Below are 288,358 nucleotides of genomic sequence, written 5' to 3' on the forward strand. Positions count from 1 at the left end.
CCCCACGTGTAGGATATTCCTCTAGTGATGCTTGTAGTGCCGGTAGTGTTCAGAGCAGCCACACTGCTCTATGAACCAAGCGTAGGTGGAATAATCCCCACCAGGGATTTCTTTTGCAGTACTGGATCTTGTTAAAAATGATGATAAAAAGATCAGCCAGGATAAAACAGCAGCATATAAAGTAAATGAACTAACCCAAAGTAAAAGGTAGTAACAAAATACTTTAATATAAAACAGAGTAAAAATACACAACGCGTTTCGCCAAACAGTAGGCTTTTTCAAGTGTAGAGTAAATAATCCTGGCTATTCACATTATATAGGCAGCTAATTTGCAATGAATTTCAAAGATTGGCGCCAAAATGGCATCATTACCATGTGACTGCAGTCACATGACTTTCAGTTATACATATGATAGGTGGACATATTAAAATAGTGAAAAAAAAAATCGTTTTTATATTTTAATAGTATAGGGTAGTACTAAACCCACATATGACCTGAGGGGTATAAAAAGAAATAGACTTTTATGTGAGGGAGGGAAGAAATTAGGTTGTGAAATGAAAGGTTAAAGGTCGCGAGGGCGTGGCCGTTTTTAAACCAAAAAGGTGGGCGGGGTCGGCATAATGCTGTGTGTATTCGCTGGGAATGCAGGGAAATGTAGTCCTGGTCACATGACATTGGTTTACACATATAATAGGTGGACAAGTTAAAACAGTAAAAAATAATCGTTTTTATATTTTAATAGTATAGGGTAGTACTAAGCCCCCATATGACCTGAGGGGTATAAAAAGAAATAGGCTTTTATGTGAGGGAGGGAAGAAATTAGGTTGTGAAATGAAAGGTTAAAGGTCGCGAGGGCGTGGCCCTGGGACCATCTTAGTAGAGTGGAGTGTAAATAGAAGGCGGCCATATTGTTGAAGGGCAAAAGGGGTGAAATGTAAGGGTGGGCACTATATTTAAAGGGCAAAGGGGTGGAATGTAATTATGGTTGGAGGAGAACATACAGAATATTAAAACATTAAAAAACAGTGACAATATAATACAATTTTATGTGCAAATATAAAAAAAAAAAAAAAGTTAAAAAAAGAGGAAAATAAAGTTGCAGATTGTATATGGGTAAATATTACTAATAAAGGTTACAATGTATTTTGCTACTATTAAAAGAATAATCCTAATAACCATATTAATTAAAAGTGAATATAAATTATTATGAAACAATACAAAGAATTACAAAAAATTAAAAAGGTCAAATTCTGCATTTAAGCCATCTGGGGTTAGTGTCTTAAGATTAAAAACCCATTCCATTTCGGCTTTTCCCAGAATATTTCTTATATCACCGCCTCGCCATGGAATATTGCATATTTGAATAGGGGTGAATTTAAGAACGTTGGGGTTTTTTTGGTGGTGTGTCAGAAAATGCTTGGACACTGTGTGATTTTCAAATCCATTTTTGATGTTTCGACAGTGTTCTGATATCCTAATTTTTAGGCACCTTGACGTCATGCCTACATATTGGAGGCCACAAGGGCACTCCAGTAGGTATATAACATTTTTCGTACAACACGTAATGAACTGTTTGATATTATAACTTTTGTTGGTAATATTGGATTTAAATGTTGTGGTTTTATTTGGGACTGACGTTTGGGTAGTTTTACAAACAATACATTTTCTGCATTTAAAAAAACCTTTGATGTTAGACAAGGTGGATAATTTTTTTGATGGTTTGGTCTTTGTAAAATTTTTTGTTAAAAGCGTTTTAAAATTAGGGGCACCTCTAAAAATGATATTAGGTTTTTCAGGGATAATTTTATTGAGAACAGGGTCTTCAGATAAAATGTGCCAATGTTTGTGGATAGTTTTCCTTATGTCTTTGTTCTTGTTATTATAGTCAAAAATGATGGGTAGGGAAGGGGTAGTGGTGGAGTTTTTATTTTTGTATTTTAGCAGACTACTCCTTTCACCAGACTTGATTTTAGTGATAATGGTTTCAAGTTTTTCTTCTGAATAATGTTTGTCTAAAAATTTGTTTTTTAAAATGTTGCTTTGTTCGTTAAAATCTTCGTTAAGTGTGCAGTTTCTTTTGAGTCTTAGAAACTGGCTTTTTGGAGCGCTATCTAGCCAGGGAGTGTAATGACAACTGTTTTGATCGATGACTGTGTTTGTACACACTTTTTTAAAAAAAGTTTTCGTGTTTAATTTACCATCTTTAATAAAAATGTTTAGATCTAAAAAGCTGATTTCTTCTTTACTAAATTCTGTGGTTAAAACAATGCCTTTGTCATTATTGCTTAAGTGATTTAAAAAGAGTTTTAAGGAGTTTTCAGTACCTTTCCAAATAAAAAATAAATCATCGATGTAACGGAAATATGAGACCAGGTTTGCCCTCCAATCATGGTTACCCCAGACTGCTTCAGTTTCCCAGTCTGCCATGAATAGATTAGTGTAGCTGGGGGCAAACCTGGTCCCCATAGCCGTGCCTCTTTTTTGAATATAAAAAGAATCTAAAAACCAAAAAAAATTGTTTTTTAAAATGATATTAATGCCTTCTATGATGAAGTCAATTTGGGGTTGTGGTATTCTCTTTTCGGCTTCAAGTATTGTTGTGACTGCTTTGCAACCTTTGTCGTGGGGGATAATTGTATAGAGTGATGTAACGTCGCAAGTCACTAAAATGTAGTCATTGTGCCATGTAAAATCTTTAAAAAAGAGGAGAAGGGACATAGTATCTTTGAGGTAGGATTTCATATTTTTTACAGATGGTTGGAGTAAAATGTCAATGTATTCCGATAGGTTTGATAAAATAGAGTTGATGCCAGAAACAATGGGGCGGCCTGGGGGGTTGGTTTCATTTTTGTGGATTTTTGGAAGAAAATAAATTACTGGGATTTTAGGGTGTGATTTATTGAGGTAGTTAAATTCTTTTTTGTTTAAAATGTTGGAGTTACTCCCTTTCAGTAAGTAATTATATAAAGTGGCTTGGATTTGAGGGCTGGGGTCTGTTTTTAGCTTCTCATATACATTAGTGTCGTTTAGTTGTTTGTGGGCCTCTTCTATATACATTTCTTTTGAGAGGATTACAAGGCCGCCTCCCTTGTCCGCTGGTTTAATAACGATATTTTCGTCTAATTGTAATTCTTTAAGTGCTTTTAGTTCTTGGGGGTTTAAGTTAAGTTTGTCTGACTTTTTTTTCTTAATTTTATCAAGGTCTTTTAAAACAAGTTTTTCAAAAACCTCTAAAGGTCCGGACTTGCAATTTGATGGATAAAATTTAGATTGTGGTTTAAGGTGGGTATTGATGATGTTAAGGGTGGTGGTGGGTTGGGTAGGGGTGGTAGGAAGGGACGTAGTTTCATTTCCCATAAAAAATCTTTTTAAAGTGGCTTTTCTTACGAATTTGTTTACGTCCAAGAATGCTTGGAAGGGTTTAAATGATGTAGTGGGTGCAAATTTTAAGCCTTTACTGAGAACGGCTATTTGGGTGGATGTGAGTGTTTGTTGGGACAAATTAAAAATACCCCTTTCTTTAATGGGTTTTTGATTTTCTATTCTATTAGCCTTTCTCTCTTGCTCCCTTCTGCCACTTCTCCTTCCTCTAATGAATAACTTCTTTTTCTTACTCGTGATGCTTGGAATGATAGTGGGTGAGACTGTGTGTTGGATCTGATTTCTAAAAAATTATCCTCCGTGTCTATTTCAGAATCTACTGATAGGAGTTGATATCTGTTATGGTTAGTGATGGGGGATTTTGGTTGGTCTGTGTAGCCATAGTTTCTATGTGCAAATCTAGATCTTTGAGGTCTGGGGGAGGCATCCTTATATGTATTTGAAGTGTCATTTCTATAAGAGCTATAGTGGTTGTGATTGTAGTGGTTTTTGTGGTGGTGGTAACGAGGTGAGTGCGTGGACTCCCTTTGGGAGGTGTAGTGATAGGTTCTGGGATGTTTTTTGAGTAAGGGCTGGGGTATTGGTGGTATATATGATCTTACTGTGTTGTCATAATGTACGTTTGAATGTTGGTGAGGTCTATATGTGTGGTCTGATGTGTATTTCAATGCTTGGTGTTTAGGTGGGTGTTCATAGTTAGAGTAACGCGAAGTGTGAGCCTTTTTCTGATGTATAGGTGGACTACTTTTATTAAAGTTTAGAGATCCTGAATTGTATTTTGTGTTTTGATGGTAAGTCCTGATTTGGTTGTTTGCATAATCGTGTTTGTCTCTAACATATTTTTTCACTTTTATGTGTTTTGTATCCATTTCTATTTTTTCTATTTTATTTTGGATTAAAATGGAGTTTTGTTTGAACACTGGTGTGTCTATGAATGGGGATAGTTGTTCTTTTAAGTCATTAATTTCTTTGTCTAAGACGGACAATTTCTTACTTTTTTTTATCACTAATGTGTCCATAAGGCCAAAAGTACATGTTTCAAGTTTGTTAAACCATTCATTCATAAATTCTTCATCCTCTTGGTCTGAGGAGGGAAGTTTGAATAATCTTAGTCCTCTAGGGGTAATACCTTCATCTATATATTTTTTGAGAGTAGCGATTTCCCATTTTAATTTAATTTCGCTTGTTAATGCTCTTTCTAGTTTGATAAACAGTTCTTGTTGGCTAAAACTAGGGGGTCTTGGGATGATGGGACTATGGTCACCATTATTGAAAGCTTCATTTATATTGATGGTATAATTACTTCTATAGTCGAAGATAGACATATTAATTGTGATCTGAAGGGAAGCAGCTGGAACTCGGAGGGGAAAGGTAACTGTAGTGAGAAAAGGTGGGAGAGGAACAGCGCTACAGTACTGATCACAAGGGGGAAAAAAAAGCTGCACACCTGAAAGGAAGGGCTACCCTCAAACCCTTCAGAAAATGGAGAAAACAAAAAACAACAAATACAGGGTGCGCTGGATAAAATAAACGAAAACGATAACACAAAAAGGAAAGTCTCTATAGGTACAGTGTAGACCTTGAGTAAATGTTCTTCTGTTCTCGCTTTGGAATCGCAGTGGTTGGATATGAAACACAAAAGCAGAGAAGGGGGGGACCAATAGTGCAAAACCGTATGGTAGAGAGGATCACGAACAACACAGACGTAGAGAAATGTCAACTTACAATTTTTAGAGCTAAGCCCAGCTCTAGGTAAAACAGCTTACAGTGGTATTTGATACTCCCCACATGTAGGATATAACTGGGCAATTGGAGTCTCCACACGATTCTTTAAAACTTCTGAGACAGACGTCAGCATATAAAATATATAAAAGAAAAAAACCCAATGGTGCAATAACTTAGGTAGTACTGCAACAACAGACAACACAGAGGTCCTAAGAGTGCCAACTTACAATTTAGAGAGCTATAACCAGCTCTGAGTAGAACAGCATACAGTGGTATTTAAACTCCCCACGTGTCGGATATTCCTCTAGTGATGCTTGTAGTGCCGGTAGTGTTCAGAGCAGCCACACTGCTCTATGAACCAAGCGTAGGTGGAATAATCCCCACCAGGGATTTCTTTTGCAGTACTGGATCTTGTTAAAAATGATGATAAAAAGATCAGCCAGGATAAAACAGCAGCATATAAAGTAAATGAACTAACCCAAAGTAAAAGGTAGTAACAAAATACTTTAATATAAAACAGAGTAAAAATACACAACGCGTTTCGCCAAACAGTAGGCTTTTTCAAGTGTAGAGTAAATAATCCTGGCTATTCACATTATATAGGCAGCTAATTTGCAATGAATTTCAAAGATTGGCGCCAAAATGGCATCATTACCATGTGACTGCAGTCACATGACTTTCAGTTATACATATGATAGGTGGACATATTAAAATAGTGAAAAAAAAATCGTTTTTATATTTTAATAGTATAGGGTAGTACTAAACCCACATATGACCTGAGGGGTATAAAAAGAAATAGACTTTTATGTGAGGGAGGGAAGAAATTAGGTTGTGAAATGAAAGGTTAAAGGTCGCGAGGGCGTGGCCGTTTTTAAACCAAAAAGGTGGGCGGGGTCGGCATAATGCTGTGTGTATTCGCTGGGAATGCAGGGAAATGTAGTCCTGGTCACATGACATTGGTTTACACATATAATAGGTGGACAAGTTAAAACAGTAAAAAATAATCGTTTTTATATTTTAATAGTATAGGGTAGTACTAAGCCCCCATATGACCTGAGGGGTATAAAAAGAAATAGGCTTTTATGTGAGGGAGGGAAGAAATTAGGTTGTGAAATGAAAGGTTAAAGGTCGCGAGGGCGTGGCCCTGGGACCATCTTAGTAGAGTGGAGTGTAAATAGAAGGCGGCCATATTGTTGAAGGGCAAAAGGGGTGAAATGTAAGGGTGGGCACTATATTTAAAGGGCAAAGGGGTGGAATGTAATTATGACTTAAAAGAACAACTATCCCCATTCATAGACACACCAGTGTTCAAACAAAACTCCATTTTAATCCAAAATAAAATAGAAAAAATAGAAATGGATACAAAACACATAAAAGTGAAAAAATATGTTAGAGACAAACACGATTATGCAAACAACCAAATCAGGACTTACCATCAAAACACAAAATACAATTCAGGATCTCTAAACTTTAATAAAAGTAGTCCACCTATACATCAGAAAAAGGCTCACACTTCGCGTTACTCTAACTATGAACACCCACCTAAACACCAAGCATTGAAATACACATCAGACCACACATATAGACCTCACCAACATTCAAACGTACATTATGACAACACAGTAAGATCATATATACCACCAATACCCCAGCCCTTACTCAAAAAACATCCCAGAACCTATCACTACACCTCCCAAAGGGAGTCCACGCACTCACCTCGTTACCACCACCACAAAAACCACTACAATCACAACCACTATAGCTCTTATAGAAATGACACTTCAAATACATATAAGGATGCCTCCCCCAGACCTCAAAGATCTAGATTTGCACATAGAAACTATGGCTACACAGACCAACCAAAATCCCCCATCACTAACCATAACAGATATCAACTCCTATCAGTAGATTCTGAAATAGACACGGAGGATAATTTTTTAGAAATCAGATCCAACACACAGTCTCACCCACTATCATTCCAAGCATCACGAGTAAGAAAAAGAAGTTATTCATTAGAGGAAGGAGAAGTGGCAGAAGGGAGCAAGAGAGAAAGGCTAATAGAATAGAAAATCAAAAACCCATTAAAGAAAGGGGTATTTTTAATTTGTCCCAACAAACACTCACATCCACCCAAATAGCCGTTCTCAGTAAAGGCTTAAAATTTGCACCCACTACATCATTTAAACCCTTCCAAGCATTCTTGGACGTAAACAAATTCGTAAGAAAAGCCACTTTAAAAAGATTTTTTATGGGAAATGAAACTACGTCCCTTCCTACCACCCCTACCCAACCCACCACCACCCTTAACATCATCAATACCCACCTTAAACCACAATCTAAATTTTATCCATCAAATTGCAAGTCCGGACCTTTAGAGGTTTTTGAAAAACTTGTTTTAAAAGACCTTGATAAAATTAAGAAAAAAAAGTCAGACAAACTTAACTTAAACCCCCAAGAACTAAAAGCACTTAAAGAATTACAATTAGACGAAAATATCGTTATTAAACCAGCGGACAAGGGAGGCGGCCTTGTAATCCTCTCAAAAGAAATGTATATAGAAGAGGCCCACAAACAACTAAACGACACTAATGTATATGAGAAGCTAAAAACAGACCCCAGCCCTCAAATCCAAGCCACTTTATATAATTACTTACTGAAAGGGAGTAACTCCAACATTTTAAACAAAAAAGAATTTAACTACCTCAATAAATCACACCCTAAAATCCCAGTAATTTATTTTCTTCCAAAAATCCACAAAAATGAAACCAACCCCCCAGGCCGCCCCATTGTTTCTGGCATCAACTCTATTTTATCAAACCTATCGGAATACATTGACATTTTACTCCAACCATCTGTAAAAAATATGAAATCCTACCTCAAAGATACTATGTCCCTTCTCCTCTTTTTTAAAGATTTTACATGGCACAATGACTACATTTTAGTGACTTGCGACGTTACATCACTCTATACAATTATCCCCCACGACAAAGGTTGCAAAGCAGTCACAACAATACTTGAAGCCGAAAAGAGAATACCACAACCCCAAATTGACGTCATCATAGAAGGCATTAATATCATTTTAAAAAACAATTTTTTTTGGTTTTTAGATTCTTTTTATATTCAAAAAAGAGGCACGGCTATGGGGACCAGGTTTGCCCCCAGCTACGCTAATCTATTCATGGCAGACTGGGAAACTGAAGCAGTCTGGGGTAACCATGATTGGAGGGCAAACCTGGTCTCATATTTCCGTTACATCGATGATTTATTTTTTATTTGGAAAGGTACTGAAAACTCCTTAAAACTCTTTTTAAATCACTTAAGCAATAATGACAAAGGCATTGTTTTAACCACAGAATTTAGTAAAGAAGAAATCAGCTTTTTAGATCTAAACATTTTTATTAAAGATGGTAAATTAAACACGAAAACTTTTTTTAAAAAAGTGTGTACAAACACAGTCATCGATCAAAACAGTTGTCATTACACTCCCTGGCTAGATAGCGCTCCAAAAAGCCAGTTTCTAAGACTCAAAAGAAACTGCACACTTAACGAAGATTTTAACGAACAAAGCAACATTTTAAAAAACAAATTTTTAGACAAACATTATTCAGAAGAAAAACTTGAAACCATTATCACTAAAATCAAGTCTGGTGAAAGGAGTAGTCTGCTAAAATACAAAAATAAAAACTCCACCACTACCCCTTCCCTACCCATCATTTTTGACTATAATAACAAGAACAAAGACATAAGGAAAACTATCCACAAACATTGGCACATTTTATCTGAAGACCCTGTTCTCAATAAAATTATCCCTGAAAAACCTAATATCATTTTTAGAGGTGCCCCTAATTTTAAAACGCTTTTAACAAAAAATTTTACAAAGACCAAACCATCAAAAAAATTATCCACCTTGTCTAACATCAAAGGTTTTTTTAAATGCAGAAAATGTATTGTTTGTAAAACTACCCAAACGTCAGTCCCAAATAAAACCACAACATTTAAATCCAATATTACCAACAAAAGTTATAATATCAAACAGTTCATTACGTGTTGTACGAAAAATGTTATATACCTACTGGAGTGCCCTTGTGGCCTCCAATATGTAGGCATGACGTCAAGGTGCCTAAAAATTAGGATATCAGAACACTGTCGAAACATCAAAAATGGATTTGAAAATCACACAGTGTCCAAGCATTTTCTGACACACCACCAAAAAAACCCCAACGTTCTTAAATTCACCCCTATTCAAATATGCAATATTCCATGGCGAGGCGGTGATATAAGAAATATTCTGGGAAAAGCCGAAATGGAATGGGTTTTTAATCTTAAGACACTAACCCCAGATGGCTTAAATGCAGAATTTGACCTTTTTAATTTTTTGTAATTCTTTGTATTGTTTCATAATAATTTATATTCACTTTTAATTAATATGGTTATTAGGATTATTCTTTTAATAGTAGCAAAATACATTGTAACCTTTATTAGTAATATTTACCCATATACAATCTGCAACTTTATTTTCCTCTTTTTTTAACTTTTTTTTTTTTTTATATTTGCACATAAAATTGTATTATATTGTCACTGTTTTTTAATGTTTTAATATTCTGTATGTTCTCCTCCAACCATAATTACATTCCACCCCTTTGCCCTTTAAATATAGTGCCCACCCTTACATTTCACCCCTTTTGCCCTTCAACAATATGGCCGCCTTCTATTTACACTCCACTCTACTAAGATGGTCCCAGGGCCACGCCCTCGCGACCTTTAACCTTTCATTTCACAACCTAATTTCTTCCCTCCCTCACATAAAAGCCTATTTCTTTTTATACCCCTCAGGTCATATGGGGGCTTAGTACTACCCTATACTATTAAAATATAAAAACGATTATTTTTTACTGTTTTAACTTGTCCACCTATTATATGTGTAAACCAATGTCATGTGACCAGGACTACATTTCCCTGCATTCCCAGCGAATACACACAGCATTATGCCGACCCCGCCCACCTTTTTGGTTTAAAAACGGCCACGCCCTCGCGACCTTTAACCTTTCATTTCACAACCTAATTTCTTCCCTCCCTCACATAAAAGTCTATTTCTTTTTATACCCCTCAGGTCATATGTGGGTTTAGTACTACCCTATACTATTAAAATATAAAAACGATTTTTTTTTCACTATTTTAATATGTCCACCTATCATATGTATAACTGAAAGTCATGTGACTGCAGTCACATGGTAATGATGCCATTTTGGCGCCAATCTTTGAAATTCATTGCAAATTAGCTGCCTATATAATGTGAATAGCCAGGATTATTTACTCTACACTTGAAAAAGCCTACTGTTTGGCGAAACGCGTTGTGTATTTTTACTCTGTTTTATATTAAAGTATTTTGTTACTACCTTTTACTTTGGGTTAGTTCATTTACTTTATATGCTGCTGTTTTATCCTGGCTGATCTTTTTATCATCATTTTTAACAAGATCCAGTACTGCAAAAGAAATCCCTGGTGGGGATTATTCCACCTACGCTTGGTTCATAGAGCAGTGTGGCTGCTCTGAACACTACCGGCACTACAAGCATCACTAGAGGAATATCCTACACGTGGGGAGTTTAAATACCACTGTATGCTGTTCTACTCAGTGTAACGAGTATATACCCCTACACGCAGGATCCAGCCTAACAGAAGACAGTACAGAGGAGAGATACGTCTACCGGACCTTAGAGTGGCCGGACTCGACGTAATAGGATAAGACAGAGTCAGGAACGATCCGAGGTCAAGGGCACAAAGAGACAGCGTAAACGAAAACTAGCCGGGGACTGGTACACAGGAATCAGCAAGCCGGCAAACAGTACAGAATAGGATAAAGCGAAAACGAAGTCAGAATACAAAGCCAAGGTCAAATACGGAGAAACACAACTGAACACAACAAGCACTAAAGGGAACTGTAGCAGAAACCACGATAGGGCAAGGAACTAAGGGAAAAGGGTAAGTATAAGTAGCCTTCAAACTAATGTGATTGGCTCCTGTCACTTCCACTCCCCCAACAGGTAAGTGTATGGGGTGATTGGCATGACAGGAGCCAATGGGAGCCTTTTTGCAATTTAGGCTCCCACTGTCTCTTTAAGAGCGCGCCCGAGATTCGCGGCGCGCTCTTAGCTGCAGGCGGGACACGTGACCGCTTCCCGCGGTCACTGCCCGCCTTCCTGTCTGAACAGTCGGACGAGCCGCGCGCGGCTCGTGCAGCCGCAGGACCGCGCGCGGCTTGAAGAGAGGACCGCGTCCGGCCCCCGGATAAGGTAAGTACCGCTACAGTACCCCCCCCTGAGGACACGCCCTCCGGGCGGGCAGGACCAGGCCTGGCAGGAAAACGCGAATGGAAAGAACGTACAAGGCGGGGAGCATGAACAGCATCCGCAGAAATCCAACTGCGCTCCTCAGGCCCATAACCCTTCCAATGTACCAAGTACTGAAGCCGACCCCTAAGAAAACGAGAGTCAATAACAGCAGATACTTCGAACTCCTCATGACCCTCCACAGAGACAGGAGGGGGAGGGGGAGTATGCCGGGTATAGCGGTTGCGTACGTAAGGCTTCAACAAAGAGGTGTGAAATACATTGGGTATACGCAGATTCTTAGGCAGACCCAAGGCATAAGAAACGGGATTAACCTTATGTATAATGCGATAAGGACCAATGAAGCGGGGAGCCAATTTCATAGAAGGCACCCGGAGGCGAATATTCCGTGTGGAAAGCAAAACCCTGTCCCCCACAACATAGGAAGGAGCCGCTCTGCGATGCTTGTCAGCCTGAGCCTTCTGGCGGGCAGCAGAGTCCACCAAAGAACGCTGAACCTGCTCCCAAGTACTACGCAAACCAGCCAAATGCTCATCCAGAACTGGCATGCCCTGAGAGGAGAATGCAGCCGGAAGAACAACGGGATGCTGGCCATAGACAACGTAAAAAGGGCTTTTGCCGGAAGAATCATGAGTGGCATTTTTCCGAGCAAATTCAGCCCAAGGAAGCAGGTCAGACCAATTGTCCTGATGGTGAGACACAAAACAACGGAGGTACTGCTCAAGAGACTGGTTGGCACGTTCAGCAGCTCCATTAGACTGGGGATGGTAAGCGGAAGAAAATGAGAGGGAAATACCCATCTCCGAACAAAAGGCTTTCCAGAACCTGGAAATAAATTGGCTACCCCTATCGGATACAATAGATAAGGGAATACCATGTAATCGAAACACTTCTCTAGCGAAGATAAGAGCCAATTCCTTGGAAGTGGGCAACTTGCGAAGAGACACAAAGTGAGCCATTTTGGAAAACCGATCTACTATCATTAGGATGACTGTGTTACCATTCGAAGGGGGTAATTCAACAATAAAATCCATTGATAGATTAGACCAAGGTCTCTCGGGAACGGGCAACGGATGCAACAGCCCACAAGGAACTCTACGAGAGGTTTTCATACATGCACAAGTAGTGCAAGCACTTATATAGTCAGTAACATCCTTACGTAAGGTATCCCACCAGAAATACCGAGAAACGGCTGACACTGTTTTGGAAATACCAGGATGTCCAGCAGTCTTAGTATCGTGATTAAGTGACAGAATATCCCGTCTCTCGGGAATGTCAACGAACAATTTATCATTAGGCCTCTCGCTGGGTGCCATGCCTTGTTTCGCTTGTATGGCCTGCAAGAGGGACGAGGAAATAGACAATATAGTAGTTGCTATTATCCTGTCTGGGGGAATGACAGGAGTGACATCAATCTCCTGTTTGTCAATAGTCTCGAATTGTCTGGACAGAGCGTCCGCTTTGGTGTTCCGGTCACCTGGCCTATAGGTGATTATATAATTAAAATGAGACAAGAACAGTGACCACCTAGCCTGCCTTGAAGACAATCTTTTAGCTTCGCTAAGGTAGGATAGGTTCTTGTGATCTGTAAATATGAGAATAGGATCCTTAGTTCCTTCTAGCAAATGTCTCCATTCTTTGAGTGCTAAAATGATAGCAAGGAGTTCGCGATTACCCACATCATAATTCCTCTCTGCCTTGGACATTTGTTTAGAAAAGAAGCCACAAGGATGCAATGGCTTGTCAGGAGACTCTCTTTGGGATAAGACAGCACCTACCCCTATATCGGAAGCATCAACCTCAAGTATATATGGCAATGAGGGGACAGGATGCTGTAAAATAGGGGCAGAGGCGAACGTAGTTTTAAGAAAGTCAAAAGCCTGAAGTGCCTCAGTAGACCAGACACGTGTATTGCCATCCTTTTTAGTCATACGAGTAATAGGCGCTACTATAGACGAAAAACCTTTGATAAAACGTCTATAATAATTAGAGAAACCCAGAAAACGCTGGATGGCTTTCAGACCTTGCGGCAGAGGCCATTCTATGACTGCAGCGAGCTTCTGGGGATCCATCCGAAAACCCTCGGCGGAAATCAAATACCCTAAAAACTGGACCTCGGACTGGTCGAATAGACATTTTTCTAATTTGCAATAAAGACCATTAGCAAGAAGGGTCTTCAGAACTGTTGTAACATGTCTGTGATGAGCGTGAATGTCAGTAGAATATATTAAATTGTCATCCAAGTACACAATAACAAATGAGTGAATAAAGTCCCTTAAGACATCATTAATAAATTCTTGGAACACTGCTGGGGCATTGCAAAGCCCAAATGGCATGACGGTATACTCATAATGACCTGACCGAGTGTTAAAGGCTGTCTTCCATTCGTGGTCCTTTTTAATACGTATCAAATTGTATGCTCCTCTAAGATCTAATTTGGTGAATACCGTAGCATGTTTGAGCCTGTCAAACAATTCTGTTATTAGAGGTATAGGGTAAGCATTTTTGATGGTGATCTTGTTAAGACCTCTATAATCAATGCAAGGTCTTAAATCACCTTCTTTCTTTGATACAAAGAAGAACCCCGCTCCAGCCGGAGAGGAGGATCTTCTAATAAATCCCTTGTCTAATGACTCTTTAATGTACTCCTCCATGACACGGTTTTCTTGAACCGATAGGGGGTACACCCTGCCCTTAGGAGGTATAGTACCAGGCAACAAATCAATAGCACAATCGTAGGGTCTGTGAGGCGGTAATTTGTCAGCCTCTCTTTTATCAAAGACAGTCTTTAAAGTTAAATACTGAGAGGGTATTGTCGTAGATAAAGGAGGAACAGTAGGAACGTTAATAGAATTCACAGGCGTGACCTCAATAGTACATGACTCATGGCAGGCTTCACTCCATGATTTTATCTGCCCTGTCTCCCAGTCAAAAATGGGATTGTGGGCACGTAACCATGGATACCCTAACACCAACTGTGAAGAGGGAGAGGTGATGACCTGGAACCGAATGGTTTCATAGTGTAGAACCCCTGTGTACATGTGTAGCGGTGCAGTCTCGTGAGTAACAACAGGAGATATCAATGGTCTACCATCTATGGCCTCAACGGCCAAGGGTATCTCCTTCTCTCTGATGGGAATATTGTTTCTCTTTACAAAACCAGAGTCTATAAAGTTCTCGGCTGCCCCAGAATCAACCAGGGCGTCTATGTTTTCAACTATACAACTCTCTCCCATATGTAAAGAAACAGGGAGAAGCAGTCGGTTAGGAGGCAATGTAGGAGACTTAGAAATCACACCCAAGGCCAGTCCCCTATAAGGTCTTAGGTGCGAGAGTTTTCCGGGAGCAGAGGACACTCCTTTACCATATGGTCTCTCTTACCACAATATAGGCAGAGTCCCTCCCTTCTCCTATGTAATTTCTCAGTATCTGAGAGTTTGGCAACCCCTAATTGCATAGGTTCCTCTTCAGATACTTTAACACTCTCCGGTATATTAACTCTGGGTTGAATAGGTGTAACAAAACGTCTATTCCTGTTCTTAGTATAGAGCCTGTCACGAATCCTATTATCTATATCGATGAGGTAGTCAATAAGGTCCTCTAAGGCAATAGGAAGCTCCTTAGCTGCTACCTCATCCAATATAGAGTCTGATAAACCTTCCATGAAGGCCGTAGTTAACCCATTATTGGTCCAATCGACCTGTGAGGCAAGGGTACGAAACTGTATAGCGTAATCAGCCACAGACCTAGAACCCTGTTTAACCCTCATTAATGCTCTAGCGGCATTCTTAGACCTTTTCATAGTATCAAAAGTTCTGCGAAAAGCTGTTAGGAAACTGTGAAAGTTATGCACCATAGGTCCATTAGCCTCCCAAATAGGGTTTGCCCATTCAAGTGCTTTGTCGGTAAGTTGGTGCATAAAGAACCCAACTTTAGACCTCTCTGTGGGAAATGAACGTGGATACATTTCAAAATGAAACTCTATTTGGTTAATGAACCCTCTGCATGTCTTAGAATCCCCTCCATACCTAGGAGGAGGCGTTAAATGTGCTGTAGCGTTAGGCATAGTCGATACTTCAGGAAGCAGGGGTGCAGGAGGGTTAGGTGCGGTTGCTGGAATGGTTCTAGCTAAGAGCGTCTGGAGAGCCTGAGCTATTTGATCCATACGGTGATCCTGCTCTACAAATCTAGCCTCATGGGTCGCCATCTGTTGAGCTAAATCTGCGGGGTCCAAGGCCCTATCGTAATGTAACGAGTATATACCCCTACACGCAGGATCCAGCCTAACAGAAGACAGTACAGAGGAGAGATACGTCTACCGGACCTTAGAGTGGCCGGACTCGACGTAATAGGATAAGACAGAGTCAGGAACGATCCGAGGTCAAGGGCACAAAGAGACAGCGTAAACGAAAACTAGCCGGGGACTGGTACACAGGAATCAGCAAGCCGGCAAACAGTACAGAATAGGATAAAGCGAAAACGAAGTCAGAATACAAAGCCAAGGTCAAATACGGAGAAACACAACTGAACACAACAAGCACTAAAGGGAACTGTAGCAGAAACCACGATAGGGCAAGGAACTAAGGGAAAATGGTAAGTATAAGTAGCCTTCAAACTAATGTGATTGGCTCCTGTCACTTCCACTCCCCCAACAGGTAAGTGTATGGGGTGATTGGCATGACAGGAGCCAATGGGAGCCTTTTTGCAATTTAGGCTCCCACTGTCTCTTTAAGAGCGCGCCCGAGATTCGCGGCGCGCTCTTAGCTGCAGGCGGGACACGTGACCGCTTCCCGCGGTCACTGCCCGCCTTCCTGTCTGAACAGTCGGACGAGCCGCGCGCGGCTCGTGCAGCCGCAGGACCGCGCGCGGCTTGAAGAGAGGACCGCGTCCGGCCCCCGGATAAGGTAAGTACCGCTACACTCAGAGCTGGTTATAGCTCTCTAAATTGTAAGTTGGCACTCTTAGGACCTCTGTGTTGTCTGTTGTTGCAGTACTACCTAAGTTATTGCACCATTGGGTTTTTTTCTTTTATATATTTTATATGCTGACGTCTGTCTCAGAAGTTTTAAAGAATCGTGTGGAGACTCCAATTGCCCAGTTATATCCTACATGTGGGGAGTATCAAATACCACTGTAAGCTGTTTTACCTAGAGCTGGGCTTAGCTCTAAAAATTGTAAGTTGGCATTTCTCTACGTCTGTGTTGTTCGTGATCCTCTCTACCATACGGTTTTGCACTATTGGTCCCCCCCTTCTCTGCTTTTGTGTTTCATATCCAACCACTGCGATTCCAAAGCGAGAACAGAAGAACATTTACTCAAGGTCTACACTGTACCTATAGAGACTTTCCTTTTTGTGTTATCGTTTTCGTTTATTTTATCCAGCGCACCCTGTATTTGTTGTTTTTTGTTTTCTCCATTTTCTGAAGGGTTTGAGGGTAGCCCTTCCTTTCAGGTGTGCAGCTTTTTTTTTCCCCCTTGTGATCAGTACTGTAGCGCTGTTCCTCTCCCACCTTTTCTCAAGATATAACAATACCAAGTATAATTTACACAGGATGAGGAGCACAAATATACTTAGCTGGTCTGAGGAAGCAGCAAAGAAAGGGGGGGATTGTGGGAGACACAGGCCTTTTATAGTCATTTCCTCTGTTATGTGATTGGTTGCCTGTGTACCTATACAGTTTTTCTTCTTTTCTTCATTTTGATAATATTTATATTCCTCTATCTTTGCTGCTGAGGAAATAAAGAAAGAGTTATGCATAATATGAGCCTGCATGTCTTTAATACAATCCATTTAATTCCAAAGGGTTCACATACTTTTTCTTGCAACTGTAAATAAGCAATCTTCTCTTGCTGCTCCACTTTTCATAAATAAGCCTTTTAATTGCAAACCAGGAGATCAAGTCATTGAATGTCATGAAAAAACATACACAGGCACACAAATGCACACAAACACACACATGCACACAAACCACATTACTACACAACAAATACAATTATTTGTGCATTTCCCTTGAATATTGCAACTGAGAAATGGATTTTGCGTTTTATTAAACTCCATGTTTTATTAGTTATGCATTGTGCTATTTTCTATGTACAAATCATTTGTATACACAGTAGAGGTCTTCTATGACCTTCACTGCCTTTACTCTGTCTGCTCATGCATCGGTCTTTCTGTCCATTGTTCCATCTGTCTGTTTAATTATAAAATGTTAGGGAACAAACTAACAAACAAACAAAGCTTTAGATGTAGAGCAGCTGTACAATTCATCCCAAAATAGTATTGGTGACCTGATCACTTTGACGTGTGTTCTTATTTTGTTTTAAAAAAATGATTATGATTTATTAATTGTGTGTGTGTGTGTGTGTCTATATATTTATATGTGCATTATGTTTAGTTGTATTATCAATGACATCCATGTGTCTGAACATATTACAACATAACAATTGCCACATAACAGAACAAATGAGCTTTTCATGACCAACCCAAAATCAGCTGCTATAGTTCTACTGCTTGGGAGAAGCAGGCATTACAGTACTTAAAAAAATATGCTCACACAATTTTTGTTTTGGTTTTATAATATGAATATAATTGTAAAAATGAATGCAGGTGGTCACAACATGGTTTAATGTAATGGTTAATGTAATTAAAATAAATACCACAAGCAGAGTTGCAGGACGCATCAATGTATTTGATTAGAAATACCTGAAGAAACTGCACCTCATTGTCTACATGCGTGGTGGGTTGTGTGTTAATGGATACTCCAGCCACTGGGCCCCAACATAACTGTGCTTTTGATATTCATGCTGTGTTTTTAGTTATATTTAATTCCCATTAGCATTGATAAGAAAGAAAAAGGTTTTGCAAGTTTGTGCAGCATAACCCTGTATCTTTAGCCTCACTTCTTATTTTCATAAACCAATCATAAAAGCATGTAAATACAATAAGCAAACATACAAAACAATGTTTGTTTATTGGACGTGTATGCTTTTGTAATTGCGGTCTCTGTGGAAATCTGTAGCTGCTGGACGAAACACGTAGGACCCATTTTGTTTTAACTGCTGGTTTATAATACATTTTCTAACTTGCACCCGGTGTTCCTTTGTATTACTGCGGAGATTCCAATGGAAGGGGGTGTATTTGTTGCTTCTGAGGAAGCACAAAGGGTGACTTTGAGGCACTATGTCTTCTGACATCTTGTGAGTGCAACCAGTATATTTCTAATGATTTGCAGTGCAAATAATAGGTTTTTTTATACTTTAATTTAGGAACAGCTGAATTGATGAAGATATCTGAAAACACTCCTCCAAAGAGTGGTATATACATAATACGTATTATGTATATACCACTCTTTGGAGGAGTGTTTTCAGATATCTGATTCATTTGTATAATGTACTAGAAACATTTTCTTTACTTCTAAATCTGATTCCTGAGACTTATTTACCTGTCACTCCTGATATTTATGAGGTAATTTGTACTGCATCTACCCAGATTTTAGTTCACTTGGTTTTCACGAGTATTTCACTATAATCACATTTAGTATTTTTATTTTTTGTTTATATTCGGCTTAATAAAGGTTATACCATTTAACAATTTTTTATATTGAAGGGATATCTTTTGGTGGAATGGATGTCCATTTGTCACTCTAGACAGGATATCCATTCCACTCTAGTTCTTTCTTTTGTTTCAAGTATCATTTGGGGTTCATGCCCTTAGATATCTCTGTAACCCTAAAGGGATACTAGTGTTGGCTTTGTCCAACTCTATAGTCCCTTTCTTCTTCTTTCTCTCAATAAAAATACATTTTAATGAATGCATTAGAGAAATGTGAGAAAATGAGTAAGAAATAAAATTGCGTGATATTATCTACATGTATTGCCCTTGTTTACCTTCAACAAAGGGCATCTTTGGGGGAGGGGGGCTGAGGTTCCAGCTCAGAAGTTGGGGTCCTATAGTCCTAATATTTTTGGTCTTCTCTGTGCTATCCCTGCCCACTGTGCTTGGTGAGTGTAGAATAGAGATATGCATGGCTGAATAATCCATTTTGGTTTAGTTAGTTTCAGTTTGTTTAATTATGATAATTTTCGAATTTTGTGGGATTTCCCTTAAAGGGACCCCATAGGCACCAAAACAAGTTTAGGTTAATAAATCTGTTATTCTATAAGTAACTGAGTGTGTCAAGAGAAGTATTAATGGGACTTTAGGTAAGGAACAACTAATTATTTGTGGGCTCAAGCCCCTGGTGTTTCTTAAGCTTAGCAACGGCCCTGCCATCAACATCTCTGTAGAACCATGTCAGAAAGTTAAAAGTTGTACTTGATGCATTTGTTATAAATTAGAAGTAGTATGTATGTATGTATTTATTTATGTGTGCATGTATATATGCATGTATGTAGGTGTGCATGTATGTAGGTGTGTGTATTTCATTTACTTGTTCCTCTTCTTCTAGACCAACATCTGAACAAAGAACATATAACATATAAGGTTTGTGACAAGTAGACATGTGCAATTCGTTTCCGTCCGAATGTGAATTTGGATGAATTTCGTGAAATTTGGACATTCGGGTACTTCCGAATGTCTGAATAGTTGAATTGCCGAATTGTCGAAGCCCCGAAGTTCCGAAATTACCTAATAATCGAAGTGTTGGGGTGTCGAAGTGTCAAAGTGTCAAAGTGTCAAAGTGCCAAAGTGTCAAAGTGCCGAAGTGCCGAAGTTCTGAAGTGCTGAAGTGCTGAAGTTCCGAAGTTGCCAAAGTTCAGAAGTGTCGAAGTGCTGAAGTGCCGAAGCACAGTATTGCCTAAGAACTAATATACTTAACCAGTGGAAGAATGAAGAATGTTACACTGTATACAATTTTAAATAAAAAGTATACAAACATAGCCAGGATTCAGCTGTAAGCATTTGCAACACTTACAACAATAAAGTAACATACATTCATATAAAATGTAAGTTACTTAGCCAGTCAATGTAATGACAGGAATGAATAAGTAGAAACTTATCTACTAAAAAGGCTGAAAGACCTGAATTGGTCTTTTAGACAAATTTACTAATACTAAGTAAAGATTACCTTGTATTAGTAAATTATGCCCCTACTCGCTATACCGCGAGTAGGGGCATGTTTAGTAAACAGTGAGCAACCTGTGGCTGCTCACTTTAAAAACAAACAAACAGAAAAAAGGGAACATATTGAGCCCCCCCCCACGGCCCCCACCCCTGAACAGTGGGTGGGGGCCCTGTAGTAAAATAAGGAATTATTGTCCTCCCCCGGCCCCCACCCATAGGCCTAAATTAGAATAAGGGGGGACCTAATGTCCCCCTCCCTGGCCCCCACCCCTGAGTGGTGGGTGGGGGCCCTAAATACTAATAAGGGGGACCTAATGTCCTCCCACCAGCCCCTCACCCCTGAGCGGTGGGTGGGAGCCCTAAATTAGAATAAGGGGGGACCTAATGTCCCCCTCCCTGGCCCCCACCCCTGAGTGGTGGGTGGGGGCCCTAAATACTAATAAGGGGGACCTAATGTCCTCCCACCAGCCCCTCACCCCTGAGCGGTGGGTGGGAGCCCTAAATTAGAATAAGGGGGAGACCTAATGTCCTCCCCCCTGACCCCCACCACTGAGCGGTGGGTGGGGGCCCTAAATACTAATAAGGGGGGACCTAATGTCCTCCCCCCTGGCCCCGCTGCTCAGGGGTGGGGGCTGGGAGTGAGGACCATAGGTCCCCCCCATTATTTTATTTTAGGGCCCCCACCCGCCTCTCAGGGGTGGGGGCAAGGGGAAGGACATTATGTCCCCCCTTATTAGGCTGCTCACTGTTTAATAGACATGTAATTTTTACTTAGTATTAGTAGATTTGTCTGAAAGACCAATTTAGGTCTTTCAGCCTTTTGGTAGATAACTCCCTAATACCGTGGGAATTAGGGAGTTATCTACTAAGCGGCTGCAAGAGAAGTCCCGAAGTCCCGAAATTCTGAAATGCCGAAGTTCCGAAATTCCGAATTTCCGAAGTGTCGAAGTGCCGAAGTTGCCGAAGTTACGAAGTGCCGAAGTGCTGAAGTCCTGAATTGCCGAAGTCCCGAGCTGCGGAATGCCAAACCGAACTGAAAATGTTCCCCATGCACATGCCTAGTGGCAAGTAGCAAATGATAAATGAGCAATTTGCAGTCATTCACTATGATACATTCACACTCTTTCAGTTCAAGCTAATACATTACATAATATTTTTACAGCTAAGATAGCAAAACTGAGAAAATAATCACAACAAACAGAGGTGACCATATACTGTCTTGAACATTTTACACTTGAATGACCTTCCTGGCTCCGAAGTGGGCATTCACCTGTAATTGTATGTACTACATCGTCTTTATGTCTCTTTGAGCATGTCTCTTTTTTTATTAGGATATTTAAATGGTGTAATTCTGGTCTGCAATGACACATTTTATGTTCTACAGGAATAGGTCATGGTTAAGGACAAATTGTGAGTTCAGTTCTTTGCTCTTGCCAAGCTTACATAGTGTTATTGGATAAAACTTGTCTGACTAAAAAAAATAATGACATAAGTGACACAGAAGGACACATAGGCAGTATTTGTACAAAACAACCCAACAGCTGTCCTAATGTAGGCACATATAACAAAATACACACCTGCATCCACAGAGGATTAGAACAAGTCAAAATGATAACATGATAGAAAAGAGAAGTGACAGCTTTCCTTTGTACAGCGGGATTAAAATGCATAATTGATTTTTATACAACTATATAAGCCACGGGGTGTAGTTAATGCATCCAAATCTCAAATTCAGCTTAGTAAACTGACAGCTGAAATTTACAGGACAAATCTCCCAGAGAGATATCTGAGTAGCCAAAAGATAGCTCCACGTTTATTGTATAACTATAATCACCATGATGATTTGTCCACTTTACAGCTAACAAAACATGAAGGCAATCTGTATTTTTAATAACAGCTAAGGCTCTGTCCATTGAGCATCCTAATTCTAAAGGTTCTGCTAGATTCCCAACCGTGCCTCTATTGGTGGGATGTCCCTTTTTTAGGGTTTTGGTCCAGTATCCAGATTATGGATCTTGGTGGAACTATCCCTGGGCAACACAGGGTGAGAGCATCATTAGTCACATTTGCACAGTGTGGTGGGCACTAGGAGTGTGAGGGTGACTCAGCAGCATTCTCTGCATGGTCGCGTGTGTAGAGGGGTGGCCGAGAGGCTGTCTGTTAGCCTGGCATACTTAAAACACACTTTCCTGGCAGGCATGGTAATTATCAGTGCTGGAAATGTAGAAAGGCTAACCCACCAGTCCTGACCACATACATCCCAATGTTGAGAGGTATGCATATGTCCTGCAATGCAGTTATGGTATGCATCAGAGAGATATGTTAAAATAATTAAAATGGTTGACACTCATGACCAGATGCACTTGTAAATCTTGCCTGGTTCATAACCGCTACTCTGATATACTGGTATTCTCTACTACCTATGAATGTGTAATGCAGTAACAAGATTGTACTGTTTGAGTGCCCCAGGACATAGTTGGAAACAAGAGAAATCTTAGTATTTTCCTCCTGGTTTTCTTCTGAAATGTTGCTAATTGTCCTGCCTTAGGCAGGACAAAACTCAGGTGCCCCCCTCACTCGCGCCATCCCACCCAACCCTTTCCCCCAACCCGCCTTTTAAATACACACACACACACACATTCACTGACAGATACGCATACACTAGCTAACAGAAACACACACGCACACACACACACACACACACACACACACACACACACACACAATAACAGACACACAGACACACACTCACTAGCAGACACACACACACACACTCACTAACAGACACACACACACACTCACAGGCAAACACACTCACACTAACAGACACACACACACTAACAAACACACTAACAGACACGCACACACTAACAGACACACACACTAACAGATGCACACACACACACACACACTAACAGACACAGACACACACACACTAACAGACATACACACACACTAACAGACACACACACACACCCACTAACAAACACACACTAACAGACACACACACATATTAACAGACACACACACACACACACACAAACACACACTAACAGACAAACACACACTAACAGACACACACACACTAAAAGACACACACACACACTAACAGACACACACACACACACACTAACAGACACACACACACTAACAGACACACACACACTAACAGACACACAAACACACACACACTAACAGACACACACTAACAGACACACACACACTAACAGACATACACACACACACACAAACAGACATACACAGACACACTAACAGACATACACACACTAACAGACATACACACACACACTAACAGACATACACACACACTCACTCACATTAAAACATTTTTTTTTTAATTTACCCCCCCTAGCCTCCTTACCTTTGGGAATGCTGGGGGGGTTCTCTTCCTCCCTGGGGGTCCAGTGGCAGCTGGGCAGACGGCATTGGCGGGCGGACGGCTGGCGAGGGAGCACTTCCCCTGAGATGTCTGCTCAGCTCCCTCGCGCGTCTCAGAGTGATGCCGGGAGCCGGAATTTGACATAATTTTCCGGCTCCCAGCCTTACTCTGCGGCGCGCGAGGGAGCTGAGCAGACAGCTCAGGGGAAGTGCTCCCTCGCCAGCTGCCCGCCCGCCAATGCCGCCCTCCCAGCAGCCCGCCTTGCATGTCATTTAGCTACAAGGCTAACAAGACATTTGCCCTGGGCATTTGGGGGCGGCTTTTTTGCCGCCCCCTGGAAAATGCCGCCCAAGGCAAATTTCTTGTTTGCGTCGCTGCTAAAATGTCCCTGAATGGAGGCACTTTCTCATTGAAAACTCAGTGGAATTTCATGTGGCATCATGCATAGTATGGTGTGCAGTGCATTCATACCAACCATACTCAAACTTGTTATTGTAACAAGAGAAAAATAAGTTTGTACCATCCTTTACACCCTATGGGATTTCTTGCACTAAGCCAGTGGTAGACAGCCGTTGGCATTCTAGAGGTTGTAGACTATATCTCCCATAATGCTCTTCCAACAATGATGCGAGCAAAGCATTGTGGCAGATGTAGTACACTGCATCTGGAGTGCCAAACATTGCTTACTCTTGGGGATAATACCACCCAAGTCAATTTGATTGAGCAAACCTCCTTTTGCTCTGAAGCATGTGAGTAGGTATTACTTTTACTGTGCTTTACACTCTTTTTTATGGTACGCACTATTGTGGCTTTTTATTTCTTTTTTATATATACACAGAAAAATATTCACATCAACAATATCCTAGAGTGGGGATCATACCACTTCACGCATTACTTTTGGAGCCAATAGTTAGGCTCCATAATATGTGAGTGTACACCTATCTACATACCTACCCCAGTTTATCAGCTCTACATACTACACTATATACTTTTATTTTGTCTTTTACTTTTTATGAGGATACCCATCGCTGTAAGGAAAACTTGAAGAATCACTACCACAATAGATCCATATGCGGGGATAATTCTGCCCAGACGTACAAGCCAGAGCTGTATTTAAGCTCCCTGAAAGTGTGAGTGTACAATTTTTCTTTTTCTTACTCAGTCAAAAAGTTTTTAACTTACTACACTATCAGTCCTTTTTGTTTTTTCTTTTTTGTCATTGCATACATTCCCTAAAGGACACTTCAAGCACTGTACCTTCTTTTCCTGTTCTATTGCTTACTCTTGCACTAAACCATCTGAAGGAGCGCAAGAGGTGCAGAGCAACCCTTGTGATAATCACTATTATACCACTGGAGCAAGCTCACTGTCATTCATGGAAGTGTTTAATTTCACAACAAAACTATGGTAAGTATATGGTGACTACTATGGCAAATTTGAAATGCTTGCATTTCCTGACAACACAAAGCACTTATTTTCATATGTATATAAGTTTCACATTTTTGTTAATAAATAACAAAAGGCTAACTTTGCAGTAGTAATATTAAAACTTTACCTCACACCATGCTTTCTATAGGAAACTGTCCAAGGGTAGCAGTCTTTACAATTCCTCCAAAAATCTAGGCCAAATAGTGTAACTCATAAATATAATGATTTGTTTAGGTAGGAAGAACTTAAAGGGATCCTATAGTGCCAGGGAAACTGGTTTGTTTCTCACGCCCCCCCTCCCATGAGGCTAAAGGGGTTAAAACCTGTTCAGCCACTTACCTGAATCCAGCGCCAAATCCAGGGACATCGGCGCTGGGTCATGCTCCGCCCATGACGTCAGCCGGCGGGGGAGACCTTATGTGCATGTGTGGCAATGGCGCATTAGAACTCCCCATAGGAAAGCATCATTCAATGCTTTCCTGTGGGGAAAATCTGACACTGGAGGTCCGTGAGGAAATCCAGCATTAGATAATTGACCAAAAGTCCGTTTGGATTCCGGAAGCTCTCTAGTGGCTGTCTGTTAGACATCCACAGAGGGCAGACTTAAAGCTGCAATGTAAACACTGCAGTTCTCTGATTGCAGCACTAGGTGCAAAAGGGTCACAGCACCTAGACTACTTCAATTAGCTGAAGTGGTCTGGGTGCCTACAGTGTCCCTTTAATCACCTTTAAAATACAATTTGGTTAATTATGGTAACAATAAATAACTATGTGCCTTCTCCACTTTTTTAATGCATCTAATACACACAGCATGAAACAAGTAAAACATAAATTGTTGTCCTTATCCAATAACTTTTACCATCTGGTGATGAATCATCAAGTTCTCCAGCAATAACTCATACCAAGCGAGGCTATAAAACCAGTACGGTTTTCAGTGATTGCAAGCATATTTGGCTATATTTTTGAAAACTGAATCCTTTTTCTTTCCCCCTGCCTGAGCATAAAATCCAAACCTCTGTCCACTGAGTTAATGCAAAAAACATCTGAATTGAAAGTCAAATAGGCACGAGTGATTAAGTGTGAGCGATTCTGCTTATGTATTTGGAAGAAACGGGGTCAGTGGGCCTCACTAGCTTTACAACTCATTTGACTGTGCAGTTGTGATTCCAGCTCCTGCAACAAAATATGATACATTCCAATGCCCCATGTAATGTACATATCAGTAGAATACATTAACTGATTGTCTAAAAACAATACGGTCCTTTCAAAGTGTGACATTTCTATCGTAAATCAGCACTACTGTAAACCATCAGTGCTTCTAAATGCCTTCTTAAAAAATGTGTGCCAGTGAAACTGTTAACAAATGAAAAGATGAAATGAAATAATTCCCTCAAAGTAAATTCCAGTTGCTGTTCTCTTGCATGGCTTAAGCTTTTAAGGATTATTATTGCATAGCAAGACCACTTAATGTTATCTCACATATATATTATTATTCTTTTTATAGCCAAATTTACCACCCTAACTCCTCCCACAGTTTTTACACTACATAGACAGAAATATACCAAAACGTGCGGATTGTTCCCGATTGGTGTGCTATTACTTTGTGGAACGTTTCGCCGAATGGTTCACGGAATATCGTCGTTCTTGTGGCGAAATTGGTCCTGTAGGAATGAATGGCAAAGCTAGAGTGGGAGCTGGCAAAAGCTGAAAAATCAGGACATGATTTCTAAACTGCCACCACTCCCTCATTTTCAAGCCCACCTACACAAATCTTATATCAAAATGTTCAGCTATCCCTGCTGCCACTAAAAATGTCCACGGCTAAGCCATAGTCCTGATCGTTTTCACAATATGACCATTTGTTTGCAACTCACGCTGTCCATTGACATTCATTGAAACTCCACTCTACAAAGCTCAAAGTTTCAAATTTGAAACTGCAACTGTGCCTACATTTTTAATACTTCAGAGACATACTATGCATCAAAATGTAGGTCTAGGTCTTGTGATTCTCACAATATAAAGCTCTTTGCTGTAGGATGTATAGTTTTTTAAAATACGATGTCATAGACAGGGCCTTTTGTACACCTGCTAATGTTTTTATAAATGTATGTTTTAATATAACTGTGAAGCACTTTGGGCAACAACGTTGCAATTAAATGTGCTGTATAAATAAATAATAACAGTTACTCCGCCCACTCCAGTTGTAGACTACTGGTGGAGGCAAGAACACTTCACACAATTCCCCTAGCAATTGTAGCTTTTCTAGTTATTATTAGGATTATTCAGGGTTTTTAGAAGAAATAGATAGTAAATTTCACATTTTAGGCCAACCTGAAAACACAACTAATATAGTTATGCTATATGATATGATACAATATTAGCATGGCTGGAATGGCTCTGTAACGCGTACGACTGGGATTTCCAGAAACATTGTATCATTCATGTAGCATTGTATCATTCACTGCTCTTAATGAAAACAGTGGTGGGGCAATGATTTAGCGAAATCTACTTAGCAGAACCTTTAGAACCATTAAGATGCTCAATGGACAGATCCCTAGCTCTTATAAAAAATACAGATTGCCTTGATGTAAGATGGACAAATCATCATGGGCGATTATAGTTCTACAACAAATGTGAAGCTACCTTTTGGCTACTCAGTTATCTTTCTGGGAGATTTGTACTGTCAGTTTACTAAATAAAGAAGCAAATCCAATAGTCTGCCGCTATTTTTTATCATTTCAGCATGAATTGGAAGGTAAAGACTAGTCATGGGTATCTGGGCATTAGTCATCCAGTCTTAGGATGAGGAACTCTCTGAAAATGGTTCACATTTTGAGGTTTAAATTCTCAAGAACTAAGAAGTACACTCTGATTTTAACTGTAGTTTGAAGAGTGGGTGCTATTGGTCCAGGTTCTAACTTTATCATACTCCTCACTCTTCCTCTCCTATCCCTCCCTCTTACCTTTTTGTTGGCACCTGTCTAATAACCAGACACTTTATTCAAAGAGTACACTTTGAGTCCAATGGTATCTAACTCCCCTGTAAATTTAATCAAATTATAAATTAATTGGCCATTACCACTTATAGTAGTTCCAATGAATTATATGTCAAAGAACTAAGGCCTTGTGAAAATATAACCATCTCGAGAAATAACTGACTAAAAATTGTAAAATTGTTTTTGTTCTCTTGAGTATAATAAGTCTCTTCAGGCTTTTTGCAGTAAACACTGTATTTTCAGAGAAAATGCAGTGTTTACATAACAGCCTATGGATACCTTCACTAGCCAGTCCTCATATGGCTACAAGAGGTGCTTTCTTGGGCAGTGCTGCACAATGTACAGCACTGAAATGTAATGTCTCCACCATCTGCACGAAGACACTGGTCTTTCCTCACAGAGATAAATTGATTCTATATGAGGAGATAAATTGATTCTCTATGAGGAGATGCTGATTGATCAGGGCTGTTTGGCCTGTGTGAATCTCAGCCAATCCTATGGGAAAGCATTGCGATTAGCTGAGATCACCACTTATGATGATGTCAGCCAAGGAGGCAGATCAGGGGTAGAGGCAGCAGCTGCAGACTGAAATAAATATATATTTAAGGGGGCTAGGGAAAGCGGGGGTGGGGAGTGGGGATATATAGTGTTTTTAACACTTTAGGTTTAGGAATACATATAGTTGAAGTTTAATCAGTTGGTATCATGCTATATTTTATGATGTTTTCATTTTGTTTTCCTTTAACTCGGGCACTGTTTTACTGTCTAACATTTTGGCAATCAATCTGTAACTCTATCTTAGCTAATCACCCAGTCATGTCTGCATAGTCTGCTACTATTGTACATTGACCCTTATTATTCACATAGCATCGCAGTTCAGCCTAGACAAATGCCTGAAAGTCGATTGGCCTGACGGTGTTAATATGCCAGCACAGTTTTTTTCGGCAATGTAAATTAGAGTGCCTATCATGCTTCAGCTTAAGATCTCATATCTCTAGCCCAGTGGTTCCCAAACTTTTTAGGTTCAAGGCGCCCTTAATATTTCAGTATTTTTCCAAGGCACCCCAAGTGAAAATTTCTATGTTGTATATCTATACAGCTCTGTGGCATTTACTGGTGCTATAGTGTAATGTACAGTGTTGGTGTTTGAAGGGGTGCTTGTATATAGTTATTGTATTGTAATACAGCGGTGTGTTTTTCTATAATGTTTGCGTTTGATTGCAGGCAGCGGCGTACATACCGCAGTCGCAGGGGTCGCAGCTGCGACCGGGCCCGTCACTCCAGGGGGCTCGGCCACCCTGCGGGCCCCCGCGACCGGTACCAGCTGCCACATTTTGCGGCAAACCGCCAGGGCCGCATGTTAAGGGGTCCATCAGGTGGCCCATGCTGTCAGGGCCAACTGATGGATATGGATTGTGAGGGGACCCGGCCTGCGCTGGGCGCTTTAACAGCGCGACCGGGCCCCCTGTGATGACATCACTGCTGGGAGGAAGTGACTCCCCGGTCACTCCTCCCAGCTATCAGCCCGCGCAGGAGGAAGCAGGAAGGAAGAGGGAGTCAGAGTGGGAACTCTGACTCCCATCAGGCTGAGCCCCCACTGGATCCCAGGGAAAGTAACAAAAGGTAGGAATAATTTTGTGTATGTGTGTGTCTCTGTATGTATGTGTATGTATGTGTGTGTCTCTGTTTTGTGTGTGTGTCTGTATGTATCTGTGTCTCTGTATGTGTGTGTGTCTGTGTCTCTGTATGTGTGTGTCTCTGAATGTGTGTGTGTGTGTCTGTATATATGTGTCTGTGTCTCTATGTGTGTGTCTCTGTATGTGTGCCTGTATGTGTGTGTCTCTGTATGTGTGTGTCTCTGTATGTGTGTGTGTATGTATGTGTCTGTGTGTGTCTGTATGCATGTGTGTATGTATGTGTGTATGTGTTTGTGTCTATGTATGTGTCGGGGGGCCCACGGATGGGGGAGAGAGGGGAGGGAAGGGGAGAGAGGTGGAGGGGGGGCCCACGGAGCTGTTTTGCACCAGGGCCCCATGGATTGTGTGTACTCCACTGATTGCGGGGGTGTATCTGAATGTAATGTTCACTTTTAAATGCGGATGTACATTTGTGTGATGTATTTGTGTTTGATTGAAGGAGTGTATTTGTATATATTCTTTTTAGTTTGAATGCAGGGGTGTGTGTATGTAATATCTGAGTTAGATCGCAGGAGTTTGCTTGTATGTTGTGCTGGTGTTTGACTGCTTAGATGTATATACATACACTACCACATACATACATACTTACACAGATATTCCTGCACATTAACACACAGATGCATATAAATACACCTACACATACACACAAATTCATATAGATACTGACACATACACACATATAGATACACACAGACACATACACACACATAGATACACACCGACATATACACACATGCACCCTGACGCACACAAACATTGATACATGTCCACACCATGACACAGATACACACACTGACATAAAAACACACACCCTGACACACAGAAGCACACTGACATATATATATATATATATATGTATATTTACACACACACACACACACACACACGCACACCCTGACACACACACACACTCATACACATACACACACTCACACACACATATACACAAACTCATACACACACACACACACACACACACAAACTCATACACACACACACAAACTCACACACACACACAAACTCATACACACACTCACACACATACAAGGTTTTTTTTTTATCTCCAGCCACCCTCCTTTCAGCTTACCTTATGTGCCAGGAGGGTGACTTGGAGTCCTGCTGCTGCTGTGGGAGTAAAGGGTCTGAAGCTTTTCATGCTCCTCTCCCTCCCGCGCAGTCTCTCTGCATGACGCTGGGAGGAAGTGACAGGCTGTCCTCCCAGCCAGCTGACATTACAGGGGTCTGGTAGCGGTCTTCAAGGACTGCGGCACCTGGCTGGGCCCCTGTTCAGCAGTAATGTTTCCCTGGTACTATAATCATAACACTGGGGAAACATTCCGCGACACCCCTGTGTGCACGTCGCAGCACCCCAGGGCGCCGCGGCACACAGTTTGGGAACCGCTGCTCAAGCCTATTTAATCAAATGTATTTAATCAAAAGTATAACTGTGTCTGCCTAACTAGCTTATTTCTCTTTTCAAATTACAAAATGTTGATGGTCCTTGTGGCGAAACCAACCTCGCCACTGGGCCCTGGAGAAGCCTGTTTGCTAGCCTCCTACCAGCTGACTATGGCCCCAGGGTTATTTGGGGCATATTGTACTGTATATTGCTGCTACTGGCCCTTTTAACAGCATCTATGGACATATTGGGACTTTTGGGACTACTGTCCCTTTAAGACTGTGATACATATTCTAGTGTACTGCCTGTAATATTATATGTGTATTTGTGTGTTAAGTTTAACCTGGGATATATATGCAGCATTCATCTGATTGTTCGGTAGAATCACTCCATTCATTATATTGAGTGAAACTACCGAACAACCAGACCACCCAGGAATAAGTGTGCCTCCAATTACAGTTTGCAACAATGTTGCAAATGGGTAATTGGCAATCAGTGTAATGTATGCTTTGTCCTCTGGGTGGCCGCCATTCGGGAAACAAACACGTGGCGGCGGCCATCTTAAACTACCGAACAGCGGTGTTTTGCCGTCGAGTGTCTGGAACTAAAATCGGACACTTGACTAGGCAAACACCGCTGAGACCTCCATACTTCCAGAAATTCGTATAGAAACTACCGAATGACCCGCCGTTCGGTAGAAAGAACCCCACAAACAAGGGAATTCATTCAAACCCTCTCCAGGCTCTATAACACAGGCAATTCGTCTGTTTTCATTCCCTTGTTTGTGACCGACCGCAGGGCCAAAATGCATGGAACTGTTTTCGGATACTTTACCCATGCGGTCGGTCAAATCTTTGGAACCCCATATCTCACGAACCGTTCATCCGAATGACTTGAATTTTGAATATGTTGTCCCCCTGAATAAGGGCTATCCAGCGATGCTGGATTTAAAGGTGTACCCCCGGGTTTTGGGGTACATCCAGAACTTGGCTGAAAAGGTGTACCGGATAATTGGGTTTAATGTTATCTGAGGGGAGGGGATGTGTGGGCTGAACCATGTATGTGATTGGATATTTTATGCCTCCCCCTGGGTGTGGACTGTATGTGTATTATTGTAATAAAAGCCGGGCTGGATGAGCCAGTCCAGAGTTCCTGTTTTACCCTCAAAGTGATGTGTCGTCTCATTATTGGGGGAAGGATTTATTGTATGCTGTTCCAGTTGACTGCTAGGAGTACAAGCCTATTCGTATGGTTCCTATTCAATGGTCTACAGCATTCATACGCTTGGGAGAATTTAAAGGTTTCTCGGATTCGGTGATTATGGTGTCTGCCAGAGTGCTTGGAGTCCTCAGGAAGCACTAGGAGCATCCATTAACGGAGGTACCAAGTCGGGGTGCCAGGTGATCCGCTACAGTCCTGTTTGACATTGCTGTTGTGGCTCTGCAAGCCCGTTTGTTCTCCTGGCACAGAAAAAAAAAGTAAGTGAAATGCATGCTCGTACAGGTTGGGATAAGGCGATTGACTTGGCCATCACAGAATATTTGACTTCTTTCACTTAAAAAAACTCCTGGGTCCTTGCATCATTCTAGTACAAGTTAATGGTTGGTATTAAAATAAAACCCGCTGGAAATAGTATTCTTAGAGACCAATCTGTTGTCCTCCTTGCTGAATAAATGATCAGGTTAGTGTAACCCAATATATACAGTGTCCTAGATAATGTAATGGTAAGTGTACACTATAAAGCAGAGAGCCTCCAATCATCTCTTAGATAAGGCTTTGAGCGGAACAATCCCCAGTCCATGAATACTATTTCCACCAGGTTTTTTATTAGTACCATAAGGACTTTCTCTTCTGGACTTTTATTCTTACTTAAGCTATTTTAAATTGATTTTTGTGTTCATACACTTAATTAGTCAACATTTGTATTCGCACAGCCTGTTACCTTTTTCATTTGTTTAATACTGAGTGCTTCTGTCAGTTCACAGTTACAGGGACATTTAAATGGCAGATGTGCACTGTATTTCTGCAGTCAATAAGTGTGTAGTAGATTGTGGATCTATCTATGTATCTATCATTGTAAGTATACTTTTTATTTTATTTTATTGCACAATAAAATAAGAATATTAGAACCTCCAATTCTGCTATTTTTCCACTTTGTTGTTTGCTTTCCCCCTTGATGCCCTTCCTATTGGATATTTATACTCCACTGCTCTAGACTGCAAACTCGTCTGAGCACAGCCCTCATCTACCTATTGTTCCTGTAACATTTTATAATTGTCTCATTACTATTGTGAAGAGCTGCGGAAGAAGTTTGTGCTATATAAATACCAATAATAATAATATAAATATAAATTTGCTTACAAAATATCTTAATAGTTAAGATATTTGGCACCAGAGTGTTCCCATCCTAAAGTAGCCTAGTTTCCTAGCTTTTATTTATAGAGGTTTAGGGTTACCAACAGAGTTCTTTAGGATGGAACAGTAGGTGAAGGTGGCCATGTGGGAAATTCTTTGGGTTATTTATCTGGTCTGCACACAGATGTTCCCTTATGTGTTTTGTTTATCTTCCGCATCATCAATGTTGCTTGGAGTCAAACTGAGGGTCAAAATTAAATGCTACACATACAGACTCCAAGCACCATTACCAATTCTTTCCACCACACTGTTCTTGTAAGGATGGACATAGCCATGAGTTTTGGTGCACACTTTTGCATTTGAATTAGTGAGAAGGACGTAACTCTCATAATTTCTGATGCTAAGAATATGGGATTTGCTCTGGGTGGGTGGGCCTAGGAGACTTATTGAGAATCTATTTTTTTGCATTGCTAACTCATAATGTATTACAAAAGCAAGTCTTTATGATATTTTATTTTGCCTACTGTAGCATGGCAGAGCTATCCATGCTATCTCCTTCAGGGCAGTCTCACATCTCACCCGACTAGCAACTGGCCTGTAAGTGGAGGAACTGGGCACTAAACGACTGCAAGTTGTGCAGGGTTTAAGGCTGCACCGAAGGAGAAATTCTGCGTTGATAACTTGTCCATGCTTTGGGATTAACTCTTTGACAGTCTGAGATCTTACCAGTTGTGTAGTTATTTAAACTTTCCACATCCGTTCAGGCTGCAGGCTGGATTCGTGGGGTGTTTTTCTAAACTTGCAAACTATACATGTTTGCATTTTAAATAAGTAACATCTAGAGACAGGGAATATGTGCAATAAATTAATAATCCATTGCAAAAGTAACGTTTTCATTATAGTCGAGAAGCCTAAAAAGCGCAACGAGGCAAGGCTTCAATGGTGCAATATTGGCAATTTATTAAGTATTAAAATTTTATACACAGAAGAAAAAAAATAAAAACCTATAAAATCATTAAGGAGAGAAGAGAAAAAAAATCAAAATATAATAATAAAAAATACAAAATGTAGATAAATGGCCCATCCCCCTACATAATGTACTCGCAAGACATAATTCACAGAGGATATGGTCCTAGAGTTTGGGACCTAGAGTTTGGGTCCTAGAGTTTGGGTCCTAGAGTTTGTGCTGCTGTGTAAAAACTCAGTAGGTGATTAGAGTGATAAAAGCAGTCGTTCGGTCTGTATAGCAACAAATTAAATAGTGAACGGTATACACAGCCGTTACAACTTCAACAAATAACAGTCCCGGGGGTGGAAGGGCTGCGTGCTTGCCGTATGCAGAGTCTCGGGACGGAGTTCACTTGGAACAGTAAGAGAACAAGTCGGTGATCGTTCTGCTCCTACATGTTTCGTGAGTTTGTACTCACTAATGTTTTCATTACTTTGCAAGTAGAAAAATGCTAATCGGACACAAATGGAGACACAGACCTAATTAAAGAACACATATTTATTAATAAAACATATTTATAAGAGGAAAATTCATATCGATCTCAAATACAAATACATATGGAAAAGAAAAAACATAGATCAGTTTATTGCACAGACATTTTAAGCCATTTATAATTATGAAAATGAGCAAAATTGGTGATAACTATTTAGTGAAATAATATCATAACTTAGAGTTTAATGATTAAATAAATGAATCACAAATACTGGTAATCCACTGGAATATTTTGAGTTTGCAGCAATATCGACACATAAATGGTGGATTATGATGCAATAAAAGGCATATTATCTAAACCCATTTTACAGTTCTAAAGGGAGTGTATACTCTTCTTTTAATTGTATCTCTTTCTGCGTTCCTTTATTTTAGCACATACATGAAAATTTAGATTTTATAGTCCTCGGTAAGATATGCCTCCTAAAAAAGTATTTGCAGAAACAATGGGGTAAAAATAATGGCTAAACAGGCTTTCTACATGTAAAGTTTTTTTTTAAATTTGCACCTGCACACATATGTTGAAGGCATCTTTCCACTCGGATAAAATTTCAGTGTCGTTCACCAAATTTGCCAAATTTATTTATAGAAATCACTTTGTGGGTGCGTTTTTTTTCAAGTCGCCTTTATCCGATAACATTAAGTCCCTCTGGTTGAGCCATACGATCGTCAAACTTGTATGCTACTCATATGTCCCACCAGGTGGGGCATACGATCGGAATTAGAAAATTAAAATGTCCCACCCTGTGGGACAGTCGAGGGGAAATGGTTTTAAGTGTAAATTATATATCTAAAATAATTTTATCAAGAAAGCTTGACAAGTGATACTCTCTAAAACAACATTTTGAAAAAGATTTTGTTTCAGAACATAACATAATGGTTTATATCATGGTTTATGAAGAGAATAGGTGATATAAGTGCCAGGGTATTAAAGGTATAGTTAGCTTGAAAGGTGTGAGAGTGAGAGTGCTGTGCCTTTAAGACTTCTCAATGATAATGAATTGAAGCCTATCTAAAAAAAGTGCACATATGTGGATTAATAATATTTAGTTTAGATTAAAAATGATGACATTTGTGGTATTTTGCTACTGTCTTAACATCTAATTATGGATTCTACAATACGTACAAATAGGCATTTTGTTATGCCTTCATTATCAGATAAAAGGAATGAATGGGATAATAAAGCTTGATCTGACTCTGTGACAAGTAATAATAAAAAAATGGTCTGTCCAAACCTTCAGAAACATCAAAATAGTGGATGGCTGTTTGTATAATAAAAGACAGTTTTAATTACTTATTCACTGAATGGAATTTAATTCTCACTGCTGAACAGTCCTAATTCAAGGTTTCAGTATATTTGCAGGGTTAGCAGAGCTACGTGACAACATTTCGCATATACACAGCACCTGCTTATGCTTTTTGAAGGTCACTCAAAGTGGAATTAATACATCTCCTGAAGCATATTTAAAGAAGGCTTAAAGTTTTACCACATTTCAGATTATCCATTTTTTTAAGGAAAATACCAAATCCTTTGCAGAACATAAACTCTGCTGCATTCATTTACCTCATTTAAATACAGACAATTCTTTAAGGTTTTGTTCTACAGTACAGGACATTGAAGTGAGGCCCTGGTACTCCATTGGAAAGAAACGGTCAGTGAGTATTGAATATTGGGGGAAAAGTCCTTCAAACATGAGCAGCAGAAACATTTCTTTCATACATACGCTCCAGAATGCGATGGATACAGGCAAAACTCGGCCTATCAGATGGCATCTTGCTCCAACAGAGACGCATTAGATTATAAAGCTCCAATGGACAGTTTTCAGGACAGGACAAAACATTTCCATCTCTAACATAGTAGATGACTTCCTCATGGGCCATGCCATAATATGGTTGCATACCATAGGAGAATATCTCCCAAAGGACCACTCCATAGGCCCAGACATCTGACTCTGTTGTATACCGGTTATAAAAGATAGACTCTGGAGGCATCCAGCGAATTGGAATGGCATCATTCTCGTTAGCTTTGTAATAATCAGCTGAATATATGTTTCTAGAAAGACCAAAATCTGCTATTTTCACCACCATGTCCTCACCCACCAAACAATTCCTAGTGGCCAAGTCTCTGTGGACAAATTTACGCTCTGACAGATAGGCCATACCAGCTGAGACTTGGCGGGAGATATAGAGTTGATCAATAAAGGAGAGAGGAGAAGGGTTGAGGTCAGAGAGTCTCACTTTTGCTGCAAGGCTGCTGTGACTCAAAGCACTTAATGCACGGGGTGATCTATGCCGTAAATACTCATTTAAATCTCCATGAGCCATGTATTCAAAAAGAAGACACATTGGTTTCCCGACAGCACAAACACCTAGGAGATAAACACACATGTATTAGCATAACTGCAACTTATGAGTAAGATGCATATATTGATTTATAGTGCGCACAACTATGGATCATATAATTTAAAATGGTTCCATAAATGCAATGTTCAATAAGGTATCAAACGTTTTATTACATTTTTTTAATTTTTTTAACAAAAGTTACTGAAATTCTGCCTGAAATTTTTTTTTGAAAAATAAAACAAAGTAAAATGTAATTGTACTTGACATTTCATACATGATAAACCTCAGTTTGTTCATAATCTGCCATATTTATGTGTCAATACTGCTATGAGCCCAAAGTAGCAGCAGCATAAATATGATTAATTAATTGTGTGATGGATACACCAATATATATTGTTTATGGTTTGACAGAGACACCGGGAGTTTATATTGCTCTGTGCTGAGGATTTCATTTTTATTTAAAGGTTTGATGAACAGAAGCCTTACCTGAGGCACAGGCCCTTAAATATAGGCATTTATTGGTGTGCTCTCGACCTGTTTATTGGGTGTACAAGCTGCTTATGTATGTTTGGATTTGTATGATTTTACATTTTACAGTATAGCAAAATACTAAACCAATGGTAACCTTGTATTAGAAATAAGCAAAGTTTACATAATATCCTATTGGGAGATATTGCTAGTTCAAGTCTAAATTCCTTCGGAATGTTTGCCCAGCTGTTGGTTTGCTCTGCATATTTTATGGCTAATATTAATGCGATTACAAAGACATCTGCCCTCAATTGAACAAAAGGGTGTGTTGATAGCTAAGATGATTAAATGCATTTTAGATTTGTGGTGAAATCATTATAAGGTAAATGACAGGTTCATGTTAAACACTTGTGTGACCACTAATTTACAAATTGTTCTGCGTTCCTCAAAATTGTTTCATCTACCACAATATGAAAAAAAATGCGGATAACCAAGGCATCACTTGTCATAAAACAAATGTTCAAATACTTCACTCACATTCTTTAAGGGCTATGATAAAGGGAATTTACAACCTCTTTTAAAAACATATGAAATAACTTCATTGGCGTAGGAAGCCAAAGAAACCAGGGAGGACAAAAATTAACAAAAAAAAATCTGTCAGCCCCCCACTCCAACTTTCTTACTGAGATTGCAGAATAGAGATCATACTATTCAGCTTTATAAAAGAAAAGAATCCACATTACTATATAATTTAATGTGGATATACCATATGTATACTATATCATTCAGCTTCTGTGACTACATGTTTTCTGTACACAATGCTTTTTGTCTCTCCTAGCATTCCGTGTCTCTTAGCTTAGTGTGTTCCTCATGTTGTGGTGTCTTCTAGCTTAGTGTAGTCTTTCCCCTCCAGGCTTTTCTATTCATATCTTCTCTTTTTTACCTACTAGAAGATGTGTATGATGTTGCTAGCAGTTTCTCCCAACTCCAATCTCAACACATCATTGAAGCAGCAACGTATAAGAGGGAGACCGCTTGTTACCCAGCCTTCCCGATTTCTTAAAAAGTTTCAAATAAAAAGGTTTACATGAAAAACTTAGTTTGCATGTTTTAATTTCATTTATTGATATTATAGTCCCGTAAAGAGTCTATTTATAGTCTAAGTTTTTAAATAGGGTCAATTTAAATTATTTGTTAAAATGGGATAGTTCTTTACAAGTGTTTCCTCTAAGGTGACTATCACAAAAGATAGGACTTTTCTACTAAAAAAAAATCACAGTTTACATAGAAATAATTGTTGGTTAAAGTGACCATACATAATGAATATTTCATAATTAGTCCATATGTATTGTTTGTGTGATGGACTAACCTTAGAGGCAACATTGTTCTATAGCTTATCATAGCACAGTATTTCTCTCACACTGACTATTCAAATAGAAATGGGAGGTCATGGACAGATCTGGCCATTTTCTTACTTTAGTATCTTGTGCTAACTTGATAAGCAGTTAATAAGAATTATATTACTAATAAATCCATTGGCCTAGAACAAAATATATAGAATATTTAAAGGGACACTATAGGCACCCAGACCTCTTCATCTCAATGGTCTGGGTGCAGTGTCTCTGTCCACATTACTCCTGCAATGTAAAACACAGCCACTAGAGGTGCTTCCTGGAGTATCTTGGAGTTTTACTCTGTGGCACAATGCTGGACATTCTCACGTTCTGCATGAGCATGTCTAGAATTGAGGGAATGCTTTCCTATGAGGAAGGTCTAAAGCATGCTGCCCATGTGCATTAGGTCCCCCCATCAGATGACATCAGAGGAGGTGGAGCATGACACAGAGCCGAGGGACTTCGGTGCTAGAATCAAGTTAGTGATTTAAGTTTTTTTAACCCTTTAGGTATCGAGGGGAGGGGAAGGGGGCGTGAGGAAAGGGGGGAACCAGCGGGCACTATAATGTTCAGAATACAACCTTGTATTCCTAACAATATAGTTTTTCTTTAAACAATGCTTCCATGTAATTATTCTAATGGAGAAAGACAGATGATTTATATCACCACCGAAACACAAATCCCTGTGGGGTCAAATAAAGCATTCTGAACAGATTGTTCTAAATAATAAATAACTGAGAGATTTCTTAAACAAGGCTTTAGTTTTAGGAAAAAAAAATGCTAAATATGTGATTATGTAACAGTGTTAGTTACTGTTGCTATGTGATTATTTGATTGTGATTTTACTTTTCTTCAACACCACAAGCAAATAGTCCTTGGACTTCACTGACATGGAATATAATCAAGTTAATAAGCACTTTTTCAGCCAACATTTCATACTTTTTTCCTTTCTTAATATATGAGGTGCAGTAAAACATTTGTTATATTGAATAACCGCCGCCAGACTGATTTTCCTCTCTAGTCGGTCCTCTCACACCTCACCCCTCTGTCAGTCCTTACATTGGCTTCCTGTATCCTATAGGAGTCAATTCAAAGTGCTAACCCATACCTATAAAGCATTGACCAATTCTAGCCCCTCTTATATCTCATCACAGATCCATAGGTATGCCCCTTCTCTGTCCCTCCGCTCTGTCCATGACCTTCTCCTGTCCGCTGCTCACACCCGTACAGCCACCTTGCACTTGCAGGACTTCTCCCTGGCAGTTACCTTCCTATGGAATAGCCTGCCTACCCCCATCAGACTCTCCCCTAGTCTTCAATCATTTAAGAAGTGCCTCAAAACCCATCTCTTTAGTAACGCTTATAGCCGCACAGAGTAACCTCTTCCTTACATACCTGTCTCTCTCTCTCGCTCTCTCCTAAAGGGCAGCACTCTACTCTCTCCTCCAGCCAGGGGCGGACTGACAGGTCGGGCAAATCGGTCATGGACCGAGGGCCCGAGCCACTCAGGGGCCCGGCAGCACAGCCATGCTTCTGCTGTGGAGATCAGAGATCTCCACAGCAGAAGGAGTTAAACAAAAGCAAGTCCACTAAAAGGCTGCAGGGGGCCCATAACGACTCGAAGGGCCCCTGCAGCCCATCACTATGTAAACAACCCCCCCCCCACCCCCCCAATCCAGTGACAGCATGCCTGCTCTCACTACCAGGTCTCCTCTCTCTCTGCCTGCTCCGTGCTTAGTGCTCCGTGTGAGGATGGGAGGCAGGGCAGGAAGTGAAATCACCCCCTGCTTCCCTCTCACACGGAGAACACTGACAGCATGGGTGGAGGGTGAGAAGGAGCCTGTCTGCCCCACTGCTGATGGAAGAAGATGGAGGGAGAAAACATCAGATTGTACAGGTAAGCAGGCCCATACACACACTGCCCCCACCCATAAACACACTGCCCCCCCCACATACACTGCCCCCATATATATACTGCCCCCCCACATACACTGCCCACACATACACACACTGCCCCCCCCACCCACATACACTGCCCACCCATATACACACTGCCCCCCACACATACACTGCCCCATATATACACTGCCCCCCCACATACACTGCCCACCCATACACTCACTGCCCCCCCACATACACTGCCCACCCATACACATACTGCCCCCCCACATACACTGCCCACCCATACACACACTGCCCCCCACATACACTGCCCCCCACATACACTGCCCACCCATACACACACTGCCCTCACCCCCCACCCACATACACTGCACACCCATATACACACTGCCCTCCCCATATACACACTGCCCCCCCACACATACACTGCCCCCAAATATACACTGCCCCCCACACACACTGCCCCCACCCCACCCACATACACTGCCCACCCATATACACACTGCCCCCCACACATACACTGCCCCATATATACACTGCCACCCCACATACACTGCCCACCCATACACACACTGCCCCCACATACACTGCCCACCCATACACACACTGCCCCCTACAAACACTGCCCCCCACATACACTGCCCACCCATACACACACTGCCCCCCACACATACACTGCCCCCATATATACACTGCCCCCACATACACTGCCCCCCACATACACTGCCCACCCATACACACACTGCCCCCCCACAAACATTGCCCCCACAAACACTGTCCACCCATACACACACTGCCCCCCACACATACACTGCCCCCATATATACACTGCCCCCACATACACTGCCCCCCACATACACTGCCCACCCATACACACACTGCCCCCCACAAACATTGCCCCCACAAACACTGCCCACCCATACACACACTGCCCCCACCCCCTCCCACCCACATACACTGCCCACCCATACATACACTGCCCCCATACACATACACTGCCCACCCATATACACACTGCCCACCCATATACACTGCCCACCCATACATACACTGCTCCCCCACATACACTGCCCCCCTACATACACTGCCCCCCATTTACACACTGCCCCCCATATACACACTGCCCCCCCATATACACACTTCCCCCATATACACACTGCCCCCCACACATACACTGCCCCATAGACATACACTGCCCCCCCATAGACATACACTGCCCACCCATACACTGCCCCCACATACACTGCCCCCCATATACACACTGCCCCCCCACACATACACTGCCCCCCACACATACACTGCCCACCCATATACACACTGCCCCCCCCACATACACTGCCCACCCATACACACACACACACTCACTGCCCACCCATATATACACACACTGCACCCCCACACACATACACTGGCAACCCATATATACACGCCCCCCCCACACACACATACACTGCCCCCCCCCCCACACACACACACACACAGCCCCCCATACACACATTGCCCCACAAGCCCTACACATTCACTCACTGCACCCCCACACACACACTGTACCTTTCACACACACTGCACCACTCACACACACCACTGCTCCTATGCCCTACTACAGTCTGATATCCCAGCAGACCCCAGGTAAGTTGTCAAACTGTTCTTAAACGGCTTGTCTACTTACTTTAAAATCATTTTTAACATTTACTTAGTCCTTAAAGGACCACTATAGGCACCCAGACCACTTCAGCTCAATGAAGTGGTCTGGGTGCCAGGTCCCTCTAGTTTTAACCCTGCAGCTGAAAACATAGCAGTTTCAGAGAAACTGCTATGTTTCACTGAGGATTAATCCAGCCTCTAGTGGCTGTCTCACTGACAGCCGCTAGAGGAGCTTCTGCGATTCTCACTGTGAAAATCACAGTGAGAAGACGCTGGACGTCCATAGGAAAGCATTGAGTAATGCTTTCCTATGGGCGGTTTGAATGCGCGCGCGGCCCTTCAGCCCAGAGGGTGGTGGGGGGGGGGGGGACCTAATTAGCCTATAGTGCCAGGAAAACAAGTTTTTTTCCTGGCACTATAGTGCTCCTTTAATATTTTGTCTTCTAAGGGCCCTGGATCTAATTTTGTCCGGGGGCCCAGAAAGCTGTCAGTCCATCCCTGCCTCCAGCTCTGCTTCACTCCCACCTTATTTGATTGATATTTCCTGTCTTAATGTGTTTTATACCCCACCTCCTATAAACTGTAAGCTTGTTTGAGCAGGGAACTCTTCAACCTATTGTTCCTGTAAGTTTTCTGGTAATTGTACTATTTATAGTTAAATCCCCCCACTCATAATATTGTAAAGCGCTACGGCGCTATATAAATGGCAATAATAATAATTATAATAAAAAGTGGAAAAATGGAATGGAGTAAAAACCAAATACAATTTTTTTTAGCAATAGAATGGAATTATGAGATCATGTTTCTTTTTAGTAATAATTTTATAATTATTATTAAAAAATATTTAGGCAAATTTAGAAATGTTTACAGCTATTGAATTGATAATATTGTCAGTATGGACATACGGTGTAAGTTAAAAGCGTACATTTTTACTTATCCTGTATCTCACATCATTCAATCTCCAATGACCAGACAATCCTCATTTTCTGAGTTCAATTTAACTTACTGGATGACTCCAGTGCTTCTCATAAATAGCAATGAGGACCAACTGGGCAGGCATGCCACCCACTGCTATCTGCCAATTTGATGCTTCTAGGATGCTACTCAATGAGAAGCATTCACAGCTTTAGGTAGCATTACAATTTGCGAGGTGATGCACAATGTGAAGACTTCCATTTAAAGTATTCATGGGAAAATGCATCTTGTGACTGATTAACAGTCACTAGAAGCATTCTGACTGACAAATGTGAACGCTGCCATATCTTCGACACAGCGATTTTTATGATTGTCAGACTTCAGGAACATGGTCATTGTAGTGTTTTTGATGTTTCGAATATCCATTTAAAGTTGATTTTGTCTGTACAGTATGCTGAATAACTACTGCACAGTAAGATTTTAGTCAGATTTCTAAGCCAATGTACGTTCAATGTATGTTCTGTGTGATAATAAAACCATATGTTTAAATGTATGACATTGTATGTGCCTGCCAGATTATACCAGAAAATAAGAAAACATGTATATTATACTCGATAAAATATCCAATAAATAAATTAAAATAATGTGGAGGTATTAAGCTGTTCATCATTACTACATAAAGAATTATATTAATACCTAGAAGCTTTACAATATTCGCGTGGTCAAATTCCGCCATCAGTGCTGCCTCCCTCTGGAAATCAGCCTGCATATCAGCTGAGGCTTCTTCTTTAAGCATCTTTACTGCAACCATGGTGAATGGTTCGTATGGTAGTAGCCCTGGAGCTCTGTTAAATAATAAGAACATTTCATTAACGTGAGACATTTCCAGACTACCAACAGAATCTACAAATATAAGCACTGTTCTAGAGATATAGATATCAGTACATTGTCATTTCAAGTTGCCTGCCTTATACCCCATTTAAAGGAACATTACAGTTTTAGGAATACAAACACATATTCCTGTTATGTTCAATAACAGTTTTGGTGGACGTCCCCCCCCGTGAAAAGAGTTAAAGGTGATTTTACTCTCCTCTTTCCAGTGGCGCGGGTCTTCTCATGATTGCCTCTACCCCTTGCCTCAGATCATCAAACCTGATGATCTCAGCCAATCTGATGCTTTCCGATATTTTCATGATTTTAAATCCCTAAATCCTGGACTAAAAGGCATGACTTGAGGACTGGTTTGGAAACTACTGCAGTAAACAATAATGTGGAAACCCTTCAATCCACTTTTAAATATTTGCATGCTATGTTTAATCAGACATTTAATTGAAAAAGGGATAACAAAATGTTTATAATGATTACAGATTATAACATGTATATTCTATAGATAACATTAGCTTAAAGCTGTTCAGATAAAAAAAGAAGTGGCAGAAAAATCAGCATGAAATTGTTAATGTGGAACAAAATCCCTGAAGCTTTATCAGCCTGTAGTATACTTTCTGTTAAGAATTTATGTTGTTCAGAAATCAGAGGGAATTCTTCAGAGCTAGATACCTGTATATATAAAAGAGTTAATACAATAAAATAAAATATTTGGTTTTATGCAGATTATAACACATTTAAATCTGTGCATTTCAGGACATCAGACAAATCCATATTTTGCATAGGTATGTATTATCATTTGATTATAAATACCAAGCAGACAATATCCAAAAAGAATGATATCCATATGTCACAAAGGGCCAAACGATCTAGAGTATATTCACAAATCCATTTATGTGAAATGGAAATATAAACCACAGTTATTCTTTGCAGATTGCAAACAAAACCAAAGCTAATTTGACTTATATGTATATTAATACTTAGTCACGGCAACCAATTCTAATAGAATTTATGAATGTGCCTGAAGAAACTTTTTAACAGTTGCTTTTTTTTGCTTCTACGTATTTCAATAAATACAGTTTCACACAACTTTTTAGCACGGTCTAAAAATGCATTTAGAGTCATGTCTAGTTTCTGAAAAGCACTGTTAATATTTGTCTTAGCAGATAGTGGGGCTTAAGCATTTATGAGACACAATCAACAGCAGACTGGAGTAAGAAGAGCATTCCAGCGATCACATATTATGCGTTTAAAGCATCCCAGTCTTCATCCTTTACATACTTTTGCAGATCATGAAAACTGCACATATGCAATTAAAGGAACTCTCTAAATCTCTAAACGTTGATGACATGGTTACAGTATTTAAAGTGTCCCCTATTTCTTTATAAAAGTGGTGATTTCAAGAGTAGTCTCACTTCTATAAACTCAGAAGGTTGCACCCTTGGGCATTCTTCCTCATATATAGATTAGAAGTTTTGGCTGGCAAGGTGATATATTGAACAACTTGGAGGTTTGTACCTATGGAAACCTACAGTGATGTGATGTGTGTATACTGGGAAAAGAAAAAAAGGGGGGCCGAGAAAAAGAAGGGCTCCCTAATGTCTTGTATGTTGGTGCTCTTGCAAAGTAATCAACTGACATCTGTCTTTATTAAGCCCTAATTTTGCAAGATATCACCAATTAAAGGTCTACCATAAAGGGGAGACACATAAATTCCCATAGATATACTAGGGCAGTGAAAACTGAAAAAAAGGTTATTGCCACAACATTGCAATCAATTGTGCAAGTCGAGTAACCCCTTGGTATGAGTAATGTACAGAGGGAGGAGTGGATAAGAGGGCTGTAAGTGAGCTCCTCTAATATCTTAGAGAGGACAAGCTATATGCTAGTTCCTAATCTCCTCCCAACACCTTCAAGGGTGTTCTAATCTGTAACTCAACCTGCAGAGATAAAGTTACCCCTTATTGCCAGAAGGAGGTATACATCAGGGGACTGAAAAGAAGCTCTTCCACTGTCTTTAAAAAGAGAAGGCTATGTGCTAGTCCCTAGTATCCTCCAAACAGCTTCAAGGGTGTTCTAGTCTGCAACTTTAATCTATACAGAGACCAATTGCTGCCTAGTATATTGTCACATTAACTGTAGCTAGTATGGATGAAATTTCATGAACTGACTTATTGCAAAGGTGACATCCTATCACAGGACCACACCTGAATTCACTGAGCTCTGCACAACGACACATTTACATTTTCACAAATGCTTGTAAATGCAGAATGCATGACTATGTGCTTGATTTTATATACCTGTGGCAATGGATCTGATTGAAACACCTGAATTCAATAATTAATAGGTGTGTCCCAATACTTTTGTCCATATAGTGTGTAGATATGTGTATATGTATATATATTGTGGCTGAGTGCAAGGCATTGTTATGGATGGAGTGTATATTTCTCCAAAAGTATTGGAATATGTAAATTAAAAGCCCCAGGAAGAAGGTCTGTCTGTTTAGTCATAGCAATTTTGTAATTTAATATGGGTTCCTGGGGTGGAGCATTTGGAGTGAAGGGAGGCCAGTGCTCCATTCCACAGGCAGCACGGCAGGTGAGCAGTCCAGTCCAGAAGTTCTGGATCACCCAGATAGTTGCTCACCTATTGGCAATGATTAGCACAAGACTGCTATAAAATTTCCCTTTCAGGTATTCACAGGGAGAAGGACAAGCAGTGTGTGAGACTGCATTTCTCTGTGCAAGAATCTTCATGTTCTGAACGAGAAAGGAAACATTGATTTGTGTTTTGTATTGTTGGAAGCGATTAAGTCGCCCAACAGCAGTTGGAAAAAAAACTGTCAGTTAGTGCTCAGAAGAGCAAGGCTTTTCTTTTTGTTTAACCCCTTAAGGACACATTTGTGGGGTGTTCTTAACATTAAGACTGTGTGGTTATATGGTCCCGGGTCACTATATATATATATATATATATATATATATAGATATATATATATATACACAGTACTGTAAATGTACAGCAGGGAGCAGATACAGTACTGTCCAAACTAGCATTTCATATGTAGAAACTTTTTGTCAAATGCAATATCCAGACTATCACCTCATGTTACAGCAAAGATCTGAAAATCCAGAAAACTAATATATAATATCTTTTTATTTTTGGCAATTAAATTAAACCCGCTTTAATGCTTTTGGCATTCTCTCAGGACCATCAACAGTAAGTCTATAGAACATATATAAACCCTTATAGCAATATTTGTGTGGTCCTTAGTATCTAGTATCTATTTGCCCACTGACAAAGAAATGATCAGTCTATAATTTTAATGGTAGGTGTATTTTAACAGTGAGAGACAGAATAACAAAAAATCCAGAAAAACGCATGTCAAAAAAGTTATACATTGATTTGCATGTTAATGAGTGAAATAAGTATTTGATCCCCTATCAATCAGCAAGATATCTGGCTCCCAGGTGTCTCTTAAATGGAGTGCTCCTAATCTCAGCTCGTTACCTGTATAAAAGACACCTGTCCACAGACGCAATCAATCAATCAATCAGATTCCAAACTCTCCACCATGGTCAAGACCAAAGAGCTGTCCAAGGATGTCAGGGACAAGATTGTATACTTACACAGGGCTGGAATGGGCTACACGACCATCGCCAAGCAGCTTAGTGAGAAGGTGACAACAGTTGGTGCGATTATTCGCAAATGGAAGAAACACAAAATAACTGTCAGCGTCCCTCGGTCTGGTGCTCCATGAAAGATCTCACCTCGTAGAGTTTCAATGATCATGAGAAATCAGCCCAGAACTACACGGGAGGATCTTGTTAATGATCTCAAGGCAGCTGGGACCATAGTAACCAAGAAAAAAATTGGTAACACACTACGCTATGAAGGACTGAAGTCCTTGCAGTGCCCACAAAGTCCCCCTGCTCAAGAAAGCACATGTACAGGCCTGTCTGAAGTTTGCCAATGAACATCTGAATGATTTAGAGGAGAACTGGGTGAAAGTGTTATGGTCAGATGAGACCAAAATCGAGCTCTTTGGCATCAACTCAATGCGCCGTGTTTGGAGGAGGAGGAATGCTGCCTATGACCCCAATAACACCATCCCAACCATCAAACATGGAGGTGGAAACATTATGCTTTGGGGTGTTTTTCCGCTAAGGGGACAGGACAACTGCAACACATCAAAGGGACGATGGACGGGGCCATGTACCTTCAAATCTTGGTTGAGAACCTCCTTCCCTCAGCCAGGGCATTAAAAATGAGTCGTGGGTGGGTATTCTAGCATGACAATGACCCAAAACACACAGCCAGGGCAAGAAAGGAGTGGGTCAAGAAGAAGCACATTAAGGTCCTGAAATGGCCCAGCCAGTCTCCAGACCTTAATCCCATAGAAAATCTGTGGAGGGAGCTTAAGGTTCGAGTTGCCAAACATCAGCCTCAAACCCTTAAAGATTTGGAGAGGATCGGCAAAGAGGAGTGTGAAAAAATCCCCTCCTGAGATGTGTGCAAACCTGGTGGCCAACTACAAGAAAGGTCTGACCTCTGTGATTGTCAACAAGGGTTTTGCCACTAAGTACTAAGTCGAAGGAGTCAAATACATGCAAATCAATGTATAACTTTTTTGACATGCGTTTTTCTGGATTTTTATATTTGTTATTCTATCTCTCACTGTTAAAATACATCAACCAAAATCAGCAGGGGATCAACTACTTTTTTTCTCTCACTGTAGATGGATAGATAGATAAAAAATGAGAGGGAGACACAATATGAGACACAATGTGAATGAATTAAATATTCTTCTGAAATACTTTGTTCTTTACATAGTTGAATGTGCTGACAACAAAATCACACAAAAATTAAAAAATGGAAATCAAATTTTTCAACCCATGGAGGTCTGGATTTGGAGTCACACTCAAAATTAAAGTGGGAAAACACACTGCATGCTGATCCAACTTTGATGTAATGTCCTTAAAAAAAGTCAAAATGAGGCTCAGTAGTGTGTGTGGCCTCCACGTGCCTGTACGACCTCCCTACAACACCTGTGCATGCTCCCGATGAGGTGGCGGATGGTCTCCTGAGGGATCTCCTCCCAGACCTGGACTAAAGCATCTGCCAACTCCTGGGCAGTCTGTGGTGCAACGTGACGTTGATGGATGGAGCGAGACATGATGTCCCAGATGTGCTCAATTGCATTCAGGTCTGGGGAACGGGTGGGCCAGTCCATAGCAGGCCTTCGTCTTGCAAGAACTGCTGACACACTCCAGCCACAGAAGGTCTAGCATTGTCTTGCATTAGGAGGAACCCAGGGCCAACCGCATCAGCATATGGTCTCACAAGGGGTCTGAGGATCTAATCTCGGCAGTGCGGCCCCCCCAAAGAAATGCACCCCACACCATTACTGACCCACTGCCAAACCGGTCATGCTGGAGGATGTTGCAGGCAGCACGTTTGTCACGTTTGTCACATGTGCTCAGTGTGACCCTGCTTTCATCTGTGAAGACCACAGGGCGCCAGTGGCGAATTTGCCAATCTTGGTGTTCTCTGTTAAATGCCAAACGTCCTGCACGGTGTTGGGCTGTAAGCACAACCACCACCTGTGGACGTCGGGCCCTCATACCACCCTCATGGAGTCTTTCTGACCGTTTGAGCAGACACATGCACATTTGTGGCCTGCTGGAGGTCATTTTGCAGGGCTCTGGTAGTGGTCCTCCTGTTCCTCCTTGCACAAAGGCAGAGGTAGCGGTCCTGCTGCTGAGTTGTTGCCCTCCTACGGCCTCCTCCATGTCTCCTGATGTACTGGCCTGTCTCCTGGTAGCGCCTCCATGCTCTGGACACTACGCTGACAGACACAGAAAACCTTCTTGCCACAGTTCGCATTGATGTGCCATCCTGGATGAGCTGCACTACCTGAGCCACTTGTGTGGGTTGTAGACTCATGCTACCACTAGAGTGAAAGCACCGCCAGCATTCAAAAGTGACCAAAACATCAGCCAGGAAGCATAGGAACTGAGAATTGGTCTGTGGTCACCACCTGCAGAACCACTTCTTTATTGTCAGTGTCTTGCTAATTGCCTATAATGTCCACCTGTTGTCTATCCCATTTGCACAACAGCATGTAAAATTGATTGTCACTCAGTGTTGCTTTCTAAGTGGACAGTTTGATTTCACAGAAGTGTGATTGACTTGGAGTTACATTGTGTTGTTTAAGTGTTCCCTTTAATTTTTTGAGCAGTGTATATATATATATATTAAGTCTTTTTAGTGCTTGAGTTATTGATTCTTATTTGGTGGTTGCACTGATTGTAATATATTTGCTTAGCAACATCTGGTCACTTATTGCAAGTTGCATTTTGTCACTTTAATTGTATTGGTTAAAATAAACTAGGCTAATGATGAAATGTCACTGTTTGACTGTAGAAAAAATATACTGTTTAATTTTGATGGGACTCCCACTCAGATTAATGATGGTAGAACAAATAAAGATGATGACATAGAGGTCACATTTAAACATTTGGAAATATTGTTAGTGAAAGAATTAAAGTATAAATGGAAAACTTCAACCTTAAGGTATTTAAAAGAAGTGATAAACCGAGAATTAAGGGTCACACTTTTAAAAGTAAAGCAAATCTAAAGCATGTGGAAATTTAGAATAATGCTTTGGAAAACTTTTCATTTGAAATGATGAACATTTGGATATCTTGCAGAGTGAAAAGCTATCTCAGTTAAATCAAGAGATTAAGGGAATCCAGATGATTAGAAACCACAGTTGGAACAAGAACTGTAAAGAATTAACACAAAACAAAACAAAAAACAACTAGTTCGTTTTAAAGCATTGGAGGAACAGGTCAAATGTACTGGCAGTATATGCGGGACAAGACTGATTATGAGAAAAATAAGATTAAGAAATTCTCCAGATTCTCAAGAATCTTATTGGGATATCTAGATAAGGGATAAGAGATGATTACATTGGGCATCCTTATGAAGATGAGTATTTACGTTTTTAAACAATGAATTTCCACATATCCTGACTTTGTATATCTCAACAAACATTTGTAATGGTTTAACCCCTTAAGGACACATGACGTGTGTGACACATCATGATTCCCTTTTATTCCAGAAGTTTGGTCCTTAAGGGGTTAAACTCCCCACCTGGAAACCTTATAGCATCCAGAATTGTATCTGACTCTGCTAACTTATCAATATGTATTGATTTAAATCTCCAATATATTGTACAATATACAGCATCTTTTTGAAAGACACTACATATATTATAAATGTGCTTAGGAATTTTAAGATGACTCCTAAGTATTGTTTTTTTTGTGATGTGTTCTCCCTGTACACTCTATTCTGCATGATCATAGTTTTGAGGCTGTTCACCAGCATCTGATGATTTCTGGTAGATTTTTTGAATTTTATGTTTTATTAATCATAGAAAGCATTAAGTGGATATTTTCCCAAAAGTTACGTTTTTTTACAGCTACAAGGTATAGCTATGGTGACATATTTGTTCCAAGTCAATTTCATTATGACTAGTTGAGGTAGGATGGCAGAGGGTGTAGTGAGTTAATAGGGCATTGCATAGCAGGGGGTGTAGTGTGTTAATGGGGGTAGGGGTATAATGGCAGGTGGATGTAGTGTTAATAGGGGGTAAGATGGCAGAGGGTGTAGTGTGTTAATAAGGTATAAGATGGCAGAGGGTTAGGTGTTTGGGTGTAGGATGGTTGCTTAAAGGAATTCTATAGTGCCAGGAAAAAAAACCTGTTATAGGTTCCTACACTGCCCCCTCCTTCGCGCCCCCTCCCACAGAGCTGAAGGGTTTAAAACCCTTACCTGAATCCAGTGCCGATGTCCCTCATTGCTGTGTCAGGCTTCTCCCACTGACGTTGACAGGGGAGACCTAATGCGCTTGCATTAGTATTTCCACATACGAAAGCATGAATTTGATGTCCCTCAGCACTGTGTCAGGCTTCTCCCACTGATGTTGACAGGGGAGACCTAATGCGCTTGCATTAGTATTTATACATAGGAAAGCATGAATCAGTGGGGATTCCGGTGGTGCAGTAAGTCATCATGCATAACGTGAGGGCGTCCAGGGTCATTTAGATGACCAAAAAAGTGGTCTGAGTGCCTACAGTTTAATTTTATCTTTCAGGGGAGAGAGAGCATGCTGATGACTATTCCTGGTGGTCCAGGGGGCGGGTTATTTGGTCTGTACCTCCGCATGGTACAGACCATCTCTCTCCCTTTACCCGAGCGTTGGTATTTCTGTAATCCTGTAATATCAGAGCTTGCGAGAGGGAGACAAGGAGGCTGCCTGGAATTCAGGTCCGGCTGAATTGCTCCAATCTGTGCATGCGAATCTGTCCTCCGTGCCTATGAAGGGACAGTGGTCCTATAAGGGCCGGTGCTGCCAAGTTGTTATTATATAAAAATAGTTAGGCAAAACCATTCTTTTGCATTTGTACTGCAAAATGCGGACATTGTTCACACTATTTAACAATGTCCAGATTTTGCAAATTCACGCCCTGAATGGGCCTGAATTTGGTACGAACTTCAGGTGGACCAAACACAGCCAGGTGGCTGAAATCCCAACCGACTGCTTCAAATACAGGCCCGGATGTTTTAAATGCGAGGCCGAATTTTACAAAAATCTCAACTATGTGCCCGATGACAGTGCTACCACCTAGAAACCAAATATTTAAAGGGTGAGGGTCAATTAATTAAATAAATATAAAATGTTATAGGGGTCATTTGCCTTTCGATACCATGTACTTCTGTTTACTCCGTGTCTGCTTGCAGATGTTCTGTTATTTATACTCTGTGGTAGCCTGGCCTCTCTATGGTCTGGTGCTCACTCCTACCTAGGTTTGTGAGTTAGGCTTAGGTCAGTCCTGTGTTATGGTTTTGACAGGAGAAGCCCAGGTATTAGTAGTAAGCAAAAAGCAAGGTATCAAATAGGGATTACCAAACTCATGGTCAACGGAAGTCAAGGTCAGGGGCAGGCATTAGAAACGAAGTAACAGGCAAATAGGTCAAAATCAAGCAGACAATAGAAATCACTGTGACGTGTATGAAGTGAGAGAACAGTATAACTGAACACTGAGGACATGGTTAGATGTGCTAAGATAGAGAGAGTCTCTCACCTCTCCCACACTATTGGTCAACTGGTCTCTACCTTTATTAATCATTATGGACCCTGACCCTAAGTGGCTGTTGTTTGCCTGTGACATCATTATGGGGTAGAGGATCTCCACCCATCACGTGTGAAGCTTGCAAGGATTATGGTTTAACTGTGGGTATGTTAGCTAGCTGGAGACATTCAGTCTGATTTTGTAACATTCAAGATCAAGGAGGCAGGCCACAGTTGCTGCTGGTTCAAAAAACTGCTACACATCACCTGACTCGTGCAGCTTTTTCTTTAAAAAAAAATGGACCTCCTAAATTAACCACTACCTACCTCTGATGTCCACAACAATCCCAAGCCCCTTAGATAGGACCTTTGGAGAACATTCAGTTTTTTCCAGCTACTTCTCAAGAGGGACATATATTTTTCTGTTTGTCCCATATTTAGCTTTATCTTTTGCTTATTTACTTGTAGAAGTGAATTACAATTTTTTTTTTTTTTTTTTTTTTTTTTTTTTTTTTTTTTTTTTTTTTTTAAATTCTTTATTTTTCTTGTGCATGTAAAGACAGTTAACATTTTGTCTTGCGATGCCACAACAGCATTAGCAAGCCGATTAGGAACAATGGATTTGCCATGGCATGCAATTTGACAGCACATTTTTATATGAATATCAGGCTAACGTTGGTACAGTTATGTCTAAATAACTAAAGGTAATGATAAGTCAAACTTAGTCACATGTACCGTTGATTGTAAGCATTTGCAACAAAATTAATAAAACAAGCTAAGTACAAGCTGAGTAACGATGTCTATGGTAAAGGTACTCGTTGAGGTTTGTAGGCTTAGACTATGGAGCATGCCGTGCTCCTGAGGGGTCAAAGAGAGAAAGATATCTACACCAGTCGTCAGCATTACACATTGTCTAGGGTGCGTGAAGGCAAGTAGAAATTCTTGGGTCGGTAGTTTCTAGCTGTTAGGTTGAGGAACTATCCTGTTTCAGTATGCTCGGCTGTATGTATTAGTAAAACAAGTCAGTTCAGCACTTTTTGTTGTGCAGGGTAGCATGGAAATACAATGATGAAAACTGTGTAGTTCCAATGAATGAGAGTAAAATAAGGTTTGTCATAGCGATTACGTCATTGGCTCTGATATTGAGTGCCCCTATTAATAATACGCTTAGTTAAACATAGGCTACTATGCAACATTATTGCGTAACAAAACATGCGAATCTAGATATGCACATAGTCAGGCTAGTTGCGTTTTAGGTTATAGGTGATCTCTAAGCACATTTTCACAATAGTACAAACAATAGTTAACATTTATGAAGGTTCCATTCTGTTCCATCTATCATATATATATAGGCTTAGTGAAGTATATGTGAGACGGTTATATAGCATGCTTGAAGTGATATTGGGAGTTAAACAGTTGGTCTATAACCAGGCTATGCTAGGCATGGTTGTAGATATACATGTAATTGAAACGTCATGAGCTGACTGGTAGCTGTATAAACAGGTGAACTAGAGGTAACGTTCCCTTATTCAGAGCTTAGCACTTAAAACATATAATAGGGACTGCATGTTGAGCTACAATAGCAGGCATTATAAACGTGTTATCCCATATAAATGGACAGTGTATCATACTAGGAGAAGTAGACAGTTAAGAGGAAAGACATATTAATAGGGATAGGTTTGTCTCACAGTTTAAGATGCCGGTATTAGTTACTGTCCCATATGTGTGTTTCGAGCTGTAGAGAGAAATGCCTCATTGGGAGAGTCAAAAACATATATAAGTCGCTGAGTCCCCTTTTATCCATGCTTGTCGCTTAAAGTAGGTAAGGCAGTTGACGTTGGCCACATGGATAGCAGCTTAATGTGGCCGGGGACCATTCTGGTGGCGTGATTCTTGTGTCAGCCGATGCCGGCTCTCAGAGGGCTGTTGTAGCTGTTGCGGTGCGGTGGGATGCTATGGTGTTGCCAGTCACTCTGTGCGGCACTGGAGGTGTTTGCTGCGGCGAGATCAGAGTCCCATTCCGGTAGAGCATAGCTGTTAGTGTGGGAGATTCCGTGGGAGCCAACGTATTGCAGGCGGCTGTGTTGCCTCCTGGGTATGCCCGGGCGGGGGTCTGCCTCATGCCGGCGTCGGTTGAGGTGTTGCGGTGTGGTCCGCTTGGGGTCCTTCAGCCTTGTCCGGTCCTTGATTGGCCCTGCTTGCCGTCGTTGTCGCTCAGGGAGGTTTAATTTCCCTGGGCACTTGCGTGGACGGGCTGCCGCCAATGGCGGTGTTAGTTTCTTGGGTTTTCGGGTTCTTTCAGTGTGCCATACCCGGCGCCGTTTGCAAGCCCCGATTGCAGGGGGAGGCGTGTGCTTGGGCCTGGGGTTCGCCTGTTCCATGGTAGCGATGATGTGTGCCTTGGCCCTTTGTTCCCGGGTAGCTATTGTCATCCAGAACCTGGTGAATAGTTCATCCAGCCTGGCCTCAAGGTCAGTTTGCTCCATGCCCTGAGCACATGTGGCGGCGGCCATGTTGCCTGGTTGCGCTGCTTCTTGCTGCCCGTTGGATTCTACCCCTGGGGTCCGAGCAGGGAGTTTTCCCCTCAGGGTTGGACCGGGATAACCCCCGCCGGTCCAGGGGGGGGGGTAGGGCATTTGTGGGTCCGTACCTCTGATGTTTAGGCGAGGAGAGCGGCCGTCTCTCCCCGATTTCACCATCAGTAGGCCGCGGCTGTCCATCTTGGGCTCCCGGTCACCAAAGTGTTCAAGTCAGATATCGGGATGATCACCAGGTCACTCCTGAGGCAGGTAGTGCACCCCGGTTTGCGTAGTTTGTCGAGTTTGGCGAATATCTGCGTGAGATTGGCAAGTAAGGCAGGAGCCCGGCTTACATGCGTCTGCTCAGTTTGCTAGCTTGGCCCCGCCCCCCGTGAATTACTATTTATATTGAACACTTGAAAATTCTCTCTTTCCACTTTTGTTATTTTTATTTCCAGTGAACCAGTTTAACAAGGTTTATTTCTCTATGGATTTTCCTGCCTTATCTCACTGATATATCTGTGGACTCAGATTTCAGACTTGCAAAGCATACTGAGCATACTGCCACATATAGTAGATCCAATGTGTTCTGTTGTAACTCTCTGGTAATTCACATTGTCACGGACCACAGGTAACCAGACCGGTTACTTCCGCTAATTCCCTTCCTTCAGGCCAAACAGGAACCATGTAAAGTATAAAGAGAGCCATTTCCCCCCTAGTAACTGGCGGTACAACAACACTTTATTTGCCACACTCTGCTTTTATCTAAAGGTCCATGCAAGGGGTGTACACCACACAACAACAGTGTCCCCTCTCAGGGGTCATATTGCAGAAACGAAACTCCAGTCCCTTTGTCCCTTGTTCCTGCCACCCAACCATGGGGCTTCCCACTTTTGGTGACAGAGGATCTTCTTCTCAGGAGCCTCTTTGTCCCCTGTTCCCACCACCCAAATATCTTCATCCCATGAGCCTCTGCACCTGGGAGTCACAACGCGGGACCTGTTCAGGAGGCGAATGGATTCCCTTTGTGGAAGCACTCCCAAATGGGGAGCCGGCACAGCACACAAATATAAAGGCAACACACATATTAAAGAAGAGCAAAACCCACGAATAGCGGCGGTCCCACCACACACACATTTGTTCTTTAATTGGTTATTGAGATATCATTTGTTACTCAAAGCTATACAAGTTGCAAGGAACAATTTCTGGGTAGTCTTTTAATTAACAACACAAAAAAATATTTCCATGCTTTTTAACCAAACGAACAATTGTTCTCAATGTCTGGATACCTTTTCTTTAATGATTATATTTTCCTCATCTATCATTTAATATTTGATATAGAATGTGTATTTCAAACAAAATAAAAATATGCCATACTCTCAAAAAAAAAATATTTATAGAACATTTTGGTTATAGAAGCATAAAGAAAAGTCCACAGTATCTTGTAGGAAAGCACACTCTCCTCCTTATATTCCCTAAATGTAAAGCTTCCCAAATCTAACTTCCCATGACACTAAAGACTTCCTTAAACGAACTTCCCCAAACCCATAACATTATCCTAACCTTCCTATAACCATTAACTTATCTTATAACAAGGTTACACATTTATCAGTTGTTACAAATATTATATACATATATAGTTCACCTTTAAAATGTTGAGTTTTAATGCTGACATCACTATAGGGAAACAGAAATGTCACATAATTCATGAATTCAAAGAACCCATTGGCATTACAAGACTGTTTATAGACTGCTAATTGGACTTTACGTTACTACATTTACTTGCTTTTGCAACAATGTGAATTTAGTATTATTAGTAAGAATACCTAAAACCACCCCTTATTAAGCTACTTTGAATTGTTTCAGTATATAATTTATATGTCTACAATTGCTGAAGCTTTGCAAAGACATACACAAGTTCAAAATATTGTCACGTCATCACTAGAATGGAATAATAAATCCACATTTTGTAGAGGCAGAGTTCTCCAACATTCACTACTGGAAACAAAAGAGGTGAAGGTCCTTGCTCTTCCACTCATCCTACATTGCGTTCATTACCACAGTATTAAATCAAGATGTAGAATTTGGCTGCCTTCAATGCAAAGCTTATGTAAATTCTAGTTATACACAAGTGTTTCATGCAAGAAGTCTGTTGGTTCTTGGCTAGGCTTCCACACTCTACATTGGTAAAGTCTTAGCATCTGCATTAAAAATATCAGTGATTTATATGGCAGACACTTCCTGAATAGACATGCTTCTTGACTAAATGTCAGTACATATAGACTGGGAATGAATGAGGAATCCAGTTGTATGACATATCATTGGCGCTAAACATGGAATTATGTCTGGAGTGCTGAAATATGGTACCAGGGGAAATCAGGAGGTTACTAAGTTTAGCAAAAGGCATGTGTTTAATATGAGTCAATATAAATATTTTAAAAGGAACAGAAGGAGCTGTTTTAACTTGTTTTGACAAATGCAGAGTTTTTCGAGATGAACATATGGCAACGCAGTGATATAATATAAATCCAAACACGGGTTAGGAACAGTTCACACATAACAAGAGAATTTTAAGATATTCCTGTCTTTCAGTTGCTGAAATTAATATTCATGTTGAGTGGAAGTAAATCAGTTTCATTTAGATTACAAATGTAGATAAACAAGAACAGAAGAAGTACCAGAAGCATATCTGTGCAACCCAATGTAACCATGAGACTCTGGGTATTTTCCAGAACATCAGGTTGACATGCTAAATTCTCAGCATCACACAAATGCAAGAGTCATAAGGAAGCAATGATACTCTAGCTTAACAGCTGGTGTTCGTCTCCTACTTGTAAAATTATCTTGTTAAATACAGAGGATCCAGTTATCACACTCTGCATGCCTTGGCTTGGTAGGGATTCAAGAATCAAGATAACGTGTTCAGAACTGTGGTCACTTACTGGGCATACACTTGGTTTCTTAGAACTCAAGGCTTTCTTTTTTCAAGATTCTCAGGGATTACTGATAAAAATGTTCAGGTATCATAGAGCATATTACAGAACCAATTATAGAGGACAAGAGATTAGTGATTAAAATTTAAGAAGTACAGTTTTTTACCTTGCTTGAAAGACTCGTCCAAACGCCCCTTCTCCGATGTCTCTCACATACTCAATGTTATTTCTTGGATACTCAAGGCTTAGGAGTTTAGGATTTAAAAGAAGTGGCAGTCGTTGATACATAGGGTTAGGATGTAACCTGTCGAGTAAAAGCTCTGATGGCAGAGCAGTTAGGGTCGGTGCAGCAGCCTCCCTGCAATAGGTAAATCACCGTTAGCATAAAACCATAGTGATTTACGTTAAAGTTTATCAAACTTTAAAGCCCCCCCTCCCCATGTGACGGTTGGCTCTACAATTTCCTACTGAATACCATAATGAGAAAAAATACACTCCTGATTCTCAAACCCAATTCTTCCTGATTATAATGTTATTACTAATAATACCAATATTGTTTTTTACAGTCATGCATGACTTGATTTGCAAAAACAACAATGAAAGAGAATGTTTGTTATTTTTGACAGCACAACCTCTGTTTGTTAAATTTGTTAAATATTATATATTTATTCTTGTAACTGTTAAAAAAAGAACTCCCAGATGATGTGTATGAAATCCCATTTCCTCAAGTTTAAATGGCTTAAACTTATTTTCTGCAGACTTGTATTAAAGGACAGGTTACCATATAAATGTTTGTACTTTAAATATGTCTATAAATGTTTGTAAATATTGGCAACATGTTATCTTATCTCCTCTATCATTTCTAATTTTTTAGCAAGTGCTGGCCAGCCACTACATAATTAACCCTCACACTGTCACAGTATTTGAACTATTTGCAGCTTGCAGGCCCAGAATTGAAGCATTCAGTCTGGATTTCAGCCTTTGGGGACATTCAGTCTGGATGAAATCCCAACCAAATTCAGGACTTTTCAGGTCCTGCGCATCCGCACATTGATGGATAGTTTTACCCCATTTGTGAATAACCCTGTATTAATACCAAACAATGGGATGTACCTAAGTATTTCTGTTTCACCATATACCACCTCTACTACATCAACAGTAATGGCTGTTTATGTTTGAAAACAGTAGGGTGCTAGACTCTAACTTCTGAAGTATTATTCCACCCCCCCCCCCCTATATGTATAAATAAGGCAAACAAAAAAAACCCCTCATAATTCTACCCATAATCCAGCCCCTAATCAGACTCATAATCCTATCCATAATCCAATCCGTAATCCTATCCATAATCCAACTCCTAATCCTGTCCCTAATCCCTCTATTTAATCCCATCCTTTTATCCTACCTCAGAGGGATTCACTCTGCTAATGTCAGTTCACACAGTACAGAGTGCTCTGTACTGTGTGCTTACAGCATGAGAAGAAAATGTCTCTCTCTGCTGCAACTCCTGCACACTGTGATTTGTGCAGGAAGGGTATTTTCATCTGTCAATCTGTCAACTGCCTGTCAACAAATGTGGTCCCAGGTGACAAAGAGGTCCCGCATCCAATGATACCTGGTACTTTTAACGAATGATGGTCTATGTCGCAAATGGGCATTAATGTCCTGCACTGCTTGATGGCATAGTCCATCATGCACCACTTAAATGGTTAAACACACTATGTATTTGCCCTGCATATCTTATCTCTTTGCCATGATCTGTAAAGTGGTGTGATTTGTGTATTTCATTACTAGACAGTCTTTTGTTCATGTATAGAACTGATACTAAATTTTTTTTGTTTGATACCCTAAAATATTGTTAACTGCCTGCTATATAGTATATTACTGATTCAAATTATTTAATGCATTCTAAAATAAAAATACTAGCACGGAAAGAAGAGATCACAAAACATGACTACACACAGTACATTTAAGCTAACACTTGGTAGGCTTGTTTTTAGATTGACACAACCTAGAACTTCACAGCTGTTCACTGTTACAGGTGATGTATGTTCATCCTGTATAAATAAGAAGCATCATATATATAATATATATACATATATATATATACACACAAGGAGTAATAGGAGCACTCATAGGGCTATCTTTCCAGTGATTCTTTTATTGTGGTATCATATTTTCATATTATATAGGGGTCGAAACGTTGATCGAATTTTTTTGAACAATATATGATACCACAATAAAAGAATCACTGGAAAGAAAGTCCTATGAGTGCTCCTATTACTACGCTGGGCTTGCACCAGGACAAGATTTGGTTAGTCTACAACGCTGGAGGGTAAGTGCCAAGAAAATCCTGTTTATATATATATATATATATATATTCCAATTTATAAATCTATTGCCTGTGGATACAAGAAAAAATAAAAATAAAAATCACTTCCTTAATGAGTCACTTCTCGAGAAATTACACCACTGAATATAACATGAAAACCACCTACAGCTTGCATTAACATTTTTACATGAGATTCTCCAATTTATTTTCAATTTATATTTAAGATTTAATAAACAACATTATAACCTACTTCAGACAAGGCAATGTGAAGGCAAGTATTGCAAAAGAAGAGGAAAAATAGAAAAATGTCTTAATTGTTACTCTTCTATGTATGCTTTCTCTATGCTGACTGCCAGTTAAAGGACCAAGCTTTTAATATTGCTTGACATGGAACTAAAATGGAGGCACCCAACTGCCTGATAAAGAGGCATGACTTTCTAGATGTAATATTTTTTTCACATTTGACAAATGAATATTTGTTAAATATAGGAATAAGTAAATTTAATATTAAATAATCCTGAAAAGTGTCAGTTCCCCTTTAATAAGTGATCACTGAGTATGTCCTTTACCATTTCAAAGAGACGATAAAACCTCACCTGTTTTTGTTTTTCAATTTCTTTTGTCTGCGGCAGCAAAAAACTGCAACAATCAACACTAATGTCAAAGCTCCAAAGCTGCAGATGGCGGATATTATGATAATCATTGAGTGAGTTGAAGAAAAGAAAGAAGATGAGGAAGGCATAATGGGGGATTCAAACACCGTTTTAATTGTCGCAGGTAAATTTGCAGCACCTGAAATACATCAATAAAATAAAGTGAGTTAGGTTCATACTGAGCTATTGTCAAAATATTGTAAAATACTATTGAAATTATTTGATATTAAAAGACCAAAGATAAGTTGCACATTAATATATGCTTTTTTTCTACAAAGTAATGCAATGAAAGATCATATTAGCAATTTTGTGACTTCATAATTACAGTCATATTATAATAGACTGCTGGAGCATGATCTATAAGCTAAAGTTGTTTTGGTGACTGTAGTGTCCCTTTAAGGATCTGCTGCTAATGTCTTGGTGCCAGATACCACAAGACACGTTCAGAGGTCTTATGGAGTCCATGCCTTGACGCATCAGAGCTGTTTTGGCAACACTAGGGAGACCTACATCATTTTAGGCAGGTTGTTTTAATGTTGTGGCTGATAAGTGTATACGATAGCTATGTGGCTTATTTTACCACCCCATGTTAAAAAAAAATTAATCTCTTTTTTTTTACACTTTAACCCTCGTGTCTATATGTGCGCATGTGCATTTTTCAAACCCTCTGAATTATGTCTACACTGGAGTCTTCCTTTATCCTCCTGCATTGTTCAGATTGCACCTCACAACCATAAAGCCTCCTACTCACAATAACGGCTCCCTTGAGAAGTTCACCAATGACCAGATTTACATGTCAGATGCCTGTAGACACAACATATAGAGGCACCCCTTCTCCCTAAAATAAGGCTGATAAAGTAAATGCATGTATGTACATATTTCTGCTCTGTTTGTAATGTAATGTGTTTTAATTAGTGAATATAGTGGGTGTATGCAGCTGTGTTGATACAGTGTTATAAATAATGTTATAAGTCGTTAGGGTAAAGGGGGGTGTAACATAGGGAGAGAGGTTAATTTCAGAGTTAGATTACATAGGTTGTTTAGTGTTAAGAACATTGATATATTGGAAGGCATTACAGTTGTAATATAAAGGCTGTTTAAGGAGGAATTAGTTTAGGACATGAGTTGGTAAACATTTATTGTTGGGGTACAGGAGGTGTTTAGTGTTTAAAGGCAAACATAGGATTAACGTAAAGGGTTTATTTTCAGGTTTAGGATTTGAGTGCCACCCTCCTATGACTTCTGTAGACCAGTCAGATTAATGATATTAGAGCTGCAGGAGTGGTTGTACAGTGTGCATCACTTAGACCTTCCTATACTCCTCGTGCGAGGTTGCTAGTGGGCAGACAGAAAGTGATACTTTCCTCAAGCCTCACAAACAGGCACTGTTCCTGCAGCTCTGCTATTAATGATAACTGGACTACAGAGGACACTGGTCAAGGCTCCTGGTACTTACCTCTACCCCATATGTAAAATATCCTTATAATTATTAACCCCTTAAGGACAGAGCTTCGGAAGCTTGTCTTTCACTTTATGACAACGGCATTTTTTGCATTTTTTGCTGTTTGCGTTCAACTGCAATTTGCATTTGACTAATTTATTGCACTGACGCATATTATATACCGTTTTTTAAAGGACAGAAAGGGCTTTAATTTGATGTAACATATATATATATATATATATATATATATATATATATATATATATATATATACATGCTTATTTATTATAAAAAAAATACAGAAAAATGCAAAAAAAATGAAAAATTTAGTTTTTTTTTCCAGTTTTTGCAATAATAATGTGTGCCTAATTAGTGCAGGTTAAGGAAAGTAATTAAAAATAAATTAATTTAGTTGTTCTGATTTACAGAATATATAATGTATCTGGGATTTTAAGCTTTTTTGGTAGTTACAGGTCACAAAGCACAAGGAGTAAAACAAACTTTTAATGTGGAGCGATTTTAGAATTTGGTATGTTTGTCTTGTAAGCTTAATAGCCATAAAAGAAAACAAAATTGCCACACAAAAGTATATATTTATATAAAGTAGACACCACAGGCTATTTACCTAAGGTTGTTTTGACACTTTCTACGTAGCCATTTTACCGCCAACCTCTGCTAAATATTGGAGTAAAATTTAGTTTTTTGGGGGTTTTCGCACACAAACGTATAACAAAGAACTTCTTATGTGTATTTTGTAAAGTTGGTATGTGCTATTCCTGTACAAAGTTTTATTATGTGTTCAGTTACTTCTGCTGAGTACAACGGTACCCCCATTGTATGTCTTTGGCACTATTTCGTGAAGCTACAGTGCCATATAGGAGACCTGTCCTTTTCAGTATTCACAGTAGAATTTTGAGAGACGGATTTAATCAGCCTATGCTTCCATTTGGGGTATTATAACAGTTTGACTGTTCAAAAAAAAACCACAAAGGCCTACCATTTGTAAAAGTAGACACTCCAGGGTATCTCATAAGGTGCATATTGTGCCTTAACATGCCCCCATTTTTTTACCATTACATGCCAAAGTATGGGGTAAAAAATAATTTTGTGCATTTTTTACATACGGATTGCATTTTTGCTGGGCATTTTGTATATTTCATATGTGCCACTAAGTTCAATCCCCCCAAATTATGCTCAGCTAAGTCTTCTGAGTAAAAGGACACCCCCATTGTATGTCTATGGCACTATTTCGTGAAGCTACAGTGCCATACAGGAGACCTGTCCTTTTCAGTATTCACAGTAGAATTTTGAGAGACGGATTTAATGAGCCTATGCTTCCATTTGGGGTATTATAACAGTTTGACTGTTCAAAAACACCCCACAAAGGCCTACCATTTGTAAAAGTAGACACTCCAGGGTATCTTATAAGGTGCATATTGTGCCTTAACATGCCCCCATTTTTTTACCATTACATGCCAAAGTATGTGGTAAAAAATAATTTTGTGCATTTTTTACATACGGATTGCATTTTTGCTGGGCATTTTGTATATTTCATGTGTGCCACTAAGTTCAAACCCCCCAAATTATGCTCAGCTAAGTCTTCTGAGTAAAAGGACACCCCCATTGTATGTCTATGGCACTATTTTGTGAAGCTACAGTGCCATATAGGAGACCAAGCCATATCAGTTTTTACCGAACTTTGAATTTTGACCCCGGGCCTATGTGCAATTTCCAAGCATCTTCGCAGGTTTTAAATTCAAACTACCCCACAAAGGCCTACCATTTCTTAAAGTAGACAACCCAGGGTATTTCAAAAGGCATATTTTGAACCTTAGCGTGGGATTATTTTTCCGCTAGCGTGTACCAGGTGTAGTGGTAATAAGCGTTTTTTTCTGCCTTTTTGACACACAAAGTGAGTTTGCACAGTATATTTTGCAAACCATATGTGTACTACCACTGTATAATACTTCATATGTTGCTCAGCTATGTCTGCTGAGTACAAAAATACCCCCGTATGTACCTTTTCCAGGTATATGTGGACATCGGAGGGGCACATTTGGGACACAGCCATTCAATTTTTTTTTCAAACTTTAAATTTTTACGCTGTGCCCATGTCCCATTTTAGAGTATTTTACCAGGCTATATAATCCAAATACCCCATAAAGCCATACCATTTCTTAAAGAAGACATCCCAGGGTATTTCAAAAGGCATATTTTGAACCTTGGCGTGGGATCAATTTTCCGCTAGCTTGTACCAGGTGTAGTGGTAATAAGCGTTTTTTCTGCCTTTTTGACACACAAAGTGAGTTTGCACAGTATATTTTGCAAACCTTATGTGTACTACCACTGTATAATACTTCATATGTTGCTCAGCTATGTCTGCTGAGTACAAAAATACCCCCGTATGTACCTTTGCCAGGTATATGTGGACATCGGAGGGGCACATTTGGGACACAGCCATTCCATTTTTTTTTCAAACTTAAAATTTTTACGCTGTGCCCATGTCCCATTTTAGAGTATTTTACCAGGCTATATAAACCAAATACCCCATAAAGCCATACCATTTCTTAAATAAGACATCCCAGGGTATTTCAAAAGGCATATTTTGAACCTTAGCGTGGGATCATTTTTCCGCTAGCTTGTACCAGGTCTAGTGGTAATGAGCGTTATTAAATGTATTTTTTTACTTTTTAAAACTTTTTTTACTTTTTAAAACTATTTTTTAAACTTTTGTTTTGATTATTCATTTTTTTAAAGTTTCCTAAACTTTCGTAAAACTTTTTTTTACAGATTTAAAATTTTTCTAAGCTTTTTTTTACGTTAACCCCTAACTAGCAGTAAGCAGCACTAACAGTAAATTCCCCATTTTCCCATAACTCCCACCCACCCCACCTAGCAAAATATTTAATTATACAATATTTAAATTAGTTAATTAAATAAATTTAACCCCTGAGGGTTAAAAAATAAATAAAAGTTAATCGTCAGGGGTTAAAAAAAAAATTAGATCACAGTATAATACTGTGATCTGTATTTTGATCACTGTAGGCAGTGATCGACTGGCAGGGAAGGGGTTAATTTTTATTTGGACTGGGTAAAGGGTTTATTTTTTTTTATTTTTTACTTAAACGTTATTAAAACTTTTTTTGAACTTAATTTTTTAACTTTTTAAAGCTTATTTTTAAACTTTTTTTAACGATAACCCCTAGTTAGCCTAATACTAAATCCCCCAATTCCCCACTAACTTCCACCCTCCCCAGCTAGCTAAATTTATAATTTTAAAATATTTAAATTAATTAATAAAATAAATTTAACCCCTGAGCGTTAAAAAAAATAATAATTAACCCTCAGGGGTTAAAAAAAAATCAGATCATAGTAAAATGTAATCCCTGCCAATTGATCACTGTAGTCAGTGATCAATTGGCAGGGAAGGGGTTAATTTTTTATTAAAATGGGTAAAGGGGGGGTAAAGGGGGGTGGGATTTTAATTTTACTTTATTTTTTTGTCACCAGGGGGCAGGATCAACACTGATCCGTCTCCATGCACTTCACACTGAACCCGGAAGTGCAGGGAGGTGGAGGTGAGTATACATAGCACATGTGCCCGCTCAGACATGCTGTCAGAGCGGGCACATGTACTGGGACAGCCCGATCCGGTGCTCCCGGTCTGCCTCTAATGCAGAGGCAGACCGGAGCACCATTAACCCCACGATCGCCGCGATTGCGGCGATCTGGGGTTAATTTTAACGGGTGACGGACGAGGTCCGTCACTCGTCATTAACGCATTCCCCTGAGTGACGGACCTCGTCCGTCACTCGTCGTTAAGGGGTTAAAGCTTGTGTTTATGTTATTTAAATTCAAAGTTATTTTGGGCCACATTCTGCAGCAGGACACATGTTAGACTTACAATAAAAATGCAATAAGTAATTGTGTGATAATAGGAAAATAAAATATTACTTGTCCCGCACGATGCTATGTTGCAGTATTCCCATCGTACATTCGGATCCATTGTATAACACCAGGGGCGCTCACTTTCTCCTCCAGGGTTTCTGCAATAATTTTCAGACCGAGGCAGCTCTGGGAAAACCTCAGGTAAGCGTCTGTGTAGATGGGGCAGCTACCACAAAACAATAAAGATTGTTTAGGAATGACCACAACCTGACATATTGATAACAGAAATATATCATAACAACTGTAAAATAATTGATACCAGGAAGAACAGATATGCACATATTTCTATATTAGTTGATGTAATGGGCTCCTCACCTAGTGCCTGTAATATCAAACCTGAGCTGTTAAGCTAAAATAATAATGTGAAGGAAGAAAAGTAAAAATTAAAAATGATAACTATGTTGGTGCAAATAATAAATGGTGATGAAATAGAGCAAGCACTTGGACAAGGAGAATAAGTGGAGACTGAAAAGCACAATAAGCTTATTGGGAGTCTGGAATAAATGTGGCTGATGAAGTGTTTTAGGGTGTTAAGAGCATGTCTCCTGTAAAAGTCTCATGCCTCTTGTAAAATTGCAGAGTCTGCCTGCCTGTCTATCTTTTCCTACAAATATTATACCAAGGTAAACAAATTACCTTTAATAGTGTAGCGGACCACGGGTAACCCGACTAGTTACGTCCCCTAATTCCTTCCTTCAGCCACTCTGGAACCAGTAAAACACACATACATCCATTCCCCCATTAACCAGACAAAACATAGTTCTGGTAGTCAACTGACTTTACTAGACATAGCACACACATTTTAAGCCCCCCAATGGCCTCATTTACATACAATGGGGTCTGACAATAGCAAGGATCTGATGGTAGATTGAGGAGGGACAAAGCAGTTAGTTTAAACTGGTCTAGCAGTGTCTCTGGGACAAAGCTTTGAATGAGGAAACAATAGGACAAGAAAAAAGGGAAGGGGGAGAGGCACAGACAAGCAATACATTCAACATACCCTGCACCAATAATGGGCACAGGGTGACCAAAATACAACAGGAATCTGTTAACCCACACATAGTTGGTTCGGTAAACGAACAGTGGGGTGTAAGGAGAGCCAAACAAAAGGGAATAAAAGTGTAGCTAGAGCATCCATTCCGCTATAAATAGTCTAATGGAATTGGTAAGCATGTGTATCATCAGTGCAAATAAAAAATTACCCAGTTTCTCACACAATAATTAGCAGTACACATGCAGCTGCACATTATCTAATTGTTTCACTAAAAAAACAAACAAAAAAACTATTACACAGGTTTGTTTATATCTCAGTCCAGCATCTCAAGACTTAATTATGTTTTTACTTAATTATGTTTTCTGATTCAACCAAATAAAACAAAAGTGTGTACAGAAAAATAATCATGGCCTTTGAACTACACCTTTACTTGGATTAACTTTACAAGCATTGTTATGAAAACATCCACTGTTGATTTGAACAGATTATAACAATTTAAACTGATCTCTAAGGGTGGAAGAGAGGTTTAACCCCTTAAGGACCAAACTTCTGGAATAAAAGGGAAACATGACATGTCACACATGTCATGTGTCCTTAAGGGGTTAAATAAACGTTCAACTCTTGAATCATGCATACTCTAAACTGACTTGCTACACATACAGGGAGTATCGTGCATCATTATATCTATTTAACAACAAAGGTGTGGAATAGTGTAATAAATATGTATTACCTGTTGAATCCATTTTTGACAATGAATACCAGAAATTGTAGTATTAACATTTCCTTGGTAATGTCTTCCATTGCCTTTATAACATGTTTCTGGAAAAAAATAAATGTATAATATAAACAATATAACAATATATAAAATGTACACAGACACATATGATTGTGTTGATTTGGATGCCATCTAGAATGAACTTAACCGTTTTTCATAGCCACTTGATAGATTTACAAATTTACTTAATGGTGTAACCTGTCACCACTTATCTAACACACAACTCTTTTGCCATAATATTATTACAGAGGTCTGTGTTACACTTCTGTAACACCCATCTGCGATCCGTCTGTACTCTGCCCAATCTCTTCAATGATTTACCTGGCAAACCTCCTGCATGGCACCGACATGCTGTCTTCGTTGCCAGCATGCCCGCATCTGAATGCAGTGGCATCCATTCCTATACTCCCTAGCCAGTACCAGCAGTGGACAGCAGAAGAACTACTTGTGGAAGGTCTCTTTTGCTCTCTTGAAGGTCTCATGAAATCCGATTACATTTTTAAGGAGCAAATGTAGTTTTGGGCATGACAGATGTCATTTAGTACATTTTTAGTTTATCAGGTGCAAACCAGGAATCTAAACTGAAGTAGTTTAACTATAAAAAATGAATCGCCTACAAACAAAATAGGAGCAGAACAGAGAGGCCCTGACCAACTAGTATAAGGCAGTAAGGAGTTAACTTTTTACTTTAAAAGGATAATAGAAAAAAACTAATAAATAAACTGAGACACTCCATATAAGATATGAAAGAAAATTTACAAAAGAGTGAAAGAACAAAGTGAAATAAAGTATAGTGATGTCGCAAACATAAAATTTTCGGTTCGCGAACGGCGAACGCGAACTTCCACAAATGTTCGCGAACGGGCGAACCGCCATAGACTTCAATGGGCAGGCGAATTTTAAAACCCACAGGGACTCTTTCTGCCACAATAGTGATGGAAAAGTTGTTTCAAGGGGACTAACACCTGGACTGTGGCATGCCGGAGGGGGATCCATGGAAAATTACATAGTTGATGCAGAGTCTGGTTTTAATCCATAAAGGGCATAAATCACCTAACATTCCTAAATTGTTTCTAATAACGTGCTTTAAAACATCAGGTATGATGTTGTATCGATCAGGTAGTGTAAGGGTTACGCCCGCTTCACAGTGACAGACCAAACTCCCCGTTTAACGCACCGCAAACAAACGCAAACAGTCCATTTGCGCAACCGCAAACTCCCCATTTGCACAAAGTTGGATACCAAGCTAGCCATGTCCCGTTCCTTGTCCTCACTGATGTCATTGAAGGTCTCTCTTCCTCCACCCAGGAAGCGGAAGATGGAAAAAGATGCTTGGTTGGTCCTCCTACTTCAAATTTGGGGCACTGCGCGTCCAATCTAATGTGCCACCAGATAGGAGTGGTGTGTTAAGTAGTACTATTCCTATCAGTTTAATCCCTGTTACGTCCCCTATCAGGGGACGTGTATATAAGGCATCGATTTTAGGAAGCGGGAGATGGAAAAAGATGCTTGGTCGGTCCTCCTACTTCAAATTTGGGGCACTGCGCTTGCAATCTAATGTGCCACCAGATAGGAGTGGTGTGTTAAGTAGTACTATTCCTATCAGTTTAATCCCTGTTACGTCCCCTATCAGGGGACGTGGATATAAGGCATCGATTTTAGGAAGCAAGAGATGGAAAAAGATGCTTGGTCGGTCCTCCTACTTCAAATTTGGGGCACTGCGCTTGCAATCTAATGTGCCACCAGATAGGAGTGGTGTGTTAAGTAGTACTATTCCTATCAGTTTAATCCCTGTTACGTCCCCTATCAGGGGACGTGGATATAAGGCATCGATTTTAGGAAGCGAGAGATGGAAAAAGATGCTTGGTCGGTCCTCCTACTTCAAATTTGGGGCACTGCGCGTGCAATCTAATGTGCCACCAGATAGGAGTGGTGTGTTAAGAATAGTACTATTCTTATCAGTTTAATCCCTGTTACGTCCCCTATCAAGGGACGTGTATATAAGGCATTGATTTTAGGAAGCGGGAGATGTAAAAAGATGCTTGGTCGGTCCTCCTACTTCAAATTTGGGGCACTGCGCGCGCAATCTAATGTGCCACCAGATAGGAGTGGTGTGTTAAGTAGTCCCCCTCATCAGGCCTTTTTTAGTCGACTGTATCGCCTACTGTCAGTCCCTTCGGGATCCATCCCTCATTCATCTTAATAAAGGTGAGGTAATCTAGACTTTTTTGACCTAGGCGACTTCTCTTCTCAGTGACAATACCTCGTGCTGCACTGAAGGTCCTTTCTGACAGGACACTTGAAGCGGGGCAGGCCAGAAGTTCTATCGCAAATTGGGATAGCTCAGGCCACAGGTCAAGCCTGCACACCCAGTAGTGAAGGGGTTCATCGCTCCTCAGAGTGTCGATATCTGCAGTTAAGGCGAGGTGGTCTGCTACCTGTCGGTCGAGTCGTTCTCTGAGGGTGGACCCCGAAGGGCTGTGGCGATGCGTAGGACTTAAAAAGCTCCGCATGTCCTCCATCAACAACACGTCTGTAAAGCGTCCTGTCCTTGCCGGCGTGGTCGTGGGAGGAGGAGGATTACTTTCACCTCTTCCCCTGTTAGATTCCGTTGTGCTGTGACATCACCCTTATACACTGTGTAAAGCATACTTTTGAATTGATTTTGGAACTGCTGCATCCTTTCCGACTTGCCGTAATTCGGTAACATTTCAGGCACTTTCTGCTTATACCGGGGGTCTAGTAGCGTGGACACCCAGTACAGGTCGTTCTCCTTCAGTCTTTTTATACGAGGGTTCCTCAACAGGCAGGAAAGCATGAAAGACCCCATTTGCACAAGGTTGGATGCCGAGCCACTCATGTCCTGTTCCTCGTCCTCAGTGATCTCTCTGAAGGTATGTTCTTCCCCCCAGCCACGTACAACACCACGGGTACCAGATAGGTGACAACGAGCACCCTGGGATGCCTGCTGTGGTTGGTCTTCCTCCTCCTCAAAGCCACATTCCTCCTCTGACTCATCTTCCTCACAATCCTCTTCCAGCGTTGCCGCAGGTCCAGCAAACGATGCTGATAAGGCTGTTTCTGGTGGTGATGGTGACCACAACTCTTCCTCTTCACGCTCATCTACAGCCTGATCCAGCACTCTTCGCAGGGCACGCTCCAGGAAGAAAACAAATGGTATGATGTCGTTGATGGTGCCTTCAGTGCGACTGACTAGGTTTGTCATCTCCTCAAAAGGACACATGAGCCTACAGGCATTGCGCATGAGCGTCCAGTAACGTGGCAAAAAAATTCCCAGCCCCGCAGAGGCTGTCCTAGCACCCCGGTCATACAAATACTCGTTAACAGCTTTTTCTTGTTGGAGCAGGCCGTCGAACATTAGGAGTGTTGAATTCCAACGTGTCGGGCTGTCGCAAATCAAGCGCCTCACTGGCATGTTGTTTCGCCGCTGGATATCGGAAAAGTGCGCCATGGCCATGTAGGAATGCCTGAAATGGCCACACACCTTCCTGGCCTGCTTAAGGACACTGAATACACTAGCCTAGCTATCAATTTCCCTATCAAATCAGCAGCAGCTACACTGTCCCTACTCTCACTAAGAATGCAGCTTCACAATGAATGTAAAATGGATGCTGTCCAGGAGGTGGGAGGGTCTGGGAGGGAGGGTCTGCTGCTGATTGGCTGGAATGTGTCTGCTGACTGTGAGGTACAGGGTCAAAGTTTACTCAATGATGACGAAATAGGGGGCGGACCGAACAGCGCATGTGTTCGCCATCCGTGGCGAACACGAACAAGCGATGTTCGCCAGGAACTATTCGCCAGCGAACAGTTCGGGACATCACTGATAAAGTATATACAATACTAATCTGAATACCGGAGGCATAACTAGAAACCACCAGGCCCCGGTACAAAAAGTGCCCAAGGCCTAATTGTCTGTGTCTAATTCTTCACACCCCCCTAACCATCTCACCCCCCCAGACCCTCCATGTGTCTCATTTCCCCCCAGCCCCTTCATGTATCTCATTCCCCCCCAGCCCCTCCATGTGTCTCATTTCCCCTCAAAGTCTCTCCATGTGTTTCATTTACTCCCCCCATAGCCCATTTATGTCTTATTTCCTCCTTCACTAAGCCCCTACATGTGTCCCATGCCCCTTCAGCCCCTCCATGTGTCTCAGTCCCTCTCCCATAGACCATCCATGTTGCATTCTCTCTCCCCCAGCCCCTCCATGTGTCTCTCCCCCTCCCCTCCAGTGAGCACATCCTGTCAGAGCGCCTCGACCATGCTACATATAGCGGCAGGAGGGGTGCAGCACAGCGGTAACTCTGCTGGTAACTCGCCAACTACGGACCCAGGCTGAACATATGCTTGCACCCATGACCGCAGGGGCTGCCACTGAGGCCGGGCCCCCTGGAGTGATGGGCCTGGTTGCAGCAGTAACCCCTGTGACCGTGGTAGGTACACCACACCACTACTGAATATATACAAGCTTTGTTCAATCTAGCACTGTGAAGGCAGGGTGTGTAGTCTGTTCAGGAAAACACAGCCTGAGATGCAGCACTATCAGTAAGTACCAAACTACCAGAGGTGCTATACACAGTGTCACCACATATGGCAGACTCTAGAACTGTCAGAGAATATCAGGCACACAGTATTATGTTACATTTTACCAATTGGAAGTTTGAGACAGTGGTATATATATGGCACAGACATAGATCTCTTATTAATCTTTGCTGCTTTAAGATCAGTTAAATTTTGCTTTCTGTAAGGCACAGGTACCAACGAAGGCACATTACAAATATTTTGTAAAACAGCTATATTATCAAACACACCTACTGCTAACATTTTATGTTCATTTATACTAAATATTACAGAGTTTTCTCTTTGGTTATCATCACTGTTTTTTTTTTGGGGTTTTTTTATCAGGCCCAGAGAATCGTTTAGTAAACTGTGCCCTGTATTCACTTTCCTTCAGGCTTCTTTGTTGGTAACTCCAGGGTATGCCTGGCAGCTGTATTGATACTTTTGTTGCTAGGGTCATTATGTAACATATCGTATCATAGATTCGCTATATGAATTCATATAATTTTCTGTCATTTGAAAAAAAATGCAGTATACAAAATTGCCCCTAAAATATAAAACATGTATATATCATACATTTGTATGATTAGGATGTGTTCAAAAATAAATTGGCATAAATAGGGTCACAACTAGGCCACATAGCTGTCTGTGCCTTTAGTTTGCAAATAAAGGCTTTGATTTTATATTTTTAGATAAGCTTTGCAAATAACTTAATATTGAAAAAAATATATTTAGATTGTTTATATATATATAAGCATATGCAAAAATATTAAATCAAGACCAAAATTGGCCATCAAAAATAAAAAAAGTTATGGGTGAGGACAAAGTGCAGGAGATCTCTACTAAATTGCCTTTAAAGGGACACTAAAGTCACCAGAACTATCAACTTAATATTTATTTATTCATAAAATATTTTACTAGGATTTCTCTCGTTTTCAAGTATGTCCTGGGTCCACAAAACATTGTATTGTAACAAAAGGATACAATATTACAAAAATACAGTATTCAAATAATATATATATATATATATATATATATATATATATATGTATGTATATATATATATATATATATATATATATATATATACACATATATACACACACATATATACACACACATATATACATTTAATACATAACAAGTAATAAATATATTTAACCATAACAGGAGCATTCTGTATTGAGGTATATTGCCACAGATCTCTTAAAAGATTTTAGATTGAATGAACAATTGTTTACATTACTTGCTAGTAGCATTTCTAGTGGCCGTCATTCAGTGATTGTGCAGAATTGACTTTCATCGTCTCCACATACTGCATGGAGGCGCTGAGCGTTCTTCATAGAGGTGCATTGATGCAATGTGTCTCTATGAGGACATGCTGATTGGCGCAGCTTGGCATTTTGCCACACATGCCCACTTGCCTCTCAATGCTTTCCTATAGGAATGCATTGGATTGGCTGAGATCATCAAACTTGATGATCTCAGCCAAGAAAGCGGAGCAAGGGTGCACTTTTAGACCTATAGTGTCAGGAATACATGCTTGTATTCCTGACACTATAGTGTTACTTTAATGATACATTACATTATGCGTCATGAAGTATTCACAGGCTTGAAAAGCAAATTTATATGGAATGTTGTTACATAATGCAAAAGCATCCAAACCCACTACAATCATATTTTTAAAGGACCACTATAGGCACCCAGACCACTTCAGCTTAATGAAGTGGTCTGGGTGCCAGGTCCAGCTAGGGTTAACCCTTTTTTCTATAAACATAGCAGTTTCATAGAAACTGCTAAGTTTATATTAGGGTCAATCCAGCCTCTAGTGGCTGTCTCATTGACAGCCGCTAGAGGCGCTTGCGTGCTTCTCACTGTGAAAATCACAGTGAAAAGACGCCAGCATCCATAGAAAAGCATTGTGAATGCTTTCCTATGAGACTGACTGAATGCGCGCGCGGCTCTTGCCGCGCATGTGCATTCAGCCGAGGAGGAGGAGAGGAGGTGGAGAGGAGGAGGAGAGCTCCCCGCCCGGCGCTGGAGAAAGAGGTAAGTTTAACCCCTTCCACCCCCTAGAGCCCGGCGGGAGGGGGACCCTGAGGGTGGGGGCACCCTCAGGGCACTATAGTGCCAGGAAAACAAGTATGTTTTCCTGGCACTATAGTGGTCCTTTAAGCTTAGAGAATGGGTGCTTGGTGTCCCTTATGTATGATGGAACATAAACCATTGCAGGTTAGTTTAAAAAAAATATATATATATTGTAATACTGAGAAATATGTGATGCACTTACTTGTTATATCGTCTTTATTTAACTCTGAAAATAAAGACAGAACAAATTAGAAATCAAAAGTAAATACAAGTTTCATGTCATACCTAAACCCAATATGGCCATGTCAATACAAAACATGCATTTACAAACAACAATAGGCAAATACACAATACCACCTTAAATTGAGTTTTCTCATATATTGTAATTTGAACCAGAAGGACACAGTTTATTGCTGTTGTGTTCTTGATCCATTTGTTTTTGTTTTTATTTTAGCATTATGTGGACAAAGTATGTACTGTAGACCCACATAAGAAAATAACGTTTTTTTTATTTTAATCATTTTAATACGTTACAAATTTGAACTGTTATATAGGAGCTCAGAAGGCCTTCCATATAGCTAAAAGATATTTGGACCGTTCATCTCATGATCCTTCGAACATACCATTTATTGTATGTAAACATAAATCCAGTGAGTCCAAGTATCTAGATTTTCATTTTTATTTCATGAAAGGGTGCATGACAAGATGATGTGGATGAAGTTCTGGTATGTGGAATACTAGGTATTGAGAGATTTTATAATATTAATGCAGAGGCATTCTGGATTTAAGATCCTTGCATGAAAAGGACTGCATGAAAAAGTTAAATCATATTTAAAAAAAACAAAAACAAATCTAAAGCATTCATTTCTGGTTACTACTGTGCTTTTCTGCACCTTTTCTGCATAGATGTTGCACCTACAATCTTGCATTAGTTGTTGGGCATCAACAGACAATGTGTGTTGCTGCTATACACTGTGTATCCAGTGCTTTTTATAGAGAAACATTTGATTGACTGATGGCAGCAAAAGATGTGCATGCACAGTGCATCCTCAATACTCCTCTGTGAGAAATATCTAATTGGGTAAAGTCATGCAGTAAAAAGTATTTTCAGGTGCTGGAATAAAGACAAGTTCAAGAGCTTTTTTTATTAATATATAATAAAAAAGAAACAACAAATTCTGCATTTTTTTAAATTAAAGTGTTCCTTTAAAAATGTTAAAAGTGTGTTTGTGAGGTCTAAAAAATATAATTCTATATAGAAATCTACTTCCACTAGCGTGGAACTGAGTGTGCCCATCTTGGCTCCCTGTCACTCATTGTTATATGCTCTGCCTTTTGCACCTGCCAGTCATCAGTGCACAGAACCAGAATAAAGACAAGAGTGGAGAAATAATAAGGGGGAGATTTATCAAAGTGTCACAGAAAGCTTTTTGCTTTTTTTTTTTTTTTTGGCATCTTTTGGCATTTTTTTCAGTACTTTATTTCAATGCAATTTATTAAATCTTTCAGATGTTTTTTTATCTTTTGCTTTGTTTGCACCCTGATTGTCATTTTCGAATGTACACCATTTTTTTCATAGATGCAATAGCAGTACAATTCTTTCACTCTAAAGTTTTTGGCCTCTTCTTAAATGGATAATCTTACGTAATATGGTGGCATTTAGGCACTAGGTGACACTTTTATAGATGTTTTTCTAGAGCAATTTGATTATTACAAACTGATTAGAGACTAAAGTCAATTTTCAGTACACTTTGATAAATCTTCCATATAAATGACAGGTCCACTCTAATACAGTACAATACAGTACAAAATAATAATAAGAATGAATGAGAGATATGCACTAAAGATTGAAACAAGATCTTGCACTACAGTGAGTAAAAGCGTCCGAGTTAGTTATTATATACTTCTATTTACTGAATGCATTAGAGTGCATAATATTTCCCATCTGACGTCTAAAGGCTAGCACAGAGCCTGGAACGATTTGTTTGATATATCACACAGAGTATCTTACCATCATAATTGTAGCCAAAATTTGATGTTAGTATATAAAGGGACACCATAGTCACCTGAACAACTTTAGCTTAATGAAGCAGTTCTGGTGTATAGATCATGCCCCTGCAGCTTCACTGCTCAATCCTCTGCCATTTAGGAGTTAAATCCCTTTGTTTATGAACCCTAGTCACACCTCCCTGCATGTGACTTGCACAGCCTTCCATAAACACTTCCTATAAAGAGAGCCCTATTTAGGCTTTCTTTATTGCACGTTCTGTTTAATTTAGATTTTCTTATCCCCTGCTATGTTAATAGCTTGCTAGACCCTGCAAGAGTCTCCTGTATGTAATTAAAGTTCAATTTAGAGATTGAGATACAATTATTTAAGGTAAATTACATCTGTTTGAAAGTGAAACCATTTTTTTTTCATGCAGGCTCTGTCAATCATAGCCAGGGGAGGTGTGGCTAGGGCTGCACAAACAGAAACAAAGTGATTTAACTCCTAAATGACTGTGAATTGAGCAGTGAAATTGCAGGGGAATGATATATACACTAAAACTGCATTATTTAGCTAAAGTAATTTAGGTGACTATAGTGTTCCTTAATATGTCAAATTAATCATTGTGAGTCAATATGATTGATCTTTTGGAATTATGATAATACATTGTCTTACCAAAATATGGAATTCGGGTGCAGACCTTAGGGCTGTTATGAATGCTAGGCAGTTTTTCACAATCAGGAAGCGCCAATAACATCAATCCATCTTTATAGATGGCTCTGTGTGGATTTTCTTCTGCTGATAGCCACTCTTTAAAACAGTAGAGATCTTTAACTGCAAGACAATGTTCCCTGGAAAACATTATGTAATGAAAGCAAACAGTCATAAAAATCCAATTCATTTTTATGTTTAATGTAGGCTATCAATACAAAATTCCATGGAAAGCCCTAACATAATTGCTCTTTGTAATCCTAATTAATGTAGATCAATAAATGACTGTCAGAAAAATATCTATAAGGGTTACATTGATATTTTGATTCGTGTTTAATTTGAAGTGTTGCGAGCTCTATCACGCTTATAACGATACATTTTTTAACACAAAAGGAGATATTTATCGAAGTCTTTAGTTAAAAAGACTAAAACGTGTTCTAAAATACTAAAAGTGGGACAAACACCATGTAAACCAATGGAACAGGAGGCATATTCTGTTGGAGATTCATCCACTTTAAGAAATTTCCCTCATTGTCTACATTTACATTGTACATGGAACTGTCAATTTTGGCACGACATATCTGCTAATTTGTTCTAGCTCGTTTTAAAATGACTTTCAGATTCTATATAGTTTTTTTTAATGTTTATACGCTTTGCCAATGCTGTAAACAGGTCAGGGCTGACAACTTTTAGCTTGAAGGCAAGTATAGATGGCGGCTGCAGGAGTTTCAAGATACGCAATCATATATCCCTGTAACTTCCATCGCTATGGTATACCTTGTATGTAGGTTGCAAAAAACAAATGATGGTCCAGGCACTAAAGGTAAATCCAATGAGCAGGTTTATTGGAGCAGATGAAAAGTAAATTTTCGTCCCACAACAGGACCTTTGACAGTGCTTGACAAAGACCCTCTTGTGTGCCGAAATGTTGCTTTTCATCAGCTTCAATAAACCTGCTCACTGGATTTACCTTGATTGCCTGGACCATTATTTATTTTTTACAAATTACATTGTGATGATTGGCCAACCACAGCTCGGGTTGCATCCTGGGATCCAGAAGAGTGCGGTATCCTTTATGGTAATTACCCTGTATGTAGGAACATTTACAGAGAAATGTTCATGCCTAAGAAACAGACTCTGTTTTACACTGGTTTTATTACCATCCCCAACAACCAGCATTCACTTTAATTTTCCAACAATTCTCTCTTTAGTCAAGAACCCTGAATGAATACTGATATTTATGTTTAATGAATGTGTGTCTGTGAATGAATATGTGCTTTTAAAATTATGTGTTATTATGACAATATGGCCATGGTGTCAGGCAGTTCAGACCTGCTATCGTCTGTGGGTTTCTTTGTCTAACATGCATCGTTAACTGCTCAACTGAACCCCAATGTTACATTTGCTTGGTAGCGGACTCATCGGCAACCCAGGATATGCTGTGGCTGTATGTTCTGACTGTTACAGAGTATGCTAACTAGCTTGTTCCACTTAAAATACGCTTCAATGAATGTGGTTCTTTAGTGGATCAGCACAAATAACACTTATTATATTCAAAGACCTCAAAAAGAGACAAGGCAACATGTTTCTTGTTGGCAACTTGTTGACTCACTTTATTTTGGAGCTCCAAGCTTATCTTAAAGACCACATCACTCAAAGGAAATGTTACAATTATTTACACCAATCAGAATACAAACTGTAAAGGGGTTATCAGACACACACACACAGGGCCATAAATTATGCTTACTTGTCAATACCCATGTGGGATGGGAGACCCGAGCCCTGAATGAGGGATGTTAAATAGGTTGAGCTAATTATCCCCAAGGGCCCTTTGACTTTATCACTCGACACAATAACCTTGGATGCTCCAATGGAAAGACTAGTTCTCCCCCCCACTATGTTAATAAACACTTCAAACATAGGTTATGTATACACCTGTTGAATTGCCCTAATTCTCTGGATCTTTCTTAGGGCATGTAATGCAGATTATAACTAATATACCAAAGTAACACATGTTACATAGACCATTTTGTTACAGTTAATGATGTAATCATTCATTTTGACTATTGACATCCCTATGCACTCCAGTAGCACTTGCAGGTGGTGCTGGGAGTCTGTAGCAGCCATCTAGTGTCATCAGTTTGGCTTGTTTGGCTGAGAATAATTGGGTCAGGAGCCTCCGGATTAGGTGAGGTATTTCCGCCGTGGTAATTGTGTCAGGTATTCTTCCACCGCCTCCAGTCTTCTGCTGCGGCCATGCAGTGTTGTATCTTTGCTTGCTCGCACCTCAGCGCGGAGAGTTCCCGTTCCAGTGCTGTGAGTCTTGTCTCGTGGCCTGCCATAGTCACCTCTGTGTTATGGAGGCGGGCCGAGACACCTCTGATTTCATCCCTGAATGTAGAGATGTCAGTAGCTATGTTGCGGCGTAGTTCATCCAGGAGGGCCTTTAGAGTGTTTTCTGTCACTGGCGCCCCCGGTTGTCAGTCAGAAAGTTTGTCAGCCCGTTTACTTCGTGCCGGTGATTCCAGATCTCTCAGATCGGTGAGGGAAGTTTCACTGGATGAGCATGATGGCCCATCCGTGAGAGGTGCCATGTCAGGCCTCATGGAGCTCTGGGGCCTCCAAAGGAGATCGCCGATATCGGCGGTCATCAAGGGCTTATCTGCCTGGTATTGTTTCGATTTGCGCCCCATCGTAGCTGCAAGCTTTAGCCCGTCTTTGGGTAGGATTTTCAGGTCTTAATCAGGTTTTTTGCCTCTTTTGGTTTTCTGTGTAGCCGGAGCTCCCGCAGGATGCGTCCATTCAGTTAGGCAGCTGGCTCCGCCCCCCCTTGCCTACTTTTATATTACAAACACTTAAATGAACATCCTATTTGCATTTTTTACATTTTACATAATTTAAGCTGTTAGCTCATTTGAGGACTCTCAATGCCTTTCTCATCATACCACTTTCCCATTTTCTAAACTTGTTTTGTTGCAATTACTTGTATATATTATTTACCATTTGTAGGGTGATACAGAATACGTTGGATCTTTACAAATAATAACAGTAATAATAACAAACAAGCTCATGAAAGCAGTTTTACATTCTCTATACTCCCATTTTCCTATTTTCTTCCAGGTTATACAACCTCTACATGATTTACAAGGAATATCAAGCTTTTTTCTTCCGATTAGTTTCAAACACGTTTCACTCTCAGATATCTGTCATTTGTTTTTAAGTGACAATTTAGGAAACAGATCCAACTCCTATACACCCGGCTAATCTAGTGCAGAACAAACTGCACATTTAATAATTATTACCACCCACGGGTGACATTTATCACACCCGGGACAAACTAAACAAACAAGAATAACTGAATGCTCAGTTTATCATACTGGAGGCGAGAATACGCTGTTGCAAGAAAGATTTGCTGATAAGGTATGCCTTCTCTGCAGGCTGCCAGCTAACCCCCCTGGTAAGGAGACTAGGGTGAGATACCAACTGCAGGTGACATTGCAAGTCCCAGTAAGTACTGCCAAGTACTAAAAGTCCTGTCTTAACCACATAATGATAGTTATATTATATTATATTAATTACACATACATTTTATTTTTTTGGACAAGCTTTGGAAATGATTTAATATTTTTGGATAAACCTTTAAATTATTATTTTTTTCAAATATATATATTCGCAAAGTTTAAATATTCTTCAAATTATTTTATTACAAATAAAAAAAATATCCAAAAATATTAAATCATTTAAAAGAAAATTTCCAAAAATATTAAATTGAAACCTTAATGTACAGCTTTGAAGAATCTTTAACACAGATTTTCATTTTCCAGAATATTGCTTGATTTAGTAGCATTAAAACAAGTAACTATGTGACTTTTTACTTCAATTTTTACTTTTGACCTGTGCTGGATGTTTTACAGAATATGACATTATTTAAGAAAATACCTTCTAATCCTATTCTCTCTATAAAATATTATGCTCTATAAAATATTATGAAAATTTGAAATCTTTTTTTTTTTTCTGACTTTGCAAAATGTAGATCCAAACAGGAAATTGTTTAGAAAAAGAAAATGTGCTCTCAATAAAAATATATTGCTGCTCTCTACAGCAAATGCAAAGTTTCCTCACGCTCTACTAAGGTCATACTGACATTCACCAAAATCCCCCATGAGGTGAAGTACAGTCCTAAAGTAAGAAAAGAATGTTGTTGACTTGATATAGGGGACTCATAACCAGAACACAAGTAAAATTAAATGTGAGACATAGCACAGCTGGAATAAAGATCAATTCTAAAGGAATATGCCAATGTTTACACAAGTGTATAATGTAACTTAGAGCTGTATTTTTCCAGATACACATTTAATGAGCTGAAGTAAAATAGTAATTGCACTGGCCTTGGTTAAGTAAATGCTGTATAATGTATTGAGTCTAAATGGAATAAATCTTAAACGTAAGGTTATCTGTGTAAGGTTATTGCCTGGCATGTATTGTGTACTCTATCGTAGTCCAAGAATTCTGAATTTATGGCTTAGTATTCATTTATCTGCCTCCGAATCAATTTTTCTGTTCCATTGCATATACTCCAAAAGGGAGTGAGGTTTATAAAAGGACTACACTATGAAAACCAATGGAGGGCTCCTGTAATTTTGATGATTTTGGTGTTGTTATAACTTTTGAACTTTTAATTACTTTTCTACTAATGTGTTTAGTAGTTAAAGGGACACTATAGACACCAGAACAACTACAGCTTAATGTAGTGATTGTGGTGACTATAGCCTGTCTCTGTTGGCTTTTCAATGAAAATGCTGCCTTTTCAGAGAAAAAAGGAAGTGTTTTTTTTGGTGCCTAGGGACATCTCTAGTGGCAGTCACTCAGACGGACACCAGAAGTGCTTCCTGTGTCAGTGACAGTGTGCAGCACTGGCATTATGTTTCTCCACGCTCTGCAAGGTGGCGCTGCATGTTCCCCATAGAGATGCACATGCACAATAGTTTCCCAATGTTTTCCTTTGATGATATCAGCCATGGAGGTGGTGCGAGGCGGGTCCAGCTTCTGCAAAACCTGTACAGCATGAGAGAAAAGATAAGTAAAATCACCTTTTCACTGCTCTGACAGGGGTGCCAGGGACCTAAATAGGCACACAGGAACTATAGTGTCAGGAATATATGTTTGTATTCCTTACAATATAGTATTCCTTTAAATGCAGAAGTTAGATGCAGTAATATAGGTTTTATTGCATTTAGATTGCAATTTAGGATTGTGTTAACACGACTTGAAACTATGCATTCCAAGCATTTTACATCCCTCTCTAACTGTCTCACTGACAAATAAATGGGATGGGAGGCATATGGTTATTTACTTACTCATAATTTAAACACAACTATTCATCACACATAGCATGGGGATAACATGAATTGCGTTTAATTATTGAGGGCCATGAAAATCCCAATGTGTTTTAAAATATATGTTTTGATTGTAATATTATTTTAAAGAAATGAATGACCCAGTTTGTGGACTCTCTTGGCAACCATTTACATTCCTTGGGATTCTGCTACCATTTGTATGCATATATATCTCTCCTCTCCTGATGTCTCCCTACTCTCCTACAACGTGTCAACACTTGCCTTTTTTCCATCTCTGCTTTGACGCCCTCCTTCTTTTTGAAGCTCCGTATCGCTAAAACTAAGCTTTTTATTTTCCTCATTATAATACTGATCCTCTTCTTTCACTATCCCTGCAAGTTGATAATACCTGCATCAGTCCATCCTTGCAAGCTCACTGTCTTGGTGTTATCTTTGATCCTCGTCTCACCTCATGTCCAGTCTGCGTCCACATCCCGCCAATTCCACTGTAAAAACATTACTTGCATCCGCACCTTACTTATGCAAGATGCTGCTAAGGAGCCTGTTCATGCTCTACTAATTTCTTGCATTGGTCACTGTAATTCTCTCCTAATTTGTCTCCCAAGAAGCCATACTGCCTTGCTATAGTTTGTAATGAATGCTGCTGCCAGGCTAATATTTCTTTCCTGTTGCTCCTCTCACACCTCGCCCCTCTGTCAATTCTTACATTGGCTTCCTGTATCCTGTAGGAGTCAATTCAAAATACTAACTATTATCTATAAAGCAGTATAGCTTCCACCAGATCACCCGTGGAATAAAAAATAAACCTAACTTTGGATACTTGCTTCCCTCAAGTTACCTCCCAAATTGGTAACTATATATGGAATATTATGTAGTACATATAGAATAGGGATCCAGCTTGTATCACTAAAACACAAATAAAAAATACAACATAGCGTAATATTGTTGCAGCCTTATTAATTGCCCAATGGTTCAAGGTTACACTCACAGATTTGTTGTATATAATGAGCCTTCAGGTTGCCACCCTTGTGGATAAGGGGGTATATCCTGCTGTTTGTAGTACCGCCAATCTTCTTGGTCTCCAGATTGGCGTTGCTACAAACAGCAGGATATACCCCCCTATTCACAGGGGTGGCAACCTGAAGGCTCAGTATATACAACAAATCTGTGAGTGTAACCTTGAACCATTGGGCAATCAATAAGGCTGCAACAATAGTACGCTATGTTGTATTTTTTATTTGTGTTTTAGTGATACAAGCTGGATCCCTATTCTATATGTACTACATATTATCTATAAAGCTCTAAACAACTCTAGCCCCTGTTAGATTTCTTCACTAGCTTGTTGTTATGCCCCTTCTCGGTCTATCTGCTCTGCCGGTGACCTTCTCCTGTCTGCTGCTCGCACCCTTACTACTAACTCGGGCTTGCAAGACTTCTCGCAGGCAGCTGCTTTCCATGGATAGCCTGCTTGCCCCATCAGACTCTTCCCTAGTCTTCAAATATTTAAGAAGTCTCTCAAAACCCACCTCTTCAGAAAAGCTCATGGCCTCCCAGAGTAACTTCTATTTCACCAATCTGTCTCTTGCTCTCTCTTAAAAGGCAGCACTCCTCTGTCACCTTCCAGTTCTGCTACGTTCCCACCTTGTTGCTTTGTTGCAATACTCTTCAATGCCTTTCCTATTGTGTTTTTATACCCTACCTCCTCGCAGGGCCGGCGCTTCCTATAAGGCGAACTAGGCAGCCGCCTAGGGCGCCATATAGGAGGGGGCACCCTGCGCCCCCATTGCCGGCCCTTTAAATGTTTCAGCCACCTGAGCACTCTATAGTGAGCGCTCAGGCGACTGCCACACTGCCTCACCTCCCCTGTAGCATGGCCGAGCTCCTCTCTGGTCCGCGACCCGGCCGGACTGAAAGGAAGTGCACACTAATTGTGCACTTCCTGCACTGAGTGTGCACTTCCTGTCAGTCCGGCCGGGTACAGGAAACACAAGCTCCTGTACAGCGGACCGGAGAGGAGCTCGGCCACGCTACAGGGGAGGTGAGGTTAGGAGGAGAACTGGGGAGGGGGAGGGTAAGGAGAACTGGGGGAGGGGAGGAGGGGTAAGAAGAACTGGGGGGGTAAGAAGAACGAGGGGAGGGGGTAAGAAGAAGAGGGAGGGGGAGTAAGAAGAGGGGTGGGGGGAGTAAGAAGAAGGGTGGGGGGAGTAAGAAGAAAGGGGGATGGGGAGTAAGAAGAAGACAAGTGGAGGGGGGAGTAAGAAGAAGAGGGGAGGGGGGAGTAAGAAGAAAGAGGGGAGGGGGAGTAAGAAGAAGACAAGTGGAGGGGGGAGTAAGAAGAAGAGGGGTGGGGGGAGTAAGAAGAAGAGGGGAGGGGGGAGTAAGAAGAAGAGGGGAGGGGGAGTAAGAAGAAAGGGGGGGAGTAAGAAGAAAGGGGGAGGGGGAGTAAGAAGAAGACAAGTGGAGGGGGGAATAAGAATAAGAGGGGAGGGGGGAGTAAGAAGAAAGAGGGGAGGGGGAGTAAGAAGAAGACAAGTGGAGGGGGGAGTAAGAAGAAGAGCGGAGGGGGGTAAGAAGAAAGGGGGGAGTAAGAAGAAAGTGGGGGAGTAAGAAAAAAGGGGGAGGGGGAGTAAGAAGAAGACAAGTGGAGGGGGGAATAAGAAGAAGAGGGGAGGGGGGGTATGAAGAAAGAGGGGAGGGGGAGTAAGAAGAAGGCAAGTAGAGGGGGGAGTAAGAAGAAGAGGGGAGGGGGGAATAAGAAGAAAGGGGGAGGGGGAGTATGAAGAAAGGGGGGTAAGAAGAAGAGGGGAGGGGGGAGTAAGAAGAACACGTGGGGGGAGTAAGAAGAACACGTGGGGGGAGTAAGAAGAACACAGGTAGGGGGGTGAGGAGAGGGGGAGGTGAGAAGAACACAGGGAGGGGGAGTGAGAAGAACACAGAGGGGGGTGAGGAGAGGGGGAGGTGAGAAGAACACAGGGAGGGGGGAGTGAGAAGAACACAGGGAGAGAGGGGTGAGGAGAAGGGGAGGTGAGGAGAACACGGGGGGAGGTGAGAAGACACGGGGGCAGGTGAGAAGAACACAGGAGAGGGAGTGAGGAGAAGTGGAGATGAGGAGAAGAGGAGGTGAGGAAAACACAGGGAGGGTGGGTGGGTGTGAAAAGAGACCCCCAGGGGAGGGTGGGGGGAGAGGAGAGACCACCAAGGGGCAGGGGAGAGCTCTAAGGGACAGAAGGGAGAGCTCTTTCACACTACACGCACACACACAATGCATCCCTATACATACACAAAAACACACAATGCATCCCTTACACACACATGCAAACACACACACACACACTGCTTCTCTTACATACACACAGAAACAATGCATTTCTTACACACACTCAATGCACACACTTACAGACACACACCTTGCATTCCTTATGCATACAAACACAGATTCAAACAATGGATCCCTTACAGACAACCACAAACACACACTGCTTCCACTACACACAAACACACTGCATCACCTACACAAACTGGTATGCCTATACACTACATTCCATAAGCACACACATTAGATCCTCTACAATAACACATAACACATGCCCTACACACTACACTCCCTGTGAGAGAATTTAATGGGTGGAACATATAGGTGGACTTATGGGTGGGCCTTATGGGCATACTCACCGTCAGGCCCTGGGGCCCAGACCTTGAGCTGTGTAAGGGGCCTCAAAAAATGGAGCTGCTTCCTGTTCTCCCAGAACATTGAATTTTGTGACCGCAGTTACAAACAGCCTCCAGAGATCCAGTTCTACACCAGACCAGTGGAGCCAGACTGCAGCTAGAGCCCATCACCATCTTCATCTGGTTGTAAGTAGGCAATCTAGTATATTATTAGTGACACGAATCTCTAATTATCCTCACATTAAAGGGACACTTTAGTCCTCAGAACCACTGCAGCTTAATTAAGTGGTTCCAGTGTCTGTAGCCTGTCCCTGCAGGCTTTTTAATGTAAACACAGTGTGTGGCACTGGCGTTAGTTCATACGGCAGATCATATGGGTGGGGCATTGTGATGTCACTGGGGGGGCGGCAAATTTTTCTTTTGCCTAGGGCGGCAAAAATCCTTGCACCGGCTCTGCCTCCTCTAGATTGTGAGCTCATTTGAGCAGGGTACTCATCAACCTATTGTTCCTGTAACATTTTGTAATTGTAATTTGTTATTAAATGTCCACCTTAATAATATTGTAAAGTGCTGCATAGTAAGTTTGGTATAAATAATAATAATAATAATAATAATAATAATAAAACACAAACAAAATTTTCACTGTGCATGCAACATGTTGTACTATGACAATGCAAGGCAATGAATCCAAAATGAATTTTAACAATAAGCCTTACAAACCAAATGCATATTGTCGATTCATTTTGCAAAAATAAATCTGAGCTTCTTTTATTTAAATTATCCACTTCAGTTAAAGCTTTGTCTGTTTGTACATCCATGCATAAATCCATCCATCCATTCATTCAGCAAAATTTGCCTGTCAGTTACCTTTAATTACAAGCACATCACCATACACGCACACCATGAAATGAAAGACAGCACCTTATTATTGTTGTTAGTTTCTAAAACACATTACGAGCACTCAGAATGTCCATGTTCCCCAAACCATGCTGATATCATTGCTCATTTACCAACTAGGTGAGTGGTCTGTGGAAACCTGCCCACTGCACAATTGACGGACATCAACACCTCATTTCATGAAGGTCAAACAGCAGCTGTCAGCATTAAAATATAGAAGCTATAACTATCATATTAGTTCTAAGGATTCTTGTTTTGGCTTCTCACAATATTTTAAATAGTTCTGTTAATGCTTTACAGACGTTTCAGCATCAGCAAGGAGAATGTACTGTCTAAGGAAAGCTTAGGTAACAGAACATTTATTTGGCCCAATGGCCAAGATTTAAATTTCAAGTCTTCTTCAAGACCATTATTTTAACCCCTAATAATTGTAACATGCGACTCTATGCATTTTGACAACCATAGCCGGAACTGCCAACTGTGATCATTCCAAAACAAGAGGACTCAGGGATAGCCCAGAACATCCTATTCATAAATGATTTAGATGGCCACCAACTGCTAATATTAGTTATCAATGCAGATCTAACAAAGGATACCATCTTGTATCTGTAAATCAAATTTGCTTAATATTAAAGTGGGTGCTAAACACCAAAAATGAGAATTTCCCAAAGATAAAATCTTTATGAAATACTTACATTGACTGTGTTGGAATTTTACTAAAATAGCATTACTCTACTTACATATACAATAACATATTTGGATATTTAGTCATCATGTACCATATATCTCTAGTCATCTTTGTCTTTCCTTTCAATACTTCTTAGCATGACATTTTACTCTGTCCTCTGCATAACCTCTCTTAGCCTCGATGTTTTAAAATCTCCATTGGCAAATCCGCTAACCCTAAAATCCTTAAGTTCCGCTCATCTGCTATTTCTGGTGTTATTGCTTTTATACCCTTAATGGCGCCAACAATCCCATCCGTACCCAGCTATGAAGACTTCAAATGTATGATGCAGTGGAATACCCTATGATCATCTCTTATAACCTTGTTTCTATCGCTAACATATTTTTAACTCTTTAATTAACATTGACTAACTTTTTATCCTACGGTTTCATTTTAAAGTACATAGCACACCTAACAAACAATGTGCTAGCTGTCCTAATCTGCTAATGGCAAGCTCTATTCGCACCCACAGAGAAAACAGCATGCAAAAACCATGCTCTCACCATAATCACACTTTGTGGTAATAACAATTTCAAACTTGCCACACAAAACATATCAATTACCACAAAATATCTAATTTTGTGCTCTACAAATTAATGTTTTCTTTCTGCAGTTCAGCCCTCTCTTTTGAAAGGAAAATATCCTCTTCTTTCTCGCCTCATAATCACAAGACGCTCCTTGATACTTTCAATGCACTATTTATGTGTGTGTTTTAACTCTCTTCTCCTCTATCTTTCAACTCTGTTAATGTAATAATTAGTGAACTGGATTGTCATTATCCTATCTTGTCCTATCTGACTACATTGTTCTACCTTCAACTTATTTTCTCAATAATTACCCGTTTTAATATGGTTGGATAAAATTGTCAAATCACTGAATATTTTTTTGATACATTTTTCAAATAATTATATATTGTGAAAATATCCTGATTTATTTATTACTTTACAATATTTAGATTTTTTTTTGCTATATTGATATAAACATATTTTTTGGTATTTTATATTTTAAAAAAAGAATTTTAAAAATGTATCCAAAATATGAAGGAATTTGAAAAAAATATTAAATCGAGGCCTTAGTAGTTTATTTTTTCCCACTTCTGACTTCGTTCCCAAACATGTGTCCACATAATGCCACACCCTAACAACTTAGAATCTTCCCTGAACCTTTATTCCATTCGTAGAATTACTATAAATATTGATTATCTCAGCCAACCCAATGCTTTACAATAGGAAATCATTGGGTGTCAATTGCGCATGTGCAGCAAAATGTAGCACTGTGCCAATTAGCATCTTCTCATAGAGGTGCATTGAATCAATACAATGGAGAGCATTCACCATCTCAATGCAGAGAGTGGAGCTGTTGAACATAGATCCTGCACACAATGCAGGACTGAAATAGGAAGCACCTCTAGCAGCTGTCTCAGTGATGGCACCTAGAGGTGGTAGTAGGCAGTAATGCACACACTACTTTTTCTCTGAAAAGTTTGCATGGACAGGCTATACACACCAGAACGATTACATTTAACTAGAAGTGGTTCTAGTGACTATAGTGTCCCTTAAAGATTATTTCATAAATATATGCAGCGCCTGTTAATCCAGTGTTATTAAAATCAAATGTTTCAAACTTTTCAATATGTTAGAAATAAAATACTAATTACCTGCATATTAGTTTGGGAGTTGGCCCTTCTCCAGTTGGGTTGCATTCTTGAAAAAAGGAATTACACAGGAGAGCTTCTGCAGCAGGTCGACAGAGAGAGCTAACTGATTTCAGCTCAGACCAGGCCATTTCGGCAAGCTTCTCTTGGCTTTCTTCTGGGTCAGTATTGGAAGAATTGAAGAACACCAATAAATCCTTAGAGAGTATGGTATTACAGGTATCACCTCTATATGTACTACAGTACCCGATTTCACCTTTGTACAGTCTGAAACAAACAAAAAATAACAGAGGAGTGGCTCACAAAGAATGTGTATTCATCTACCTAGTTCTCTACAATAGCATAGCTAGCCAAAATTAAAACAAATAATAATAAGGTATCCCTTATTCTGCCTTTACAAACATTATCATGTCATTGAGAGGCCAATTACGCTGCCATATTGTTAGCTGGCCAAAGCCTCTCTAGCTACTTGTGAGGGCCTCACCTGTCAGAGAGGCCCATAAGGAATGGAATGTGCAAGCAGACACCTGCATTCAAATATCAGCATTTTACACAAATACACAAGCATTCTCTGTCAATGCTCCTACTGATTCCCTACACATGCGGTCACAGGACGGTTATTACAGACCATCCTGAAGCACTATTATTGTCGTGAGTTCACAAAATGACTCCCGAAGCATGCCGTCACATGACCACTATCACCTGGCTTCCCAGAAACACCCCTGTGGGTGTAAACTACTAGCAAATTTGGTCACATGACCACTACTGCAGAGCCTAATATAAAAACCCCTAACCGCAAAACCCCCTTAATATCTCCTACAAAGAAAGGAATATCTCCACCTAAGGAAGGAGATGTATACCACCTCTGACTAACTCTAATATACAGCCATTTCATATTATATTCTTTATATATACAACCTCCCATTATTAAAATGTGCATAGGGATGTGGGAATGTGTGCAGGTAACTTTTGTTTTGTTTTGTTTTAATTGTGTATTACGCCTGAATGTAAGAACATGTGAATTCTATAAAACACTTATAAATACAGTAAGCTTTTTAGTGACTTAAAGTAATTTAACTTTCTGAATGGGATGAACGAGGTTTCTATGGGGTAAGACAAAGGAAAGGTGTTGATGTAAAGGCTGGGTGTTAGCAAGATAATCTGCATATATATATATATATATATATATAACTATTATATTATATATATATAACTATTGGCAGTTTTGAACTAACATAAAAAGTTTAACATTAAAACTCAGCAAAATATCAGTTAACAAAATTCTATTAAAATCAATTTTCCATTTAAAAGTTTAATTCATTGCGTTTGACATTCTTTCCTCTGTGGGCTATCTGTTAATACTCATTAATGGTTTACTAGGAGTGATATAAACAACAAGATTTGTTTTTTTACAAATTAATACAATTAAATTTTAAACGTGTTCCAAGTGGTTTCTACAATGATGAAAACAAGCAAAACATTTGCAGATGCTGAAATTCAAAGTGTCTTACCTCCATTCTTTATGAAAGAAACATAACCCGGTACCAAAAAGCCAGCATTTGGAGAAAAAGAAAAGAATAATTAGTACATATGGATCCATCACTGTGTTGTAATTAATTTACTGAATAATGTATTTATTGACATGTACACCAATAGCATTTCAAGTTACCACAGGAGATCAATTAATTCAGAAAAGACAGGTGACAGGGCCCACTCACAGGAACATGGCCAGGTTATAGCAATTGAGAGCTATACACTATGATTTTATTCTGTAAATATAAAGGTTTTTAGCATCTAAGCATAAATAACACTATTCTACACTGTTCTAAACTGAAAGATAAAATATGAAGAACATGATTCCGTTGAAAACAATAATTCATTGAGAATCTCTAATGCACAATGTGCTAATTAAGAATAAATCTTGATAGAAAACTATTAAATGTCCTTCAACATTTAGCACATTATCCCAAAATAGCACCTGTTTTACCTGGATGAATCTCCTTCAATATTTGTAGCTGAATCATAAATAATGCTGAAATAGTTTAGATACAGATATTATCTAATTAGTGTATCTAAATTGTCATGAAAAATATCAATTTAATTAGCGGTAGCAATTCATTTTTTTTTTTTTTTTTTGCCTTTCTTCTACCTAGTGAATAAACCACTTGCTCACATTGTGAAGTATTGGGATTTATTGTGAAATCCAAAATGTATAGTTCATGTTCTGGAGCCATTTATTAGGTTTATTTATATTCCTGTGTAATTAAAGTTTGTTTGGTCAGTGAAATTATTAACACTCAGTCTAACATGTCATTTCTTTTATTGTGAAAAAAATGTGGGCACACTTCAGTTGTTACCTCAGACTATGAAGTAATATTAATTTAGTGCCATATACTGGCACCAAGTAAGTCCGATTCAGAAAGATTCCAAAAGAGTTTTGGACACACGGCATAATCATTAATTCAGAATATGAAGTCATAATGCATTATGTCACTTCCTAAAGTAATAGGAGCTGACACAAGAAACCAGTTGTATGCTCTTTGATATCAACATTTCCTTTGGCTGACATTTTATGCCACCTTCCCCTCTAATTTATTGTGATCATTCATAACTGGCCAACAGTGCTTAATGTCATCTGGCATGACATAAAATTCTGGCCAAATAACTCTTGCTGAAGCAAGTCAGGAAAACTCTGTGTTGCCAAAATACAAAAAAATTATGTGGATGTGGCTATTTCTCCTCACATTAATTTATACAGTTTATATTCACTATATTTGAAAGTTTTTTTTTTGGTTTTTTTTAAGACATGGTGTAGTTTAATTCACACTGCAACTCTTCACCTATATGTGTTTTTAAGATCTGGTTGTTTAAATCAGATGCAATGTATGGAGAAGGAAGTGCACATAGTAATGACTATAAAAGGGGCCTCATTCACCACAAAAAGGAGTAGGTTAGATTAATCTGTCCTCCTCCTATATAAAATAACCTTCATTATCTCTCCAATCAATACCATATTATTGCATATACATTTCTTCAAGACTACCATTCCTATTATCACTCATTGTTTAATAAATATGTTTTTGATCACCTGATCACCTCTCACAACACTGCAAATAAAGGGACAAAATGCAGCTGACTCATGAACCAAACAATTTAATGCCTGATTCGGAGTTCCACCCATTCCACACCAAAAAGAGAAATTATTGACATTTTTCTGTAAGCAAGTCTATTGCAAAATATATTCATAGTATTATGGATATATTTTGCAGTACACTGATTTGCCAATTTTCACTCCCTTTTGGATTGTCGGATTCGTTACAAATTTGGATGAGCTATACTGCTATATGGCCAAAGTTCTGCCATTCCATTTCTTTCTTTTTTGGACAAAGTGTGTTGGTGGAAATTTTTTTTTTCACCTTGCAAGTACAGAATTTACAATGCCAATGCTTTTTTAATATACTATTATGTATATTATGGTGACAGAAATGGGAAACCATACAACAAGGACATGTTAAAAAAAAGACCAAAGGAAACGTTGGAAAAATATCTACAACTCAAGGGAATTGTAGAGTTTATCCAACTCATAATTGAATAATTATATTTTTGCAAATTGGTTCTCAAGTCTCCACAATTCCAATTTGAACGAATAAATGTCTTTAGCGACACACAACAATTTATTATTTACCTGATATGGTGATTGTTGCAGCAGCTTTGGCTGTGCCAAAGCTGCCACTATGCTTGTTATCTGCCATACAAGTAAACAGTCCAGGTCTGGTGGCATATATATGTAATTTGGAGAAAATAACCCCATCCTTGATATTTTCGTCTGCAGCTTCTGATGGAACCTTGTGGAGAACAAATATATAGATAACAACTAGTTAAGACACCAATGATATAGCAAGATATATTTCATTGTTAAAGATTATTTTCTATTTTATACATATGTTTAAATTAGCATAATACAGTATGGCTGTTATAACAAAAAAAACCAAGAGCACCAAGTTTGAAACTTTCAGTCATTAAAGTTTCTAATGTCGACTCAGAAGAAGATAAGACATGCAACTTGTAACAGTTTCCAATGTTCTATCAACAAGGAAATAAAATCTTCTTGAGTTTCAAAACCGCAAGAAGATAATTTTGTCAACTAATAAGATACCATTAGAGGGAAGGGGGACGTTTCTCAAGGAAAATGGCAACATTTGATTTATAAAGCAATCATTAGAGAAACTAGTTTCCCTCAACATCTAGCACTTTGACCCAAATTAGTACCTGGTTTGTCTCTTAGTATTCCAACTAGTTATTATAGTGCTGGATGTCTTACTTTACTAGAAAAGCATAGAGACTATTGTTATATAATGACTTAGATAGCATATGTCTAGGAAGGAAATGATCCAATAATATAAATATATAATGCTTTGTGAAACAATCACGTTGTCTCCTTAGCGTACATTTGTTATTGAGGAGGTCACCAGAGAGGTTAATAATATTTTCTAGTGTAATTAAAGGCAAATATATACCTTTATATATCCAGTAAGATAGATAGATAGACAGACAGTGCCAAGCAGGACAATACTCTTTAATACATAGTTATACAATTAATGAAAGAAAATTGCTAATGTTTGCAGGAAAAACAATAATTTTAGCAAGTATTACTTACAGCTTTTCCATTTTCAAACCACCGTATAGAGGGAACTGGGAGTCCTGCTGCTGTGCAACGCAGAGATACTTCTGAACCAAATGTTACATTCTGTGATTCTGGACCTTTCAAGATTCTAGCGACCACTAATCGTAAACAATGCCGAAAAGATATTAGATATACCTTACTTATTCTACTTTTTATAATTTAATATTGATCACTGTCTAAACATCAATATAACACTATACGCATTTTACATTTAATTTTTTTAGTACTAAGATAAAAAAGTTCTCAGAAAATAAATCAGTTTTGGTATTATTTTAAAATGTGTCTACATTTTCTTGATCAAGTGTGTTAACCCCTTAAGAACTGAGTCAGTTGTACAAGTTGTGATCAAAACAAAATGTAAACAAAACCTGGAATTTGCGCTATATGTCTGTTCAACCGTCTTTCATATTAAGTACACCCACACATATTATATATCATTTTGTTTTTGTTTAGTAATACCAAAATACAGTATGTTATATTTGTTTTAATGAATTTATAATATATTATACATGTATAATATAATATTTGAAAGTGTGGTTTTAACTTTTTAAAACTTTTCAGACACTTTTCAGATCACATGACCCTGGAGGGCCGGAAAGGAAGAAGGGGGACTGCCTGGCTCATGAGACAGTCCCCCCGGACTGGGATCGCCGCGTATCGCCGGTCCAGGTAACTGAATTGCGGCCGGGGAGCTAACCATCATTAGGACGTACTATGCCGCCCTAACGGCGTTTATGCTCCCTAAATGCGGGGCAGCGTAGTATGTCCTAACGGCATTAAGGGGTTAGAAAGGATTCAACATGGCAAATCATGTAATGATACTACATTCCTTTCAATGAAGTACATGTAGTTTGCTGATTTGTGCCATTAAATGTAAACTAGGTTAATAACCCCTTAGAAGGACCCATCTTAGTAATATCAACATACAGAACCCATGCAGGATTGTACTTTAAACTAGTTTCTAAGGGAAATAATTTGTGAACAAGGCAGTGAGTTGTATTTGCTATTTCTATATTATTATTGAGGATATTTAAAGTGTTTACATCTGTGCCGTAATGTAAAAGCAAATTGACAAGCAATCTGTAGACATAAAACTAAATAAAGAGCTTGATTTATGAGAACTTGAAGCTCAGAAATATTTATTTCTATAAAATAAACTAGTTGGGAAAGAATGCACCGTTTGAATACATTATTTAGATCATTTATTAAACTATGCACATACATTAGGAGAAGAAAATAATGCACATTTCTTTATATAATCTGTCTATTGCTATGCAACCTGTGATTGGCTGAGACATTCAACCAGTTGGTGCAAGGACCCCTATATTATTAAGTAGGGGGTGATAGATAATCTTTCTCCACTCTTAGAGAATGTAAACCCTGAAAGGACCTGGAAAAATACTATAGTTTTGTCTATGAGGTCAAATTCCATACTCTTCCCACTCAATATATAATTCAGACTAAGTAAGTCTGATAATAGTTAATAATAGCTTTTACAAAGTAATGACAGTTGTTTCTTTTAGTACGTAACCACAGAAGCTTCTAACTGGAAACACAACATTGAAGCGGAGGTTAAAAACAAAGCGTATGAGTATCAAAATGTCATATATAAAAGCATATTTTAAAAGTTCTTTCAAAAAGAGCACTGTCTGGAAATTCCACAGTCTAATAATCTGAAAGAAATAAGTCGAAGAGCTTGACATTGCTACATAAACAGATTATTTTAGCAACAATAAATTGTTATGAATCTTATCGAGGGAGTGAGGTATGCTGTGAGGGATCTGTGTTTCTGTTGTTTCAGCAAATATTTGGAGAAATTGTAAAAAAGAAAAAAAGAAGTAATTCTTAAGTCTGTACAGGAAGTTTAAATTAATTTATATGCTGATGATACAAAACAAATTGCAGTTACACAGGTCATTCCCAGTTGGGGTTATTATTCAATGAGAATAAATTACTTTACTCTAAGAAACTTAAGTTAATTTGAATTAATGTTATTTTATTTTGATGATATTTTATATTTAAAATAACAAACCAATCGCTTATAATTACGGGGCAAGCAAATTTGCAGCCCCTTATAGTTCAGTAAGCTTTAGAAGGACCAGGACTGGCTAACAGATCAAAGGCATTTCCTGATTGAGGCTTTGCTGGATTACCAATATGCCATCATAGGAGGCCACTTTAGGCCTTTGCTCAGACAGGGACTCAGTGAGTCCTTACCATGGAAATCTAGCTCTGTCTTTGAGAGGTCCATCCCTGAGTTACCATGGAAATCAGAAGGTCTCATTGCATAGACATGGGTCTGTTTACTACCTTGAGGGAGTATAATGGTCTGAACCTCACTTTTAGAGCTCCCTCACAGCTACATGGTGCTTTTCATTGCCACACCCAGTGCTTTAAATTATTCACTGAGCACCAAGACCATAAAGGGGCTGTTAAAGTGATCTGCACCTGATAGATGTGCAGGACACAATGCTCCTCCACTTGATTACTAGGGATCCTGCAACTCAGTTCACCCTCCACCAGACTACCAGGGATAAAATCCCCTCTTTCCAAATGGTTCACTGGAGAGGGGTAATTGAAAACCTTACTACACACTCACTCAACGCCCTCCCTAACAAATTCAGACACTACACACAAAACAAAATTCAGTCACACACAACCAACACATGCAAGCATACCCTGTTCCCCCAACATAGAGTTCCACACAAACAAAACTCAGTCACTACACATCTCACACACACATACAACACTCAACCACACACACAAATCCATTCACAGAACAGAGTCCAGGGCTCTAGGAAGGGGCCTCAATTTGGCATTTCGACTAGGGCCCTGGGCAATTTTAATTCATCTCTGGGTTGACGTAGAATGAAGGAATCCAAACTCTTGGTTAACAGCAGAAAATATGTGAGCACATTTTTTACTTTTTTTCAATGAATACTATCTATGGTGTCCCTTATAAACACACTAGACCTCAGGAGTTAATTACACTATATTGGATGTATACATTTCAATTACATCTCTTTTACCCCTTCCAAGCAAGGCATTAGAGTTAGACAAATCATGTCAGTCATGTGTCTTAAAGGGGTTATGACATATGAGTAGATATTTACCCCTTCTTAATATTTATTTATTTAGCCATACATTTTAATATTTTACCACCAAGTTGTAATGATATACTTATTGCTGTTTTGTACATTTTATCTCAGCTGATCAATCAGTGTTTATATTTTCTTATATTTGCTGCCTCTATGATGCATTGTTTCCTTTGTTTTAGTATTGTTAAATGTATGCAATACCATTGCATTATGTTGTTTCAATCTAGATTTAAATCATAAGACCTATAAGTTCTTCATTATTATAAGTATGGAAGTACAAATGATCATGTATCATCTCTACCTATGAACTCACTCATCTACTTGTGGTCCATTATAATAAACATGTTTTAAATAATATTCTAATAGCAATATGAAGTCACTTTATTTATGTCCTACCATGTAATTTCCTGTTAGGTAAAAGATGAAACATCTGGTTTCCTTTTGTTGCACTCTTTAAAGTCAGGGATTTTGTAGGACTATGTCCTCTCTGTTTCCTGAACATCATTTATAAGTTTGCTTTTATCTCTTTAATCAACACTACAAGTAAGATTTAAAAAAAAATAAAAAAAAAAATAAGGCATGATTCTTGAATCTTCTGATAGGGTCCAATAGCATGGATTTAATCAGGACTTATTTGAGAACTGTAAAAAAGTCCAGTTTGCAATTCTTCACACTTTTCTCAACCAAATAACGATTCTACGTTCAAAGCTTTCTCTGTGTAAGATCCTTTCCCCGGGCTTGATAGATGGATGAGATACTATCAGGGTTACTTACTAAATTGAGAATTGAAAGGGAATTAAGAGGGAATTTTAAATTTAAGGTCAAAATAGCCGTATTGAAAAACAATCTCTCAGTCTTCTATACTATCAGTTTTGCTACTTAAATTTGAAATTTACTTTGAATTCTCCTTGAATTCTCTCTTTAGTGAAAAGCCCGGTAACTCATGTAGGTATTTCAAAAGTAGTTTTGGATGTTTGGAAAATGCTTATAAAAATCTGATATTAGAAGTAACACCACCTTGGAGTCCTTGGCTCTTTATTTACCCATGCCTCCAAGCATGGGCGTAGGAATCCCCACATATCTGGGGCATTTTTACTCGCCAGGTATATTCTTATTCAGTAAACTGGGAGTTGTTTATAATGTTAAATTTTAAGTGTGTGTGTGTGAAATTTCACAAAACACAAACATATGCAACCCCCTTTCCTTTAGAGCTCTCCCCTGCCCCATTAGTGGTCTCTCCTCCTCACCCCAGTGGTCTCTACTCTCCTCCTCCACCTCCCTTAGTGGTCTCTCCTCTTCTCCCACACCAACCTTAGTGGTCTCTCTTCTTCTCCCTCCCTTTAGTGGTTTCTGCTCTCCTCTGCCCCCCCAGTAGTCTCCCCTCCCCCTTTCCATAAGTTGTCTCTCTTCTCCCCCCTTTCCATTAGTGGTCTCTCCCTTCCTCCCCGCTTTCCATTAGTGGTCACTCCTCCCCCCCCCCCTCGTGGTCTCTCCTCTCCCCCTTTGTTGTCTTTCCTCCCCCTTCCCCTCAGGAGTCTCTCATCTGCCCCCCTCCCATAGTGGTCTCTCCCACCCTTAGTGGTCTCTCCTCATTCCCCTCTCCCCTAGTGGTCTCTCCTCCATCCCCTCCCTCCCATAGTGGTCTCTCCTACACCCCTCTACCTCCAGGGCCGGCGCCACCTGTAAGGCATCCTAGGCAGCCGCCTAGGGCGCACCTTAGCAGGGGGCGCCGGATCCCTGTGCCCGGAGTCCCCGCTGTGACTCCTCATGCTGCGCTGCCTGAGCGCTTTGGCAAGCCCCAGGCGACGCAGCACTGCTGTATGGAGGGCGGGCTGGGTTTGAGTGACCGGCAGGAGGGAGGCGCAGAGTGCTCCTTCCTGCCAGTCTCTCAATGTAGCGTGGCCAGGCGGCGCGAAACGCGGGACAGGAACCTCTGTTTCTTGTACCCGGCCGCCGGCGGAATGACAGGAAGTGCTCACTCAGTGTACATAGCCACGCTACATAGGCAGGAAGGAAGAGGAGGGTAAGGACCATTAGGGGAGGGGGGGGAGCAAGAACCATTAGGGGAGGGGAGGGGGGGGAAGCAAGGACCATTAGGGGAGGAGAGGGGGGGAGTAAGGACCATTAGGGGAGGGGGGGAGCAAGTACCATTAGAGGTGGGGGGGTAAGGACCATTAGGGGAGGGGAGGTGAGGTAAGGACCACTAGGGTAGGAGGGGAGTAAGGACCACTAGGGGAGGGGGGGAGTAAGGACCACTAGGGGAGGGGGGGGGAGTAAGGACCACTGGGGGAGGTGGGGGGGAGTAAGGACCACTAAGGGGTTTGGGAGAGGGAGGACCACTAAGGGGGGGGAAGGACCACCAAAGGGGGTAAGGAGGGAGGACCACTAAGAAGAGGGGAGGAGGGTAAGGACCACTAAGGGGGGGGTAAGAGGGTAATGGCCATTGGGGGGGAGATTACAACTAAGGGGTGGGGGAGGAGGGGAAGGTTTACTAAGGGGTTTGGGAGAGGGAGGACCACTAAGGGGAGGGATGGAGGACCACTAAGGAGGAGAAGAGGGAGTGAGAAGACCACCAAGGGGGGACTGCAGAGGGACAGGGGGCAAAGGGTGAGCACTAAGGGACAGAAGGGGAGAACACGGAGGGACAGGAGGGAAGGGGACATCAATAATTGACAGGAGGGGAGAGCACTATGAAAATGTTTTAAAAAAATAAAGAGCTGCTCCCCTCTCAGTCCCTATCCTACCCCTCAAACCCTCTCTTTTACACTACACACACACACACACACACACAGAAACATACAATGCATTCCTACAGACACACCCAAAACACACAATGCATCCCTTATGTTCACACAAACACTCATTCTCTTACACACAGAAATAAAATGCATCTCTTACACAATCAATGAACCCCTTACATACACACACTGCATTCAATTACATACACAGAAACACACCTTGCACCCCTTACACGCAAACACACACTACATCCCCTATAAACACACTACATTCCTTACACAAATTGGTATCCCTATACACTACATTCTATAAGAACACACACACACTGCATCCTCTACAATAACACATAAAACATCCCCTACACACATACACTCCACTTCCTGTGAGAGAACTCATGGGTGGGCCATGTAGGTATTAATGGGTGGGCATTGTAGGCATACTCCTGGTCAAGCCCTGGGGGCCTAGACCTTGAGCTGTGTAAGGGGCCCTAAAATGGAGCTGCTTCCTGTTCGTTAATTGTTGTGAGCACTGTTAAAAACAGTCTCCAGAGAGCCACTTCTACACCAGACCTGTGGAGCCAGACTGAGCCCATCATAAGCCTCTTGTCCTCATCTGGTGGTAAGTAGGCAATCCAATATATTATTAGTGGCACTAATCTCACATTAAATTGATACTATAGTCACCAGAAGCACTACATCATAATGTAGTGGTTCTGGTGTATATAGCCTGTGCCTGTGGGCTTCTTAATGTAAACACACTGTCTTTTCAGATAAAAGACACTTTGTGAAGACTGGCGTTGGCCCTTATGGCAGAGAATATGGGGGGGCGGCAAATTTTTTTTTGCCTAGGGCGGCAAAAATCCTTGCACCGGCCCTGTCTACCTCCCATAGTAGTCCACGGTACAGTAGCTTCTATTTCCTGTACACGGCTGGACTGACAGGAAGTGCTCACTCAGTCCGGCTGGGTACAGGAAACGGATGCTCCTGTACTGCGGACCGGACCAGAGCGCGACCACGCTACACTGAGGGACTGGCAGGAGGGAGCATAGTGTCCCCCACCTGCTCCCATCCATGCTTATGACAGGTGAGGGCAGGAGGGGATGTTAGGATGTCACCCTATATTTTTAATTAATAGAACTTTTCATATTCAACCATTGTGAGATATTGCGACACGTTGTATACTTCAGTATCTCTCCTTACGCATCCTCCCTATATTTTGCTGTTAAACTCTTATATAAAACAACGCCAATGTGCCTTATGCCATTCACTTTCAGCTCAGCTGGGTTTATATGCTTTTTGCTCTTTTATGTATAGGTGATCATCCACTTTTGTGCAGCCTAGCTGGCAGTCTACCTGCTCATTATTGTCACAGTTATCAGTTACATTAGACTTGGTCTTACCTTGCCACATTGATTTATAATCTTGTGTTCATAACCAACTAACCAATGCTCATTCATTAATTTGCTTAGGTAAAGCTTCTCTAACTATGTAATGATGGCCCTAGAGACCTCATACTAATATAGTCAGGCTATAGATATACTAGTTCTTATATGGGTAGGCTAGGCTTTTCATATTCTACCATGGTGCGATGTTGTGGCATGTCACAAATGTCATTGTCTCTCCTTAAGCATCCTCACTATATTGGGTTGGAAAACCTTTATAAGCAACAATGCAGCATATGTACTGTATGTCATTCATTCATTTTTAGTTCAGCTGAGCCTATATGCTCTTTGCTCTTTTGTGTATATTGTATAGATGATTATACACTTTTATGCTTTAGATGCTCATTATTGTCATTATTGTTAATGGCTTTACACTCGACCTCAGAATGCCACCTTCATTCATAATCTTGTTTTAATAACCAACTGGGATAACACAAAATACCTTTAAATAGCTAAAATGCAAACCACCAGTGTTAAAGTGATCAGTGCATAAACAAATATTTTCAACAACTTAACTTATAGGTACATAGCATCCCACGGTTGCTTCCCAGTTAGCAGCCACATAAAACAGATATATACAAGATAGGAAATTTTGGGATCTTGCTGATGTGCCTAAAAATAAAGGACAAAAAACATAGTGCAATATAGTTTGGAACCAGTTATTAAACATAGAATTCCATTACACTCACAGATTCCAAAGGATAAAAGCGTGTTAGATGTGCCTCCCCACGATGTGAAAGGGGGGTTAAATAAGAATCCACCTTCAATAATGACCGCAGGGTGTCCCGGTTGCTAGGATAATTCAATGATCCAGCCACACCAAAAACAGCTCCCATAAATCGGTTTAATTGGTAAATCAAGAAATAAAAGGTTATATAAAAAACATTAAATTATAAAAGTCCACAGGTCCTACGCGTTTCGTTCTGAATGAACTTCCTCAGGGACCAAATTGATAAAAAACAATGATCAGAAAAAAAAATCTAACATTCCGCTTCAAATACAACACTTAAATAGGGCTAATCCCTTACAATCCATTGGTGGTAAACTGTGGGCGTCTCTCCTTCGGAACTTTCCCATTCGTTCTCTGATTTTCTCCCATCTGTTAAACGTTACCGGCTTGATGAGCGTTCCGGTCTTCTCCTTTAGCCACACTTCCGTGTTGACACACGTGTTCCGCTTGCGTTTCAGCCAAAATGGCCGTGCGTTCCAAATGAAAAAAACTGTGTAAGGGCTTATCAGCTCCCCCTCTGGTCGCCAGAGGAATTCCTCACCAAATTGATCTAAACGAGAAGCCTATTAATATACAATATCCAATTGCTTACATTAAACGTCCTTTTAAATTTATATACATAAAAAGTTCAGTCATTTTAAAAAACAAGGTGGGGCTCCCTATCTGAGTATCCCACCTGTTGATACAAGAAAATAATAAAAAACAGTAATAATATATATTTTACTTAATCTATTCTCTTGTGAAAAAGTGATGAAGTGCCATTAAATGTGAACCAATTACAGTGTGTATATTAACCTTATTATTTATCTGGTAACTTTTTTGCAAGAGATTGAGAATTTAGAATGGTGTGACAATTATAGTTGGGCCACACTAGATGTGGCCTCGCTTTATACAGTAATTAGTCATGATTTGGGTCTAGAAGCAATAACTTTCTTTTTGAACCAGGATAGAACTATCACTCAAGACTTTGGGTCTTTTATTATCTCAGGAGTAAAATTTATTTTGGAGCATAATTATTTCTTTTTTGATGACTCTTTTTATTTACAGTTGGTGGGCACTGCCATGGATACCAGGTTCGCCCCCAGTTATGCCAATATTTACATGCGCAGGTGGGAAGATCTATGCGTATGGTCGGGGCATGACTGGGTGGAGAACCTGGTCCTATGGCGGCGTTACATCGACGATGTAATAATTATTTGGAGGGGGTCGGAGATTGAATTTAGGTCTTTTGTTCATTATCTCAATCAGAATGATTATAATTTGAAACTCTCCCCAATATGGGATTGTAAAGAGATAAACTTTTTGGATTTAACCCTTTTGGGGGAAGGAAGTGAAATAAAGACCAAATGTTTTTTCAAACCCACTGACGGGAACAGTTACGTCCACCAACAAAGTTGCCACTACCAACCCTGGCTGAAGGGTATAGCCAGAGGGCAGCTGATGAGAGTTCGACGTAACTGTTCCCATAAAAATGATTTTCACACACAGGCGGAACATATAGCTGGGAAACTTGTTCGAAAGGGCTATAACCATAAAAAAATTAAAAGGGAGATATATAATGTGTCTAAAACAGATATAAATGAACTCCTAATAGAGAATCCTAAAAAAGGGGTAATGAAAGAGGGTCTTTCCAACAGGCCTTTCTTACCCAATTTAATAACGATCACCCAAAAATTAGAAGAAGTCTACAAAAGTTCTGGCCCATACTTTTGGAGGACCCTTTATTAGGCAGCTTCTTACCTGCTAAGCCAAAAATTGTATATAAAAGGAGGAAAAATCTTAAAAACTTTCTAGCCCCCAGCTATGCTTTAAAAAGAAGTACTAGCATAAACTCAGAAATTCAGATAAAGGGTTTCAAGGGATGCCAATCATGTAAAGCATGCTCTCAAGTTGATACTAGCCAGACCACTACCTTTTTTGGCTCTTGTCAAGACCATTCATACCGTGTGCGGACAAGTATTGGCTGCCGGTCAGATTTTGTGGTATATTTACTCCGATGTCCATGTGGCAGCCAATATGTGGGCCGCACAAAGAGATGTTTAAAAGTAAGATTATTGGAACATATTAATAATATTAAAAAGAAATTGGAAACCCACTCGGTTCCTCTTCATTGCAACAGTTGTCCTCTTTTTTCTTTAAAACAACTACGATGTATAGGTATAGAACGCGTTTTACCCCATTGGAGGGGGGGAAATAGGGAAAAAAGACTGGCGCAGAGGGAAACATACTGGATCCACGAATTGGGGTCATTATCCCCAAGAGGTTTAAATGTAGACGTGGATCTAGTGTGTTATTTAGAATAATCCTCCACTTAATAATGGTTTTATCATATTATTTCCTCTTTCTTCTTGTACTTATCTTATTAATTCTTTTCTATATTATTTCTTTTCTATATGCTTTAGGAAGATTAGTTATCTAGATTCACCAATATTAGGTTTTATATGATTAATAAACATCAAATGACCAATAAAGCACTTTAGGATCAAATATGGGGTTTGATATGATCGATATTCATTAAATGGTTAACAAAGCACTTTAGTATTATTTTTGATAAATGAAGATTATATATATTGATAATATAGTTAACGCTTCAGCACAATATGGATATGTAGTATGGTATTTACTGTACATTGTCTTATGAATATATTAATTTTTATTCATTTTATTTATTGAATTAATAAATTAGTGAGCACTAATCTGTGAAATAATAATTTTGACAACAAGAAAGTTAACAGATAAATAATAAGGTTAATATACACACTGTAATTGGTTCACATTTAATGGCACTTCATCACTTTTTCACAAGAGAATAGATTAAGTAAAATATATATTATTACTGTTTTTTATTATTTTCTTGTATCAACAGGTGGGATACTCAGATAGGGAGCCCCACCTTGTTTTTTAAAATGACTGAACTTTTTATGTATATAAATTTAAAAGGACGTTTAATGTAAGCAATTGGATATTGTATATTAATAGGCTTCTCGTTTAGATAAATTTGGTGAGGAATTCCTCTGGCGACCAGAGGGGGAGCTGATAAGCCCTTACACAGTTTTTTTCATTTGGAACGCACGGCCATTTTGGCTGAAACGCAAGCGGAACACGTGTGTCAACACGGAAGTGTGGCTAAAGGAGAAGACCGGAACGCTCATCAAGCCGGTAACGTTTAACAGATGGGAGAAAATCAGAGAACGAATGGGAAAGTTCCGAAGGAGAGACGCCCACAGTTTACCACCAATGGATTGTAAGGGATTAGCCCTATTTAAGTGTTGTATTTGAAGCGGAATGTTAGATTGTTTTTTCTGATCATTGTTTTTTATCAATTTGGTCCCTGAGGAAGTTCATTCAGAACGAAACGCGTAGGACCTGTGGACTTTTATAATTTTATGTTTTTTATATAACCTTTTATTTCTTGATTTACCAATTAAACCGATTTATGGGAGCTGTTTTTGGTGTGGCTGGATCATTGAATTATCCTAGCAACCGGGACACCCTGCGGTCATTATTGAAGGTGGATTCTTATTTAACCCCCCTTTCACATCGTGGGGAGGCACATCTAACACGCTTTTATCCTTTGGAATCTGTGAGTGTAATGGAATTCTATGTTTAATAACTGGTTCCAAACTATATTGCACTATGTTTTTTGTCCTTTATTTTTAGGCACATCAGCAAGATCCCAAAATTTCCTATCTTGTATATTTAATAACCAACTGTATGATGTTCATTCACTCTCATGTTACTTAATATGAGCAACAGATGAGGTATGACTTTTTCAACTGCTTACTATTGAAGTTTACTGCCCAGGCATATTATTTCTGTTTCATCTATATGTTTTTTAAATACCTCAATAAAAAGTGATTAAACACAATCCAGCTCTGGATTTTAGCCATCTGGCAGCATTTGAAATCCGGACCAAGTACATACTCATTAGGAGGCTGCAATACAAAATTGGGACATTGTTAGATAGTGTGAACAATGTCTGAATTTTGTAGTCCAGGTGACCTCTTAGAGCACTAGACAGTTTAACTTGTTCGGTATGGAGCCTTTTATTGAATAACCCTGAATGATTGACAGAGCAGGACACATTCTGACTTAGTAAAAACAACATTTATGGAAAATATAAACTGTTTATATCACATGCCATGAAATGCTAACAAAATCTGGCTTTTGCAGACCCATAACTGAAACAAATGGTGAGAACTGTATTCGTGAAAATTGATACTTGCAATATAGATATGAAAAACACCAGATAATTCCAAGTGGAACAGGGACTGCGCATTCAGTTGAACCAACAAAGAACCATACACCCATAAACCATCAACCAGTCATATAAAAACATTGCATGTCTTTAGGTTTTCCAAGTATTAACTCTCAAAATTGCTCTTCACCAGTCACAAAGAACCCAGGGGAGGGCGGACATCCATAGGCCAAATCAAGTCAAGTGGTCCATTGCACCAAGAGAAGAGTAAGAACACATTTTTCATGTGAAAGGGGAGGCAGTCACCTAAACAGACACACTCACTGACAGGCACACACACTTGCTGATTTGACACACACTTACAAGCGCACACTCACTAATGGGCACACACACACACACTGTTATAGGCATACTGACTCACACAGACAGACATACTGACACACACACACAGGCACACTGTTATATGCATACTGACTCACACAGACAGACATACTGACACACACACAGACAGACATACTGACACACAAACACACACACACACACAGACATACTGGCACATACACAAACAGACATACTGGCACACACACAGACAGACATACCGACACATGCACAGACATAATGGCACACACACAGACAGACATACTGACACATGCACAGACACACTGGCACACACACAGACATACTGACACACACACACAGACATACTAACACACACACACACACACACACACTGTCAGGATCCCACGGGCGGCTGCGAGGGGAGGCTGCAGTCCGCTCGCGGCACTCACCCTCCAGCCGTCCGCGGGTCCTTTCCCGGCATACGCTCGCTGGGCAGCATCCTCTCAGTCTCGGATGCCGCCCGCGTCCTCCTCTCCGTCCCCCAGCGGCAGCATGCATGACGCTGAACGCTGGGGGACCGCCCACTATTATACACGCCTCGGTCAGCCACCTGACCCGGCGTTAAAGACACAGTATGACGACCACAGTGGGAGACATAGATATCTCCCACGTGTGATTGTTAATTCTGATTGGAAGTTATCCAATCAGAATTAACCACAGGGCTTAAATACTTACCTTTCCTGTTCCTCCCTGCCCTGTTGTGGTCTTTGCTTTATAGTATTGATTCTAAACGTGTGCTTTCTGGTTACGTACTCTCTGGCTTGCTATACTGACTTTGTGACTTTCTCCTACCCTTTGACCTCGGCTTGTTTCTCGTTATTCTGTTTTCTGGCTCCCCTTACTCGGCTTGTCTCCTGACTATTCTGTGTGTGCTTAGCCCGGCCACTCTAAGGACCGGTACTGCACACTTTCTGTGTGTGTGTCTGTGTGTGTGTTAGCGTGTTGGGTTCCCCGAATCGTGACGTTACAACAGGGCCATAATGGAACCTGCTGACATACCACAGCTCCTAGTTAATCAGGAGGCTAGAATGGATGGCTTGGACCACCGTATGGATCAGTTTGCTCAAGATTTGCAAACCATACTGGCTCGTACTGCACACTTGCAGCCTGCCGTTCAAGAGGCTGCTGCTGCTGTGCCCAAGCCCATTCCCACTCCAGTACCCATTCCTGCTCATGTAGTGCATATGACGCCGCCACAGCGCTACAGCGGTGACCCAGCATTGTGTCGTGGTTTCCTCAACCAAATCGACATCCATTTGGTGATGAATCCACGTTCCTATCCCACTGACAGATCTAAAATAGCCTTTTTGATAAACCACTTGTCAGGGAGAGCTTTAGCATGGGCTAATCCCATGTGGGAGAATGCTTCCCCAATGTCCTTTGCAGACTTTTTGACCGCTTTCAAACGCACATTTGATCAACCCGGTAGGGTTGCTTCTGCTGGCAAAGCTCTGCTTAGGGTACGACAGGGTAATAGATCTGTAGCGGATTACACTATCGAATTCCGCACTCTAGCAGCTGAAGTGGTTTGGAACAATGACGCCCTCATAACAGCCTTTCAAGAGGGTTTGGCCGCTTACATACTGGATGAAATAGCATCCAGGGAATTGCCTGTTCTTTTGGATGATGTTATAGACTATGTGATCCTTATTGATAACCGTATTAGAGAGAGGCGTAGTCAAAGACGGCTGGATACACGGGTGTTACCTGCTCTACCCAGTACTGCATTACTAGCACTACCCGCTCCTAGGCCACCATCCCCTGAACCCATGAAATTGGGCGCTACGGGGTTAACTGAGGCTGAAAGAGCGTACCGTAGAAGGGAGGGGTTATGCCTTTATTGTGGAAAGAGGGGGCACCACTGTAACGCCTGCCCTAAGGTACAGGGAAACTACAGCACCTAAGGCCTAGAGAGGGGTCGGCCTCGGGTGTTATGACTTTGTCCCCTCATGTGTCCATCTCCAGACCGTTTATTACGGTTTCTCTTTTGGTCAATAAAACCACCAAACCAACTAAAGCATTGATTGATTCAGGTGCGGCAGACAACCTTATGGATGAGAACTTTGCCAAAACCGCAACCTTGACTTTGATCCAAAAGGCCACACCCTTGGCCGTTGAGGCCATAGATGGTATACCGCTTGAGAAACCTCTGGTAACCCATGAAACCCAAGAAATCATTATGTCTGTGGGTGCTTTGCACAAGGAAAGGTTAACCTTCCAAATAATTGACTCCCCTACTGCCTCCATCGTTCTGGGTTTTCCCTGGTTAGTTAAGCACAACCCGGTACTTGACTGGGGTTGTTTAGATATACTCTCCTGGGGGGAATCTTGTCAATGAGACTGTATGGCTCATGTACGCCCTGTTTGTTCACTCAATGTGCCCACGGCTAAACCACTTTCTGTTTCTGTCCCTTCTGTATATGCAGACCTTGCATTGGTTTTTGAGAAACGGGAGGAAGATAAGCTACCTCCACATCGGCAGTATGACTGTGCCATAAACCTGTTACCGGGTACTATGCCTCCTAGAGGTAAGGTCTACCCTCTTTCTGAGAAAGAAAACCAGATCATGGAGGAGTACATACGGGAGTCCTTAAGTAAAGGTTTTATTAGAAGGTCCTCCTCTCCTGCTGGGGCTGGTTTCTTTTTTGTGGCTAAGAAGGAAGGCGACTTGAGGCCATGTATAGACTACAGGGGTCTGAACAACATTACGATTAAAAACGCCTACCCTATCCCCCTCATCACTGAGTTGTTTGATCGTGTGAAAGGTTCTAAGTTCTTCACTAAATTAGACCTCAGGGGGGCCTATAACCTTGTCCGTATAAAGGAGAATGACGAGTGGAAGACAGCGTTTAATACATGCAGTGGGCATTACGAATATCTGGTCATGCCTTTTGGATTATGTAATGCTCCTGCTGTGTTTCAGGACCTCATAAACGATGTCCTTAGGGATCTATTGCATGTCTGTGCCGTGGTGTACCTTGACGACATACTTGTGTATGCTCCTGATTTGAAGACACACCATAACCACGTGAGGATGGTGCTCAAGAAGTTATTACAGAACGGACTCTACTGTAAGTTAGAAAAATGTTTGTTCGATCAGACCTCTGTGCAGTTTCTTGGATACATAATTACCAAACAGGGTTTCAGTATGGATCCTGCTAAATTGGAAGCCATACTGTCCTGGCCACTTCCCCAAGGACTTAAGGCTATCCAGCGTTTTATAGGATTTGCCAACTATTATAGGAAATTTATAAAAAACTTCTCGCCAATTATCTCTCCTATAACGAAGCTGACTAAAAAGGGTCTACATCCTAGGGTTTGGACTCCCGAAGCCCTTAAGGCATTCAAAACTCTCAAGAAGGCATTTGCCTCTGCTCCAGTGCTGCACCACCCTAATCCTTCTCTTCCCTTTGTTATGGAAGTAGACGCTTCTCAATCGGGTGTGGGAGCAGTACTGTCACAGAGGTTGTCGTATGACAAACCCCTCCATCCCTGTTGTTTCTTTTCAAAACGGTTGTCTGATCCAGAAAAGAACTATGATGTTGGGAACAGGGAACTACTAGCTATTGTGTTAGCTTTTAAGGAATGGAGGTACTTATTAGAGGGTTCTAAACACAAAACCATGGTCATAACAGATCATAAGAACCTCTCCTATATAGCTGACGCTAGAAGGTTATCTGCCCGGCAGGCTAGATGGTCTCTATTTCTTTCACGTTTCCAATACATTAATACCTATAGACCTGGTTGCCGTAATGCCAAAGCTGACGCTATCTATCTACTCCTAGGAAATTTAGAACGGTTGCGGACCACGAAGATACAGATAGAGCTGTTAGAAGGAAAGAAATACAAGTTAACACTATCAATAGGAAAACAAAAGATAAGCCCAGCCAGCAGGAAGTTTTTTTAGAGAGCCGACCAAGAGGCCATTATTCAAAGAATCAGAATGTATGGACCCACAAGAACAGGTTTTCCCCCCTACAGATTACTCAGACACCACCAAAAAAGAGAAAATTATTTGGAGCCACTGGAGGACTAGGGGACATAGAGGAGGGAGAAATGTCCGACTAAACAAAACACCTAGTAGCGAGGGCATTTTAAATTTATCCTCAGTGATCTTAAGTCCAGAACAATTAAGTGTTTTAAACAAAGGCTTAAAATTCGCCCCACAGGCTGAACCAAATTTATTTGAATTGTTCATTGACACTCAAAAGTTTTTGAGAAAATTAACAATAAAAAGATTTTTTGAAAAGAGAAAAGACATTACACCAATGATAGGAACTGTTTCAGACATTCCCGACAAAGATGGAACATCTATTGATCCAAGACAAACTCCAGAGACCATCCATTAAGGTTTTAAAAATAAATCCAAATTCTTTCCCACTTGGGAGAAGGGGGACCATATCCCGTTTTTTTGTGAGATGATAATGAGTGATTTCAAAAAAATTTCCACGAATAAGAAAAAAGAGAATCTAACTAAGAGAGAGAAACAAGCCCTTAAATTACTGAAAGACAATAGGGAGATAGTAATTAGACAGGCTGATAAAGGGGGGAGTATTGTGGTCTTAAACAGAGACGACTACATGAAAGAGTCCCAAAGAATATTGGGTGACACTAATACCTATAAAATTTAAAAAAGTAACCCCACATGTGATTTTAAGAAAAAATTACATGTAATTTTAAATGAGGGTTATGATAAAGGCATTATAGATAAAGGAGAACTTGATTATTTGTTTATCTCGTCCCCCAAGACAGCAGTCTTCTATTACCTACCAAAGGTACATAAGAGCCTCACATCCCCACCAGGAAGACCCATCATTAGTGGGATTGGCTCAATGACTAGCAACATCTCACAGTACATAGATTTTTTTCTCCAGAAATACGTGGCACAAGCGAGATCGTATGTCAAGGATTCTGCCCAGATCATTAGGGAGTTCGAAGATTTTGAGTGGTGTGATGAATATATCTGGGTAACTGTGGATGTATTCTAAGAAATAAAGTGATTTGCGCACACAGAAAAGACAAGTGTGAGTTTTACCTCTTGCACAGGGTATTCTTGTGTGTTCACACTACATACAGTATGTATCACCTATATACAGGTAAATAAAATACACATAGTGTAAACTGTAAAAAACAAATAATGTTTTAAAAATGATGTATATCATCAAACTCACACTTTTCAGAGCCCATTTAAAGTTGGCTCTAGACTTATAGCGCTTTTCATCTCACTCTTGAGATATCCAGTATTGGAAAGATGTGTATATCCACAGGAACTTGGAACTGGTAGCTTGCAGTGATGCTCCAAAAAGTCCAAGGCAGGTGTGTGGTTAAAAGTGTTTTATTCCAAAGGTTATTTTTAAAATACAAAATAAATATATACACAGTAAGATATATATATTTTAGCAGCACAACGCGTTTCAACCTTTCAATAGGTCTTTCTCAAGTGCATCTGATTTTCCAATGGGCTCTAAAGCCCTAATATATGCCAAACAATCAGTTAATTGCCTTAATAATATTCACATCTGTGAGTTAGTTCCCACCCATGTCCAAACATGGTCACAGCCGGAAGTGTTATGCCACACTCAATATGGCTACATTTCCGTCTGTGCACTCCTTTCCCCAGCCCCCCCCAACATGTCCGATATTTCATTTATCTTTGTCAGTCCGTGTTCCTTCAGTTTGCTGTTTATTCTTTCGGTCTCCATTTCGCCGCGTCACTTCCGTTGATGACGTCGTGATGCAGTCCGATACGTCACTTCCGGTTGTAGTTTTTCCGGTCTCTCATGATCTTCCAGACGGTTTCAGCACACAATTGTCCATCATTAAGAAGGGCAAAAATGCCAATAGTTCATATTGCACATAGGTAGGAAAACGGTGTTTTAGCCACTCGCACTTTTTTTAAACAAGTCGATATTAACAGTTATATTGAAGTTGACAGCTGCCACCACAAGCCCTGGCTGTCAAATATCCCTAGGGGACAATTCCTCAGGCTACGCAGAAATTGCACAAAGCAACAGGATTTTGAAAACCAGGCCTGCCTGTTAAAAAAACAGTTTATACAAAAGGGATATGACAAGACTGCCCTTGATACTCAGATCCAGGAAATATCCGCACTAAATAGGTCCCCCCTTCTGAAGTATAAGAGAAAAAGTGATGTGCCAACTGATAGGAGAGAACAGATCCCTTTTATTTTTGACTACTCCAGCAATGTTGGGATGATCAAAAAGATTATTAACAAAAATTGGAATATCCTATGCCAGGATGAGGAGATACATGAGTTTGTAGGTCCAAAACCAAGATTTATTTTTAGAGGAGCGAGGAATTTTAAGCAAATTTTAACCAGAAGCTTTTTAGAACCTACACCTCAAAATGATAATTTTTTAAATAATTGGTCAAAAGCACAACAAGGTTTTTATCACTGTGGGATGTGCAATGCGTGTAAGAGCACAGACAAAAAAGAAAAGCACGTAACAGCTTTTAAATCCTTTAACACTAAAAAAGAATTTAAAATTAAACCTATGATCACATGTCACTCAAAAAATGTGATATACCTACTAAACTGCACATGTGGCCTTCAATATGTGGGCAAAACGTCGAGGCCACTAAAAGTACGGATAAGTGAACATGTTAGGAATATCAAAAAAGGTTTTATAAACCACAGTGTATCCAAGCACTTTTTAGAAAAACACAGCTCAGACCCTAGTTTTTAAACCTTTTTTGCTATAGACAAAATTAATTCCCACTGGAGAGGAGGGGATCTCCCTAAAAAACTAAGTACCCAGGAAGTAAAGTGGATCTTTGAAATACGCACCTTATCTCCCTTGGGTCTCAACATCGACTTTGAGATTAATAGTATTTTATAATAGGGTATGTTTGCACACATATATTTGATACACATTCCCTATATATCTTTTGTTTTTAAAATTGCACTTTTGGATGGAGGGGGCAGTGTCCATGTAATGGTGGCATTTCCTAACATTAAGAATCATTCTGGGATATGTTTTCTTATCCTACTGTGTATTATTTATATATTTTTAAAATGCTCCACTAATGTCCAGACAAGAATACCTTTTCTCTTTTCCAACATTAATATGTCGTTTTCCCTTCCTTTTAAACGTTTTCCTACCTATGTGCAATATGAACTATTGGCATTTTTGCCCTTCTTAATGATGGACAATTGTGTGCTGAAACCGTCTGGAAGATCATGAGAGACCGGAAAAACTACAACCGGAAGTGACGTATCGGACTGCATCACGACGTCATCAACGGAAGTGACGCGGCGAAATGGAGACCGAAAGAATAAACAGCAAACTGAAGGAACACGGACTGACAAAGATAAATGAAATATCGGACATGTTGGGGGGGGCTGGGGAAAGGAGTGCACAGACGGAAATGTAGCCATATTGAGTGTGGCATAACACTTCCGGCTGTGACCATGTTTGGACATGGGTGGGAACTAACTCACAGATGTGAATATTATTAAGGCAATTAACTGATTGTTTGGCATATATTAGGGCTTTAGAGCCCATTGGAAAATCAGATGCACTTGAGAAAGACCTATTGAAAGGTTGAAACGCGTTGTGCTGCTAAAATATATATATCTTACTGTGTATATATTTATTTTGTATTTTAAAAATAACCTTTGGAATAAAACACTTTTAACCACACACCTGCCTTGGACTTTTTGGAGCATCACTGCAAGCTACCAGTTCCAAGTTCCTGTGGATATACACATCTTTCCAATACTGGATATCTCAAGAGTGAGATGAAAAGCGCTATAAGTCTAGAGCCAACTTTAAATGGGCTCTGAAAAGTGTGAGTTTGATGATATACATCATTTTTAAAACATTATTTGTTTTTTACAGTTTACACTATGTGTATTTTATTTACCTGTATATAGGTGATACATACTGTATGTAGTGTGAACACACAAGAATACCCTGTGCAAGAGGTAAAACTCACACTTGTCTTTTCTGTGTGCGCAAATCACTTTATTTCTTAGAATTTATCACATTTTAGTGTAAGTGGTGACATTACACTTCGGTGATTTTTGCTGCACCGGATCTTATTAATTTAGCGCCATTTGTGTCCTTTCTCTGTTTTAAATTTTGTACTGTTTGTGTCACTTTCTAAGGACGGCTGCTTTACATACCTCAGACAATATGTCCCTATTCCAATTAAGACAAAATTGGGAAAATTATGCTTTAAAAAGATTTGAGGAAATTAATTCAGAAGCTAAACCTAACATCACAATTAGTGATAATTTGGATGAAATGGTAAACCAACTAGAAAAATTAATGATCAGAGAGGTAAAAGTGAAATGGGAGATTTTTACCTTAGAAAAATATCTAGAGAAAGAAATTACTCCCAGAGGTCTAAGGTTTACAAAATTCCCAACTTTCAATAGGGAAAAAGAAAGTTTTTTAAAAATCTGGACGTCGGCCCTAGAATCCTTTTCTATAACCATGATAAATATAATTATTCATGAGAGAAAAGAGAATCTAATAGAGATAGATGAACAAATCAAAGAAATTAAGTCACGCCTAGAACCCTTTGTGGGCACTAAAGATTTTGAAAGCCTAGCCGAAAAAGTAAGACTAAATATTGAGAGGATAGAGAATTCTTTGGTAGCAACTAAGAAACGCAAATTCCAAAGAGATATGGATGATTACGCCAACAACCGAGTAAGAAAGAACCCTCATCACCATAAAGACCAGAACCTATATGAGAAAAATAAACGAGGCCCAAGGACAACACACAACAGATCCCCGGTTAAATTCCCAAACCAGAGACAAGATCATAAAAGATCAATCCAAACTCAGGAGAGAGACAGATACCAGGGAAACATGCAAGTTAGGAAAAACGAAAGACTAAGGGAGAGACCAGTGAAGGCCCAAAAACCAATTACCCCCAAAAAATGGCCCCAGTATGGGGAGAGACAGAAAAATCAGGAGAACTGGAGAAAAAGCCCTAGGAAATATACCACCCCCCGAAGGACAAGGTACTTTGAAACTCCACTAGAAAATAGGTTTGAACTTTTAAGAGAAAATAAAGATGAGTCTGACAACATTTTTTTAGAAAAAGGAGGAAGATGGACAAACCACCCAAAAAGTACCCCTCAAAAAAGAAACAGAGCAATAGAAGAGGAAGGAGAGGAGGGAGAAATCATGTTAGGAGCAAGGAGGAAACGTGTAATGATATAGAGGTGTTTAACTTATCCGAAAAAGTTTTAACCAATGCACAGACAAAGGTTTTAACCAAAGGTTTTAAATTTGCGCCAAGCTGCTCTTTGAATAAATTTGAGACTTTTGTTGATCTTAATCGTTTTAGTCGCAAGCTATGCCTTAAAAAGTTTTTTAAAAGGAAAGAATCAGAACCTAATATGGCCATTACACCTTTTTTAACAAGTGAGGAGAGTGAGGGTATTGTACACACAGAACTGAAAAAGAAATCGAATTTTTATCCCTCATTTCTTAAATCAGATTCGATGAAAGTCTTTGAAAAGGCATGTCTGGAAGACATATATAAGATAAAACCCCTTTCCAAACATAGTTTTAATTTGACATTTGAGGAGAAAAAAAGTCTAGATGAATTAAAAGACGACCCACTGATAGTTATAAAACCGGCTGATAAAGGCGGTGGGGTGGTCATAATGGATACAATAAAATATCTAAAGGAAATAGAAAAACAACTTGAGGACATTAATACATATAAAAAATTGAAAAAAGACCCTTCACAAGAAATAAAGAAAAAATACCAAATTTTTCTGGACCGAGGTGAAAAAGAAGGTATTTTAAATAAAGGGGAACTATCTTTTTTATCCCTAGATCACCCACGTATACCGGTAATCTATGTATTACCAAAACTGCACAAAGATCCCGTCAACCCACCAGGACGCCCCATAATATCGGGTATAAACTCCATCTTATCACCTTTGTCCCAGTACATAGACTTCCATCTTCAGCCTTTGGTGAAAAAATGCCCATCCTATCTTCAGGATTCAATGAGCTTGCTCAATACCCTCAACAATTTTAAATGGAAAGACGATTATCTCCTCATCACATGTGACGTAACAAGTCTCTACACCATTATTGAACATGAGAAGGGGTGTGAGGCCACTGATTTCTACCTACAGGAGTGCAACAAATACAATATCACCCAACGTAATCTGATTTTAGATGGCATACGGATGATTTTAAACAACAATTTTTTTTGGTTTAAAGATGATTTCTTTTTACAAATCAGAGGCACAGCCATGGGGACCAGGTTCGCACCGAGCTATGCCAACCTTTTTATGGCTTTTTGGGAACATACTTTTATTTACCAAGAGCATGGCTTTGGTGCGAACCTGGTCCTATATAAAAGATATATTGACGATATTTTTATTATTTGGAAGGGGTCGGGTGACCTTTTTAGCACTTTTTTTAATTCTCTCAACCAAAATGATTGGGGGATTCGTTTAACGAAAAGTGTGAGTGACACAAGCATTGACTTTTTAGATCTCAATATTTATGTTTGTGACGGTGTTTTAGCCACTCGCACTTTTTTTAAACAAGTCGATATTAACAGTTATATTGAAGTTGACAGCTGCCACCACAAGCCCTGGCTGTCAAATATCCCTAGGGGACAATTCCTCAGGCTACGCAGAAATTGCACAAAGCAACAGGATTTTGAAAACCAGGCCTGCCTGTTAAAAAAACAGTTTATACAAAAGGGATATGACAAGACTGCCCTTGATACTCAGATCCAGGAAATATCCGCACTAAATAGGTCCCCCCTTCTGAAGTATAAGAGAAAAAGTGATGTGCCAACTGATAGGAGAGAACAGATCCCTTTTATTTTTGACTACTCCAGCAATGTTGGGATGATCAAAAAGATTATTAACAAAAATTGGAATATCCTATGCCAGGATGAGGAGATACATGAGTTTGTAGGTCCAAAACCAAGATTTATTTTTAGAGGAGCGAGGAATTTTAAGCAAATTTTAACCAGAAGCTTTTTAGAACCTACACCTCAAAATGATAATTTTTTAAATAATTGGTCAAAAGCACAACAAGGTTTTTATCACTGTGGGATGTGCAATGCGTGTAAGAGCACAGACAAAAAAGAAAAGCACGTAACAGCTTTTAAATCCTTTAACACTAAAAAAGAATTTAAAATTAAACCTATGATCACATGTCACTCAAAAAATGTGATATACCTACTAAACTGCACATGTGGCCTTCAATATGTGGGCAAAACGTCGAGGCCACTAAAAGTACGGATAAGTGAACATGTTAGGAATATCAAAAAAGGTTTTATAAACCACAGTGTATCCAAGCACTTTTTAGAAAAACACAGCTCAGACCCTAGTTTTTAAACCTTTTTTGCTATAGACAAAATTAATTCCCACTGGAGAGGAGGGGATCTCCCTAAAAAACTAAGTACCCAGGAAGTAAAGTGGATCTTTGAAATACGCACCTTATCTCCCTTGGGTCTCAACATCGACTTTGAGATTAATAGTATTTTATAATAGGGTATGTTTGCACACATATATTTGATACACATTCCCTATATATCTTTTGTTTTTAAAATTGCACTTTTGGATGGAGGGGGCAGTGTCCATGTAATGGTGGCATTTCCTAACATTAAGAATCATTCTGGGATATGTTTTCTTATCCTACTGTGTATTATTTATATATTTTTAAAATGCTCCACTAATGTCCAGACAAGAATACCTTTTCTCTTTTCCAACATTAATATGTCGTTTTCCCTTCCTTTTAAACGTTTTCCTACCTATGTGCAATATGAACTATTGGCATTTTTGCCCTTCTTAATGATGGACAATTGTGTGCTGAAACCGTCTGGAAGATCATGAGAGACCGGAAAAACTACAACCGGAAGTGACGTATCGGACTGCATCACGACGTCATCAACGGAAGTGACGCGGCGAAATGGAGACCGAAAGAATAAACAGCAAACTGAAGGAACACGGACTGACAAAGATAAATGAAATATCGGACATGTTGGGGGGGGCTGGGGAAAGGAGTGCACAGACGGAAATGTAGCCATATTGAGTGTGGCATAACACTTCCGGCTGTGACCATGTTTGGACATGGGTGGGAACTAACTCACAGATGTGAATATTATTAAGGCAATTAACTGATTGTTTGGCATATATTAGGGCTTTAGAGCCCATTGGAAAATCAGATGCACTTGAGAAAGACCTATTGAAAGGTTGAAACGCGTTGTGCTGCTAAAATATATATATCTTACTGTGTATATATTTATTTTGTATTTTAAAAATAACCTTTGGAATAAAACACTTTTAACCACACACCTGCCTTGGACTTTTTGGAGCATCACTGCAAGCTACCAGTTCCAAGTTCCTGTGGATATACACATCTTTCCAATACTGGATATCTCAAGAGTGAGATGAAAAGCGCTATAAGTCTAGAGCCAACTTTAAATGGGCTCTGAAAAGTGTGAGTTTGATGATATACATCATTTTTAAAACATTATTTGTTTTTTACAGTTTACACTATGTGTATTTTATTTACCTGTATATTGGTGATACATACTGTATGTAGTGTGAACACACAAGAATACCCTGTGCAAGAGGTAAAACTCACACTTGTCTTTTCTGTGTGCGCAAATCACTTTATTTCTTAGAATTTATCACATTTTAGTGTAAGTGGTGACATTACACTTCGGTGATTTTTGCTGCACCGGATCTTATTAATTTAGCGCCATTTGTGTCCTTTCTCTGTTTTAAATTTTGAACTGTGGATGTAGCATCCTTATATACCGTTATAGATCATGAGAAGGGTATAGATGCCGTCCATAGGATTTTAATGAAAGACCCAGAAATGAATACAGAGCAGATTTCTTTTATCCTGGCCCTCATAAGGTTCATTCTGTTTCACAACTTTTTCTGGTTTGAGGGGATTTTTTACCTTCAAACTTGTGGAACAGCAATGGGTACCAGGTTCGCACCGAGTTATGCTAATATTTTTGTGGCAGACTGGGAACTTCAGAACATTTGGCAGAATAACCCATTCAGGGGGGGAACCTGGTACATTGGAGAAGATATATTGACGATGTTTTAATAATTTGGAAGGGGGGAAGGAAGATCTTAAATGAGTTTTTATCTTTTATTAATCTTAATACCTATGGCCTTAAATTTACTGAGGAAATTCACGATACACACATAAACTTCTTAGATCTGACTCTATTTATAAAAGAAGGAAAAGTCAGAAGTAAGACCTATTTTAAACCCACAGATGGGAATGGATTCATTGAATTTTCTAGCTGCCATAATCGCAATTGGTTGACAAATATCCCAAGGGGGCAACACATGAGAATCTTTAGAAATTGTACAGACAGGGACGATTTTAAACAACAAGCACAAATTTTAAACAAAAAATTCCAAGACAGGAACTATCCCAATGATCTTTTATTTAAAACCCAACAAAAGATAGAAGGTTTCCAGAGGAAAGATCTCCTAGTAGATAAAGATAAACATAAGATTACGAATAATAAAAGCCATAGAAATAACTTTGATTTTGCCTTCCTCACTAAGTATAATGGCAGGGCGAATCTGATTGAAAGATCTATACGGAAGAATTGGCCCATTTTACTACAGGATCAGTATCTAAAAAGGGTCTTACCATCAAGACCGAAAGTGCTATACAAAAAAACGAATAATTTGAAAAACATTCTAGCACCTAGTATACTACCTAAGGAAGGCAAGGATAAGGAGCATTTTTTATCCAGGAAACCGAATGGTTTTTTTAAATGTGGCAGATGTAGTACTTGTAAATTTCAAGCAAACAAAACTATGGAATTTAGGAGCACAGTCACAAAGGAGGCTTTTAAAATAAAACATTTTATTAATTGCCAGAGTAAAAATGTCGTATATTTATTACAATGTAAATGTGGCGTCCAGTATATAGGTCGCACTATCAGAAAACTTCATGTTAGACTGCTTGAACATTTTAATGGGATTAATAATAAAAACTTGAAACATAGCGTTCCGAAACACTGTACCACCTGCAATGTTTTTAACTGGAAGGATTTTATTTGCATTGGGATTGATTTAATTAAACCACACTGGAGAGGGGGGAATACAGAGAAAATGTTGGCAATGAGGGAAACCGAATGGATATATAGAATGAAATCATCGGTTCCCTCGGGTCTTAATACGGATCTTGACATACTGGTTTTTATGGATTAACCTGTATACGTTAACCTGCATATATTAACTTGTTTTCATATCCCCTTTTTACCTAGATTTCTCCATATATATATATCCTTATTCTTATTTTTATATTTACCTTTGGTCCGGTTTGTGCAATGAAGAAAACAAGAGAAAGCTCCTCCATTCGTTGAATCTCATAAAATGATCCTCACTATATAGAGGTTGCCATTTTTTATAACCTTCCATGGCTTCTTGATATTATTTATTTATTTTATATCTGTTCCCTATCCAATTAAGTTGAACTTTATTCTCTTTTTATTCTCTATATTTTGTATTCATGGATTTGATATCCAACTATTTGATATTCTCCATATATTTCGTTAGAATCCACTGATTGATTGTTCATTTTTATGACCTCTTGTAGATAGCTTTTCTATGTTAGCCTTAGATATATATATGTAATTTATATCATGAATGTAGTGATGCAAATGGGCTATCATGTCCTAATTTTCCTTTTTTTTATGTATATATATACATGTAGATTTTCACATATTTTATATACCATATATAGATTTTTTACATACCACATTTTCTGCAAGTAAATTAACACAATTAAAATTGGTCTTCTCTATTTTATTAAGGCCCGATTTGCATCTTTATTTAGGATGCTGAAATTGTAATTACACAAAGATTGGATGTAGGCAGGTCTGTGAATACAGACCGCATTATTCTCGAGCGCTCCAAGTGGAGTTTTGCTCGTTTTGTGGCTGTGTATATTACACATAAAGTTTATTTGCGTTCCAGCGTGGATGACGCATGCGCACTCCGACTAACCGCACGTCATTACGTATGACGGCGCGCACGGCACGGACTGCGCATGCGCAACCGCTAATTGGCGGCCAGACCGGCGAATTTAAAAGAGAGAGAAGACCGGCAGGAATTCAGCAAGCTCCTGAGGAAGTCGTTACCGACGAAACGCGTTGAGCACCGAGCACCTGCAAGAACCCTACAATTTTGGTATAGCAGTCTAGTTTTACATGCTTTTTACTGTTAAAGTATTTGTGCATTCTTTTGCTTAAAGAAAATATCATTGACACTTTGTATGTCCTGCACTTTAGCATTTGGCACTTTACTCAAGCATTGTATAAGTATAGCTGCTACCTCTAGGGGTTCTTGATTCTTTTGTGCATGTTGCACTTTTAGATATTGTCCTAATAAATTGGATTTTATATTTTCACATATGGTATTTTTATGACATTATTCTGAATTATTCAGTATCATCTTTAATTAGATCACCACACATCTTAATGCCTGTGGCGCCCTGTAGTCTGTACTAGAGTCCAGACTTTGTGTTTATTTTTTTATAGAGGTTGGAGTGACCTCAGAACAGTGGCTTGCCTACATTAAGTTTAAAACTTGTCATTACCTTCACCACCCACCAATTTATCCTTTTGTCTACGCTATCTATCGACAGCATGAACCGTTAGAATTTGTTAACCCGACTCCTGTACCTATTCTTCCTGCGTCTCAGATAATAGCTGCTACCCGTTTGGTTGTTTCATCTCCTTTCCTTAATAGTATTAAGACTTACCAAACCCAAGCACCCCCTGAGACGCCGGCTGGTAAACTATACGTTAAAACTAAGGACAGAAAAAAGTTGTTAACTTTATTTCACACCGCCAAAACTGCTGGTCATCCGGGGGTTACCAAAACCTATAAGGGCCTCCTTCAACAGTTCTGGTGGCCTTCACTTAACCCCTTAAGGACCAAACGTCTGGAATAAAAGGGAATCATGACATGTCACACATGTCATGTGTCCTTAAGGGGTTAAGCAAGACGTAGTGGATTATGTACATGCTTGTCGGGTCTGTACACAGTGTAAGTCCCCTAATGTGAGACCCCAGGGTCTACTGATGCCTCTATATATACCCAAGAAACCATGGACCCACTTATCCATGGATTTCATTGTAGACCTTCCTCTTTCTGATGGTCAGACAGTAATATTGACTGTGACGGATAGTTTCTCCAAAATGGTGCACTTTATCCCGCTTAAGAAGCTACCTTCTGTGGTTCAATTGGCTCAGGTGTTTGCCAAAGAAGTGTTCCGCTTGCATGGGGTACCTCAGGATATTGTGTCTGACAGGGGTCCTCAATTTGTCTCTCGGTTTTGGAGGGGCTTTTGTGCTGAGATGGGGGTCTCCTTGTCGTTCACTTCCTCCTATCACCCGCAATTTAATGGTGCGGCCGAACGTGCTAATCAGTCTGTGGAATTGTATTTGCGCTGCTTCACTAATGCGCACCAGGATGACTGGTCTCGCCTCCTTCCGTGGGCTGAGTTTGCCAGGAATACGGTGTCTCATTCGTCTACTGGCTTAAGTCCTTTTGAGGTTGCTTATGGGTTTCGACCTACTGTCCTTCCCGGTGCGTTCTCCGACAAGGGAATGCCCGCCTTGGACCAGCACCTCGCTTCTTTGCGGAAGATGTGGGACCAGGTCCATATAGCACTGTCTCGTTCAGCGGCTGCTCAGAAGAGGTTTGCTGATCGCCATAGAGGTGCGGCCCCTTCTTATGCTCCGGGTGGTAGGGTGTGGTTGTCCTCCAGGAACCTCCAACTCAGGGTTCCCTCGATTAAGTTTGCTCCCCGGTTTCTTGGCCCCTACAAGGTGTTGCGTAGGGTTAACCCTGTTTCCTACTCCCTGGACTTGCCTCCTTCCATGCGTATTCCGAACACGTTTCACACCTCCCTTTTGAAGCCCTTACTGTGTAACCGGTTCTCTCGTCCCCTCGGACGGCCCATTTCCCCTCGTGCTGTCTCTAGTGATGTGTACGAGGTGGCTGCCCTCCTCGACTCTCGTGTTTCCAGGGGTGGGTTGGAATATCTGGTGGATTGGAAGGGGTACAGTCTTGGGTTCTGTCTTGGGTTCAGTCTTGGGTTTCGGTCTCTGATTTGCTCCTTTCATGCCTGGTTTCCTCTGAAGCCTTCTGCTTCCCGCCCTCCGGGCGGTCTTCAAGGGGGGGTCAGGATCCCGTGGGCGACTGCGAGGGGAGGCTGCAGTCCGCTCGCGGCACTCACCCTCCAGCCGTCCGCGGGTCCTTTCCCGGCAGACGCTCGCTGGTCGGCATCCTCTCAGTCTCGGATGCCGCCCGCGTCCTCCTCTCTGTCCCCAAGCGGCAGCATGCATGACACTGAATGCTGGGGGACCGCCCACCTGACCCGGCGTTAAAGACACAGTATGACGACCACAGTGGGAGACATAGATATCTTCCACGTGTGATTGTTAATTCTGATTGGAAGTTATCCAATCAGAATTAACCACAGGGTTTAAATACTTACCTTTCCTGTTCCTCCCTGCCCTGTTGTGGTCTTTGCTTTATAGTATTGATTCTGAACGTGTGCTTTCTGGTTACGTACTCTCTGGCTTGTTATACTGACTTTGTGACTTTCTCCTACCCTTTGACCTCGGCTTGTTTCTCGTTATTCTGTTTTCTGGTTCCCCTTACTCGGCTTGTCTCCTGACTATTCTGTGTGTGCTTAGCCCGGCCACTCTAAGGACCGGTACTGCACACTTTCTGTGTGTGTGTCTGTGTGTGAGTTAGCGTGTTGGGTTCCCCAAATCGTGACACACACAAACACACACACACACACAGACATACTGACGCACACACACACACACACACACACACACAAACACACACACAAACCTTACACTTTTAAAGCCAGTATACAGGGGCTGAGTAAGGGGGCAGGGCTGTAGTGGAGGGTATGAGCTGTAATTTGGGGGTTAGGAAATGTAGTGGGGGGATGGGGACTGAAGTAGGTTGATGGCTACAATTTGGGAAAGGGGCTGTGGTGTGGGTGATATGGGTTGCATATAGTGGGGATAGCTGCAGTGGGGATTTTATGGAGGCTCTGGTAGGGGGGCATGGGGCTGAGGAAGTGGGACAAGAGCTGAGAGGGAAGGCAGAAGCTGAGGGGGTCAAGAGCTACGTAAGGGGGACAGGGGCAGTGAGGGGGACAGGGGCTAAGGAAGGGGACAGGAACTGAGGAAGGGGATAAAAAATAAAATAAAGTGTATCCCCCCCTCTCTGAGTCTTACCTTAGGCCAGGGAGGGGTGGGCAGGAGCCAGGAGCAGGAGCCAGCAGCCAGCAGGAGCAGCATCCAGCAGTCAGTGGAGTCAGCCAGCATCTCCTGATAATGTCAGGAAAAGGGGGCATGACTTCCTCTGCTCTTCTCCCAGACCTTGGATATTAACAGTACCCCCACTCTGTATGGAACTCACAAATGAAAAAACTGATGAAAAAACTGCCTTAAAGTTTCCTTCTCTACCAAGGGAGGTCTGGAACCTCAATCAGCTAATTCTCTGTATCAAAATCAGGAATCAGGTAGGTAAGTTTAAATCGGTTTATTCAGTATAAAATCCAATAAAAGAATAGTAGTAAGAAACCAGTGGTATAACAACGGTCCTACACATTTCGTTTCCTTAGAAACTTCTTCAGGGACCACATTCAGTACAATTACAATCATAAAACATCATCAGTAACAATGAAATATCCTACCCACCCCTTCACACCCTCTTCTTAAATAGGGATATTCCTTATTTTCTCCGGTGTGTTCGGGGGAGTTCTCTTCTAATCCACCAATCGGTTTATCCTGTTTCTCCTCCCCACCACTGTTCTCAGTTGTTTCAATTACCGCCGTGAGCTTCTTTGTGTATCTGATTTACGTCTGGCTTGTGTTCCACTTCCTCCTTCAGTGCGTTCCACATTTTCAATGAAGCTTTATTGTTCATAAGGTTCATACATTAACAAAAACAGGAATAGTTTATGTCTCTTGGTCTATTGAAAAAGCGGAATTATCTTAATAGCAAATATTCAACTTTTTCATTTTTAAAAGGCTTGTAATTAGATGGAAATTTCAATCAGTACATCCTGTATAAAAGTGGAATAAATTTATACCCAATATATTTTAGATACTTCTATATTATATTAAATGTATAATTCTGTGAGTAGCCCCACATAACAAGCTGAAATAAAAAAATAAATAAAAAAAATTCTGTCAAATATTTCTACACATAAAAGATGTGTCTGTTATGAATTAATATATATTTGCAGATGAATTGCTTATTTGCAGAAATTAAATCATAAGCCATTATGACATTTCTCAGTTTAGGAAAAAAATAAAAAAAATAAAATAATGAAAATGAATAAAAGAATAAATACAAACATTTTATGAAAACATGTAGGAAATCAGGAATATCCCAATTTAAGAAGAGGATGTGAAGGGATTGGTAGGATATTTCATTGTTACTGATGATGTTTTATGATTGTAATTGTACAGAAAGTGGTCACTGAGGAAGTTTCTAAGGAACGAAACGCGTAAGACCGGTGTTATACTACTGTTTTATTAATACTATTCTTTTATTGGATTTTATACTGAATAAACCGATTTACATTTACCTACCCAATTTCTGATTTTGATCCAGAGAGCGATAAGCTGATTGAGGATCCAGACCTCCCTTGTTAGAGAAGGCAACTTTAAGGTATTTTTTTGAGTTTGTGAGTTCCATACAGAGTGGGGGGTATTGTTAATATACCCATACAGTGTTGCACTATTATTTGTTATTTTTATATCCAGCTGTATCCCATTTTTTTGTATATATCTCATACATTAACTCATGTTAGTTATTTTGTGCCTCATGTTTACACTGCATTAATTATGACAATAACACTTTAGAAAGAGCGTAATTTTATGTAGCTTTTGAATAAATACTGTTGATATTTATACAATTTTATACAAATTATGCTAGGACTGCAATTACTGTATTACAATATTATATCAACCAAGTTCAAAAGATGGTAGTATGTAAAGATCTCTTGTGTTTTCTCCTATTTTATTTTATTATCTGTTTGTTATCTGTGTTTCTGTATTCTTGTACCTAGCACTGTGAATCCTTTTTGTCAGATTAAATGTTTACTTAATCAGCTTGTGTCTTTGTTCTCTATGAGCTCACTGTTCTGAGGAAAGCTCAGGTAAACACGTTACCAAAAGGGTTAATCATATATGTCTGATCAGTAAAGTAAGGTTGTTATACTATAATTCGACTGTGTGTGGGGTAACCGAAGACGCCAGGTCTAAAGTTTTGGTGGTGGCAGTAAAGTGTGTACTAGGGTGTTAGGGTAGAAGGGATTGCAGGGATTAATTTAGTGGTTGCTGGATCTAGCAACAGGTAACCAGGGGTCTGGTGTCATTAACCCTTTCACTTCCACACTCTCCCCACTGCCTTGCAGGGGCAATAGCCCACGTTCGTGACAAGCAGAGTTGGTGTGTAAATCATGCACCTGCAGTCTCACAGCTCAATTCTCTGCCATTGAGAAATGAAATGACTTTTGTTTCTGTTTATCTAGCCCTAGCCGCACCCTGTGGCTGTGGCTCACACAGCCTGCATGAAAAAAATGGTTTAATTTTCATTCAGATGTTAGCATGCTTTAGACGTTTTATCTCCTCCTCTGTAAATTGAGGCTCTGGCAGGGTCTAGAAAGCAATTAACACAGCAGGAAATGAGAACATTTACATTAAACAGACTGCGCAATAGAGAAAGTTTAAATATTAGATCTCTCTTTACAGGAAGTGTTTAGGAAACTGTGCAGGTCACATACAGTTTTTTCTTACTAGATGCAACAATGTTGTGACTTTGTATTTTTATGTACATATATATATATATATATATATATATATATAAATGTACATATATATATACAGTATATATATATATATATATATATATATATATATATATATGTATGTATATATATATATAGTGCTGTAACACTGGCAAACCGTTCGTGCTGCAAAATACAAATATTGTTCACAGTGTGTTACAATGCCCAGATTTTGCAAAGTATGCTGAAATGTGTCTCTGATTTCAGCTGGATGAAAGCTGTTAATCAGCTGAAATCTAAGCGCTGATGCTTAAAACAGTCCCTGATTTTAAGCAGTTATAGTAAAACCTTCAATGACATGACAGTTCATCATTTGGCAGCTGTCCAGTGGTTGATAACCAGCCGCAACAAAAAAACTAAGAAAAAAAGTAGTTAAAAAGCATTAAATTTACACCCATAATAGTACAAGGGATGGTTAATATCACCAACTATGCTACCTTTATAAAGGCATTTCCATGATTTGAAACCTCAGTTAGAACACTCTGTAAGCCAAGTAATCAAAGATCTCTGACAGGTAAATCTTGTTTCTCGCGTGACTTGCGGGGACATTTCTAAAGGCTTTTCCTTACATTTTTTTTGTCACTTTTTCCCAATCCGTGTCTTTTTTAAAAATTATTTTATAGTAGCATCAGTTTATTATGTTTTTTTTTTGTTTTGTTTTTTTGTCTTTTTTGGCCAATTGTGAGGCTGAAGAAATAAAGACATAAGAGAAAAAAAAACTTCTGAAGGTAAGCTTAAAATTGTAATTTACGATTATTAGATTTATTGCCCCATCTCTCTATTATTAGGGTGAGGGGGGAGGTAGGATTCTTTTTATAGGGTTTTGGTGTGCTCTAGTCACTGGGGGAAAGACGAAGAGGAAACTTGTGGTGACTATCAATGTGCGTTATAAGTAACAAGCTATTAAAAAAAAGTAGTCAAGTCATCTTATTTAAATCTTTCAAAATGCATTTTTCTTACTAGATACAGCCATTTTCCGACTTTATATATTTTTTTGTATTGTGCAAAATGTAACACTAACAGGGTTTTCGCCAACATCCAAGTGGCTCAGTATAAATTGGGGCAAAACAGTCGGTGCAGTATGAGCCATTCAGTTTGTAAAATCCAGACTTTGTTTACAGCAGTGGTAGTCAACCTTTTTTTACCTACCGCCCACTAATGCATCTTTTTGGTTGAAATAATTTCTTTACCGCCCACCAGTTTTCGCGCAAATGCAGAATATTTTTTTAGAAAGGAGGGTGTTTAAAAAAAAAAAAAAAATGTACGTACATTTATCTTTTTATTTCTACTTAATGCAGGTTTATAAGGTTTTAACTTTATAAAGTTTAATGAGAAAACAATAAAGTAAATTGAAATGACCTTTACTAGTGATTAATGAGATCCTTGAGGTTGATGCTGCGAGACTAAATATTTGATATCTGGTTCGATTTTCGTAAGGAACAAACGAAGGTCTCTTTCAGTGATATTCAGACGACTTCTCTGTTTGCGCATATGATTTCTCATTTGTGCGTCAGCTCATCTCCTCTCCCTCCTCAATTCTCCTCCCCACCTTTTTTCCCCTTTTTTCTATTTTTTTAACCTTCCTTGTAGCAATGCCCAGTATGAAGGCTGAGCTAGGTAGCCCACTATAACAGACAGGCACACATACAGACACACATACAGACACACACATACAGGCACACATACAGACACCCACACACACACAAGACACACATACATACACACACACAGACACATACAGACACATACACGCACACACACACACATACAGACACACACAACACATACATACACACATGACACACATACAGACACACATACACACATACACACACAAGACACACATACAAGACACATACACACACACACACATACAGACACACACAAGACACATACATGCACACACAGACATGCACACACACAAGACATACATAGACACCCACACATGCAGACACACACATTATATTTAAGTCACCCTCCTGTTTCCTACATTTAAGGTGCAGGAGGGTGACTTATTTTTATTATTTCACTTTTGATAGGCTGTGTATTGCGTCATCGAAAGATGGCACTCCTCTGGTCATTTTTATTTTCAATGACTGTGTTTTTGTATGGCTTTTAAGGCTTCTAGTTATTGTCTGTCCCAAAGTGCAGACGGGCTTTTACTGCAGATGGAGGCACAGAGGTTATCTATGACAAATAAATGTTCTAAGATGTAATTTCTAGCAAAGCAGACATATCCAAGAGGTTTATATCAGAATGGCGTTGACAATATGGCTGGAATAATTCACATTTTTAGGTTGTGAAAACTTCTAGACGAGGCATGCGTTTGTGATTATTTCAAATGGAAATTCATTGGAATTTCTTAATTTAAAACAGAAACAGACATATACACACACACAGACATACAAGACACACGCATACAGACACACAGACAGGAACACATACACACATACATACACACACAAAGACACAGACAAGCACACAGACAGGCACACATACACACACACACAAGACACATACATACAAACAGACAGGCACACATACAAACAGACACACACAGACATGCACACACACATGCAGACACACAAGACACACATACAATGACACATACAAAGACAAGACACACATACATACAGACACACATATATACAGACAGACACATACACACACACAAGACATACATACAAAGACACATACAGACAGACACACATATATACAGACAAACACACACACACACACAAGATATACATACAAAGACACATACAGACAGACACACACACACGACATACAAAGACACACACACACAAGACATACCTACAAAGACACACACACACATTATATTTAAGTCACCCTCCTGTTTCCTACCTTTAAGGTGCAGGAGGGTGACTTTCCCTGGGGTCCAGTGGTGGCTCAGGTGGATGGGAGTCAGAGTTCCCACTCTGACTCCCTGGTGTTCCTCCCGCGCGGCTCTCAGTTTTAGCTAGGAGGAGTGACCGGGGAATCACTTCCTCCCAGCTCTGTGATGTCATCACAGGGGGCCCGGTCGCGCTGTTAAAGCGCCCAGCGCTGACCGGGCCCCCTCACAATCCACATCCATCGGGTGGCCCTGACAGCATGGGCCACCCGATGGACACCTCCATATGCGGCCCCGGCGGTTTGCCGCGCGGGCCAGGGCCGCAAATTGTCACGGCGGTACCCAGTCGCACGGGTACCGCCGGCTGGAACCTGCCGGGCGTCAAAACCTGGAAATCCCTACCGCCCACCTGGAATCCTAAAACGCCCACTAGTGGGCGGTAGGGACCAGGTTGACGACCCATGGTTTACAGTATGTAACAATGCCCAAATTTAGGAAGAAAGAATACTTTTATTATTTGTGTGACGGGAGCTAGGTATGATTGTTTTTATTGGTGGGTGTCTAGGTGTTCCCTTGTCACTGGGACATATGGAGGGCACTGGCATTAAACGTTGGGTGGGGGATCAACTATGGCATGCCCACCCACCATTTTTTGGCAGGCACTAATACCCATCCGAAGCCCATGGGTGAGATGGTGGGCAGTAGCATGTCTACTTCTTCTTGATATTTTTTTAAAAGCCCCCACCCTTGTATTATTATATTACAAGCTACCACACATAGTTTGTGTATCTCACTGTAACAAAAACTAGTGACAGGGCAGCATTTGCAGTCCTAAGAAAGGTCCCATATCATGGGGCCTGTAAAATACCTGGGGTGACCTTTCACTGGTCCTCCCTATGTCCCCATTTGCATCCGTTATTTATCTTTTTTTAAAATGTATTTTAATAATAGCGACATAAATTAATGGACTTTTATTTAGTTTTTTTTTTTAGGCTGAAAAAAAGAATATTAAAGGAGAAAGAAGATGCCTGATACTACATATACAGTATACAGACAGGATTTTCTTATTGGGAGGTGGCAAGGGGCTTGGGGACCCTGAGTCACCATAGAAGGTTAAACAAGGCAAAAAGCGGATGATGAAAAATGACATGTTCATGCTCTACTATATTTTATTAGTACTACGGAATTTGTTGGCGCTATATAAATAATAAAATAATAATAATAATAATTAGTAGCCTGTTGCACAGCCCCTGTAATTTTAACTATAGCTCTCACCTGCTGATCACAGGACAGGGGTAGACACTCCCCGAGTATTATTTAATTGATAGCCCCACCAAGATAAAATATTATTTTATCCTTACAAAAGTATTTGTCTTTTGTATTTAAAGAACCACTCAAGTCACTGAGACCAGTTAACAGCAGTAAAGTGGTCTGGGTGCATGCTTGGCACTTCAAGGTTAAACATTGCTGTTTTGCAGAAAGTTTACCTTGAAGGGTTAAACACACTTCTAGTGGCTGTCATACTGAGAGCCACTAGAGGCACTTCCACTGCACTGACCATGTAAAACTCAGTCACATGACGCTGAAGCTCACAGGAAAGCATTGGATGCCCATGTGACACTTGCTGAACATGCACATCACATTTGCAAGCCTCTCTTTGGAGCATTGGATTGGTTCATCGCTGGAGGAAGCCATGCCTCCGCTCAACAGGCGGAGAGGAGAGCAGTGCTTAGGGAATCATAGAATCATAAAAAGAGGAGTAAAATCTTAATTTTATTATTTTTTATGGAAAACCACAGGGACGAGGGGAATCTATATATAACAAGGGACATGAGCACTATAGCAGTAGGAATACAGGCTTATATTGCTAATGCTTTAGTGTTCCTTTAATGGTTCAAGGGTTAGCAGCTTTTGAATGCGAAGTCAGTAAGTCATCTCTTTTAAAACTGCTAAATTTACAGATGGTCTAAAAGTTATTGTCATCAATTATTGCAAACACATATTGCATCACTCTCCTACGTACTTTACATTTTACAGACATGTGAATAATGTCTCAAACAGACATACAAAAATTACCTAATGTATTTTGTTTAATTTTTCATTAGATCATTCGGTCACATGCATATGATTAGAAACCCTATATGCATTACTCCATACAATGGGAAAGCTTGGGAATATATGAAATATTTAAATACATTTCTGTCATGGACCTGTTAGGATTATTAGGCATGACAACTTCAGAATAATCCCTAAAAACATAAAAATGATAAGAACTTCAATAAGTAACAGCTGTTCTGATAGTATTGCATGGCATTTGTTGGGTGATTAATATAATAGAGCAGAGCTTCATATTATGTTTTAACTTAAATGATTTTTATATTTCAACCATATTTTATTTTAGCATAAGAGTCATAATACTATAAAAGGTTTCTATAATTTTCACACTTATCATGTCAGTTGTATTTCCGAAGAAATGTAATAATTAGTTTCCTTCAAGTATTACATACTCAAGAGCTGCATATTTCCAGTTCGAAATAATCATATAGTATATGTATTTATTTTTTGGAATTATGACCTACACCAGACAATTGATAATTTTTAAATACATCAGCAATTTCTTTAAAGTCTGGAATGTCTTGGCCTCTCTTGGATGGCACTCTTGAGAATGTTCAATTTTGCATATTTTGTTCCTGAAACAGTTTTGTGGATACCTGCAATGTCTTTATTATATACAAAACCAGATCTCAACAGTTGCCAAAAGTACTTTTAGTGATGTTCATTGTCTTTAAAAAAAATATTTCCAAACATCAAATAGAGACTGCACACACCTTAATTCAAATTACATTTGTACACTGGTGCTGGTTCAATATAGCTACCAAAGAGCACTATAAATGGACAACAGCTCATGTAAAGGACACAATTTACTGTTTAAAACAACATTAAATGATAAAATATCTTGAAGTTCATTGTCTCCTCCTGATGCACAGTTCTCAGAAAATGTGAGATAAACACTGGTATCATGTCCAATCCACACTGTGTATGTATCTACTCTTGATATCAATGATGCATTTCGATGACCAATTAGCTTTTTCTGATCATGATAAAAACCAGCGTCATGAAGCTCACACCTCTGACGGCTCTGTTGGCCTGAACATGAAGAGGGATCTTGTGTTATTTTTTCTTATTATTAACCAAAATATACTGTGCTTACCTGTCTATTTTGAGGAGGAAACTAATACCATCCTTTGATACTAGAGTTAGATATTTAATTTTGGCAGAATTGCAAGTCGAATTCATACGAATGTGAGCCAATCGGCTATTGGGCCGAAAAACAAATTCCACCCTGCCACATACTTTAATCAAGAAACAACCAAAATAGCCAATGGCTGAGCTATTTCGGTTGCTTAAGGATTTAAGATGAACGATTTGCCAACTGGCAGTACTAGCAGTCAACAGGCAAAAAAAAAAAAAAAAAATTAGTACAAGGGAGTTTTTATACCTAACCCATGCTCCCACTCACCATGCTGTAGGCATATCTGCTAAGCAGTGAGGAGCCAGTGGGCATGTAGACCTGCCCCATGCCCACATCTTTGGGCATCAGGTTGACATTCAATTTAAAGAATGGGCAGTGGACAAATACTATCCATATACTCCCCATTGTGGGGCTCTAAATAAAAAAATAAGTCAGGAGGTTAATAGTGTCACACTGTGCCCCATGGTGGGACTCTAACAAAATAATATTTAATGGGGGTACATAGTGTCCCCACATAAACCCACCATTGCATAAGTGGGTGCTTTAATTAAAATACCTCCTGTATTCCTGGATTGCTAACATCTATTACTATAGATTTGTAACCATTTTACCTGTAGTTTGCCTGTAGTTTGTATTCTGTGCATGCAGTATGTACTATAATCATTTAATGTTTCTGACCAATATTTCATGTAGACACTTATTAATATTTTGGGTGATAGAATTTGTTTTCTAAACTTTTCAATAGTATAGAACACATGGATACTCTACCCTTCTCCCCCCCCCCCCCTCTTTTCTCTTTCCCAGTTGTAAATACCTCCATATAACTGTTCAATCCCATTCTCTGTTCTTCAGGCCTCACTCAACTCAGTGAAAGACTGCATTTTTTCTACCCACTTCCCACCCACCCTCCCCTCCTCCCGCCCACCCAGGCTCCCCCTAAATATATAGCATGCTCCTTCAGCTGTTTGAGATTCTCACCCAATTACCTCTTCATTCTCCTAACATCTTACCAATAGCTGCTTTTCTTTTAACTTGTTCAGCCATCACCTCCAAACTTCCCCTGCTACCTCTTGTCTCAAATCCCCATGGTATCCTTTAGATTGTAAGTTCACGGGCCATCTAGCCAAGCACTTTGTATACGGGCAGGGCTCTCTTACCTCTTGTATTTGTCTGTGTATATTGTACGTTTCTCCACTAATTGTACAGCGCTGCGGAATCTGTTGGCGCTTTATAAATAGCAAAAATAAATAAATAAATAAATAAATATGGAGGTGCTTAGAGTCTCTCACAGTCCCCACCCATGGTCAGCAGTGGGTGCTCTAATTAATGAATGAGGTAACTAATGATGCAGCTGTGGCTCTAATATTGATAAAGGGGAACATATTGTCCCCCTGAGCTCCCAGTCATACCCAGGCCTCTAGTCACCTCCCAATAAAACTCACTCTAATATTACATTCCAGACATTCCAGACATATTCTTTCTTCTTTAATTTTCTTTTCTTCAACTAAAAAAAATGTAAATGATTGTCCCTGGCATTGGTGTATTGTTCGAATTGGTGTTCACGACCATCATATTGCTGAGCATTGCACATCCTAAACAACATTTTCAAATAAGGACATATAGTCTATTGAGTCCATCTAGTGAAAGCTATTTCATACATTTATAGTGCAAATGTATAGAAATAGTTCATAATAGGAAATAATGAAGACCTAAAGTGCATTGAGTAATAGGCACCCTTTTTAAATAAAAAACAAAAACATCATTGATGGATTTATCTCTGCTACAACATATACTTCCTCCTATGCATGCATATTTATGGTTATTTGGCAGTATATCTATGCAGTATTAATAAGCTCAATAGTACTTTTAAACTGGGAAGTTGTGCCTATATTGTCATGGATCATGGGGTTCCCATGTGCACTTAATTTTACTAGCCAAAGCATATGGCTAAAAACCTTTGGATTTATTTTGTGGATGTCAACAGGTCAGATAGAGGTAGAACACACAAAATGAACATATTTACACTTACAAAGGAGCATACCATATTTATTCAGTCATCAAGGCATACAGCCATCTCCAGCCTTTAGGCTGAGCTGCAATCAGAAAGAAAAAACCTGGCAGCCCACCCGATATGTCTACTTCCTCTCTGACAAATGCTGTCCTCGGAAATCTGATCTCTTCCCTTTATACTTTTTCTGACATCCTGCTGAGAATCTCAGTTTCTAAAATATAACATTGGAATTGTGTGCCACCAACTGACATCAACCAACTTCTTCTGGGTGTCAGTAAGAGTCATTTCTGCTCTAGGCTGGATCCAGTTTCTTATTTCATGCTGGAAGACTCTTAGAATCCCTAAGAGATGAGCGGTATTTAGAGATCCCTTTCAAACACAAAAATAACAATTTGCCACAGTATAATATGTTTTCTTCTTTAGGGTGTGCATACAGGTTAAACAAGCCACAAATACCTGTTATTTGATGAGTGGGCTTAACTGCCAACACTGGCGGGTGGAGTTTTCTGGTACGTGCTATTAAAGGGACACTCTATGCTTTAATGCATTATATAGACAACAGATAATATAGGTGATAGATTAAACACTATGCAATTGTCTAAAATAATAAAAACAAAAAGATAGTGACCTTTAAGGGTAAAATTTTTTTGCAATTCTTTATTTTTGGTGCAGATTTGCATGTAACATACGTGTACACTTTTACACCATGGTCATATACAGTGGATAACATCGCATGTAACATTATGGCTTAGTAGTTATGTCGGGTTAGTGTAGTGCACATTTTTATGAGTATGGCCAGGGGCGTATTAGCCGCGAGGCAAACAAGGCATTTGCCTTGGGCGGCATTTTCCAGGGGGCGGCAAAAAATGCCGCCCCCAAATGCCCAGGGCAAATGCCTTGTTAGCCTCGCGGCTAACAGACATGCTGGGCGGTCGGGCGGCGCGGCCGGCGAGAGAGCACTTCCAGAGGTGTGTTTCCCTGGTAGTCCAGTGGCTGCTTGTCGGTCGGGCGGCGCCGTAGAGTGAGGCTGGGAGCCGGAATATGACGTCATATTCCGGCTCCGCCTTCCAGCCTCACTCTGCGCTCAGAGCTCAGAGGAAGTGCTCCCTCGCCGGCCGCACCGCGCCACCCGACCCCCCAGCAGCCACTGGACCACCAGGGAAACAAACCTCTGGAGAGACACCCCCCCCCCCAGCATTCCCAAAGGTAAGGAGGCTGGGGGGGGTGTTTAAATAAATTTTAAAAAAATTGTTAATGTGGGTGAGTGTGTGTGTCTGTGAGAGTGTGTCTGTGAGAGTGTGTCTGTGAGTGTGAGTCTGTGAGTGTGAGAGTGAGTCTGTTAGTGTGAGAGTGAGTCTGTGAGTGTGAGAGTGAGTCTGTGAGAGTGAGTCTGTGAGTGTGAGAGTGAGTCTGTGAGAGTGAGTCTGTGAGAGTGAGTCTGAGAGTGTCTGTGAGTGTGTCGTGTGTCTGTGAGTGTGTCTGTGAGAGTGTCTGTGAGAGTGTCTGTGAGAGTGTCTGTGTCTGTGAGAGTGTCTGTGTCAGTGAGAGTGTCTGTCAGTTAGAGTGTCTGTCAGTGAGAGTGTCTGTTAGTGAGTGTGTGTGTCTGTTAGTGTGTGTGTCTGACTGTGTGTGTGTTTGCCTGTGAGTGTGTGTGTATGTTAGTGAGTGTGTGTGTCTGCTAGTGAGTGAGTGTGTGTCTGTTAGTGTGTCTGTTAGTGAGTGTGTTTGTCTGTTACTGAGTGTGAGTGTGTCTGTTAGCTAGTGTATGCGTATCTGTCAGTGAATGTGTGTGTGTATTTAGAATGCGGGGCGGGGGGAAGGGTTGGGTGGGGTGGCGCAGGGGGAAGGGTTGGGCGGGGGGGGGAGGGGGGCGCCTGAATTTTGTCCTGCCTAGGGCAGCACAAAACCAGGATACACCACTGGGTATGGTGGTCTGTTGGGTTGTAACGAATTGGTCGCTGTTAGGGGTAGTTGACCCCCCCTACGTGTAGTGCTGCGGGGGATGTGTGCCAGTGATGTTTGCTAGATCGAGGTCATTTAGATTTAGGTAAGGTGGGAGTTGGCTTTGCTATTGCGTTGCCTTCACCTGGTGGGGGGGCTATGATTCCTATTAGTGTCTACGTTATCTTCCGGGTAGGTTCCTCCTCTGGTGAGTAAGATAGTCGCTAGTGTGGGCTCTGGCTTTTGGCCAGTTCTGGCCCTTGTCTGGAATTCTGAGCCCATGTCCCCTTAGTGTTCCTTCTTTCCTGACACTTCTGTGCCCTGTGTGGGAGGGGGGGAGAGTCGCTAAGCGGTGTGTGCGCTTCATGTGTGCTGTTTGGGTGTCCCGGCAAGGCATGTGTCGGTGTGTGGGTGTATGATTGTAGGCAAAGTAAGCGGAGATGTATCAACAAACATGCTAAAACATTTTTAAACTGTGATAGTCTCATATATGTCCCTGCAGCTTGGGTCTGCTGTTTTCAGGTCGTCGATCTCCTATCTCCTCTGTGGACAGATGAAAACATATCGTTGTCAGAGTTCGTCCGAGGCTCTGTGCCTGGCAGCTCGTGGGTGGCGGTGTGACATGAAGGTAAGTTCAGTGCCGCCAGGAGTGCGGGAGCGTCTGCAGGGTCTGTGGCCTTGTAGTGCTTCCCTTCTTTGGTGACCCACATTGTGTGTGGTGTTGCCCATCTGTAGGACATCCCTTATTTTTGTAGGGTCTGCGCGAGGGGCTGTATGGTTTTTCGCCATTTTAGTGTGGCTCTGCTGAGGTCTTGGAAGAAGGAGATTTTGCATTCCTCGAAGTTATATGGCGTCTTCCCTTTGATCGCCGCTAGTAGGCTTAGCTTGGTAGACATCGTTTGGCACCTAAGGATGACGTCACGTGGTGCAGTTTTGGGGGCCCTTGGGGATTTGGTTATTCTGTATGCCCCATCAAATGCAAGGTATTTGGCCTCTTTCGCTGGCATTAAGGATGTCACTAACCTTCTCACGAAGTGTGGCAATTCTTCTAGGGGTATTGTCTCTGCTATTCCTCGTACCTTTATGTTATTTCTCCTTCCCCTGTCATCCAATATGTGTATTTGTCTGTTCGTTTCGGCCTGTGTATCTTGCAGGTGTTGCACCCTGTCGCTCAGTGCTTGAAGTCCCTTTTGTAGGTCTGTCACGTTTCCCTCAGTTGTCTGTGTACGCCTTTTAACGGCCTGTACCTCCGTCGTGAGGGCTGCCAGGTCCGCCTCCCACATCGCCCTAAGATTGTTTTGGAGGCCGATGAGCATGTCTTGGAGTTCCCCTTTTTGTTGCCGGGGCTTCTGTCACGGGTGGGTATGGGGTCTCTCTGTGTGCCGGTGTTGGACTTCGGCGTGAGATCCCGCCGTCGGCTCCTGAGGTCGAGGGCTCTCGGGAGAGTGAGGCTTTTTGCGGTACCGGTACCGTCGTGGGTGTTGCGTGTTGCAGCATCTGGCATATGTCTTTCTGCGTTCCGGTGGTAGTCGCGGGTGTCTTTTGGTTTCTCCTGCCCATATTGCCTGCCAGCAGGGTTAGGAAGTCTGGTTCGTCCCAGTCTGGGAGGCTTCCGTATGCTGAGGGTTGTCTGCCGGCGTGGTAGGCCTTGGAGCCTCGGCTCTGTCTTTTTTTCCCCTCGGGGTGAGGAAAAAAGGCATCGGCGGGTTCAGGGTGATGTGCTGCTGCGGTATCTGCCCTTTGTTCGGCTGGGTGTGCAGTGATGCCGGTGATATTTAGTGGATTTTATTTTTTGCACTCAGAGCTATGTAATATGGTGTCTATTCAGTTGCGCTTAAGGGGTACAAATTTTTTATGCAAATCCTCCCCTATTGCATCATTGGTGCAACTCAATCTGACTCGTAATTATATTAATATAATGATTTATGACATAAAACAAAGCATAAAGAGGCACTACTAGGGGCGGTATGTGTAGGCCATTATATGGTTTCTTTAAGCCATGTGCTTCTGGCTGTGAGATCACAGGCCGGCCTACTTTAGGAATCCTCTGAATAAAAACCAGATGTAGAAAAGATTCAGGCTATTTGCACCCTTTCTAGAATGTAGACTACCATCAGCTGACTGTTTTACCCCCAGCCCCACAAACTGGGGCCTTTGTAAGTTTGTTCATGTTTTGTATTGTACCATATGAATCCATTGTAACACTTGGCATCTGCTATAGCTTTTTGCAAGTAATATGCTGCAGTTTATATTGTATAATTATTGTGGTAAATTGACATTCAGCTAGCATCTGTTTACTTATTATAGTTATATAAAATATGCATTTAATAGTACAACGGTTTGTGTATTTTCTATATAAATTTTCGACCATAATACCATGATTGCTCAATTATGATATATTAATTAAAATATTATTATTCATCTTTAAGCCACGGCCACAACACTCATGTTCCGAGTATGCATTTTCTGGTAAGGTACTGAGTATTTTGCTCATACTTTAGCTTTGAACCTCCAGCTGGAATCAATGGGTGCTCAGGTCATGAGAGCAAAATAAGGAGATTAGCTTTTGATATTCAGGTTCCAAATTTATGGAACGTCTCAGTGATTTATGTCTGCATTCAGATCATGGGAAATTTGGAAATTATAAATAAAAAAATGTATTTCTGTGCCTCCAGAGAACATCTGATTTAACATCAATGTGAAGTAAAAGTTTAACAATATGAACTACAATTAATAGCTATAGTGGCAACGGATCATTTGTATCTATTTAATATATTATTATATTATTTAAATCTAACACTTAAAATTATGAAATATACAGTTGCAAGAAAAAGTATGTGAACCCTTTGGAATGGTATGTTCAATAAAAACATGGCAACATTTAATTATTTGTGGTGTTATTAGTTTAAGCAGACTGTGATTGTCTATTGTTGTGACTTAGATGATGATCAGATCACATTTTATGACCAATTTGTGCAGAAATCCATATCATTCCAAAGGGTTCACATACTTTTTCTTGCAACTGTACCTATCATCCAGAATTGTTTTGAAATTTAAGTGCACTTCAGATTATTCTAGAACACAGAATTCTAAATTCACTTCTTTCATTATAACTACTTTCATAATTCTAGCAATTTTACATGATATATGTGACTGCACAAAGGGTTCATTAGCAATTCAACTGGATGCAATGTATAAACTTCTGCAAGCGTACAGGATATCTTGTCACAATCCAATGCCATATGGATGTAAAAATAAATTTTCATTTTTCTTTTATAGTGCTCTGCTAACTGTAACACAGCAGAGTAAAATGTAAGTAGATAGCTTGCATCCTGTGCAATTGGATGAAATCTGCTTTAGTAGAATGCATTTCTATATTCAGAACAAATCCTGGCCTATAGACTAAATTGGGTAACTATTCCAAAACAAAACGGAAGCTTGTGTCATTCCAAGGTAGAGTGACATTTTCTGGACCTTCCAGTTGTACCTTTAGTGCAAAGATACTTTTCATATTAAAATGTCAGCTATCTGCTATACTTATTCAGTCAAAGAGTATGGCCGCAGTAACTCTGCATTGATAGCATTCTGGATGGAGAAGCCGCTAGCTCAATAAAGTGATACAGGTAAAAGGAATTACTGTTATTTTTATTTAAAGAGCAGTTATTTCTAAAGGTTACTAAGCACAAAGGAGTTTATGTGAACTTGTGTCTGTGAAATCCCCAACTAGTTTTTTTTTAAATTTAAATAATGCATGTTGTTGATTCTAAACAAAAAATGTCATATCATGCAATTCAGCTAGGTTATAAATTATAGCTAAATTAATAGAATTAATAAAATAAGAAACTGATGGTAACATTTTTAGCACCAGAACAATATGGCTTTGTGTAGTGGTTGTGGTGCAAAACCACTATTGGTGCAAATTATGCAATTTTTATTGGGTTGGGGGGGGGGGGGGGGGTTCATCTAATAGTCTGGGAGGGAACCATTTTGATATCTTTCAGTGCAAACGTTTCAAAATTTATTTTTTACATTACAAGCGTATTTTTTACATTACAAGTTATTTAAAGTAGAGAATTCAATGAATTATTCACTAAAGTATGAATTGTTTGGAGCTTAAAGGGACACCACAGGCGCCTAAAGGACTTTAGCTTGCTGAAAAGCTTTAAGTGTGAAGCGTATGTCCTCTTTTTTTCATTTTGCGAGAAGTGCAGATTTCAGTAGAAATTGGCACTTTAATAAATTAAAATGGTTACACCCCCTTGGCTTTCAAGCAGACAACATGTAGTGTTACTTCCTGGTTTGTTTAGCTCAGTGGAACTAAACTCAGGAGGCAGCAATTGCTCAGAGCACCTGCCTTGCAAAGACTTCTCATTGACCTGCCCTGGGATGTCTGTGATTGGAAGTCTGGGTGGGTTAGAAGAGAAGGGCTGGCAAAGGCTGCAGGAGAACTGCATGTTTTGCAATTTTTTTTAAATATAACAAAACATGTAATAAATACTATATGGTACAAAATACACCAATAGTTAAATATGTGGTGCGCTCAAAAATTTATACTCTTACCCCTAAGGAATATTGTTGAGAATATTTATATATATAAATATTCTCAACAGATACACTCACATGGAGGAGAGCCAAAAGGGACAGGCTCAAATTACATCCACTTGTGTGTACTAAGGTGACACAAAACCTCTTCTTTCTTTAGTAGTGATGTCCTTATATATAAAGGAAAAGAAGAAAAGAGATATGGAAGCAAAGGTGCTTCTAGTACATTAAACTCTGGATACAATTGGATAGATACGCAGTGCAGTTTGCTTCTCACCTCGTAAAGAGCCCAGACCTAACTCTAAGTATGTTCCTTTAAGGGACACAACCCTTCTTTGGGCTGTTGCAGCAGGAGATGATCCACTGGACAATTTATATGTGCATAATCAGATTTGTTAAATGTATGTTAAAAGGTTTACTTCAGGGAGATAATGCCAAACAAATCTTATTGATTTGATTGGGTAACTGAAATATTAGATAAGGGTGGTGCATTAGACATTGCTTAACTAGATTTCAGTAAGGTTTTTGACACTGTTGCACATAGAAGGCTTATCAATAAATCTTTAAGTTTGGATTCAAATATTGTTGAATGGGTAAGGCAGTGGCTGAGTCACAGGCAACAGAGGGTTGTAGTCAATGGAGTCAGGGCCGGATTAACATAGGGGCTGATGGAGCTGCAGCTCCAGGCCCAGGCCCATGGAATAGGCCCATTGGTTTAAAAAAAATTTTTTTTTTTTTACACACTACTCTTAGGATTGCCAGGTATTTCTCATGTATTTATTAGGGTTGCCAGGTATTTCTCAGGTATTTGAGGCTGCCTAGCCGGTGCCGGTATTGCAGTAATACAAATGTCTGTCTCAGTATAAACATAGACTATTCTGCAATACCAGCGCCGGCCAGTAGGGGTCGTTTGTGTGGAGAGAGGCAGTGATAAGAAGTTACGGCATCTCCCTACCTGCCTCTCTCTACTCACTGATCCGCAGGGGAGCAGCTCTGCACAGCGAGTCCAGACAGCAGCTCCGAGACATGGGGACGCTGAGACATTGGGACACTGGGGAACATGGGGACCCTGAGCATGGACGTCCGCAGGAATTTGTCCGGGGGGGCGGGGGGGTGGGGTGGCATAATTGTAATGACATCCATGCTTGGCCCCTTTTTGACAGTGTCATGAAAGGGAAGGAGCATAGTCATTTTCACATAAAGCAAGGATGAATAGCGTTTTCACAACTATGGTGTCAGGAATATATGTTTGTATTCCTGACACTATAGTGTTCCTTTCATCAAATTACAGGAAGATTCTGGTCACCATAACAACTATATCTAAATGAAAATGCTGTGATGCAAGGAGGCCCCTGGGTGCTCTTTCTTTGAAGGGGTGAAACCGCTCTCAAATGGTTTACCCCCAAAGGCTTCCTTCAGCTCCAGATCTCCAGGTCGCTCAGTGGTATTCGACTTCTGAAACAGAGAGTCAGGAAGTGCAGATTGACGTTGGGCATGGGTGCCGCTGATTGGCTAGAGTGGTCAGCTGACACTCGCTACTTTCCGATTCATAAAAATGTTTTACGTTTTCATGAATGGGGAGCTACTGATTGGCTTAGAGTGCTAGCTGACCCATCTAGCCAATCAGCGGCACCCCTACCCAGCGGCCCTCTGTGTTTCCTGACACTCAGTAAATAACAGTGAACACATTAACACTGATATTTTTTTTTACCTGGGGAGATGAGAAGGTCCAAAGTTTCCCTGCCAGGCCCAGGTACCAACGCCTTATGATGTGGTGTCCAGAATGAAGTGCTCCAATCTCATTTTCTTCTCCTTCATTTGACACAGTCTTCTTTGTCTTCTGAGGCTCCTTCTGCTCCTTTACCTTTCTGCTACTTTCTGCTTATTTTGTGTCCTTCTGCTCCTTTCTCTTTATGATCCATTTCTGCTCCTTGATGGTTCTTCCTGCTTCTGCAGACCCTTCCTGCTTTTAACTGCCCTTCCTGCTTCTAACTGCCCTTCCTGCTTCTTTCTGCCCCTTCCAGCTTCTTGCCGTCCCTTGCTGATCCTTTCTGTTCCTTCTGATTCTTCCTGCCCCTTCCTGCTCCTTGCTGCCCCTTCCTGCTCCTTGCTGCCCCTTCCTGCTCCTTGCAGACCCTTCCTGCTCCTTGCAGACCCTTCCTGCTTTTTGCAGACCCTTCCTACTCCTTTCTGCCCCTTCTTTCTCCTTGCTGCCCCTTCCTACTCCTAGCAGACCCTTACTACTCCTTGCTGACCCCTCCTGCCCCTTGCAGACCCTTTCTACTCCTTGCTGACCCCTCCTGCACCTTGCTGCCTCTTCCTACTCTATGCTGCCTCTTCCTGCTCCATGCTGCCCCTTCCTGCTCCTTGCAGACCCTTCCTGCTCCTTGCAGACCCTTCCTGCTCCCTCTTCCTACTCCTTGCTGCCTCTTCCTACTCCTTGCTGCCCCTTCCTACTCCTTGCTGCCTCTTCCTACTCCTTGCTGACCCCTCTTGCTCCTTGCAGACCCTTCCTACTCATTGGTGACCCCTCCTGCTCCTTGCTGACCGTCCCTACCCCTTCCTGCTGCCCCTTCCTATTCCTTGCTGACCCCTCCTTCCTCTTGCAGACCCTTTCTACTCCTTGCAGACCCCTCCTGCTCCTTGCTGCTCCTTCTACTTTACCCTCCTGCTCCTTGAAAACCTTTCAACCCCTTCCTGTTTCTTGCTGCCCCCTTCTATTCCTTGCTGACCCCTCCTGCCCCTTTCTGCTCCTTCTACTTTACCTTCCTCTATGCGGTCTCCCCCACCCCCCATCCCTCACTTACCTGCTCTGTAGGCTGCCTCTGTGCTGCTCCCCTGCGGTTTCAGTCATGAGAGAGAGGCAGGGATAAGCTGTAGCTTCCTGCCTTTCTCCACTCACTGGCCAGCGCTGGTATTGCACTGTATTCTCACACTAAAATGAAAAATAGCAGCACAAACTGAAAAATCCGGGGGGGGGGGGCAAGTTACCTCCTTTTACGGATGCCCATGACCCTGAGACACTAGGGACACAGTCTCCCAGTGGCCCCTAGTCTGTGTCCCCATGTCTCCCAGCTACTGTCCCTAGTGTCTCAGTGGCCCCATGTCTCCCAGTGTCCCCATGTCTCTAAGTGTCCCCTAGTGTCCTAGTGACATCAGGACACTGGGAGACATGAGGACACAGGCTCTAAGGGACACTGGGAGACATGGGGATACAAACACTAGGGGACACTGAGAGGCATGGAGACACAGGGAGACATGGGAACACTGGGCGACTTTGAGACATAGGAGACATGGCAGTGTCCCCATGTCTCCCAGCCAGTGTCCCTAGTATCTCAGTATCCCCATGTGTCCCTGGTGTCTCTCAGTGTCTGTAGTATGCCAGTGTCCCTAGTGTGTCAGTGTTCCCTAGACTCCCAAAGTCCCCTAGTCTCCCAATGTCTCTGTGTCCCCATGTCTCCTAGTGTCTCAGTGTCCCCTAGTATAAAATAAAAAATCTCAGGCACTCACTGTGATAGATTTAGGCAGGTTTATTGGACACCGCAATGTTTCGACCTGTACCCACGTCTTTATCAAGTCTCCAATGTCCCCTATGTATCAGTGTATCAGTGCCCCATGTCTCTCAGTGCCCCATGTCTCTCAGTGCCCATAGTGTCTCTGTGCCCGTGGTGTCTCTGTGCCCATGGTGTCTCTGTGCCCGTGGTGTCTCTGTGCCCGTAGTGTCTCTGTGTCCGTAGTGTCTCAGTGTCCCCTAGTATAAAAGAAAAAAATCTCAGGCACTCACTGTGATAGCTTTAAGCAGGCTTATTGGACACCGCAACATTTTGACCAGTACCCAGGTTTTTATCAAGTCTGCAGTGTCCCCTATATATCACAGTGTCTCAGTGCCCCATGTCTCCCCGTGTCCCCTCGTGTCTGTCACCCAGTATCCCCAAGAGTCTCAGATTTCCCAGGTCTCCCAGTGTTCCCTAGTATCTGTGTCCCCATGTCTCCCAGTGTCCCAATGTCTCTCAATGTCCCCTAGTGACATGGGGACATTGGGAGACATGAGGACACACACACTAAGGGACTGGGAGACATAGGGACACAGACATTCCCCCTTTTTGTGTATGTTCGCCCTTTCGGCCATTCTGGTTATGTGATTTGTGTCAGTAGCCCACCCTTTTACCGCATCGATAGACTTCCTGCTTTACTGGACACTACTGTTAGGGGGTATGGGTTTACTTTAAAGATGAAAGCATGAGATTAGCAAAGGGTATGTGTTTTCTCATAGTTGCATCCTATGAGTTTCCCTACAGCATCATCTCCATCAGATACATGACGCTTAGGAGGTAGGGCTGTTTTAGTGTTTTTGGTCAATAAGATTTTGTAATTAGGCCCATCATAATTATCAGCACCAGGCCCACTGGGCTCTTAATCCGGCCCTGAATGGAGTATATTCAAAGCTTGGGCTTGTCACCAGTGGGGTACCTCAGGGATCTGTACTTGGACCCATTCTCTTTAATATTTTTATTAGTGATGTTGCAGAAGGTCTTGATGGTAAGGTATGTCTTTTTGCTGATGATACAAAAATATGTAACAGGGTGTATGTTCCAGGAGGGATAAGCCAAATGGCAAATGATTTAGGCAAACTAGAAAAAGGGTCACAGTTGTGGCAACTGACATTTAATGTGGATACCTGCAAGATAATGCATCATGGACGTAAAAACCCAAGGGCAGAGTACATAATATTTGATAGAGTCCTAACCTCAACATCTGAGGGAAGGGATTTAGGGGTTATTATTTCTGATGACTTAAAGATAGGCAGACAATGTAATAGAGCAGCAGGAAATGCTAGCAGAATGATTGGTTGTATAGGGAGAGGTATTAGCAGTAGAAAGAGGGAAGTACTCATGCCATTGTACAGAACACTGGTGAGGCCTCACTTGGAGTATTGTACGCAGTACTGGAGACCGTATCTCCAGATGGATATTGATACTTTAGAGAGAGTTCAGAGAAGGACTACTAAACTGGTTCATGGATTGCAGGATAAAACTTAGAAGCAATGGTTAAAGGAACTTAACATGTATAGCTTGGAGGAAAGACGAGACGGGGGGAGGGGTATAATAGAAACATTTTAAAAACATAAAGGGAATCAACACAGTAAAGGAGGACACTATATTTAAAAGAAGAAAACTACCACAACAATAATATCAGGAAGTATTACTTTACTGAGAGCGTAGTGGATGCATGGAATAGCCTTCCAGCTGAAGTGGTAGAGGTTAACACAGTGAAGGAGTTTAAGCATGCGTGGGATAGGCATAAGGCTATCCTAACTATAAGATAGGGCCAGGGACTAATGAAAGTATTTAGAAAATTGGGCAGACTAGATGGGCCGAATGGTTCTTATCTGCCTTCACATTCTATGTTTCTATGGTAAAAAAAACAAGTAAAACTGTTAAATGAATGCATACAATTTAGAAAGTCCTTGTGGTCTTCTTGTCCCAAAACGTATTTTGCCGTGTAGAAATGGCTCTCAATTGGTGAGAAAGCCCTTATGGGGAAAAAAGAGGAGGACTTACAAAGGCTGCAGTCATAAGAACTTTTGTAAGCTCTTTTAGACTATACTCTCAATGAGTAAATACATAACAATGTGCATGAATGTATTAATTGGGGGTATATCTACTTCATTGTGGAGTATTGGGAAGTTTTTTTTTTTTGGAAGTGTGTTATAATCCATTATTAATACTTACACGAGCTACAGGTCTGGTGTATGATTTGTATCTGTGTTTTCACAGACCATGTTTCACATGTAAATGGATTAAGATCAGTTATGGTATGGAATGGCCCGCTGATTAACTTCTTTACTACACAGTCATGTAATATCAATTGCTTAGATGTCCACATTTATAGTGTTATTATTTTAACTTAAACACAACTAAAGTATAATTCTTATTTTTAATATACTGTAGATCCATTTATATGTGTTAATGTAATGTATTTTGACAAACCAGAATTAAATTCAGAAAAACAAGGCCAGATATTTTATATGCCAAATGCATTTTTAACACTGTTTCAAGAAAATAAAAACAATGGACAAAGTTCATTCAATCCTCCTGCAAAGCAGTTTTATTAGCTTTGGCAACCTCTGTGTTATATAAACAGCTCCAAGCCATCCAGACCTTTAGAGTTCTCCTTACATGGTTGCAGCTTTATTTGAACATAAGCCCACTCTGTCTGACCCCACCGGACACACACAATAGGTGTGTTTTCTGTTAGAGTAATGCTCTAAGAAAAGTTCAAAATTCCTAGAAATCTCTATTTTATCTAAAAAAAAATTATCTGAAAATGAGATTAATTAACAGTACATCATCATTGGATCATCTGAATTGAAGAATGATCCAACAGAATTATTCAAAAGCAACTGGATCTAAATAAAAACGTGTCAGATATGAAGAATAGTGTTGGTGTTACATCTAAAAGGCTAGGAAGAAACAATTTCTATATCTTTAAGAATGTACATTTCAAAATATATGTTATTTACTAATCTGTAAAGTTATTTAAAGTACAGAATTCACTGAAATATTCACTATTCAGTAAGTATGACTTGTATGGAAATTGTTAGTAGTGTTTTCACTTTGGCCGTAATTTGTAATTCACTTTGAATAGTGTAGATAATTGTTGAAGTTGAACTAAACACAGCTTTCTTCTAGTAATGAAACACTGAAGTTCTGGAATAATCAACCACCCCTTTAAATGCTGTTGGAACATGGGTACTTCAATATATCAGTTGCTGGTAGATGTAGATCAGAAAAAAAAAGTAATAGAGACGCATAGAAATGCACATAGAGTTAAAAGAAGAGAAGGGAAGAGTGAGTAAAAAGATATGGTTACGAAAGCAGGGAAAGTTACCAAATCCATAGAAGTACATCTGAATGATTTAGAGGAGAACTGGGTGGAAGTGTTGTGGTGAGATGAGACCAAAATAGAGCTCTTTGGCATCATCTCAACTCGCCATGTTTGGAGGAGGAATGCTGCTTATGACCCCAAGACCCACCATCCCCACTGTCAAACATGGAGATGGAAACATTATGCTTTGCGGGTGTTTTTCTGCTAAGGGGGCAGGACAATTGCACCGCATCAAGGGTATTATGGACCGGGCCATGTACCGTCAAATCTTGGGTGAGAACCTCCTTCCCTCAGCCAGAGCATTGAACATGGGTCGTGGATGGGTATTCCAGCATGACAATGACCCAAAAAACACAGCCAAGACAACAAAGGAGTGGCTCAAAAAGAAGCACATTAAGGTCCTGGAGTGGCCTAGCCTCCAGACCGAAAATCTGTGGAGGGTGCAGAAGGTTCAAGTTGCCAAACGTCAGCCTTGAAACCTTAATGACTTGGAGAGGATCTGCAAAGAGGAGTGGGACAAAATCCCTCCTGAGATGTGTGCAAACCTGGTGGCCAACTACAAGAAACGTCTGACCTCTGTGATTGCCAACAAAGGTTTTGCCACTAAGTACGAAGAGGTCAAATACGTATTTCAGTCATTGACATGCAAATCAATTTATAACTTTTTTGTGTGTGTTATTCTGTCTCTCACTGTTAAAATACACCTACCATTAAAATTATAGACTGATCATTACTTTGTCAGTGGGCAAACGTTCAAAATCAGCAGGGGATCCAATACTTTTTTGCCAGTGAATTAATCAGAGAATGAAAGAGGAATAGTGTATTCCAAGCAAAATAATACAAAAACTACTATTTTTATTATCATCATCTGTATTTGACCCACTTTCATTACATATCATTAAGGGCATGTATACCATTATAATAGAGTAGTAGTGTGAAAATCTGAGAAAATTATATTGAAATATTTTCTCAACTTCACAATCTCTTTATTAGTAGAGAAAATTGTTTTACAAATGAAACAATTTGCTGAGGGCCAGAAAACCAATAGTGGCTAAATAATCAATCAATAGTTTAAAAAGTAAAATACATTTTACATTTTGGAGATCTCTCACTCTGCAAAACTATATCATTACTGGATGTCATGTAATATTATATTACCAATAGTAATCAATGTCAAGTCGCCCTTCGTTTATTGCCGGACCATCACAAGTAATTGACATAGCATCAGTATAGTCTGACACTTGTATGTTTCACCCACTTCACACATTAATTGGATAATTGTGCTCCATATCTTGGCCTATTGTATTATCTACAAACCTGTCATTTTACATATGTGTGAAAGCATCTATTATCATAATTGGTATAAGTGTTACTAGGTGGCTTTTCATTTCTTGACAGTTGGTCTGAACGTAATTCAGCAATATGTTTTTCTGTTAATTCAAATAATTAAGATTTGTGTATATTTAAATATAGGATTTTCACTAAAAAGCAAAATGTGGCTGTTGGGAATAATACACTTTGTCTAGATACAATGCTTAGTGGATATACCCCTAAACTGAGCTATAAACTTTCCTGTCTCAGAGCTTTGGTCTTATTTCCTGTTTTCTATTTCTGTAATTCTAACTGTGTAGTAACAGATCTATTTTATGTGTGTAGTTTTTATTTCAGCTGTGTAGTTAAACTGAAACTATAATGAGTACTCCCCAATTACACCTGCAAGCTAGCTATAGGATGAGATATGTTGATTGATGAATTATTAAGATTGATGAATTATGTTATTATTGGATAATGTTTATAAGACCCCTGTTTCCTCTTGAATATAAGCTGTTACACAGCCTATTAAATGTCAGAAGTCACCTTGAATCTTGCATTGTCTTGTCTCGTTCATTGGGGCTCCTCACCAGCTGGTTTGGGGATGTGAGGAGAAATACAGAGATTTGCAAACTGATAAGAAAGACCATGGCAAGGGAAATTCCTGACGGAGAAAGTTCCTCACTATCAGTGGCAATCTGACAATCGCAAAATGTAGGAACAAAATGCCTTAAAAAATTGAGATTTTTTTACATCTGTTTGGTTCAAATATTGAAAATCAACTTGCAGATTCATATTGGTGTAATAATAATATTCCATATTAATTAAGAATAATTGATTGATCACTATTGAGCAAATTAACGATAGTTAAGATGGCGACGGTACACATCACTGAAAATGTTAATAACCACAAAACACAGCACCAGAATGACTCATGCATACCATCACGAGAATATTATGAGAACGTAGCTAGCTTTTAGACAAGAGATAATTAACCGCACAGATCTGGCATGGCATTGTTGGTGGGGCTGGCCAGCTGCAAGTCCAATCCACCGCTATTGCCAGGTCTTTGCTGGGCTGCACTGATAAGGAGATTTGGTGGAAAAGTACAGACTATCCATCCCATTGATTATGTATAACTTGTGGAAGATGAGAAAACTTGGCACTCATTGTAGTTCTACCCACGTGTAATACGGACGCGTATTGCTGGTTCTGCTGATTCGCAATAAGAGAGGGTCCTTTTCAAGCCTGACTGCCAGAAGATCTCTCAATCGAGTGCAACAAGCTTCTCTTATGGAAATTTATACTTAAGCTGTTTCTTTAAGCTGTTTCCTTAAGCTGTTATTACTTATTGATTAAGTCTCTGTTAAATAATAACGTTTGTATTGATTACTTACAAGTACTTGGTGTCAGTGTCGTTCCCTTTCTCAAATACTTAATTCACTCATCCCGAATAGGGTTTTGGTGCCCACCAATATCTTTAAAAACCTTAGGGTAGTTAAATATTGCTTTTTGATATTGGCGCTTCGTGAATTTAATGATTAGGCACAACACTGGGCCAAAACTGTTCAACAATTCAGTTGATCGGCCAAAATTCAGATTTCCGAACTGCCATGCACAAGGATCTTGAAGGAATCAATTTGCGCAAGCCCAACATCCGAGATTGATGGTTAGGACATAGTCACAAACATGTTGATATTATTCATAGATCAAGTGACAAGAGAGGAAAAAAGTGAGGAGCTTTAAAGCAAGCAGAGTTCCAAGCAGAGTTTTTCCTGACACTTTGATAGCAGCTACTGAGGGAGACAGACTAGCACTGATATTGTGTGTTTAACTTGCTGTGCCTGTGTGGGGGTGGGCGATAGACTAGGTTTAACTTATTGCTGTATTTATCTAGCAAGCTACTGCCAGGGAAACATGAGATGACTTTGACTAGGAGATAGGAGATTATCATGATGTCACTTATTTTAGTGTGAGACTAGGTTATCAATATTCAGTTAACATTGTATTTTTTCATTGTATGCCCACTTAGGCATAGACTTTGAGTGGTAAATAGCCTACTCTAGTTATCCTAGTGTAACATTTTTGATTAGGTTTAGTGCAGTGTTGCACTTCTAGCCACTACCAATTAATATCAACTTGGAATCTATTTGTACACAAAAAAAACAAAAAAGCCCCTCTTGTACTGCCCCCACATTGGAACTTTGAATGGTAGAGATAACCTGCTTGTTTCATCCTAGTGTGTCACTGTTGTTTATGTTTAGCACATGGTAGCACTGCCACTTAATGCAAACTTGTAATTTCCCAATTTACTATTTGACAGCTTTGTTTTATTTCAGTTAAATGTTTGGAAAAATATATATTTTTTCTCTTTTTTTTTTGCTGTGTGTGTTCAGTCCAATGTTTGCTGTGCAAGTGTGCAAGCACCATGCTTTGCACTGTGTGCTGTGTTCAAACACAATAAAGTCACAGTAGTTAATCCACCGAGCAATTACCAGTTTTGCAACATAAAAATCTATTTTTGTTAAATAAAGTTGTTTTGGTTTACACAATGCACACACATTCGTAACCCTAATTTATTATAATAAAAAAAAAAAAACAACATCATCAATATTGCATCCAAATCCCAAGAGGAAATTAAGGATTGGTAGGGAAGGGGTTGTGTTTCTCAATCCACTATAAGCAGTTGTGTTATGGACTCTGAAAGAACTTTCCCTCTGGCCTGAAGACTACAAGTACCTCTTCCGCCACTGCCTTCACTGTGACCACTATTATTAGTAGTATTAAAGGACCACTCTAGGCACCCAGACCACTTTAGCTTAATGAAGTGGTATGGGTGCCAGGTCCAGCTAGGGTTAACTAATTGTTTTATAAACATAGCAGTTTCAGAGAAACTGCTATGTTTATCAATTAGTTAAGCCTTCCCCTTTTTCCTCTAGTGGCTGTCTCACTGACAGCCGCTAGAGGCGCTTGCGTGATTCTCACTGTGAAAATCACAGTGAGAGCACGCAAGCGTCCATAGGAAAGCATTATGAATGCTTTCCTATGCGACCGGCTGAATGCGCGCGCAGCTCTTGCCGCGCGTGCGCATTCAGCCGACGGGGAGGAACGGAGGCGGAGAGGAGGAGGAGAGCTCCCCGCCCAGCGCTGGAAAAAGGTAAGTTTTAACCCTTTTCCCCTTTCCAGAGCCGGGCGGGAGGGGGTCCCTGAGGGTGGGGGCACCCTCAGGGCACTCTAGTGCCAGGAAAACGAGTATGCTTTCCTGGCACTAGAGTGGTCCTTTAAGCTTTAGGGTAGTTGGATTAGCAGCATGTCTGTTATGTCTGATTGACCACCAAGGAGGCAATTGCTTTTTTATTATTTATTTCTTGTCTAAGTTATCACCTATTTCTTATAGCCCCTCCACTCGCCCAAGAAGCAACTAAGGGAGAACTTTGTCAGAGTCATCAGTGCCACTCTTTACTAAGGAGGTAGAGCAGAGTACCCAAGTAGCGTTCACAATGTCTGGTCATCTTGGTTGTGGTAGTTCTTTCCCCCACAACTCCAGACTTTTGTTTAAGTTTGTGCCAGGAGGAAATCAGCTATGATGCAGTGCATGGGAATTACACGAGTGGAAAGGCCCACTATTTTGCACTCTCCACTTTTCCTAAGTCCATCACTATCTGCAGTTGAATCACCCTATTTAAATCAGGATAAATTGCAAAGTGTAAATTGTACAACAAGGAACTAGGAGGAGGGGGAGAGTGATGGGTCAACTCACCAACACCTGCAAAGCCACCACACATCTTTTTTACTAAGGGAAGAAGCAGACATTTCTAGGGCTGGCAGAAGATCCACTGGTGCTGTATCTAATTCTGTGCAACTAACAAAACCATCAGTACCCCCTTCACTACCACACTTGAACAGAACGTGGAGGGGGGGTGGAGTGAATCTAGTGCCACTGGGCAAAAGGGACAGACCAACTTTTAGTCCACATCCTGCCAGGAATGTGCCCACCAGTCTGGCTTTGACTTAGCTTTCCAAATAATTCAATACTGGTCGAAAATATTAGCAAAAAGTCACTATTAAAGTCTCCATGAATTTTTGTAGATAAATCATTTGGAAAGATTTTCTGACAGTATTGAAGGATTTGGTAAGCTTATTCAATGGATGCCTTTGTTGGATTTCAACACAGCAGGCTAACAAACTGACTGCCCAAATGATTGCTGTAGTGGAGGGAGTTTCATTTCCCTTGTCTACGATAGAAGGGGAGCCCTTTAAGCAACTGATACATGCCCTTGCTACACAAAATGTACTTCCTTTGTGATTCACTTTCAACAGGTCCTGTTTCTGTACCATTCGGGTGTGCTACTATTGAAGAGGTGGCTAAGTCGTGGGTGCATTTCCCACTAGATTAATGGAGTGATCATAATGGCCAGCATGCAGTGGTGACAGTGAAGGAGGTATAGCTTGTCAGGTTGGATGTGGTTCTGTACTTCAGCAGGGCTATTGATCTCTCCTGTTACATGTTGAGGTGATAGACAAAAGAACACTTTAGCAACTATATTGCAGACAATCAGACAATGGTGTTAAATTGTTGGGAGAATAGGCAAGGACCAATCTTAGTATGGGTTCATGGTCACAGGCAGAGCTGCTAACATGGTCAAAGCTCTGCATCAGGGCTCCTGTGTAGGTGTGTGTGAAACGGAACATATTGTTTTTCATACATTGTTGCTTTAATAGCAATAACGTCTTACCTACTTTCAGGGGCCCCTGACAAAGCACAAGGTCTGCCCCCCCTCCCCCCCGCCCCGCCCCCTCCCTCCCGGACCTGCCCACGCCCTACCTAGTCCGCTGACAATGATGCAGGACTGAATGTGGTGTGTATAGTGGAAGTGAATTAGAATGTGTGTAATGGATGTAGTGTTTGTGTGTATTAGATACTGTTTGTGCAGTGAATGCAGAGTGTGTGTTTGTGTAGTGGATGCAGTGTGTATAGTGAACGCAGAGTGTGTTTGAGTAGTGGATGTAGTGTGTGTACAGTGATGTAGTGTGTGTTTGTGTAGTGGATGTAGTGTTTGTATGTACTAGATGAAATGTGTTTAGTGGATGCAGTGTCTGTAGTGGATGTAGTGTGTGTATTAGACGCAATGTCTGTGTATAGTGAATGCCGAGTGTTTCAATCTGTGGTGGATGTAGTGTGTGTACTGTGAATACAGGATGTTTGTGTAGTGGATGCTGTGTGTACAGTTAATGCAGAGTGTGTGTCAGTATAGTGAATCCAGAGTGTGTGCATAGTTTAGTGAATGCAGAGTGTGTGTTAGTGTGTAATGAATGCAGAGTGTGTGTTAGTGTGTAGTGAATGCAGAGTGTGTCAGTGTAATGAATGTAGTGTGTGTTAGTGCAGTGAATGCAGAGTGTGTGTAAATGTGTAGTGAATGCAGAGTGTGTGTTAATGTGTAGTGAATGCAGAGTGTGTGTTAATGTGTAGTGAATGCAGAGAGTGTGTTAGTGTAGTGAATGCAGAGAGTGTGTTAGTGTGTAGCGGATGCAGATAGTGTGTTAGTGTGTAGCGGATGCAGAGTGTGTGTTAGTGTAGTGAATGCAGTGTGTTAATGTGTAGTGAATGCAGAGGGTGTGTTAGTGTGTAGCGGATGCAGAGTGTGTGTTAGTGTAGTGAATGCAGTGTGTTAATGTGTAGTGAATGCAGAGAGTGTTTGAGTAGTGGATGTAGTGTGTGTACAGTGATTTAGTGTGTGTTTGTGTAGTGGATGTAGTGTTTGTATGTACTAGATGAAATGTGTTTAGTGGATGCAGTGTCTGTAGTGGATGTAGTGTGTGTATTAGACGCAGTATCTGTGTATAGTGAATGCAGAGTGTTTCAATTTGTGGTGGATGTAGTGTGTGTACTGTGAATACAGTTGATGCAGAGTGTATGTTAGTGTAGTGAATGCAGAGTGTGTGTCAGTATAGTGAATCCAGAGTGTGTGCATAGTTTAGTGAATGCAGAGTGTGTGTTAGTGTGTAATAAATGCAGAGTGTGTGTTAGTGTGTAATAAATGCAGAGTGTGTATTAGGGTGTAGTGAATGCAGAGTGTGTCAGTGTAATCAATGTAGTGTGTGTGTAAATTTGTAGTGAATGCAGAGTGTGTGTTAATGTGTAGTGAATGCAGAGAGTGTGTTAGTGTAGTGAATGCAGAGAGTGTGTTAGTGTGTAGCGGATGCAGAGTGTGTGTCAGTACAGTGGATGCAGTGAGCGTGTTAGTGTGTAGTGTATGCAGAGTGCATGTTGTATTAGTGAATGCAGTGTGTGTATTGTATTAGTGTATGCAGTGTGTGTTGTAGTAGTGTATGCAGTGTGTGTGTTGTGTTAGTGTATGCAGTGTGTGTGTGTGTGTTGTGTTAGTGTATGCAGTGTGTGTGTGTTGTCAGTGTATGCAGTGTGTGTTGTCAGTGTATGCAGTGTGTGTGTGTTGTGTCAGTGTATGCAGTGTGTGTGTGTTGTGTCAGTGTATGCAGAGTGTGTGTTGTGTCAGTGTATGCAGAGTGTGTGTTGTGTTAGTGTATGCAGTGTGTGTTGTGTTGGTGTATGCAGAGTGTGCTGTGTTGGTGTATGCAGAGTGTGTGTGTGTTGTGTTAGTGTATGCAGTGTGTGTGTGTTGTGTTAGTGTATGCAGTGTGTGTTGTGTCAGTGTATGCAGAGTGTGTGTTGTGTTGGTGTATGCAGAGTGTGCTGTGTTGGTGTATGCAGAGTGTGTTGTGTTAGTGTATGCTGTGTGTGTGTTGTGTCAGTGTATGCAGTGTGTGTGTGTGTGTTGTGTTAGTGTATGCAGTGTGTGTTGTGTTAGTGTATGCAGTGTGTGTTGTGTTAGTGTATGCAGTGTGTGTTGTGTCAGTGTATGCAGATTGTGTTGTGTTGGTGTATGCAGAGTGTATTGTGTTTGTGTATGCAGAGTGTGTTGTGTTGGTGTATGCAGAGTGTGTGTTGTGTTAGTGTATGCAGTGTGTGCCATTTTCATATATATATAATTTTTTTTTTTATTTAAATGTAATTGATTGTTTCTCCCCCCTCAGAGTGTGCATCTATGTGTACAGAGAGGGAAAGTGGGGCCCAGGACTGCCAGAGCAGTCCGGGCCCCCCAGGGCCGCCGGGCCCATGATAACCGTCATGGTTGTCACCCACTGATGGCTGCCCTGACAGCACCTGATGTCGTCATATGTCTCTCAGTGAGATGTAGAGGTCTTACCAGGATTCCAATACCAGCAAAAAGAGGCGTTGAGATACCACTTCAATTGCTGTATCAACATAAAATGTACTATAATGGGATCCATGTCACTTAAGACAATGTCTTGGAAATGGTATCAATTACTTTATTCCGTAGAAGAATATCGGAGAGTATCCAATCTATACATATCATAAACTGTGTGAAAAGGTTTCATGGAAAAAAACAAAACAAAAAAAAAAGCAAAGACAAAAGACAAAGACAAATACCAACACCATCACCACGGTGATAACATTATTATTATTATTGCCATTTTTATAGCGTCAACAGATTCCGTAGCGCTTATGATGATGCTGATAGAATATCTGCAACCAATTCTAGCCAAATACTCTACAACCAATGCTCTACAACAAATATCCAGGTACTCTACAAAAACAACATCTAGAAATGTATCTAAGGAACGTAAACTTTTAAAGGCCTTTAACCCCTTAAGGACACATGACATGTGTGACATGTCATGATTCCCTTTTATTCCAGAAGTTTGGTCCTTAAGGGGTTAAAGACTTTGGATTACAAATACAATTACAATTTGGATTACAATTACTATCCGAATCCATCCAAGAATATCTTACTCTGCAACTTAATGTTCCTTTTAATTCTTTCCCAGAAAAGCTTTGCTCATTTTTAACTAACCATCTTTTACATGCTAAGATCACACTAAGGATGTTTTACCGTTACAACAATGATCAAAGACATTGGGAACAGAAAAACTTACAGACTGTTGGAGAACCTTTGGCTTTCTAATTTAAGGAAGAAATGCTCTACAATGACCACGGTTTAATGTAGAGAGTGTTATGGGCAAATGTAAATATTGTGTTTCTCAAACTGTGTACTTTGTCTTTAAGAGATATTGCAAACTGACAAGGTGTTCGAAATGGAAAATATCGTTTTTCACACAATGTTGCTTTAATAGCAATAACCTCTTACCTACTTTCAGTGCATAATATGCTGCGTAGTTCTAATTTACGCCATTTTGTCTTAGCTTAATGGAATTTCCCATGACGTGTGCACCCTTACATTTTAGTTGTTGCCTTCTATCTTTGCCAAGTTAAGGGAGGTCCTAAAATGAACATTTAAGGTATAAATATGTGTACTATTAATATTAGGACACAGGGGAGAGATTTGGAGACAGAGACACTGTCGCTCCATATTATAATGACTGAGAGATGATGACATGTTCAAGAAGGTATGCTATTCTGTATTAACCCCTTAAGGACTGAGCCAAATGTACACGTTGTGAACAGAACAAAACGTAAACAAAACCTGGCATTTGCGCTATATGTCTGTCCAACCGTAATTCACCTCTTTCATATTAAATGCACCCCCCCTTATTATATATGATTTTATTCAGGGGAAACAGGGCTTTCATTTAATATCAAATATTTAGCTATGAAACATAATTTAATGTGAAAAAAATGGGAGAAAATAAGAAATTGTATTGTTTTAGTTCTACATGACATTTTAACTGTCAATGTCATAATACTGTTTGCTTTTACTGCAATAAAATACACATATTTGTATTCAGCAAAGTCTCACGTGTAAAACAGTACCCCCTATGTACAGGTTTTATGGTGTTTTGGGAAGTTACAGGGTCAAATATAGCACATTACATTTTAAATTGAAATTCGCCAGATTGGTTACGTTGCCTTTGAGACTGTATAGTAGCCCAGGAATTAAATTTAGACCCATAATGGCATACCATTTGCAATAGTAGACAACCCAAGGTATTGCAAATGGGGTATGTCCAGTCTTTTTTAGTAGCCATTTGGTCACAAACACTGGCCAAAGTTAGCGTTAGTGGCCAGTGTTTGTGACTAAGTGGCTACTAAAAAGACTGGACATACCCCATTTGCAATACCTTGGGTTGTCTACTATTGCAAATGGTATGCCATCATAGGGGTAATTTTCATTCTTGGGCTACCATAGGGTCACAAAGGCAGCGTAAGCAATATGGCGAATTTTAATGTGAAAAAAATGAAACACAAGCCTTATATTTGACGCTGTAACTTTTGAAAACACCTTAAAACCTGTACATGAGGGGTACTGTTGTACTTGGGAGACTTCGCTGAACACAAATATTTGTGTTGCAAAACAGTAAAAAGTATCACAGCAATATTATTGTCCGTGTAAGTGCTGTTTGTGCGTGAAAAATGCAAAAAACACTTTTACTGGCGATATCATTGTTGTAATACATTTTACTGTTTTGAAACACTAATATTTGTGTTCAGCGAAGTCTCCCGAGTAAAACAGTACCCCCCATGTACAGGTTTTATGGTGTCTTGGAAAGTTATAGGGTTAAATATAGTGCTAGCAAATTAAATTCCCTATACTTTCGGCATGGGTTGTCAGGCAGGTCCCGCTAATTGTAATTAATTAAGATACCTAATTATGCAAAAATATTACATAAATATATGTGTAGAATTAATATATGTATATATATATATATATATATATATATAATTTTTTGTAATTATTTTAATTTATATATAGGTATATATATAGTGATATATACGTATATATTTATGTATATAGATATATATATATATATTATTTCGTTCTACGTGTATTTTGATATAAATATATATATATATATATATATATATATATATATTAATATCACAATACAGTTAGAACGAAATAACACACATCTATATATTTTTTAATTATTTATTTTTAATTATTTTTTTAATTTTATCTTTTAACGTATTTACATATTTTTTTTTATATTATATATAAATATATAGATAATAATTATATATATATATATATATATATACATATTTAATCAGTATCAGTCTATGTGTAATTTGATATTAATATGTATAATTATATATATATATTAATAGTAAAATACACCTAGACAGTGTATGTATGTGCATGTATATGTGTATATATATATATATATATACTTAGATCATATATATATATATATATATATATATATATATATATATATATATATATGATCTAAGTATATTATTTTTTTTTTACACTGTTTTAACATTATTTTATTTTATTTCCAGCCAGCAGGGGGACTACCTGTCATTACAGTTAGTCCCCCTGCTGACAATGCCTGAGCCAGCTAACCTGGCCATGTGATTGTGAGGTCCTCGCAAGGACCTCACTCTCACATGGCCGGGGGGCCCCCAGGACATCGGATGTGCCGCGGGGGGGCTCCCTGGGAGTCCCCCCAACCGCGATCGCCGGCAACCGGGTAAGTAAGAAAAAAAACGGAGGGCATATTATTACGCCCGGCGGCGTTTAGAGCCGCTTAAAATAGGGCGTAATAGTACGCCCGGTCTTAAGGGTTAATGATATTGCAAGCATATAGTTTTATCTTATAAACTCTGCTATAACTTATTGTAATGGATTTTATATGTCTATATTTATATATAATAAAAATCGAAAAAGACAAAACTTTATTGCTTCCAAAACAAACCTTATTTTATATTGTATACTAAATTATTTATATATTTTAAAAAGAGGATCTCTTACCGACTATATAAAATTATGGCTAATATATATTTATGGTTAGCCCTGCTAAGTTCTATGCTTTAAGACACTATAGTGGTAAATAAGGAACCAACTGCGGTTACAATTCTATTTAGGTAAATGACATACATTTTGAGCTACAGCAATGTCAGTTTGGAACAGGTCATAACCTTGTTCAACAAGATGGATAACTTCTTGGAAAACAGAGAATTAGTTTCTCGCAGCACACTTCACACCAATGTACCAGCAGTGATCAGGAAGTTGACTTTTTCTACTTAATGCTCGTCTGAGTGAACAAATAGCCCATTGCTCCAAACTGATGCTAGCTTCCATGTGTGTTCCTAGGATTAAGGGGAAAGTGCAGTCTGACTTACTGAGGGACAAAATATATTAAAATAATTGTGGCACTTCAAGTGTATGATTGGGTTACCTTCCTAACTCCTCTCAATCAATAAAGTTCAATTATTGGAATCAAAACACCAAAGATCAAAGAAAACAAGATTACTCAGCTGAGTCCTCTATGGTAGAATACATCTCTTTTTTTGTGATATTTCATATTGTGACTCCAGCTATTGAACTTTAATACTGGAGGGTCAGACTTTTTAACCAAGCCCAATGATTTGCAGTGAAAAAGAGGCATCCTGATTGAGTAAGATATGAATAATGAACCTACCATATTGTCATTGTCTACTACTCCGAACAGCAGCATCGGCAGCATATCCTCTAGACAGCTGACTGGAGCAGCTGCGTTTTGGGCTGAGGCTGTTGGCAGTTTGGAAAGTGAGTCAGCAAGCATCCAAAAGGAGTGTATTAATTTCTCTGAAATAGTGTGAACATGCTTTGCCTCATAATGATGGCCCTCTGAACTACTGGGATGAAAAGAAGAGTAAGTGGAGTGCTCTCTGTCTGGGTGACAAGCAATTACTGGCATTTCCACCAACTACTGTCCAAAGTGAGTGTTTTCTCTTACAGGAAATATTCTGAATCCCCAATGCTAATCAAATGCCCCCACAAATGATGTAGCAAATAGCCTTCCTCAAGACCAATCTCCCAATTTTGGGATACCCTGCTCTTCACTTAATAGTTACATAGTTACATAGCTGAAAAGACACTTGGGTCCATCACGTTCAGCCTTCCTCACATGTGTTTTTGCTGTTGATCCAAAAGAAGGCTTTGAGTTGCTAACTGGTATCTGATTACCACTCACCTCTTGCTTCTGCAACTCCCCTTTTTTCAAATTGTAGTAGATTTCATTGTAGTAGATTCAGCCTGCCTGGTCAAAACGTCCTAATTTTTTTTTTAATCCAGAATTATAATAATCTAATTTTGTCACCTCAAAATTGTCATTTCAAAAACGAGTAGCAAAGCATTGAGTAGCCAGTAGGTCAGGCAATACTGTAGCCATTTTTGCATGTCAACACAGTCATAGTCACCATATCTTCTACTTTTTGGCTGCCTGAACATCCTCCTTGGTTTGTTTTCCATTTTTAAAATTTGGCTGATGTGCTTAAGAATTATTTTTTTTTACCTTGCACAAGTCTAAGTGCAACTTGGTTTTGAATTCACCACAGCACAATTTTAGTGACAATACCTTCAAGAGTTTGAAATTAAGTTATATGTAGATGTCAAAACTAAGGTTGGATAGAAAACCAAACTAATGAAAGATGTTTCATAGCCTTTTTTTACACTAATATACTGAACGGACTGGAAGCACATCCACACATTGTCTATGTTTAAGCAGATTGACCAATTGCATATCTAATTTGTCCTCCTCATTATACTTGCTTGAAATCCATACATCTATATAAATGTGATAACAATCTCTATTAACCTGTATGCTCCTGTTCCTTACCTTCCACTTCTAACATTGCAGGTTTGGAATAAGCAGTTCCAAGGCTGTTCTTTGCCAAACACCGATACTGTCCAACATCTTCTCTTTGTACTTTCTGAATTCTTAGACTTCCAGATTCTAGAATTGCAATACGAGCATTCTCCTAGGAAGATACAATTTAATATTTAATGTTTATTATGTTATTTCTTTACATAATAAAACTATTCTTTACGTAATAAAATTATGTACTTTTGTTTTTCCATGTTTATACTTTATATATATTTTTTTTTTTTTACAGAAGTGCCATTTGTATTTCATTTGATTTCCAAAATTGTAGTAAATTATTAACTAAGTATTGGATTTGTTAGTTTGATTATCATATATCAACATAAAAACAAACCAAAAAAACAGTGCGTTTGTTTTTAGATAATAGTTTACTTGTTTGATATATCATGCTTTCCAGATTATTTATTAAGCATCCACAGTAAATTATTCAAACATTGAAACTTCAACCTTTTATTTTATCTACTACATTTGAATATATTTCTCTATTTTGTAATTTTAAAATACTTGGAGTTAATGAGAAAATTAAAACCAAAACTATAAGCACATTTGTAATACTCATAGAATTCAGAGCAATGTTTCAGATTTTTTTTTTTTTTAACAAATAGGTGCACTTTCTCTAAGTGCTTTTGATTAAGATGACATAATCTCAGTGCTTTGTAACATAAATATTAATAATATATATACATGTATTTTTTCTTTACCTTTACAGCATGCTCTCCTTTGATCCAAGAAACAGATGGCTTTGGATTGCCCAGTGTATTGCAAGGAAGAACAGCTTTTACTCCTTCGATCAGTTTTACATTAATTGGTGGACGGGTGATTTTTGGTTCTAAAGAGTCAATATAAAATAATTTCTTTAGTAAAAATTTTAATGAAAATTATAACATTATTGTATATTATGCTAACATCACAATGTTGTGATTATTGTATTTATTTTGGTCCTAATTAGGGTAAATTTTTTGAGGATAAAGTCCTTGAAGTGGAAGTATTTTTTGTCATTACATGAGGTGTTCTTTGGGATGACAAAGGAAAAAAAATGATTTTTTTCAATTTTGCAACTGTATTTAAAAAAACAGATGTAATTATTCAAACTCTTTGCTATGACACTTGAAATTTAGTTCAGAAGCATCCTATTTTTCTGGATCATCTTTGAGATGTTTTTACCCTTTAATTGGCATTCACCTGTGACAATTGATTGGGCATGATTTGGAAAGGCACACACACCTGTTTATATAAGGTTTTACAGCGGTAAATGCAAATTAGACCAGAAACCAAATGGACAAGAGACTGTCTTCAGAGCTCAAAGACAGGATTGTGTCAAGGCACAGATCTGCAGAAAAAAAATCAGCTGCCTTGAATGTCTAGGGACATGAAGGTCCAAAAAACATTAGGTGTTTGTGACCTTTCCCCTGATTGTTACTTTCTGTTTTGTGCCAATAAAATCTCTTGTGAATTTTGAGTGCTTGCAGGGCATTATTTCAATTTTTGTTTTTGAATTGAATGTTTCCACGATCACAGAGATCATTTTTGGAGATGGGAGAAACTTGATGAAAGACAACAATCATTAAAACACTCCACCCAACCTGCCATTATGGCAGACTGGCCAGGCAAAAGCCTCTCCTCACTGCTAGACAAATGAAAGTCCACTTGCAATTTGCAAAAAAAGCACCTGAAGTACTCTAAGACTGTAAGAGACATGCTTATCTAGTCTGAAGATTGAAAGTGTCATGTTTGGAGGAAACCAGGTGGCACTCATCACCGGCACAATACCATCCAACGGTGATGCATGGTTGTGGAAGCCTCATGTTTTTGGGGTGTTCTCAGTGGCAGGGAATGGGAAACTGGTCAGGGTTGAAGGAAAGCTGAACTCAAAAAAAATCAGAGATATCCTTAATGAAAACCTGGTCCAGAATGCTCACAACTTCAGACTGGGCCAAAGGACATTACTGTAATCACACAGTTGAGACAATATAAGAGTGGCTTATGGACAACTCTATGAATATCCTTAAATGACCCAGCCAAAGCCAAGACTTGAACCAACCGATCATCTTTAGAGGGACCTTATAATGATTGCCCATTCTATCTAACCTGATACAACTTAATAGGATCTGCAGAGATGAATAGCTGAAACTGCTTAAATCCAGGTGTGCAAAGCATGTCACATTATACCCCAAAATACTTGAGGCTGCAATTTCTGCCAAAGGTGTTAATTACGGAGTTAAGAGTCTAGATATTTATGTCAATTATATGTTTTATGTTATTATTTTTTTGTTTCATATATTTGTAATGGTGTCAAAAAATTTTTTTTTTCTTTATCACTGTGGAGTATTTTGTGAAAATAAATAATTAAAGCAACTGTAGCCTATGACTGCAAAGTAATAAAATGTGAATAAATGTGCCTGAATACTTTCTGAATATATATATATATATATATATATATATATATATATATATATATAATTTATTTATTTTTTTTGTATTTTTTTATTCCTTTAAAGTTGAGCTCCAATTCTATAACAATTTCCAATTTTCTATATACTGCAACCTCCACATTTTTTTTTGCATAATTTTACAACTCCAGGTATGAAAGTGTTCTATAGCCTGCTTGTGCTTTATCGGTTAATATAAAACACAGTTTACAATTTTGTGAACCAGGTTTTGTGAAGTGATCGGCAAGGCAGCTGACTGTGCACAGCCATGGCTCAGCTCAAGTTCTACAAAAGAGAGAGGGTGAGATCAGTCCAAGTTATGCATGGGGAATAAAATGACACAGGCAACACAGAAGATAGAATTCCAGTACTCTGACTGCACTTATAGTCCTCTCTTAGAGCTAGTCTGTCGAGTGGGTGCTCCAAGTCACTATTTTAATGCCTGAAGCTTGTAGACCTCCAAGAAATATTCAGAAAACTCAATTGTGCTAGTAGATTCTATATTAGCAATAATCTAATGCTCTGGAATCAAAAAGGATTTACAGTTTTACTTTGAGTACAATACAGAATATACACATACCTTCTATCCCTACTGGAATGCAGACATTAAAGGAAAACTATAGTGCTATGAATACAACGTTGAATTCCTAGCACTATAGTTCCCTCTGGTCCCCCGCTCTGGTAGACACATGTTAAAATAAACCCTTTAATCACTTACCTGATTCTCCACCTCTCCGACGTCATCCGATGGGGAGCTAATGCACATGCACTGTCAGCGCCGCAAGTGCATTAGGCCCTCCCCATAGGAAATCATTGCTTCAATGCTTTCCGATGGTGATTTAACTGGCACTGGATGTTCTCATGCAGAGCATTAGGATGTCCAGCAACATTTAGGTGACCAAAAGTCCGGTAAAATCCCCGGATGCGGCTCTAGTGGCTGTCTGGTAGACCGCCATTGGAGGTTGTCTTAGTGCTGCAATGTAAACATTGCAGATTCTTTAAAGGGCTAGGTGTGACAGGGACACTGCACCCAGACCCTTTCAAAAATATGAAGTGGTCTGGGTACCCATAGTGTCCCCTTAAAGGGGAGAGTTATCAAGGTAAGGTGCTATTCTGGGGCAAAACTCTAAATAAGCAGTAATCAACATGGAAACCAACAGACTATCACCCAATCTAGCAGTTTGCCTTCCAAAGACCACCTGTTTTGCTTTCATATGCATGTGTATTTAATTCAATTAGTTATTCCCTGCTTTTCACACAATTACAGTCAGCAGCATGTATTGAACTCTATGTACTGTGAGACCTACCACAATAATATACATGAAAAGTAAGACGTATCTATTGTGAAATAGAAGATTTATCCACTAAATGTCATATTGTAGAGAACTGAAATCCAAATGACAAAATGTAGGCAAAATTAGCTTATTTAGAATGATTTTACAACTCAACTAAAGTCATAGCTTGGTTATATTGCCATTTGGATTTCAGTTCTCAAGAATTCAGTACCCCCAAGTGCCATTATATTTTTAGCCTATAGTGCCCGATTCTTAGACCTCTTATACATAATGCTGTATTATTTTGAGGATTGAATTAACTCTACCATAGTTATAAACTATCACAATGAAGTGAAGTTGAGAATTTCATGAGGTGTGATCCTCACCAGTTAGCCAGTAAAGATTGGAATTGTGTAAGTTTTTATTTGAGTGAATATCTTTATAATATTGATAATCTGACTCATTATTGTTCTTTTTCCATCTACTTCATATGCATGGAAGATATGGATCAAAGTATTTTCCTTAGCACACAGCTTATTCTCTCTATATTCTGTGGTTTTATATGTTAAAGCTACATAGCAGATTTTTTAATGCTATTGATTTTTTTCTCATCTACTTAAAAGTATACAATATATTTATTTTATCACCATCTAAAATCCATTACACAGTATCTAGCTACTTAGCTCCAATCTTTTATTTGGTACTATATACAATATAATTGAGTTGCTTGTTGATACAGCTGTATTGGGATTTTACAGTAGGTGTTAGATTCATATGAGCAAAATCGATTTTGCCAGTCTGTTTCAGATCTTTCACATGCATTGTGGGTAGTCTGACAGGCCTGATAATTGTTTTTTCAAGGAAAGAACAACTGTTGGCATGAAGTTAGTGTTTTCATCATCATTGACACTTACTCATTTTTACTTGGAAAGCCCCACAGCTTTCTGCTGAGTCTCCTACACCATTTTTGGCCAGGCAGCAGTACACACCATCATCACTTTCCTCCACACTGAGAATGGTCAGGAGTTGACCACTTTCTCGAATGCTGTACCGTGTGTCGAACAATCTGTGGATATATAACAAATTTCAATAGTTTAACATTAATAATTAACACATTTTATCATCATACCTAATAACTAATAACCAATGGGTAATATTTAAATTGCTATGCATATGTGTGTATATATGTATATATATATATATATATATATATATATATATATATATATATATTCTGCATATAGTTAATGTATACATACATTTATGTTCCTATCTATTTATCAAAAATATTATAAACTATGTATTAAAAGACATTTTACCAGTGGAACCAATTGTAATGAGTCTGAGATGACAGAATAGAGGTATGAAGAATATATATATATATATATATATATATATATATATATATATATATATATATATATATATGACAAGGTGAAATACAGAGTAATAAATACAATACAAACACTGTCCTGGCCAATCAGCATCTCCTTATAGAAATGCATTGAATTAATGTATCTCTATGAGAAAAGTTCAGTGTCTTCATGCAGAACTGCCCCAGGAAGCACCTCTAGTAGCAATCAGAGGATTGACTACTGGAGTTGTTCCTAGGCTGTAATGCAAACACTGCCTTTTCCCTGAAAATACATTGTTTATTGCAAAAAGCCTGCAGGGACTTACTATACTCATCAGAAGAACTACATTAAGCTGTAGTAAGCTGTAGTTAAACTGATGACTATAGTGTCCCTTTAGAGTTGATTTATTCTTTACTGCAATAAAATAATTAAGCTGTAGTTTATTCACTTTGAAAAAGACCAGTTGAGTGCTCTTGTCCTTGGTATTATAGATATATGTGGATGACTATCCCAAATAAATAATAAATACAACTTTGACCTAATGTTTCTTATCATTGGGAAGGTATTTGGAGATGCCAACATTTTAATTCATCCCGATACTGTGTTAAGTCACATTTGCCGGGGTTTAACCGATTCCTTGCTCTACGACAATTTCTAAAATCAGAAGTGGTCATGGAGGCTGGAGTAAATTTTTAATTCTTTAATTAAGAGGATTTTGGCAATGTGACTACACCTTGTGAACACACAGCTTTCAGAACATGTTTAATATTCATTTAATGTATTAGGAAAATGATCAGATATTTAACTAACACACATGTGATGCTTGATCTGTTTAAAGGTTGTGTAGTTAATTGAGATAAATCTGATGCAGCATCTTTACTTATGTAGGAAATGCTCCAGCTGCTGGTGTGGTGGACACTTTTACTTGACTGTTTAGATAAGTCAACGGTGAGTAAACAGAAAATGTTCTGCTCAGCTGTTCTATGCAAGCACAATTTAGATAAACTCATTGGAAACACATCTACTCACTGACAAGTGCCAAAAATGTGTTTGATGAAGTTCTTTCATTTCTGTTTTTTCCATTGAATGAAAGCCTTTAAAACACACCATCGAAAAGGTGTGAAATGTACTGATGTTCCTATGCACATATGCTCTTATCCTAACTCCCCAATTGAGCGCAAAAAGCTGTGAAAACTGTAAAAATATTTACTTGGATGAGGAAAAATACAACTCTTTAACAGGGAAAGAAAAAACCCTCTGCATCCTTTCAGATTTGACAGGCCTGTATCTAAATACTGGCTGTGCCTGTGATCTTGAATATATTTGACTAGTTGACAGAAAAGCGTGTGTGGCCTTGAATTTCTATGTTTTTAAAAGCATCTCCATTAGAAGAAATATATATGTACCAGGCACCAAATTATGGGTGGTCTTAAAACAAGAAGCGAAATTAAGACAACTTTCTACCATGTGAATTTTATGTCCATATTAGTTAAATTATGCAAAGAACATAGTGGCTATATCAAGATTTGAGATCATTGTGATTTAACCATTTCGGAGCTAGTGATATATTTTTGTAGGGGTCAAGGAGTAATGATTTAACCGTGTAAGGCTGTACATGTGCGTGGCAATTCGATCTATACCATTATTTGTATATATGGTTTGACATCACTTATGTTTATGTATCTTTTGTGTGTATAATGCTTTATTCTTTCTGCATATGAAACGATTAGCATTATGAAAGCAATTCTGAAGTCACAAAGCAATAGTCTCCCAGTCATAAGAACAGTAGCAAATAGTAGCATTGCTGTGATGCCATATTCCATCCACTGATAGACCAGTTGGAGGCTAATTCCCACTGCAATTTCCATCTCAAACAAAATTGCTTCAACATATACAATAGAGAAAGTGTTCCTAAACATTTGTATATCTCATGTCCTTATGTAATGCAATGATCCTCATTTATTGTAATTCCATCATGTGCTGTATATAAGTATGTTCCTTCTATTCTCAATTTTGACCGGCAGTCATTTTTATTTATTACAACTTTAAAGGAACCATAGAGTGCTAGGAATACACACCTGTACTACTAATGATATAGTGCCCCTAGTGGTTGTCAGGAATGCAGCAACTAGAGGTGGATTTATCCCAGACATGTAAACATTGCAGTTTGCAAAAAAATGCATTTTTTTTACATTGCATGAATAAAAAGACAGGTCCACTTCATCCACACCACTTTATTGTTGAGCAAGCTTATATTGCTGTTGATCTTATTTGTTTTTATAATATGTAGACATTATCATAACTAATATATTTTATCCTTTGAAAATAAATGAGCTATGCATTACGTATGCCTTGACTTCCTACTAAGGATTTTGTGGTGGAGCCAGCGGAGAAAACTACATCCCAGAAATGTCTGCCTGAAATGCTCCCAAGTATTGCAAAATATTTTTTTTAACAGAAATATGTGAAGTGCCAGAATTATGATTCATGTCAAAGCTATATTAATTAGCAAAAACAATGCAAGCTGTAAGAGCATGCATACCATCTGCTAAATGGCCACCTGCTGAATAAAATTATCTAGCAGGAATAATTAATTATGTGGTAATAATAGCTATTTTTAGAATATTTTATAAATAAAATACATTTTGAATAGGTCAGCACTAAAATTGAAATGATTCAGGAAGACATAATTCACTACACTGAAGGGTCTATTATTGATATTTCACGTTATCTTAGAAGTTTAATCCAGAATGCATCCCTTTACAACCAAGTTGTTGTGTTTAAAAATATTAGCATAGCATTTTCTTAACCCCTTAAGACCGCAGCCAAATGTACACGTTGTGAACAGAGCAAAACATAAACAAAACCTGGCATTTGCGCTATATGTCTGTCCAACCGTAATTCACCTCTTTCATATTAAATGCACCCCCCTTATTATATATCATTTTATTCAGGGGAAACAGGGCTTTCATTTAACATCAAATATTTGGGTATAAAACACAATTTAATATGAATAAAATATTGAAAAATAGGAAAAAATAAGAATTTTTAAAAAATGTTTAGTTGTACGTGAAATTCTAACTGTGACTGTCATAATACTGTTTGCTTATACTGCAATAAAATACACATATTTGTATTCAGCGATGTCTCACGTGTAAAACAGTAACCCCTATATATAGGTTTTATGGTGTTTTAGAAAGTTACAGGGTCAAATATAGCATGTTACACTTTTCAGTTTTTTCACATTGAAATTCGCCAGATTGGTTACAATGCCTTTGAGACTGTATGGTAGCCCAGGAATGAGAATTACCAATATGATGGTATACCATTTGCAATAGTAGACAACCCAAGGTATTGCAAATGGGGTATGTCCAGTCTTTTTTAGAAGCCACTTGGTCACAAACACTAGCCAAAGTTAACGTTAATATTTGTTTGTGTGTATAAAATGCAAAGAACTAATTTGAACGCCAATTTTGGCCAGTGTTTGTGACTAAGTGGCTACTAAAAAAGACTGAACATACCCCATTTGCAATACCTTGGGTTGTCTACTTTTGCAAATGGTATGTCATCATGGGGGTAATTCTTATTCCTGGGCTACCATACGGTCTCAAAGGTAACATAACCAATCTGGCGAATTTCATTGTGAAAAAACTGAAACGCAAGCCTTATATTTGACTCTGTAACTTTTGAAAACACCATAAAACCTGTACATGAGGGGTACTGTTATACTCAGGAGACTTTGCTGAACACAAATATTTGTGTTTCAAAACAGTAAAAAGTATTCGAGCAATAAGATCGTCAGTGTAAGTGCCGTTTATGTGTGAAAAAATTCATAAAACTTCACTTTTACTGACGATATCATCGTTGTAATACATTTTACGGTTTTGAAAAACAAATATTTGTGTTCAGCGATGTCTCCTGAGTAAAACAGTACCACCCATGTACAGGTTTTATGGTGTCATGGAAAGTTATAGGGTTAAATATAGTGCTAGAAAATTAAATTCCCTATACTTTCGGCCTGGGTTGTCAGGCAGGTCCCGCAAATTGTAATTAATAAAATGACCTAATTATGTTAAATTATTATATAAACATATATGTAAAATTATTTTTTATATATATATATATATATATATATATATATATATATTATTATTATCAAAATACAGTTAGAACTTACACAATTACACATATATATATATTTTAATTATTTATTTTAATTATTTTTTTATATATATTTTTCAACGTATTTACATAATTTTTATTATATATAAATATATATATATATATATATATATAATTATATATTTAATCAATATCCTTCTACGTGTATTTTGATATTAATATATATATATATATATATATATATATATATATATATATTAATATTTAAATACACTTTGTGCATGTGTAAATGTGTGTGTGTGTGTATATATATATATATATATATATATATATATATATACTAAGATCATATATATATATATATATAATATAAATGATCTAAGTATATTTTATTTGTAACTGTAATTTTTTTTTTTTATTTATTTTAACTAATATTTTATTTTTATTACAGGAGAGCGGGCAGAGACAGTGTCAGCCAGTGATTTCACATCACTGGCTGACACACAGGATCAGTGATCACAGTGACTGCCTGTCACTGTGATCACCTCCTGCAGATTGGGTAATTGACCACAGGGGGAGTGCCTGGGTGGTACAAGCACTCCCCCTACCAATCTGCAGGGGGATCATTGCGCATGTTACATGTGTCAGCCATTAGGCTGACACATGTAACACTGATCGCAGTGAAAGGCTGTCACTGCGATCAGAGCGCTCTGAGATTGCAGTGACAGCTTGTCACTGCGATTTTAGACAGTGCAGATCACGGTCACTGACCCCCAGGGGGACTGCCTGGGGGGGCCAGGTATGTCCCTTGACCGCGATCTGCACAGGGGAAGCCGCCGGCCAAGTGTGTCAGCCGATTTGAAATCGGCTGACACACGGAAAATACTGATCGCAGTGACAGCCTGTCACTGCGATCAGAGACTGCAGATCGTGGTCACCGGCCACAGGGGGGGTCGTACTAGTACGCCCGCCGGCGTTTAGAGACAGCTCCTGTGGTGGCTCCTGTGTCTCTAAGTCCATTTACCACTCGGCCATTCAGTTTCACAGTCTGCCGGTGTTGCTGGTGATTATCCTGATGGGCGGCTTGCACCGGGTCGGCTTCGTGCAGGATGCCCCAGAATTCCTCCTGCTCTACACAGTGAGCAGCAGGCTGTGGTGGACGCTGATTCACGTTGGCTGGTCTCCTCCAGGACTGATCTTGATTGGCGCTGTTCAGTGGGCACTCTGGACGCTTGTGCCCCAACTGTTTGCACATAAAGCACCTGATGGGTTGTGAATAATCCCGGGCATTGAACTTGGACGGCTGCACATAATTATTTGTTGGTGGTATCGCTGGGGTGCGATGCACTGGGGGTTGGTAGGCTTTTGGAGTGGGAGTTGCTGCTGGTCGGTACTCCATTCTGGCAGGGACCTTGGTAACTGTACTGTCCAATTTGCGAGCAACGGTATATTCGTCTGCCAAACGGGCCGCCTCGGGTAGGGTAGAGGGTTTTCTATCTCTGACCCACTCCCGGACCCCGGCAGGCAATCTATCGAAGCAGTGTTCCAGTAAAAACACCTGCAGCACCTCTTCCCCAGTTACTGCTTGGCATCCTGCCATCCAGTGGGCTGCAGTACGGTGAACCCTGCAGGCCCATTCTACATAAGAATCACCAACCTGCTTGTTGGTTTCCCTGAAGCGTTGTCTGTAAGCTTCTGGGGTCACCGCATACCTGGCTAGGAGCACATCCTTCACTGCCCGGGAGCTGGTGATCTCCTCTTCTGGGATGGCCCGAAATGCTTCACTAGCCCACCCGGATAATTTCCCAGAGAGGATGGTGACCCATTCATCTGTGGGTACCTGGTGTAGGGCACACTGCCTTTCAAAGTCGGCCAGGAACCCATCAATTTCTCCTTCATTTTCAATAAAAGTTTTAAATGCAGCAAAGGGTACCTTTTTCCTTCCGAAATTGTTATTGGGTACCTCTGCTGCTGCAGCTCCTCTTCCCTGGAGCACCTGGTGTGCTGCTACTGCGGCTTGCACCCGTTCCACAATGTCTGCTGAGGGGTTGGGGCCAAAGTTTGCCAGCCTTATTTGTACTGCCCGGTTAAATTGTATTTCTTCGGGTGTTAAATCCAAACTGCTGGGCACATTAGCTCTCTCCATTCCCTGTGTTGCATCCATTTCCACTAGCAAAGCAATAATTTCACGTTTCTTTAAATTGCTTGCTGATCGTCCTCGGCGTTCTAGTATGTCCTTAAGAGTAGCACGTCTTAACTCTTCATACTGCATTTCTTTCCTTCAATTGGGCTGTGTAGCTGACCTTCTGTGCTGTGGGATTCATCCCGTCGCTTGCCACCAATTGTTAAGACACACTCAGTGTCTATAAGTAAAAGAGCCTTCCCCTCTCACCATATCAATTCTCCGTTCGTATAAATTGTAATCCACGAACCATAACCAGGGGAAGCGGTAATCTCCCGAATGGAATCCGTGAAGGGACTCCAGTTCCCGAACAGAACTCCACGAACTGCCGCTAGCAGCCGAACCACGACATCCACCAAGCGGCATACGTTTCCAATAAGCAGTCTCTAAGCATAGATAATAAATCCCCCCAATAACGAGACAGAAGCTCCGTATTGAGGGTCAAACAGGATCTGGCTTTACTGTGGGCTACCCGCCCGTATTTATGCGGGTCTTCCACTTGGTGGACACTCCCCTAGGGGACCAAATGGAAGACTGAAATTACAGAAGTACAGGAGGACATTCCAGACATACAGTCACAGACTTTTCCCACAATGCAATATGGTTCCCTCCCCTCTGCCCTGGAGATAATTGGGAAGAAATACAATTATCTCCAGGACAAAGACCCATCGCCATTTTAAATCTAAAACCAGAAAATACATAAAAATACATGACTTTTTAATAACTGTACATTTCACATCCACATCACATATCCCCAGATAGCCTGGATCTGAGTGCATATTATTGATGAATAGTGCTCAGATCCCATACGTATAGTTCAATCGCCATGGAGTCAAAGTTCTTACAGTCTTTCGGCAGGCGATTGACTCCATGGGAAGGCTATCTGGGTTAAGTACTTTCGTGTTCGTACGGGTTTGTCGAGACAGCCAGGCGACCCGTTGTTTCAGCGGTGTTCGGCAGAAAGAGTGTCTGTTTTTAGTTCCATGGAATCAGAGCCGAACACCGCTGGGCTTTCGTGCAGTTTAAAATGGCCGCTGCCTCGTGGTCGACATACTAACGATGGCCACCCTGAAGTCGGTTTAATTGAGAAGTGTCTGCGGTTAACCACAACGTTCTAATTGGGATCAAACCGTTAACCAGCAGCACACTTCTATTCTGGGTGGCCATCCGTTCGGTAGTTTTATTTGTTGCAAACAGTCATTCGTATGGCTGTGACATTGGAAACAGTCATTTACACGGACGGGAAGAAAATAGACGAATCCACCAAAATAGACAGACGGATGGTTCTGTCACATAAATGTTCCCTGATAATGATCTTTATGAATAATTTAATTAATAACAGATTACAATTAATTTTGCAATGATCCAGTTGTAGTTAATACAGGGAGCAAAGATGACAAATTCTGGATCGAGACAACACACTTGTCTATATGGACTATAATCCTTGGTCTATGACCAAACCTAAAACCCCCATAAAACAAAAACTAAATTTGAGGCAATGACAATCAGCCTCAGACTCTCAAAGATGACACAGTTTGCCTTTCTATACTTCACTGCTGAACCAGTAATAGCTTGCATTTGAAAATTGCCTACACTTGGGTAGGGAATAACCATTAGACCTGCATAGCAGTGCATGTCATCATGTACAAAAATCATTTTGCACACAATTATAAAATTACTCCAAATCAAGCAAAAAATTCAATTTTAAAAAGTAATTTCATCTGAATAATCAAGAAAACATTTATCTATAATCACTTGAATTTATGTGGAAAGATGATAATCTGGTATGTAAGTTTATGCAGGAGGTCAGTAAAGTGGTCTAAAAGCAGTTGTCCTTTAGTTTTAACACTGCAATGTAAAGCATTGCGATCTAGTCGATACAATAATGTTTACATAGCGAGGTTAAATATGCTTCTAGTGACTGTCTACTTGGTTCCCACAGCTAACCTCCAATAGAAGCACACCATTGCCATGCATGTGCATGTTTCTCTATGAGGAACATTGGATAGGACTTTTCAAAGCGTTGGTGTGATTTCCAGGGAGGCAGTTTGAGTGGTTGCAGGAACTTAATTTTGGTGTTTGAAGAAAGCCAAAACGAAATACTTCTTCCCCCCAATTTTTAAATTTAGTTTTAGGCGGGCCATGAATCTAGATAAAGAGAAAAACATTATAGTATTAGGAATACATATTTGTTTTTAGAGTTAGGAAGTGGAAATAATCAAATACTTCAATACCAATTCAATTAACATTCAAAACTAGCATAACAGCACTGTCTAAGGCTGGTAGAGGAGATTGTTTGGATGCTCTGAAGTCATCAATCAGTCGGACCTCCAAGTTGTGATATGGTCTGCTAAGATAATGTGCATCCTCACCCATCCTTCAGCTCAGGAGGGTGCCTAACATTTGCTGAACAGACTGTTATCTATAGCCGCTATCTTCTCTCCTCTTGCCATTTCCACTGCTTAGTATGGTCCCTCACATTCTGGAGACCTTTATTTAGTATTGTTATATTGCAACAGTTAGTTATCATGCAAGCTTTTTCCTAAGAAGAAGAATCTCATCCCATTTGAAATATATATTTTATCCACATTCATTATGCTGACACCTGACTCCACTCTGGAATCTCCTGTTCTTTAACATTGCTTGAAGCCCTTGAATAAAACTCTTTAAATAAAGATTACACAATAAACAATACTCACAGTCTGCTCAATGCTGGGCTTCATTTTCTGCATGAAACTCTTTTGTATTGCTGATGGAATTTGTCATGAGCAGAGAAGACTCTATACAGGTCATGGGAACTGACAAGTATGTTGAGGTAAATCAGATAAAAGCCAATGCCTGAAGAACATTGAATTGGATCGTACATACAGATAAAAGCAGTATTTTGGAATTATATGGTGGAGTAACTGAGGCTGTTGGAATTCTTCAGTTCTGTACCTTGTGTTTGATGGGTTAAGCTAATGTGAGGTTTAGAGTCTTTGATAAATTGCTTTGACAAGACCTAAACTATGTAAAATTGTTCTATTCAATCTCCCTGGCATTCATATGTGGTGACCTCATGCATTTGTTTTGCCATACAGAGCAGCTGCTTGGGGTTACCCACAAAGCCCGTGCATAAGCCTGTGTTTTAATATCAAAGAATATTAAACATATAATATATAATATACTGTGTGCTTCACTTATGGGTGGGCTATTTACTACTTTAGTTTAGAGTGCTTTTTTAAATATATTTGTCCATACACTTAAGCAATTTACTATAATATTTGTAGAAAAAAAGTAATAACTATTACCAGTGTGTAAATTAGAATAAACATTATTTTATAATTATGGCTAAAAATATATATTTTTTGTAATTTCTAATTACTCTTTAAGATTTAAGGGATTCATGAACTTTGTCTCAAGACTATTCTTTTTTTCCCTAACTTAAAAATAGAAGGCACAGACACAGGGTCTGGCTGGTCTGAAGTGCAGCCAGATATAATCCCCTGGGCTGTCCTGTTTTCAAGAGGTTGCGGTCTTTTAACCATTATTTCCTGATGTGGTCACATAATGTCTCCTGGAAACTGTACTGCATTCTATTAAAGGGACACCATAACACACACATTGTTATCAATATACAAGAGAAAATAATGAGCTTTCTTTATGATAATTTAAAATATGATAGTTTAAAATTCTGGTTCTTGCTTTCAAATCTCTACATAATGCTGCTCCCACCTATCTATCCTCCCTTATACACAAGTATGTCCAGTCTAGGCCCTTACGATCTGCTGAAGACTTATGTCTATCTTCTGTCCGTACTCCCACCTCTGATGCTCGCCTTCAAGACTTCTCGAGGGCTGCACCGTTCCTGTGGAACTCGCTTCCCTCCTCCGTTAGATGCTCACCCAGTCTCCACTCCTTCAAAAAATCATTAAAAACCCACTTCTTCATAAAAGCGTATCAATTAAACTGTTATTAGCTCCTGACTGATTCCTCTTCTGCAACTGTCACTAGTCTAATACTAATACTATCCTTACCTTTTTGTGTCATTTTACCCCACTCCATCTAGCATGTAAGCTAATTGAGCAGGGCCCTCAACCCCTCTGTTCCTGTGTGTCCAACTTGTCTGGTTACAACTACATGTCTGTTCGTCCACCCATTGTAAAGCGCTGCTGAACTTGATGGCGCCATATAAATATTATAATAATAATAATAATAATGATAAACATCCTTATAAAGTTAATTAGTTATTCACATTGTAACAGTTCATTTTCCTAGAATGCTAGGCAGACAATAATAACATAGCTCATATTCATACATTATTTGCTGCTTAAAAATACCTTTCAGACATGCACTTATATTTCACAAAACTTTATCCTTTCATCCTACCTATATTTATAAAAATGACTACAATAAATTGGCCACAGCAAAGGAGCACTCTCAGGATTTTCAGCAAAAAAATGTGTATTCACAGAATCAAAAAAATAAATACACACACACATATATATATGCACTGAAAAATAAATAAATATATTTTTTTAATTTATTTTTTTTAAATGTATCTATTTTTTTTTTTCAAAGGTCATAATACAATTGTGCTCAAAAGTTTGCATACCCTTGCAGAAATTGTGAAATTTTGGCATTGATTTTGAAAATAAGATTGATCATGCAAAAAAATTAGATGTCTTTTATTGAAGGATAGTGATCATATGAAGCCATTTATTATCACATAGTTGTTTGGCACCTTTTTAAATTATAATGATAACAAAAATCACCCAAATGACCCTGATCAAAGGTTTGCATACCCTTGAATGTTAAAGACAAACACGGTGACACACAGGTTAAAATGACAATTAAATGTTAATTTCCCACACCTGTGACTTTTTAAATTGCAATTAGTGTCTGTGTATAAATAGTCAATAAGTTTGTTAGCTCTCACGTGTATGTACTGAGCAGGCTAGATACTGAGCCATGGGGAGCAGAAAAGACAATATACTTATACAGGTGGAGCGCAAACTCAGTTCCAGACTCTCAGAAAGATCTTGAGATTACTTCAACTCAGATGTATATAGAAATAGAAAACATTTAATAGTGAAGCACAGCAACACTTAAATACATTTATTATACACACTAGACATAAAACACTCCTATCCACATCAAAGGGTTGGAGTCCTTGACATAACAGTAATAGCGAAAAAAATAGCTTAGTGGTCCCCCTGCCCGGGCTAGATTAACACAGCAGCCGGCTTCCACACATCCTCCACGGATAGGTACTTGCGGTCTCCAGTGACTACGAGCGTCGGCTTGGGGTCTTTCGGGTGCTTGAATAGCTCCGCCCACTTTTGCGTCAATACGTAACCTACGTGGTTACGTCACTGCGTCGTCTACGCGTTTCGCCGTAAAGCTTCCTCAGGACGTCAATCAGTGATACAACAGTCCCTTGCAAGTCCACTATTTAAAGCAATCCTCTTGCACTCTATTGGGTGAGTGCAAACAACCTCATTTGCATAGGTGCCGCTATACATGAAAGTCCAATGAGCGGTCACTACTATGAAAAAATTGGTTACAAAGATTATAACAGTGTTTAATTAATGGCATTCTCCATTTTGCCAATGTAACTTATATCTGGGACTGAGAGTTAAATGTTTAGGTAGTGTCCCAGATATAAGTTACATTGGCAAAATGGAGAAAGCCATTAATTAAACACTGTTATAATCTTTGTAACCAATTCAAGATGCAGACTTGTAATCCATTCAAGATGCAGACTTTTTTTAAGAGTAAACCTATGGAACCTATGTGTCCGCGAATATTTTTTTTTGATTCTATAACATATTGAGGTATTTTTAGTTTCCCTTATCTGAGAGATACCATACTATTGATCAATTTCTGCTACTGGTGAGTGCCATTCCTACTTTGGATTTCAACAAATGTAGTATTTGACCTAAAGATTGCATTTGTGATTTATCTATAATATTTGCTACTTGCATTGTGTACATTTTCTGTGTAAGCAAAGTACAAAATCATTATCCAATAAAAAAAAAGGAAAAAAAAAACGACTTATCTACTTATAGAAAGAGTTTTCTTATACAGACCTAATAGGAATGTTATTACGTGTCCATGTGATCTCTGACTGGGGATATGAATCGACAGCACACATAAAAGTAGCAACTTCTTCCACCAAGGCATCCAGTGTCTCAAGGGGGGTGGTGATGAAAGGAGCTGGGGGGAAAAGAAAAGGTTCCATCATTTCTGAACAATACAGTGTCACATTTACCCCTGCTGTGTTATAGATGTATAGAGATATGTGGATGTAAATATCAAAGTGACTATACTCCTTGTTCCATAACTCTTTAATACATATTAACGAAATGGAATTTTGAGTCGAAGTTATTCTTTATAAAAATACTTTTGTTAACAAGTTCAAAGGTACCAAGATTATGTTTTACACAGTGTTCTTTCAGATGCATAGTTGGGCTTTTGCAATAATTTTCAAAATCAAAATAGAAAAATACAGTTATTTTCTCTATTTTGTAATAGATTTTATGACCATAATAGGCTTAGTAGATCTCTTTACTGAAACACAATTTGGTAATCTCTAAATCCTGGATCATTGGTAGTCTTTGAGGACTGACTTCATATGACCTAACATAGACCAATAATCTCCAATTGAGTCCTGTTCCAGCCTCCACTTGTTTAGGACGTAGGTATTGCCACATTGTGTTCTGCTGAGGACAACCACACAAATGGGAATAGTCCTTTAAACTATATTAGCTATACATCAAAGAAAGTGATAAAATAACTGTTTTTGTGCGAGCAATAAAACATTAAAGGGACAGTCTAGCCACGAGTATGCATCTTAAAATGCAAGGGCTCCAAATCTGTCCCAGTGTGTGTAGAAACAACCAGGAGAATTAGAGGTGCATGTTAACGTTTTGAGATCCCTAATAAAGACAATGGTTTTGTATGCCAAAAGGAATCAATAGTTTCATATACACACTATGCACAAGGAAAGCAGAAGATACAGTAATTGTATTTGGTAATCATTTGGCAATGCATTTCAGTGGACAATTGTACAGTTGAAATCATTTTATTGCATGCAAATAAATGAAAGACTGTAATCTCTATAAATAAAGCTGTTTCATTTATTGTGTTCCATTTATTCTGAATCGTAATAAATCCAACAACATCGAAACCCCTTCTGGTTTGTGTGTATAAACTGGTGGTTTGTTACATGACCACTTAAGAATTTGGATACTTAGTGATGTAATCCCTTTGAAAAAAATCCAAATACAATACATTTATGATATTTTCTTTTTGCCAAATTCCAAATCACACAATTTAAGTAAATTCCTGGCCGCTGACAATTATTTAATCTTAGCTGACCCTTAGCAAGGCAAGGCGACCTTTATTATTATGGTAAAAGAACAGAATATAGAAAGAAAAATATAAAGGGCGTTGCAGTGTAATGGATAATTATTTAGTTATACTACTGTCAAGAATATAGATTACTGTTACATTAAAAGGTTTCAGTCCACTTACTGGTTTATACATAGAAATAATGAAAGAAAGGTCTGTGATGTTTAAAATGCTGTTAGTATTTATATTGGAAATAAGGTATGTTCACTGGACAACAGATTTGGTGCAAACAAACCTGGTTTGCAAAATGTGGACAGCATTAATTATGTTTGTATAGTTTTCTTCTCATTGGATCTGTTTGAAATGATGGCAAGTGGGCACTGCATTTTTTTTTTTTACATTCTGTAATGCAATTCTACAACTGTTGAGGCTACTCATGGGAAATGTGAACTTTGTCATTTGGGCCAGAAGTGGTGAAAAAAATTGATGAATGGGTTAAAGGCTCCACTTTTGAGTCTGTATCACCAGAGGATTTCCCTCAGTTAGTAAGCAGAAAGTGGGTGAAAATAATCTACAAGTGGGCAAGTGAATTAGGTAGAGATTAATAAGAGGGATGGAAACATATAAACCAGCTCAATAACTGATACACTGACAGGATTTATACCCTCTAGTCATAAGTATGTGTTTGTGGGATCTATTTCATTGGGGGTTCCACCACTGAAAATAGGGGGTGGACTGATAATTTTAATATGAAACCTCATGACTCAATATATTGTCACAAGACACGTATGCAACAAGCATAATAAACACCATATTCTACTTCTTACTTTAATCACAGTTAGAGGCAGTGATAAAATGGCTAACCTCACCCAAAGGCGAGGAGCACCCTTGGCTTTAGAGCATTTCAGGTTTACCATATCCACACCTCCAATATCTTAATTTCTATCCCTAGAATGTATGCTTTAAACAATCAAAAAATCTTACAATATAAATTATAAAATAAATATATTAGAAATGCAGCAATGTTACCTTTGCAACCACATAGTGTAGGTTATTTGTCTAGTGTACAAATGGTTGCACCTCATAAAATGTTTAAGTCTATTCACTAATCCGCTAATTGACAATTAAGTTGCACATATGACATCTAAATAACTTAGAAATAATACTAGATATGGTACTGATGACTGCACATGTGGAAGTGGGGTTACATAAGGGTGAGTATGGTAGCGTTTATCTGTAGCATCTATAACATCTATAACAAAAATTAAAGGACCACTATATGCACCCAGACCACTTCAGCTTAATGAAGTTGTCTGGGTGCCTGGTCCAGCTAGGGTTAACCCTTTTTTCTATAAACATAGCAGTTTCAGAGAAACTGCTATGTTTATATTTGGGTTAATCCAGCCTCTAGTGGCTGTCTCATTGACAGCCGCTAGAGGTGCTTGCGTGCTTCTCACTGTGAAAATCACAGTGAGATGACACCAGTGTCTATAGGAAAGCATTGTAAATGCTTTCCTATGAGACTGGCTGAATGCGCGCGTGGCTCTTGGCGCGCATGCGCATTCAGCTGAAGAGGAGGAGAGGAGGCGGAGAAGAGGAGGAGAGCTCCCCACCCGACGCTGGAGAAAGAGGCGGGAGCCCGGCGGGAGGGGGTCCCTGAGGGTGGGGCACCCTCAGGGCACTATAGTGTCAGGAATACGAGTATGTTTTCCTGGCACTATAGTGGTCCTTTAAATGTCATTGATAAGTTCTCTGCAACCACTCAACTAATAAACATAATGAACTTGGGTTTTATAAGGATTTGTCACTTAATCTCAGTACTTCACCATATTATTATTATTTTTTATGGTGAATGGAAAACGTTGTAAAGGCATTTCTTACTCCTTTTTTTTCTGTACTGTTATAAATATATATAACTAACTCAATATAAGATTAGAACATGTTAGATTATTCATAAGGATCAATATTAAAACCATTGGTTACCTAAGATAGCATCACAACATGGATTCTTTATTATTTTTGGCATGCGTATTGTTACAAACAGGCATATACAGGCATTTAAAACCAAAATAAAATCGGAAGATTTGTAATGTCTCAGCAGAGTAGGATATGCCCAGTAGTGTCAAAATAGCTAAACTAGAGGAGATCCATAGTGTAAAGAACAGGACTGTTAATTAAGTGCAGTTATTATCCCCCTAGGAGAGCCTGGAAAGGCAGTGGTATTAATAGCAGGCCCAGAAACCCTTAGAATCCTACATTTGGACATGAGACCCAGAGAGTCCCCCTATGCAGCCAGCTTAGCCGTTGCCCTGGAGGGGGAGGTTGCAATCAGGCATTATGGAGAGGATCTTTTATCTGATTTTAAGTGGAGCAACGATATGTTTTTAGTCACCGCCGACGTCACCTCCCTATATACAGTGATCGAACACCTGCAGGGATGTGAAGCTGTACAATTTTCGTTAGCTACATACTCAGAGTTCAAGAATGACCAAATTGATTTTTTAATCCAATGCATCATTTTTATCCTTACCCATAACTATTTTTGGTGTGATGAACGTTTTTTTCTCCAGATAGAAGGTACAGCCATGGGGACACGATTTGCGCCTAGCTACGCTAATTTATTCATGGGTAAGTGGGAAGAAGAATACGTATGGACCCACTGCCCATTTGGCGCAAATCTGTCCCTATGGCGTAGATATATCGACGACTGCTTCTTCATATGGAAAGGGAGTTTAGAGTCTTTAGAGGAATTCAAAATCTACCTCAACCATAACCCCTACCACTTGCAATTCACTTTTAATCATTCTAAAGAACAGATCGAGTTTTTAGATCTAAACATCTATATTGAGGAAGGAAAAATCCATACGAAAACTTTTAAAAAGAATGTTGATTGCAACAGTTTTATTCCTTTTAACAGTCACCACAAACCCACATGGTTAAGGAACATTCCTCAGAACCAGTTTAGGAGAGTCAGGAGGAACTGCTCCAAAACTGATGTATGCAGAAACCAAATGGAAGAAATGAAGACAAGATTTGCAAACAAAGGATATCCTGCAACACTATTAGGAGAAGCCATGGAGAAAGCACTATCTGTCCCAAGAGAAGACACTTTATGTGAAAGAAACAGAACCTTGGAAACACACACTTTGGCACCCACTTTTATCACGAAATATAACCACCAAGCACCGAAAATACAGAAGATTCTGAAAAAACACTGGGGAATCCTTAAAAGTGACTCAACCCTTTCTAAAATCCTTGATCACCAACCACAGATCATATTCACAAGAGCCCCTAACCTCCAACTCATGTTGGCACCCACTATCAAACCCCCAAATATCACCAGAGGCCAGAACCTCACTCATGGATTCACAAGGTGCAAGAAATGTCTAGCATGCAAAAATAATCCTACAATGAGAGAAGTAACCACCAGATTCACTTCATCGATTAATCAAGAGGAATATGACCTGAAAAGCAGAATGAACTGTAACACTGCAGGAGTCATCTATCTTATCACCTGTCCGTGTCTGAAACAATATATTGGACGCACAAAGAGACCACTGAAAGTACGCATTGCTGAGCACATTAGGAATGTCAAAAAGGGACTTTTAACACACAACCTCTCAAAGCATTTTAAGGAAAAACATGGGGGAGACCCTACAGGTCTAGAGTTTCTTCCTATAGAAAAAGTTAATGTCCATTGGAGAGGAGGTAGCATTGACAAGTTATTAGACCAGACAGAAGCAAAGTGGATCTTCGAATTAGACACCCTAGTCCCCAAAGGATTGAATATAGACTTTGAGTTACATGCATTCCTCTAGTCTGATATTATACACTTAGATATTTTTTATATCCACCTCCTATCTTGGATACACTACACTATGCACTTATCACTTTCCTATACGGCACTTGAATTAATGTTCTATTATCTTGCATATTCCACTCATTTCTCTCAATTTTTATTCTCATATTTTTATATTTATATTTATATTTTTATATATTTATATTTATATTTCTAAACCGTATTATTTATTTACTGACTACTAACCAATGTTTTTCATTTCCATTTTCATTTTCATTTCTATTTTATTTTCATTTTTATTCTCACTTTAAGATCATATATTATATATTATATTTTATCCCATTTCATTATATATTATTTGATTATGGATATAGGGTTGTTTATGTATATTTTCCCTATCTCCATGCACATTTTAATAGATTTTTATTATATGGCATTAAGCACTTTCTCCAAACCATTATGTAAGAACTGGTTCTATCATTGTTCCCTATATGTATAAGGATTTCAACATTAGGATATGTTAAGGCATGTTATTCATCCATTAGTATCTGTCTAGATCCATCTCTATTTGATCTATTTTATTATTATTATTTTTCCCTCTTTTACTGTCTTGAGAATTTACACAAATATTAACAAGAACAATATTGTATCAGTATTATCGTTATTAAGTTGTATAAATAGGAGGTATTATACTATGTAACTTTTAAATATCAAGAAACACACAGTTCATACAATTGAATTGACATATAACTGAATTGGCAATTAAGTTTAAATTTGTATACAATTATGTTACAACTTGTACTTTATAGATAACATGCATCGGAATTTATGTGAAATCTAGATGTTATACATAGACTGATGTTTATTTCCAAGTCTTTTTAATCAATGAGTATGTAATGTACAATCATAAGGTTTTATTATCAATTACAAGCATGCATATAAAAGAAATCAGGAAGCAATGGTCCACATCCCGTCTCTGAAGAAGTAGGGCATCCTCCTACGAAACGCGTTAGACATAGTGAATTACCAGGACTGAGATCAAGCATACAGAGTGTTTGCCAGCAGAGGTCCGTATCCGCACAGAACCATTGGCGCATCTACTGAGTGGAGCCGTTTGCAGAGCACGTCCCTTGGAGAGAGATCCTTATCGGGACGCACACAGAGAATCACGCCGTCCTTACCGGCAGCAGGATTTCAAACGCTCATTGGCCGAAAACAATCCACATCAATCCCAGCCATACCCAAAGGTTTCTGCACTTTTCTGAGCCTCATTAGACTGGTAATCACTGTATGAACTGTTCCTGGATTATATTTTTAACTTTTTACCAATAAACAGTTTTTTGTCATAAGTATCCAGTTTGTACCATTGCTTTCCACTTTTAGTGATACAGATTTGTATTACTTTAGCATTCAGTCCCCTATACTGTATTGCTATAATATATATATATATATATATATATATATATATATATATATATATATATATATATATATATATATATACATTTTACTGCATCTTTGAAATATACAAAGTATAACAATTGGAGCGAATATCCACTACCCTGCTCTATATCAGGGATAGAGATATTTGCACTGCACATATCATCGGTTGCATTCTATTACTCCCCTTTTTTTTGTTTTATACTATTATTTTTATTCCATTGTATTTTATTTTCTGTTTTTTTTTTTATTTATTTGTTGCTATTAGATTCATCTTCTGTTTTTACCTTTCACTCCTTCGATTTTACTTCTATCTTTGTATTTAGATCTGCAGCATATACCAATTTGGTTTTCTTAAAGGCATAGTACGCATTTTTATATCTCCATTTTTATATCTCTATTCTTACACCTTCTATTACACTTAGCCAATATCACAGGTTAGCTCCTGGTATCTGCATACTACAGCAGAGTGCTTTCTTTATTTATAGGTTTTAGTGAATCCCTATTTTCCAGTTTTGAGCGACCTAGTGTTAGTCAGACTCCCTCTCCCCTGGGCATTACATTAGGTATACCAGAATCTTTTATTCACATTATGGAGAGGAATGTCCGGACATACAAGGTAGGTGCTTGCAGACTCTGCAGAGGCCTAGGAAATGTTGGATGTCCCACAGTTACTGCAGCTCTCTATGGAGACCCCGGGTTGTGCGTTAGGGACTTTGTTACAGGCCTTTGTGCCACCTTGCACTTGTGTGAAGTACGCTTTCTGTTCTGCTGCCCTTCAGGAGTTCTCACCACATGTGGAGCCATGGACTCTCGAAAGGGATCCCGATGAGCAGTAGCTGTTGGCTGCGGGGGAGCAGATGGATCCTGCATTCAAAATTCCACCAGAAGTTAAGGAATAGCACATCCAGCCAGGTAAGTATATCTCTGGAATCATCGCTGGTAGGTGGGAGCCCTGTAGCCTCCACCATATTAGGTAGGCTGCGGGCTCAGCAGGATGTGCTCGTAGTCGAGGCTTCAGCGGCAGTGGTTTGAGGGGGGGGGGGGATCTGTGATCAGCCCCGGCTGTGCAAAGCCGGGGGGGGGGGAGTGGGACACTTTTACATCTACAAGATATCATCTACAACTCCAGCCCGCGCCTGCACCAGGCCGCATTTGCCCTTATGGGACCAACAAGCTTTCATTGAACAGCTGACCTCCTCCCCATGTTGCAGGTAAATCAGGTGGCATGGACTTCGTTAGGTTCATGAAATAAAAGTCTAGACTGTGCATTTGGTAAATGAAAAATTTAACAAATCTTTATTAGCATTGTATCTAAAAAATAAATGTATGGAGTTTGGTCACTGACTAAGGAATGCATAGTTTTTACTAAAGTTGTAAGTAAATAGATTTTAACTGTAAGGCCAAGACAGCCAAAATGAAAACAGAACTGCCTTGAAGAATTCTTTTAAATAAATTATTTCATCTTCAATTTTTAATTTCACTTTAAATTCCCATTCATTCTTTTACTCAGCAACATGTCATTTAAAGTGACACATCGTGGGGGCGTGTCCTGAACCTTGCCGCAAGCAGACGCATGCTGTGAGTGCTCTGCACGGCAAAGGCCAAATTCTGAGCAATTGGGACCCAAAATCCTAATTTGATCACTACCGGGCATATCATGTCACAGGCCAAATCCAAGAGTTTCACGGAGACATCAGAAAAAGCACAATTCTTTGTGCCGCAAGCGGGACAAAGTAAAATGCCGGCCCCTCAAAATATGGCCCAAGATGGCGCAGAAGAGGAACTGGAAAGCTTGCAGGCCTCTCCACTCCTGGACTCCCCACTGACTATAGCCTTAAGCTGGCTGATATGGAGGACAGAGGCCATCGGAATTACCTCTGACTCAGAGGCATCAAAGAAACAGTGAGCATGAATGACCTCTCTCTATTTGTGGCAGAGCTACTCCACGCCATTGCGCCTGAGCTGCACAGGGACCTATTGCTCCTGGACCATGTACACTGTGGGGATATTTATGGGATGATAATAGTAAACAGTTGAGAATTGCCCACTATTTCAGTTCTCAGATCCCAAAGATCGTTATCGTATAAGTGAAATGTATTCCATATAAATAAAATCACAATTTGTTATAAAAATAGATACAATTTATTGTGACAATTTAAATAATAATAATAATATGTAACATGCGTGATAATAATCAATGAAGATTTAGTATAACATGGTATGCAATACAATGGTAATACACATTCCAATGGTTAACATAGCAATTTTTAAACAAGATTTATGACGGTGTTTCACAGAGCTTGCAGCGTAAGGCCATACAACTTAGCTAACAGTTAGAATAACCCTTTCAATGCTGGTTAGACCTCCTAGGTAATTAAGACCTATTCTCATGTAATTTTAAATAAAATAACATTTAAACCAGCTCATTAGTCATTTCCTGGAACCATCCAATAAGAGTAATCTACCATGTTCTATAAGCAGAATTTTAACTTGCCTAAACAGATATTTTATCTTATTTTAGAGCAAATCAATACACCTGGATAAATATCACGATATGCTAACATGTGATAAATCACATAAATACATCATTATTCTAATTCCATCTGCAGAATGGAATGGTTATAACTATATACTTCTTAGTTAACTAAGATTTCTAAATAGCGAAATCTGATCGTGATTTATCCAGTCATATATCATGCTATTAGAAATGTTTTAATTAATTAAGATTATTAAATGAAACCAGTATAATTACCAGTTGAGTAGACATTCTCATCAGATGTTCTCAGGTAGCTAAGTGTTAAGGAATGTTTCTTTCTCGCTCCGACTCTGCTTTTCTTTCTCAGCCTGCTTCCGACTCTTTGACTTTTCCCCCCGACTGCTCACTCCTTTGCTTCCTCTCCCTCTTCCCTTTGTCTTAACTTTTTTAAAGGGAAACATTCTCTGTTCGTCACTAGGTGATAGACCAATAGAAAACTGGAGATGTGGTTACCTTCCAGATAGCAAATTAAGTATTTGGTCTATAGAGGGCAGTCTCGTCACACTAAACATTCCTTTCCAGGAAAGAGTTAACTTTTCCTGGTGGCTATTTTGACGTCATTTAGCTTATCTTTATGGTTATCTATAACTTAAGTTTTCTGTCAGTTCAAAGTGTTTCTTTAAGTTTTGTTCAGACAGTGTGTCTCCAATTCCTGCTGTAATTTCTAATATGACAGTTCGTAAACTAAGTTTCACCTCTAAATTACAATGGGACCTTATACAATATCGAAAGCAAAATTAAATGATTTAATCTTCTCTGTCACAAATGTCTGGGTTTAGAATTTATTCTATTCCATTAGCATTTAGACAGTCTGTCCATCCCCGTTCTCATTTCTTATCCCTTGATTTGTATATACAAACATTCCTAAGCTCCCAGCTCAGTAGTTAGCGTTACAGAAAGGATAGAAATCTTGTGTCTTTTGTTAGCTTGAAAATAACAAAATGGAGTCTGCCCTGTTCAGAGTGACTCTGACAATATACACTTTTAATTTCTATCATAGCACAAAATGTCTGCCGATATAAATACCCTGACAACACAGAATGGCCAGGCCGAAGTTCCTACCTCCAGACACACCACGGGATGTGCTTCTTCGCTTCCATTACTACCACGCTAAAGAGGAAATTCTTAAACGAAGCCGGTCCCGCAAAGACTGGCCAGAGAGATTCCAGACCGTCACCGTCTGTGCTGATATCTCCGCATATACCCTCAAGCATTGTAGAGCATTCCACCCAGTCACTGAATGTTTGTGAGCACACCATATCATCTACCACAGCGGCAACCCCGTGAAATTTCTGGTACAACGCGACGGGAAAACAACTGTGCTACTCACTCCAAAAGACAGAGACCGCATTTTGAGTGAATGGGGATTGGGGTAGCAAGAGCCACCAAGACCTTCAGGAAGTCTGCCAAGACACTCTCCAGAATGGAAAAGGCGCCGAGAGTCCTGCCAGAACAACAGCGACTGTAATATTCCCTGCAACCATGTGTCACAGCAAGTATTCATAGAAACATAGAATGTGACGGCAGATAAGAACCATTCGGCCCATCTAGTCTGCCCAATTTTTTTCATTAGTCCGTGGCCTTATCGTATAGTTAGGATAGCCTTATGCATATCCCATGCATGCTTAAACTCCTTTACTGTGTTAACCTCTACCACTTCAGCTGGAAGCCTATTCCATGCATCCACTACCCTCTCAGTAAAGTAATACTTCAGGATATTATTTTTAAACCTTTGCCCCTCTAATTTAAGACTATGTCCTCTTGTTGTGGTAGTTTTTCTTCTTTTAAATATAGTCTCCTCCTTTACTGTTTTGATATATGAATATATGAATATAATTACCCTCTTTCTTTCTGTACCCAATTGATTCTTCATTGACTCAATAAAAATTGTCAAATGGAAAAAAAATAATGGATGCAATAGGTATCTTATCCAAGGTGTTATTAGTATACTGTGTGTGAGGACACCAGATGGGGGATTGATAATACAATCCAAGAAGAGAATATTCCAAATGACAATACAGGGAGGTAGCCCAACACACATAGGGTTGCACTATAAACTGCTACAAGAGACTTTTTGATTTAAGATTTCCTATGGTCACCTCCAAAGGGGCACCCATAGTGGGGTGCTTAGCTCAATAGGAATCTGGTTTGAATTCCAAATCTACACAGAAAGAAATGAAAATTGGAGGCATACCCAAAACATGTATTTCTGCTTGTATTTCAGCACTTATAATGTGCCTGTTTGGAGCGTAAAGGGATTCTCCAGTGCAAGGAAAACATTCGTTTTCCTGGCACTGCAGGGCCCTCTAGTGCCCCTCTCCCTCCCACCCCCATCCAAAGTTGCTGAAGTGGTTAAAACCCCTTCAGTGACTTACTAGAGTCCAGCGCCGATGTCCCTTGGCGCTGGGTCAGGCTCCGCCTTCTCTCCTACCCCGTCGACGTCAGCCAATTAGACCTCGTGCATTAGACCTCCTCTTGGGAAAGCATTGAATAATGCTTTCAAATCTTTTTATGGGGATTTCCTGCACGCTGGAGGCCCTTACATAGTGTGAGGACGTCCAGCGTCGTTTTAAAACACTTTTCGTGTTCTATGAACATGGAAGTGTCCTCTAGTGGCTGTCTAGTAGACAGCCACTAGAGGAGGACTTAACCCTGCAATGTAAATATTGCAGTTTATGAAAACTGCAATAGTTACACTTGCAGGGTTAAGGGTAGTGGGAGTTGGCACCCAGAGCACTCCAATGGGCAGAAATGGTCTGGGTGCCTGGAGTGTCCCTTTAAAGTTGCTCATTCATTTTGTTCCTCACTAATACTAAAGTGAGAATTCAATATGAATTTCAAATTTAAAGGGACACTACAGTCACCAGAACAACTACAGCTTATTGTATTTGTTCTGGTGAGTAAAATCATTCCCTTCAGTTTTGTTTGCAGTAAATGCTGTCTTTTCAGGGACAATTCCATGTTGAAATCAACTTGCCACTCCTCAGCTGGCTGATAGATGTGCTTCCTGGGGTAGTGCTGCACAGTGAGTGTCTCCACCCTCTGCATAATCTATAAAGTGTGAGTGCATATAATTTTATTTACTATCTATCACTCACTATCAGTTTCCTATTTCTCCTCCTTTTTATAGTAATATTTACACACTCCAAGGACATTTCATGCGCTGCACCTTCCTCTCTGTTTTTATCTGCTTATCTACGGAGCAAGAGATACCCTGGATTTGGTGACCTAGCTGCCCTTTAGACTGTACCAATACTGGACAAGCGCTGAATATCCTTTTGCTTTTAATCATTGGGCCTGTCGGTACTTGCCTACTCTTTCTAATGTCATATCTGGTGCTGCTCTGACATGAGATTCAAAACTGCGATCCTACACAAAATTTGGGCTCAAGAATATGTTGTGCTTCGATCCCTGTAAAACATAATGGTTTATTCACAATGCTCTAAGCCTTTTATTTGCAGGAACTCATGTTATATATACTGTTTCCCATCCATTAGTTTATATCTCCCCACCTAATTACCTACAAGATAAGAATATCATGTATTTAGATTTTTTATATAGTTACATAGTTACATAGTTACATAGTTAGATAGCTGAAAAGAGACTTGCGTCCATCAAGTTCAGCCTTCCTCACACCTGTTTTTTGCTGTTGATCCAAAAGGCAAAAAAAAACAAAAAAAAAACCCAGTTTGAAGCACAATTTTGCAATAGTTTTATTCTAAAATAAATCCTACATTTTAATTGTGTGTAGAAATGACTCTACATTTGTCTGTTGTAAATGTACTGCTTAATGTGGTAACATATGGTAGTCATAAATGTAGAAGTTCAACTGCAAGGGGTCACCTCACTCTGTTATAAACGAATCATTTGAGAAGTGGAGTTAATATAAAGTGTTTAGTTTGTATTCTCAGTGGACATAGTTCAAAGTACAGTTACTGCATTACAAGCCCTCCTATCATTTCCAGATTCCTGGAACACAGCTCATCTAGGAATCTTTGGATGGAATTACCCCATTTCCTTAATATTGATCTTGCTGGAGCATTAATTATCACCACAGTTGCATTCCTGGTTTACTGATTCACAGGCAGGGTTGGTGCTACCACTTGACAAACTAGGCAGCTCCAAGGGCACGATCACGGGCGCAAACTCTGGACAGCATAGGACTCCTCCTCTTGCCGGTCACTGCATGTAGCATGGCTGAGTGGACCACATTAGATGAAATACTGTATCCTCAACATGGTCTGACAGCAAGCTGCTCGCTGACAGCAATGAACAGATTCCTGTCGGAACAGGTAGAGGAAACAGAGGTTCTTCTACCATGGTCCACTTGACCATGTTACATAAAGGTAAACAGTTGGGGGTATATACTCCACATGGATGGGGGGGGGGGCAGATGGACAAATATAAAGACAGAGGGCGCAGGAGACAACAAGACATACAGACTGGCTATGGGGACAAAGAGATACACAGAGAGGCTGGGGAACAAAGAGACGCAGAGGGGCTGGGGGAGAAAGAGAGAGAAAGTGGGGCTAGAGGAGAAAATGGTTCTCCCACAACCACACAGAGGGGCTGGGGGAGAGACACACAGAGTGGCAGTGAGGTGAAGATGCAGAGATGAGAGACAAAGAGGGGGTTGGAGGAGAAAGAGACACACAATAGGGCTGGGGTTGAAGAAAGAGACACACAGAGGTTTCTGGGTGGAAGAAAGAGACACACAGAGATGCTGGTGGAGACAGAGAGCATGGGAAACAAAGATACACAGAGGGGCTGGGGGAAGAAAGAGACACAAAAAAGGGTAGGGAATAGACATACAAAGAGGCTGTGAGGGAGAGATGCAGAGACACTTTGGGGGGGACAGAGAGGCTTGGGGGAGAAAGATACACACAACAGAGCTGGGGTTGGAGAAAGAGACACACAGGGGTGATAGATGGAAGAAAAAGACATATGGAGGGGCTGGGGGAAGAATAAGATATACAGAGGGGCTGAGGGAAGAAAGAGACACACAGAGAGGCTGGGGCACAAAGAGACACGGAGGGGCTGGGGGAAGAAAGATACACTAAGAGGGGTAGGGGAGAGACATACAGAGGGACTGTAAGTGGTAGGCACTTGAAAAAGAGACACACAGAGGAACTGAGGAGGAAGAAAGAGACACACAAAAGGGCTGGGGGAAGATGAGGCACACAGAGGAGTAGGGGAAGACACACAGAGGGGTTGTGAAGGGGAGACATCAGCAGAGGGATTTGGGGGAGAAAGACACACACAATGGGGCTGGTGGGGGGATGATAAACACAGAGAGGCTCAGTGGGAGTCAGAGACACAGAGGGGCTGAGGGGAGAAAAAACACACAGAGGGGCTGCGGGAACAAAGATACACAGAGAGACTGGGGCAAAGGCACATACAGAGGGGCTGTTTGGACAAAGAGACACATAAAGGGGCTGGGTGGGGACAAGAGACACATAGCATAGCTGTGGAGGGACAAAGAGGTAAAAAGAGAGGTTGTGAAAGAAGAGAGGCTGTGAAAGAGTACAATGACACACACAGAGGGACTGGGGAAGGGGACACAGAGACATTCAGAGAGACTGGGGAAAGGAACAGTGACACACACAGAGGGGCAGGGGAAGGGGGAAACATGCAAAGAGGCTGGGCATTAAACAACGGTGAGGTTGAGTATTTAAATCACAGAAAATAATTTGAATAATGGGCTTCTATGTACTAACAGATCCACAACTCTATATGAATATGGCTCAAACTACCACAGCAGAAGGTCCAGCAAAGCTGATGATAGCTCCCAATCTCCAGTTACCAATGACCTTTTTCTGTGATATGCCCCAGTATGTTGAACCATTAGAGGTATTCCACACATTTGCAATGTGAAGAGCTCTAATGTCAATAGTTATTTTTGTAATACTACTTTAAATACTTTACAGTAATACAATTAAGCCTTTAGTGACTGAGGATTTTTTTTTATAATTCCATGATTTTGTGACTGAGGTCTGGCAAATGGAAGGAAATCGATTTGTCCATAAAAATGTTGGGTTCGGGGGAACCGAATTTCATCTATGTTTTTTTTTTAATTTCTTTAATTTACATACAAAATAGGACACCATCAATGACCAGAAACTAAACTCCCTCACATGATTAAAAAGAAAGGCGACAAACTGCTGTTCCCTGTAACATTAGCACCAGCATCCATCTATGTGATTTTTAGGTTTGATGAACTGAAGCCCCTTGGCGATGCAAAGATTAATCACGCGGTGGCCCATTAACATGTTAAAATAAATAAATAAACCTCTCTTATGGCACCACCGTCCATACCATAGGTGGCAGCATGTCTACTGTTGATGTCTACATCTTCCTGTAAAGAAAAAATAGCAAATGGACAGCTATTGCTGCCCATTCACTAGTAAAAGCCTGATAGCATGGTAGCTTAAAAATGCACTGTCATGGGGCACTTACCTTTACCCAATCGCTTCCTCTTCTCTTGCTCTTCTCTACTCTGCCTTTTGTTTTTCTACTTCTATTTATAACTAAAAACATAAGACAAAGTAGATACTACTTTGTCTGATGTATTTTTTCTACACCTGACTTTCTGAGACACTGGGTGGAGCTACAATATCAATCCCGACAGCCTTTACCAGGGAATTTGCTTTGTCTGTGGAGAATTCTGCTATTTTGTGGGATCCTCCATTGACCTCTATGCTATACTCTTGCAAATGCACATGTACTTTCTGGAATGTGCTGCTGGTGGATGAAGTGCCAGGAGCTGAAAAAATAAGATAAAAAGAAAACTCCAATGGCATAGTAAGTATGCTGTTTTAACTAGAGCAAGACTTGCTCTTGTAAATGTAATTACATTACTTCTTATTTAATTTTATTTATTAGTACTTATTATACCATTGGAGTTTTCTTGCTTTTTTGCCTCCACATATACTACGTATATCTGCACTTCCTTTGGAGCACCGGCACTGCCTATACCAACATACATCCTTAGACGAGATTATACCGTCCACGCAAAATACAGCAGAGCTCTTAGATAGCTTAATCAAATGTGAGTAGTTCTCATATAGCTGCTATTTGTGTGATTTATACCTTATCATATTGTACTGCACCCTTATTGTCTTTTTTATTATTCTGAGGTCCAAAGTACTGTACCCCCTGAAGATCTATGTACGTATAAATTTTGGGCGTAGTATACGCCATACACCTTTTTTATATTCTGAGACACTAGCACACTGATATGTTCTCTCACAATCTTTTTCATAGCTTCCCATTTGTTCTTTGTCATTAGTGATGTCCCAAACGGTTCGCTGGTGAATAGTTCTGGCGAACATAGTGTGTTCGCGTTCGCCACGGCGAACATATGCGATGTTCGGTCCGCCCCTATTCGTCATCATTGAGTAAACTTTGACTCTGTACCTCACAGTCAGCAGACACATTCCAGCCAATCAGCAGCAGACCCTCCCTCCCAGACCCTCCCACCTCCTAGACAGCATACAATTTAGATTAATTCTGAAGCTGCGTTTTTTTTTGTGTTTATTATACATTATCCCCCCATAGCCAGTAACCTGTGTTTATTATACATTAACCTCCCACAACCAGTAACCTGTGTTTATTATACATTATCCCCCCATAGCCAGTAACCTGTGTTTATTATACATTATCCCCCCCATAGCCAGTAACCTGTGTTTATTATACATTATCTCCCCCATAGCCAGTAACCTGTGTTTATTATACATTATCCTCCCCATAGCCAGTACCCTGTGTTTATTATACATTATCCCCCCATAGCCAGTAACCTGTGTTTATTATACATTAACCCCCCACAACCAGTAACCTGTGTTTATTATACATTATCCCCCCATAGCCAGTAACCTGTGTTTATTATACATTATCCCCCCCATAGCCAGTAACCTGTGCTTATTATACATTATCTCCCCCATAGCCAGTAACCTGTGTTTATTATACATTATCCCCCCACAACCAGTAACCTGTGTTTATTATACATTATCCCCCCACAACCAGTAACCTGTGTTTATTATACATTATCCCCCCATAGCCAGTAACCTGTGTTTATTATACATTATCCTCCCCATAGCCAGTAACCTGTGTTTATTATACATTATCCCTCCATAGCCAGTAACCTGTGTTTATTATACATTATCCTCCCATAGCCAGTAATCTGTGTTTATTATACATTATCCCTCCATAGCCTGTGTTTATTATACATTATCCCCCCATGCCAGTAACCTGTGTTTATTATACATTATCCCTCCCATAGCCAGTAACCTGTGTTTATTTAACATTATCCCTCCCATAGCCAGTAACCTGTGTTTATTATACATTATCCCCCCATAGCCAGTAACCTGTGTTTATTATACATTATCCCCCCATAGCCAGTAACCTGTGTTTATTATACATTAGCCCCCCCCCCCCTAGCTAGTAACCTGTGTTTATTATACATTATCCCCCATAGTCATTTATCGTTGGACCTAGGCAGCATGATGTCTTAGGCCGGCCCAGAGAGTGAGTGAGTGAATAATATAATATATATGTTCAGAAACATATTAGTAATATATGTAAATCGGGTTTATGCAAAGACGGTGAAAAGGTATTAAAGAAAAACACACTTATTGCATCAAATTTACAAAGCCAAACTTTTAAAAGCTTTCCTCATTTCTTTCTCGGAATGAGGAATATATCGGTTGTAGACTGAGGATTTCCATCTGCCCAATCTTTTAATAATATGCACTGGAGTGTCAGTGTTGAAGGAGACCGAAGCTGCCCCTATTCTAAATGAAAGACCCGAGACATGGATACAACCCAATCTTAGGAGTAGTGTTCTGATGTAGAAGATGAATTTAGCCATAGTCAGAGGGATTCAGTGAGAGTAGTGATGAAATGTGTGTGGCATGACTGAGTGTGGGTAAGTAAGAGTCAAGAATTTTAACTGGGCACTAAGTTCTAGGTGGGATAAAGTGGTATAGCGGATGGATGAGTAGTTTGTTTTGTTTTAGAGGTTTGTAGAAAAAGTATATAGTGATCATGATTTTTAGCGATATCCCATATTTTTAAGGTGGTCTCAAACAAACATAAAATGCTATATAAAATTTGTGGGAATATCGAATAGTTGTGTACAGTAAATCAGAGAGGGCTCAGAATATCGAACCATCGATCGGTAACCTGGATGAAGTAGGGGGTCTATCTGTTTTATTAAATACGCGGTAATATGTTTTTAATGGGATAGGACGTTAGGAAAGGTGTGTGATTGGGATAAGTGGTTGTGGCTGTATTTACCTTAACCTGGGACCGACCTGGCTCCTAAGCTTGAGCCGCGCGTGGCTGGATCACTCCTGCCTCCACACGAGCCGCATGCGGCTTGATCTCCTCTTCTGACTTAGCCGCGTGCACTGACTGCAGTGATCGGTCATGTGGCCCGCCTGGCACTAGGAGCATGGCTCGAGTCACGAGCTCGCTCTTAAAGGGGCAGTGGGAGCCAAAAGTTGATTCAGGCTCCCATTGGCCCACGTCATTCCAGCACCCCCACACACGAACGTTTTGGGGGCACAATAGCTTGCATTTAAAAAAAACAAAACTTTTTTGACTGTAATATAATAGCAGTCAGTTTCCTTCACACGTGTGCGTTTCAGGGCCTGCCAGGGCACAGTGTCACACCAGTGCAACTCATATCTGGTGTAACAGTAGTGTACATTTAAAAAAAAGTACAGGGGTTTGTTGTCACCTTTCGGGGACCCTTGGTGTTGTACGTGGCTGGGTGGAGGAAGAGACCTTCAATGACATCAGTGAGGACAAGGAACGGGACATGGCTAGCTTGGTATTCAACCTTGTGAAAATGGGGAGTTTGCGGTTGTGCAAATGGACTGTTTGCGGTTGTTTGCGGTGCGTTAAACGGGGAGTTTGGTCTGTCACTGTGAAGCGGGCGTAACCCTTACACTACCTGATCGATACAACATCATACCTGATGTTTTAAAGCACGTTATTCCAAACAATTTAGGAATGTTAGGTGATTTATGCCCTTTATGGATTAAAACCAGACTCTGCATCAACTATGTAATTTTCCATGGGAGTTTTGCCATGGATCCCTCTCCGGCATGCCACAGTCCAGGTGTTAGTCCCCTTGAAACAACTTTTCCATCACTATTGTGGCCAGAAAGAGTCCCTGTGGGTTTTAAAATTTGCCTGCCTATTGAAGTCTATGGCGGTTCGCCGTTCGCGAACATTTGCGGAAATTCGAGTTCGCCGTTAGCGAACCGAAAATTTTATGTTCGCGACATCACTACGTCTAACCCTTCAAGGAAACTGGAAACAGAACAAGAAATACAGGGTGTGCCAGACAACAATATAAAAAATACAAAAAAAGGTACCAAATATAAGCAATAAATGTCTAATCAGTCATAAATGTCTTCAAGTGTTCAAGTGACGTCTTAGGTGTAGCTCAAAGCGTCAGCAACATATAAAAAAAAAGAGCAGAAACAGAGGGAACCAATAGTGCAATCTTGTAGAAAAATGGCTACAGACAATACTGAGGTAAAAAAGTGCCAACTTATATTTGTAGGAGGTATAACTAGCTCCAGGTAAAACAGCGGGCCGAGGAACCATTCATTTGCTTCATATGATTAACCATCCCTATATAAAAAATGAAGGGGTGAAAGGGGTTGGGCTATGGGATCTTAATATTTCTCTGAGCACAGGTAGGGCCACATGGTGCCAACATTGCTAAAGGAGAAGAGCAAGAGATAGCTTAAACTCCCCCATGATGAAAATATTACACTGTTTAAAAAAAATGAAAAATGTTTGGAAAAGAAAAAAATGTCCAGTATACAAACAACAACAACTAGCCTGCAGGAGGTGACACGTGCAGCCAAGGATGTTTAGGTCACCAAAGTGCTATTGGGTACTTTGGGAGGGTTGGGAAATATCAGCTAAATTTTTTTAGATGTGTCAACATTAATATTTCTCTTCAAGGTAGCTTTACGAAAGAAAGCATTATAATTAGTGTTTTAATACAGTTTTTAAAAAGTATGCAAAGTTATAGTAATTTATAATTGACGGTATTTGCAGGTGAGTTATAATGGATGGTATTTGCAGGTGAGATTTTTTATGGATCTTCAGACCTTTCTCACTTTCTCTGTCTGCTTCCTCGTGGTTGTAAAGATCAACTATCACAGTGTATCCCAATAGGTGAGTGTCTAAACCAGTGTTTCTGAAATGCAACATTCCATGAAGAGTACACCTTATTAGTTTTGTTATACAGGGCTCTGTCAGCATAATCTAAACATCTGAAACAAGAAAACAGTAGATAATAATGAATTACAATGAGAGATGGGCAGCATCACCGTAAAATAGAACGACTTATAATAAATAAGTATATAAAATGAATGAATGTATGAATGAATGAACTGTGAATCTGGCTTTATAGTTTGATACTGTTACATTGTAATATTATTTGGTTTCTTAGAGGCATGGTTTTTATTGCTTCTTAAGCCTGGAAATATCTTTACATTTACTTTGATATTTGGATTGTGACTGTTCCTGTTTTTATGGTTATAAAATTATTGATATTGCTGTGGTGCGCTCACTGATATTCATTAATTTTATAATCTAAACACCTGAACTTGTCTTTCATATCCCAAACGCTTCTTTTATGACAATTCTTGTTGAACTGTAGGCCTGTGCGGGCATATCACCTCTGCTGGGGTCTAAGAATTTATTGACTTCATCTACTAACATTTAATTTATATAACACAACAATAGTGGCAACCAGGTTTGTGTGCTTCTCCAATAGTTTACATATTGCAAGGATAGCGTTCTGAAAGTCCCTGCACACATGACAGGTTTAAATGGGTTTAAAGCATTATCTACACTTTCTGTTAATTCCTCAAGCACACCGACAAACAAAAAAATTGGGTCTCAGACTGTCTATTATAGTGCAAGTTATACATTTTTAAATAGGCTGTTATACATGTGCACGGTATATTGCCCACAGCACTTTGGGTGAATTCGCTTGGCATAATCCTAATCCTTCATTCTAATCAACTACATATGTGTGTGAGAAAATAGATTAATCTGGGACAAGCAAATATAGTTGCTCTTTGCAACAATCGAGATCCCGGGAAGTGCAATACACATTTAAGCTTCTGCAGTCCAGTAGAGGCAAACATTCTAATGGGACCAATGGTATTTTTAATAAAATCATACATTAATTAGATGCTGTCAGGTGTACAACAAAGTGGTGTATTACATCATGTCCCGATATTTTAAATAGATTAACCCAGATTTACTTGTGGTCTTCTACACCCCTTCCTGTCTGTTCTCTGACGTGCTGTTGTGGTTGGCATTTACAGCAGTGTGGAATCATGTGCAGATTTATTTCTCAGCACACCAAAGGGCAACATAGTGGACAATTTGTAAATATTTCCTATTATGTTTAGAAGTTGCAGAGTTTTAGGTATATATGTAGTTTACATTTTCTGTTGTTGCTGTTATATACATTGATTTGGAGCAGGGGGTTCCACGAGAAGATCCCCAGTTGTTGAAGAACAAAAACTCCCAGGATGCTTTGCAGGCCTCTTGAATGCCTTTTAGAATGCCAAAGCATAATTGAAGCTGTAGTTTTTAAACATCTAGGGATATACCTTTTGGGCACCCCTGATTTATAGAAATCTAATTTGTTGCATACCTTTATTATAAATTTAAAAGCAATACAACTCAAAATGATGTCATATAATTGTACCTCTGCTTCAATGCTAATATTTCATAATAAAGAAAATATTTTTTGGGATTACAATGGACTCAAAGTACTGCAGCCTTTAAAATGTAAACCCAATAGTACAATGTTTAAAGTTTAATATAAACAGACATTATAACAGTGTTTATTTTTGTATGAGAAAAGTGTCTAAATGTAACCTTCATTTAATATATTGAGTTTTATTCACATTCTAGATTTCACAAATGTGTCGGCTCGCACTGAACTATCACACAACACTTGAATAACATAAAAGCTTTATAATATACACTTTAAAAATGGTCTTAAAATTCTTTTAAAATAAGTAAGAATGCCAATATAAACACAAAATATGCCAAGTTCAGAAACACCTTAAGTATTACTTTATTTAAATAAGGAGAAGAGGAAAAATAAAGGGCCAATGTCGTCTCACATAAGTGAAAAGAAGGCTCCCTGGATATAAACCAGTATCCTATAATATGCAATGGTAAAACAGTGGTCACAATAAAGATAGGGGTAACAAAACAAGATCAAAACTATTTACAAACTCACTATATACAGAAACACAACATATCCTTATAAGGCTTCCTATACCTTGCACTACAGGTCTACAAATCAGTGAACATACCTGGCCTTATTGTTATTGTGCCAACATGAGCATAGATGCTGTGTGTAAACTATTCAGATACCTTTTCCAAAGTGAGACAAAGCTCTTGAAAGATAAACCTAATAAAAAATATAATGTGATATCTCAGTGGTGTTAGCCCATCTTCTTATCTGTGCTATGTAGCAGGAGTTAACGTGGCAAAAATGTTACTCCAAGATATTGAAAAAATATATCTATTAAAATGATAGTTGGGCAAAACAAATAATCTCAATTTGTCAAATCAGTATTAGGTATCTATTCATCTAATGACAGGAGAAAGTGAGAGAAGGAGAAATAGATATAAGACTTTCTCCCTTTTAAAGGGAATCTCCAGTGCCAGGAAAACAAACCCTTTCTGTGACTTACTTGAATCCAGCGTCAATGTCCCTCGGCACTGGGTCAGGCTCCCCCCACGCTCTGCACATGCTTTAGACCTCCCTATAGGAAAGCATTATTCAATGCTTTCCTATGGGGATTCTGACAATGCTAGAGGTCCTCATGCATAGCGTGAGGATGTTCAGCGTCATTTAAAACACTTTTCGTGTTCTAAGAAGCCGGAAGTCCCTCTAGTGGCTGTCTGATAGACAGTCCCTAGAGGAGGACTTAACCCTGCAAGGTAATTATTGCAGTTTATAAAAACTGCAATAATTACAGTTGCAGGGTTAAGGGTGGTGGGAGTTGGCACCCAGACCACTCCAATGGGCAGAAGTGGTCTGGGTGTCTGGAGTGTCCCTTTAAATCTAACTGAATAGGTAATAGGAAAAGAAAGATATAGTTAATCAGTTAGCATATTGATCAACCAGTAGACATAAGGTTAAAAATGTATGGATGTATAATTAAATATATGATTAGTGCCAAAGTGAAGTAAATAAGCACCGTGCCCACAGTGTCAGAAAAAGGACAAACAGAGATAATCCATATTATTGTCATTATTTAAATAAGATAATAAGAACACATAAATAGATATCTGAAATTATTCCATTACTTCATCTAATATGTTCTTCCTTTATCACTAACAGGGTTATTCACTAAAGTAAGAATTGTTGGGGAGTAAAAGTGAATTTAAAGTGAATTAACTATAGGCACCCAGACCTCTTCAGGTCACTGAATTGGTCTGGGGGCAGTGACCCCGCCCCCTTAAACACTCTCATAAAAAACCTGCAATAATTACATTGCAGGACTTAGACTGCCTCTAGTGGCTGTCAATCAGACAGCCACTAGAGGCACTTCCTGCTTGCTAGGAGACTTTTGGTTGCTTGACGCTGGACGTCCACGCACTCTCGTATCACGCGCTCTGCATGAGGACATCCAGCGTCAGTAAACTCCACATAGGAAAGCATTGCAGGAATGCTTACCTCCCTGAAGGGCCTAATATGCTTGCAATGCTATCTGCGCATGTGTATTGGAGGGGCCAGAGTGCCGACCCAGAGCCGAGGAAGATCAGCGCTAGAATCAGGTAAGCACAGTAAGAGTTTATTAAGCCTTACACTGTTGAGGAGGGGGGGGCGAAGGAACAGATTTGTATTCCAAGCTCTATAGTATTCTTTTAACCCCTTAAGGACGGAAGGCGTACTATGCCATCCTTGGGGACCCGGCTCTAAACGCCGGCGGGCGGCATAGTAGATCCCCGCCATTTTACCTGGGAGTCCCCTTGCATCTGATCCGGCCCTCTTGGGCCATGTGATTGTGAGGTCCTTGCGAGGACCTCACGATCACATGGACGGAATAGCCGTCCATAGCAGTGCCAGCAGGGGGAGTGCCTGGAATGACAGGTAGTCCCCCTGCTGCCTGTAATAAAGTAAAATAAAGTTTTAAAACAGTTTAAAATTAAATAATATACACTGAGATCATATATATATATCTACATATCTACGTGATCTACGTATATATATATACACATAGAGTGTCTAAGTGTATTTTAATATTAATATATATATATATATATATATATATATATTAATATCAAAATACCTTGGTAGAGAGCACTCGTAGGACTTGTCGTGGTAAAAAATACGCTTTTATTCAGCAATCAAAAATCACAGTATGCCAGTGTCGACGTTTCAGTCCATCTGGACTTTTATCAAAGTCCAGATGGACTGAAACGTTGACACTGACATACTGTAATTTTTGATTGCTGAATAAAAGCATATTTTTTACCACGACAAGTCCTACGAGTGCTCTCTACCAAGGTATTTTTATATGATTAGCCGGAGGTTGCACCGAGGCATGGAAAAGACTGGGAGCATTTGAGTGCGAGACACAAGAGATTGTATATTAATACCAAAATACACATAGAATTATATTTATTAAATGTGCATATATATATATATATAGATATATATATATATATATGTATATGTATATATCTATATATATATATATGTATATATATATATATATGAAATAAATAAATATATAAATACGTTAAAAATGAAAAATAAAAAATAATAAAAAATAAATAATTAAAAAACAATATATATATATATGTGTGTGTGTGTAATTTCGTTCTAACTGTATTTTGATATTAATATATATATATATATATATAGATATCAAAATAAACTTAGAACTAAATACTATAAATATCTATATACATAATTATATATGTATATATCACTATATATACACCTATATAAAAAAATGTTTTAGAGAACTATATATATATATATATATATATATATATATATATATATACACACATATATATTTTAATTCTACATGTATATTTATGTAATATTTTTACATAATTAGGTCATTTTATTAATTACAATTTGTAGGACCTGCCTGACAACCCAGGCAGAAAGTCCAGAGAATTTAATTTGCTAGCACTATATTTAACCCTGTAACTTTCCAAGACACCATACAACCTGTACATGAGGGTTACTGTTTTACTCAGGAGACTTCGCTGAACACAAATGTTAGTGTTTCAAAACAGTAAAATGTATTACAACATTATATCGTCAGTGAAAGTGAATTTTTTTGCATTTTTCGCACACAAATAGCACTTACACTGATGATATAATTGTTGTGATACGTTTTACGGTTTTGATACACTAATATTTGTGTTCACCAAAGTCTCAGTACTAACAGTATATAACAGTACTGGCCAAATATGGCGTTCAAATTAGTTTTTTGCATTTTTCACACAGAAACAAATATTAAAGGACCACTCTAGTGCCAGGAAAGCATACTCGTTTTCCTGGCACTAGAGTGCCCTGAGGGTGCCCCCACCCTCAGGGACCCCCTCCCGCCCGGCTCTGGAAAGGGGAAAAGGGTTAAAACTTACCTTTTTCCAGCGCTGGGCGGGGAGCTCTCCTCCTCCTCTCCGCCTCTGTTCCTCCCCGTCGGCTGAATGCGCACGCGCGGCACGAGCTGCGCGCGCATTCAGCCGGTCACATAGGAAAGCATTCATAATGCTTTCCTATGGACGCTTGCGTGCTCTCACTGTGATTTTCACAGTGAGAATCACGCAAGCGCCTCTAGCGGCTGTCAATGAGACAGCCACTAGAGGATTAGGGGGAAGGCTTAACTAATTGATAAACATAGCAGTTTCTCTGAAACTGCTATGTTTATAAAACAATTAGTTAACCCTAGCTGGACCTGGCACCCAGACCACTTCATTAAGCTGAAGTGGTCTGGGTGCCTAGAGTGGTCCTTTAATGCTAACTTTGGCCAGTGTTTGTGACTAAGTGGCTACGAAAAAAAACTGGACATACTCCATTTGCAATACCTTGGGTTGTCTACTATTGCAAATAGTGTGTCATCATGGGGGTTATTCTTATTCCTGGGCTACCATACGGCCTCATAACGTAACCAATCTGGCGAATTTCAATGTGAAAAAACAGAAAAAGCGAACATGCTTTATTTGACCCTATAACTTTCCAAAACACCATAAAACCTATACATAGGGGCTACTGTTTTACATTTGAGACATCACTGAATACAAATATGTGTACTTTATTGCAGTAAAAGCAAATCGTATTATGCAGAACTAAAATATCATGCCGAACTAAAAAAATAACAAAATGTCTTAATTTCTCCCATTTTTTTAATATTTTATTCATATTAAATTAAGATTCATATCTAAATATTTAATGTTAAATGTAAGCCCTATTTCTCCTGAATAAAATTATATATAATAAGTGTGGGTGCACCTAATATTAAAGAGGTGAATTACGCCTGAAAAGACATATAGTCCAATTCCAAGTTTTGTTTGTTTTATTTTGATCAAAACGTGTACATTTGGCTCAGTCCTTAAGGGGTTAAGGCCTAAGTAACTGAACTAGAAGCATTGCTGACTAGGAGAAACTATTCAGTTTGGCTATTTTAGCCATAAGTTGGTAATTCACTTTGAATACTTAGTTCTCACTTTAGTGAATAACCCTGTAAATTATTTTTCAAATTGATATATTTTTACTACATTTTCTGAGAACAATATTGCAAATTAATTGAACGAAGTTCAGCTATTGTGTGATGTATGTTAGCTGAACATATGTGAATTAAAGGGAAAGCCACAATAGAAAACTGGTTTTGATGTGTAGAACAAAATAGGAAAAAGGAAATCAAGAGAGTAAAGGTTCTGTCCCCTAATGACACAATTTGCGATATTCACTAAACATCTACCGTATATACTCGAGTATAAGCCGAGTTTTTCAGCACATTTTTTGTGCTGAAAAACCCCAACTCGGCTTATACTCGAGTCAGTGTCTGTATTATGGCAATTTGCATTGCCATAATACAGACAATGGGGGCTGTGGGGGCTGCAGAGAGATGTTACTTACCTTTCCTGCAGCTCCTGTCAGCTCTCTCCTCCTCCGCCGGTCCGTTCAGCTCTTCTGTCAGCTCACAGTGTAAATCTCGCGAGAGCCGCGGCTCTCGCGAGATTTACACTGGGAGCTGACCGAGGTGCTGAACGGACCGGCGGAGGAGGAGAGAGTTGACAGGAGCTGCAGGAAAGGTAAGTAACATCTCTCTGCAGCCCCCACAGCCCCCTCCTACACAGTGCCCATCCACTGGACCACCAGGGAAGGAGAGCCCCCCTCCCTGGCCAGCTAGCAAGCAGGGAGGGGGGACAAAAAAAATGTATATATATTAATAATAATAATAATAAAAAAATAAAAATAAAAAAATAATAAAATAAAAATAATAAAATAAAAAATAATAATAAAATAAAAAAATAATAATAATAAAAAAAATGTAATGAAACAAAAAAAATTAAAATAATAATTAAAAAATAAAAATGCCCACCCCCCACCAAGGCTCTGCATCACACTCTGCATTACACACACACATACACACACTGCATTCATATACACACACTGCATTCATACACACACACACTGCATTTATACACGCACACTGCACTCATACACACACACTGCACTCATACACACAGCATTCTCATACACACACACTGCACTCATACACACAGCATTCATACACACACAGCATTCATACACACACAGCATTCATACACACACTGCACTCATACACACACACTGCACTCATACACACACACTGCACTCACACACACAGCATTCATACACACACACTGCTCTCATACACACATCATTCATACACACACACTGCACTCATACACACACATTGCACTCATACACACACACTGCACTCATACACACACACTGCACTCATACACACAGCATTCATACACACACACTGCACTCATACACACACACTGCACTCATACACACAGCATTCTCATACACACACACTGCACTCATACACACAGCATTCATACGCACACAGCATTCATACGCACACAGCATTCATACACACACTGCACTCATACACACACACTGCACTCATACACACACACTGCACTCACACACACAGCATTCATACACACTGCATTCTCATACACACACACAGCATACATACACACACACTGCACTCATACACACACACTGCACTCATACACACACACTGCACTCATACACACACACTGCACTCATACACACACACTGCACTCATACACACAGCATTCATACACACACACTGCACTCATACACACCGCATTCTCATACACACACACTGCACTCATACACACAGCATTCTCATACACACACACACTGCACTCATACACACACACTGCATTCTCATACACACACACTGCATTCTCATACACACACTGCATTCTCATACACACACACTGCATTCATTATATACACACACTGTAAATAAATATTCAATTAATATAATTTTTTTAGGATCTAATTTTATTTAGAAATTTACCAGCAGCTGCTGCATTTCCCACCCTAGTCTTATACTCGAGTCAATAAGTTTTTTGGGGTAAAATTAGGGGCCTCGGCTTATATTCGGGTCGGCTTATACTCGAGTATATACGGTAATTGAGTCTGAAAGTCAAAATTCCAATCACAATGACAGTTCTAACTTTTACTGAAGCCACATCCAGTTGGAATTTGGTCCTTCCGATTGAACCAATAGCTGGATCAGCTGGAGGCATTCAGTGTCTAGTTTAAAATCAATGTATTTCACATCCGAATCCTATATTATTAACTATAGGATCTAGAACATTTACAAAGCACCTACAGATCAATTATACATAGGAGATAAGCTTGTGTCCTCCCCAGGCCCCCACCCATGGATGGCAGGTAGAGGCTAATGTTGTTTATGGGATGTGAGGAGCTATGAATATATGAAGAGACGGGACATACTAGAGTCCCTCCAAGCACCAACTGTGGAAAGTAAGCAGGGTCTATTAAATAATACAGGGGGTGATCTTTGCCTAATCCCCCTCACCCATATAACAATAAGGAGGCCCAGTAAATCTAACAACCTTTAACCCCTTAAGGACACATGACATGTGTGACATGTCATGATTCCATTTTATTCCAGAAGTTTGGTCCTTAAGGGGTTAAAAATAAAATCATACTTACCATCTGAGGTTTTTTTTTTGTTTTAAACACTTCTAGTTTCTACCCCACAAAAAGGCAAATTAAAAAAAAATCCTAAAACATATTTTAATATGACAGTATCAGTATTAACATTTTGCCTTTAGGTGATTTGTAGTATTTTGTTTCTCGTGGCAATGAAAAGGGATTAAACAGCTGCAAAACCAAGAGCAAAACGTCTTCTCAAAACTAAAAGTAGAATTAGCACACTCGTTGTAGATTGACAAATATGTATCAAATGTCTGCATGAGCTGTAATTCACGGTGGATCAGCCCAACTAATGCATGTGGAATCTTGTGAATTTTCTGTAAATTGGAGACTAATCAAGTGTACCATGTCTCTCGGTTAGAAAGGCATATGCATAGTTATGGTAGAAATAGATAGATAGATAGATAGACACGATGATGTTGAACAGCCCAAGATAGATAATATAGACAGATTGACATCCAAATCTGAAATTACTCAATTAATTATGTTATACAACATTTTGACCATCCTCTAGTCTGAATTAAAGGAAAACTAATGTGTTTTATACCCAACATTATAGTGCCCTCTAATCTCCCCCCTCATGCCCTTCCTTTCGGCACGTAAAGGGTTAAAAAAAATCCTACCAATAAGGCAGGTAACAAAAGGTAAATATATATTAAACAGGAACCAAAACGGATAGTATTGTTATCTTGATGATTTAAACTGAGCATGTTTAGCTGATGGACATGGATTACCTTGAATTAATTCTATGAAGGAATGTGAACTTAAGGTAAGTCCAAGACTGGATTTCACTGCTGAATGCTTGGAAAAATTAGTAGCTACTGGAAATAATACACTGCTCTGGGACCCCTTGCTGCACTTGTGACTAAATTATGCCTACATATAAGTGATATGAAAAGATGCATGCAAGGGACAGCATAATTCTTTGTTACATTGGAGAAAAATAAAAATGAGAAATATGAGAAATATATATATATATATATATATATATATATATATATATATATATACACACACACACATGTTCAGAATAGTGGAATCGATAGACTAATGGAATCCTGGATTCCATTAGTCTTGGGTCAAGCAGGGTCTGTTACTGAACAGGTTATGAAAGAAAAAAAAATTTCAGTGGGAGAACGTTAGTTCATTCTGAGGCAAAGCTAATCCATAGTTCAAACCGACTTCACAAAATGAAAACTGTATTTGGAGATGACATTTTATCAAAAGTGACTTTTGTAGGGTAAAAATACCAGTCGTTTCAAAGTTCAAACCCAACTAAATATTGCGAAGATCTGGGTTGGCTGGCAGTGTGACTCCTGGTGTGTTAGTGGATGGTAGTAATGAAAGAAGGTTTAAGCATTGATAAGTGGAAATGTATAACTTGTAATGTTAGGAAAAATCCTAATAAATGCTAAAGATCTTGGTCATGCCATGGCAGGTAGGGCAACATCAAGTAAGAAATTAAGTAAACTGGCCAGTGCCAATGCCAAGACCTGAATCCAGATCAGATATTTATTTTTTTAAGATGACAGAACTAGTTGATCTCAAAATTCAGAAATACTGTTGTTAATTTCAAATGACATGATTGACTTCCCTTCTGAGTATAAGCAATTAAGCAAACAAATTAAAACAAGGTGCAAGAGAATACTGGGAAGGGACAACAACTCAAAAGAGCTTGCCCTTTGGTGGGACTCTCCTCATTTTCTCATTATGTGCTATTACAGAGAGAATCTAAACCAACTGCACGTCAAACTAATCCAACCAAAATGGGAGATCTGGATCCAAAATGCTCTCCGGCTCCCTATGCACAAGAGATAGAGCAACCCAGACAATCGTTTTGTTAGGTCTCATCAGTGAGGTATAGATGAGCAAGGACCCTTTCTCTTGCACCCTATTTTAGTTTGTTTGGGCTCTCTAAGGTAACAGGGTAATCCAGATTTATGTTTGTATGTAAATTGTATAAACTCTAATAATAAAGTTTGCCAGACCTATTGTTAAATGCAATTAATTTGAATACATAATGCAAAATGTTGTGGAACTCTATTAAATAGTGTCGTGTTCAATACGTAAAAGAATTTGTGTGGGGTACACAAACAGAATGCAGGGCAAAATTGGGTGGCTATGGCCAAAAATGATTAATTGTGCAAAAATAAATCACACCAACAACCCCACCACAGTACTCTACCCTTAATGCAATGATTATGCTTACAAAACAGAATGTTTGAATTTTTTTTCTACCATTGTATCCAACACTTCAAACTTTTGATCCAATAACACACCAAGAATTTAAAGCAAAATATCAACATAAGAAATTTTTTTTTAGATTTATTTCACTGTTTTGCTTCTTCAACACCATTATACTAATGTAAACAGGTTTTGGGTTAGCTTCATTAACTTTTGAAGCTGAAGCACTCTGATGCAATTCAGCACCATGTTATGTTACTGTTAACAAGATGAATAGAAATGATTTAGGAATTGAACCTTGGTGGACTCCACATATAACTCATGGTAGGTGGGAAACAGATTTATGAAGTGAATATTTGGGTTGTGTTCTATACTGGATCCTGTCTAGTAAATAAGAACAATGCCTGCTTTGTGAACAGTCAGCTTTCCTATGATTTTGAGCCTATGTATAAGGATATCATGGTCAAAGGTATCAAAGACTAATGCAATAACTAGCAAAATAGTTTACTCATACTACAAGAAGCCCTGAATATGACTGCAAATGTTATGGGCTATATGAATGTACAAAAGTTATTTTTATGACACACACACACACACACACACACACACACACACACACACACACACACACACACACACACACACACACACACACACACACACACACACACACACACACACACAATTATGAGTGAATATACACATGCCATATACAAGCTCATTTACAAACATGCATTCATACACACTGACCCTTATACATGCATACACGTAAACACTCATCTTCAAAACAGTATATGCATGGTAGTGCTTTTGTGTGTTTTTGTATAGTGAAGAGTGGCTGGGTTGAGTTAGTATCATGTAGTATTAAGTATAAATTCACATGTAGTTTGAGATAAATTCACAAACAGAGGTGGTAAATGGAGCTCATTTAAAAGATATCATATCTAATCAAACAAATCTCCAAATGTTAAGCATTCATTGTATGTAATATTATTGAAATCGGTTCATTCATAAAATAGGTATTGATTCTTAAAATCCTGGATTTTGTATCTATCTATCTATCATACTAATCGTTTTGATATTTTACTATTTTGAAAAAATAAGTTTAAAAACTTCACCAAAAATATTTTTGGCCAACAATTGAGACCATAAAGCCTCCTGAGATTTGGAATAGTTCAGTTTGTTCTAGTTCACTAGTTATGCTCATATAGGCCTACATTTTATATTTTTTGATACGTTTTTCAAATAATCACAAATGGTTAGAAAAACCTTTCAGATTATTTATTTACAAAAATTCTCACATTCTTTAACCCCTTAAGGACACATGACATGTGTGGCATGTCATGATTCCCTTTTATTCCAGAAGTTTGGTCCTTAAGGGGTTAAGGACAGGGGCAATTGTACAAGTTCTAATCAAAACAAAACCTGAAATTTGCGCTATATTTTTGTTCAACCATGAATTACCTCTTTCATATTAAGTGCAGCCACACATATATATAATTTTATTCTGAACTATTTCACATCAAATATTCATATATGGGTGAATGTGAGCTTTTTTTCTAGCAACATGTATGGAAATTGCAAGCTATTAGGTAGTAATTTCTGTAACTTTGCAACAACACCAATTTTTTCTTTACTTTTTTTTCTTTGCAAAAGAATCAAGTAACTCCCTAACTGTTTTTCTTTCTTTTATTTTATTTTCTAAATACAATATATAAGTATAGAAAGACTTCATTAAATGAACTCAAAGTAAAAAAAAAAAAATATTAAAATTGAACCCACTGAGCTGTTATTTTATTAAATAATAGCCTTTTCAATGGTTTTGGCAAACACACGTTTACTCATTGTCACTCTCTCTTCACTTCTATTTGCACAGACACATAAAATGTTCATGTCTCGGGATTTTCGCGAATTTTATTCCTGGAAAAATCTCTGGAGGAAGTGACCCTCAATGCAAACACAGTGAAACCGTAAGCTGGTAAAAGTGAGTGTAAAAGATTTATAGAGTTGGCTCAGTATACAGTATTAGCTGGACTAGTATTTTAATGGCGAGTTTATTTACATCATACATTATCTTAAAGGGGCAGCTGTGCTTTATATTACACACTTTATATTATATATTTTAAAGGAGAAGTTATCTTGTCTGATTAGCAATAAATGCTAGTTAAAGCTCAATTTGTTATTGCAGTTATAGAAATAATATAAATACATGCACAACTGTATTACAGCTGCCATGACTGTAATTTTGAACAAAAGCTGCAAAAACAATGGTTATCTTGCTAAAATAATAATTTAAAAGAACACTGGGTACAAAAACCACTTCATCAGAATGGAGTGGTTATTGTGTTTGGAGTCCGGTGATACCATCACATCTTATAGTGCTAAACCAATTTTAAATGCTCAAAGAAGTGTACCCAGGCACCAGTCTGCTGCCTCTCTGAGCAGTGAAGGGCTGGCTGTGATATAGTGTCAGTTTCCTCTCTCAGCCCATCACTGGTAAACATAGCAGTTGTGGAACATTAGGGGATGAACAAGGTGCCCAAGAACCAGCCAACTGCCTTTGAATGCCACACAAGGTGGGCACAAAAGCAGCTGTGCACTAAGGCATAGTTTGCACCTGCCTACCCGAACAGCAGGTGCCTACTCTGCCGAAATGTGTGGGGGGCAGCAAGGAAGGTCTTATCTTATATAAACAGGGTGGCGCTTCCTATAGGCCAACTGGGTGGCCTGCACTGGCTTTATGATCCTTTGCGCCGTGGCCGCACCTCTATTATTTCCATTGTGCTGCTGGCCATGTTACCAGATGCTAGGGAGCATTGCTACTCACTTTCGCCCAGTAGACTACCGGTCCGGTGGCATCCACATCAGCACTCAGGGCCAGGCACCCCTCCCAGACATGCATTGCGTCAGTAGCACGAGGGCGCTTTAATTGCTTGCTCCCAGCCCTTCCCCTGTACGTGGGGACAGTGGGCAGGAGCATATCAGAAAATGTGGCTAAAAAAGGAAGTGATGGGCTACCAGGCACAGGCAAGATGGACATAGGAACAGCAACAAAGGTAAGATATGTGTCCGAGAATGTGTGTTAGTCTGATTCAGTCAGTATGTTTGTGTATGTCAGTCTGCATGGGTCGGTGTGTGTCTGTATGGGTCAGTGTGTGTGTGTGTCTGAATGGTTCATTGTGTGTCTGTATGGGTCATTGTGTGCCTGCATGGGTTAGTGTGTCTGTATGGATCATTGTGTTTCTGTATGGGTCAGTGTGTGTCTGCATGGGTCAGTGTGTGTCTGTATATGTCAGTGTGTGTCTGTATGCATCATTGTGTGTCTATATGGGTCAGTGTGTGTCTGTATGGATCAGTGTGTGTCTCTATGGGTCAGTGTGTATCTGCATGTGTCAGTGTGTGTCTGTACAGTTCACTATTTGTGGTTGTATGGGTAGGCGTGTGTTGGTAGTGGTTAGTGTGTGTCTCTATGGGTTAGTGTGTGTCTGTATGGGTCAGTATGTGTGGTTGTATGGGTCAGTGTGTGTCTGTATGGGGCATTGTGTGTCTGCATGGATCATTGTGTGTCTGTATGGATCATTATGTGTCTGTATGGGTCAGTATGTGACTGTATAGGTCAGTGTGTGTCTGTCATTGTGTGTCTGTATGGGTCAGTGTGTTTCTTTATGGATCATTGTGTGTCTGCATGGGTCAGTGTGTCTGCATGGGCCAGTGTGTGTGTCTGCATGGGTTAATGTGTCTCTGTATGGGTCAGTATGTGTCTGTATGGGTCATTGTGTGTCTGTATGGGTCATTGTGTGTCTGTATGGGTCATTGTGTGTCTGCATGGGCCTGTGTGTGTGTCTTCATGGGTCAGTGTGTCTCTGTATGGGTCATTGTGTGTCTGCATGGGTCATTGTTTGTCTGTATGGGTCATTGTGTGTCTGTATTGGTCAGTGTGTGTCTGTATGGGTTATTGTGTTTCTGTATGGGTCATTATGTTTCTGTATGGGTTACTGTGTGTCTGCATGGGTCATTGTGTGTCTGCATGGGTCAGTATGTGTGGTTGTATGGGTCATTGTGTGTCTGTATGGGTTACTGCGTGTCTGCATGGGTCATTGTGTGTCTGCATGGGTCAGTATGTGTGGTTGTATGGGTCATTGTGTGTCTGTATGGGTCATTGTATGTCTGGATGGGTCATTGTGTGTCTGCATGGGTCAGTATGTTGGATTGTATGGGTCAGTATGTGTAGTTGTATGGGTCATTGTGTGTCTGCATAGGTCAGTATGTGTGTCTGTATGGGTCATTGTGTATCTGCATGGGTCATTGTGTGTCTGTATGGGTCAGTGTGTGTCTGCATGGATCAGTATGTGTCTATATGTCTGCATCGCTCAGTGTGTCTGTATGTGTATGCCTGCATGGGTCAGTGTGTGCATATGTTTCAGTGTGCATCAGTCTTCATGGGTCAGTGTGTGTGTGTTAGTTTGCATGGGTCAGTGTGTGTTTCTACTTGAGTCAGCGTTTGTGTTAGTCTGCATGAGTGGGTGGAGCAAATGGAGCGGCAAAAATGCTTGCACCAGCCCTGTATATAAAGCTACTTTAAGTGCCTTGTAGTGATGCCAGGAGCAGGATTTCACTTTGCCAACAATATTGAGAACAGTGCTGGAAAAGCAGGTGGATCAGAGTGTGACAGAGCTCTCTGTACCCCGGCTGGTTACCTCCGCCAATGACTGCTAGTGATGTAACGAACTGTTCGCTGGCGAATAGTTCCTGGCGAACATAGCGTGTTCGCGTTCGCCATGGCGGGCGAACTCATGCGCGGTTCGATCCGCCCCCTATTCATCATCATTGAGTAAACTTTGACCATGTGCATCACAGTCAGCAGACACATACCAGCCAATCAGCAGCAGACCCTCCCTTCCAGACCCTCCCACCTACTGTACAGCATCCATTTTAGATTCATTCTGAAGCTGCATTATTAGATAGAGGAGGGAAAGCGTAGCTGCTGCTCATTTGATAGGGAAATGTATAGCTAGGCTAGTGTATTCAGTGTCCACTACAGTCCTGAAGGACTCATCTGATCTCTGCTGTAAGGACAGCACCCCAAAAAGCCCTTTTTAGGGTTAGAACATCAGTCTGCTTTATTTTCCTGTGTAATCTAATTGCAGTTGCCTGCCTGCCAGCTTCTGTGTCAGGCTCACAGTGGATACTGTGCCCACTTGCCCAGTGCCACCACTCATTTCTGGTGTCACAATAGCTTGCATTTAAAAACAAAACATGTTTTTTCACTGTAATAGATTGAATAGCAGTTAGTTGTCTGCAAGCGTCTGTGTGTCAGGCCTACAGCGTGTACTCTGCCAACCTCTGCCAGTGCACAGTGCCACTCATATCTGGTGTCACAATAGCGTGCATTTAAAAAAAAATTAAAAAATGTTTTCACTGTAATAGATTTAATAGCAGTTAGTTGTCTGTAAGCGTCTGTGTGTCAGGCCAACAGCGTGTACTCTGCCAACCTCTGCCAGTGCACATTGCCACTCATATCTGGTGTCACAATAGCGTGCATTTAAAACCCAAAAACTTTTTTCACTGTTATAGATTGAATAGCAGTTAGTTGTCTTCAAGCGGGTGTCAGGCCTACAGCGTGTACTCTGCCAACCTCTGCCAGTGCACATTGCCACTCATATCTGGTGTCACAATAGCGTGCATTTAAAACCCAAAAACTTTTTTCTATGTTATAGATTTAATAGCAGTTAGTTGTCTTCAAGCGGTAGTCAGGCCTACAGCGTGTACTCTGCCAACCTCTGCCAGTGCACATTGCCACTCATATCTGGTGTCACAATAGCGTGCATTTAAAACCCCCAATTTTTTTCACTGTTATAGATTGAATAGCAGTTAGTTGTCTTCAAGCGGGTGTCAGGCCTACAGCGTGTACTCTGCCAACCTCTGCCAGTGCACATTGCCACTCATATCTGGTGTCACAATAGCGTGCATTTAAAACCCCCAAACTGTTTTCTATGTTATTGATTTAATAGCAGTTAGTTGTCTTCAAGCGGTAGTCAGGCCTACAGCGTGTACTCTGCCAACCTCTGCCAGTGCACAGTGCCACTCATATCTGGTGTCACAATAGCGTGCATTTAAAACCCAAAAACTTTTTTCACTGTTATAGATTGAATAGCAGTTAGTTGTCTTCAAGCGGGTGTCAGGCCTACAGCGTGTACTCTGCCAACCTCTACCAGTGCACATTGCCACTCATATCTGGTATCACAATAGTGTGCATTTAAAACCCAAAAACTTTTTTCACTGTTATAGATTGAATAGCAGTTAGTTTTCTTCAAGCGGGTGTCAGGCCTACAGCGTGTACTCTGCCAACCTCTGCCAGTGCACATTGCCACTCATATCTGGTGTCACAATAGCGTGCATTTAAAACCAAAACACTTTTTTCACTGTTATAGATTGAATAGCAGTTAGTTGTCTTCAAGCGGGTGTCAACCCTACAGCGTGTACTCTGCCAACCTCTGCCAGTGCACATTGCCACTCCTATCTGGTGTCACAATAGCGTGCATTTAAAACCCAAAAACTTTTTTCACTGTTATAGATTGAATAGCAGTTAGTTGTCTTCAAGCGTGTGTGTCAGGCCCACAGCGTGTACTCTGCCAACCTCTGCTAGTGCACAGTGCCACTCATATCTGGTGTCACAATAGCATGCATTTAAAAACAAAATTTTTATTTTCACTGTGATAGATTGAATAGCAGTTAGTTGTCTGCAAGCGTCTGTGTGTCAGTCCAACAGCGTGTACTCTGCCAACCTCTTCCAGTGCACAGTGCCACTCATATCTGGTGTCACAATAGCATGCATTTAAAAACAAAATTTGTATTTTCACTGTGATAGATTGAATAGCAGTTAGTTGTCTGCAAGCGTCTGTGTGTCAGGCCAACAGCGTGTACTCTGCCAACCTCTTCCAGTGCACATTGCCACTCATATCTGGTGTCCCAATAGCGTGCATTCAAAACCAAAAAACTTTTCGGTGTGTGGGGGGTTCTGTGTGTGTGTGGGGGGGTTCTGTGTGTGTGAAGGTGTGAAGGGGTTCTGTGTGTGTGGGATGGGGTTTCTGTGTGTGTGTGGGGGGGTTCTGTGTGTGTGGGGGGGTTCTGTGTATGTGGCGGGGTTCTGTGTGTGTGAAGGTGTGAAGGGGTTCTGTGTGTGGGGGGGGGTCTGTGTGTGTGAAGGGGTACTGTTGGTGGGGGGAGGAGTGTAGTGTGTGTATGGGGGGGTTATAGCATTGATATATTTATATAAAAAAAACAAAAAAAAATTTTGAATCCCCTCCCCCCTTACCTTTGGTCAGGGCCCAGGGGAGAGGGGGAACTTTTAAATCCCTGGTGGTCCATTGGTGGCGTGTGCTGTTCAGCCTGCAGCTCCTCTGGCTGCAGGCTGACTTCGCTCTCCTCCCGCGAGAACAGCAGGCAGGTCGGAGCGTTGCCATGGTAACGCACGGCAATGCTCCAACCTGCCTGCTCGCGGGAGGAGCGTTCTCGCTTGCAGGTTCCTGTCAGACCGGGTAGGGGAACAGAAGCTCCCCTACCCGGTCTGCCTGCTTGGCCACGCTACATTCTGTGACCGGCAGGAGGAGAGCGCATCCCCTCCTGCCGGTCACCCTGTAATTGTGGCCCGGGCTGGTGCACACTAGGCGGCCGCGCACCGCCCCCCTAGTGTGCCGGCCCACCGGGAAATTTCCCGGTGTCCCAGTCCGGCCCAGCAGAGGAGGAATGTGGCTTTGAGGAGGAGGAGGAAGACCAACCACAACAGGCATCCCAGGGTGCTCGTTGTCACCTATCTGGTACCCGTGGTGTTGTACGTGGCTGGGGGGAAGAACATACCTTCATTGAGATCACTGAGGAGGAGGAATGGGAAATGAGTAGCTCGGCATCCAACCTTGTGCAAAAGGGGTCTTTCATGCTTTTGTGCCTGTTGAGGGACCCTCGTATAAAAAGGCTGAAGGAGAACGACCTGTACTGGGTGTCCACGCTACTAGACCCCCGGTATAAGCAGAAAGTGGCTGAAATGTTACCAAATTACAAGTAAGAAAGGATGCAGCATTTGCAAATAAATTAAAAAGTATGCTTTACACAGCGTATAAGGGTGATGTCACAGCACAAAGGGAATCTAACAGGGGAAGAGGTGAAAGTAATCCTCCTCCTCCCACGACCACGCTGGCAAGGACAGGATGCGTTAAAGATGTGTAGTTGATGGAGGACATGCAGAGGTTTTTAAGTCCTACGCATCGCCACAGCCCTTCGGGATCCACCCTCAGAGAACGACTCGACCGACAGATAGCAGGCTACCTCGCCTCAACTGCAGATATTGACACTCTGAGGAGCGATGAACCCCTTGACTACTGGGTGTGCAGGCTTGACCTGTGGCCTGAGCTATCCCAATTTGCGATAGAACTTCTGGCCTGCCCCGCTTCAAGTGTCCTGTCAGAAAGGACCGTCAGTGCAGCAGGAGGTATTGTCACTGAGAAGAAAAGACGCCTAGGTCAAAAAAGTCTAGATTACCTCACCTTTATTAAGTCTAGATTACCCCTCTAAGAACTTGTGGCAAACCCACTAGACCCCAGGGGTGTGCAAGAGGAATAAAGAGGGCACAGTTGTAGTGCTGACTTTTGCAACACGTGATGTTCTGCCATTGGCCTAGAGAGAAAATCTACACCAGCTCTCCCAAAGGTAGGGAGGCTGTATGGGCTATAAAAAAAAATAAACACTGTAAAAATAAATTTGGTAGTGTGTATGAGAGAATGTGTGTGTGAGAGTATGTGTGTTAGTGAGTGTGACAGTATCTGTGAGAGTGTGAGTCTGTAAGTGAGTAAAGGTATGTCAGTATCAGTGAGAGTGTGAGTGTGCCTGTCAGTGTGTATTAGCAAGAGTATGTGTCTATCAATGAGAATGTGTGTCTGTCAGTGAGTGCGTGTGTCAATGTTTGTATGGCACTGTTGGTTAAACAGTGACTGTGTGCCAATGACTGCGTGTATTGATGACTGAGAGTGTGTGTGTGTAAAAGGCTGAACATTTTTACTTAAAACATTGTTTCACTTAATGCATGTGATTTGTAGTAATATATATGTATGTATCATAAAACACAGAGGATGTAACTCCTGAACTAGCTGTGGTAGAAGGAGTTGCAATGACATCAGAAGTTATTTAGAAGCTAGAGGTTATATTTGTGGGACTATGTGAGTCCGCTGATACTTTAGATTTTGTGTGTGGGCTAGGTGCTGTACAGAGTATGTGTATGTAGGTGCTGTAGTGTTTGAATAAGGGGCATAGTAAAATGCATAGAAAATTCAGATAACCCACAAAACAACCAAATTTCAGATTAATCTCAGTAAATTTATAACCAAATGCACAAATCTAAGCATGGACTCCAGTGAGTAGAAGGACCTTCTGAGGTGCAAGAGTCTAGATGTGGAAGTCACAAGCCTCTCCAAAGTGAGGGAACTGGATTGAACATGGTTAAGCACATCTGTAAGTCATGTTATTATATACATATGCACTTAACACATCACATATTCAGCACTAACTCTTACATATGTTACACAACATTGCACAACACATGGGGAAACATAGAAACATAGTATACTTCTGCATCACATAGCAATGATCACACAGGGATTCTTATGACTATTATGTAGCTACAAATGCCCTTATAATATAACATGTTTTTGCCGTGTGTTTCTAATACCTTTGGATCGCCAAATAAATTTAGTTGAAAACCATGAACTCACAGTCCAGCTGGTGAAAGCTATAGATAGAAAATGGCAGCTTTATTAATAAACCTCACAATGCAGCCTATGAAGTGAGGAAGTGGGAGGGAATGCTTTGCTAGAACTCTCCTGGTTGAAATGGTTTTGAGAGTTTCCTTATGATAACTCTTTAAACCTTCTTTGCAGCAAACCAATTCACTCATAATATTTTCAGTTTCTAAATTAGAGTTCCTTCCATCTGTGAAAAATAGCACACATTCAAATGTGTTTAGTTATCATTTTCTTCTGCCCAAATGTTAAGATCTTTGTAAGTAAACAAAGTATTATTTTTCAGTAATGGTGGATAGCTTTTATTTTCTATTTTTTTTTTCATTTAATTATTCTGATAATTAGGTCATACATGTATATGCTTACATGCGCATAGCCAAAAAGTTAGAAATGTTTGGACTTTATCACTGTAGTTGTAGAGATTTGACAATGGTTTTGCAAATGTTAGGCCAAAACTGTTTATGTGAAATAATACACAATGGAGGTTTTAAAAAAAGGATTTAAAAAGATTTAAAATGTTAGTGTATTTTAGAGCTTCATACATTAAAAAGTGAGAGCTATCCAAACAGAGTCTTGGAAAGACTAATTGTGATCAATATACAGGGAGATTTTTTGGTCTGGAGATACAGGTCCTTCATGAACAACTTTTGTCAAAATAACATGTGCTTTACGTCATTCTATACTTAAGAATATGGTTGGCTTCTTCCACTGGATTGCTTTCTCCAAAACAGTTTCTTCATATCACTTCCTATCTACCAAATGTTTTTGCTTCATTTGAAGCACCTGTTGTAAATGTTTGAGGCTTTAAAACAAGCTATGTTTTAACTATTTACACAGGTGTTCTTAAAGCTTATATTAGTTTCTTCTACTCCAAAAACGTCACACAGCTATGTATGTTGTTACTACTCCCCAAAGGAGGATAAGGTGGCTCTTATCTGTTAAAATGCACCTGCCATGACATACATTTACTAAACTATTAATTTTAATTAGAATTAAAATGCAAAATTGAAATTGAAATAAATGATCTGGAAAACTCACCAACTCAACTATAGTTGGGTTTTGCATATTTTTGCCTTAATGTTGCAATTTGAGTTTAATAAACTAAAATTTGGAGTTTGGTGAATGACCCCGTAGGTGTCATTAAAAAAAAATGAAACTAAATGTATACATTTTGATGAATTGCTGATGTAACTTCTCAGACTTTGTTGATGTTCCAGTTATGTTATGCCATTCAATGTCGAGTATATACGCAATTGCCACATCATCAAGTTGCACAGTTGAAATTAAATGTCTGAAATTGTAGGATGCAGCACACTATCATCTTGTTTTACTACTGCACTTAAAAATCAAAAGAAGGCCAAAACAATCGTCTGGGGTTGCTGTATCTCTCGTGCAGAGGAAATTTGCTGGCATGTCAGATCTAGACTGCCCGTACAGGTGGGACCAGTCCCATATGCTTCAGATATGTTCTCTTTGTAATAGCACAAGTGAGCAAAAACTATTTGAAGACCTCAGTTGGGATGTACCGAAGGGCAAGCTATCAAGTCTCTCTAAACTTTTGTCCATTCTCAGAGTTCTCATTCATTCTTTTTTGCTTTAATGCATTAACTTGGCTCACCCCAAGTTTAAAGGGTAATCCAAAGGTGGACCCCGTGCTCACTGTGTCTAGAGGGTTATCAGCTACACATCACTTTAAAGAAGGCCGAAACGATAGTTGGGGTTGCTGTATCTCTCGTGCAGAGGGAGCTTGCTGGCATTTCAGATCTGGACTGCCCGTACGGGTGGGACCAGTCTGATATGCTTCAGATATGTTCTCTCTGTAATGGCACAAGTGAGCAAAAACTACCTGAGCGGGAATGTACCGAAGGGCAAGCTATCGAGTTTCTCTAAGCTTTTTTCCGTTCTCAGAGTTCTCCTTATTTATTTTTCACTTAAAAATCAGCTTAAGAAAGAAAAAGTTTTATGCATGTATTTTTTTAAAAGATCTTTGAGATTTAATAGTCTAACTAGCAGTCTCAAATATAATAGCGTAAATATCCTTTTCCAGCATAATACTTTTCCTGGTTTAAAGCATAAAAGTAGCAACAAAATTAGAAACACCAGACTGTCCATATGCTCAAAGGAAATTCTGACATTCACAATCATTACCAATAGCAAGATTACACATTTAGCCAATGTGGAGGCTTAGCGGCAGCCGGAAAAAGTTGCGACAGGGTTGAAATTATCGCTAAAGTTCTACCCATTGAGAATAGTAAGGGCTGGAAGTGACTGACTTTTCAACTGCCGCTGCTAGTAAATCCCTGTCACTATATCTCAAATTTGCAGATATTAACCCCTTAAGGACCGGACTGTTTTTGCGATGTTGTACATTTGCGACCAGGCATCTTTTTGACACTTTTGTGGTGTTTGTGTTTAGCTGTAATTTTCCGCTCTCTCATTTACTGTTCCCATACAAATTATATATTGTTTTTTTCAGGACAAAAGGGGCTTTCTTTACATACCATTATTTATATAATCTCATGTAATTTAATTTTTAAAAAATGAAAAAATATGATGAAAAATTGAAAAAAATACATGTTTTTTTACTTTTATGTGAAAAATCTTTTATTCATCTACAAAAGCGAATGAAAAAAACTGCTAAATAGATTCAAAATTTTGTCCTGAGTTTAAAAATACACAGTGTTTACATGCTTTTTGCTATTTTTTTGCATGTTATAGGGCTATAAGTACAAGTAGGATATTGCGGTTTCAAAACATACATTTTTAAAATGTATCAATAGTGACATTGTAACACTATTATCTGTCATAAATCGCTGAATAACACCCCACATGTACATATTTTTTTTAAAGTAGACAACCCAGGGTATTCAATATGGGGTATGTCCAGACTTTTTTAGTAGCCACTTAGTCGCAAACAATGGCCAAAGTTAGCGTTCATATTTGTTTATGTGTGAAAAAAGTAAAAAACTAAATTGAACGCTAATTTTGGCCAGTGTTTGTGACTAAGTGGTTACTAAAAAAGACTGGACATAACCCAAGGTATTGCAAATGGGGTGTCTTCTTTTGCAAATGGTATGCCATCATGGGGGTAATTCTCATTCCTGGGCTACCATACGCTCTCAAAGGCAACGTAACCAACCTGGCCATTTTCAATGTAAAAATATTTGACCCATATATTTGACCCTGTAACTTTCAAAAACGCTATAAAACCTGTACATGGGGGGTCCTGTTCTACTCAGGAGACTTTGCTGAACACAAATATTAGTGTTTCAAAACTGGAAAATGTATCACAACAATTATATCATCAGTAAAAGTGCTGTTTGTGTGTGAAAAATGCAAAAAAAGTCACTTTCACTGACAATATCATCGCTTTGATATGTTTTACTGTTTTGAATCACTAATATTTGTGTTCAGCGAAGTCTCCCGAGTAAAACAGTACCCCCCATGTACAGGTTTTAGGGTGTCGTAGAACGTTACAGGGTAAAATACATTGATAGCAAATTAAATTCTCTGTACTCTCGGCCTGGGTTGGCAGGCAGGTCCCTTAAATTGCAATCAATAAAATAACTTAATTATGTAAAAATATTACATAAATACGCACGTAGAATTTAAATATATATGCATATTTATATATTTGAAGTCTACGTGTATATTTATATAATTATTTATGTAATTTTGTATATGGACATATGAATAGTTCGCATTCTTTTTATTTATTTATATATACATAGATATATATACAATTTCATTCTAAGTGTATTTTGATATAAATATATATATATTAATATCAAAATACAGTTAGAATAAAATTTCGTATAGATATATAATTTTTTTAAAATTTTTATTATTATTTTTAATTTTTTTAATTTAATTTAAATTATTTATTATTCGTATTTTATAATAATATATATATATACAATATATATAGTTATTATATATATTATATATATACGTGTGTAAATTATAAGTGTATTTTTATATTAATATATGTACATATTAATATAAAAATACACTTAGCATGACATTATATATATGATATATAGACATATATTATATAGGTATAATATATGTCTATATATCATATATATACACATATATTATAATAATTTTTTTTTTTTTTAACTATAACTTTAATTTTTTTTTTGATTTTACAGTTGCAGGGAGACTGCCTGTCAGCACAGACAGTCCCCCTACAGGCAGAGACTAGGACACCTATTGTGACCATGTGGTCGCCCTGTTGGGCGATCACATGGCCACAGGGGTCCTAATCCGCCATGGGGAGACTGTCTGGGCTGCAGGCAGTCTCCCCACACCGGGAGCACCGCCGATCGCCGCCGGGGGAACGACGGCGATCGGGTAAGTACATTTTAAATTTAGGACGGTTCAGGACCGTCGTCGGTCGGCAAGTGAAAAATGCCGATGACGGTCCTGAACCGTCCAGCGTCCTTAAGGGGTTAAACAGCAGCAAACTGCTAAAAGCAGTGACAGGTACTTCAACAAGTAGCAGCTGGCCAGTAAAAATTAGCAATGGGTATAGAGATATACGAGGCTTGACTTGCCTATGATTTCTGGAGGAAAAAGTATCTATTTTCTGATCATAATTTGCTTACCCTTTCTAATAATTACCATTCTCATCGCAATTTCTATGTTTCTATGTGATAGTTCAGAGAAAGTATCCCGGTTGCACGAGGAGCTCTCCTCATTACTTTCTCTGTTCTCTCTTTATATTTAGGGTTATGCCCTTTACTACCCCTGTAACCCTTCCACTTCCTGCCAGAGTTCTCTTTGGCCGGTAGTTCATTGCATTCTATGTGATAGTTGTTCAACTCACTTGAAGAACATTCTATGCCAAAATTATTTTCTGTAACTTGTACCTGGTGCTGGAAATCAAAGGGTATATGGGAGTCAGATCAGTCCATCCATTTACATAAACCAGCAGTTTCAAAGAGAAACAGGGGATTTTCTAATAGTTACATATTTTAATAAAACATTTGCTTGCAATTTCACCAGTAAATAAAATTGATACTTGCACGAAGATGAACTTGCAGCTTTGTAGACAAAGGTTTACTTAAAATATGTAATAAAATCAGGACGGTGAATTTCAGCCAAATGGCTGTTCAGTTATAGAATGTGATGGCAGATAAGAACCATTTGGCCCATCTAGTCTGCCCAATTTTCTAAATACTTTACTTTAATTAGTCCCTGGCTTTATCTTAAATCTAGGATAGCCTAATGCCTATCCCATGCATGCGTAAACTTCCTCACTGTGTTAACCTCTACCACTTCAGCTAGAAGGCTATTCCATGCATCCACTACCCTCTCAGTAAAGTAATACTTCCTGATATTATTTTTAAACCTTTGTCCCTCTAATTTAAGACTATGTCCTCTTGTTGTGGTAGTTTTTCTTCTTTTAAAAATAGTCTCCTACTTTTCTGTGTTGATTCCCTTTATGTATTTAAATGTTTCTATCATATCCCCCCTGTCTCGTCTTTACCTCCAAGCTATACATGTTAAGAAAGCTAATAAGAAAAGGAGCAAAAATGGCCCAATTTGTGTACTGCAAAATGTATACATAATATATATCTAAGCATATATTTTAAAGTACAGGTGTGGTACAGTATAAGCATATTCTCATCATTTGGTTTACATATCAAGTTGATAAAAGTACCGTAACCTGTAAAAGGGAAAGAGGAGGGGTGGTGAAAAAAATCTATACTTATATATCTATAAATGATAGATTTCTTAAATCAATAATATATAAATATAGATATTTTTTTTATTGCTTTTTCTTTGTTTCTTTCTATCAATATTTACTGTACCCCAGCCACGAATTATCTTTTTATCCCATCAATAAATTCTATTTGTCACAGAGCGAAATTCTGAATCACGAATCGAAACTAACAGGCTCAGCCGGTATGCATTCCGATTGTTTTGTGATTCAACTACATTTCAGCTCAGATTTCAGGAATTCAACTGGTTAACCGATCGTCCCAAATTTGGATCAATTGCAATTTTTAACTATACAAATCTTAAGTGTATTTATGAATGAGCATTTCTAAAAGCCTTTCACTATCACCTCGATACAGAAAAGTTTTTACACATTTAAAATTTTAGAATATCTTATAATTAGAAAAACCAAAACAAGTAATTTCCTTGCCAAACATTTCTATATAACAAAATCTAACAATTATAAATATAACCTATGTATTTGTTTAACCCCTTAATCCCTTAAGGAAGAGGCAATTGTATAAGTTCTGACCAAAATTAAAACAAAACCTAGAATTTGAGCTATATGTTTGTTCGACCATAATTTAATTGCTTGCCTATTTCAGTTTTTACACATTGAAATTTGCCAGATTTTTTTGCTGGCCCTATTTTCTCTTGAAGACCGTATGGCAGCCCAGGAATGAAAATTACCCCAATAATGGAATACCATTTGCAAAAAATGACAGCTCAGGCTACTCAAAATGGGGTATGTCCAGTCTTTCTCAGTAGCCACAAATCCTGACCAAAATTAGCACTCAAATTAGTTTTTTTGTATTTTGCACTCAAAAACTGCAGTTTTACTGATGAAATCATCATCAATATATGTTTTACTGCTCTGAAACATTTCTTTTTGTGTTTAACGATGTCTCACAAGTACAACAGTACCCCCCATGTTCATGTTTTATGGGGTTTTGGTCAAATATAGGGCTTGCAAATTAAATTCTCCTGACTTTTTTCTGGATTGTCAGCTAGGTCCCTCAATAAATAATTAATAAAATCACATAAATATGTAAAAATAATACATAAATTTAGACATAGAATGAAACTTTATATACTGTATAAGTAAGGATTGTAGCTGTGGAAGCTTTCAGGAGAACCTCCCTTTCTACATATATATACTTTTAAGTGTGTATACATATATATATATTTACACATGTCCGATTCTAGCACATGTTCTAGCACTCACCATAACATCCAATACAATCTATAATAATAATAATAATAATACCCGGGTGCTTCTAAGCGCAAACATATATATATATAAAAATCCTGTGGAGTGCTTGTATTCCAAGTGTATATATGTATCTGCCTGACAACTCAGGCAATGTTGTAATCTGGCCAATCCGAGTCATGTGATCAGTGTCATCGCGATCCCATGAGGCTGATGGGCGGGATTTGCTGCAGGGGGACTGTGTCGCTTGTCAGGCAGTTGGATCTGTCGAGGAAGGTGAGTATGCCGCCTGCCTGGAGTGCCCGGTCTTTAGCGCTTGCTGTGCCGACCTAACTGCGCTAAAGATCTTCTTTTGTAGGATGGCATAAGACACCATAACGTTGTTAAGGGGTTAATGTGATTACAATTACAGTTTGCTATCATGGCCTGGGTTTTCTGTGTTGAAGGCCCAATATTGTCTCTTGATAAATCCCCAATTTCCAAGGCTTACTAAAGTGACAATTTTAAGTGAATTCAATGTGAATTTCAACTTTAACATAGAAACATAGAAACATAGAATGTGATGGCAGATAAGAACCATTCGGCCCATCTAGTCTGCCCAGTTTTCTAAATACTTTCATTAGTCCCTGGCCTTATCTTATAGTTAGGATAGCCTTATGCCTATCCCACGCATGCTTAAACTCCTTTACTGTGTTAACCTCTACCACTTCAGCTGGAAGGCTATTCCATGCATCCACTACCCTCTCAGTAAAGTAATACTTCCTGATATTATTTTTAAACCTTTGTCCCTCTAATTTAAGACTATGTCCTCTTGTTGTGGTAGTTTTTCTTCTTTTAAATATAGTCTCCTCCTTTACTGTGTTGATTCCCTTTATGTATTTAAATGTTTCTATCATATCCCCCCTGTCTCGTCTTTCCTCCATGCTATACATGTTAAGATCCTTTAACCTTTCCTGGTAAGTTTTATCCTGCAATCCATAAACCAGTTTAGTAGCCCTTCTTTGAACTCTCTCTAAGGTATCAATATCCTTCTGAAGATAGGGTCTCCAGTACTGTGTACAGTACTCCAAGTGAGGTCTCACCAGTGTTCTGTACAATGGCATGAGCACTTCCCTCTTTCTACTGCTAATACCTCTCCCTATACAACCAAGCATTCTGCTAGCATTTCCTGCTGCTCTATTACATTGTCTGCCTACCTTTAAGTCATCAGAAATAATCACCCCTAAATCCCTTTCCTCAGATGTTGAGGTTAGGACTCTATCAAATATTCTGTACTCTGCCCTTGGGTTTTTACGTCCAAGATGCATTATCTTGCACTTATCCACATTAAATGTCAGTTGCCACAACTCTGACCATTTTTCTAGTTTACCTAAATCATTTTCCATTTGGCTTATCCCTCCTGGAACATCAACCCTGTTACATATCTTAGTATCATCCGCAAAAAGACACACCTTACCATCAAGACCTTCTGCAATATCACTAATAAAAATATTAAAGAGAATGGGTCCAAGTACAGATCCCTGAGGTACCCCACTGGTGACAAGCCCAAGCTTCGAATATACTCCATTGACTACAACCCTCTGTTGCCTGTCACTCAGCCACTGCCTTACCCATTCAACAATATTGGAATCCAAACTCAAAGATTGTAGTTTGTTGATAAGCCTTCTATGTGCAACAGTGTCAAAAGCCTTACTGAAATCGAGGTAAGCAATGTCTACTGCACCACCCTGATCTATAATTTTAGTTACCCAATCAAAAAAATCAATAAGATTAGTTTGGCATGATCTCCCTGAAGTAAACCCATGTTGTCTCTGATCTTGAAATCCATGTGTTTTTAGATGTTCAACAATCCTATCCTTTAACATGGTTTCCATCACTTTCCCCACTACTGAAGTTAGGCTTACTGGCCTATAGTTGCCCGACTCCTCCCTATTACCTTTCTTGTGAATGGGCACAACATTCGCTAACTTCCAATCTTCTGGGACTACTCCTGTTATCAATGATTGGTTAAATAAATCTGTTAATGGTTTTGCTAGTACACCACTAAGCTCTTTTAATAGCTTTGGGTGTATTCCATCAGGTCCCATTGACTTATTTGTCTTTACTTTTGACAGTTGAAATAGAACCTCTTCCTCTGTAAACTCACGTGTAATAAATGACTCATTTATCCTTTTTCTTAACTGAGGTCCCTTTCCTTCATTTTCATCTGTAAATACCGAACAAAAATATTCATTGAGGCAGTCAGCTAGACCTTTATCCTCATCTACATACCTTCCTTCTTTTGTTTTTAATCTAACTAATCCTTGTTTTACTTTTCTTTTCTCATTTATGTATCTAAAAAAGGTTTTGTCCCCCTTTTTTACTGACTGTGCTATTTTCTCTTCTGTGTGTGATTTGGAAGCTCTTATAACTTGCTTAGCCTCTTTCTGCCTAATCTTATAGGTCAGGGGTAGGCAACCTTCGGCTCTACAGATGTTGTGGACTACATCTCCCTTGATGCTTTGCCAGCAATATGGCTGTAAAAGCATTATGGGAGATGTAGTCCAAAACATCTGTAGAGCCGAAGGTTGCCTACCCCTGTTATAGGTCATTCTGTCTTCCTCACTCTGGTTTTTTTATAATTACTAAATGCTAACTTTTTGTTTTTTACTATTTTGGCCACATCTGTGGAGTACCACAGTGGTTTCTTGAATTTTTTGCTTTTACTGACAAGCCTAATGCAATTTTCTGTTGCCTTCAGTAGTGCAACTTTTAAATAATCCCATTTCTTTTGGACTCCATTTAAATTGCTCCAGTCTGATAATGACTCCTTTACACATATTCTAATTTTGGAAAAGTCTGTTTTTCTAAAGTCTAAAACTTTTGTTTTTGTGTGGTGTGACTCAGTCACTGTTCTTATATTAAACCACACTGACTGATGATCACTGGATCCTAAACTTTCACCTACAGTAATATCTGATACCAAATCTCCATTTGTTAACACTAAATCTAGTATGGCCTCTTTACGAGTTGGCTCCTCAACGACTTGTTTTAGGCTGAATTGCTGAAGCTGAATTTTTCCTGATTGGTTTTGAGATTTTTTTATTTTATAAATTTGAATTTCACTTTGAATTCATTTTAAATTCTCACTTAAGTAAATAACCCTGGTAAATACATTCTGCAAGACTATTTAACTTGAGGAGAAACCCAGGCATATGGCGTGAGTAAAACACACATGGCGAGACAACCATTAAATTTACTTCTAATTTGAATCTCATGAATTTTGTAAATTGCTTGTTTACTTCACAATATATAGTTCTAATATCAATAGATTCATAGACTAATAAAATATACACAAGGCAAACAGAAAGTCAGACAGATAATAGATAAGATGAGAGAGAGAGACAGACAGATATTTGTAATCTATCAACAATCAATATATTTATTGATATAATACAAGGATATGGTGAGAGGTAGATTTCATTCTATTCATATCATGATTTATCATATTTTACATTTATATAGCATAATTTGTAAAATCACCACTTCGGATGTATGACGTCTATCCCACATTATATTTATTGTTAGATAAGGACACAAGCTGAGTGTAGTTGAAATAAATGTCATTATTTTTTTCTATGAACCTATGAGCATTTTGGCAAGATGTAAATTTGCAAATATGCTGGTAAAACAAAACAGATATATTTACATAATGTCGGTATTAAAATATTTATTTATAACAAACAAAATCATATACATTAAGAAAGAACTATTACTCCAGATAGACAGTTAGAGGTATAATTATTAGTAATTATATTATCACAGTTCCAGCATGTGTACAACCACTCTGTATGATACGACCCCTGGTTCATATATAACATATGTATTAAAAAGAAAATTACTTTATATAGTTTACACGTAGAGCCAACAGAATACCAGATAAGCAACATTGGTTTCCCAAACACAAATGGATTCTTCTTAGTGAATCACACCTTAGTACATCTCCCTTTAGCATGAACACATTGTGAAACACAGGTTCTTGTAAATAGAAATTGCACAATCACTTGACTATTTTTTCACAGTATACATTTTATACTTTCACATTCTCCTTTAGTACAGTATTACACAGTATATGATTAAATTAAGTAACTTTTATATCAGTTTTTACTTTTACCAGTAACTAATTTTGTAAACCAAATTCAATGAATGTAACCCCTTTATGCCTAACTTAAAAGGTGATTTACAGTAATTTTAGCTGTTTATGATTTTTATTTTAAATATAAAACTATTAAATTACATCTTACATTTTCCTTAAACGCACACAGTAAATATGTAACCCATGTTTACAAGACATACTGCAGTAAACCTGGTCAATTTCATGTGCATGCATATCATCATTTTGATTTTATTGCAATTATAATAATAAGAAATGCAATGTGCAAACCAGAGTGCATATATATGTCTATTTACATCTAAGAGCAATTACTAAAACAAATATATCTATATATATATATATATATATATATATATATATATATATATATATATATATACTTAAAGGAAAATAATTAATACATTTTTGTAGTTAACCACTTAACTCTTCATCGATATATGCAAGCCGATGAATAAAATAACTTCCTGGGCGTAGCGAACCCATTAAATATTCAACCCTTCTTTCATCCCTGCTAAAATGCATATCTGTGACCAAGTAACAAGATGAGGTAGCTCAAACAAACCTTTTGGGAGTCTGTCAGCCAAGCCCAGGACAGCCAAAATGAAGATAGTGAGAAGTGGAATGTATGGAAAATCTTTCATGGTTAATTTCCCAAAAGATGACTTCTTTATTGAAAGTGAGTCAAATCCCAAGACTGTTTCATTTTAAGCCATGGTTTGTTCCAAACGTCCTGCAAACTAACTAGTGTCTGTGTAGCAGGCCCTGCCGGATCTAAGTATATTCAGGAATTTTGTGACTTGGCTGGAGTGATGGACAAGGCCAGCTGGTGCACGTCTACTTAGGTCAATGCAAGTACGTAGGGCTCAGGAAACAAGAGAAAGCAAATCCGTTTAGAATCCCTTTTAATGGAACATTGTGAGATACCATGCTGGCAGGCTCAGCACAAATGTAAAATAACTCCAACCTTTTGATTATGCCCAGCAGTTAAGTATCTGTTTTTAAATAAAAGTTGAGAGAGTAAGGGAAAATCCAATTCAGACAGTATGCTTCGATTTAGAATAGTTTCCACCCATTTACTTTTTATTGCAGGTTTTTTTTATTTTGTTAATAATGATTACAAACAAAGTAACAATTGAAATGTCTCTACTGCTGAGTAGCTGCACAAATTCAGGGTGGTTTTCCATAGAGATAACGTTATTAATCGGCTCACATCGCATGTGCCTCCTGTGTTGGACTTTGCTTCAGCATTTAGTCCTGCAATGCTGGGAACTTAACAAAGGGGTTAGGGCCTGTCAAATCCTCTTTCTTGTTTTCAATGGGTGCGGTTCCGGGACTGGAATCTCTTTCTCGGAACATTTGTGGCACCTCGCGTTTGAAGTCTATTGCAGCTCATACAGGTATTCATATCCACTCGTTCTTGCATTTCATGGATTTAACTATTTGTCAATTTAAGACTGATCAGGTTGGGAGGGTAGCTGGTATGCGTATCTGTGCCACTGAGGGCGCGAGTCCCCTTACCAGTTAACAGTTTTCTTGGGTGTTTAACCCCTTAAGGACTGGACTGTTTTTGCGATGTTGTACATTTGCGACCAGGCCTCTTTCTACACTTTTGTGGTGTTTGTGTTTAGCTGTAATTTTCCGCTCTCTCATTTACTGTTCCTATACAAATTATATATTGTTTTTTTCAGGACAAAAAAGGCTTTCTTTACATACCATTATTTATATAATCTCATGTAATTTAATTTTAAAAAACAAACAAATATGATGAAAAATTTAAAAAAATATGTTTTTTTGACTTTTACTTGAAAAATATTTTACTCATCTACAAAAGCGAATAAAAAAAACTGCTAAATAGATTAAAAATATTGTCCTGAGTTTTAAAATACCCAGTGTTTACATGCTTTTTTGCTTTTTTTGCAAGTTATAGGGTTATAGGTACAAGTAGGATATTGCGATTTCAAAACATATATTCTTTCAAATTTATCAATAGTGACATTTTAACACTATTATCTGCCAAAAGTCTCTGAATAACACCCCACATGTACATATTTTTTTTAAAGTAGACAAACCAGGGTATTCAATATAGGGTATGTCCAGTCTTTTTTAGTAGCCACCTACTCGCAAACACTGGCCAAAGTTAGCGTTCATATTTGTTTTCTGTGTGAAAAAACAAAAAAACTAAATTGAACGCTAATTTTGGCCAGTGTTTGTGACTAAGTGGCTACTAAAAAAGACTGGACATACCCCATGTGCATACCTTTTGTTGTCTTCTTTTGCAAATGGTATGCCATCATGGGGGTAATTCTCATTCCTGGGCTACCATACGCTCTCAAAGGCAACATAACCAACCTGGCCATTTTCAATGTAAAAATATTTGACCCATATATTTGACCCTGTAACTTTCAAAAACGCTATAAAACCTGTACATGGGGGGTACTGTTATACTCGGGAGACTTTCTTGAACACAAATATTAGTGTTTCAAAACAGGAAAACATATCACAACAATTATATCATCAGTAAAAGTGCTGTTTGTGTGTGAAAAATGCGAAACAAAGTCACTTTCACTGACAATATCATCGCTGTGATAGGTTTTGCTGTTTTGAATCACTAATATTTGTGTTCAGTGAAGTCTCCCGAGTAAAACGGTACCCCCCATGTACAGGTTTTAGGGTGTCATAGAAAGTTACAGGGTAAAATACAGTGCTAGCAAATTAAATTCTCTGGAATTTCGGCCTGGGTTGGCAGGCAGGTCCCTCAAATTGCAATTAATAAAATTACTTAATTATGTAAAAATATTACATAAATATGCACGTAGAATTTAAATATATATGCATATTTATATATTTGAAGTCTACGTGTATATTTATATAATTATTTATGTAATTATGCATATGGACATATGTATATTTCGTTTTATATTTATTTATTTATATATACATAGATATATATATACAATTTCATTCTAAGTGCATTTTGATATAAATATATATATTTTAATATCAAAATACAGTTAGAATAAAATTGCATATAGATATGTAATTTTTTTTAATTTTTATTATTATTTTTAATTTTTTAATTTAATTTAATTTACTTATTATTTGTATTTTATAATAATATATATATACAATATATATAGTTATTATATATATATTATATATATACGTGTGTAATTTAATTATAAGTATATTTTTATATTAATATATGTACATATTAATATAAAAATACACTTAGCATGACATTATATATCTGATATATAGACGTATATTATATAGGTATAATATATGTCTATATATCATATATATATATATATATATATATATACACATATATAATTATTATTATTTTTTTATTAACTTTAACTTTAATTTTTTTTTTATTTTACACTAGCAGGGAGACTGCCTGTCAGCACAGACGGTCCCCCTGCAGGCAGACACATGGATACCTATTGTGACCATGTGGTCGCCCTGTTGAGCGATCACATGGCCCCAGGGGTCCTAATCCGCCATGGGGAGACTGTCTGGGCTGCAGGCAGTCTCCCCACACCGGGACCAACGCCGATCGCCGCCGGGGGAACGACGGCGATCAGGTAAGTACATCTGACCGTTAGGATGGTTCAGGACCGTCATCGGTCGGCAACGCAAAAATGCCGATGACGGTCCTGAACCGTCCTCGGTCGTTAAGGGGTTAAATCATGCTTAGTTTTTCTGGGAGTTGATTTAGAACAGTATTCTCCTCACTCATCCTGTGTTGGAACTGCCACTCAGGCGAATAGATAAGGCTGCATCTGCATAGATGGGGATCTCACCAGTTATCCCTATATGGTAATTGTTATTGCTTTCTCTTAGGAGTCCTGACATGTTTCATTTGGATTATTGTTTATTCATTCCTTCAATGGACAAAAAGTTGGTCTAACGAGTGATCTTATGTGCAGAATCCCAGTGTCCCCCTTCTGGTAGTTTGGGTACGTTGGCATGGCATTAGAGGTTTGAGTTTGGAATAGGTGTATTCAGAATGCATTGCAATGTCTCTGGGCCTCTGACTTTGACCCAGATCATTATCCCCTCACATGAATGATCAAAGTCAGAGGCCCAGAGACATTGCATCGTACCATTGATCTTATCTATGTGATTAAGCATGATCTTGCGTTTTGTCATGTGCTCTTTAATGGTCTAACTCTCTTATTTGGACAGAGATTATATCTCACTAGGTGTTGCTCAACCTTCTTCATGAGAAGGGTTTGCCTCTTTCAAAGTTTGTTAAGAGAATTGGATGCTACTTAATTCACCACAGGGAACTAGAGGGTGACAACGCTAACCTCACGCGGGCAGATTGGGTTCACTTGAATCTAATTGGTTTAGTTAGTAAAAAATGGGTCACAAGAGAATACTGAGAACGGGCAGCAACTGAAATAGCCTGCCGTTCGGTTGGTCACCGCTCAGTTCTCAAGCTGTTTTTTGCTCATCTTGTGCCATTACAGAGAGAACTTATCTGAAACATATCAGACTGGTCCCACCCATACGGGAAGTCCAGATCCGAAATGCCAGCAAGTTCCCTCTGCACGAGAGACACAGCAACCCCAGACGATCGTTTAAGCCTTGTAAGGCATCATCAGTGAGGCATAGCTGATATCTCCCTAGGCACCGTGAGCAAGGGGTCCACGTCTGGATTATCCCTTAAACTTGTGGAGAGTAAAAAATGGGTCACAAGAGAATACTGAGAACGGGCAGCAACTGAAATAGCCTGCCCTTCGGTCGGTCACCGCTCAGTTCTCAAGCTGTTTTTTGCTCATCTTGTGCCATTACAGAGAGAACTTATCTGAAACATATCAGACTGGTCCCACCCATACGGGCAGTCCAGATCCGAAATGCCAGCAAGTTCCCTCTGCACGAGAGACACAGCAACCCCAGACGATCGTTTCAGCCTTGTAAGGCATCATCAGTGAGGCATAGCTGATATCTCCCTAGGCACCGTGAGCAAGGGGTCCACGTCTGGATTATCCCTTAAACTTGTGGAGAGTAAAAAATGGGTCACAAGAGAATACTGAGAACGGGCAGCAACTGAAATAGCCTGCCCTTCGGTCGGTCACCGCTCAGTTCTCAAGCAGTTTTTTGCTCATCTTGTGCCATTACAGAGAGAACTTATCTGAAACATATCAGACTGGTCCCACCCATACGGGCAGTCCAGATCCGAAATGCCAGCAAGTTCCCTCTGCACGAGAGACACAGCAACCCCAGACGATCGTTTCAGCCTTGTAAGGCATCATCAGTGAGGCATAGCTGATATCTCCCTAGGCACCGTGAGCAAGGGGTCCACGTCTGGATTATCCCTTAAATTTGTGGAGAGTAAAAAATGGGTCACAAGAGAATACTGAGAACGGGCAGCAACTGAAATAGCCTGCCCTTCGGTCGGTCACCGCTCAGTTCTCAAGCTGTTTTTTGCTCATCTTGTGCCATTACAGAGAGAACTTATCTGAAACATATCAGACTGGTCCCACCCATACGGGCAGTCCAGATCCGAAACGCCAGCAAGTTCCCTCTGCACGAGAGACACAGCAACCCCAGATGATCGTTTCAGCCTTGTAAGGCATCATCAGTGAGGCATAGCTGATATCTCCCTAGGCACCGTGAGCAAGGGGTCCACGTCTGGATTATCCCTTAAACTTGTGGAGAGTAAAAAATGGGTCACAAAAGAATACTGAGAACGGGCAGCAACTGAAATAGCCTGCCCTTCGGTCGGTCACCGCTCAGTTCTCAAGCTGTTTTTTGCTCATCTTGTGCCATTACAGAGAGAACTTATCTGAAACATATCAGACTGGTCCCACCCATACGGGCAGTCCAGATCCGAAATGCCAGCAAATTCCCTCTGCACGAGAGACACAGCAACCCCAGACGATCGTTTCAGCCTTGTAAGACATCATCAGTGAGGCATAGCTGATATCTCCCTAGGAACCGTGAGCAAGGGGTCCACGTCTGGATTATCCCTTAAACTTGTGGAGAGTAAAAAATGGGTCACAAGAGAATACTGAGAACGGGCAGCAACTGAAATAGCCTGCCCTTCGATCGGTCACCGCTCAGTTCTCAAGCTGTTTTTTGCTCATCTTGTGCCATTACAGAGAGAACTTATCTGAAACATATCAGACTGGTCCCACCCATACGGGCAGTCCATATGCCTCACTGATGATGCCTTATAAGGCTGAAACGATCGTCTGGGGTTGCTGTGTCTCTCGTGCAGAGGGAACTTGCTGGCATTTCGGATCTGGACTGCCTGTATGGGTGGGACCAGTCTGATATGTTTCAGAGAAGTTCTCTCTGTAATGGCACAAGATGAGCAAAAAACAGCTTGAGAACTGAGCGGTGACCGACTGAAGGGCAGGCTATTTCAGTTGCTGCCCGTTCTCAGTATTCTCTTGCGACCCATTTTTTACTCTCCACAAGTTTAAGGGATAATCCAGACGTGGACCCCTTGCTCACGGTGCCTAGGGAGATATCAGCTATGCCTCACTGATGATGTCTTATAAGGCTGAAACGATCGTCTGGGGTTGCTGTGTCTCTCGTGCAGAGGGAATTTGCTGGCATTTCGGATCTGGACTGCCTGTATGGGTGGGACCAGTCTGATATGTTTCAGAGAAGTTCTCTCTGTAATGGCACAAGATGAGCAAAAAACAGCTTGAGAACTGAGCGGTGACCGACTGAAGGGCAGGCTATTTCAGTTGCTGCCCGTTCTCAGTATTCTCTTGCGACCCATTTTTTTACTCTCCACAAGTTTAAGGGATAATCCAGACGTGGACCCCTTGCTCACGGTGCCTAGGGAGATATCAGCTATGCCTCACTGATGATGCCTTATAAGGCTGAAACGATCGTCTGGGGTTGCTGTGTCTCTCGTGCAGAGGGAACTTGCTGGCATTTCGGATCTGGACTGCCTGTATGGGTGGGACCAGTCTGATATGTTTCAGAGAAGTTCTCTCTGTAATGGCACAAGATGAGCAAAAAACAGCTTGAGAACTGAGCGGTGACCGACCGAAGGGCAGGCTATTTCAGTTGCTGCCCGTTCTCAGTATTCTCTTGCGACCCATTTTTTACTCTCCACAAGTTTAAGGGATAATCCAGACGTGGACCCCTTGCTCACGGTGCCTAGGGAGATATCAGCAATGCCTCACTGATGATGCCTTATAAGGCTGAAACGATCGTCTGGGGTTGCTGTGTCTCTCGTGCAGAGGGAACTTGCTGGCATTTCGGATCTGGACTGCCTGTATGGGTGGGACCAGTCTGATATGTTTCAGAGACGTTCTCTCTGTAATGGCACAAGATGAGCAAAAAACAGCTTGAGAACTGAGCGGTGACCGACTGAAGGGCAGGCTATTTCAGTTGCTGCCCGTTCTCAGTATTCTCTTGCGACCCATTTTTTAATTGGTTTAGTTATTTTCAATTTTAGGTTACATTCTGGTTTTGAGTGTGCACTAGCGGCAGGGGGGCACAATATATTAAGAAATTAAACTATTTTGCACAACCTATAGTCATCCTATTCAGTCATCCTTAAATAGGAAAAGTGACAATTTCTCTTTAGCTAAGGTCTAACCTTTCCCCATATTTTGACACATTTGAAAAAACGCAATGCTTGGTCCTAAAGGGACACTATTAGAACCCAGACCCCTTCATCTCATTGAAATGGTCTGAGTGAAGTGTCCCTTTCCCCTTAACTTGAAAATGATGTTGGATGTCTTCACACTTTGCATGTGGATATCCATCGTCTTCTAATTCTCCACAGGAAAGCATTGATTCAATTCTCTCTGTAATACACGTGCCTTAGGAATATAGTTTTGTATAGTTATAGCTATCGTGTTCTTTTGAGTTCCTTTAATTGTGAAATATGCGGTACCAATGACAGTTCTTATATTCAACATTTTTTTGTGGCAAAGTGGTTCACTAAGTATTATGTAAATCAAGCATGTCAAACTCGCGGGCCGTATGCGACGCACAAGGACCATCTTTGCGGCCCGGCGAGACGCGAGTACATGCTACTGTTATAGCAGAGTAGGCACCTGTTTTCCCCATATTGCAGGTGCCTACTCTGCTAACACTTACCCGGCCGGGGAGGAGGGCTGCGAGGGAGCTCAGCCTTCCAGCTCCTCACTGCTCCCTCGCGCGCACCGACTTAAGTGAAACTGGGCGCCGGAATATGACATCATATTCAGGCACCCAGCATCACTAAACCATGCGAGGGAGCAGTGAGGAGCAGGAAGGACCCCAGGGAGATGCCCCCCATTGGCAGTAAAGTATAATTGTAAGTGTGTGTGTGTCTATCAGTCAGTGAGTGTGTCTGTGTGTCTGTCAGCAAGTATGTGTGTGTCTGTCAGTGAGTATGTGTGTGTCTGTCAGTGAGTGTGTGTGTATGTGTGTGTGTGTGTCTGTCAGTGAGTGTGTGTGTGTGTCAGTCAGTGTGTGTGTCAGTCAGTGTGTGTGTGGGTGTGTGTGTCTGTCAGCGTGTCGGTCAGCAAGTGTGTGTCTGTCAGTGAGTATGTGTGTTTGTGTGTCTGTCAGTGTGTGTGTGTGTGTGTGTGTGTGTGTGTGTTTGTGTCTGTCTGTCAGTGAGTATGTGTGTGTGTGTGTGTGTGTGTGTGCGGCCCACATAAACCTAAACCTTGTTTATGTTGCCCGTGCCACACTTTGAGTTTGACATGCTTGATGTACATATAACAGGTGGGCATTTGAAATGCAAAACTGAATATTATGGTCTCGTTTATAAAGCAACATTAAAACTATTTGCCTCAACCCCTCCAATTTCTAATTCACTCTAGTGGAGTAAAGTATCCAACTATTGTTAATTACTGCATAGGTTAACTTTCCTAAAACAATTTGTTCAGGTACCAATATGTGGTTTTGAATATTGTTTTTAAAATCTCTTGTGTACACTAATTAAGAGAATATATGCTTGTAAGCTTTAGTAGATTATTTTGATTCTTTGTCTTGATGCGGCATGGATTCTCCCCAACCCATTATCAAAGAATAGGAGAATTTGGCTTTCAACAGTGGTATGGTAGGAGACTCTCACGCTATCAATTTATGTAAAATTGATTTCCTAGTTGTAGGAGAATGTGTAGTGAAATTTGTGTTCTGCTTTTTGAATTCCAAATAAATGTAGTGATTATATACTTTTTTTTTTTTTTTTAGATCATTGGAGGATATGAGAATTTGGAGAAATAGAAGCATTTGCACATGAGAGTACATGAGATTTGGAATTAAAGTGTTTTTAATCAGACAAGCCATTCCCAGTAAAAAAAAAAAAAAGCTATAAATGTGCCCAATCTTTTAGGGCATCCCTTTAGAGACTCTCAATAGCTATGATAGTCTTAGTAATCTTGATAAGATAGAGATGAGAAATATCCCTGGGGAGGAGAACACTTTTTTTTGTGATCCATCAGCAACAGACCGGACTGTCAAAAAGCATAGATCCCCAAACCAAAGCGGATGATTTAGAAAGATTAGTATCAAAACCCATCATTCGACCATAAATTCAAAGTGAATCCAAAAGAGAGCTGAGGGCTAAGTATGGAATTGCTATGTATACTGCAGTAGCATGTCACCTGTGAATGCTGTAAGTATTTGTCAGCCTCCTGGAGTCAAATGCCAGAGCTGAAAAAACGCTTGCGCTGTGCTCCTGCACAGCAACAGCGTTTCATCCAATCAGGTAATCAGGAGAGCCGTGTTGAGTGCGGGAATCCTGATTACCTCAGATTTTTAAAATAAGTGTCTGCCACAGATTTAGTGGATGCCTCTCTTAGAGACAGCCCCATCAATGTTAGCAAGCTCCATAAGAGAGCTTTCCTGGCCAGGGATTTATCCTCATCTTCTGAGGAGGATATGGTCCCAGTTTTATGTAAAGAAAATAAAGAAAGCCAGGTGGTCTCTTCCGCCAGTTCCTCATCTGAGGAAAGTTCTTCTGCTCCTCTTCCCCTCATACTCTTTTGAGTAAGCGCAAAATTAAAGGGACAGGATCCCAAAAGTGGAATAGTGTTTCCTTCGTTTGAGCACCAGAAACACCTTCCAGAGAAAAAGGACAAATATCGTTGGAGGTTAGATAGACCTTCTCCTTCCTTTTCTAGAGCATTTGTTCATTCATCCTCCCAAAGATGTTCCAGTTCTAGACACAGCTCTCCAGAAACAGACTGGGAAGGTGAGGAAGTGGTATATTCTGTAACTTCCACTGAGTGAGGGAAACTTAGCAACGTTCAGATAGCTGGAGTGAGTCTCCTAGGAAAGACTCTCCCATTAAAATTATTTCACTCCAGATGGGCTATGGAGCACGATTCTGAGGTTAGAGATTTTGCCAAACTAGCCTTTAGATCCCCCTTGGTTAAAGAGGATGACCTACTCCTCAGGAACCACATTGGTATTCTGGACATCCAGGCTTTAATGGCTCCTGAGGTAGATCCTGCTCTGTTATCTATCACAGGGAGCAGTGTATCTACAGATACCACAGACCAGGCTTTTCATAATATACAGTTTAAAATTGCTGATGGTGTGGGCCCACTATAACTGATGCTGAATAAAGCAGAAAAAGAAGGCAAGGCTCAGAAATCTTCTGCTTCATCTTTGCTGGCATCTAAGATGGCTTTATTAAATGCATCCAGCAGGGCAGTGTTAATTATTGGCCAATCCTTTAATTACATCTCAAACATCCGCAGAACCTGCTGGCTCCACGTAGCAGAAATATCTGACCTAGCCCCTAAATAGCATGAGTTGCCAAATTTAGAGGATTCTTACCTTTACGGTCCCTCATTCATTGAGGAGGTCAAAGGCCGTTATAAGAAAAGGAGATCCCTCTCAGAGCTCAAAAAGTCCTTTCCTGGCTACAAGAAGCCCTTTTCGGACAGAGGGTCGCCCCTATCGGACGGCAGGAGCATCCCGAGAAGCATCTCACAGGCAGTACAGTGGAAAGCACAAGCTCCCAGGCGGTGGCAGTGGAGCTCATATCAGAAGTGGTCCAGGCACCCCATCTACAGAGAGAGAGCCCAGATACTGTCCACTACTAGGCAGAACCAGTGATTACTGCGACCTGCATGAAGGAGCAGCTATCCAGATTCACACAGGCACACAAGACTACTCACCTGCAGGCTTGGACAAGCCATCACACTCAACAATTTTACCAAATCCAGGACTTTCCTCAATAACAAGAGTGGTGAGATCTATCCAATACCATCTACCAGTGGATTCCTGTTTTTGTCACTTTTAGTGTGTACACACTGGGACTGTATATACATTTTTTTTTAAATTTAATTATTTCTCATTTTGTCTTGTTTTTTCATTTTTTCAACATTTTTTCTTTTTTATTCTTTTTTTCCTCTTTTTCCCTTTTTTTCTGCCAAGCATACAAGTTTATTATATACAGGGCTCTTATCCATATAGTGTTAATTAACACTATTAACACTGACACAGAGTCAGCTTTTGATTGGGGATATTTTATTTATCTATTTATCTTGTGTTGTTTAAGCATATCACCTAAGGTATTACATAGTTGTGATCACATAGGTATAATAGATTATTATACAAATAAGAAGTTATTTGCAATAGATTATATGTTGCCATATTTGTATACTCTGATTTTAAGAGATATCTGATTGAAAATAGGCAGAACAATAAATAAAAAATGTTGCTTTATATTTAATATTGAGTGCGTTATCATATGTTCTACAGCTTGCAAGAAAACACCTATGCATTCAAGTAAGTGTGCCTCCTCACACGCAACTAAATTGGAATAATATTTCTTCATACAAATGGGTTGTAAAGATTTTTCAAAGGAGTTTATAACTCCCCTTTTAAGGTTCCCAGTTCAGAGATTTGCACCGGGCAGAGAGGTGAATCCAGTGCTAGATGCCTCCCTTTTCCTAGCTTTAAATCAAGGGAAGATAGAGTTGGCAGACATGTCTATCACAGGATGGGTCAGTCCGTTGTTCCCAATCCCCAAATCAGACGGTTCCTGGAGACTGATTCTAAATGTAAGGGCTCTGAATGCTTTTAACAAGAGTAAAAGGTTTAGGTTGGAGGGTTTATCAGATCTTCCAGGCTTAGTACAGAAACAATTTCTGCATAAAGTTAGACCTAAAAGATGCCGTCCATTCAGTCCCTATAGCCAAGAAACACAGTCAATTCCTCAGGTTTTGGTGGAAAGGAAAGGTCTGGCAGTGGACTGTTATGGTGTTAGGCCTATCCAATGCACCATACACATTCTCCAGAATAATGAAATCAGTGATAGCCAATGTCAGACTCAAAGGTTACATGTGTCTGTACTATCTAGACCACATCCTGCCCATGCATCCACATGGGGAGGTCCTTCCTTCTCAGAGGGACTATCTTGCTTCTTTTTTACAAACTTAGGATTTGTTGGGAATTTACATAAATCAGTCCCAATTCCCACTCAAAGCATTCTCTTTCTGGGTTTTGTACTGAACACCAGTACTATGTCACTAGGAATGCCTCAGGACAAATGGGACAAATTATTGGTACATCTGACCTCATCTCTCAGGCACCAAAGTTGGTCCTTGAGAGATCTGGCAAAGATTATCTGGAAATTAATAGCTTTAACACCAGCCTATGACGATTCCCCTTTACTTTGCAGAAGAAGTAATCTGTTTTTAGGGAATCGATTAAGACAGAGTGGCCATTGAGAATTGAACTTCTTTCTCCCCAAGAAGGTCAAAGAAGAGTTGAAGTATATTCTGGGGTTATAAATCACACTTCCTCATCCCCTGTTAGAGCAGCTGTTTGTGGTTACTCTGCCGTCAGATGCCTCAAAGCACGGGTGAGCTTTGTTTAAAGCCCAAAACGCGATAAAAGGAATTTGGTCAGACCAAGAGATACACCTTCATATAAACATCTTGGAGTTAAGAGCAATAAAATTAGCTCTCCGTGGCCTAGTTCCTCTAAACCAGTTGCCAACATCGGTAAGAGTCCAATTGGACAACAGGACAGTGGTGTCTTATATAAACCACAGAGGGGGCACAAGATCAAGGGGTCTTTGTTTGGAGGCTCTAGATATTTGGAAAACAAAGTTCGGGTTTATGCAGAATAGGTTCCAGGAGAGGTGAACGAGCTAGCAGATTCTTTCTCTCGCCAGAGTTTGTCTCTGGCAACAGTTCCATTATAGATTGCTCTATTCCAATGGATAGAAGCCAATTTCGGCCAGAGACAAGTAAATCTGTTTGCATTCCAAACTTCTGCACAAACTCCCAGGTTTGTCTCCAGGATTTGGACAAAGGGAGCTTGGCAAATGGATGCACTGCCTTTCCAATGGATAGATGTTTCAGCCCCTAATGCCTTTCCCCCTCCATCTTTACGGATAAAAGTGCTGGAGAAGATCTGCAGAGACAGGGTACAGAGTCTAGTTTTCATTTACCCAGTATGGACCTCCAGACCCTGGTTACCCTTGATCCATCAGTTAGTCAAGGGAACCAAGTTCCCATTGGGCATGACTTCAAGGAACCAGCAAACTTTTGCTCAAGCTTCCGCAGCTGATGTTGATTGCAGCCCTGGTAGGCGGGTAACACATCCCCTTTTATCAGATCAGGTAAGGACATCATTAATTCATCTTTAAGATGCAGAACTAGGATAAGATATAGAAAGAAGATTGAGGAATTCAAAGAATGGGAGGTTTCTTTTCTATCTACATCTCAGGGAACTGATACCATTCCATTGGTTTTAGATTTTCTTACCCTTAAGTTCCATTCAGGTTTAGTACCATGAAGACCCATGGATCTGCTTTAAATTTCCTTATCCCCAACCTTACGCAGGATGTCCTGTATTTGATATTACTTATAGAGTTATCAGTCTGCCGCCCATATACTCCATGGTACAAATCTACTTGGGATGTAGACCTCTTATTAAATTATCTTAATTATTTGGATAATGTTAAAATAGATTTAAGATGGGCTGCTATTAAGTTGGCTTCTCTGCTGTCTTTTGGCCTTGGCAACTAGAGGAGCTGAGTTAACTCAAAACCATATTTCAGAACTGTGGTTGTGCCGGACCCCGGGAGGGTTCCATATTATACTAAAAGGCAGGGACATACCTACAGCATTTAGAACCCAGGACGGATCCTGTGTGTGGCACCTCCCCCTTCCCAAATGTAAAAACACCCGCAAAATGTTTGAATTTATTTTTTATAATGTATCGCACAAATTTGTAAACATTGTAAAACTCCTGTCTGCCCCTTCTACAAAAGCCATTTCCTGTCCCGCCCGTTCTACAAAATCCCTGTCCTGCCCCCCTTCTACAAACCCTGTACTGCCCCTTTCTACAAAACCCAAATGTGAGGAAGACTGAACTTGATGGACACAAGTCTCTTTTCAGCTATGTAACTATGTAACTATGTAACCCCTGCACCCCTTCCACAAATCCCCTGCTCAGTCCCCCTTTTACAAGAGTCCTGCCACCTTCTACAAAATCCCTGCACCCACACACACACAGTTTCGAGCAGACAGTCACACACAATTACAGGCAGACAGTCACATACATACAGTTACAGGCATACAGTCACACACAGTTACAGTCAGAGACCGACAGTCACACACACACACACAGTTACAGGCAGCATCATGCAATCACAGGCAGAAAGTCACACACACATAGTCACATGCATATAGTCACACATACAGTCACTGACACACACACACAGACACAGGAAGACAGTTACACACACAGTCACACACAGACAGTTGCAGGCAGTCACACACAGCCGCAGCCAGACAGTCATGCACACAGTAACAGGCAGTCATATATACAGTCACACCCACAGTCACAGGCAGACAGTCACATATACAGTAACAGACAGACAGTCACAGGCAGTCATACTCACAGTTACAGACAGACTGTCACACACACACAGTTAGAGGAAGACGGTCACACATACACACACACACAGTCACACACATACACAAACACAAACACACACACACACACTTAGAGGCAGATAGTCACACACACACACAGTTACAGGCAGACAGTCACTTTCCTTTTGTGCAGCCAGTTTTGAAGTGGTTGCATTGCTGGTCTCTGCTTGTGTGAGTTGTGTCAGACGCCCATCGCCCCAGCTGCAATGGTGACCTGTGCAGCCACACAGCTCACACATGCCTGGTCCTGGTCATGAAACCCCTCCACCTGGTGGCACCCAAGGCGGACCGGCCCTCCCCCCACTTAGTACGCCACTGCTAAAAGGGAGACAAAAAAACATCCCATATTTTCCCAGGTCTGGTGGAATTGGATTTGGTTCAAGATCCTTCTGAACCAGGATTATGTTTAGTCAGTCTGTAACAATCGTACCTTGACCCAGTGGCATATCCAAGGGTGGGGGGGCAATGCTCTCCCTGCAGGGCCATTGCTACCCAACCGCTGGCCCTGTGATGTGCCTTCACGGTTCGCAGGCACTTTGCTGGCAGCCGGCAGTGAGGGAGAGAGGACCCGGGAGCTAAGCCTGCAGCACACGCTGTACCCCTCACACACTAATACTGTACCCCCACACACTGTGCCCCTCACACACAATGCACACCCTACACACAAACTGCGCCCCTCACACACACACTGCATCCCTCAGACACACTGTATCCCTCACACACTGCAACCTTCCATGCACCCGACACACACATTGCACCCCTCACACACTTCACTCTTCACACACACTGCACCACTCACACACACTGCACCACTCACACACACTGCACCACTCACACACACTACTGCCCCTATATCCGACTAGAGCCCCTATCCCAGCAGACTCCAGGTAAGTTGCAAACTGTTCTAAAATGATTTGACTACTTATTCTGGGAGGTCACCACTGCACTCCTAGCACCATAACCACTACATAGAGCTGTAGTGGTTATTGTGCCTGAATTGATCCTATAAATAATATACCAGTGCCCCTCCCGAGATTAGGTTCTGTATCCGCCCCTGCCTTGAAATAATATCAATTAATTATTTATTACATCAAGGAATCCCTTTCGTCCAGCCAAGGTTAATACAACTAGAGGTTGGATAATTTCTGCCGTGTCTTCGGCTGGTATTGATGTTTCTGTGCTCAAAGGACTCTCAATTAGGGGCACCTTGGCTACTAAAGCAGCAGCAAAGGGAATTCCCTTCCCTATTATCTTGAAAGCTGCAAGGTGGTTGTCCTGTAAAACCTTTGTTATATTTTATTGGAGGCCATTTATTTATAAAATATTTTACGAGAAAAGATTCATTGAGATTTCTCTCGTTTTCAAGTATGTCCTGGGTCCACAAATCGAAGCAATTAGAAGTTGAACACCTTCAGTTTCTTAGGACCACCACCAGGTGTGTGCTATTCTACCCATTAGCTTTGTTGTCCTCCTGGAGGACAAATCAGAGTTTGCAGGAATCTATGATCTGCAAACTTTCTTTGTCTTAGTAATGAGCATAATCACCTAGCAATAGCGCCTGTTCCACCCTCCCCTAGTGTAAGGGTTTTGCCTGCTGGTGGTAGTTTGTTTTTCTTTACATAAGGTTATGTGGTGGTTATTCAGCCTGTTTCTAACTGTTTTCAGTTTTTTACAGACTATAACCATACTCCAAGACAAGACCAACAAACCAAGGATCCACCTAAGTAGGAAGATTGGATGCTAGTAGTATCTGCAATATAGAATTCTCATGGGCTCCCTGCATAAAGAATCTGCTTTCAGAGACTTATTACATTTAATTTACCTTTACAGAACTTGTTTTGTTTCAATTTACAATGTTCCAGTTTCCGTGTCTTTTTGATACTTTCTTAAAGGACCACTATAGTGCCAGGAAAACCCCCTCCCGCCAGGCTGGATGGAGAGTAAAGGGTTAAACTTACCTTTATTCCAGCGCCGGGCGGGGAGCTCTCCTCCTCCTCTCCGCCTCCGATCCTCCCTTTCGGCTGAATGCGCATGCGCGGCAAGAGCTGCGCGCGCATTCAGCCGGTCTCATAGGAAAGCATTATCAATGCTTTCCTATGGACGCTTGCGTGCTCTCACTGTGATTTTCACAGTGAGAATCACGCAAGCGCCTCTAGCGGCTGTCAATGAGACAGCCACTAGAGGATTTGGAGGCTGGATTAACCCTTATATAAACATAGCAGTTTCCCTGAAACTGCTATGTTTATAAAAAAAAAAAAGGGTTAATCCTAGAGGGACCTGGCACCCAGACCACTTCATTAAGCTGAAGTGGTCTGGATGCCTAGAGTGGTCCTTTAAGCTTATACATTGCTGCCTTGTTATCTGTTTAGCTGTGTGAATTATACTAAAGATTTCAAGTCCATTTCATACGTCTTTGCGACTTATTAAATATTTTCCTGTTCCCCTTTACTATTGGGTTCTTGAATAATTTTTTTGTTAAGATGTTTAATTAAGTTTCTCTACCCTTTGTACGCTGTTACTGGTTGACTGTTTTTTGTTTTTTTTGTCATCTGCAGTTTCCCAATTTAAAAAATCTGAGGTAATCAGGATTCCCGCGCTCAGCACAGCTCTCCTGATTACCTGATTGGCTGAAACGCTGTTGCTGTGCAGGAGCACATCGCAAGCATTTTTTCAGCTCTGGCATTTGACTCCTGGGAGGCTGCAGCATACCCACTAACTTTGCTAGGTGGTTATGCTCAGCCCTAAGTCAAAGAAAGTTTGCAGACCATAGATTCCTGCAAACTCTTATAAGTATTAGGATAGGATTGGGGATACTCAAGAAGGATGGCAAGGTATATAGCTAGGTACGAGAAGGTCCAAAGATAAATTAAAAAGGAGAGGGGATTGTGGACAGTCCCCCATGGAGAAATTGTTTGTGGTGGAGATTTTCGTACACATGGAATTATATAGGTAATGAATTTAAAAAAAAAAGGTATGTAAAAAAAATATATATTTTACATCCCGGAATAGGTGTGTCAAGGAGATCAGGTCAGACATGGGGGGTGAGGAGGGAAATTAATCTTTATATATGAATACTAATGATTTTGGACTTACACTTTCTTTAAATGGACTAGATGGAGTCACTGAAAGCCTGTTTTAAGATTTTTGATTGAAATAAACATTTTGTTATTCTCTCATTCTGTGAGTTCTTGTTTATGCAGATTTTCAACATTTACTGCTTACTAAAAGATTAGTTAAATTCTAGAATCACAAAATGGCGACCGCAATGCCTGAAACCAGCGGCCTGCTGGAAAACTATGAACAGCGGCTGGAAGCATTATTTAACGACTTCTGGCAGAAACTAAGGTGCAGAGGGGCACAGATGACAGGGGAGACCGACAGGCGGCAGCACTTACCTCCTGGTGGCCTGAAACACGAAGCGGGTGGACATCGGAAAGCCCAACTAGCCCCCAAAACACAGAAATCGGGAGAGCGGAGAGACAGCCGCAGAGCCACAGTCAGCCCAAAGTCCCCTAAAGCTTACTACTGCCCTTCAGGGTTGAAAAATCGACATGGGGGAGCATCTGGAGGTGTGCGCCTATAAAGAACGGCTAGCAAGCAACCGCGACCCAAGCGAAGGCCCTCACACGCAACTCACAACAAAGCCGCAGGAGCCGCTAAGCACCTCATTGATCGGGGAGCTCGGTTGCGACACACCGTAGGCCTAAACGACATACTCAGAGGCCTCAACCGCCCACCAAATGGTCGGCTCTCACCCTGGCAGGAGGATCCGCACAACGCCACTCTGGGGAACAACGCTATACCAACAGAGGGTGTGGGTTAAGTGACTCTTGAGAGGGAACAGCTCGGCTGACTCTGCCGGTGTCCCGTTGTGTACGGCTCCGTTTCTTGGGCATCCCCAGCAAACTTCAGGACTGCACCTGTAGCCCAATGGAACACTGACAACCTGGCATGATGGAAGCTCATAGCCCAGCTGAGATAAAGGTTAAATGACTGCATAACTGCGCCAAGCTTGCAACCAGGATGGATCACCTTTGTTTAACTAAGATGGCAGAGCGATGTTGCCCACATATCTTTAACACTAGACGAGGTTCAAAAGTTTTTGTCTGTTCAGGCTTTTACTCTTTTGCTATTATATGCTTGCTCACTTCTCTCAAACTAGCTCAGCGGTAAATCAGATCTTCCATGTCATGACATACTCGTGCTAGATTACCGTCAAAACTCTTTTTAAACACAACATTTGTTTATTTATACACAGCAGTGAAATGTTAAACTAATATATATAGTTGTGCCTGTAATATTTAAAAAAAAAGAAAAAAAATTCTAGAATCAATGGATTCCTATTTGTAAGAGAGTCAACTGTGGTTACTGTCAGGCTGCCACAAGATACTTAAATGGGCGCCAAAACAGCTTTTTAATTCTAGGAAACATTAGTAACTCATGATTATATGAGTTTCATTGCAAATTGTTACAGATAATAAAAACAAAGTTACACAAATTGCTTTGTAAACAAACTATTTTCAATCGTGTTCAGTTCATGAGTATATTTTGTGGCATAGACTATTATCTAAAAATGATTAAGAATAAACAGATACATGTTTATTCATGTTTTATGTTGTTGATGCTGCTAGACTTGAGAATAGCAGGACATAAAAGGTTGAAAACAACCTTGTTTGCTTTAATGATTTTATATAATTGTCATAGCGAATTTAAGGTGACGCTATGAAATGTTAGATTGTACAATTATTTATCACACAAGTCCCCAAAGTATAAAATATAAGTTCAAAGAGTGTTGCTGTCCTTACCAGTTGGTATATGCATTTAAAGACTATCTATATATTCAACAAATACGTTGGATGGATAAGGATGGATAAGTGGATAAGTGCCTGATAAGAAGATCTCCAGTGAAAGATATGAGATAACTAAGGAACCATGATGGTATATTAAAATGTATAGTTCCTTAAAGGGACATGTATCACTTGCTAATTATTTTTTTAAACCCGCAAGTGAACAATTTTAAGTAAAGTTTAAAATAGAGCAAGAAAAACTATGAAAAGTATGTAATAAACGTTTATAAACTGAAATTTGAAAAACTATAAATTTGGGCAGGTTGCATTTTTGGGCAGGTCTCTAAACAAGAGGAGTTTCTTCAGCCTCCTCCCTCCTTTTTACAGATTCGTCACAGTTTCAGATTAGTCCACTAATGACAGAAATAGTGCATAATTGTGCAGAAGCAAGAGAGAGAAATCCTACACCAGAGCCTGCTTTGCATGATCATACTGGTCAGACTCCCTACCTCCTCACCTGTCAGTATTAACAGATCTTCCAACTGCACATGTGTAGATCTGTCAGGCATGCCTAATGCATTTTTCCATCATACCTAGGAATTGGACACTGATTGGTTATATCAGTGTCCCCCCTTCCCCTCCCCCCACCACCACCACCAGAGTGTGTCTGGAAAGCATAAGAAAGAATGCTTCTTTAGGTGCTTTTTTCAGCCATCATTCAATGATGCAAAATCTATTGACTGAGACAGTTGTCTCAAGGTAATGCATGCACTTTTAACCCCTTAAGGACACATGACATGTGTGACATGTCATGATTCCCTTTTATTCCAGAAGTTTGGTCCTTAAGGGGTTAAATAGGCCTCAAAACTTCTAATTGTGCAATAGAGGCCTGTATAGCATGCCTTTGAAACACATGTGTTTAACCGGGATTTACATATTTGCAAAAATTATAGTACAATACTGTAAAAAGTACATTCCAGCACCATAACAGTTACAGCTTATTGTAGTGAAAATTTTGTTAAGACCTTATCTCTACATACTTACCATTAAGTCTTTGCTAGTTTCAAAATGTGACATTTCTTTTTCAATGCCTGGGCTCCAACCCTCTTCAAATTAATGCAATATGTTTAAGTCTAACTTGCCCATTAAGCCTTTCCAGTTTCTGCAGATCAGATAAGTCTTTTTCCCATACAGGGAATGTCACGTCCCGCAGCTGTTTAGTTTTCTGCCCCCTGATTGTATGAAAAAGTTAGTAAACTAACCTTTTCTTCCATACTATGGTGCTCCCTCCATGGCTGGTCCCACCTCTTTGGCCGAGATCATTGTAACGGATCCACTGGCACCCCAACTGGGTACCTCCGTTGAAAGATGCTCCTAGCGCTTCCAGAGGACTCCAAGCACTCCACCAGACACCATAAGCACCGCAGGCTGCAGCTATCTCCCTTCAGAACGAAGCAGGAACAAGCTCTTACAAGAGCTCAGTGATTATAGCAAGGGAATATGCCTAGCATAGCAATCCCTTGTAGCAGATTCCCCCAATAAGACACAGGACTCAAGTTGAGGGTAAAACAGGAACTCTGGACTGGGACACCCAGTCTGGCTTTTATTACACTTGTACACTTACAGGCCACACCCAGGGGGAGGCATAAAATAACCAATCAGATACATGGTACAACCCACACATCCCCTCCCCTCAGATAACCAGTTAACATAATTATACAGCCAGGAAAACTACAGTTTTTATACATGTGCTATAACTTTAAATCCATACATCCAATCTTCCCAAAAACCACATATTTGGAATCAGCACACTTTAACCCCTTAACGCCGTTACGGCGTTCTATGCCGTCGCGGCTTTAAAGGGCTTTAAAGCCGTTGCGGCGGCATAGAACGCCGTAACGGCTTGCAGCCCCAGGAGCAGAGGTGTACTCACCTCCGCCGCGATCCTCTTCTGGGGGGCTGTCTGAGAGCCCAGGCAGCCCCCCTCCGGCAAATGAGGCCCCCGGGGGCCATGTGATCGCTCTCAAAGAGCGATCACATGGCCCCCTATAGCTGGCTAGGGATCTGCCAGCAGGGGGACTGTTTAAAATATTAGACAGTCCCCCTGCTGGTAGGTAGTGTAAAAAAATAAATATTAAAATGTTATAAAATAAATTAAATGCCTTTTTATATATATATATATAATATGTATATATATTATATATATAATATATATACATATTATATATATGTAACGTCATACGTAATGTATTTTAATATTAATATTGGTATATATATTAATATTAAAATACACTTAGAATGACGTTACATATATATAATATGTATATATATTATATATATAATAGATCTACATATATATTTTATATATATATACGCATAATTACAATAATAAATAAATAAAATAATTAAATAAATAAATAAAATATTGAAACAAAATATAAAATAAATTATATATTCATATGTAATTTCATTCTAACTGTATTTTGTTATTAATATATATATATTGGAAACAGAATACACTTAGAATGACATTCTATATATATATCTATCTATATATAAAATACAAATAACCGCAAATATATATATATAGATAAATACATATAATTACATAAAAGATTACATTAGTATACACGTAGAATTTATATACCTATAAATGCATATATATTAAAATTCTACATGTATATTTAAGTAATTTTTTAACATAATTATGTCATTTGATTAATTAAAATTTGATTGACATGCCTGACAACACAGGGAGAAAGTGCAGAGAATTTAATTCGCATGCACTATATTAGACCCTGTAACTCTCCAAGACACCATAAAACCTGTACATAGGGGGTACTGTTTTACTCGGGAGACTTCGCTGAACTCAAATATTAGTGTTTAAAACTGGTAAATTGTATTACAACGATGATATTTTAAGTAAAAGTGACGTTTTTTGCATTTTTTACAAACAAACGGCACTTTTATGGACTATATTATTGTTGTAATATGTTTTACTGTTTTAAAACACTAATATTTGTGTTTAGTGAAATCTCCCGAGAATAACAGTACCCCACATGTACAGGTTTTATGGTGTTTTGGAAAGTTAGAGAGTCACATATAAGGCTTGCATTTCATTTTTTTGACATTGAAATTTGCCAGATTAGTTATGTTGCCTTTGAGACCGTATGGTAGCCCAGGAATAAGAATTACCCCCATGATGGCATACCATTTGCAAAAGTAGACAACCCAAGGTATTGCAAATGGGGTATGTCCAGTCATTTTTAGTAGCCACTTAGTCACAAACACTGGCCAAATATTAGTTTTTTGCTTTTTTCACACAAAAACAAATATGAACGCTAACTTTGGCCAGTGTTTGTGACTAAGTGGCTACTAAAAAAGACTAAACATACCCCACGTTCAATACCTTGGCTTGTCTACTTTTTCAAATGGTATGCCATTATGGGGGTAATTCTCATTCCTGGGCTACCACACCGTCTCAAAGGTAACATTACTAATCTGGCAGATTTCAATTTGAAAATGGAACGTTCTATATTTGACCCTGTAACTTTCCAAAACACCATAAAACCTGTTAATGGGGGGTACTGTTGTACTCGTGAGACATCGCTGATTACAAATATGTGCATTTTGTTGCCGTAAAACCTAACAGTATTATGACATTTACAGCTAAAATGTGAGGCGGAACTACAAATTTAAAAAAAAAATTCAAATTTCTCATTTTTTTTTTAATTTTATTCATAATAAATTGTTTCAAATACAAATATTTTATATGAAATGAAAGCCCTGTTTCTCCTGAACAAAATGATATATAATAAGTGTGGGTGCATTTAATATGAAAGAGGGGAACTACGGGTGAACAGACATATAGCGCAAATTCCAGTTTTTGTTTACGTTTTGTTTTGATCAGAACGTGTACTATTGACTCGTTCCTGAAGGGGTTATACATAAACCCTTCCAAAAATCAGCCAAATCCCTCCAGTGGATCAAAAGTTAGCTGGAAGTCCTTTATGACCGACCGCAAGCACAATTTCCTGCCCAAAACAGTTCCATAGATTTGGGCTGTGCGGTCGGTCAATTTCATGCGAAAAAATGACTAAGTCCCATTTCGAACGGGACTTAGTCTCTGGAGCTGCAAGTTCAGTATGGAAGAAGGTAAGGGTCAGCGGTGTTCGGCAGAATGTGTAGCCGATTTTAGTTCCACAGAATCTTTAACATACACCGCTGACCGCATTCGAATGACCAAAATGGCCGCCGCCACGTGTTCGGATGCCGAATGGCGGCCACCCAGCGCTCGGCAATTAACCTGCAGTAACCTCACAGCCTGGGAGGTAAATTGCCTGCACACTTTAACTTCTGGGTGGTCCGCCTGTGTGGTACTTGGTTCAGTAAGCCCTATTTACTGAACCAAGTGGGGGAAAGCCAGGGGCAAGTTATTTTACAGGTCTGGGGACATAGTCTTAAAGGGGCATTGTTACCCGAAGTTACAAGATGTCCCCAGACGGTTCTTAAAGGGCCATACACACCCAATAAAAGTCCATTCCTTTTCAGGGGCCATAGTCTTAAAGGGTATTGTTACCCGAAGTCTCAATATGTCCCCAGACAGTTCTTAAAGGGCCAGCAGCAGTACAATAAAATACCATTCACTGTACTTAAAGGGCCAGCAGTCGCACAATAAAATACAATATGCCCCAAATAATCCAGGGGCCATAGTCAGCAGGTAGGAGGCGGGCAAACAGGCTTCTCCAGGGCCCAGTGGCGAGGTTGGTTTCGCCACAATCATCAATCTTTCCCAGGAAAGCATTGGGCATATGCATAGGGTCTCCATAAGATCATCTGATTAAAATAGCTTAATTTTATTTTTTTTCCATGTGACAGCCAATAGAGGCATTTAAACCTTGCAACACAAGCATTGCAATTTCTGCAGATCAGCAATGTTTACTGTTGCAGGGTTAAAACTATAGCGACAAGTCATCAAGACCACTTCAATTATATAAAGGGATCTGGGTGCCTTCAGTGTCCTTTTGATTGATACTGAATAAGCATTTTTTGCAATCTGTATGCACAAACAAAGTATGTAAGGTTTAAGGAGGGTAACATGACAAATGTCTTCTAAAATTGTTCCACCACGCAATCATAAGGCATAAGACCAGCATGGGTGCTAGTCTCAGTGACAAATTAAGAGCCTATTGGGCCTGGTGCTGACAATTGTGATGGGCCTAATTACATAATCTTATCGACATAAAATACTAAAACAGTCAGTTATATGTCAGGATTACAAGTTGATCCAGCAAGCAGTACCGTGTCACACCTAGGACTAAGATAACGTATAACCGGACCTTAGAATGGCCAGAATTAACGTCTCCAAGAATAGTCAAAATACTAGCTGAGGTCAAGGACACAGATTCAGACACAAAGATGAGGGAAAGCCAAAAGTCAAGGATACCAGATATCAAGGAAGTCAAAACAAAGTCAAAGTCAAATACCAGAAAATCAAGATCAGGAACGCACTCTCGTATAACCATATGCATGAAACCATGACAGGGCATTGAGCAAGAGAAGAACTGGGCCTAAATACCCCTCCTGCAGGGCCGGACTGGCCCACCGGGATACCGGGAAATTTCCCGGTGGGCCGCGGCACCTGGGGGCTGCGCAGGTATGTGCCACCGGGTGGCCGGTCCGGTGGCACAGTTAGAGGGGGCCGGCCGTGTCCCACGCTAGAGCAGCCGGGCTGCAGCCTTGCCAGCACTCCTAATGCTGAGGACTGAAGGAGGAGGGAGCATGTCTCTCTACCATGCTCCCTCGCGGTTCCCACAATTCACAGCAGCAGCTGTGCTGTGAATTGTGGGAACCGCGAGGGAGCATGGTAGAGAGACATGCTCCCTCCTCCTTCAGTCCTCAGAATTAAGAGTGCCGCCGGACCGGCGAGGCTGCAGCCCGGCAGCTCCAGCATGGAACACGGCCGGCCCCCTCTAACTGTGCCACCGGACCGGCCACCCTGACTCCTCTCAACTCCTCTCAGGTAAATGGGGGGTGGGGGAGGATAGGAGAAAGGTGAGAAAGAGACACAGAAATAGAGAGAGAAAGAGACACAGAAAGAGAGAGACACAGAAAAAGAGAGATAAAGAGACACAAAGAGAGAGAGAGAAAGAGACACAGAAAGAGAGAGGCAGAATGAGAGAGAGAGACACACACACAGAGAGAGAGAAAGAGACACAGAAAGAGAGAGAGAAAGAGACACAAAGAGAGAGAAAGAGACACAAAGAGAGAGAGAGAGACAGAAAGAGAGAGACACAGAAAGAGAGAGACACAGAAAGAGAGAGAGACACAGAAAGAGAGAAAGACACAGAAAGAGAGAAAGACACAGAAAGAGAGAAAGACACAGAAAGAGAGAGAGACACAGAAAGAGAGAGAGACACAGAAAGAGAGAGAGACACGTTGGAGTAATAATTTTTAATTTTAAGTTATCTTTTCTAACTCTGTATCTGCACACTATGCTGGCGCAACGCATTATGGGGCTGGTAAATATTTTTTTTCCAGGGCTGCTTTTAATTCCCAGTCCGGCCCTGCCCTCCTGTGGATCTGATTGGCTGTAACCGGCCTTTGACCCTAAAGGCAATTACCAGGATTCCATTTGCATGATTGCTGCTCAGCACAAACCCTCCAGTGAATTTGATTGCTGCTCGGCACAACTTTTCCTGTCAGGACAGTAATGTTGCTCGGCACAACTTTTCCTGTCAGGACAGTAAATGCCATTAACCACATTTTTATGTGCGGATGAATACGTGACATTATACCTCCCAAGTGTCATGTATCTGGTGGAAGTGGTGCTGGAGGGAAATTAACAGGATATAGCTATCAGAAAACACGTACCTTATTCTAGTCTTCCACGAAGCAGGATTTCAATGGGCGTTGTAAAAGGGTAGCCCACTGTTGTGAATCACATAACCAGAACTGCCCAAAGGGACAAACATGCGTAAAAAGGGTGTGTGTCGGCACAAAGAATTAGGTAGTCAGCCTGGCGTGAATGCACATCAGGCTGCCTGCCAATCATGCAGGATAATCAACCAAGAGCATACTGTGCAGACAGCACCCTAAGCTTGGCATAAATGCGTCTAATGATGCGCTAGCTCTACGCTTTCTAAGGACTGGCCCCTAGCAAACACTTGTCCTCTCCTCTCCTAACCTTCTTACTATCAGGCAGAAGCTCCTCTTATACAGTATGGGGCAGAAAAAAAACTGTGTATGTAGTGAGTTTAGAAGAAAAGAAACATGCCACAGTGTTAGAGAGACATAAGCAGCAAGAGCATTTGCATAGTCCGCAAAGCCAGCTTTACCTTAACTAATTTCATTGTCAGCCAGTCCATACCACTTTTTCTTATTTATTTTGTTTTTTATTAATAGGCCTATTCGGTAGGCATGGACCTGGAGCTGCAGCTGCAGCTCTAAGCACGCCCTGGCTAGTCTTAAATGTTCTGCTACCATTTTCAATGCAACACAAGAACACAACATATTTTTCTGTTATTTTTAGCAGTATGTGTTTCTTTAATTTCATTCAAAGGCTGCATAAATAAACGTGTGTGTCCCTGGCATAACCTCACTCAGTTATTAAAATGAGGCAGATCTTGAAGCAATTTTTCTGGTAAACACTTTCTAAATGCATGCAAATAATAAATAAATGGTGTGTATGTGTTTGTCAAGAACCCACACTATTGCTTTTACCGGAATTGTTTTTTTTTTCTGTTAAAAATAAATTCTCCAACTTAAACCATTTCTTTAGCCTTGTGGAATTAAATATTTTGCTTGTAACTGATTGATGTCTAGGTTTAGATAAAATAATTTTTAAGCTGTTAATTAAATATATCTTAGTATGTATCAGAAGGGGATTTCTTAGTAGCTACAGACTACCCAGTACCTTGTAGTTCAAACTCTGTGTGCTTCTTATTGAATGACATCTGTTATCTGGAGTTCTGCATGTGCCATGGGTCAACAGGAAGGCTCACACTGCCTGGAATTCTTCCCAGACCTAATGATTCAGATTACAGTTTATATTGGAGCAGTGGCAGCTTTAGTGCAGTTTATGAGTTGTCACATGCAAGCTAGAACAGTTCAACCAATTTTCTTATATATACATTTTTTTAATTTTGAAGTTCCAATGGAATGTGTATATTAAAAGTTTCAATACATTATATATGCATATGAATAAAGCAGGAGGGCACTAGACACCAGTGTTAGTGTAGCATCAACTTGATTCCCAATCAGTATAAGGATCCCACTTTCGATTTTGATCCACTTGGACAATGATGTTCTCACACATGGGAAGAGGATAAGAGAACTAATCATAGTGTAGTAAGTACATTTTTTTTACTGGAGAAATGAGAATAAAAACACACTTACAAGAATGATTGCACAAATACAAGGAGTTGTGTAAATATAGCAATGTTCTTAATCCTACCGCTCTTCCTCAAGGGTAACCTGCTCTATAACATCCAGAATCCAATGTTTCAATGTATGTGGCTGGTTGTTCTCTAAAAATGAGGTGCCTGGTGGGGACCATGCAAATAGCTCAATACTTTTTGTCCACTTAATCATCAGACTTCCTCAAGAAACGTCTTCTGCCTTCTGCTTCAGCGTTTGAATAACTTGTTTCTCGTGTCTTTGTGGTCCTGCATTTGTGCATCTCGGCATTGACTCACAATGCTATCACATGTCATGATGCCTGTGGTCGTCAGACCTGCCTGCACTATCCATGTGAACCGCAAAATAACTTTATTGATACTTTACACATCAGTTCTCAAATAAATCATACATCTTGATTTCTGAGACTTCTGTCATTCTTATTTAGACCATTATCAAATGCAAATGAACTTAATTGACAACCATAACTAAATTTAGTACACTATATTTCAAACTCAAAGGTAAAAAACGGACATAGAATAAGTCTGTGATAACAACCAGTGGCGTCTCCAGGATTCATACTTAGGGGGGGCACATAAGGGGCCAGGGACAAAATAAGGGGGGCACATACATACACACACAGAGGGCTCGACAAATTCGAGGCGCCAGGTCGCCATGACAACTAGACATTTCACCCTGGCACCTGGCATTTGTCAGCCCTTTGCTAAGCCGCGCAGGAAACATTAGAGCCGGCCGCCACAGGGAGCATGGAGATGGTGCGTGAGGGAGCAGTAACCTTCCTGAAGTTCCTCTCTGCTCCCTTGTGCGCTGTTTAGGACGTCACTCCGCCCCCAGCATCACTTCAGAGAGCACGCAAAGGAGCAGAGAGAAACTGCAGGAAGACTGGGAGTAGACACACTGGACGCCAGTTAAAGATCCATTCAGCTCTCCCAAAGGCTGGGTGGATTAAAATTGAAACAAAAGTATTACATTGTGAGAAATTGTGAGAAAATATGTGTGTGTGTGTGCTGGAAGGGCCTGTAAAGTGTGTGCGTGTGCATTTAGGGGCTGCATTGTGAGTATATGTGTATTGGGGTTGCACTGTGGAGAGTGGGACAGTGAACAGCTTTACAATTTTTACTTTAATAATTGTTTAAAAAAAAAAAAAGAATACTGTATTCCCCTTTCCCTCATCTTACCTTGCAGGGAGGGGGTGTCACAATCAGATCCATGGTGGTTGAGAAGGCTGCCTATCCATCGGGTACAGGGGGGGTCACGAGATGAGAGTTCTGTCTCTTGGAGCTCAAGCACTTACAGAGACTGACCCATACAAACCCACAGACTGACCCATACACATACACAGACATACCCATACACAGATAGACCCATACACACACACTCTGCCCCACACACACAGGTTAAGCCATAAATACACAGACTGACGCCCCACACCCATACACAGACTGACCCATTCATACACAGATTGACTCCCCCACACCCATACACTCACTGGCTGACCCATACACTCACAGACTACCCCCCCCCCCACACAGACTGACCCCCTTACACACAGACTGATCCATACACACACATACTTACCCCCCCGACACCCATACACTCACTGACTGACCCATGCACTCACAGACTGCCCCCCCATATAGACTGACCTCCCTACACACAGACTGACCCATACATACACAGACTGATCCATACACACACAGACTGATGACCCCCCACACATAGACTAACTGACTGACCCATACACTCACAGGATGACCCCCCCTACACACAGACTGACCCCCCTACACACAGACTGACTCATACATACACAGACTGACCCCCCCCTACACACAGACTGATCCATACACACTAACTGATTCATACATACACAGACTGACCCCCCTACACACAGACTGACCCATACATACACAGACTGACCACCCCCTACACACAGACTGACCCCCCTACACACAGACTGACCCCCCTACACACAGACTGACCACCCCTACACACAGACTGATCCATACATACACAGACTGACCCCCCCACACACAGACTGACCAATACACACACAGACTGACCCCCTACACACAGAATGATCCATACATACACAGACTGATCCATACATACACAGACTGATCCATACACACACACAGACTGACCCCCCCTACACACAGACTAATCCATACACACACAGACTGACCACCCCTACACACAGACTGATCCATACATACACTAACTGATTCATACACACACAGACTGACCCCCCTACACACAGACTGACCCATACATACACAGACTGACCACCCCCTACACACAGACTGATCCATACACACACAGACTGACCCCCCTACACACAGACTGATCCATACACACACAGACTGACCACCCCTACACACAGACTGATCCATACATACACAGACTGACCCCCCCACACACACAGACTGACCAATACACACACAGACTGACCCCCCTACACACAGAATGATCCATACATACACAGACTGATCCATACATACACAGACTGATCCATACACACACAGACTGCCCCCCCTACACACAGACTGAACCATACACACACAGACTGAACCATACACACACAGACTGCCCCCCTACACACAGACTGATCCATACACACACAGACTGATCCATACACACACAGACTGACCCCCCTACACACAGACTGACCCCCCCTACACACAGACTGATCCATACATACACAGACTGATCCATACACACACAGACTGATCCATACACACAGACTGACCCCCCCCACACACAGACTGACCCCCCCTACACACAGACTGACCCATACATACAAAGACTGACCCATACACACACAGACTGACCCCCCCTACACACAGACTGATCCATAAACACACAGACTGATCCATCCGCACAGACTGACCCCTCCCCTACACACAGACTGATCCATACATACACAGACTGACCCACTCCCCCCCACAGACTGAGTAACACTTACCAGTAGCTGCCTGGATGCCTTTGTGCAGAGCTGATCTTCCTCTCCCTGTCTCTCCCCTGCGCTGCTCTCTGTGATCCTGGAGGAAGTCCTCCCAGCACACAGCGTCCCCTCTGGCTGCAGGCAGGAAAAGTCCACCAGTGACAGTGCTGCTGCAGCGTGAGAAGGGAGGCACAGAGTTCCCGACTTTAATTTGAATTGGGGGGTCACAAGGGGGGGCACTGCATAATGTAGGGGGGGGGTCATGGCCCCCTCTGCCCCCTAGTGATGCCACTGATAACAACCAGTTGTCACAATTGCTTACCTCTCTTTCACTTGCCCACATGGGGAGTTGCCTGCGGAATGCTCCTCTCTACAGAAGATTGGGGATTCTAATGCCGGAGGCTTGGGCTTTGCCCCTTCTTATGACACAATGCATATGCATCAGCGTCATTACACAAATGACACAGATTCACATATTTTCCACTGCCTATATTTAAAGAGTATGCACTTTGAGCACTGCATATAGCTATCTTACTAAGCACTTTGTATGAAAGAACTTCAATGGCCAGATCTCAGCTCATGTGCAGAGACCTGTTTATCTTTTGTATTGGTCTGTGTATATTGTACATTCTTCCCTAATTGTACAGTGCTGCAGTATACCATGGTGCTTTAGAAATGCCAGTAAATGACAGTATTGAACATTTTTTTTAACAAGCTGTCAGTCTGGCACCACTAATTGTGGCCCCATCTAACAGAGAGTATCCTTTAGTATTAAACGATACCTGGGGCTCTTTGATCACAGCAGGGATCTTGCCCCACTGACACTTTTAATGCATAATAATCTATGCTGTCAATAGTCAATAAAGCCCTGCACTGCATGATGGCTTATTCTGTTGTGTGGTTGAATCATGGTTAAGAAGTCATAACTGAATGTTTGCTACTATTATTCCTGTTATAGATAAGTGCACAATATATATTTTTTTCTTTTCGGTTTGTGTTTTTTTTTTAATATGTATGTCATTGGAGGAAATCGTTACTGGACAGCTGAATAGTGATGTCGCGAACCCAAAATTTTCGGTTCGCGAATGGCGAACGGGAACTTCCGCAAAGAGCCCCTGATACACACTGACACAGAGCAGAATAGAGACTGTTCCCCGTCCTCAAAGCCCCTGATACACACTGACAAAGAGCAGAATAGAGACTGTTCCCCGTCCTCAAAGCCCCTGATACACACTGACAAAGAGCGGAATAGAGACTGTTCCCCGTCCTCAGAGACTATGATACACACTGACAAAGAGCAGAATAGAGACTGTTCCCCGTCCTCAAAGCCCCTGATACACACTGACACAGAGCAGAATAGAGACTGTTCACCATCCTCAGAGACCATGATACACACTGACAAAGAGCAGAATAGAGACTGTTCCCCGTCCGCAAAGCCCCTGATACACACTGACACAGAGCAGAATAGAGACTGTTCCCCGTCCTCAAAGCCCCTCATACACACTGACACAGAGCAGAATAGAGACTGTTCCCCGTCCTCAAAGCCCCTCATACACACTGACACAGAGCAGAATAGAGACTGTTCCCCGTCCTCAAAGCCCCTGATACACACTGACAAAGAGCGGAATAGAGACTGTTCCCCGTCCTCAGAGACCATGATACACACTGACAAAGAGCAGAAAAGAGACTGTTCCCCGTCCTCAAAGCCCCTGATACACACTGACACAGAGCAGAATAGAGACTGTTCCCCGTCCTCAAAGCCCCTGATACACACTGACACAGAGCAGAATAGAGACTGTTCCCCGTCCTCAGAGACTATGATACAAACTGACAAAGAGCAGAATAGAGACTGTTCCCCGTCCTCAAAGCCCCTGATACACACTGACAAAGAGCAGAATAGAGACTGTTCCCCATCCTCAAAGCCCCTGATACACACTGACACAGAGCAGAATAGAGACTGTTCCCCGTCCTCAGAGACCATGATACACACTGACACATAGCAGAATAGAGACTGTTCCCCATCCTCAAAGCCCCTGATACACACTGACAAAGAGCGGAATAGAGACTGTTCCCCGTCCTCAGAGACCATGATACACACTGACAAAGAGCAGAATAGAGACTGTTCCCCGTCCTCAAAACCCCTGATACACACTGACACAGAGCAGAATAGAGACTGTTCCCCGTCCTCAAAGCCCCTCATACACACTGACACAGAGCAGAATAGAGACTGTTCCCCGTCCTCAAAGCCCCTCATACACACTGACACAGAGCAGAATAGAGACTGTTCCCCGTCCTCAAAGCCCCTGATACACACTGACAAAGAGCAGAATAGAGACTGTTCCCCGTCCTCAAAGCCCCTGATACACACTAACAAAGAGCGGAATAGAGACTGTTCCCCGTCCTCAGAGACCATGATACACACTGACAAAGAGCAGAAAAGAGACTGTTCCCCGTCCTCAAAGCCCCTCATACACACTGACACAGAGCAGAATAGAGACTGTTCCCCGTCCCCAGAGACCATGATACAAACTGACAAAGAGCAGAATAGAGACTGTTCCCCGTCCTCAAAGCCCCTGATACACACTGACAAAGAGCAGAATAGAGACTGTTCCCCGTCCTCAAAGCCCCTGATACACACTGACACAGAGCAGAATAGAGACTGTTCCCCATCCTCAGAGACTATGATACAAACTGACAAAGAGCAGAATAGAGACTGTTCCCCGTCCTCAAAGCCCCTGATACACACTGACAAAGAGCAGAATAGAGACTGTTCCCCATCCTCAAAGCCCCTGATACACACTGACACAGAGCAGAATAGAGACTGTTCCCCGTCCTCAGAGACCATGATACACACTGACACAGAGCAGAATAGAGACTGTTCCCCATCCTCAAAGCCCCTGATACACACTGACAAAGAGCGGAATAGAGACTGTTCCCCGTCCTCAGAGACCATGATACACACTGACACAGAGCAGAATAGAGACTGTTCCCCGTCCTCAGAGACCATGATACACACTGACACAGAGCAGAATAGAGACTGTTCCCCGTCCTCAGAGACCATGATACACACTGACACAGAGCAGAATAGAGACTGTTGCCCGTGCTCAGAGACCATGATACACACTGACACAGAGCAGAATAGAGACTGTTCCCTGTCCTCAGAGACCATGATACACACTGAAAAAGAGCAGAATAGAGACTGTTCCCCGTCCTCAAAGCCCCTGATACACACTGACACAGAGCAGAATAGAGACTGTTCCCCGTCCTCAAAGCCCCTGATACACACTGACAAAGAGCAGAATTCACGTTGTTTCTATGATGTGCATAACATGTTCTTGTAAATGTTTGTTACATTTTTCCTGGAATTGTAATTTTTTAATCTGAATAAAGATAGTCAAATCCCTGATACACACTGACACAGAGCAGAATAAGGACTGTTCCCCCTACATAGGGTCACTGTGCCTTCTTTTTGGTTTGGTTTTTGAAGCCACAGTGCAACACCAGAGGGCCTAATAATTAGGCATGTACACATGCCTGAAAAATTTGGTATTGTTGCAGCCGCTGCTACAGAAAAATTGATGTTTGTTTCACAGGCAGAAAGTGCCCTAAAACATGGCGGCTTGAACCCTAGTTGGTGGCGGATAAGTCACGCAAGTCAACCGGCATTCAGAGCTAAAATACAGCAGCGTCTGGACCATTTTTAGCCCAAGGCAGCTCATCTCATCAGGCCTTTTTTAATCAAATGTATCGCCCAGTGTCAGTCCCTTCGGGATCCATCCCTCATTCATCTTAATAAAGGTGAGGTAATCTAGACTTTTTTGACATAGGCGACTTCTCTTCTCAGTGACAATACCTCCTGCTGCACTGAAGGTCCTTTCTGACAGGACACTTGAAGCGGGGCAGGCCAGAAGTTCTATCGCAAATTGGGATAGCTCAGGCCACAGGTCAAGCCTGCACACCCAGTAGTCAAGGGGTTCATCGCTCCTCAGAGTGTCGATATCTGCAGTTAAGGCGAGGTAGTCTGCTACCTGTCGGTCGAGTCATTCTCTGAGGGTGGATCCCGAAGGGCTGTGGCGATGCGTAGGACTTAAAAAGGTCCGCATGTCCTCCATTAACAACACGTCTTTAAAGCGTCCTGTCCTTGCCGGCGTCGTCGGGGGAGGAGGAGGATGACTTCCACCTCACCCCCTGTTAGATTCCCGTTGTGCTGTGACATCACCCTTATACGCTGTGTATTTTGCAAATGCTGCATCCTTTCCAACTTGTTGTAATTCGGTAACATTTCCGCCACTTTCTGCTTATACCGGGGGTCTAGTAGCGTGGACACCCAGTACAGGTCGTTCTCCTTCAGCCTTTTTATACGAGGGTCCCTCAACAGGCACAACAGCATGAAAGACCCCATTTGCACAAGGTTGGATGCCGAGCTACTCATTTCCCGTTCCTCCTCCTCACTGATGTCAATGAAAGTATGTTCTTCCCCCCCAGCCACGTACAACACCACAGTTACCAGATAGGTGACAACGAGCACCCTGGGATGCCTGTTGTGGTTGGTCTTCCTCCTCCTCCTCAAAGCCACATTCCTCCTCTGACTCCTCTTCCTCACAATCTTCTTCCAGCGTTGCCGCAGGTCCAACAAGCGATGCTGATAAGGCTGTTTCTGGTGGTGATGGTGACCACAACTCTTTCTCTTCACGCTTATCTACGGCCTGATCCAGCACTCTTCGCAGGGCACGCTCCAGGAAGAAAACAAATGGTATGATGTCGCTGATGGTGCCTTCGGTGCGACTTACTAGGTTTGTCACCTCCTCAAAAGGACGCATGAGCCTACAGGCATTGCGCATGAGCGTCCAGTAACGTGGCAAAAAAATTCCCAGCTCCCCAGAGGCTGTCCTAGCACCCCGGTCATACAAATATTCATTAACAGCTTTTTCTTGTTGGAGCAGGCGGTTGAACATTAGGAGTGTTGAATTCCAACGTGTCGGGCTGTCGCAAATCAAGCGCCTCACTGGCATGTTGTTTCGCCGCTGGGTATCGGCAAAGTAAGCCATGGCCGTGTAGGAACGCCTGAAATGGCCACACACCTTCCTGGCCTGCCTCAGGATGTCCTGTAAGCCTGTGTACTTATGCACAAAGCGTTGTACGGTCAGATTACACACATGTGCCATGCACGGCACATGTGTCAACTTGCCCAACTTCAATGCCGCTAACAAATTTTTTCCGTTGTCACAAACCACTTTGCCGATATCCAGTTGCTGCGGAGTCAGCCACTTTTCCACCTGTGCGTTCAGGGCGGACAGGATTGCTTGTCCGGTGTGACTCTCTGCTTTCAAGCAAGTCAAACCCAAGACGGCGTGACTCTGCCGTATCCGGGATGTGGAATAGTACCTGGGGAGCTGGGGGGGTGCCGTTGATGTGGAGCAAGACACAGCAGCAGAAGAGGACTCAGCCGAGGAGGTTATGGAAGAGGATGGAGTAGGAGGAGTAGAGGAGGTGGCAGCAGGACTGCCTGCAAGTCGTGGCGGTGTCACCAACTCCTCTGCAGAGCCATGCATTCCATGCTTAGCAGCAGTCAGCAGGTTTACCCAATGCGCAGTGTAGGTGATATACCTGCCCTGACCATGCTTTGCAGACCAGGTATCAGTGGTCAGATGGACCCTTGCCCCAACACTGTGTGCCAGACATGCCATTACTTCCTTTTGCACAATCGAGTACAGGTTGGGGATTGCCTTTTGTGAAAATAAATTTCTGCCGGGTACCTTCCACTGCGGTGTCCCAATAGCTACACATTTTTTGAACACCTCAGACTCCACCGGCTTGTATGGTAAAAGCTGGTGGGCTAATAGTTCGGACAAGCCAGCTGTCAGATGCTGGGCAAGGGGGTGACTTTCTGACATTTGCTTCTTACGCTCAAACATGTCCTTGACAGACACATGACTGTGGGCAGATGAGCGGGAACTGCTCAAGGCGGGAGACGGAGTGGCGGATGGTTAAGAGGGGGCAAGGAGGACAGCCGTGGTTGACGTGGCTGAAGATGCTGGACCAGGAGGAGGACGGCGGCTTAGAGTAGGCGTGCTGCTTGTACTCATGTGTTGATCCCATAGGCGTTTGTGATGTGAGATCATGTGCCTACGCAAAGCAGTTGTACCTCGGTGGGTGTTGGACTTCCCACGACTCAGTTTCTTTTAGCACAGGTTGCAAATGGCATCGCTGTTGTCACAGGCAGACACACAAAAAAAATCCACACTGCTGAGCTCTGCAATGACGGCATTCTGGTGGTGGACACAGCATGCGTTGATTGGCGTGCTGTCGGGCTTACCCCAGGTGCCGATGCATGCTGTCTGACTGTGCCACTAGCTCCTTGCGACGACCTCCCCCTGCTTCCAACTCGTCTCCTCCTCCTCTCTGTCTCCCCATCTGAACTTTCGCCCTGTTCTTCTTCTTGCCAAGCGGGCACCCACGTGACATCCATGGGCGCATCGTCGTCATCATCAACTGCTTCACTTGTATCTGACAACTCAGCAAAGGAAGCAGCAGTGGGTACAACATCATCATCACACCGTACGTCCATGTGTGTAATGCTGCCTGCCTGAGACATATGCCTGTTATCTACATCCTCTGGCAATAATGGTTGCGCATCACTCATTTCTTCAAACGGATGTGTGAATAACTCTGACATAGCAAGTAAAGCGGCTGTGGTGCTAGTTTTGGTGGTGGCGGCAGGCAGGTGAGTGGTATCTTGAGAGGTGCCTGAAGCTAAGCTGCAGGAGGATGGTGCGTCAAGGTTCCGAGCGGAGGCTGTAGAAGATTTGGTGTCCTGTGTTAGCCAGTCAACTATGTCCTCAGAACTTTTCAAGTTCAGGGTACGTGGCCTCTGAAAACTGGGCATTATTCTAGGGCCAAAGGGAATCACAGCACCATGACCACGATGGCCCCTGCGGGGTGGCCTGCCTCTGCCTGTCATTTTTGGGGGGGATTAGTGGTACTATGCGTGCAAGCTACTGTGAGACCAGATATGAGTGGCAATGTGCAATGGCAGAGGTCTGCAGAGTACACGCTGTAGGCCTGCCACACCCGCTTGAAGACAAGTAACTGCTATTCAATCTATAACAGTGGAAAAAGTTTTTTGGTTTTAAATGCACGCTATTGTGACACCAGATATGAGTGGCAATGTGCACTGGCACAGTTCTGCAGAGCACACGCTGAAGGCCTGACACACCCACTTTAAGGACACTGACTGTTATTAGCTTACACTGGAAACCTTTTTTTCTTTGTAAAAACACGCTACAGAGACACCAGATATGAGTGTCAACTGTCAAAGTATGCTGGCAGGGTTCTGCAGGGCACACGCAGAAGGAAGGCCTGACACAGCCGCTTGAAGGACACTGACTGGCTGCTATTAGCTTACACTGGAAACCTTTTTTTCTTTGTAAAAGCACGCTATAGAGACACCAGATATGAGTGGCAATGTGCACTGGCACAAGTCTGCAGAGCACAGGCTGCAGGCCTGACACACCCGCTTGAAGACAAGTAACTGCTATTCAATCTATAACAGTGGAAAAAGTTTTTTGGTTTTAAATGCACGCTATTGTGACACCAGATATGAGTGGCAATGTGCACTGGCACAGTTCTGCAGAGCACACGCTGAAGGCCTGACACACCTGCTTTAAGGACACTGACTGCTATTAGCTTACACTGGAAACCTTTTTTTCTTTGTAAAAGCACGCTATAGAGACACCAGATATGAGTGGCAACTGTCAAAGTACACAGGCAGGGGTCTGCAGAGCACACGCTGAAGGAGGCCTGATACCCAGATGCTTGCAGACAACTAACTGCTCTTCAATCTATTACAGTGAAAAAATATATATTTTTTTTAAATGTAAAGCTTAAGCTATTGTTACAACAGATATGAGTGGTGGCACTGACTGTGCAAATGGGCACAGCATCCACTGAGCCTGACACAGAAGCTGGCAGGCAGGCAACTGCAATTACATTACACAGAAAAAAAAAATAAAGCAGACTGATGTTCTAGCCCTAAAAAGGGCTTTTTGGGGTGCTGTCCTTACAGCAGAGATCAGATGAGTCCTTCAGGACTGTAGTGGACACTGAATACCCTAGCCTAGCTATCAATTTCCCTATCTAATGAGCAGCAGCTACCCTTTCCCTCCTCTCACTAAGCATGCAGCTTCCAAATTAATCTAAAATGGATGCTGGCAGGGAGGTGGGAGGGTGTGGAAGGGAGGGTCTGCTGTTAATTTGCTGGAATGTGTCTGCTGACCGTGAGGCACAGGGTCAAAGTTTGCTCAATGATGACGAATAGGGGCGAACGCGAACACGCTATGTTCGCCGGGAACTATTCGCCAGCGAACAGTTCGGTACATCACTACAGCTGAATATATCCCTAATATCTAGAGGTCAATGTATAAGTCATCAGTAATGATTGGTTTCCCTTTCAACAAAGCAGACAGTCTGAGGATAGGATAAAATGGGATGAGATCCTTAAGTTTCCTTAAAATTAAAAAAAACTGTGCGCATTTAAAGTTTTTTAACTACTATAATTCCTGCTACCCTATTAAAAGTACTGTAGATCGAAAATGAAAGTAGGTCAAGATTATCTCCTTTTCGTGACTATATACCATGTTTGCATTGATGAGAAAGCAAAAACATAATCTAAATATGATATACTGTATGCCACTTGGCATGAATATGGAACATATCATTCATAAAAAGTCAGAAAAGAAAATTAGTTCATTTAGGGTCACAAAATCACATGACCCATTAGCTTTGTTATTTCTTCTATGACTAATTACCAGGTCACTGACTTTTAGTGGAATGTATTCTCTAGTTACAGAGTCAGAGTTGTGTCATATTTTATCTTGTTATTTAATAACAAATGCTGCGGGAATTTTCAGTATTTGGCACATTTTTCTATAAGCCAGTGCAGATTTGTGCTTCTGCATAACCTTACTCCAGGCTTGTCTTGATAGCTTCTTAGTATTCACGATGCTTATAGTTGGCTTATGCTTTCTATCAAACGCTATAGCCTAACTTATTAATATTATTATTAGTAGTATTAGTAGTAGTATTTATATAGCGTCAACTAATTCCGCAGCCGATAAATGAAACAATTACAAAGTGACACAGAAACAATAGGCAGATGAGGGCCCTGCTCAAACGAGCTTACAGTCTAGAGGAGGTGAGGTACAAATACACAACAGGGCAGCAAGGGTGACAGCCACCAAACAAAGTGGAAAAGTAGCATAACTGGAGGTGAAAGTGGAGTATGGCTCTTTAGACGAGCACAAGACATATATGGATAGGTAGAGATAAGTTACTTTGGGAGTCCATAGGCATTGCTGAACAGATGTGTTTTAAGGGACATTTTAAACAATTAAAGACTAGGGGAGAGTCTGATGGCGGTAGGCAGGCTGTTCCAAAGAAAGGGAGCCATCCGCGAGAAGTCGTGCAAGCGCGAGTTAGCAGTAAGGGTGCGAGCAACGGACAGAGGAAGGTTACCGGAAGAGCAGAGAGACCAAGAAGGGGCATATCTATGGGTCAGTGAAAAAATGTAAGAGGGGCTAGAGTTGGTTAGAGCTTTATAGGTAAGGGTAAGTATCTTGAATTGACACCTATAGGATACAGGAAGCCAGTGTAAGGATCAACAGAGGGGCAAGGTATGGGAGGAACGACGGGTGAGAAAGATCAGCCTGATGGCAGCATTCATTACTGATTGTAGCGGGGCAGTTCAACTTCTGGGGAGACCAACTAGGAAAGAATTACAGTAAATCATGTGGGAGATACCAGAGCATGAACAAGATTCTTGGCATCGTCTTGCGTGAGAAAGGGGCAGATGAAGGCAATGTTTCTAAGGTGGTTTAGGTTTTAGCAACATTCTGGATATGCAGAAGGTGAGGCCAGGATCAAAGATAAAACTAAGACAATGAGCTTGCAAGGACGGACTGATGCAAGAACCATCAATTTGCAGGGAAAGTGAAAGAGGAGGATCAGCAATCAGCATTATGAGAGGGAAAAATACAAAGCTCAGTTTTAGAGAGATTGAGTTTCAAAAAGCGGGAGGACATCCAATCAGATATTGAAGAAAAGCAAGCAGTGACACGTTGTAAAACTGTGGGGGAGAGATCAGGCGGGGGGGAGAGATATACCTGGGTGTCGTCGGCACACAGATGGTAGCGGAATCCAAAGGAGTTAATGAGTTTACTAAGAGAGGCAGTATAAAGAGAGAACGGAAGGGAACCAAGAACAGATCCTTGGGGGACTCATACCCAGACAGGGCGAGAGGAGGAGATGTCACTGCCAAAGGAGACACTGAATGAACGTTAGGAGAGATAGGAGGAGAACCATGAGAGGACAGTATCAAGAGATCGGAGAGTTTGTAGAAGGAGGACATGATCAACAGTGTCAAAGGCAGAGAGGTCAAGAAGAATTTGTATGGATTTAGATAATTACTAAATCCTAGTTACTGCTATAACTTCTGTAGGCAATGTAATGTAGTACCAGCACTTTTTAGCAAAGGGGGTACATTTTTGTGTCACAATAATACAAATGCACATACAAAGTGTATATATTATATGCTAAAAATAACAAAGATATTTTTTTTTTAGGTTGCAACAATACAAATACAAAATGTATTTATCTAATGTACTTTATATAAACACATTTATATACACAAGGATGTTGCCATAAAAATATTAAAAAACTATTATTTTGCTTCGTCTTTGTAAGCCACGAACAATGCATCTTGCTAACATTTTGTTTTTACAGTTTATTTAATATTTTGTGTTCCTCTTTAAAGGTATCCGATTGCAACATGCTAATGTCTTGTTGTTTTGAAAGAGCATGTTTTTAGGATGCAGACAGAAGGTACATTCATCTCTATCCATTCACAGTAGGCATCCAATAAATGGAGATCAGCATCTATATCAAGTTTACTGGAAATTAAAAACAGAAATTGGCATGTTTATTCTATGCAACTGCTACCCACAATATTAGGTGTCAAGGACTCCAAGTATGTGCTGACTTGACTCTCCTGACTGCTAATTCCAACATAATATGTATGCCTCACATTATAAAAGATAAATATGAGGTTGGTATTCCATATATAGGTGAATAAAGAATCAGTAATTAAACATTGATTAAATGTTATTGACTATTTCAGAATTTTGTTTTTTGATGCAGAGAAGCATACATTTATTTATTTTAAGTTTCAGTGTTTTCCTGTGTTTCAGTATTAAAATTATTCAATTTAATTGTACTTGTTTTATCAACCCCAGAAAGATAAGTTAGCTCACATTTCTGAGATATCTCAGTTAAGCGTCATATTGGTTATTCTATTGTGTATAGCTATTGAAAACATGAGTAGCTATGTAAAGGCACTGAAGTGGTTATGGTGCCAGGAGTGCTCTGGTACCCCCTACTGAATGGAGTCACACTGCTTTTAAATGGTTTGCTTTTTACCTGCGGTCCATGAGGCTCCAGTCCTTTATTCCACTGCCAATGCCAGAATGTTGGAAGTTCATAAGCAGGAACTCCTGAACTTAGTGCTCCTGAACTGATCCTTCCTTGGATCTTCGAGCTCTCCAGTATTGGTAGTGGTGGTGGGGAGTGGCAACCAGTGGACACCAGTTCAGAAGAAATATTTAATCAATTAACTGGGAAAGTTATTTATTGAACAATCCCACGGGCATTTTATCCGACTGGGCATTCTGCCTCTGCTGGCAAGACTCTTCTACATTTTAAATAAGGTTCTTGGCTGTTGGGGGATGCACTCTAAAATATAAGATGCACGCAACAGAGCTAAATTTCAACAACATTTTCCTAGTAGCCACTTTTATGAATGGTCTTTTTGATTCTATTTTGGATGAGATAGCTGCAAAATACCTTCTTACATATTTTGAAGGTCTAGTTGCTTACCTGACTCAGATAGACACTCATATACATACTCAACAAGCTATTTAAAAGAAGGAGAGGGTTAGGAGATCTTTGGTGCACCTAGTTCCATGGTTTGCATATGCAGAATCAAAACCTCCTTCTATTCAGGGGTCTCTGGCAAAGAAAGATGGCGATGCACTGAAAATTAGAAACAAAAGCGACCTTGTGTTCCAAATCAACATCAATCCAAATAGAAACTATTGGTTTTATCTCCTCTTTTGTGTGTGCCACAGAAATAATAATTGCATCTACGAATGTGTTGCAATTTTTCCATGTCCAATACCCTACTATGACTTAATATAATGGACATCACAATTCTTTCCAAACGGCTTAAGTTGCAATAATCATGTTTATATTTGTCCCACTTTAAATATGAACATATTGAGGCATGAATATTCATCTGTGGGTTATTATTAATGTTTCTTTTGCATATGACACTGAAACACAAAGTTTCTCTTGAATGCTAATGTTCATTAACATATCAAAAGAATATAATGTCTAAGAGGGAATATAGACAACTGGCAAATTAGAGAGTTGGTTTATATTAATTGAGATTTAGAGGCAACTTGTGGAACATTTCACACCTTGCACATTTCCTCCCATGCTTCTGAGGATGTAGACAGGAGGGTACTTTTGTGCTTGTGTGGAGGCTATATCTCCTCTCTTGGTGTAAACATTAAAATTGTACTCAAGGGGGCGTGGCCGACCGCGGAGCAAGATGGCCGCATGAATTCTTGCTCTGGCACCCTGGGCACATAATCCACTCTAATCTGGCGACATAATGCTGCATCCAACAGAATTTAAACAAAATGTCTCAAAACAAAAGCAAAAAGAACTCGGCCAAACCGGACAAGATGCATTTTTTTAACCAGAAACAGCCACAACTGGCTGAGTCGCAACAGGCCTCAAATGACACCGGAGACCCAGGCTCAGAGGCCGGAATGCAAGGCCGGGGACCCGGCTCACAAGCAGACTCTGCCCAAATCACAAAGGCAGACCTCACTGCAGCACTGGAGATTCTCTCCAACAAATTAGTAACCACATGGCAACACACAGCGGACGCCATGCGGAGGGACATACAAGAGCTAGGGAAGCGGACATCCCACATGGAAGATAAGTGTGATGAATTCGCAACAGCTCACAACGACCTGGCAGGGAACGTGGAACAATTAATGACAAAACTTACCTCCATGGAAGAAAAACTGGCGGATCTCGAGGATAGGTCCCGACGAAATAATCTCCGTTTGAGAGGCATCCCAGAGGAGGTAACAACCGCTGAACTCCCAGCCTATGTACGTACGTTACTGCATGCACATGCCCCAGATGTACCAACGGACATGTTGCTGGTAGACAGGGTGCATCGCATCCCGAAACCTCGCTTCCTCCCGCAGTCAGTCCCGAGGGACGTACTCCTGCGCGCCCACTACTATCATATCAAAGAAATAATCCTCCGGAGTAGCAAGATGAGGGCGAAGCCTCCAACAGAATTCCTCAACGTGAAAATCTTTGCAGACTTCTCAGCGACAACACTCAAGAGGAGGAAAGAATTCCATCGAATTACTACCACACTACGCGCACAAGGCCTAAGGTACAGATGGGGGTTTCCCACCAAACTTATCATCACCAAAGATGGCGACACCACTATCATACCCACCCCCAAAGAAGGCCTGAAGCAATTGAAGGCCTGGGACCTGCCTGTGGAGGCACCCGAACACCAAACGAAACCATCCGGGCACCTCAAGCCCGACTGGAAGAAAACCTCTAAAGGACATTAAAGCCAGTTGACTCACTGGTTTATGAGACTGAGACAAAATCAAATTGACAAGCACGGACAAAATTGGACCCGGCCGGGCAAACACCGCTAGATCGGGGCCTCCCGCCGAAACAGTAAACTGTGACGAAGTGTAAACTGAGCAGGAACCGAACCGGGGGTCCCCGATCGAGGAAAGCCGGCACAAACCACAGGGCCTCCCTTATACACCCTTGTACGAGGACACGAGACTTACCTCTGTGACAGGGCGAGAGAATTCATCACCGCCATTATTCTGGGCCTCCCGCCGCTCCGACAACGAGGCGCAAGCAGAGCCGGGTGGACGTGGGGGTCCTGGGCCTACACACACTCAACACGAACTGTGTAACCATCTCCTGGCAAGAGGTATGTGGACCACGAATAGACTGTTTAAAACCTAACCTTCTCGGACCGGGTCTCCTACCGGCCCGTGACGAGGCTCAAGCAGAGCGGGAGCCGCGGTGGGAGCCCCGGACCCGCACCAGTGAGAACAGGACACACCGCCTTCCCCCCCTGAAATAGGTGTTACATGGAAAGCCAATATAACACTCACGGTCTCTCCCGATCAGCCTGAGCAAAACTGGGCCTCGAGCCGCACTGGTGACGAAGTGCAAACAGAGCTGGTGCGGATGCAGAGGCCGAGGCAGAACCCACAGCTTTGACTCGACATGCACGAGCGGTATTCCCCAAGAAGAAACATGTACTTTTTATTTTTTATTTCTGCTCTCTTTCCCTCTCCCCTTCTCTTCTGTTTACAAAGGGAACAGACAGACCGCATGCGGACTACCCATACGGAGCCGGGACTTCCCGCCGGCCTGTGACGAGGCGTGAGCAGAGCCGGTACCGGCGAGGAGTCCCCCGGGTCCGGACTAACATATGTGAGTGTGCTAAATATATTTGCAGTTCCCCCCAATTTCAGATCACCATCGAGGTGAGAATCCCCGAGCACGACTCATACCACATATCACAGGACATGTGCTGCTCCACAGAGCCGGGGAACCCAAGACTCAGTACAGAACCATGGCCTGCTAGGCATGAAACACAAAAATGTAATGTATTGGGGAACGAAACATGGTATAACAGACAGAAAAAGCAACTGGGGAAGGGACAGGATAAAAATGAGGGGATAGAATGGGAGGGAATGCTTGTGTGGGGTTTGTGGGAAGGGGGGTGGGAGACGATGGCAAGTCAGATGGGAGGTTAATAGGGAAGATCCGTTATGGAATCTTGAGCAAGGGGAAGTTAGGTGGTATATACAATGTGTTAATATGTTAACTGATATGTCGGCCCCCCCTGCTCACCTACGGGCCCCACAGACCATAACATACTAAGCCACACATATTGGTTACGCCCATGATGAACCACATGACACGATATGACGGGACACTACAGAGATACTAAAGAGCCCCAAGAGCCGCAACTAAAACCCGGTCCCAGGCCCGAGCCCAAGCCCGTGCACCTTATGCAAGCGAAACGCAGCCAAATAAAATAGCTAAACCGAGCCCAGAAGGGCGCCAACGACCACGCAAATGGAGGAAAGAAATTTCTCCACTTCCCCGAGTGTGGAATACCCACACGAGATCTCCAAAGGAGATACCATGTACATAGTTATCCCACCTCCCCTGTGTCACTCACCCTTAACCCCACCAAGACCACGATCGCTCAAATTCCTAAATATAACATACACAATACGCAACTCTCACCAATATCAACTACCCTATAGAGGCAATGTCCCCAAGCTCTGCTACCACAATCTAAGTAGCCTACCAAGGGACACATATAAAACACATAAGAGGCGGAGGGACAATACTCCCCGCAAGATAAAAAACGAAACAATGCAAATCAGGGCATATCGCCCAAACACAGACGCAACCTTTTAAAATCCAATAAGTAAAGTATGAAAATACAAACCATAAATGCTCGTGGCCTTAACACGCCACACAAAAGGAGGCTTCACCTTGAAGAGGCGACTCAATCAAAAGTGGATGTACTTTGCGTACAAGAGACGCATTTTGTCCACAACAGGGTCCCTGCCTTCGCCAGCAGAGACTACCCTGTACAATACCACTCAACTTATTCCACAAAATCGCGAGGGGTCTCCATTCTTATTCACAAATCAGTATCATTCGAACTTCTAACCCTAAAAAAAGATGCACAAGGCAGATACCTGATATTAGGCTGCACACTAAACAACTCATTGTACACTCTGGTGAGTGTATATGGACCCAACACTAATCAAAGACATTTTCTGAATAAGGTCCTCCACAAAATTCACACTACCCAAAAACAGTCCATAATCCTGTGTGGAGACCTGAATCACGTACTGCAACCTAAGCTTGATACTACATTAACAGACAAATCACCCAGACTCAAACAATTACGTAAACAAGCGACAGAGATTATGAAAATACTGACGGACCATGATCTATATGACACATGGAGGTCCCAATACCCCAATGGTCGAGAATACTCGTTCTACTCCCTGGTACATGGCACGTACACGAGAATAGATTATATATTTACATCTGGGAACCTGCTTCCACACGTAGAACACAGTAGGATAGGGAATATTGTATGGTCTGACCATGCCCCGGTGCATCTAACCCTAAGGGATGCTTTCAACTTCCGTGGGACTACACAATGGCGTCTGAATGACACCCTAATATATGATCAGGAGTTCTGCTCCAAACTCACAGACGAACTAACATCATAGTTCAGCACTAATGACACACCTGACACCTCCCCTGCTACTCTATGGCAGGCCCACAAGGCGGTCATAAGGGGCATTCTCATAAGCCAATCATCATACCTACACCGACGATCAAAAACAGAGTACATGGAGCTTCTGCGAGCACTGAGGGACACGACTGCTGCACATACGCAAAACCCATCCCCATCCTCGCAACTCTGCATTGACCAACTGAGACAGAAACTGAATGACATACAATTACGCAACACAGCACTTCTGTCACATAGGTTAAAATTGAATACATACACCCAAGGTAACAAAGCAGGGAAAACACTGGCAGCGCTTCTGAAGCACAAAAGACAAAATGCAAAAATACCATATCTTATTAACTCGCAAGGGAATAAAGTGCATAACCCTCAGACTATAAATGACATGATGGCGGAGTACTATGAGACTCTGTATAACCTACGGACGGACAAACAAACACACCAACCCACAAACACGGACATAGAGAAATTCTTAGCCGACATTACACTACCACAATTACCAATACAATCCCAAAAACTGCTGGAGGACCACATTACCCAAACGGAAATTGCATACACGATTAAAGCCCTCCCAAAGGGGAAATCACCTGGCCCGGACGGGTTCACAAATATCTACTACAAAATCTTTGCACATATTTTGATCCCCACATTAGAAAAACTATACAATGACATTATCACCACAGGAACTATTCCGAGAGAAATGTTACTAGCTCACATAACCACCTTACCAAAGCCAGGGAAACCCCCACACAAATGCCAAAACCTACGCCCCATATCACTATTAAATACTGACCTAAAAATATTATCGAAGATATACGCCAACAGACTAGGTACCATTATACCATCCCTAATCAATGCCGACCAGGTGGGCTTTGTTCGAGGCAGGCAGGGATCGGATGGAACCAGAAAATTGATCAACATCCTTCACAAGATCCAGAAAACGGGGGAACCCAGTGTGGCTCTGTCACTGGACGCGGAGAAGGCGTTTGACAGGCTACACTGGGGATACCTAAAAGCAGTTCTAAGGAAATTTGAGTTCCCAAACAGCTTCATTACACTAGTCTCAACAATCTATGACAATCCAACAGCAAAAATAGTCAACGGGGGGTTCTCCTCCAGGCCATTCCACATCTCGAATGGTTCAAGGCAGGGCTGCCCACTGTCACCCCTACTATACATTTTAGCTTTGGAACCACTAGCACAAAGTATAAGGGACTCTGATAACATACAAGGGATTCAAATAGGTGAGAGCTCGCATAAGATTACTCTGTTCGCAGACGATGTCATGCTTACCTTGGCTAAACCTGATATCTCTCTACCGGCCCTTCAATCTTTAATACAACACTTTAGCAACTGCTCATATTACAAATTAAATGTTACCAAGACGCAGGCTATGGGTCTCAACATCGCAGAGGATCAACTAGCAGTCCTACGCAGCTCACATGCATATGACTGGAAAAGCGACCACCTAACCTTCCTAGGTATCAATCTCACACCGTCCCTGCATAAACTACACAAGGCAAACTACACAAAATTATTAAAAGACATTAGATGCCAACTCCAAGGCTGGACAGGGAAATATGTCTCCTGGTTAGGTAGAATCGCGGCAGTGAAAATGATGGTTCTGCCGAAACTACAATACTTGTTTAGGACTCTTCAGGTTAGAGTGCTGATACATTTCCTTACAGAAGCCCAACGAGTCCTGAACCAATTCATTTGGGGGGGGGGGAAAGACCCAGAGTTGCGGCAAGTATACTATATAGACCCTTTAAGGCAGGGGGAATGGGAGTACCGGATGTGAGGAAATATTATACAGCAGCCATTTTAAACACACTCATATCCACCTTCCACCACAAAACACCGCAGATTTGGAGCCAAATAGAGGCGGCACACACAGATGGGACTATGCTACCCAAGCTCATATGGATACCCAAACATAAACGACCTAAATACACAGACATATGCCCCACAACGGAGGCAACACTCCATGTATGGGACAACTACTATAGAAAACAATACACAGCGACACACATCTCCCAAGCTCTACAGATCCAAGCTCTCAAAATCCTTATCCCCGGATTTGATTGTGGAGTGTGGAACAGATGTGGCATCGACAACATCTCCCAACTAATGACGAAAGGCCAACTAACGGACTTTCCAACATTGGTTGAGACGTTTAATATCCCAAATAAAGCACATTTTTCATACCTGCAACTACAGTCTTGGATGCACAAACATCTGACACAGCATAAGTTACAAAACCAGGGCCATGAGCATACTGATATGGAAAATCTATGCACTACGCGCAAACCTCCCCAACGGATGCTGTCAGTTTTATACAAGCTACTCCAGAAAGACGAGCAGGTAGAGACACTAAGCTATGTAAGAGCATGGGAAAAATAATTAAATCACAACTTTCCAAGCGAAATATGGTCTAAGGCCCTTACTGCACACAAACACCTCACTCTGAATGCCTCCCACGTGGAAATTAGCAGGAAGGTGTTGTACCGATGGTATATGGTGCCAACCAGGCTACACAAAACAGATAAAGGCAAATCAGCTGAATGCTGGAGATGCAAAAAGGAAGCAGGAACAATGACCCACATATGGTGGTCATGTCCAGCGCTCAAATCCTTTTGGGAAGGTATATCAAAAGCCATAATGGAGGTAACAGGTACCACAATGCCTCAAACACCAGAAACGTACCTACTATTAATACTGCCATCAAAAATACATAAGGCCGACAAATACCTAGCCTACCACATAGTCATAGCAGCACTCACATCAATTGGCAGAACATGGCTAAACACAAACCCACCCAGTGTTGACCAATGCATCACCTCAATAGACACCACTAAGAAATACGAAATGGCAGCACGACGATTACGAACCACAAACAAATATTGGCAAACAGCATGGGGAAAATGGGACACATGGTGCAAAGCAACCAGAGGGTGTACTCCAACGTAAGCACCAAGCCATCGCACCCATCTACATTTCCCGGAGTAGCAAACACTGAGGAAAGTGATCGACCCCTCTCCCCTTGCCCCACCCCTTCTTCCCCTCCCTTACCCCCCTTAATATGTTAAAATATGTCAATCTTTCTAATCATCAGATGGACGAGAAACGGGAACAATTGCAGTTCATGTATAACACTTTTATAGGTTCCTGAAATGTGTTTGATGACAACATGCACTGTTTATGATGTAAACTTTATTCGATGTAATTGTGCTCGTTTGTCTATTTTTGGAAATTCAATAAAATATTGAACATAAAAAAAAAAATTGTACTCAAGAGGTCACGTGTGTACCTATTTACTTTGGGAAAAGGAACCCATGTTTCAAAAAAAAAAAAAAAAAAAAATATATATATATACACTATTTCGAGGCAGCCAAAAGAAACACACAAGAAATCCCATTGTACAGCGCTACGGAATCTGATGGCGCTATATCAATAATAAAATAACAATACTAATAATAATAATAATAATAATTAAATTAAAGTTATTTCAAGGTAGTTCAGGAAAAAAACACTTGACACATTTATGGGTGTTAGTAAAACCTGTTGTAAATAGTAGAAAAGGTCACCTGTGTAGGTCCTCAATAGTTAATCTTTTTAAGTGAACTTTAATTTATTGAGGTTACAAGATGACATGCCTGATCATTTTGATTTCCAAAATGCTTACTTGCTTGATGCCATGTACTTGGCTGTACTTCCTAAGCAGACAACTGTTATTTAAATGATGATTTCACACATATTAAATGACTTGCCACAGTTGGAAACAGTAATGTAGCATCACCCATGTTATCATTTTGCTGAGCAACAGAGATAGTGTGTGAGCTACCATAATTCCTTTATAAAGCTCTCGCATTACAGGTTCTTATACAGGAACACAAAGGCATTACTGTATTGTTAAACAAACAGCAGTTTGTGATATTATGATGTATTGCAGTGGTTCCCAAACTTTTTAGGTTCAAGGCGCCCTTAATATTTCAATATTTTTCCTAGGCGCCCAAAGTCAAAAAAAATTCTAGACTGATATGTACAGCGCAGCGGGATATACTGGGCCCCTGTTCGGCAGAAATGCTTGCTGTTCAAGCGCAGATCCAGAACCTAATCTTGGGAGGGACACTGGTAGATTATTTAAAGAAACAATCCAGGCACAATAACCACTACAGCACTTTGTAGTGGTAATGGTGCAAGTAGTGATGTTGGGCCCTCCCAGAGTAAATAGTCAAAATGTTTAGGAGCAGTTTGACAACTTACCTGGGATCTGCCGGGATAGGGGCTGTATTAGGGGATAAGGGCAGTAGTGTGTGTGAGTGAGTTATTGAGTGTTTGTGTTAGGGGTGAGTGAGTGAGTGATTAAGTGTTTGTGTTAGGGGTGCATTTGTGTATGTGTGAGGAGTGCAACGTGTGTGTGTGTGAGGGGTACAGTGTTTGTGTGCGTGTGTGAGAGGGTTGCAATGTGTGCATGTGAGGGATGCAGTGAGTGTACGGGGTGTGATCCTTGTCTGTAGATAGCACGGTCCTCTAGGGCAAAAACATGCACAGTCCTTTGGCTTTTATATAATCCAGGCAACTTTATTGTAAATCCACACAGGAGACAGCAGTAAATGAAAATATAAATCCCTTTAAACAAAAACCTAGCTCGTCTGAGCACTAACTAATATCAGGTTCCCTATCTCTCAGGGGTTACACTAAACAAAACAATATTGGATTCACCAACCTACAGTCTTTGTCCACTCTCAGCACTCCTAGTGCTCCAAGCCAGCATTGACTGCTTCCTTCCGCACTCCTAGTGCTCCAAGCCAGCACTCCCAGTGCCTCAAGCCAGCACTCCTAGTGCTCCAAGCCAGCACTCCCAGTGCCTCAAGCCAGCACTCCTAGTGCTCCAAGCCAGCACTCCCAGTGCCTGGTCTCCTTGATTCTCTTACTGGAGAGAACACCCTCTCTCCTACCTGCTTCCTGAGAGGAAGCCAGCAATCCCCCTGTACCTGCCTAGCAGGGAGTGGTTTATTTCCACTGCTCCAGCTGATCATCAGCAGCTGAGCAGTGTGTTGTAGACAGTCCAAAAACCCTGGCCTGGATCTATGTCTCCCATGAAAACCACTAAACTGTGGAGTGGAGCATTGGCCCTCCCTTCTCTCCAAATACTCCACCCCAGGGGCCCATAACTAAACACAGCTTTGTGTTGTACAAAACACAAACTACATATACTCCCCCTGGGGTTAAATGGCTTCTCTGCCTTCACTTTATCACATATCCTCCCCCCCAGCTCAGACCCATCGGGTCGAGCGGCCTTAGAACACCAACCGTGAACATTCATGTCACCTAGGGCTTTACCAGCCCTGACTTGCTCCTCAGTTACAGGCCGTGGCCTATTGCAGATGGCTGCTACCTTGTTCCACTGTAGTTTAAGGAACCTCCACCCAAGTGGATAACCAAAATAGTTAGCTACCTCAAATCCCAGATAACGCTTAGCAGTGTTAGCGGTCAAACCGTCAGCCCTTACATTACTCACAACTAACTGGACCTTCATCAGGTGTGCTACCCAGTCCACCACATCACCAAGGTGGGCAGCTGCATACTCTCTCTGGTGCCAAAGTATCCTTTTCACCATATGCAGAAATAGGGCCGGTGCACCACGCAACCTGAATGGCCATACTTTATGTTGTAATAATCCCTCGGTAGTAGAAAGCGCTGTCCTTACCTTTGCTTTCTCTGTCAGGGGAACCTGCCAATACCTTATGACCAGGTCCAAGGTACTCAGATACCTGGCCTTACTTATACGCTCTTGCGTTTGAGCTGAATGTACTACAGGGCATTTAACATTTACAACCTCAGTGACAAACTCTACCTCTGCCTTGGGGTATGTGCGGGTGTCACCATGTGTACATACAATATTAAACATTTGTCTTATATCACATTTCTCTGGCTGAAGCAGAACACTTTTTAAAGTAGCCTCGCTCCCTGAATCAATTAGTGATTGTGCACAATTCCCTTCCACCATCACCACTTTTAACTGTGCTGTAACATCACCACACACATCTTTAAGCAGGTCAATACAATCCTATGCAGAGCCCTTAATACTATGTCACATTGTATTGTCTCTTCACTCTCAGGACTGTTATAT

At 40.3% G+C, this 288,358-nt stretch overlaps 1 protein-coding gene across 1 annotated transcript; it reads right to left on the reverse strand.

Annotated features, from left to right (window-relative positions):
* Nucleotides 1-35,347: 35,347 nt before the first annotated feature.
* MUSK (muscle associated receptor tyrosine kinase) lies at nucleotides 35,348-235,461 on the reverse strand. Its single transcript, XM_063455267.1, has 17 exons — nucleotides 235,286-235,461; nucleotides 182,312-182,438; nucleotides 169,496-169,647; nucleotides 165,580-165,707; nucleotides 164,834-164,975; nucleotides 95,899-96,023; nucleotides 94,927-95,086; nucleotides 92,753-92,759; nucleotides 91,245-91,508; nucleotides 78,902-79,077; nucleotides 76,439-76,462; nucleotides 69,525-69,613; nucleotides 67,807-67,966; nucleotides 62,355-62,550; nucleotides 59,596-59,787; nucleotides 44,653-44,801; nucleotides 35,348-37,659 (listed from the first exon to the last, which is right to left on the reverse strand). Exons 1-17 carry the CDS (start codon nucleotides 235,362-235,364, stop codon nucleotides 36,977-36,979), a joined length of 2,853 nt encoding a protein of 950 aa, XP_063311337.1. The 5' UTR covers nucleotides 235,365-235,461; the 3' UTR covers nucleotides 35,348-36,976.
* Between the last annotated feature and the right edge of the window lie 52,897 nt (nucleotides 235,462-288,358).

Source organism: Pelobates fuscus, chromosome 5 (genome assembly GCF_036172605.1).
Source record: "Pelobates fuscus isolate aPelFus1 chromosome 5, aPelFus1.pri, whole genome shotgun sequence".
In the NCBI taxonomy this organism is placed as follows: Eukaryota; Metazoa; Chordata; class Amphibia; order Anura; family Pelobatidae; genus Pelobates; species Pelobates fuscus.

Coding starts and splice junctions, on each gene's coding strand:
- MUSK (XM_063455267.1), bottom strand. CDS start 235,364: ATGAAAGATTTTCCATACATTCCACTTCTCACTATCTTCATTTTGGCT. Junction 169,648..182,311: donor CGTAATAACATTCCTATTAG/GTCTGTATAAGA, acceptor ATATATCCACAG/ATTGTTCGACACACGGTACA. Junction 79,078..91,244: donor ACTCCCAAACTAATATGCAG/GTAATTAGTATT, acceptor AATGTTTTCCAG/GGAACATTGTCTTGCAGTTA.